The following is a 245,922-nucleotide window of genomic DNA, read 5'->3' on the forward strand; positions in this document are numbered from 1 at the left end:
AAAATGGTTGCTGGATTTGGTGTCTAGCTGATCATTAATATATCAACCACATTTATTCAGTGGTTGCATTATGCCAGGATTGTGAGGCAAATGATGCCAAAGTTGAGAATAATGAGGGCAGAGATGGCCATTGCATATGGCAAGGGGAAGGAACTGGTCATCTTCCCTTATGTACTTTCCCCCCTATCTTTAGCTTATCAACTTTTAAAATGATCTGTTGATTCTTCACTGAACCAATAAACAATAATAATAGTTATTATTATTTATTGAGCTTATATATTAGTAGACTGTGCTGATTGCCCTGTGTATATTCTCTTATTTAACCTTCAAAAAAATTTTATGAGCTAGATAGCATTTATTAAGTGTATGTTACAGATGAAGAAACTGAGGTTAGGAGCTTAAGCAACTTGCTCATGGTCACTAACTGGTGAATCTAAGATTTAATCAATGCTTGTCTGACTCTAAAACCACTAAAGTATAAAGGTTGTGTTATACGCCTGAATTTTTTTTTAACACATTCTGCTTAACTAGGTCTGAAGGGCCTACATTGCCATCCTCAGATCTTGAAAACTCTACTCAATCATTTATATACTGCTGGTTGTTTCATAATCTTATTTTACACAGTTGTTTCTTCTTTTTCATTTTTTGGTACTATAACAAGCCTATAACTATAACTATATCTTTCCTGGAATGACAATAGCAAATATTTATTCAGTGATTCCTCTGTGCCAGGCACTGCTTTAACTTGCTTCATATGTATTAATTATATTTAATCCTTACACAACCCTAGTAGGATTATCATCATTTTACATATAAGGAGGCTGAGGCAGAGAGTACACAGAGATCCCAAGGTTATAGAACTAGGATCTGAACTCCACAGCTTGCCTCCATAGCCTGTGCTTTTAGCTATAAACCTGTAGGTCCTTTTGACAAATAAAGGCTGTTTTGAGGTATTCTTTTCAGTCTTTATTTTTTGCTGTAAATAAATAAATCGTATTTATTTTTAATCTGTGACCCAGTCTACATTAGAATCAAAAAGGAAAAACATGTTTTCAATTTTTCATAATCATCCCTTTAAATACAGTTTTAGTATTGTCAAAATTGCATTTTAATTATAGCTAAATCTATCAGAAAATTCCACGCAAAAGATCATTATTTTATTGATATTTTTAATGGCAAAAGCTTTTAAAGATCAAACACACTGTATGTTTTAAATTTGTTTTTCCACCATTTACTTAGCACTGGAATGAATGGTGCTTGGAGAAAATAAACTTACACACACAAAATTTTTTTTACACGTGGTATTTTGGGAGGCTTAGTGGTCCTCCTGAGTGGTTCCTTGGTTGAAGTTATATCTGCTATTTGAAAGATTTCCTAAGGCTAAAAACTCTGTCTTTCTGTTTGTATGTTTGTGTGTTCCATATTTTGTATGAGTAAAATAGCATCGTGCTGAGTGATGGATTTCCCCTCTGTAGATTGATTTATTCCACACATGTCACAGAGAAAAAAAAAGACTAAGTTCACATTTATAATTACGTTTGTTTTAAATTAGTCTTTGCCACCTTTTAGTAACTTCTATTCAAAAGGTGGTTGTTTTGTTTTACAGTCCTAGGTATATTCCCTAAGGAACAGTGTTTTATCCTTGTCAGTAAGCATAGAAAGAGGAAAGTTTATTTTTTCTAGGTTTTTGTTGTTGTTAGAAAACTTATAAAGATAACTCTATTTAGTTTAATTAGTTTAATTTAAGCCTTTGTCTTAATGTATTCTTGGTTTTCCTTTATTTTCATATTAACTTATTGAGACTACTATCGTACATAAAGTCTGTGTGATAATACCTGGTTCTGGCAAGACAGTGAGAAAAGAGGGCTTTTCTTTTGGAGAATGTAAATGGATATAGCTTTTCTGTAGGGTAATTTGGCAACTCTTATGTAAAACCTCAAAAATGTTCATACTTTTTGATCCAGTAAGTCTATTTATTGGAGTTTATCCTAAGGAAATAGACAGTGTGTGTAAGGCTACATGCACAAATATATCATTACACTATTATTTATAGTATTGAAAAATGGAAAAAAACTGAAATCTCTAAGAATAGGGGATTGGATAAATAAAGTGTGGTACCTCTATTTGATAGAGTACCATTAAACATTATTAGAGAAAAAAGTAATGACTCAGGGAAATGTTCGTAATATAATACTAGGTAGAGATGGATAGTTTAAGATAGTTTTTAATTGTTTATTAACCAAGAACTGGAAGTAAAATATCAATAATATCTGCACTAATTCTCAGTGCTTCCCATTGTCCTGCTGTTCGTAAAAATCAATTTAGATTATACCACAATGACGAGTTAAGACAAATAGTAACACAAAGTCATTCCACATAAATTCTTTCATTTTTTTCATTAACATTGAAACTGGTGTGAGAGCTAATTTGCCAGAAATAGTCTATACCAGTGTGAGCCCAATATAAGTAGTGTTAAAACAAACACATGCCTAAATAGTTAATGATATGCAAGTGACATAAAATTATTTTTTAAAGTATAGATAACCTAATAGAAGTAGATTTGAATATTTTCATTAAATTGGAGTAGAAATATGGGTAAAACATTAGAAAGACTAAAATTTGAGACGTAATTTTTAGTGGAAAGAAGCACATGGGAACAGGAGTATGTGTTCAATTATTAAAACAGTACTCAGAAACTATTTCCTATTTTTATAGAAAACCATGAACTCTGCAGGTATACATTTGTAAGATAAGTTATATTGGGGGCCATCTTTTAAAATTCATATTTTGTCTGCTTTTTTCCGTGTATATTTTACATAGCTGAGGTTGTACTACATAAATATATTGGTATTTTTGTTTTTCATTTAATGTTCTATTACAATACACATTTTTCTTTGTCATTAACATCTTTCATTCAATGGTTACAAATGCATTCCATTTTTGTTGTCTCATAATTTAATTAACCTTTCTCTTATTATTTCCATTTTTTCCCTTCTAATAATGTAGCACCAAACATCTTTGTGCATAAACCTCAATCTGCCTTATTTCCTTTGTACAGATTCTCCAAAGTGGAAATACTAGAAAGGCTTGAATATTTTTAAGAATCGTAATACATTTTGCCAAATTACTTTCAAAGTTGAACTACTTTACACTTTTTAAAGCAGTATTATATAAAACAGAGTAGATTACTTAGGTTTTCAGAGGTATTCTCTGAAATAAGTTGTTCTTTGGGGAAGGGGGTGGGATCCGAGCCACAGGAGCAGCCCCAGCATGCTGCCCATCCGTGCCTTGGGCGCCTGCAGAGTCGCATGCGTTTGCTTCGTGCTAATGAGCATGATGTAGAGGATGCTGCCCTGCCATTGGTGGTCCTTGCCCACCATGGCCCTCCGAGCCTGTAGCCTGGCTCTGTCTGAAATAAGTTTTTTAATTATATAAGTTTCATGGGTATAGCATTATAATTTGGCATCTGTATACACTACAAAGTGATCACCACCACAAGTCTGGTTACCATCCATCACCATCCACCCCCTTCATCTGTTTTGCCCACTCCACCAACCCTTTTCACCCTGGTAACCACTAATCTGTACTATGGATCTATGAGTTTGATTTTTTGTTTTATTTTGTTTGTTTGTTTTGTCTTTCACATATGAGTGAAATCATACAATATTTGTCTTTCTCTGTCTTATTTCACTTAGCACAATACCCTCTAGGTTCATCCATGTTGTTGCAAATGATAGGATTTCATCCTTTTTTCATGGCTGAGTAGTATTCCGTTGTGTATATATACCACATATTCTTTATTCATTCATCCATTGATGGACACTTAGGTTGCTTCCATATCTTGGCTATTGTAAATAATGTTGCAATGAACAGAGGGGTGCATATATCTTTTCAAATTAGTATTTTCATGTTTTTCACTTAAATACCCAGAAGTGGAATAGCTGGGTCAAGTGATAATTCTAGTCTTGATTTTTTTGAGGAATCTCCATACTGTTTTACATAGTGGCTGCACCAATTTACAGTTCCACCAATAGTGTAAGAGGGTTTCCATTTCTCCACATCCTCTCCAACATTTTTCACTTCTTGTCTTTTTGGTAATAGCCATTCTAACAGGTGTGAGGTGATATCTCATTGTGATTTGGTTTGCATTTCCCTAATAATGATGTGATACTGAAAATCTTTTCAGTGCTTGTTGGCCATCTGTATGTCTTCTTTGGAAAAATGTCTATTCAGCTACTCAGCCCATTTTCAAATCAGGTTGCTTGTTTTCTTTTGTTGTTGATGAGTTGTATGAGGAGTTCTTTATATATTTCGGATATTAACCTCTTATCAGATATATGATTTGCAAATATCTTCTCTCATTCAGTAGGTTGCTTTTCATTTTGTTGATGGTTTCCTTCACTGTGCAGAAGATTTTTAGTTTGATATAGTCCCATTTGTTTATGTTTGCTTTTGTTTCCCTTGCCTTTGGAGTCAAATCCACTAAAACATTGCTAAGACTTATGTCCATAAGATTACAGCCTATGTTTTCCTCTAGGAATTTTATGGTTTCAGTTCTTACATTCAAGTCTTTAATTCATTTTGAGTTAATTTTTGTGTATGGTGTCAGATAGTGGTCTAGCTTCATTCTTTTGCTTGTGGCTGGCCAGTTTTCCCAGCACCATTTATTGAGGAGACTATAGTTTCTCCATTGTATGTTCTTTGCTTTTTATCATAAATTAATTGTACATATATGTGTGAGATTTCTATTCTGTTCCGTTGATCTGTGTGTCTATTTTTGTGCCATTACCCATACTGTTTTTGGGTTTTTTTTAACATCTTTATTGGAGTATAATTGCTTTACAATTGTGTGTTAGTTTCTGCTTTATAACAAAGTGAATCAGCTATACATATACATATATCCCCATATCTCTTCCCTCTTGCATCTCCCTCCCTCTCACCCTCCCTATCCCACCCCTCTAGGTGGTCACAAAGCACCGAGCTGATCTCCCTGTGCTATGCGGCTGCTTCCCACTAGCCATCGGTTTTACATTTGGTAGTGTATATATGTCCATGACACTCTCTCACTTCGTCCCAGCTTACCCTTCCCTCTCCCTGTGTCCTCAAGTCCATTCTCTAGTAGGTCTGCATCTTTATTCCCGTCCTGCCCCTAGGTTCTTCATGACTTTTTTTTTTTTATTTTTAGATTCCATATATATGTGTTAGCATATGGTATTTGTTTTTCTCCTTCTGACTTACTTCACTCTTATGACAGACTCTAGGCCCATCCACCTCACTACAAATAACTCAATTTCATTTCTTTTTATGGCTGAGTAATATTCCATTGTATATATGTGCCACATCTTCTTTATCCATTCATCTGTCGATGGACATTTAGGTTGCTTCCATGTCCTGGCTATTGTAGATAGTGCTGCAATGAACATTGTGGTACATGACTCTTTTTGAATTATGGTTTTCTCAGGGTATATGCCCAGTAGTGGGATTGCTGGGTCGTATGGTAGTTCTATTTTTAGTTTTTTAAGGAACCTCCATACTGTTCTCCATAGTGGCTGTATCAATTTACATTCCCACCAACAGTGCAAGAGGGTTCCCTTTTCTTCACACCCTCTCCAGCATTTATTGTTTGTAGATATTTTGATGATGGCCATTCTGACTGGTGTGAGATGATATCTCATTGTAGTTTTTTTTTTTTTTTAAAACATCTTTATTGAAGTATAATTGCTTTACAATGGTGTGTTAGTTTCTGCTTTATAACAAAGTGAATCAGTTATACATATACATATGTTCCCATATCTCTTCCCTCTTGCATCTCCCTCCCTCCCACCCTCCCTATCCCACCCCTCTAGGTGGTCACAAAGCACCGAGCTGATCTCCCTGTGCTATGCGGCTGCTTCCCACTAGCTATCTATTTTACATTTGGTAGTGTATATATGTCCATGACACTCTCTCACCCTGTCACATCTCACCCCTCCCCCTCCCCATATCCTCAAGTCCATTCTCTAGTAGGTCCGTGTCTTTATTCCCGTCTTGCCACTAGGTTCTTCATGACCTTTTTTTTTTTTTTTTTCCTTAGATTCCATATATATGTGTTAGCATACTGTATTTCTTTTTCTCTTTCTGACTTACTTCACTCTGTATGACAGACTCTAACTCCATCTACCTCATTACAAATACCTCCATTTCATTTCTTTTTATGGCTGAGTAATATTCCATTGTATATATGTGCCACATCTTCTTTATCCATTCATCCGATGATGGACACCGAGGTTGCTTCCATGTCCTGGCTATTGTAAACAGAGCTGCAGTGAATATTTCGGTACATGACTCTTTCTGAATTATGGTTTTCTCAGGGTATATGCCCAGTAGTGGGATTGCTGGGTCGTATGGTAGTTCTATTTTTAGTTTTTTAAGGAACCTCCATACTGTTCTCCATAGTGGCTGTATCAATTTACATTCCCACCAACAGTGCAAGAGTGTTCCCTTTTCTCCACACCCTCTCCAGCATTTATTGTTTCTAGATTTTTTGATGATGGCCATTCTGACCGGTGTGAGATGATACCTCATTGTAGTTTTGATTTGCATTTCTCTAATGATTAATGATGTTGAGCATCCTTTCATGTGTTTGTTGGCAATCTGTATATATTCTTTGGAGAAATGTCTATTTAGGTCTTCTGCCCATTTTTGGATTGGGTTATTTGTTTTTTTGATATTGAGCTGCATGAGCTGCTTGTAAATTTTGGAGATTAATCCTTTGTCAGTTGCTTCCTTTGCAAATATTTTCTCCCATTCTGAGGGTTGTCTTTTTGTCTTGTTTATGGTTTCCTTTGCTGTGCAAAAGCTTTTAAGTTTCATTAGGTCCCATTTGTTTATTTTTGTTTTTATTTCTATTTCTCTAGGAGGTGGGGCAAAAAGGATCTTGCTGTGATTTATGTCATAGAGTGTTCTGCCTTTGTTTTCCTCTAAGGGTTTTGTGGTGTCTGGCCTTACATTTAGGTCTTTAATCCAGTTTGAGTTTATTTTTGTGTATGGTGTTAGGGAGTGTTCTAATTTCATTCTTTTACATGTGGCTGTCCAGTTTTCCCAGCACCACTTATTAAAGAGGCTTTCTTTTCTGCATTGTATATTCTTGCCTCCTTTATCAAAAATAAGATGACCATATGGGCATGGGTTTATCTCTGGGCTTTCTATCCTGTTCCATTGATCTACATCTCTGTTTTTGTGCCAGTACCATACTGTCTCGATTACTGTAGCTTTGTAGTATAGTCTGAAGTCCAGGAGCCTGATTCCTCCAGCTCCGTTTTTCTTTCTCAAGATTGCTTTGGCTATTCGGGGTCTTTTGTGTTTCCATACAAATTGTGAAATTTTTTGTTCTAGTTCTGTGAAAAATGCCACTGGTAGTTTGATAGGGATTGCATTGAATCTGTAGGTTGCTTTGGGTAGTAGAGTCATTTTCACAATGTTGATTCTTCCAATCCAAGAACATGGTATATCTCTCCATCTATTTGTATCATCTTTAATTTCTTTCATCAGTGTCTTATAGTTTTCTGCTTATAGGTCTTTTGTTGCCTTACTTAGGTTTATTCCTAGGTATTTTATTCTTTTTGTTGCAATGGTAAATGGGAGTGTTTCCTTAATTTCATTTTCAGATACCCATACTGTTTTGAACACTATAGTATAGTTTGAAATCAGGGAACATGATACCTCCACCTTTTTTCTTTCTCAAGGTTGTTTTGCTTGTTTGGGATCTTTTGTGGTTCCATGCACATTTTATTTATTTTATTTTATTTTTTAAAAATTATTTTCATTTTATTTATTTATTTACTTGGCCATGCTGTGCAGCATGCAGGATCTAAGTTCTCCAACCAGGGAGCGAACCCGTGCCCCCTGCAGTGGAGGTGTGGAGTCTTAACGACTTGACCACCAGGGAAGTCCCTTCATGCACAGTTTAAAATTATTTTTTCTAGTTCTGTGAAATATGCCATTGGAATTTTGATAGGGATTGCATTGAACCTGTAGATTTCTTTGGGTCGTATGGACATTTTAACAATATTAATTCTTCCATTTCATGCACACAGAGTATCTATTTGTGTATTCTTCAATTTCTTTCATCAGTGTCTTACACTTTTTGGTGTACAGGTCTTTCACCTTCTTGGTTAAATTTATTCCTAGGTATTTTTTTTTGATGCTATTTTAAAAGGGAACATTTTGTCTGTTTCTCTTTCTGATAGCTCATTATTAGTGAATAGAAAAGCCAAAGATTTCTGTATCTTGATTTTGTATCCTGTGGCTTTACTGAATTTATTTATTATTTCTAACTGTTTTTTTTGGTGACATCTTTAGGGTTTTCTATGTATAATATCATGTCATCTGCAAATAATGACTGTTTTACTTCTTTCTTTCCAATTTGGTTGCTCAGTATTTCTTTTTCTTGCCTAATTGCTGTGGCTAGGAATTCCAATTCTATGTTGAAGAGAAGTGGCAAGAGTGAGCATCCTTGTCTTTTTCTTGATCTTAGAGGAAAAGATTTCAATTTTTCACCATTGAGAATAACATTAGCTGTGGGTTTGTCATATATGGTCTTTATTATATTGAGGTACATTCTTGCTATACTCATTTTGTTGAGAGTTTTTATCATAAATGGGTATTGAATTTTGTTAAATGCTTTTTCTGCATCTATTGAGATGATTATATCATTTTTGTCCTTAATTTTGTTAATATGATGTATCATGTTTATTTTGTAGATGTTGAACCCTCCTTGCATCCCTGGAATAAATTCAACTTGATCATGGTGTATGATTCTTTTAATGTATGGTTTGATTTGGTTTACTAGTATTTTGTTAAGGTTTTTTGCATCTGTGTTCATCAAGGATATTGGACTGTAGTTTTCCTTTTTTGTGGTGTTATTATCTGGTTTTGGTATCAGGGTAATTCTGGTTTCACAAAATGTGTTTGTAAAGTTTCCTTCCTCTTCAGTTTTTTGGAAGAGCTTGGGAAGTAGAAGTATTAAATCTTTGAATGTTTTGTAGACTTCTCCAGTGAAGCCCTCTGGTCCTGGACTTGTGTTGTTGGGGAGATTTTTGATTACCATTTAAGTTTCCTTATTAGTAATTAATCTATTCATATTTTTGTTTCTTCGTGATTCAGTCTTGGAGGATTGTATGTTTCTAGGAATTTATTAATTTCTTCTAGGGTATCCAACTTATTGGTGTATAATTGTTCATAAAAGTTTCTTATGATCCTTTGTATTTCTGTAGTATCAGTTATAAGTTCTCTTCTTTCATTTCTGACTTTATTTATGAGAGTCCTCTACTTTTTTCTTAGTTAGTTAGCTAAAGGTTTGTTAATTTTGTTTATCTTTTCAAAGAAACAGCTCTTAGTTTCATTGATTTTTTTAAAAAAATTTAACTATAGTTGATTTACAATATGGTGTTAGTTTCAGATATACAGCTTCAGATTCTTTTCCCTTTTATCTTTTCTATTTTTTTGTCTCCATTTCATTTATTTACCCTCTGATCTTTGTGTGAGTGTATGTGTCCTTTTAAAAAAATTTTTATTTATTTATTTAAATTTTTATTTTTATATAATTTTTAAAGGTTATGTTCCACTTACAGTTATTACCAAATATTGGCTGTATTCTCCGTGTTGTACAATACATCCTGGAGCCTATCTTACACCCAATAGTTTATACCTCCACTCCACTCCTCTATTGTCCCTCCCACTGGTCATAACTAGTTTGTTCTCTATATCTGTGAGTCAGCTTCTTTTTTGTTAAAATTTATATGGAAAAACAAAAGAACCTGAATAGCTGAAACAATCTTGAGAAAGAAGAACAGAGCTGGAGGAATCATGAGCCCTGACTTCAGACTATACTACAAAGCTACAGTAATCAAAACAGTATGGTACTGGCACAAACCAGACACAGATCAATGAAACAGGATAGAGAACCCAGAAATAAACCCACACACTTATGGTCAATTAATCTACAACAAAGGGGGCAGGAATATACAATGGAGAAAAGACAGTCTCTTCAATAAGTGTTGTTAGGAAAACTGGACAGATACATATAAAGAAGGAAATTAGAACATTCTCTAACACCATATACAAAAATCAACTTAAAATGGATTAAAGACCAAAATCTAAGACCAGATATTATAAAACTCGTGGAGGAAAACACAGGCAGAACACAACATAAATCACAGCAATATTTTTTTGGATCCGTCTTCTAAAGTAAAGGAAATAAAAGCAAAAATAAACAAATGGGACCTAATTAAACTTAAAAGCTTTACACAACAGAGGAAACAATAGACAAAATGAAAAGACAACCTACTGAATGGGAGAATATACTTACGAATGAGATGACCAATAATGGGTTTAATATCCAACATATATAAACAGCTCATACAGCTCAACATCAAAGAAACAAACAACCCAATTAGATAATGGGCAGAAGAACTGAATAGATATTTTTCCAAAGAGGAAATGCAGATGGCCAAAAGTCACATGAAAAGATGCTCAACATTGCTAATCATCAGGGAAATGCAAATCAAAACCACAATGAGATTTCACCTCATGCCTGTTAGAATGACTATCATCAAAAAGAACACAGATAACAAATGTTGGTGAGGTTGTGGAGAAAGGGAACTCTCCTAAATTGTTGGTGGGAATGTAAATTGGTGCAGCCACTGTGGAAAACAATATGGAGGTTTCTCAAAAAACTAAAAATAGAACTACCATATGACCCAGCAATTCCACTCCTGGGTAGATATCCAAAAAAACCAAAACCAAAAACAAAAAAACACTAATTGGAAAAGATACATGTACCCCAAAGTTCATAGCAGCATTATTTATAATAGCCAAGACATGGAAGCAATGTAAGTGTCCATCAGCAGATAAATGGATAAAGAAGATGTATATACGCACAATTGAGAAGAATGTGTTTTGTGCTGCTTTTGGATAGAAAGTCTATTAAGTCTGTCTGGTCTAATGTGTTATGTAAGTCCAATATTTCCTTATTGATTTTCTACCCAGATGACCTATCCATTGATGTAAGTAAGATGTTAGAATTCCCTATTATTATTGTATTGCTTTAAATTTCTCCCTTAAAGTCTGTTAATATTTGCTTTATGTATCTTGGTGCGCCTCCATTGGGTGCATATATACTTATAAGTGTTATATCTTCTTGCTGGATTGACCCCTTTATCATTATGTAATGCCTTTCTTTGTCTTTTATTTTTCTGTTTTAAAGTCTATTTTGTCTGATATGAGGATAGCTACTTCAGCTTTCTTTTCATTTCTATTTGCATGAAATATCTTTTTCCACCCCTTCACTTTCAGTCTGTGTGTGTCCTTCTGAAGTGAGTCTCTTGTAGGCAGTATATAGGTGAATTTTGTTTTTTTATCTATTCAGCCACTCTATGTGGTGAATTTTGATTGATGAATTTAGTCTATTTACACTTAAAGTAATTATTAATAGGTATGTACTTATTGCCATTTTGTTATTTGCTTTCTGGCTGTTTTGTAGTTCCTCTCTGTTTCTTACTTCTCTTTTTCTTGTCCCTTGTGTTTTGGTGGTTTTCTTTAGTGCTATGTTTAGATTCCTTTTGCAATTTCTTTTGTGTATTTACTATAGGCTTTTCTTTGTGGTTACTGTGATGTTCACATATAACATCTTATGTAAATAGTGACCTTTTTTAAGTTGGTAGTAACTTAAATTTGAACACATTCCAAAGCTTTATCTTTTTATTTACTCCCCCACTCAATATTTTATACTCTTGATGACACATTTTACATCTTTTTTTAATGCATCCTTTGACTAATTATTGTAATGTTAGTTAATTTTAATACTTTTGCCTTTTAACCTTCATACTTGCTTTATACTTCACTCATCCACCACCTTTATTATATATTTACTTTTTCCAGTGGGATTTTTACTTTTATATGTTCTCTTATTATTAATTAATGCCATTTCTTTTCAGCTTAAAGAAGTCCTTTTACCATTTCTTATAGAGCTGGTTTAGTGCTGATGAACTCCTTTAGCTTTTGGTTATCGGGAAAACTCTTGGTCTCTCCTTCAATTCTGAATGATAACCTTGCTGGGTAGAAATTCTTGTTTGGAAATTCTTTCTGTGCAGGTGCTGTGGCTACTGCTGCAGCACACTGGTGGGCAAGGCTTGTCTCCAGACCTGCTGTGGGGCCTGGCCATGTGATATAAGTTATCTTTAAATAAATATGAAAAAAGAATGCTTTATGATAAAAATTTTAATAAACAACTTTTGATTCTTATGGATATTTTTCTGAAATATTTACTATGTTTTTCAATCTAACAAAAACATATGAAACTGTTAAAATGAAAGTTTTTTAATTACTGAAGATAAAATATATTATTACAAAGACAATGAAAAGACAGTGATTTATTATTTTTTCATTTTTTAAAAAAATTTTATTGGAGTATAGTTGATTTACAATATTGTGTTAGTTTCAGGTGTACAGAAAAGTGAATCAGTTATACATGTACATATATCCATCCTTTTATAGATTCCTTTGCCATATAGGCCATTACAGAGTACTGAGTAGAGTTGCCTGTGCTATACAGTAGGTCCTTATTAGTTATATATTTTATACATAGTAGTGTGTATATGTCCATCCCAATCTTCCAATTTATCTCTTCCCCACCCCCCACCTTACCCCCTGGTAACCAAAAGTTTGTTTTCTACATCTGTAACACTATTTCTGTTTTGTAGATAAGTTCATTAGTACCCTTTTTAAATTCATTTATTTATTTTTTTATTGGAGTATAGTTGCTTTACAATGTTGTGTTAGTTTCTGCTGTGCAGCAAAGTGAGTCAGTTATATGTATACATATATCCACTCTTTTTTAGATTTCTTTCCCAATTAGGTTACCACAGAGCACTGAGTAGAGTTCCCTGTGAGTACCCTTTTTTAGATTCCACACGTAGGTGATATCATATATTTGTCTTTCTTTGTCTGACTTACTTCACTCAGTGACATAGTGATTTATATTGGGGAAAACCTTGAAACTAAGAGACAAGAATTTTGAATTCTGGCCTTGGCTCTGCTACTAGCTGGTCTTAGACAAATCATTTAACTTCTCTAAATTTCAGTTACCTCATCTGTAAAATGAGGGCATTGGATTGCATAGTCCCTGAGACATAAAAAGTAAGAGCTAAATATGTGATAATTATTATAAAGCTCTTACTGTTTTTAAGATGCTGATCCTTTATTATTCAGGATGGTCTGATGTTCAGCAAATAATTAAATAGACAAAGTTTTTAAATTTATTTGACCCTTTTAGTTATTTCCTCATTCAAACCAAGGGGTTCTTTTTGCTATATTCTGGTTGTTCTTCATTGCTTTTAATCAAACCTTTGTTAGATAGACTTGCTAGGGAAAATGTAGAGGCATTGTGCCTTCCTCTTATGAGAGTACCTTAATAACATTGCTATGTGTAAGCATACTGTATGAATAAATATTTATTTTCATAGAGCAATAGTTTTCTAAAAAATAGGTGTCTATTAGTTTTAACTGGTTAGCCCAGGTTAAATTACTATTAATGGTTATATTTAACATATGTTAATTTATTACTTGATTAATGAATTATAAATGAATTTTTTTTTGGCTTAAGTTGATTTTATCAACTAAATGGTAGAGAGATTAAGAGCTTCTTTGTATTCTGGTTTTCATATTCTTATTGCAAAGATCAATTAAATGTGTTGGCAAGAAAACACTGAAGAAAATTAGATTGTATATACTAATAATAATGTCTGGTAACTGATGTAAACGAAGTTTATATCAATGTTATGACACAATATATGAAAGAAAAGTACAATTTTTAGTTTATTTCCCATTTATTCATTTATAATAACTTTGCTCAAAGTTAAGCACATTATAAGAGGACAAAGAATGAACGTCAGATGAGTCTTCCTTCTCACAATTTTCTGGCTATTTTATAAAAACTAAACATATACACATGAAATGGATTAATGACAATGCAACGGAGCATGTGATGAAAGTATATTGATTTGTCAAAATGAAATCTATAATAATTTAGGAGGTTATGAATAAACCTTGACCCTGACATTTCTCTTTACCTCATTTCTTACATTTAGTCCCCAAATCCCATTCCTTCTAACTAAAAAGTATATCTGGTGTCTATCCATTTCCCTTCATTCCTACTGCCACCACTTTGGTTCAGGCCATCATTATCTCTTACCCCAAATTATATAACTTGTCTCTCTCCAGTTTTATTTTACTTGATTGATTCTCTACCATAGCCAGAATAATCTTAAACTACAAAAATGATTGTGTTGATAGATTACCATTCCCCTGAAGATTAAGTCCATACTCTTTAAATGGCTTCTGAAGAGTCCTGTGATTAGACCTTGACTTACCCTTTTAGCCTCGTCTCTTTCCTCTGTCCTACTTAAACTTTAAGGTCGAACCATGCTGTATTTAGCATTAGTTGAATATGATCTGCTCAGGATCCTCTCAGTTTTAACAGTACTTCCTTAGGAAGATCTTTTCTGATCCCTAGATTAGGGTCAGATGCCCTGCTATCACTCTTATATCACCTCTTAATCTTCTGTCATAGCAAAACATACTTGTTTAATTATCTGCTTTTGTGATGGCATATCTTATGTTGTCACAGATTTTCTAGCACAATATCTGACACATAGAAGATGTTTAATATTTTCTACATGAAGAAATAAATATAGAAGGGGAGATAGATGTTAAGATAGCTCTTAAAGAATGAGTACCTATTTTGTTTACAATAAGAGAGTAAATATTGCATATATAAATCATATTTGCCTACATATGATTTTCCATTCAGGTCTGTCATTGTATACATACAGCCAAAATACCAAACCCTTTGAACATGTGCAGTTAGAGGCAATAATTTCTCTAAGAGCATAATGTAGATCAGGCTACTAAAGAAGACTAATTTCTTTCTACAAATAAAAATTAGATATATTTAAGGTATAATAATTTCCCCTAGATTTATTGAGATATAATTGACCTATAACATTGTGTAAGTGTAAGGTGTACAACATGTTAATTTGATACACTTATATATTGCAAAATAATTACCACCATCGTGTAACTTTCAAGTATATAATACAATATTATTAACTATAATCACTATCCTGTTTAGATCTCTAGAACTTACTCATCTTATAACTGTAAGTTTGTACTTTTGACCAACATCTCCCTTATGCCCCTACGCCTCAGCCTCTTAAAGAAGCCCACTTTTTAAGACCCATTTTGACTAGTCTCCATGATAATACAAATTATGCTCATATGCTCATCAAATGTTGTGAGTGGAAATTTATACTGGTTCGTAATTAGTCTACACTTACCTGAAACATTTTCTGTATAGCACTTTAGCTATCATTAAATTTCATTTAGTTTATATCACAGGTATATAAATAAAGCATTCATAGGTATATAAAGAAAATATCCATTAATTCAGGCTATACATAATGCGAAGAGTGTTTTAGGGTAATATATTGTACTTGGTGTCCCAATTTTGCATTCAATTAAATATATTATAATTTTAGTCTGTGTTTTATTTCTAAAACATAATCTTTTATCACATGGTAAAGAGAAAATATTTACATTTATAATTTTAGAAGATATTGGTTTTCTGTTGTCAGACTACTTTATTAATCTTAAAATTCCTTGATTCTACTCTTTTGTGGAAAAGAAAGCATTACAAGAACCCTGATGAACACAAATAAGATGCAATGAAAAATCACAATAAAAATGCCAATAATGTAGGTTTAATTCCTAGATTTAGATTTAACCATGCAGTTTTGGAATTTGATAATAGCATGTTGTCTTTTGCATATTAAACTCTGTAGGAGATATTATACCTTTTATAATAGTGTAAAAGCTATTTTGATTTGAAGCATGATGTTCTGAAGAATATGAAATAAAAATGAAGTTCATGAGAATTAAAAAAGTGAATATGCATTTACCTATTTATCTATCTACTGTTATACACAATTATCAAAGATTGCCAGAATAAAAACTCATCATTTTTAGGGACTTCTATTTTGATGGGTTGGATGAGTGATGATACACATGGTTTGGAGGGAAGAGTCCTTTTTTAGAGTATAATTTTGCTTGTTAAATCATTAAAGCTTAGTCATATATGGAGAAAACTGCCTAATAATTATGAACTAACATTTTAACATGGCATTTGCAACAGATACATTAGACACTTAATTAAATAGAATGTTGCTTATTTTTAAAGGAATGACAAAAAAAATCAAACTTTCCTTGGCATGTGAAATCTTTATATTATCAGAAGTGGGAAATCTGAAAGATGTGGTTCATTCTCTGTTTGGATGATGCAGAATTGCTCTAAGCAGTAAGCTTACTGTTTTCAGACAGCATTAGCAGCTTCAGCAAATACAACTGTGTCATCCTCCCTTAATACGCAGTGTTTGTAACTGCAAAGGGGAGATGATAAACAGCATATGAGATCTGATATCTTCATGATGACTTAAACAGATACTGATGGACAGATCTGCTGTTTGATGTTTTCTTCACTAGCCCTGAAGATGCTGAGACATAGAGATGGCTGTGATTATCTTTTGTAAGACAGGAAATGCAATCTTTAGGGGTCTCTGGAAATAGAAAGGTTATGCAGTCTGGAACCTGTGAGCCTTTTCAATCTCTAAGTCATCAGGTATGACATCATGAATTATGATTATACCATTAGATTATAGAGTTATTGCTTTTTCTAGCTCTTAGTCATTTACAACATAGTAATCAATGTAATTGTTTATTATTAGATTTTCCTTAGGATATTTGAACAAGTAATATTTATAGTACTAGACACCAGTTAAACAATATGAATTTTAGAAATGTGTGTGTGTTTAAGTTTGTGTTTACTGTAGCTTTTAATGGGGAAGTGGGAGGTAAGGAAATAGATTCTTTGTATGTGATTAAGGGCAAGGTTTTGGGCTCTACAGATTTTTCCACATTAAACCTGAATACAGTCAAATTGCATCTTTTATTTCAAATGATGAAAATAGCATAAATTGTTCAAACTTATAAGGGTACACCATAGCTAGCTGCTTGTATATAGTGACATATTAAAATTTTTTATCTGGGATTACTTAAGCATAGAAATAGATGTTGCTACCATTGTACTGTGCAACCACACAGCAAACCCAAGTGTGATGAGTAGAATCATGTTTATCAGCATCTGAGCTATTTTCCTGAAATTTGTATTTCAGTATCTAAACTGTTTTAGAAGGCATTACTTTTAATCATTTCTCAGATCTATTGAAATAATTATGCTCTTTGTCCTCTTAATGTAGAGATCTGCTAAGGCATTGCTTATAGATTAAAGTAGATGATAAATCTGTTTTTTTGTTTTGGTTTGGTTTTTTACACAGAAATCTGGTGACATATAAGCCTGTTTAATGTTTTTGACCCAGAGATATTCTACATTTGTTTACTTTCATTTTCAAAATGGAAAGACTTGACTACATTAAACATGTTAACTACAAAGAGTAGAAAATCATCACAACAAAGAATTTGGATTTATATATCTATTTTATGCTGAAACTCTGCTATTTATTTTAAACCATTTTCCCCTATCACGTTTAATTTTGTTTGTTATAGCATGTCCTCAGAATTACATGCTTGGGTAAGAAACTGTGCCTCTGTTTGACATTCAGATTTTGAAGGAAATTTATTTTATTTTTTTATGTTATAATATTTCTGCCTCAGTATTAGGGGACTTGGCAGATACTTGACAAGGCATTCCATATTAAATGAGCAAAATGAGAGAAAATGTTGCAGCATTTCTCAGCAGAAAGATAGTTTTGTCTTCGTGATTCCATAGCTCGATTAGGATTTAATGGCTCATCAGGGTAAAATGATGTATTAAATATGAATATATTTATCAAAAGACTGAAGTGGAAGTCTGAAACAGTGATTTGATTCAGTTAAGGGGTCAGTTTCTCCTTTTTAATTAAAAGCACACTAAAAATTATACCTACTGATATTGGCTATAATTTATATGTTATTCAGGCTACTTAGTCAGCTTAGATTCTTATTAGCAGGGAAGACTGCCATATTCTTAAGCTTGATTAGTTTTGGAATGATTTGAATATACCTTTTAGTTGCTACAAAACCTGTTTAATCTGTTAGAATTTATTTCCAGTATTTGCATGTATTAGTCACTATGAGTACATTCTGTTTCTTGGCATTGCTTTGGGATTCCTCTAGGTATTGGTTTCACAACATTCTGCTAGATTTTTCACTGTATTTGTGACCTTTCAAGAGAACCAAACCATAAAAATTCCTAGTTACCTTCTTCAGTGGCACTTAAATGAGGATACGTCAATAATTCTGTAAGGTGAAAAAAATTACTGTCTTAGAGTTATTTCTTTTACAAAGTGGAGAAAAATTTCTCTCTGTTGCTATGTCAAAATATATAACATTAAAAAGTTAAGATTGATTAAAATGTCACAGACATTTAATGTAATGTCAACCTTTTTCCTGTACAGCAAGATGATCTTGACCTTTTGAATGGTGAAATTGATTGTATATCTGCTCAGTAACAATTGGTCGTCTTCTTTTTGCAATGGTTGCCTCTATCTGTACCATTTTATACATGTGTTTCATTATATATTGTAAAGGTTTCTGAAGGTAAGCTGTCTGTAAACAACTATTTGAGTAATTGTTCAATTGTAAACAACTATTTGAGTAATTTGAGTAATTGTGAAATATGATCATTTGCACAATACTGTATTTGGTGTTGTGAGGAGAATACAGAAAACAAAGAGTTGCTTCCTGCTTTCAAGTTTATGAGAAAATGTACATAATGAGCTATGTTCACATTTTGAATTGACTTTTCAAAAGTGGTATGCTACAGTCAGTTTTAATTTAATTTATAAATTGGTGAATCTTAGGATGAGTTACATATAATTCTTTTTTTCCTCATGTAAATCTCTTGATATTAGAGAAATAAAAGATTGGGTCAAACTGTATAATCAAGCATTTTGTAATTTTGATAACTGCATTAACTTCTTTTATAACACGTTAAATTCTTTTAGGGCATTATAAACTGTGAATAAATAAAATAACATTGTAAGTTTTATAAGGCATACTTTTCAATTTGAGAATGAAGGGAGATCTAGCCCACTGGCAGGAGGCAGAAGCAGGGACCCCAAGAATCAGCTCAAAACAGGGATGTGACCAATCCAGTATAATTCCAGGCTAGGCATAGGTCATTATGTATTATGGAAGGGGGTTTTGATTAAGTAGGGATTAAACTTTGGAAATAAGGAGTAGCAAGTTTGGAGTGTTTAATGCTAGGTAGGTCATTTATGGAGTACTTTGAATAAACTGGGGAGGGTAGGATTCACCTTAGGCTCTGAGGAAGAGGACTGGGAGGAACTAGTAGGGAAGTAGCCCTTAAGCAGCTGGCTGTTAGACATCCAAGCACTACTCTCTTCTCTTTCGTATCAGTGTGCTGGCTGAAAGTAGCAGGGAGGTGGGTAGAGCAGATGCAAAAACCTTGTTTCCCTAGAATCCTAGACTGGCGCATGCTGCCCAATAGTGCCTGTTTTCTTGGATTAGAGCAATAGAAAATTGATTTACAGATTCTTCTGGTTTGTATAGTATGGTAGTTAAGCATCCAGACTGCCGTGTTCACTAGGTTCAAATCTTAGCTACACCACTTACCAGCTGTGTGATCATGGGCAAGTTATTTAACCTTTCTGGGTATCAGTTTCCTCAGATGTGTTATAGGGATAGTAATGGTGCCTACCTCAAAGAGTTGTGAAGATCAAGCAAGTTAATGTATATAAAGTACCTCTAAGAGTACTGGTATATACTAAGCACATTACTGCCAACATTATTTATTGGCAGACATTATTATGTACACTCTTAGAGCCAGGATGGGCTATTGGTAATGGTCGTCATGAGTTTAATTTTGATCTCTCTGCCTCACTCTTCTTATCAAGTAAGAAATTCAGTCAAAAACACGTGGTACACTGAAATAAAGATGGTTATAAAAATGCAAACAAGAAAAACATGCTACATCTGACTAAATTCTAACATTGACTGACTATAAGAATTGTGACTTGAAAAATTTTATTTAAAGTTTTTTTGCACCTGCTTACTAGCCTGATTTAAACTTCTATTAAGATCCTATGTGTATAGATCCTTTGCCTTCCTATATTATACCAACTACTTCATTACAGGAAAATTACTGGGTCTTTGGGAAAACTTAACGGCAATGTCAAGTCTTCTTTAGTAACAGTTGGAGATTAAAATTAAGGAGTAAAATCAAGGTTTAAATAAAATAATAGACAAGTTATATAGCTTAGGTTTAATGATCTGAGTTATTTTTTAAATCATAAAAAATGTCTTCGACAGAAACTTCACTGAAAATTATACTCAGCTTGTTTTAGTAATTTTAAAAAATTATTTATTTATTTATTTATTTATTCATTTATTTATTTATTCATTTATTTATTCATTTATTTATGGCTGTGTTGGGTCTTCATTGCTGCCCGCGGGCTTTTTCTAGTTGCCGTGAGCCAGGGCTACTCTTCGTTGCACTGCGCGGGCTTCTCATTGCGGTGGCTTCTCTTTTTGCGAAGCGCGGGCTCTAGAGCGCAGGCTCAGTAGTTGTGGCGCATGGGCTTAGTTGCTCCGTGGCATGTGGGATCTTCCCGGACCAGGGCTCAAATCCGTGTCCCCTGCATTGGCAGGCGGATTCTTAACCACTGTGACGCCAGGGAAGTCCCTAGTAATTTTATTTGTTAATGAAAATTTTTATTCTAGATGAAAGACTAAAATGAAATATGCTATAAATACAATGGTATATATGAATAAGACAATTCAAGTTCCTATTTGATAGAGTATACTGTTTTGAATTGCTGATGTTATTTAATGTAAAAACATCAATTTGCTTCAAAATTGCCAAGCTCCTAAGTACAAGTGTGTAATTTGATATTTGGATGAAATCTAAATCTAAATCTTAAATAATCTTAAGTGTTACATTTTGTGACATTTTTGCATTTTAGTTCTCTTCTCTTGAGCAATTTTCTCAATGTGCAGCTATTCCCCCAAATTGGCACACAGTCAATCAAATCTCAGCACAATGCAATTTGTTAAAACAAACAAAAAACCAAACATACAAAACCCTACAGTGTTCCAGTAAGCACAGTACTGGGCAAGGATATAAAGACCAATGGGTCCCTGCCTTCAGGAATTCATAGGTAGTGAATTGTAAACACTAAATACAAGTAACTATAACAGAATGTGGAAAGCAGTGAGTGCCACAGAGATTCAAAAGAGATATGAAAGAAGCATAAATTATTCTGCTATGAGTTCAGTGGGCAGAATATTTCAAGCTGAGTGGGGAGAGAAGGAGAGAAGCTAGATGGGGAGTTGGGGAAGTATGGTAAGGTAGCATCTGAGTTAGACCTTGAAGAGTGGCCAAGATAGGGAAAAGGTCATTTTGGGCAGAGGAAACAACATAAGTAAAAGTTGGGAGACAGAAAGCACATAATATGTTTGAGTAGTACGGAATAGTTCATTTTGGCTTATAACCTGGCGGGGTAATTCAAACTATCACAGGAAAGATTTGTTGGGACCAGATAATGCAGAATCTTGAGTGTTAGATTATGATTACTAAACTGAGAACATTTCTGTGCTGAACTACTTATTCTTCGGAGAAAATAAAATAAAAAATGAAAGAACAGTACCTATATTTTGCAGTCATTTTCAGAGCTCTAACTCTCTTGAGACTTTGAAAATGAAAATTAAATTCCTGAGTAGATTTAGTAGTTAGTAGACAAGGTAGGGGGTAGAAGCAAAATGAAGGATTTTAATAAAATTCTCTATCAAAGTTGCACGTGAGAGCATTTCTCAGTCTATCCACAACCACTCAAAAGTCCTACATTTCAGATCCTAAGAGACCTCCTGCTTGTCCCTGATGTAAACTCTATTTTATTGGTAGGTAATCAGATTTAGCTTTGGCTTTATTTTTGACATTTCCTAGACCAAGGACAATCTAGAGGGATCATTTTAATACAATGAATATGCATGTCACTATGGTGAATATTTGGATAATAAGGACTTTGTCTTAGGAAAAATTGGAAGGAGAAATTGCTGTTTATAACCATGGAAGTTACAGGGATATTTAAGCTTTGCTCTTTGTTAATATAGCAATGATAAAGTACACTGTCATTGCTAATACCTTTAATATCACCTTTAAATCTTCTACTCTGCACACCAGAATTTAGTCAGTATTGTGTGAGGTTAGTAAAAAAGCTGGGTAACATCCAAGAGCAGATTTCCTTTAGGTGTGACATCTGGGATGTGACTTTTGTTATCAGGAGGATGATATTTGTGCAGGGGAATTGTGAAAAAATTGGAATTGAATCCTCTCATTTAGTACATCATCCATATAAAGTATGTCAGAAATAAACTAATGGAATTCCACAAGTGTGAGTAAAAATGAAACCAGACAGAATTGCTCTTCTGGCCCTTTATTTAGAGCAATAGCAGATCCATATAATTGAGAGTACTCTCTTTCTTTCTGTAGAAGTCTGCATTATTTGAAAAAGCCATTTTTCTAGAAGTTCTTGTGAAGTTGTTTTTATTAATCCTGTGACTTCACATTGCCTGAGAAATAGCCATACATATGGTAGGGGCCCAATAAGTTTTCAATACTTATTTTAGAATCATAGATCCATTTCTGGGAGAAACTTTGGAGAACATTGGGCTTTGGGTTGCTTTAAAACTTTTAAACACTTTTTACCTTAGAAAACAGATAAGAGACATTTACTGAAATGATCCTTTCCTTATCCCACGCCTTTTTAAAAATGATAATACAGGAATATAAGTAAGTTAAAAAGGTAATTGAATATTCTTTTATCAAACTTCTCTTTATAAAAGGCAACAGAACCTAGTTTCAATGAAGTACATTGCAAAATGTGCTGCATATAAATGGATACCATCTATTTCTAGCCATTCCTTTCTTTCTAAATTTTATTCAAACTCATAATAATTTATTGAGTCTATTGTGTAGTATGGAGGGAGGCAGTAGAGCGCAGTAGTTAAGAGCTCAAGTTAATAGAGCTGGATTTGCTTCTTTAGACCCCATATCCTCCACTTACAGACAGTATTTATCTTAGTAATGTTAACTCACCTCTCTTTCTCAATACTGTCATCTGTAAAATGAGGGTACTAATATGCTAATCTCTAGGCTTGTAATGAAAATCAATTGAATTAATGAATTAATGTAAGTAAATTGCTTCAAACAGTGACTAGCTTAACAAATATTAGTTATTATAATTACTCCCCACTGGACTAGGTAAAGTTGAGGAGAAAGCTACAAAAGATAAACAAGATATGAAACAAATCCACCCCTTCAAGGAATTTACGTTATAGTATATGTAAAGTATCACCTGTATATGTATGTAAATATAAAATACATACACACACAAACACATACGTATGTAGTACATATGTATGTATACATAGACACACATTATACTTTAATTATATATAGTATACTAAAAAGAAACTAAACAACTTGCCTAAGATCAAAATTGCCAGCAGAGGGTAGGATGATACGGGGTTCAAACCAGGAGGTCTAGCTCTCCAGCTCTTGCTCTTAACCACTGTGTTATACTGCTTAAGGTTATATACATTCAAATTAGATAATAGATAGCCTTGTATAAGTTACTATATTCTAAATACCAAATTGAGATGAGAGACATCAAGGTAAACTGAAAGTGCTGTAGAAGACTTCATGTAAGAGGCGTGATGACTTTCATCTGACACATTCTTTTTGATTTCTCTTCCACTACAAATAACATGTATAAAGTCTTTAGCACAGTTTCTACCATAGGTAATAAATTATAGTTGTTGTTATTATTATCACAGTCTTTCTGATAATTGCTTCTAAATCTCCCCTAATTGATGCAATGTGCTGTTTGAAAACCATAAATCTAATCTATGCTCATGACTTAAATTACCCATCAGTGATTCTTAATTGTAATTATGCATCAAAATCAAACGTTTAGCTTTTTAAAAACATTGATGCCCCAGGCTTATTTCAGAAGTACTAAATAAAATCTATGGATTTTTAGCCCAGGCTTCTATATTTACAAAAAGCTTTCCAAGTGAATCTGATGGGCTGCCAAAATTGAGAAATGCTGCTTTACATGGTGGTGAATTGCAAATCTATAGCTTAAATCTACATCTTAACCTCTATCTAGTGTTCCAGACTGCATCTCTGCTCATTTACCTCATCAATATCTCAAACTTGGTATGCCCCAAGCAAAACATTATTTTATCTTCAAAACCTCTTTGTCTTTCCTAGCATGATGACCTAGTAATAATTTTCAACTTTTTAATCCAACCGTAGGTCCAATTACTCACTAAGTTATGTAGACTCTTTCTTCCAAGGAGTCCAAAATTTACCTTTTCTTTCCATTCCCCATTGTCTTGATCTCAATGTAAGTTCACATTCATTTCTCACCTGGACTACTGTAATCATTTCTTAATTGGTATTTGTTTTTTCTTCCCATTGCTCATCTCCAAGGCAACCTATTCACTCCTCAGCTACCAGAGTATTCTTTCTAAAATGGAAACCAAGAACAGGCATTTGCCTACTTAAACTCATTCTAAGGCTCCCCATTACCTTCATGATAATTTTCAGAGTTCAGATAAGTGAGAACATACAATATTTATCTTTCCCTGTGTGACTTATTTCACTTAGCATAATGTCCTCAAGGTCCATCCATGTTGTTGCAAATGGCCAGATTTCCTTCTTTCTCATGGCTAAATAATATTCCACTGCATTTATTTTATTCATTCATCTGTTGATGTACACTTAGGTTGTTTCCATATTTTGGATATCGTCAATAATGTGGCAACGAACATGGGAGTGCAGACATCTCTTTGAGATAGTTATCTTATTTCCTTCAAATACTTACCCAGAAGCGGTACTGCTAGATCATATGGTAGTTCTATTTTTAATTTTTTGAGGAATGAGGAAGTGACATTTAAACTTAGCCATTTTTAGTTAAACTTAGTCTAAATTCTACTAGTTAGAGAGAGACAGCCTCTCTCAAATCTTTCAAAATGCTATTCTCTTTGCCTATAATGCCGTTGGTCCCTCATTTCTCTTGTTTTTGCCTGGCTAACTCTCTCTTATATCTCAAGATTTATTTAGATTAAGCATTACCTCCTTTTGAAACATCCCCTCATCTCTTCAGAGTGAATTAGGTGTTTTTTCTATATCTTCTTCTGGATCCTAGTATTTACCTTAAATGAAGCACAATACATGCTGTACTGAAGTCATTGATTTTCCTGTCTTGACTGTGAACTGCTTAAAGGCAAAGTTAGTGTCTTTTACTTTTTTCAAGCCAGCACTAATATTGTTCCTGGCACATTGTAACTACTTAATAAATTGTTGTTGAATATCGAAATGGGTAATGAGTATGAAATGTTCATGGAAACATATGGCCTAGGTCACTTTGGACACCATTGGGAATTCATAGTAGCTGAGGTGTATAAGCACGGTTGGACCAGACTTTGAAGTGTTTAAAAGTTAAATTAAGGAATTTTAGATTTTATACTTAACTAATATAATATCGTTGCAGTATAGCATATTGATTAAGAGTATTGAAAAAAAAAAAAAAAAAAAAAGAGTATTGACCTGCCAGGACTTCCCTGGTGACACAGTGGTTAAGAATCACTTGCCAGTGCAGGGAACACGGGTTCGATCCCTGGTCGGGGAAGATCCCACGTGCCGCGGAGCAACTAAGCCCGTGTGCCACAACTACTGAGCCTGCGCTCTAGAGCCCGCAAGCCACAACTACTGAGCCTGTGTGCCACAACTACTGAAGCCCCCGTGCCTAGAGCCCGTGCTCGGCAACAAGAGAAGCCACCGCAATGAGAAGCCCGCGCACTGCAACGAAAAGTAGCCCCCGCTCGCCCCAACTAGAGAAAGCCCCCGTGCAGCAACGAAGACGCAGTGCAGCCAAATATAAATAAATAAATAAATATTAAAAAAAAAAAAAGAGTATTGACCTGCCTTCAAACCCCGCCTCTGCCTCTTAATAGCTAAGGGTTCCTGGGAAAGTTTCTTAGCCTCTTTAAGTCTCAGAATACTCAACCGTTTTGAAGAATTTTAATGAGTAACAGTATGTAAAGTTCTAGCACTGTACCTGGCAGGTTGTAAGCCTTACAATGTTACTTATTATTATTATTGCAATTGTATGCAACATTGAGAAAAATCAGACAGCTAAGGGACTAACAGTTTCAGAATGTAGAGTTAAAATTATCCAATGATTGACCATTCAGCTGGCAATCAGAAAACCAAAATTTTAGTTCTCGTTCTATCTCTGCTATTGGCTTACTGTAAAGCTTGAATGTGTCTCAGTTTCCTCATACAAAAAAGTATGTTAATGCTTTTAATGTATGTTAATGCAAAAGTAGTAGTGTTAATGCTTTCCTCACCAGGATGTTGTAATCGTTTGAGATGTCTAAAGAAAATAAACTGTTAAATTATAAAGGGTGGGAATCTATATTCTTTGAAGTCGCTGATATCATCATGCTTTTGTACAAGCTGTGCCATCATTTGCCTGGAATGCTCTTCTTATTCACCTTGATAATCGTATTTTTCCTTTAAGACTCAGTTTAAGCATCAGTTATTGGGATTAGGTGGTCATTTATATATCCCTTAGAATACTAAGCCTACTTCTGGTATAATATTTACCATGTATAACATTTGAAAAAACACCTACTTGTATGTCTTCTCCCATAGAATGTAAAATTCTAGAAGGCAAGTGTGTCTTATAATTCAGTATTCCCACTGAATTATACTATTTTTATAAATAACTGTAATTATTTACTAATAATTTAACATGTGCCAGAATCTGCTAGTACAGATTCTGGCACATGTTAAATTATTAGTAAATATTAACTCAAAGAATGGATTATGTTATATAAATTTAAGAATGCTGAAGTATGTTTTAAAGCAGCAAAAAAGTTTCTGAACTCATTCAGAGGTTGTTTGCTGTGAACTGGAGATTAGAAAATGTGGTAATAGTTACAATGAACTATAATAGTAGCAGAATAAATATTAACAATAGAATAATAGCAAGAAGAAAATATTACCCTGGTAGATATTTTCTGAAAATATAGCAAAGATGAAGGAAAATCAGGAGACTTTAGGTAAAACTACCAGGTGGAATACACCCAGCTACATTTCCTTTCTCCCAGAATCCTATTAAAAGAGACAATTAATGGTATTTCTAACCTTTTCTCTATACCAAAACTAAATTAAGGTGGGGAAAATGGGAGAGGAAAAAAAACAGTGACAAAATTTTGTGAGCAAAAAAGCAGAAGGAAAATGTCAAGTGACTTGGCTAACTGAGAAAACAGAATTGTAAACTAGCATTGGCAAAAGCTTAGAACCAACACAATTTATACTGAAGCATCCTGAAAGGCACCAGATACCTCTGAAGGAGAGAATCAAGCTACTAAAGTAAAAAGTATTGAATTAAAATTCATTCACATTTCCGGATCATCTTTCTCCTTTACTTCAGTCAACTAGGCAAATATCCCACCTCTACTCCAGCAGTAGACTGGAGAGGGGAAAATAGAATCTCTTTGGACTGAGTAACCCAGGAACAGATAAGTTCATAAAGCACCATATTAAAAACTTCAGTAAGAATACTGTGATCCCAACTCTCTTCCTCTATTTTGCTCCTAGAAAGCTGGCAGCCAGGCGTTCATCTGCCAGGCAGGATAATGGAAGATCCAACTGGACTCAACAAGCTCAGGAGGAAGGTCCCAGACATATTGACATCAGGGTTTCCCAAAGAAACAGCCAAATCAAATCACTTTACAATATGCTCAAAGTTGACAAGCCCTATCCAAATACTCAGGGCTTCCAATTAGCTTTTTGGTTTCATACTTTTAAATATGAGTACAAAACCAAAAACCATAAAACCTCTGAGGAAATCTTCTAACATAAAAGATAGAGGCCAATGTTTTTTTGGATTTGATATCAAAAACAAAGGTAACAAAAGCAAAAATAAACAAGTGGAACTACATCAAATCAAAAGGCTGCTTCATAGCAAAGGAAACCATCAACAAAATAAAGAGGCAACCTACTGAATGGGAGAAAATATTTGCATATCAAATATCTGATAAGGGGTTAATATCTAAAATATGTAAAGAACTCATACAACTCAATAGCAAAAGGACAATCCCATTAAAAAATGGGCAGAGCACCTGAATAGACATTTTTTCCAAAGAAAATATGTGAACAGCCAACAGGTACATAAAAAGATGCTCACTAATTATCAGGGAAATGCAAATGAAAACCACAATGAGACATCACCTCACACCTGTTAGAATGGCTGTTATCAAAAAGCCAAGAAATGACAAGTGTTGGAGAGGGTGTGGAGAAAAGGGAACCCCTATGTGCTGTTGGTGGGAATGTAAATTGGGGCAGCCACTATGGAGACTCCTCAAAAAGAGAACTACCAAATGATCCAGCAATTCCACTTCTGGGTATTTATCCAAAGAAAACAAAAGCACTAACTCAAAAAGATATATATATCTATATAGATAAATATATATAGATCGATCTATCTATATCTATCTATCTATATAGATATATATATATATCTCCATCCTAATGTTCATTGCAGTGTTATTTACAATAGCCAAGATATGGAAACAACCTAAGTGTTCATTGACAGATGAACAGATAAAGAAAATGTGGTGTATGTATTGTATAGGCAGTGGAATATTATTCAACCATAAAAAAGAATGAAATGAACTCTTGCCATTTGCAACAACATGGGTGGAACTTGAGGGCATTGTGCTAAGTGAAATAAGTCAGACAGAAAGACAAATACCATATGATTCAATAATGAATTAATTATACATATATAATTATTTTTATTTACAATCCCTATTTTGCATATGAGGCACAAAGAACTTGCTCAAAGTCACATGGCTAAGTAGGTAGTAAGTGCCATAACTGGATATGAACCCTGGAGGTCTGGTTTTAGAGATTTTATTAGGCACCACTCTGCTTCCTCTTATCTTAGTGCCTATTGATAGCACGAATTTAATAAACGAGAGCTGTTTATAGTATAAGACTAGCTATAAATTAGTTTTGGCTGTTTCTATTAGATACTAAGTAGAGGAGGAAATTAATCACATATATTTCTTTTTTTTTAATTGTGATACAACTTTTACATACTATTTTCAAACTTGCAAAATAATACACCATGTTTTTGTGGATATTTACATATGTGGTAAAAGTGTAAAAACATACATGGAGATAACGTGCGTACTGGCTATTTTTTTATGCATCTTTATTGGAGTATAATTGCTTTACAATGTTGTGTTCATTTCTGCTGTACAACAAAGTGAATCAGCTATATGCATACATATATCCCCATATCCCCTCCCTCTTGAGCCTCCCTCCCGCCCTCCCCTCCCTATCCCACCCCTCTAGGTCGTCACAAACACCAAGCTGATCTCCCTGTGCTATGCAGCAGCTTCCCACTAGCTATCTATTTTACATTTGGTAGTGTATATATGTCAATGCTACTCTCTCACTACGTCCCAGCCTCTGCTTCCTGCCCTGTGTCCTCAAGTCCATTCTCAACATTGTCATCTTTATTCCTGCCCTACCACTAGGTTCATCAGTACCATTTTTCTAGATTCCATATATATGCGTTAGCATACAGTATTTGTTTTTCTCTTTCTGAATTACTTCACTCTGTATGACAGGCTCTAGGTCCATCCACCTCACTACAAATAATTTCGTTCCCTTTTATGGCTGAGTAATATTCCATTGTATACATGTGCCACATTTTCTTTATCCATTCATCTGTCGATGGACATTTAGTTTGTTTCCATGTTCTGGCTATTGTAAATAGTTATGCAATGAATATTGTGGTAAATGTATCTTTTTGAATTATGTTTTTCTCAGGGTATATGCCTGAGTAGTGGTATTGCAAGGTCATCTGGTAGTTCTATTTTTAGTTTTTTAAGGAACCTCCATACTGTTCTCCATAGTGGCTGTATCAATTTACATTCCCACCAACAGTGCAAGAGGGTTCCCTTTTCTTCACACCCTCTCCAGCATTTATTGTTTGTAGATTTTTTGATGATGGCCATTCTGACTGGTGTGAGGTGATACCTCAATGTGGTTTTGATTTGTATTTCTCTGATGATTAATGTTGTTGAGCATCTTTTCATGTGTTTGTTGGCCATCTGTATGCCTTCTTTGGAGAAATGTCTATTTAAGTCTTCCACACGTTTTTGGATTGGGTTGTTTGATTTTTTTATATTGAGCTGCATGAGCTGCTTGTATATTTTGGAGATTAATCCTTTGTCAGTTGTTTCATTTGCAAATATTTTCTCCCATTCTGAGGGTTGTCTTTTTGTCTTGTTTATGGTTTCTTTTGCTAGGCAAAAGCCTTTAAGTTTCATTAGGTCCCATTTATTTAGTTTTGTTTTTATTTCCATTACTTTAGCAGGTGGGTTAAAAAGGATCTTGCTGTGATTTATGTCATAGAGTGTTCTGCCTATGTTTTCCTCTAAGAGTTTTATAGTGTCTGGCCTTACATTTAGGTCTTTAACCCATATTGAGTTTATTTTTGTTTTATATGGTGTTAGGAAGTGTTCTTTAATCCATATTGAGTTTATTTTTGTTTTGTATGGTGTTAGGAAGTGTTCTAATTTCATTCTTTTACATGTAGCTGTCCAGTTTTCTCAGCACCACTTATTGAAGAGGCTGTCTTTTCTCCATTGTATATTCTTGCCTCCTTTATCAAAGATAAGGTAACCATATGTTCATGGGTTTATTTCTGGGCTTTCTATCCTGTTCCATTGATCTATATTTCTGTTTTTGTGCCATTACCATACTGTCTTGATTATTGTAGCTTTGTAGTAAAGTCTGAAGTCAGGGAGCCTGATTCCTCCAGCTCCATTTTTCTTTCTCAAGATTGCTTTGGCTATTTGGGGTCTTTTGTGTTTCCATACAAATTGTAAAATTTTTTTTCTAGTTCTGTGAAAAATGCCATTGGTAATTTAGTAGGGATTGCATTGAATCTGTAGATTGCTTTGGGGAGCATCGTCATTTTCACAATGTTGATTCTTCCAATCCAAGAACATGGTATATCTCTCCATCTGTTTGTATAATCTTTAATTTCTTTCATCAGTGTCTTATAGTCTTCTGCATACAGGTCTTTTGCCTCCTCAGGTAGGTTTACTCCTGGGTATTTTTTCTTTTTGTTGCAATGGTAAATGGGAGTGTTTCCTTAATTTCTCTTTCTGATCTTTTGTTGTTAGTGTATAGGAAAGCAAGAGATTTCTGTGCATTCCTTTTATATCCTGCTACTTTACCAAATTCATCGATTAGCTCTAGTAGTTTTCTGGTGGCATCTTTAGGATTTTCTACTTATAGTAAGTATCATGTCATCTGCAGACAGTGATAGTTTTACTTCTTCTTTTCCGATGTGGATTCCTTTTATTTCTTTTTCTTTGCTGATTGCCGTGGCTAAAACTTCCAAAACTATGTTGAATAATAGTGGTGAGAAGGGGCAACCTTGTCTTGTTCCTGATCTTAGAGGAAATGCTTTCACTTTTTTACCATTCAGCATGATGTTGGCTGTGGGTTTGTCATATATGGCCTTTATTATGTTGAGGTAGTTTCCCTCTATGCCCACTTTCTGGAGAGTTTTTTTCATAAATGTGTGTTAAATTTTGTCAAAAGCTTTTTCTGCACCTATTGAGATTATCATATGGTTTTTATCCTCCAATTTGTTAATATGGTGTATCACATTGATGGATTTGCATATATTGAAGAATCCTTGTATTCCTGGGATAAACCCCACTTGATCATGGTGTATGATCCTTTTAATGTGCTGTTGGATTCTGTTTGCTAGTATTTTGTTCAGGACTTTTGCATCTATATTCATCAGTGATATTGGCCTGTAATTTTCTTTTTTGTGACATCTTTGTCTGGTTTTGGTATCAGGGTGATGGTGGCCTCATAGAATGAGTTTGGGAGTGTTCCTCCCTCTGCTATATTTTGGAAGAGTTTGAGAAGGATAGGTGTTAGCTCTTCTCTAAATTTCTGTTAAAATTCGCCTGTGAAGCCATCTGGCCCTGAGCTTTTGTTTGTTGGAAGATTTTAAATCACAGCTTCAATTTCAGTGCTTCTGATTGGTCTGTTCATATTTTCTATTTCTTCCTGGTTCAGTCTCAGAAGGTTGTGCTTTTCTAAGAATTTGTCCATTTCTTCCAGGTTGTCCATTTTATTGTCATATAGTTGCTTGTAGTAGTCTCTCATGATCCTTTGTATTTCTTTGGTATCAGTTGTTACTTCTCCTTTTTCATTTCTAATTCTATTGATTTGAGTCTTCTCCCTTTTTTCCTGCTGTATCTGGCTAATGGTTTATCAATTTTGTTTATCTTCTAAAAGAACCAGCTTTTATTCTTTCCTTCTGCTAACTTTGGGGTGTTTTCTGTTGTTCTTCTTCTTTCTCTAATTGCTTTAGGTGTAAGGTTATGCTGTTTATTTGAGATTTTTCTTGTTTCTTGAGGTAGGATTGTATTGCTATAAACTTCCCTCTTAGAACTGCTTTTGCTGCATCCCATAGGTTTGGGTCTACGTGTTTTTATTGTCATTTGTTTCTAGGTATTTTTTGATTTCCTCTTTTATTTTTTCAGTGGTCTCTTGGTTATTTAGTAGTTTGTTGTTTAGCCTTCATGTGTTTTTATTTTTTACAGTTTTTTTTTCCTGTAATTGATATCTAGTCTCATAGCATTGTGGTCGGAAATGATGCTTGATACAATTTCAGTTTACCTAGGCGTAGTTTGTGACCCAAGATGTGATCTATCCTGGAGAATGTTCCTCAAGAATGTGCACTTGAGAAGAAAGTGTATTCTGTTGTTTTTGGATGGAACGTCCTATAAATATCAATTAAGTCCATCTGGTCTAATGTGTCATTTAAAGCTTGTGTTTCCTTACTTATTTTCTGTTTGGATGTTCTGTCCATTGGTGTAAGTGGGGTGTTAAAGTCTCCTAATATTATTGTGTTACTGTCGATTTCCCCTTTTATTCCTGTTAGCATTAGCCTTAGGTATAGTGGTGCTCATATGTTGGGTACATAAATATTTACAAGTGTTATATCTTCTTCTTGGATTGACCCTTTGATCATTATGTAGTGTCCTTCCTTGTCTTTTATAAGAGTCTTTAATTTAAAGTCTATTTTGTCTGATATGAGTATTGCTACTCCAGCTTTCTTTTGATTTCCATTTGCATGGAGTATCTTCTTCCATCCCCTCACTTTCAGTCTGTATGTGTCCCTAGGTCTGAAGTGGGTCTCTTGTAGATAGCATATATAGGAGTCTTGTTTTTGTATCCATTCAGCCAGTTTGTGTCTTTTGTTTGGAGCATTTAATCCATTCACATTTAAGGTAATTATCAATATGTATGTTCCTGTTACCATTTTCTTAATTGCTTTGGGTTTGTTTTTATAGCTCCTTTGTTTCTCTTGTGTTTCCTGCCTAAAGAAGTTCCTTTAGCATTTGTTGTAGAGCTGGTTTGGTGGTGCTGAATTCTCTTAACTTTTGCTTGTCTGTAAAGCTTTTGATTTCTCTGTCGAATCTGAATGAGATCCTTGCTGGGTAGAGTAATCTTGGTTGTAGGTTTTTCCCTTTCATCATTTTAAATATATCCTTCCACCCCCTTCTGGCCTGCAGAGTTTCTGCTGAAAATCAGCTGGTAAATTTATGGGGATTCCCTTGTATATTATCTGTTGCTTTTCCCTTGCTGCTTTTAATATTTTTTCTTTGTATTTAATTTTTGATAGTTTGATTAATATGTGTTTCAGTGTATTTCTCCTTGGGTTTATCCTGTATGGGACTCTCTGTGCTTCCTGGACTTGATTGACTATTTCCTTTCCCATGTTATTGAAGTTTTCAACTATAATCTCTTCAAATATTTTCTCAGACCCTTTCTCTTTCTCTTCTTCTTCTGGGACCCCTATAATTCAAATGTTGGTGTGTTTAATGTTGTCCCAGAGGTCTCTGAGAGTGTCTTCAATTCTTTTCATTCTTTTTTCTTTATTCTGCTCCTTGGCAGTTATTTCCACCATTCTATCTCCCAGGTCATTTATTCGTTCTTCTGCCTCAGTTATTCTGCTATTGATTCCTTCTAGAGTATTTTTAATTTCAGTTATTGTGTTGTTCATCACTATTTGTTTGTTCTTTAGTTCTTCTAGGCCCTTGTTAATTGCTTCTTATATTTTCTCCATTCTATTTCTGAGATTTTGGATAATCTTTACTGTCATTACTCTGAATTGTTTTTCAGGTAGACTGCCTATTTTCTCTTCATTTGTTTGGTCTAGTGGGTTTTTACCTTGCTCCTTCATCTGCTGCTTATTTCTCTGTTTTCTCATTTTGTTTAACTTACTGTGTTTGGGGTCTCCTTTCTGCAGGCTACAGGGTCATAGTTCCTCTACTTCTGTTGTCTGTCTGCAGTGGGTGGGGTTGGTCCAGTGGCTTGTGTAGGCTTCCTGGTGGAGGTGACTGATGCCTGTGTTCTGGCAGGTGGATTTGGATCTTTTCCCTCTGATGGGCAGGAATGCATCTGATGGTGTATTTTGGGGTGTCTGTGAGCTTAGTATGACTTTAGGCAGCCTGTCTGCTAATGGGTGGCATTGTGTTCCTGTCTTGCTAATTGTTTGGCATGAGACGTCCAGCACTGGAGCTTGCTGGCTGCTGGGTGGAGCCAGGTCTTAGTGTTGAGATGAAGACCTCTGGGAGAGCACTCACCAATTAATTTTCCACAGGGCCAGGAGTTCTTTGGTGGCCTGATGTCCTGGACTCAGCTCTCCCACCTTGGAGGCTCAGGCCCAACCCCTGGGCGGAGCACCAAGACACTGCAAGCCACATGGCACGGAAGAAAAGGAAGCAGAAAAAACAAAACAAAAAACAAAAAAACAAAACAAAAAACCCAAACAAACGAACAGACAAAACCCCAAGACAAATGGCAAAAGCAAAAATAAACAGACAAAATCACGCAAAGAAACATACACACACGCACTCACAAAAAGAAAATTAAAAAAAAAGAGAGAGAGAGAAAACAAAGAAGAAGAGAGCAACCTTACCAATAAACAAACCCCAAAATGAAAACAAACACTAAACACTAAACTAACAAAAACATAAAACCAGAAACAAATCAAATGCAGAATCACATATATTTCTAATAATTGGTGTTTGGTTCTTCTAAGTAGTGGAAAAAATTCTCACATCTCAATTATATACAAATTTAATTCAGATAATAGATAGCTTTTGGTTTTGTGAAGGGAATAAATAATTGAGGAAATTTAAGAAGTTATCCATCAAAAGTGTTATATATATTTTTACTCATTTTTCTTTTTTCCTCATTTCCCATTTCAAATCTAATTCCATCTTTTCCATGTTTAAGATTTTTAATTTTCTTTCTCTATGTCCCTTGAATTTTGACATAATTAGAAAATTTAAGAGCACAGATTTTTTTTTGGTTTGGTTTTGTCCTTTTTTAGATTTAAAGGGGAAAGTAAATAAAGTGGCCCTTCTCCTTTCACTCTCCACATTTTTGACATGTGTATAATTAGGAAAATTGCTTTGCTTAGAGTTACTATTAAATGTAATAGAAGTTAATTTTTTTAGTAAATTTCATGACTACTCAGATTTGTACCACTTTACTAATGATATGATAAAACATATCACTAATAAACAATCACTGAGGCTAAAGAAAAAAATTATAGAACTGCTTAGACTTGCTTACTTTACTTTTTACAGTATTTAAACACTATACTTTTTGTAGCTTAAGCATATACCTGAAGTATCTCTTTTCACTGCTTGTTATCATTGAAGTTCATCTTCTAATGTTTTATTAGTTACTCCTCAGAACAATTTTAGTTATGTAAAAATATTTTGAAATTTCCTTGTTTATTTAATCCATAATGCTTTACAAATATCGTTTTATTATTCCTACTCTCTGACTTGATTTGTTTGATTTACTTATATTAGAAAACTCCTTTCTTTCTTAAGTTTGCAAATTATTGAATATTCAAGTCCAATTCACCTATAAATCATTAAAATACAGACACTATGGGCTTGTTTCAGTTTAAATAACTCATATAATTGACTATTTTGTATGTAGGCCAACTCAGAACTGTCCTAATTTGTGATGGGAAGGTTAAATACTTGTGCAGTACTCTAATTTTGTAGATTCTAACAAAGTTGAAAAGAACAAGCCTTTATTCACAATGGAAAGGTTAGAAATTGATAATTTTACTTAAAAATGTATCTGTATACCTTTATCCCCTTCCTATAATTGATACTTATGTCTCCTACAAGTCCATAGTATCTCAGTAAAAATATCAGGAATGGAAAAGTGTATTAATATATGGAAGGATTATAAATGTTATTATAATTCATTTTTATAATGTAAGCTGAAGTACAGATAGGTACTTAATACAGACAAAAATGACCCTTACACTGAAGTAGAAAACAATTGAATATAAAAGAATTCAAGTATTGTACAACTGGAAAGGATCTTAGATATCATGAAGTAATGTTTAAATTCCTCTTATTTTTATTTTATTTATATTTGTTTATGTCCTTCAGTTTCGTAGCTCAGGATTCCTTCTTGCATCTCATACATTCTTTCTGGGATCATTTTATTTCTTTCTGAAATATATACTTAGAAGTTCCTTTAGAAAGGATGCCTTAGTGACAAATTCTCTCAGTTTCTATTTGTCTGAAGTGCCTTTCTTGAATGATAGCTTAGCTGGGTATCTACCTCTAGATTAACAATTATTTTTTCTTAGTATCCTGAAGATATTATTTTACTGTCTTCTGGCTTCTATTTTTGTTAGTTTGTCATTCCTTTGTAGGTAATCTCTTTTTTTCCCTTGCTGCTTTGAAAATGTGTCATTCTGCAGTTTCACATGATATGTCTACGTGTGAATTGTCTTTTAATTATACTGTTTGTGATTACTGAATCTGAGGATTCATGTCTTCAATCAATTCTGGAAAATTTTTCACCTATTATTTTCAAACAGTACTTCTCCCTCATTTTCTCTATTCTCATCTTCTGGAACTTCAATTACGTACATGTTAGACTTTACCATATTATCCTTCATTTAAAAATTATCTATTTCATATTTTTCACATTGTTATTCTGTGATATATTCTGTATAATTTTTCAGATATTTTCCCCAGTTCCTTAATTCTTGTCTCTCCAGCCCACTGTTTTACCTGTTCATGGAGTTTTAAATTTTAAGAATATTATCTATGTAATTATTATTTCTCCACTTTCTAGAAATTCTACTTTTCACACATCAGGATTTTTTATCCTGTCCCAGGTTTTAGGAGACGTTTTCTTTCTAGGCATTTGCATTGTAAGGAGAACCAAATCAGTAGTCCTGCTCTGGTCCTACTAATGTCTTTCACCCTTATTCAGATAAATAGGGTTTTTTCTTGATATTTATGCCCAAACTACCACTTTGTCCCCTTGTCTGCCTTGCAAAGATACATTGATCTTTTAAAAATCAACTGAAGTGTCTCTTTTAATGGAGTTTTTACTGACTTTCTTGGAGAAAAATAATAATCTTTATGATTGAGTTTCACCTGTATGAATTTCTTTTATGATACCATTGTGCATTGTACCTAACATGAAGCCTATAAACTCTTTGAGGGAAGGAGCTAGGTCTTATTGATTTTTGTGGCTCTGATAGTGCAAATAATAATATAAATAACAATGTTATAATTAACATTTATTGAGAACTTAATACATGCTTGGCAAACTCAAGAACTTTACATGTATTAATAAATCACTCGAGATGCAGAGAGATTACATAAAATGGTGAAGTCACACAGCTAGGAATTAATTGAAACAGGACTTAAATCCAGGAGATATGTGGCCCCACATACAAACCCTCAGTGTTTATCCAATACTGCCTTTATGTTGACCTCCTAAAGGGAGTATCAGCAGCAGAGGGACAGGTTATACCACCAAAACTTGTACTTGAGCTCCAAACAAGATCATGGGGATGTGGCAGGTGCTTAGGGAAGGACACAGCAGGACAAATAAGGAAGGCCTACAAAGACAGGTGGAGCCTCGTAGGGCATTTTACATGCAAGCAATATGAACAGAGTAGAGACAGCATGAAGCAGCAGTAGGAAATTTAGCAGCAGTTAGCATCATTTTTCTGGGTACAGAATTGGGTTTATCTGCAGAAATGAGGCTGTAAGAGGACTCAACAACAAGGCAGGAGTCAAGTCCGGAATTCAAAACAAACAAATCTGGAGGATGAGGTGGGCAAACAAGGCAGGAACTCAATTATGAAGGTATCACTACCCATTAAAATATTTTTGACTAATTGAAATTGTTCTTAACTTCTCAAACACTTTTTATCCTTAAACCATCAGATGTTAGGCCCCCTAGAAGGCCTGACAGGAGAGACAGTATTCTTTGGATCACAGTGGCAGTAATAAGTACAGTACTATATGTTGTGATGAAATTAATCCTGAGCCAGAAATAGCTTAGCATTGGAAGATTTTCACCACTGAGCTTTTCAGCATTTCAACATTTCAGTATTTCAACCTGACTTTGGAGTACTTCATTTCAACAGATTAACACACCTGACATAAATGTGTAGCCCCCCAACAGGTCTTTAATGTTTGCACGGGTGGAGTTTTCCAAGTAAATGAGATGAGAAGAATCTTAAAATTTTTACATGATGATTTAGTTTATGCCTTCTTATCCTTATTCCTATGACAGAGGGTTTTACTCTCCAATTCTTATTCTCAGTTCTATTTTTTCTTGTATGTGTAAAGACGAAATAACACATTTACTTCGCATAAGCAAATGAAACCTAATTGCCACCTCCCCAATTAGACACTTTAGAAGCAGACCCACTTCTTTTTTATTTAAAAAAACACCAGAAAGGAGAAAGAGTGATTTATTGGACTACTTTAAATATGTTTCATATGAGTTAATTAATACAGTGTGTAAAATAGATGGATTGAACTTGTATTACCATGAAATGGTATAGTCTATATTTTAAAGTAGATGCAAGATTTTCAATACCTAATTTCAAAATAATATGCTAGTAAAAATATGTGGGTTCATTTATTTTATTAAACTATAATATACTAAGTGACACTCAAAGTTAGGCCTGACATATTCTTAGATTTCAGTTCAGCTAGTATGTATTGAACTCCTATGAAATGTTAATCTCTGAGCTGATGCTTTCACATCTATTGCCCTATGTAATACAGCATAATGCAATTACGGGTTAAACAGCTGACCTTTTTATATTTGTAAAATGCTTTAGCTTACATGGAAAAATGAAAAAAAATAGGAGGCCTCCAGAGTAAATATGGATGTATATGATGAATATTAACATTGAATCCAAGTGTTAATGTTTAATTTTCTTATTTTTATTATTTAAAATAAAAAGTAATGAGATGGGTACAACGAGTTAAAATTCTGCATGTCTTTAATGAAACAGTAGCAACACATTATTAAAGCAAAGTATGAAAATAATGTGGTATGTGAGATGTTACCAGTTATTAACAGCATGTTTTAACATTAGTGAAGTGAGTAAAATCAACCTTAATTTTCTGTGAAGTATTTTAACATTAATGAGAATTGACAAGTTTGGAGCCCTTGGAAATAAACACTTAAGAAATGAACTCTCAGGTCATGTTTATAAAATACGTGTCTATATGTTTCTACTACTTCTTAAATCAATACTGGAAAATGTTTCATTAATGTTAAACAAGATATTAATCCATAGGTTGAGAGAGACCCTGTAAACTGAATAAAAGGTAATTTCTACATGGATCCTCATGGGTAGAAATATATACATATATTCCTTCAGTTACAGGGAACATTCTTCACAAGAGTTTAATACTTATATTTGATTAGTTACTCTTTTTCACTCCCTTATCACACATCCAGAAGTTTACTCTATACTCTATTTTTCATTTCTTTCAGAAATTAAGCATTCTTTTTTTTTAAAATAAATTAATTTTATTCATTTATTTTTGGCTGCGTTGGGTCTTCATTGCTGTGCGCGGACTTTCTCTATTTGTGGTGAGCAGGGGCTACTCATCGTTGCGGTGCATGGGCTTCTCGTTGTGGTGGCTTTTCTTGTTGTGGAGCACGGCCTCTAGGCGTGCGGGCTTCAGTAGTTGTGGCATGCAGGCTCAGTAGTTGTGGCTTGCGGGCTCTAGAGCACAGGCTCAGTAGTTGTGGTGCATGGGCTTAGTTGCTCGCAGCATGTGGGATCTTCCCGGACCAGGGCTTGAACCCGCATCCCCTGCATTGACAGGCAGATTGGTAAACTCTGCGCCACCAGGGAAGCCCAGAAATTAAGCATTCTTGAGTTATTTATGCTATTGAGAACTCTTTGATGATTCAGAGTCTCTTCCCCACCATTTTGTCCTCTACTCTTCATTCAACAGTATCTTTTTTTATTAATCAAAACATTTTTGAATTGTATTTTATTCTTACAGATTGTATAGAGACTCTATTTGTAAAAATACAGAGGTGGCTGTATTTATTTATTTAGATGGCATTTTTTTTTACTGAAATATACTTGATTTACAAATTTATATTAGTTTCAGGTGTACACAATAGTGATTCAACATTTTTATAGCTTATACTCCTTTTAAAGTTATAACAAAATAATGGCTACATTTCCCTGTGTTGTATAGTATATCCTTGTTTCTTATCTATTTTAGAGTGAACATGCTAAGTGTTTTTTTTCTTAATTTTTTAAACATCTTTATTGGACTATAATTGATTTACAATGGTGTGTTACTTTCTGCTTTATAACAAAGTGAATCAGCTATACATATACATATATCCCCATATCTCCTCCCTCTTGCGTCTCCCTCCCACCCTCCCTATCCCACCCCACTAGGTGGTCACAAAGCACCGAGCTAATGTCCCTGTGCTATGTGGCTTCTTCCCACTAGCTATCTATTTTACATTTGGTAGTGTATATATGTCCATGCCACTCTCTCACTTCGTCCCACCTTACCATTCCCACTTTCCGTATCCTCAAGTCCATTCTCTACGTTTGCATCTTTATTCCTGTCCTGCCCCTAGGTACTTCAGAACCATTTTTTGTTTTTGATTCCATATATATGTGTTAGCATAGGGTATTTGTTTTTTCTTTCTGACGTACTTCACTCAGTATGACAGTCTCTAGGCCCATCCACCTCACTACAAATAACTCAATTTCATTTCTTTTTATAGCTGAGTAATATTCCATTGTATATATGTGCCACAGCTTCTTTTTCTGTTCATCTGTTGATGGACACTTAAGTTGCTTCCATGTCCTGGCTATTGTAAAGAGAGCTGCAGTGAACATTGTGGTACATGACTCTTTTTGAATTATGGTTTCTCAGGATATATGCCCAGTAGTGGGATTCCTGGGTCGTATGGTAGTTCTATTTTTAGTTTTTTAAGGAAACTTCATACTGTTCTCCATAGTGGCTGTATCAATTTACATTCCCACCAATAGTGCAAGAGGGTTCCCTTTTCTCCACACCCTCTCCAGCATTTATTGTTTGTAGATTCTTTGATGATGGCCATTCTGGCCAGTGTGAGGTGACACCTCATTGTAGTTTTGATTTGCATTTCTCTAATGATTAGTGATGTTGAGCATCCTTTCATGTGTTTGTTGGCAATCTGTATATCTTCATTGGAGAAATGTCTATTTAGGTCTTCTGCCCATTTTTGGATTCGGTTGTTTGTTTTTTTGATATTGAGCTGCATGAGCTGCTTGTATATTTTGGAGATTAATCATTTGTCAGTTGCTTCATTTGCAAATATTTTTCTCCCATTCTGAGAGTTGTCTTTTTGTCTTGTTTATGGTTTCCTTTGCTGTGCAAAAGCTTTTAAGTTTCATTTGGTCCCATTTGTTTAGTTTTGTTTTTATGTCCATTTCTCTAAGAGGTGGGTCAAAAAGGATCTTGCTGTGATTTATGTCATATATTGTTCTGCCTTTGTTTTCCTCTAAGAGTTTTATAGTGTCTGGCCTTACATTTAGGTCTTTAATCCATTTTGAGTTCGTTTTTGTGTATGGTGTTAGGGAGTGTTCTAATTTCATTCTTTTAAATATAGCTGTCCAGTTTTCCCAGCAAAAGTTATTGAAGAGGCTGTCTTTTCTCCACTGTATATTCTTGCCTCCTTTATCAAAAATAAGGTGACTATATGGGCATGGGTTTATCTCTGGGCTTTCTATCCTGTTCCATTGATCTATATTTCTGTTTTTGTGCCAGTATGATACTGTCTTGATTACTGTAGCTTTGTAGTATAGTCTGAAGTCAGGGAGCCTGATTCCTCCAGCTCCGTTTTTCTTTCTCAAGATTGCTTTGGTTATTCAGGGTCTTTTTTGTTTCCACACAAATGTTGAAATTTTTTGTTCTAGTTCTGTGAAAAATGCCATTGGTAGTTTGATAGGGATTGCATTGAATATGTAGATTGCTTTGGGGAGTATCGTCATTTTCACAATGTTGATTCTTCCAATCCAGGAACATGGTATATCTCTCCATCTGTTTGTATCATCTTTAATTTGTTTCATCAGTGTCTTACAGTTTTCTGCATACAGGCCTTTTTTCTCCTTAAGTAGGTTTATTCCTAGGTATTTTATTCTTTTTGTTGAAATGGTAAATGAGAGTGTTTCCTTAATTTCTCTTTCAGATTTTTCATCATTAGTGTAGAGGTATGCAAGAGATTTCTGTGCATTAATTTTGTATCCTGCTACTTTACCAGATTCAATGATTAGCTCTAGTAGTTTTCTGGTAGCATCTTTAGGATTCTCTATGTATAGTATCATGTCATCTACAAACAGTGACAGTTTTACTTCCTCTTTTCTGATTTGGATTTCTTTTATTTCTTCTCTGATTTCTGTGGCTAAAACTTCCAAAATTATGTTGAATAAGAGTGGTGAGAGTGGACAACCTTGTATTGTTCCTGATCTTAGAGGAAATGGTTTCAGTTTTTCACCATTGAGAAAGATGTTGGCTGTGGGTTTGTCATATATGGCCTCTATTATGTTGAGGTAAGTTCCCGCTATGCCTACTTTCTGGAGAGTTTTTATCATAAATGGGTGTTGAATTTTGTCAAAAGCTTTTTCTGCATCTATTGAGATGATCATGTGGTTTTTCTCCTTCAATTTGTTAATATGGTGTATCACACTGATTGATTTGCGTATATTGAAGAATCCTTATTTTCCTGGGATGAACCCCACTTGATCATGGTGTATGATCCTTTTAATGTGCTGTTGGATTCTGTTTGCTAGGATTTTGTTGAGGATTTTTGCATCTATGTTCATCAGTGATATTGGCCTGTAGTTTTCTTTCTTTGTGACATCTTTGTCTGGTTTTGGTATCAGGGTGATGGTGGCCTCATAGAATGAGTTTGGGAGTGTTCCTTCCTCTGCTGTATTTTGGAAGAGTTTGAGAAGGATAGGTGTTTGCTCTTCTCTAAATGTTTGATAGAATTCGCCTGGGAAGCCATCTGGTCCTGGGCTTTTGTTTGTTGGAAGATTTTTAATCACAGTCTCAATTTCATTGCCTGTGATTGGTCTGTTTATATTTTCTATTTCTTCCTGGTTCAGTCTCAGAAGGTTGTGCTTTTCTAATAATTCATCCATTTCTTCCAGGTTGTCCATTTTATCGGCATATAGTTGCTTGTAGTAATCTCTATGATCCTTTGTATTTCTGCAGTATCAGTTGTTACTTCTCCTTTTTCATTTCTATTTCTATTGATTTGAGTCCTCTCTTTTTTTCTTGATGAGTCTGGCTAATGGTTTATCAATTTGTTTATCTTCTCAAAGAATCAGCTTTTAGTTTTATTGATCTTTGCTCTTGTTTCCTTCATTTCTTTTTCATTTATTTCTGATCTGATCTTTATGATTTCTTTCCTTCTGCTAACTTTGGGGTATTTTTGTTGTTCTTTCTCTAATTGCTTTAGGTGTAAGGTTAGGTTGTTTATTTGAGATGTTTCTTGTTTCTTGAGGTAAGATTGTATTCCTATAAACTTCCCTCTTAAACGGCTTTTGCTGCATCCCATGGGTTGTAGGTCATCGTGTTTTCACTGTCATTTGTTTCTAGGTATTTTTTGATTTACTCTTTGATCTTCAGTGATCTCTTGGTTATTTAATAGTGTGTTGTTTAGCCTCCATGTGTTTGTATTTTTTACAGATTTTTTCCTGTAATTTATATCTAGTCTCATAGCGTTGTGATCGGAAAAGATACTTGATACGATTTCAATTTTCTTAAATATACCAAGGCTTTATTTGTGACCCACTATATGGTCTATCCTGGAGAATGTTCCATGAGCACTTGAGAAGAAAGTGGATTCTGTTGTTTTTGGATGGAATGTCCTACAAATATCAATTAGGTCAATCTTGTTTAATGTATCATTTAAAGCTTGTGTTTCCTTATTTATTTTCATTTTGGATGATCTGTCCATTGGTGAAAGTGGAGTGTTAAAGTCCCCTACTATGATTGTGTTACTGTCTGTTTCCCCTTTAATGGCTGTTAGCATTTGCCTTATGTATCGAGGTGCTCCTATGTTGTGTGCATAAATATTTACAATTGTTATATCTCTTTCTTGGATTGATCCCTTGATCATTATGTAGTGTCCTTCTTTGTCTCTTGTAATAGCCTTTATTTTAAAGCCTATTTTGTCTGATATGAGAATTGCTACTCCAGCTTTCTTTTGATTTCCATTTGCATGGAATATCTTTTTCCATTCCCTCACTTTCAGTCTGTATGTGTCCATAGGTCTGAAGTGGGTCTCTTGTAGACAGCATATATACGGGTCTTGTTTTTGTATCCATTCAGCCAGTCTGTGTCTTTTGGTTAGAGCATTTAATCCATTTACATTTAAGGTGGTTTTCGATATGTATGTTCCTATTACCATTTTTTAAAATTGTTTTAGGTTTGTTATTGTACCTCTTTTCCTTCTCTTGTGTTTCCTGCCTAGAGAAGTTCCTTTAGCATTTGTAAAGCTGGTTTGGTGGTGCTGAATTCTCTTAGCTTTTGCTTGTCTGTTAAGGTTTTAATTTCTCTGTCAAATCTGAATGAGATCCTTGCTAGGTAGAGTAATCTTGTTTGTAGGTTTTTCCCTTTCATCACTCTAAATATGTCTTGCCACTACCTTCTGGCTTGCAGAGTTTCTGCTGAAAGATCAGCTGTTAACCTTATGGTGTTTCCCTTGTATATTGTTTGTTGTTTTTCCCTTGCTGCTTTTAATATTTTTTCTTTGTATTTAATTTTGGTAGTTTGATTAATATGTGTCTTGGCTTGTTTCTCCTTGTATTTATCCTGTATGAGTCTCTCTGCACTTCCTGGACTTGATTGACTATTTCCTTTCCCATATTAGGGAAATTTTCAACTATAATGTCTTCAAATATTTTCTCAGTCCTTTTCTTTTTCTCTTCTTCTTCTGGGACCCCTATAATTCGAATGTTGGTGCATTTAATGTTGTCCCAGTGGTCTCTGAGACAGTCCTCAATTCTTTTCATTCTTTTTTCTTTATTCAGCTCTGCGGTATTTTTTCCACTGTTTATCTTCCATGTCACTTATCCGTTCTTCTGCCTCAGTTATTCTGCTATTGATTCCTTCTAGAGAATTTTTAATTTCATTTATTGTGTTGTTCATCATTGTTTGTTTGCTCTTTAGTTCTTCTAGGTCCTTGTTAAATGTTTCTTGTATTTTCTCCATTCTATTTCCAAGATTGTGGATGCTCTTTGCTATCATTACTCTGAATTCTTTTTCAGGTCGACTGCCTATTTCCTCTTCATTTGTTTGGTCTGGTGGGTTTTTACCTTGCTCCTTCATCGGCTGTGTGTGTTTCTCTGTCATCTCATTTTGCTTAACTTACTGAGTTGGGGCCTCCTTTTTACAGGCTGCAGCTTCGTAGTTCCCATTGGTTTTGGTGTCTGCGCCCACTGGCTAATTATGGTTCAGTTGGTTGTGTAGGCTTCTTGGTGGAGTGGACTGGTACCTGTGTTCTGGTGGATGAGGCTGAATCATATCTTTCTGGTGGGCAGGACCACGTCCGGTGGTGTGTTTTGGGGTGTCTGTGACCTTATTATGATTTTAGGCATCCTCTCTGGTAATGGGTGGGGTTGTGTTCCTGTCTTGCTATTTGTTTGGCACAGGGTATCTAGCACTGTACCTTGCTGGTCATTGAGTGAAGCTGGGTCTTAGCGTTGAGATGGAGATCTCTGGGAGAGCTTTTGCTGTTTGATATTACATGGAGCCGGGAGGTCTCTGGTGAACCAATGTCCTGAACTTGGCTGTCCCACCTCAGACGCCCGGGCCTGACACCCGGCCGGAGCACGAAGACCCTGTCAAGCCACACAGTTCAGAAGGAAAGGAAGGAAAGGAAAGAAGGAAGGAAGGAAGGAAGGAAGGAAGGAAGGAAGGAAGGAAAAATAAAAAAGAAAGTTATTAAAATAAAATTAAAAATTATTAAAAATAAAAAAATTATAAAGTATTAAAAAAAAAGAAAGAAGAGAGCAACCAAACCAAAAATGAAATCCAGCAATAATAACAAGTGGTAAAAACTATAGTAAACAAACAAACAAAAAAAGGACAGACAGAACCCTAGGAGAAATGGTAAAAGCAAAGATATACAGACAAAATCACACAAAGAAGAATACACGTACACACTCACAAAAAGAGAAAAGGAAAAGAATATATATATCTTTTGGGAAGTCTGAGGTCTTCTGCCAGCGTTCAGTAGGTGTTCTGTAGGAGTTGTTCCACATGTAGATGTGTTTCTGATGTATTTGTAGGGAGGAAGATGATCTCCACATCTTATTCCTCTGCCATCTTGAATGTCTCCCACTTATCTATTTTATACATAGTATTTTGTATCTTCTTAATTCCATACCCCTATCTTGCCCCTCCCCCTTCCCTCTCCCCACTGGTACCCACTAGTTTGTTTTCTATATCTGTGCGTCTGTTTCTATTTTGTTTTATGCATTCATTTGTTTTATTTTTTTAGATTTCACATATAAGTGAAAACACAGTATTTGTCTTTCTCTGTCTGATTTATTTCACTAAGCATAATACTCTGTAGGTCCATGCACATCATTGCAAATGGCAGAATTTCATTCTTTTTTATGGCTGAGTAATATTTCTTTATATATATTATACATTATATATGTATATACATATATATATACATACCACATGTTCTTTATCCATTCATCTGTTGATGGACACTTGGGTTGCTTCCATATCTTAGCTATTGCAAATAATGCTGCTAAAGCAATCTTGAGAAAAAAGAATAAAGCTGCAGGTATCATTCTCCCTGACTTCAGACTATACTACCAAGCTACAGAAATCAAAACAGCATGGTAGTGGCACAAAAATAAACACATAGATCAATGGATCAGAATAGAGAACCCAGAAATAGATCTATGTGACTATGGTCAATTAGTCTATGACAAAGGAGGCAAAAAGCAATTGGAGAAAAGACAGTCTCTTCAGTAAGTGGTGCTGGGAAAACTGGACAGCTACATGTAAAAGAATGAGATTAGAACATTTCCTCACACCATATACAAAAATAAACTCAAAATAGATTAAAGACCTACATATAAGACTTGAAACCATAAAACTCCTAGAAGAGAACATAGGCAGAATGCTCTTTCACATAAATGGTAGTAATATTTTTTGGGGGTCTGTCTCCTAAAGGCAAAAGATAAAAACAAAATAAATAATTGTACATAATTAAACATTCAACAGTATTTTTTGATAGATATTTCTTAGTCAAAGTTATGTATGTAGGTTACCACTTTGATTATATGTTCATCTCTATGAAACTTGATATCATGGTTTTTAGTCATTGAAATAAATGTGACGTGTAAATCAGGGTCATAGCAAGAAAGAGATGGTCACTCAAGAAGGGTGATAAAAAGAATTTAATGAAAGGACTGATTGGGATTGACATATACACACTACTATATATAAAATAGGTAACTAATAAGGACCTACTGTATAGCACAGAGAACTCTACTCAATACTCTGTAATGGCCTATATGGGAAAAGAATTTTAAAAAGAGTGGATGTATGTATATGTATAACTGATTCACTTTGCTGTACAGCAGAAACTAACACAACATTGTAAATCAACTATACTCCAATAAAAATTTTTTTAAAAAGTGTAGGCAGGATAAAGGGTAATCAGCGAGGGTTAGTGAAATCCCAGAAACCTGCAACAGTCAGAAACGGTCACTATTTCTAGGCCTAAAGGAGCAAGGTGGGGGAGGAGTTAATGCAAACCAGCAAGATCTATAGCTGTAGAAGAGTCACGTGACAAGCGATTTGGTGTTTGATAGAAGATCACAGCCATTGCCAAACTATGGTCCAACAGGGGCCATGTTTCTCTCCTCCCAACTCTATAGTCTTCTGTCGTTATCTCTCATTGGCTGAACTCAATAGGAAGCTAAAAGACAAGGGATCCTAGCGATGCAGTCTGTAAAGACACAGAGCATGGTGAATAAGAGTGGAAAGTGGATCTGTAAGGGTTAGTGGAGAGTATACAGCACACAATACTATCCTAATATCTAATACCTAAAAAAAAAGGCAGAAAAAGTGGTTACTTTTTAAAAATGATATGATAAATAGTTCTAAGGAAGAAAGAATTCTGAATTGAAAATGAACTGCTTTCTCCTCTATTCATTTTCAAATGAGATGAGAATTAAAAGGATATAAAAAAAAGTTTGAATTTTCCTGCTCACAAGATTACTGTTAGATTTTGGTTTGTAGAACTAGGAAAGTTTATTTCATTGATGGCTGTGCTCAAGAGCTACGGTAAATCAGAAAAAGGTGATTTTTACATATTCATAGAGCTAATGATATTTACAAACAAGTCTAGAAGAAATTTCTGTGTGAATTAGTTACTGTTAGTTTGTCCCAGGGCCATAGTCTATACCAATGTTTTTCAAATTGCATGTCACAAGCCATTTTTCAGTCCTGAAATAAATTTAATGGGTAGTGACTAGGACTTCTAAATGAAATAGTATACCCTGGAACAGAAAATATCAGAGTGCATTTTTTATACTAACAGTAAATGCTGGTTTGTGAAACTTTTGTTTTGATTACATATATATGAATATGTGACTGTGTTGGGATATATATTTCTCAATATGGACCACGTTCCCCCCAAATTTAAAACATTGCCCTATACTATTTACTGGACTCAATCATCTTATAAACATTTACCCAACAGTGTAGTAAGGGTGAATTGTATTGAAAGGCAATGTAATATATTTATGTGTTCTCTCCCTACACAGTGCTAAAATTTGTTCCTAGGTGAGTAAATACATATGGAAATTAGGGTGCATTAATATATTTGATGTTCACCAATTCTAAAGATAGTAACAGTTCAAAATGAAGTGAAAATGTATCTTATTGCTCTATTACTGCATAGACTGGCACCCAGTGCCATAAGTCCCTCTGCATTCCCATCATCACACCTCATACTTACTTGCTCTTGGTAATAAGGGGGAAGGGAAATATTCTGCTAAAAAGTCTTGAATAATATTGAAGTGATCTTTTGAGCTATAGCCAAAGTAGAGGAATTTCAGTATATGTATTAACATTAATCTGTATCTTGGGAATTTTCAGCTGAAAATATGGAACATCCAGAGAGTATTTAAAGAGGATAATATGAAACTACAAAATGAGTCACTTACATTGAGTTATATTCATATTCTAGCTTCTAGTTCTTTTTCTTTTAAAGAAAAATTAAAATTAGATCACTTCTGCTTGTAACCTGCATAGTAATTAAATAATCAGCTATTTCCTATTTAGATTCCATTTCTACTTCTGCTGCAAAATTTAATTTTCTCTCAATATCTCAACATTAGCGATTCAACAGAATTATCTTTTGTACGTGGACAGTATACATGCTTTATATAAATAAAGGGAAAAAACATTTTGTATAAGCTGAAAATTATTTCAGGTCCTTGAAATCAAAATCAAATATTTATTGTATAGGGGGAAACATCTTCGTGTATTCTATATAAGGTTTCCATTTTGCAGTTGTTTTCAGAGACTGCCATTTTGAGTTATATTGGAATAGTGTTCCTTCTGACCTTTGAACAAGGATGCATGACTTAGTTTTTGGCATTCTTCCTAACAACACCCCAGAGGGCAGAGTTGTATTCTAGTGTGACATATATTTGAAAATGTCTTGCACAGAGGGTAAATTTGATTTGTAAATGTATCAAGAACAGATTCAAAATAGGCTGAAACTTGAATTTATCTGGTTCAGGAAAATTATAAAAGTTTCAACTTTAGTTTTTCTATTGCTATTATTGGTTAAACCAACAGATTTTCTTAAACTTTGCCAAACAGAAGAGCAATGGGTTCTGAAATCTATCTTCATTTTAATTTTTTCTCTCATTTTCTCTCATTTATAGTGTAAGTTTATCTAACTCTGATTTCAAAGACTTTACCCTGACTTGTGTCAGTACAAGTTGTCAGAAAGACAACAGGACTATAGGCTATAAAACATGTCCTTCTGCTGCATATTGTGCTGCATTTGAAGCATATGAGAGCTGATCGTTTTAGGCTGAAATATGTCTATACTCCTGCAGTTGAAAGTACTGATTTGTCAAACATGGAGGACAAATCTTTATTAAGATTATGTTCAGGAATTAAAAAGCTTTCAAAGAAGAAACAAAAGTCTTTTACTTTTCTAATAGTAATAAACTAGAATAGGCTTAGAAATAGATCTTGAAAGGTTTCATTCAACTTTAGTCTACCTTTTCATTTCTCCTTTTGTACTCGGTGTTCACTTTTAAGGCAATTTTTACGTGGGTGTTCACAGATAAAAGTTGTAAATAATTTGTATTTCACTTCATTCAGTATTTCATATTTTGTCCATTCCTGCATGGTCAAAATGGATTATGCTCACACCTCCCCCATTATTTTATTGAGTACCAAATTACTGAGTATACTATTTTGAGTTATGTGTACAGGGTTCAGAAGACAAAGTCTATGCCCAGCCCTTCTAAATAGGTAAAAAAAATTATAGAAACTGAATGAAGGTTTAATGCACATGATTGTAATTTACAGTTTAGTTTGAATAAAATGCATTATACTGAAACAAAGTCATTAGAGTTTTAGTTTACCTAGTAATTGCTACTAATTGCTTTCAAGAGATTAGTTCCCCCCAACCCCATTTATAATGGCAATGGAATTATTTCTCCCTGACATAGCACTAATGATTTTCATATTTTCCTTGTATAGTTCAAAATGTCATCTTGTTAACAAGAATTCTTTATCAGAGATAAAAATACATGTTACTAAATTGACAGGATAACTGTTTGTTTTCTAGTTTTCATCTCACTAACAAATGATGCCAACTGGAATGTTTGACTGCCTTCAATTTCATGGAAAATCAAATGACATTCCTTCTCTGAATGTGTGGTCAAATTAATCTTAGTCTTTTGTAAACTAACACTTGATAATCAAATAGAATAGTCATGTACAAGTAGGTTTATGTTACTGAATTAAACCCCTAAATTATTAGATCACATTAAAGTTTATTTGCTGAAATTAAGAGAATCTATGTACTATCATTTAGTCTTCTTTCTCTCTATTCTACAGAGAAATGATGAAGAGGCAGTTGTGGATAGAGGTGGAACTCGTTCTATTCTCAAAACACACTTTGAGAAAGAAGATTTAGAAGGTAAGACTATTTTGGTGGGGGGGATACCTATTGGTGTTTCAAAGAGAAATGTGAAGTTTGTTGCTATGTGGAGAACTGCAAAAGTTGATATCAGAGTAATAATGGTGGTGGTGGTGGGGTGGATATGACTGTTTTGGTGTAGTCTGGAGTGCCAATAGTCAGTTCTGCAAACAATGAGAAGCATTAATTTGTTCAACAGACGTTTATTGAACCTCTCCTATATTCCTGTACTGTGTTATGTGCCAGTCTTTCAATAATCCTTCCTTCAAGGAATTACAATTAATTGGGGAATGAAAAGAAAAAAATTATGACAGACCAGCATATTGGGTGTTATGTGACAGGGGAGGACAGGAGGGACATCTAATTCACCCTATGTTGTCAGAGTAGACTGTCACTGGAAGGGAGTTAAGGACAATTGGTGTTCTAGTTTTACTGAGATATATATGAGAGGGCTGGAAGCATCATTTGTGTGTGTTCTCTTCAGTAGAAAGGTCAAATAATTCAACAGGGAGGTAGTATGGTCTAGCAGCTGGTAAAGTATAGAGGCTCTGAAACCAGACTGTACTGGGTTCAAATATCACTTCTGTCCCTTATTTGTTATGGAAGCTTTAGCTAATTAGTTAACTTCGCTGCACCTGTTTCCTCTGTTGTTAAAATAAGGATAACAGTGGAATATATTTCCTAAATTTTTGTGAGAAATAAGGGAAAAATACTTAGAGTAGTACCTGGCCTAAGAGTTACATAAGTATTGACAATTATTATTCCACTGCAATTTAATGTATACACGCCATTAGTTCATTTTAATTTTTTAACAAGAAATTATTACTAGTGAGATACAAGGTATGTGGTGTTTTTCATCTTTTTGTTGAAAAGTGAAACCCAAATCATCTTAAGTAAAACTAATCAGAGATAGCTCCTAATAATCTACAGCAGCTGAAAAGTAAGTGTTCATTCCCCTTAAGAATTGTAGCCACTTAAATTACGGTTAAATTCATTATTATTGGGTCTTATATTTAGTTGCAACAATTAAATAACAGAAGAGTTAACATACTATTTAGAGACAACTTTCAACAACTATACCCACTCTGTGTTTGACATTTTGCTTGATGCACAGAAAGCACCCAAGGTCTGGAAAGGTTATACTTACTGGGCAGGTGTAGTAATTTGCATGCTATCCATATTCATTACACAAATTGAAGGAAGCAGAAACTTGAAAAATCTAACCCAGTAATGTCTAATATAAAGCGAATTTTTCTTTAGATTTGAAAAGCTGCATAGTTACTGTCCTACTTATGTCATACCATGACTTAAGCTATGCTTATCTTCACTAAACTCACACAAGAAAACCTAATAAATCAAGAATTTAGTGTAAAAATATACTCAATTCCAGTGAAACATCATCTTGGGTTTAAAGATTGTGATTGATAATCCACACACAGATAATTAGCAGTTAACAGTAATTTATAAATAATTACAGTAAAATACTAAATGGTCCCTTTGAATGGAAAATACATAATACAAAAATAAGATTTAATAAAGTCACTTTAATTGTTGTATCAACATGTATTACATACATTTCTTTTTACTGGGACTACACATAACAGTGTACAATGCTTCTTAAAAGAGATTTCTGGTTGGCAAAACACAGTTGGATAAATCAGATTTTGTTCTGTTTTCTGATGTCTATAGCGGGTATTTTAATCCCAGAAGTGAATAACTGTGACTTAGTCACTGGTGATTGAAGTTAACATCACAGAATGCAAAGGCAACATTTTAGAATTTTGAAAGAAAATAAGAGAAACCTTATTTATGTTGACTTTCTTAATATTTGTTCTGCTCCCAGATCATATTAAGTAGATAAACATTCCAGCATTTGAGGATGCCGTGGAGGATTCTGTTGTGATGCATACAAAGAGTTAATAGATCTGTTAATGGTTCCCAGATTGATTACCCTGAATCGGAAAATAATGCAGGGGCAATGAGGTGGATGTCACGGTTCAGGAAAAAATCAACTGGTAGCATAATATAATATAACGTGGGTAAGTGGGAGAGCACCAGAGAGAAAGGTGGCATTACTGAGGATAAGGGTGGTGGATGGATGGGTGGGGTCAGTTTCCACATGGGCCTAATAAAAATAACCAAGTACCTCTTCAGTTCTTTTTTTTTTTTTTTTATTGAGCAGAGTTCCCTGTGCTATACAGTAGGTCCTTGTTGATTATCCATTTTAAATATAGCAGTGTGTACATGTCAATCCGAAACTCCCTTATCACTTATATGCGGGGAATCTAAAAAAATGATACAAATGAACTTATTTACAAAACAGAAACAGACAGACTTAGGGAACGAATTTATGGTTACCAGGGGGAAGGGTGGGGGGCAGGGATAGTTAGGGAGTTCAGTTATTCTTAAACACCTCCATTCTCTCTTCATTGTTCAGCCATGTCCAGCTTTTCTCAGAATGGATGCCTGAACTTTTAAAAAATTTAATGAATAGTTTATTTTTTCAGATATGACCATTGTTATATTTTCTACAGGCATAAGAGCGAATTAATAAGTTGTTAAAAATAGTATGTCTTATTAATAATTAGCTGATAACAAAGAGAAGAAAATTCAATAGCTGAAGATGATATGCTATTATTTTAGCCATTTTGACTGAGCGGATCGATTTCCAGTCAAGGCAATTCTGTCAAACAACTGGATTGCTTTTTTAAAAAAATTTTAAAAAAAATTTTTTTGTGGTAAAAATTTCATAACATAAAATTTATCATCATAGCCAATTCTAAGTGTACAGTTCAATAGTGTTAAATATATTTACAATGTTGTGTAAGCAGTGTCAGAACTTTTTCATCTTGGAAAACTGAAACTCTATAACAACAACTCCCCATTTCCTTCTCCCCCTGGCAAACACCATTCTACCTTCTGTTTCTATGAATTTGACTATGCTAGATACCTCACAGAAGTGAAATCATGCAGTGTTTGTCCTTTTGTGACTGACTTATTTCACTTAGCATAATGTCATGAAGCTGTATCCATGCTGTAGTGTTAGAAATTACTTTCCTTTTTAAGGCTGAATGATATCCATTGTATGTATATACTACATTTTGTTTATCCATTCATCTATCGATGGGCATAATTGCTTCCATCTTTTGGCTATTGTGAAATACTGCTGTGCTGTTTGGCTAGTGCTGTTATGAGCATGAGTGTGCAAATATTGCTTCAAGACCCTGCTTTCAATTCTTTTGAGTATATACCCATAAGTGGGATTGCTGGATCATAGGGTCATTCTATTTTTAATTTTTAGAGAAACTGCCATACTGTTTTTCATAGAAGATGTACAATTTTACATTCCTACCAACACCGTGCAAGGGTTCCAATTTCTTCACATCCTCACTAACACTTGCAGTTTTCCAGGTTTTCTTGAGAGTAGCCATCCTAATGGGTGTCAGGTTTTGATTTGCATTTTCCTAATAATTAGTGATATTGAACATTTTCTCATATGCATGTTGGCCATTTGTATATCATCTTTGGAGAAATGTCTATTCAAGTCCTTTGTGCATTGTTTAACTGGATTTTTTAATGTGTTGTTCAGTTGTAGGAGTTCTTTATGTGTTCTAGATATTAACTCCTTATCAGGTATATATGATTTGCAAATATTTTCTCCCATTCTGTAGGTTGCCTTTTTGCTCTGTTGACTGTGTTCTTTGATATGCAGAAAATTTTAATTTTTTGAAATAGTCCAATTTGTCTAGTTTTACTTTTGTTGCCTATGCTTTTGGTGTTATTTCCAGGAAATCCTTGACAAATCCAATGTCATAAAGCTTTTGCCTATGTTTCCTCCTAATTTATAGTTTTGGGTCTTACATTTAGGTCTTTGACCCATTTTGAGTTAATTTCTGTATATGGTGTAGAATGCCTGCACTTTTATCCTTCATATTCCTTTGTTGTCTAACTTTACACTTGTTATAGCTTGCATTACTCCTTACAGGTTAAATTTTCCCCCAAATCACTGATATATAAAGAACTTCTTTAGTGAGAGAGAGACTGTTTTCCATGCTTTTAGCACATATTTCTAAAATAATACCTGCTATTTTTCTACAGTTTGAGAACATGGAAGATGCAGTAAAACCTCAAGAATATTATTAAAAATTTTGTGTTCAAAACCTTTTTGTTGCTCCATACCAAATTGGTGCCTTCTCATCTTCTCCACAAAGAATAGAATGTCCATTCTGCCCATCCATTAGCGTTACCTGATCCCTCCTGGCAGAATAATCATCTTCCTCCTCCAGATCTCTCTTTCTGAATTTACATCATTTCTTATATTATTATTATGTATATATTTCTTATCATTCTTATTTGATTATAAACTTGTTGAGGGACAAATCTTTGTCTTATACGTATTTGCATTCTACCATGGTATCGGCCCAGCAGTTTTTCTTAAACTAGATAGGTACTAAAAAATGTGTTGCATTGAATCTCATTTATATGTAACTCAATAATATATCACTAATCATGTAAAAAGTTAAGTTTATATACTGTAATTAGGTGCATAATTAACACTCATCAAATATTGAATTAGCTTTCAAATATTTAACATGTAAATACAGGAGTTTCTAATTATGTTGCACTGTACTAAGATAAATAAATCTAGTTACATTTTAATCTGATATTCAGGAATTCATAAATTTAAAACTTTAATGGAAAAGTTAAACTAATATTTAAATCTTGGCTATGAATTAAATTAAAAACACATTTTCTTTATTCTGTATTGCTTTTAGCAGAGAGTAAAATACTTTTAAGTCAGGAATTTAATAGAGATAATTATACCTCTGTCTTGATATTTTGGCTCATTTTATTTGAGATAAAAAATTTTGGTTTACTAGTTTATTTCTTTTGGGGACCACTTAATATATCGTGGACCTAAAGTCCAGAGATACTGTAAGTAAAATACCTAGCACAAAGCTATCATACAACATAACTTTATTAATGATAATACCCTCCCACTTTCTTCATTTCACCCAGTGCATTCCTGAGCTCTTAAGATTACTAAAATGCTTTTCTGATCATAATCATTGTAGTGTCAAAAGTGTTTTTCACTAAAAAACAGAAGATAGTAAGTGCTGATCCTATAATTATGATGCACTATTTTGAAACCAAAGTAGAAAATAATTTGAAAAAAATAAAGAAAAAGCCAAAAATTAGGCATAGATCTTTTTCTTTCTGATCTTTTATCCCCAAAAATTGCCATTAGAAGGAAAAAATGAATTCTGCTGAGAGAAACAAAAGTTGGCTTCACAGAGACAGAGATGGGCTTGGAAGGATGAATGAGAGTTCTGAAGGCAAAGAAGGAAGGATCCATTATATTCTGGGAATGGCAAATACGGTGTGGCTAACACATTGGGATTGTGTGCATGGGGGTAAAGAGTGACTAGAGATGAAGTTTAAACATTTGCATGAGGTAGGTCAAATAATGGAGAATGAATTAATTTTTGAAGTTACTCAGTGAGGTAAGTACTATTATCATATCCATCTTACAGATAAGGAATCTAAAGCACAAAAGATTGACTTGCCCAGGCCATGACTAGCAAGTGTAAGAGCAGAGATTCAAACCCACAAGGGTCTGGGCTTTTAACAACTATGTTATAGAAGTAAACATAATGTGGAGCCTTGTTTTTTAGGTGACTGAATGGGGCAAGATGTTTATTAACTGGAAGACTGGGGCATATTTACTCACTTAATCATGACTATTTTTAAAAAGTTGAGACTATCCTATAAAGCAATAATGAATTCGATAGTTAGTACCCCTATTACAATAGTTTTCCAAATAATTTTGCAAAAATTTGAAACATTTTATAGTTAGTAAATTCCCATTAGACAGATTCATTTCCACAAAAGGAAAGGCCTGTCCCACTGGAGACTAGTTTTAATAATAACCTCATGTTCTCTTATTTTAAATTCTTGTCTCTGCTGCACCACAGAATGAATAATCTTATTGTTTCCATGTTCCAAATGTCTTTTATTTGAAAAAGAAAGAACTGTTTTTCCTGCTATTATGGGTTGTTAACTTTTGTGCAATTTAGTATTGTTGATACAGGCTCAATGTCACTTGATACGGCAATTCTAAGTGGTATTTGGTCCATTGGTAATAATTAGTGAAGTTAATTAATTACATAGGCTCCATTTAAAATTGTACATTCTGCCTGCCAAACACTTTGGATATTTGAGGATGGGAATTAGGCAGATAGACTAATACTGAAGATTCCAGAAAAAAATAGCCAGTAGTAAATTTTATTCCCTAATTGACTATCTTTGCCACCTATGCACATTTCATAATGAATTGTTCTATTTTTCTCCAGGGTATCCTAAAAATAAGAACCAAATAAGAGAATGTTTTTTAACAGTCTGTAATAATGAAATTACTTTTATTCCTAAAATTAACTCTCAGGTGAGCTATATATCATGTTCCATGTTTCTTCATATTAATTGTTTCACATGATTTTTGTATGTGACCCACATCAATTTATTTTGATATATAAATTTATTCATGATATTTTGTCTATTTAAAGTGAGTGGTAACTTGCTAGTTATTTACAGTCTGCTTTTAGAGTGTATTATAAATTTGAAAGATCTAAAGTTTTCTAAATTTGGTTTATTAGACCATTTGCAAGTAGTTATAGACATGTGTTTGCATGAGTATAGTAACAAATATTCTAATGTGTATATGTGGCTAAGAAATCCTGCAATGTATGGTTTCTTAATTTAGGGGTCCTCATTATATATTTTCCATCCCTAGTTTAGGATGTCTGTTTTTAGGCAGATGATTTTAGAATAAGAGCCCATATTCTTAATCTCCCTCATCGTTCCTTATAAATCTGGCTCTATTTACTACTACTCTCTACCTATGAAAGGCACAGTACAGTGTTTGAGGTATTTGCTATGTAATGTGACCTAAGACACATCCTTTGTGAATAAGGAGAACTGTATATTTGTGTGTGTATATGTAACATTTTCAATCAATTGCTATTTTAGAGGTATATTAGATGAAAAGAAATTCCTTTTCATTACATTAAATATAATCCTATAAATATTAAAAGAGGGTATTTTACAGCAAAGAATTTATTCCTTTAATCCTTCTATATTTTTCTTCGAAAATATTTAATACTTTGAAGACAAACCACAAATGGCCAAAGCTGCTTAATATGTACTCTGTAGGTTTATATTAACACTATACTTTTGTTTTGAGTTTTCCAGACGTCTGAGACTTAAGTGCGTTGATTATTTAGTTATACAGTTTAATAGTATGGGAATCATACTATGAAGGTGACATTGTGAAGGAGATCAACTTAGTCTACTTCTTGATTAAATTCTTAAATCTCTATTTCAGCTGCTAATCTTTCCCCTAGAGCTATCTTGCTTTAAAGCTCCTGGGCTGCATGTGATCATAGCCTCCACAGGTTATCTCCTCACAATAGAAGCAGGGGTGGGCTACCAGTCAATTAGGGCTTTTCTTGTGAAGTCACCATCATTCACCAGTATTAATTAAGTGCTAATGGTATATAAGCACTGAACAAAATTTGTTTTATATTCTTTATTCTCCGAAGTGGTTTACATACTGGTGCTGTCAATAGGGCACTTGAGTTCTAGACCTCCTTGGGAAAAAATAACAGTGGCCACCCGGCACATAAATGTTTACGTTTAAATATCCATTGAGATAAATACTGATAATACTGAACAAGTTTTAAATAGTAGTTGAGAGAGGTGATATTCTTGATTTTCTGGATTACACACACCTATAATTTTATCAGTACTAGCATCACTGGAACCTTAATAGCATTAAGTCGATTTGGTGTACCGGTATTCTGAGGTTACTTTTTGGAATGCTCTCTTTTATATTTTCTCCCGGTGACATTGTTCACTACCCCATTCTATCGTCCCTCTTTCCTGGCTGCCTAGTCTTCCCTACTGCTCTTAGTTTGTCAGAACTGCTGAAAGCACAATGAAAAAATCTAATTCTTTTTCCTTTCTTTCTCTATCATTTCTACCCCTAATGAGAGCTTCAGGTGGGAAGATAATATAGAAAACCAAAATGATTGAAATCATGATTAAAAGAAAGTAAAATTTTAATTTTCTGCTGGTAAATTAAGCTTTTGTCTTGTCTCTGCAGAAGGAACATTATGAATATCCTTTTTTTATTGAAGTATAGCTGGTTTACAGTATTAGTTTCAGATGTATAAAACATAGTGACTCAATATTTTTATAGATTATACTCCATTTAATGTTATTACAAAATAGTGGCTATGTTTCCCTGGGCTGTACAATGTATCCTTGTTGTTTATCTATTTTATACATAGTGTTTGTATCTCTTAATCCTGTACCCCTGTCTTGCCACTCACCTCTCCCCTCTCCCTGCTGGTAACCACTAGTTTATCCTCTATACCTGTGAGTCTGTTTCTGTTTTGTTATATATACTCATTTGTTTTATTTTTTAGATTCCACACATAAGTGATAACATAGAGTGTTTGTCTTTCTCTCAATTATTTCATTAAGCAAAATGCTCTCTAGTTTCATCCATCCATGTTGCTACAGATGGCAGAACTTCATTCTTTTTTATGGCTGAGTAATATTTCATTATATATATTATACATTATATATATGTATATACATATATATATACGCACCACATGTTCTTTATCCATTCATCTGTTGACAGACATTTAGATTGCTTCCATATCTTGACTATGAATATTCTTTTTTGACTACTTTCAAAACCGCTTCTAAATTACCTTTGGAGAATCTGTGAAAAAAGTATTACAGTCTTATTAGAAAAAGGATTTCTAATATCTAGCTAAATTATTTACAATCGTACCTATTTTTTCCTTTGCATAACTCGGTTTTTTTCATGTAATGATAAATTGCTGTTTTGTAATTAGATGACAATATGTCAGGAAAGCATTTTATGATATCACAGTGATTAATACAAAAGTATAGTGTCTGCAACACCAATGCACTTAACAGTACTGATCATGAAAATGAAAGTCATGTTTACTAAGTTGAAATACTATTTCTCTCATGCTATCTCACTTTAATATTCTCTTAAGATTTATTAATATGCATTCTATTTAAAAAGTGCTCTTAATTGCCAAGTATAGTGATCCCCTGTTGTCAGCCCTTTTGAAGTCTCAGTTGCTTTTAAAACTTTTGACTATACCTTTGTTTTTAGATCTTCCTTCTCTTCTCTCATACCCCTCCCTTGGCTTCTCTTCTCAGGTAGTCTTCCTTGGTATTTTTTTCTATTTTATCCACTGGCCCCTCTTACTCTGCCTGACATTTCTATGTTTTTTTCCCAAAATTAAAATCGTTTTATTGTTTTATAACTATTTTAAAACAAAAAATTATTTTGAGTTAGAAAAATCCAAGAAATATAAAAAAGTATAAAGTATAAAGAAGGCAAACAAAACAACCCCCAAAACCTACTGTTTAGAAGAAATACAATTAATATTTCTGAACAGAATTACAGAATTAATATTATAAAAGAATATAATTTAATTATGTATCATAAACATGTAATTATAACTAAATTATATATAAGTAAAATTATGGTACAATTTGTAATCTTTTCAACTACTCTCTTTTCATTAAAAAAATCAACATCATTCCATGTTAATATTGATGTTGTCCATTTTAATTATGCTTAGTATTTCATTGCATGATTGTACCATGCTTTATTTAACCAATCCCTTTACAATGGACATTTTATTTCTCATTTATCTCTTTTAAACAAAGCTGCTATGAATTATCGTATATGTATTCTTGTGCACTTTACTGATATAATTCTCAGGAGGATTGCTGGGTCAAAAAGTTATAGAGTTAAAAATTTTGATCTATGTTTTATACTCCCATTGACATAATATGAGAAGTTCCATCTATTTCTTCAAACCTGTGACAATTCTCATCTATCTTTTAACTGTTGGTTTCTCTCTATATCTATCCTTGATTTTTTTTCCTCTTATTCTTCATTCTCTCTCTGGATGATTCACTTCCTGGAATGTTATTTCCACCTGTAAATGCTGTAGGAGTCCATATGGATGTATCCAAAATGTTCCATATGTGTCTTGTGGACTTCCACAGAATGAATAAACCTAAGGTAGGCACACTGAAGAAGATGAATATTACTAAAGTAGAGGTCATCCTATACAAATATTAGTTGAGGAAAATGCTAAAGGAATATGTAGAAAGAACATGACTGCTAACTTAGAGTATTTGAAAGATGGTTATATGGAAGATGAAATATACCATCATTTTATGTTACACAGAAATAGTAGAGTTTTGTATAAGGAAAATAAACTAAGTTGTTAAAATTTCCCTATTGGATACGACTACTTAGAAATGTTTAGTTTTAGAAATATTGGGATAACTTCTTCAACTACTGTTTATTTCACATGTGAAAATGAGAGGTCTCAATCAAGTGCTCTCTGAAGAATTTTCCATCTCTAAATTCTGTGATCTTTAAGTGAACTTCTAGAGTATGCTTTAAAATTTAAATTTCTTGTTAACTTTGCTTAATATTTAAATACCTTTAAGTTTGTCAGTTCTCTGACAAGAAAAGTTCATTAGTTTTGAATTTGAAAAGGACTGCTCGCTCTGTATAAATGGTTTAAAAAATGTCATATTAATGATTCATGCCTCTTGAAAAGTACAGAAACTTATTCTTTACCTTTCTTGAGGAAGAAAGAAATTTGAAGTAGAGTAGATGTGGCAAAAAATATCACCAGATATAAATTTTTTAATGGAAAGGGTATGTCTGGCTTTATCATCTTGAGATATAAAGTTAGGTCATATTTGGTTAACATTAACAATATAATAACCCAGAGGAACCACCTGCCCGGATATTCTGAAAGTACGGCATTTCTCCTGGGGTTCTCCTTCCAAGGTTCCATAGGGTTACTTAGATTAAATGGTTTAATCAGTCCTTAATATCTCTAACCTATTGCCACCCTCAGTGAGAATTAACGGGACTTCAGATTCATTAATTCATTCATTCCTCCAACTCTATTTAATGCCTATTATTAAGTGTCAGACACTACTCCAGGTACTAGTAATACTGCAGTGAAAAAAAAAGAGACAAAAATATGGACCTTACAAACTAGATATGCCCCTCATGGTTGATTTCAACAAGTGTTTAACCCTGGAGAGCTTAGCCTATTAGTCTCAGTATCTTCTACCACCAATTAGAAGTCTGGTGGCATCCAGGGAGTTGGGATGATGCAAGTTGCACTGGAGTTTGTGACTACCCACTATCATTTGATACAAGGCCCTGTCCATTAAAGCTGTTGGTCCTTCCTGGTTTATCTGCATATGTTTATCCAGTCAGCTACACAACCTCCTCCTCCACATACATACATACCAAAACCTGCCTTGAGCCTTAAGTGTTATACTTCAAGTTTTTTATTTCCCTTATTGTAAGGGCACACATGCATCTCCTTTCCCCACTCAGAGTAAGCTCCTTAGTACCAAAGTGACTTTGTCAGAAAGGCCTTTAGCATAAGTCACATAATGGGCCATTAAAATCAGACACACACACACACACACACACACACACGCAGTAATCTAGTGGCTGCTGTTGAGTTTGGAAAAGGGTCCAGACCCTCCTCCCATCAATGGTGTTTCTTCTTAATGGGGAGTGGAAGTGGGGGGCTGTTATCCATTCCTGCTTGTCTTCATTTAGGACACTATACTCCTTCAGAAATGATTTAATGATTTTAAATCTCAAAGCAAAGGGATTTGGGTTCAGCTTCCCTTCTTCCTAAGAGGCTCTTAGGATTCTATGTAAATGAGAGGATGAAAATGGATGCCCCTTAATTTCACTTTTCAACCTCATCTTAGCTCTGTGGTTTTGCATTGCCCCAAATAATTATTTTATCCTCTTTACTCAGAAGTGGGTACTTACTAAATAGCCACATAATTACAGAACTGCACAAGTGGATCTTTCTAGAAAGTGAACTCAGCCTTATTAAGGTAAATTGATCAGATTACTTATGGGTATATAAAATTGTCAACAACCTAAAAAGTAGGAAGTTCCATCTTTATGTACCCACCAGGTACCAGGCAGTGGTGTTCTGATAACCCTCCTTGCCTCTCTCCTCCCTGCTGCCTCCATAGCCTTAATTTGTAGCATTTGCCAATTTTCATGGCTGCTTTCACATCACTGAAGTGTTTTCACTGTACACAGAGTTAGGAAGAGATGTGCACAACTAGCTCTGGTGAACTGGTGTAAGCCAGTTCCAGCACACCACTGCTGTCAGGTAAAGTCATTGTCTTCATCTAAAATTTCCTTTAAAATGTAAAAAAAAAAAAGAAATGTTGTTTCTATAGCAGTATAAATGCATGTTTATTCATGAGCAATGAATAAAGCATTTAATAAATAAAGCATTCATTAAACAATGGATGTTTAAGGAAATAAAAATTCTGTTTACTTCCCGATAAAAACAAGGTACACATATCTCTGGACCCTCTGTGTGCCTGTGCCTCCCTTCACAAGGCATGCTATCTATTTTTCTCTTGCCAATACAAATCCTATCTTCCTCAAAGTTCTCTCTCCTTCTCTGAGCCAGTTTTTGAATTTTCCAGCCTACTCCAGCATAAAATGAGTAAAAAAGAGTTTGGATTTGTTGTCATTCATTTATTTATTCAACACTTATTGAGCTTTTAATATGCCAGGTACTGGGAATGTGAACATGATTAGACAGACCATATTACTGCCTATAGAGCCTATCATAGGCATTATTACCTGATTATACAATTAGCTATTTAATCAAAATTTTGAAAAATTTTATAAGGAAATGTAAGGTGCTAAGAGAATGTATACTGGCAATTGTATGTGATGAAATTAGATAGATTTGATACATCTGATTACATGGTGGCACGAAAGTCCCAAGAAGCAGTAGAGGGAAGAACCAGGGCACAAGCTCTCTCTAAGTCTTTGTATCACATGTGCTAATGTCCCAAAGATCAAGCCGGGGTTCAAGGGTTAGAAGAATAGATTCTACCATTTGATGGGAGAAGCTGCTAAAATATTGTGGCCGTTAAAAAATTCTGCAACACTGTTTATTATTTGTAAACATCTATGCAGAAATGCCAAGTATTTTCCATCTTTGCTTTCAGATGTTTTAATTGTTTCATTCCTTCAGTTGCACAGTTGAATTCCATCAACTGTCTTCATGGAAATCTGTTTTTCTCCTCAACAAGTCTTCAGCTTTTCCAAGCAACCCTTCTGTCCTTAATTACCACAGTTCCCAGAATGAGCCACTTTCTATATGTGTCTTTCAGATTAATACAAGGCAAAACTCAATCTGGAAAATTTTACAGTTTTAAATTTTTGCTTATTTTCTACCTATTTCCCTGAACCAAAGTGGCAGGGCTGTTCAGAAATCATAATTTAATTAAAATGAGGTTGAGGAGATGGGGAGTACCACGTTGTCTTTTGCATTCATTTTTTAAAAGTATCCCAGAACATATGTTGATGTCTTTTCTCCCTCTTCCTTGTAAAAACAAAAAAACATAAATGTTTTAAAATAATAGTGAAATTGCAAGCTTTTGTGATTATAAAAATACATGCTCTATCTCACCTTATTTTTCCCCTGCTCTAACATGCACCTCAGATTATCACCCAAAATTGTTCTTCTGTTTTTGTGCACATTATCTTCTTTTTCTAGATTTCCCACTCCTCTGCTGATCCAAAACCTATTTTGTTTAAGACTCAACTCAAGTCCTTCTCCCTGAAACCTTCCTTAATTGCCCAGGTTATCTTTGATTTCACTCTATTTATGAACTCCTACAGCATTTAATGCCTGATACAACACAAGAACATTAGCTTTAATGCAGATTGTTATTGTTTTCTGCTTCTTATTTGTATCATTTCGTCTGTTTTCTTTGTTGAACTTGATTTTTGAGCAATTGAATGGCTATCTTATTTTAAGTGCAGGGATCATATCCTATAAGCATTTCTTATTATCCTGTTTCTTGACTAATTTGTATTAGCCTCCCTTTGAGCACTGTAAACATCCAACATCAAGCTGTCTTACAGCCTATAAAAATGGGGAATTCTCCTGTCTTTTCTTTTTTTTCTTAGAAGATATATATTATTAGGATTCATTCATTTAATCAAGAAATGTTGAGGCTTATTGTGCTCTAAGATGAAAAATAACACTGCTATTGCAAGATACACAGTAATTTAGTTACTATGTTTTGCTCAAGATAGTGTTATAAACTTATAAGAAATAGTATTTTTTAAAATATGCCACAGTATCTTCTAAACTAGTAAATCTCAGAACTATGGTTCCTTTGATGAACAACTTTAGTACTTTTAAGACTTTTATTTTCTGTATAGAATAGTCACAGTCATGTGGCCCTTTGTTTTGTAATAATTAAAAGTACGGCCCTAGGGTCAGGTGGCTATGACCGGCATTGGTGTGACTTTTTTATTCTTTCAGCAAAATAACACAAGAAACAACAGTGCAGTAAGTAGCCTAATAGTATCTCTTTGCAATGCACACATACGCTCACTTACACCCTCTAGGTCTCTTTTCTTTCTCTCCATTGCTGTCCCTCAGCAGAGAATTTCTCTTGGACTTAGAGTTCTTTGATATGTTATGATAAATGATGCCTTGTTGTGTTTTCTGACTCTGTTAGAGTCTCCATGGAATTAAAGATCACATGCTTATTTGGCTTAATGTACTTGACCTTTTCCCATGATTGACACGTCTAAATAAATGGCTGTAGCAACTCAGTAATTATGCACCAGCTGTGTATATTCATTTCACAGAAAAAACACACAGTTCTCTTCAAGAGTAGATAGCTTGACCCCTTCCCTGCCAGCTAAATAAAGGAGAGTAGTTAATTACTATTATTATTAATCATAGTAAGATTCCTTTCCATCTCCAAATGCATCTCTTTCCTCACTGCATTTTGTAAACAGTATACTATGACCACAGCTACATAAAGTGTTGTTTCAGTACTGGTATTTCTTATAAAATAAAAATATTTACAATAATTCTGGACCTACTCGACAAGATAGTTCCACACAATTTGTGTCAAAAAATCCAGGATTTGTTAGCAAGATTTGTGTTCAGAAAGCAGTATTACCTTTAATGAACCCTTTGTTTTTCTAATGGGGAAACTGTATTTTCCCTCAACTGACATACAGGTAAATTCTGAATAAATTCTAGGGTTCCGTGCTTATTTCAAAAAAATCTTTTCTCTTAACAGCACATTGTTCCATTCTCACTTATTCAAAATATGTTCATATCTAAATTATCTGTATTTTTATTAATTTGGGGTTTTTAAAAATATGATATAAAGTTAATTCTTGTTGACCACTTTGACTAATTTAAGAAATGCTCATTTGAAAAGGTTCCTTCTTTAAACTAAATTTTTGGTCTTTATTTACTATAAAATAAAAATTGTCCCCTATATAATCTTGAAAAATAATTCCAGTTAGGTTTAATAACTGTCAATTCATTTCAGAACCATGACATTTATCATTGTTTCTTGAATTCTTCATGTTCTTAAGTGGCGTCTATTAAATTTTGGATATAATATTGTAGGTAAATTTTATGATAACCTTAACCTGGAAATGTTATTTGTATACTGTTCCGCAAGATCTAAGGTGATTCTCTAATTCCTTAGGCCAGGGTTATTATAGTTGGGCTTAGAAAAGTTGGCAATGTATAGAAAAGCAGGAAGACAATGAAATAGGACAGGAAATTTTATTTTGCCTTCATTCTTCTTTAAGCCTCTGAAGGTGAGCAGCATGAAGGGGGAAGGGAACTAACACAAGCGCGAGTGTCTATCATGTGACAGGCGCCATGTTCAATATTTTATACCAGTTATATTATCTCATATAATCTTTGTAGAAAATCTCCTAAACATAGTGATACATTTTTAATACATATATTTATTTAATTTGTCCTAAAAGCAAGGATGAGGTTTCTGGATCAAAGGAGAACTGTTATTATTTCTTACAGCAATAACCACATTGCTTCTCCATGCCCCATTCTTCCCCTTCAGGGTAATGTGATGAGAACTTGGAGGTTATATGCACAGGAAGGGAGCCCCAAAATCATGAATCTGGGAATTTATATAGGAACTGCTATATAGCTGTCTCCTTTCCACCTTGAGAGGCAGGGAAATCTTTTCTCCCTTATGTAAACAAATAGCAGGGAAGACAAGGGGAAGGTCCCCAGTTAAACCCTTTGGAATACAAACCGGTAGCTCTGGGGCTTTATTATCTTTTGAAATGTAAACGTATAAATCTGGGTGATAAGTATCTATATCTCTTTGAAGGTCTCTATCTATTCAGTCAACCTTTAACTTCCAAAGCTTGTCCTTTAACCCAGGTTCCAGTTTTCTTTGCTTTATAAGTCTCTACCCATACAGAAACATGAAAATATTTTCTCTGTAGTTTCATAGCCCTAAATTGTGGCAGTTTCAGTATTGTTGCTATGAAATTTGTGGCCATTAGCTTTGTTTCCATTCTTAAGTCTCTTAGTGTATTTAGTAGCATAATGCATCATTACGTCTATTGTCTATGTATTTTACTTAAAGTATCATCTCTGTGTGAAGATTTATATACGCAATAAAAATTTATTAAGCACCAAGAACTATCAAGCACTGTTCTAGATACTTGGGATACATCAGTGAACAAGTTAAAAATCGCTGCTGTTCTGAAATTTTAAAACTTTTGGGAGAAGCTAGAAATTAAACACTAAGCATAATAAGTAAAAAACTTATTATGGAAAGTTCCTGGGTGGCAGTGGGAATGCCAAGGAAGCCAGTATGGCTAGAGTGAAGTGGAGTGATGGGGAGACCAGCAGGAGAGGAGATGGAAGAGATGACAGGAATGAGACATGCAGATCGCAGAGGACCTCATAGAGCATTAGGGAAACCTGGCCTTTTCTTTGAATGAAATAGGGTAACATTAGAAGGTTTAGCTGAGGAATGACATAATCTGACTTGTCTTTTCAGAGGGCCACATTGGCTGCTGTGTTTAGGACAGATTGTAGGGGCTAAAGTAGACTCAAGAAGACCTGTCTGGAGGCTAATGCAGTAATTCAGGTTGGGTGTCATGTGGCCCTGACCAGTGCGGTGAAGTAAAATAATAAGCAGACAAATTTTGGATATATTTTGAAAGTTGATCCAACAGAGTTTCTGATGGATTGGTCATAGGCTTAAGAGAAAAAGAGAAGTCTAAAGTGATTCCAAGGTTTTTGTTCTGAGCAACGAGAAAAATGTTTTATCATCAACTGAGATGGACAAGATTGGGAGGGAGCAGTTTATTGGAGGGGGTTGGGCTGGGGAAGATGAGGAGTTTAGTCCTGAACCTGTTGATTTTGAGATGTCTTTTAGACATGCAGTGGAGGTGTCAGGTAAGCAGATGGGTATGCCAGTTTGGAGTTTGGGAAAGAGGTTTGAGCTGGAGATAGAAAATTGGGAGCTGCCCACACATAGGTTGTATTAGGGACAGATGTAGGCTTTGTGGGGCCTGAAGCTTATGCAATTTTGAGGGTTCTCTAAAGAGAAAGAATTCAAAATTTGAATTCAAATTATGTACAAAGGTGAATATTTATTTATAATGAGAAAAATCAAAACAAATACTTATTGGAAACTGATAAATAGCACAAAATCATAATATTTGGAGAAATAGCGTAATATTTTAAATAACTTCCTGACATACCTCTGTAATATAACTTCCCGACATACCTCTGTAATATTTTCTCCCTACATTATTGACCTTTAATATCAAGGATTTTAAAATATTATTTTCTGTTGAGAATATGGAAAATTAATTCTGTCTTTATCATGATTAATTAAATTTTTTTAATTAATGATAGTCTAGGAAGGTTTTTTTCATCTTTACAACTTATTTACAATTTCATGAAAATTTTCAGAGTTGTCTTAAAATTTAAAACTTCTATCAAGCTTCTTGCATATATTACCTGAAAGACTTGAAAGAATTTTCCAAAGACTAACTCTGGCCCTATGCAATTGAAACCTTGCTTCTTTTCCACTGTCCACATATTTCCAATACTAGGCAAACTGTGATTCCTTTGCATATTGCACACTGCTTCAGCCCTGAACATTTGTGTCACAATGTCAGATGAGTTTATCACAGTGGGTACTAGACCACTGGAAACTATTTCTACTTTAGGATAGTCAGGATAGCTAACAATAATTTACTCATATATGGAAGTGATTGTGAATCACATAAATATGTTCCTTTAAACCCAACCTAAATATATCTCCAACTCTGTTTCCTCTTAGTTTCCCAAAAATGTTCATAGACACACAAGTGCCCCCGCCACCATGAAGGTATCTTATATTTACAAATTTTCCTAAAATATATGACCATGAAAACACAGTTTTTTAAAAAATTAAAAGACTTTACTTTCGAGAGCAGTTTTAGGTTTGGGGAGATTGCACAGAAAGTACAGAGTTCCCATATGCTCCTTTTCTCCCCTGCACGTAGTTTCCCTATTATAAACATTTTACATTATTGTAGTACATTTGTTACCATTGATGAAACAATATTAATAGATTATTATTACTAAACTCCATAGTTGACATTTGGATTTACTCTTTGTTTTGTATTTCTATGGGTTTTGACAAATGTATAATATTTCATATCTACCATTACAGTATTATACAGCGTAGTGTCACTTCTCTTACAATGCCCTGTGTTCCACCTATTCATCCCTAACCCCACTCCTTGAACCCTTAGAATCTCTGATATATATATATATTTCTAATTTTATTTATTTATTTATTTATGGCTGTGTTGGGTCTTCATTTCTGTGCGAGGGCTTTCTCTAGTTGCTGCAAGTGGGGGCCACTCTTCACCGCGGTGCTCGGGCCTCTCACTATCACGGCCTCTCTTGTTGCAGAGCACAGGCTCCCGATGCGCAGGCTCAGCAATTGTGGCTCACGGGCCTAGTTGCTCCGCGGCATGTGGGATCTTCCCAGACCAGGGCTCGAACCCGTGTCCCCTGCATTGGCAAGCAGATTCTCAACCACTGCGCCACCAGGGAAGCCCTCTGATGTTTTTAATTGTCTCTATAGTTCTACCCTTTCCAGAATGTCATACTGGTTAACATCTTAGAGTATGTAGCTTTTTCATTGACTTCTTTCACTTATCAATATGCATTTAAGGTTCCTCCATGCCTTTTTTCGCTGTTGTTGATTAATACTCCATTGTATGGATGTACCACAGTTTGTTTATTCATTCACCTATTAAAGGACATCTTGGTTGTTTCCCATTTTTTGACAATTATGAATAAAGCTGCTACAAACATTTGTGTGCAGGTTTTTATGTGGGCATTTGTTTTCAACTCACTGGGACAAATGCCTAGTGAGGAAATTAGTATTTAGATTAGAATCTAGACACAGACCTTATACCTTTCACAAAAATTAACTGAAAAGTAATCATTTACCTAAATGTAAAACAAAATTATACAACTTCTAGAAGATAACATAGGAGAAAATCTAGGTGACCTTGAATTTGGTGATGACTTTTTATATGCAGCATCATACAGCACAATCCATGAAAGAAAAATTGATAAATTGGACTTCTTTAAAATTAAAACTTCTGCTCTGTGAAAGACACTGTTATAGGATTGAAAAGATAAGCCACAGACTGGGAGAATACTCTTGCAAAATATACCTAATGAAGGGCTGTTATCCAAAATACACAAAGAACTCTTAAAATTCAACAGTAAGAAAACAAATAATCCAATTACAAAATAGGAAAAGATCTGAACAGACATCGCAGCAAAGAAGATATACAGATGGTAAATAAGCATATGAAAAGATTCTCAACATCACGTGTCATTAGGAAATTGCAAATTAAAACAATGAGATACCATTACACATCTATTAGAATGGCTAAAATCCAAAACATTGACATCACCAAATGTTGGCAAGGATGTGGTACAACAGGAACTCTCATTCTTTGCTCTCGGAATGCAAAATGGTACAGCCACTTTGGAAGATAGTCTGATAGTTTCTAACAGAGGTAAACATAAGCTTACCATATAATCCAGCAATTATAGTCATAGTGTTTACCCAAATGAGTCTTTACTTTTTAACCAGCTCTGCAAGATTCTGCCTCAGGAAATTCCTTCAGGCTGGTCTTCCTTGCATTTAATGTTCTCAAGACATGAGTTCAGCTGTGTTGTCTTGGCATCCTCTTCCTATCTGAATATATTTGGATATAGTTTCAGATTGTTTATTTTAACCTTGACTTGGCAACTTCTTAGGATGTTACTTCTGGCAATTGCCCATCAGATTCACATTCCACAAACAAAGACAATATTCACTATTCCCAACCAGACCCTCTGGACTTGCCAGCCTGGTGCATGGTGCTCCTTACCTTTGTCTGTCCAGGAATGGTTATCTTAATTAGTAATTGTTAGAAACCTTTGCAATCTTTAAAGTTTAGCTCTAGGAAATAGTCACTGTCTAAACTTCCTCAATTTTTATCCATTTCCCTATCCACTGAAACTGCTCTCAAGAAAGTTACAGATAAACATTAATTTACAACTGTAATGGCAAATTTTTAGTATTAATCTTGTTTGACTCCTTTATAGCATATAAACTGGTAACTGAACCCGTCTTAAAACTCTTTTCCTTTGGTTTCTTTAAAAAGTTTTTAAATTGTGAAATGAAGCATACATCCAGAAAAGTGCAGAAAGCTTAAGTACAAAGTTTAATAAACATTTTTAAAGCAAAAACTTGTATTATGAAACAGAACATTTTTAGCACCCCAGAAGCTCCTCATGTGCCTCTCCCCAGTCACAACGCCTATTCTTCTTTATGCCAGAAATAACAAATATTCTGACTTTTGTATTGAGTATGCATGCTGTGTATGCATCCTTGAACAATGTATTTTAGTTATTCTATTTTTAAATCTTTATAAAGGGAATTATATATTTTTTCCTCAATATTATGTTTGTGAATATATATATATATATGTATATATATATATATATATATATACACACATATATATATGTATGTATGTATGTATCACATCTCTAGCCATTCATCTGTTGATGGACACTTAGGTTGCTTCCATATCTTGGCAATTGTAAATAATGCTGGTTATTTTTCTTTCAAGTTTTTCTGTATATATTTTAGATTGTCCAAGTTCTGTTAAAATAATGATGTTGGAAATTTGCAGTTTTGTCGAGTATATAGATTAATGCATGTCTCTTTGGGGGGATGGGTTCACATCTTCTCACTGATTCTAATACATATGTCTAGAGGACACCCAGAGCAATATATCACACTGTGAATGCCGCTTTTTACATAAGTTGGAAAGGCTGAAACCTGCTGATTTGTAAGAATAAAATAATGTCTTATTCATATTTGTATCCCTGATTGGGCACAGTACCACTCAATAAGTTGTTCATTTCAGTAAACATTTGTTAGGCATCTGCTGTATGCCAGGCACTGTGCAAGGTGCTAAAGATACAAAATGACTAACACATGGGCCTTCCCTAAGGAAGATTCATAAGAAAACTACTTGTAAGCAAACAACTATAATCAAGAGTTATTGTGCTTTGGTGTATATGATTAAGCACTAGAGGATCCTAAGCAGGAAAATGGTCATCTGTATTTAGACTGAGGAGGTATGCAAAATTTCATAGATCGCATAATCCTTGAACTGAGACTTGGGTGGTGAGTTAGGTATGCATCAGATAATCAGGAAAGACAAAGATATTTCATGCAGTTGGAAGAATAAGAGCAGCATTAAGTAAAAGAGAGACTTGAGAACACCTGGCAATTCAGGAATGAAAGGTCACACACTGGCTTACAGTATGTGTGGCAGAGTGGATTGAGAAGCCTGCCTGGAGAAATAGGCAGATGTCAGATATTGTTTGGCTTTATAGAGTAAAAAATTTATCCTATAGGCAACAGAAAGCAATGAATGAGTTTAAAGCAGGGAAGTAATGTAGGCAGATTTGCATTTTGGAAAAAAAAAGCCATCAATATTCAGGATGGATTAAGTGAGACAAGAATGGAATTAGAAAAGATAATGCTACGGAGAATGTTCTAATAGTCCTGGTGAGACATGAGGGTCCAAATTAAGACAGCAGCACTAGGGATATTGAAGAGAGCATGGATTCAAGAGACGTAAAAGAGGACCTAGTGACAAATTAGTTGTGCTTTGAGATGACTGGATAGATGATGCATTTACTGAGATAGATGATAGATACTTGGGGGACAAAGAAAAGGATGAGTTCCATGGACATGTTGACTTTGACATGCCTGTGGGAAGGATGTTTAGGTAAATATGTCTAATAGATGGATGGATGGATATATAAGTCTGCAGTCTAAGAAAAAGATCCGGTGTCAAGTCCTAGGGATCCCAATCTTGAATGAATAAATAGAAGAAAAGTCAGAAAAGGAAACAAATATGAGAAGAAGAAAAAAAAAGGAGGAGGAGGAGGAGGACCAAGAGAAATTTAAATCATAGAGAAAAGAATGGTCAATGGTATCAAGTGCCACAGAAAGAAGCAGTAGAGCTGAAAAAAACTCCCACGGGATTTGGCATTACTAGGACCTTGGTGAAATCTGTTTTATTAGAGATAGTGATTGTTTCACAGAGTTAACCATGAAGGGAAGGGAACTGGTGAGATAACTAGTTAGTTGAGTGTAGGGAGAAAATAGAACAAAAAAAAATGTTAGTGAAAAAAGTATAATTATAAACTATGGGGAATAGACACAGAGAGATTATTATGATAGCTAATAAATTAATGGTGGTTATAAAATATAGTATAACCAAATAATTAGTATTGTAGATGTTTATGATAGACCTGTGTACCAAAGTACAGTGCCAAGCCCCAAGTTTATCACATTATAAATACTCAAAAACTATTTCCTGAATTGAATTGGATTGGGTTTCCATTAACATGTAAATAATCATCTTCTGTGCCTTAGAATAATTTAGAGTGTAATTTGTGTATTTACTTCTGATGAAGGTCATCGGACACTATTTATTGGAGTTCACGTGCCCCTGGGAGGAAGAAAAAGCCATCGACGTCACAGGCATCGTGGTCATAAACACAGAAAGAGAGACAGAGAGAGAGATTCGGGACTAGAGGATGGCAGAGAGTCACCTTCCTTTGGTAAGAATCTGTCTCTTTGTTTTACTTAAATTTATGATTGTAATATTATACTTGTTTGTACAATCCATAATTAGCAGTAATACCTCACTCATAAAGTCGTTTATACCTTTATAAAATATTTGGGCAGATACCTCACTCATAAAGTTGTTTATAACTTTATAAAAGATTTGGGCAGATTGGGGAGAAGTGGGAGAGAGAATGTTTAATCTTTATTTTTCTCTTGTGCATCTGCTTTGTGAAGGTGAGGACTGGCTTAGTTTTGTGATGGAGGAAATACACTTAAGTAGTAGAACTTAGTTGTATTAACTCTTGATAATTTGTACACATAATAGTCATTGCTCTAAGTAGTTTGAAAATCCAAGGGGAACTGCCTCTATTAAGTTCCCAGTTACACTATTGTTGATGCTCTCCAAATTTCACTCTCAGGATGTGAACTTTCTACTGTTTTGAATATTCTTTCTTTAAAAGTATACAACTGACCCTTGAACAACACAGGTTTGAGCTGGGAGGGTCTACTTATACATGAATTTTTTCAATAGTAAATACTACAGCACTACATTATCCGTGGTTGGTTGAATCCATGGATGTGGAACCGGATACAACTGACTATAAATTATACGTGGATTTTCAACTGTGAGAAGGGTCAGTGCCCCTAATCCCCACATTGTTCAAGGGTCAACTATATATAGAATATCAAAGTATAGTGATATGGAAGTTGTTAACAATTCCTGAGTGCCGTGAGAGCCTATGTACATGACATAATTAAGAACCTGACTTTCAGTTTCCTGACCTTCCCACATCCTATGACCTACTTCACTGCACCTTTTTCACTTACTCATTCATTTTGCTCTCTGACCACAGCTTCACCCCTTACTTGCTTGTTCAACTACTTGACCTCTCTGCTTTTTTTTCTATCCATGTTATCTTTATTTCCTGATCCTATTCTGATTTCATAGCCTGTAATTTTAGTAGTACTTTTGCTAATATTCTAAATACCTTAATTTCCCTGTTTTAGTTTTATTCATACCTTCACCCCCATTTTAAAAACCAGATTTATGTTAGGTTCTTCCATGTCCCTACTTTCTCCCTGCCTTCCCAAGTAGGCATGCTCTGCAGGACATAGTCATTCAACAGGGCAGGTTGTAACCATTTAAGTTCATTACTCAAGTAGGAATTCCCTGGCGGTGCAGTGGTTAGGACTCGGCACTTTCACTCCCGGGCCCGGGTTCGATCCCTGGTCAGGGAACTAATATCCCTCAAGCCTCATGTTGTGGCCAAGAAAGAAAGAAAAAAAACCCAAAAAGTAAATAAATAAATTCATTACTCAAGTGGACCTTCAACACCTCCTTCCAATTGTATTGAATATTTTCAATTTTTGAAATAAGTATTTTTCAATCTTCTTCACCATTCTCCAACACCCCCCTTTTCACAGTCACCTAGCAGATGCTTTCTACTTCAAAAAGAAAATATGTCACCAGAAAGAATTCACTCAACTTCCCTCCTATTAAACATACAAAAATAAACATATGCCTACATCTGCAACTGTTTTTTCCTCATAATGCAATAAGGAAGTTTTCTTTTCAATTATGTTTATCTCCTATTCCCTCCCACCTTGAAATTTACACAATTTATAATCTAGTTGACTTCCTCTTCTCAACTGGATTATTCTCATCATCTATCCTTCCAACTGCCTCAAACCCACATTTCCCCATTCAGTTGTATTCAGATATAAGGTAAGTTAGCATATGAAGTTTGGGGGAACAATTTTACTTTTAATACTCTATAGACATTGCTTTATTTAATATCTGGTTTTGCTAAGTATTGAAGAGAAATTTGTAGTCTCTCTGTTTTTTTCATTTTTTAAGTTTGTCTTTTAAGCTTGAATGCTTATAGACATTTTTTTGGTGTCCCTTTATTTAAGAAAACTTGCTAAGATAGACCTAATGGTGAGTATGTTAAAAAGCATTTCCAGTCTGCATACACTGATATTTTTCCACTGAGAGAATATTTTCCTGTCTTATCTGATCCTGTTCCACTTACTTTGGTCTCTTCTTTGTGAATTATATCTGCATGTTGGATTTATGATATCTCCTTGTGGTCCTTTTTTTGGTAGCTTAAAGTTAGTCTCTCATTATTCATTTGATTATCTGCAGTATTGGTTCTGCATTTTACTACTTCTATTAGGGGTTTTGATTTTGCTGTTGCATCTTTAGTTTTCTTAAGTTTCTTTCTTATCTCATCTGATTTTCTTTACATTTCCTCCTGTCCTTTCCTCATTAGTATTTGTTTTTCCTGCTTGATAGAGTCTGTGTTTTTAGTCTATTGATGATCCCCACTATTTCTGGACATTTTCTTTTGATTCTGAAGTAGATAATTTTCAGAGGTATGATCTTCTTTTGGGCCATCAAGATTATTTTGACTTTCTGTTGGTTTATAGTATTTTTACAGGCTGCCAGTTTTTTTCTTTTTACTCACCTTTTTCCAAGGCAAAATATATCCATACTATGTATGTCCAGCTATATCCTAAGGTGGCTTAGAGAGGCACTGCCATTAGTGTGCTCTTTGTCTCCATTGCTGTGTATAGTTATGGGCATCAAACTTCCCCAAATACCATGTACTTCTGCCAGAGGTAGAATGATTGATGGGAGTGTGTAAAGAAAAGTACTCTGGGTATCCTGCACCAGCATGATAGAAGGATGGTCATCTCTGAGTCAGTGGGCAGAAGGGGAGGTGTGAAAGTGTCCCCCACGTTTTCAGGGTTTTTTGTTTCATGAAGTGGAGTCTGGGAGTATAACAAAGAGACAACTGGGTAGATTTCTCTTACTCCAGCTTTATCTGTTTATAGTTAGGAGAGACTCCCTCTTAGACTCTGGGAATGGAATATCTGTTGGAATAAGCTTTAATGGTTACTTTGAGTTTCTTAAATACTTCTAATATTTGAGAAACTAAGCAGCATTCACATTAACTTAGAAATATTTAGCAAACAAACAAAAACAAGCTTGTTCCTTCTGCCTCTGTCATGTTATTCTTTTTTTCCATAGCTGGATACATTATGTCAGTTTTTCTAGAACAGTGGTTCTCAACCTTGGCTACACCTGGGAGATTTTAAAACATTTTGATGGCCAAATCCCATACCAGTCAGAATCTCTGTGGGTGGTACCCAAGCATAGGTATTTTTAAAAAATACCCCAGGTGATTCAAATGTGCAACCAACGTTGAGATCCAGTGTTCTAGAAACTTTGCTATTCAAAGTGTGGTCCATCACAACGCTATGAGACTAGGTATCAATTACTGGAAAAAAACTGTAAAAAATACAAACACATGGAGTCTAAACAATATGCTACTAAATAGCCAAGAGATCACTGAAGAAATCAAAGAGGAAATCAAAAAAACCTAGAAACAAATGACAATGAAAACACGACGACCCAAAACCTATGGGATGCAGCAAAAGCAGTTTCAGAGGGAAGTTTATAGCAATACAATCCTACCTCAAGAAACAAGAAACATCTCAAATAAACAACCTAACTGTACATCTAAAGCAGTTAGAGAAAGAACAACAAAAAACCCTAGAATTAGCAGAAGGAAAGAAATCATAAAGATCAGATCAGAAATAAATGAAAAAGATATGAAGGAAACAATAGCCAAGATCAATAAAACTAAAAGCTGGTTCTTTGAGAAGTTAAAAAAAATTGATAAACCATTAGTCACACCCATGAAGAAAAAAAGGGAGAAGACTCAAATCAATAGAATTAGAAATGAAAAAGGAGAAGTAACAACTGACACTGCAGGAATACAAAGGATCATGAGAGATTACTATAAGCAACTGTACACCAATAAAATGGACAATCTGGAAGAAATGGACAAATTCTTAGAAAAGTGCAAACTTCTGAGTCTGAAACAGGAGGAAATAGAAAATATAAACAGACCAATCACAAGCACTGAAATTGAAACTGTGATTGATTAAAAATCTTCCAACAAACAAAAGCCCAGGACCAGATGGCTTCACAGGCGAATTCTATCAAAAATTTAGAGAAGAGCTAAAACCTATCCTTCGCAAACTCTTCCAAGATATAGCAGAGGGAAGAACACTCCCAAACTCATTCTATGAGGCTACCATCACCCTGATACCAAAACCAGACAAAGATGTCACAAAAAAAGAAAACTACAGGCCAATATCACTGATGAACATAGATGCAAAAATCCTCAACAAAATACTAGCAAACAGAATCCAACAGCACATTAAAAGGATCATACACCATGATCAAGTGGGGTTTATTCCAGGAATGCAAGGATTCTTCAATATACACAAATCAATCAATGTGATACACCGTATTAACAAATTGAAGGAGAAAAACCACATGATCATCTCAATAGATGCAGACAAAGCTTTTGACAAAATTCAACACCCATTTATGATAAAAACTCTCCAGGCATAGAGGGAACCTACCTCAACATAATAAAGGCCATATATGACAAACCCACAGACAACATTGTTCTCCATGGTGAAAAACTGAAACCATTTCCTCTAAGATCAGGATCAAGACAAGGTTGCCCACTCTCACCATGATTATTCAACATAGTTTTGGAAGTTTTAGCCACAGCAATCAGAGAAGAAAAAGAAACAAAAGGAATCCAAATCAGAAAAGAAGAAGTAAAGCTGTCACTGTTTGCAGATGACATGATACTATACATAGAGAATCCTAAAGATGCCACCAGAAAACTACTAGAGCTAATCAATGAATTTGGTAAAGTAGCAGGATACAAAATTGATGCACAGAAATCTCTTGCATTCTTATACACTAACAACAAAAACTCTGAAAAAGAAATTAAGGAAACATTTCCCATTTACCACTACAACAAAAATAATAAAATACCTAGGAATAAACCTACCTAAGGAGGCAAAAGACCTGTATGCAGAAAACTATAAGACACTGATGAAAGAAATTAAAGGTGATACAAACAGATGGATAGATATACCGTGTTCTTGGATTAGAAGAATGAACATTGTGAAAATGACAATACTACCCAAAGCAATCTACAGATTCAATACAATCCCTATCAAACTACCACTGGCATTTTTCACAGAACTAGAACAAAAATTTCACAATTTGTTTGGAAACACAAAAGACCCCGAATAGCCAAAGCAATCTTGAGAAAGAAAATGGAGCTGGAGGAATCAGGCTCCCTGACTTCAGACTATACTATAAAGCTACAGTAATCAAGACAGTATGTTGATTTTGTGCCAGTAGGCACCAAAACAGAAATATAGATCAATGGAACAGGATAGAAAGCCCAGAGATAAACCCACACACATATGGTCACCTTATTTTTGATAAAGGGGGCAAGAACATACAATGGAGAAAAGACAGCCTCTTCAATAAGTGGTGCTGGGAAAACTGGACAGCTACATGTAAAATGAAATTAGAACACTCCCTAACACCATACAGAAAAATAAACTCAAAATGGATTAAAGACCTAAATGTAAGGCCAGACACTATAAAACTCTTAGAGGAAAACAAAGGCAGAACACTCTATGACATAAATCACAGCAAAAGCCTTTTTCACCCACCTCCTAGAGAAATGGAAATAAAGACAAAAATAAACAAATGAGACCTAAGGAAACTTAAAAGCTTTTGCACAGCAAAGGAAACCATAAACAAGACAAAAAGACAACCCTCAGAGGGAGGGGCAAGATGGCGGAAGAGTAAGACGCGGAGATCACCTTCCTCCCCACAGATACATGAGAAATACATCTACACGTGGAACTGCTCCTACAGAACACCCACTGAACGCTGGCAGAAGACGTCAGACCTCCCAAAAGGCAAGAAAATCCCCACGTACTTGGGTAGGGCAAAAGAAAAAAGAAATAACAGAGACAAAAGAATAGGGACGAGACCTGCACCAGTGGGAGGGAGCTGTGAAGGAGGAAAGGTTTCCACACACTAGGAAGCCCCTTCGTGGGCAGAGACTGCGGGTAGCAGAGGGGGGAAGCTTCAGAGCCACGGAGGAGAGCGCAGCCACAGTGGTGCGGAGGGCAAAGCGGAGATTCCCGCACAGAGGAGCGGTGCCGACCAGCACTCACCAGCCCGAGAGGCTTGTCTGCTCAGCCGCCGGGGCGGGCGGGGCCTGGGAGCTGGGGCTCGGGCTTCGGTGCTAGCCAGGAGGGAGTCCGGGAAAAAGACTGCAGCTGCCAAAGAGGCAAGAGAATTTTTCTTGCCTCTTTGTTTCGCGGCGCGCAAGGAGAGGGGATTCAGAGCGCCGCCTAAACGAGCTCCAGAGACGGGCGCGAGCCGCGGCTATCAGCGCGGATCCCACAGCAACAGGGACGCAGAGGGAAAAACGGAGAGATTCCCGCACAGAGGCTCTGCGCCGAGCAGCACTCACCAGCCCGAGAGGCTTGTCTGCTCACCCGCCTGGGCGGGCGGGGGCTGGGAGCTGAGGCGCGGGCTTCGGTCGGATCCCAGGGAGAGGACTGGGGTTGGCTGCGTGAACACAGCCTGAAGGGTCTAGCGCACCACAACTAGCCGGGAGGGTGCACGAGAAAAAGTCTGCAGCTGCCGAAGAGGCAGGAGACTTTTTCTTGCCTCTTTGTTTCGCGGCGTGCAAGGAGAGGGGATTCAGAGCGCCACTTAAACGAACTCCAGAGACGGGCGCGAGCCGCGGCTATCAGCGCGGACCCCAGAGACGGGCATGAGACGCTAAGGCTGCTGCTGCCGCCACCAAACAGCCTGTGGGCGAGCACAGGTCATTCTCCACACCGCCCCTCCCGGGAGCCTGTGCAGCCCGCCACCGCCAGGCTCCCGTGATCCGGGGACAACTTCCCTGGGAGAGCGCACGGCGCGCCTCAGGCTGCTGCAACGTCACGCCGGCTTCTGCCGCCGCAGGCTCGCCCCGCCTCCTCCGTACCGCTCCCTCCCCCCGGCCTGACTGAGCCAGAGCCCCCAAATCAGCTGCTCCTTTAACCCCGTTCTGTCTGGGCGGGGAACAGACGCCCTCAGGGGACCTACATGCAGAGGCGGGTCCAAATCCAAAGCTGAACCCCGGGAGCTGTATGAACAAAGAAGAGAAAGGGAAATCTCTCCCAGCAGCCTCAGAAGCAGCGGATTAAAGCTCCACAAACAACTTGATGTGCCTGCATCTGTTGAATACCTGAATAGACAACGAATCATCCCAAATTTAGGAGATGGACTTTGGGAGCAGGATATATTAACTTTTCCCCTTCTCCTTTTTTTTGTGAGTGTAGATGTGTATGCTTCTGGGTGAGATTTTGTCTGTATAGCTTTGCTCTCACCCTTAGTCCTAGGGTTAGGTCCGTCCGTTTTTTTTTTTTTTTTTGCCTTAAAAATTTTTTTTTTTCTTTTCCCTAATAAATGTTTTCTTAATAATTTTTTCCTTATTTTCTATTTTTAAAAAAATTTTTAATAAGTTTTTTCATATTTTTTAGTTTAAAAAATTAAAAAATTTTTTTTCTTAATAAATTTTTTCTAAATAATTTTTTTATTTTTAGTATAAAAAATTAATAAATCTATTTTTAAAAATTAAAAAAAATTTTTTTTTCTTAATAAATTTACTCTTAATAATTTTTTTTCTTATTTTTTATTATAATTGCTTTATTTTATTTTATTTTATCCTCTTTTTTTCTTTCTTTCCATTTTTTCTCCCTTTTATTCTGAGCCGTGTGGATGAAAGGCTCTTGGTGCTCCAGCCAGGCATCAGGGCTGTGCCTCTGAGGTGGGAGAGCCAACTTCAGGACACTGGTCCACAAGAGACCTCCCAGCTCCACGTAATACCAAACGGCGAAAATCTCTCACAGATCTCCATCTCAACATCAAGACCCAGCTTCACTCAACGACCAGCAAGCTACAGTGCTGGACACCCTATGCCAAACAACTAGCAAGAGAGGAACACAGCCCCATCCATTAACAGAGAGGCTGCCTAAAATCATAATAAGGCCACAGACACCCCAAAACACACCACCAGACGTGGACGAACCCACCAGAAAGACAACATCCAGCCTCATCCACCAGAACACAGGCACCAGTTCCCTCCACCAGGAAACCTACACAACCCACTGAACCAACCTTAACCACTGGGGACAGATACCAAAAACAACGGGAACTACGAACCTGCAGCCTGTGAAAAGGAGACCCCAAACACAGTAAGATAAGCAAAATGAGAAGACAGAAAAACACACAGCAGATGAAGGAGCAGGGTCAAAACACACCAGACCTAACAAATGAAGAGGAAATAGGTAGTCTACCTGAAAAAGAATTCAGAATAATGATAGTAAGGATGATCCAAAGTCTTGGAAATAGAATAGACAAAATGCAAGAAACATTTAACAAGGACGTAGAAGAACTAAAGAGGAACCAAGAAACGATGACAAGCACAATAAATGAAATTAAAAATACTCTAGATGGGATCAATAGCAGAATAACTGAGGCAGAAGAACGGATAAGTGACCTGGAAGATAAAATGGTGGAAATAACTACTGCAGACCAGAATAAAGAAAAAAGAATGAAAAGAACTGAGGACAGTCTCAGAGACCTCTGGGACAACATTAAACGCACCAACATTCGAATTATAGGGGTCCCAGAAGAAGAAGAGAAAAAGAAAGGGACTGAGAAAATATTTGAAGAGATTATAGTTGAAAACTTCCCTAATATGGGAAAGGAAATAGTTAATCAAGTCCTGGAAGCACAGAGAGTCCCATACAGGATAAATCCAAGGAGAAACACACCAAGACACATATTAATCAAACTATCAAAAATTAAATATAAAGAAAACATATTAAAAGCAGCAAGGGAAAAACAACAGATAACACACAAGGGCATCCCCATAAGGTTAACAGCTGATCTTTCAGCAGAAACGCTGCAAGCCAGAAGGGAGTGGCAGGATATACTTAAAGTGATGAAGGAGAAAAACCTACAACCAAGATTACTCTACCCAGCAAGGATCTCATTCAGATTTGATGGAGAAATTAAAACCTTTACAGACAAGCAAAAGCTGAGAGAGTTCAGCACCACCAAACCAGCTTTACAACAAATGCTAAAGGAACTTCTCTAGGCAAGAAACACAAGAGAAGGAAAACACCTACAATAACAAACCCAAAACATTTAAGAAAATGGGAATAGGAACATACATATCGATAATTACCTTAAATGTAAATGGATTAAATGCTCCCACCAAAAGACACAGACTGGCTGAATGGATACAAAAACAAGACCCATATATATGCTGTCTACAAGAGACCCACTTCAGACCTAGAGACACATACAGACTGAAAGTGAGGGGATGGAAAAAGATATTCCATGCAAATGGAAATCAAAAGAAAGCTGGAGTAGCAATTCTCATATCAGACAAAATAGACTTTAAAATAAAGACAATTACAAGAGACAAAGACGGACACTATATAATGATCAAGGGATCGATCCAAGAGGAAGGTATAACAATTGTAAATATTTATGCACCCAACATAGGAGCACCTCAATACATAAGGCAAATACTAACAGCCATAAAAGGGGAAATCGACAGTAACACAATCATAGTAGGGGACTTTAACACCCCACTTTCACCAATGGACAGATCATCCAAAATGAAAATAAATAAGGAAACACAAGCTTTAAATGATACATTAAACAAGATGGACTTAATTGATATTTATAGGACATTCCACCCAAAAACAACAGAATACACATTTTTCTCAAGTGCTCATGGAACATTCTCCAGGATAGATCATATCTTGGGTCACAAATCAAGCCTTGGTAAATTTTAAAAAATTGAAATCGTATCAAGTATCTTTTCCGACCACAACGCTATGAGACTAGATATCAATTACAGGAAAAGATCTGTAAAAAATACAAACACATGGAGGCTACACAATACACTACTTAATAACGAAGTGATCACTGAAGAAATCAAAGGGGAAATCAAAAAATACCTAGAAACAAATGACAATGGAGACACGACGATCCAAAACCTATGGGATGCAGCAAAAGCAGTTCTAAGAGGGAAGTTTATAGCAATACAAGCCTACATCAAGAAACAGGAAACATCTCGAATAAACAACCTAACCTTGCACCTAAAGCAATTAGAGAAAGAAGAACAAAAAAACCCCAAAGCTAGCAGAAGGAAAGAAATCATAAAGATCAGATCAGAAATAAATGAAAAAGAAATGAAGGAAACAAGAGCAAAAATCAATGAAACTAAAAGCTGGTTCTTTGAGAAGATAAACAAAATTGATAAACCATTAGCCAGACTCATCAAGAGAAAAAAGGAGAAGACTCAAATTAATAGAATTAGAAATGAAAAAGGAGAAGTAACCACTGACACTGCAGAAATACAAACGATCATAAGAGATTACTACAAGCAACTCTATGCTAATAAAATGGACAACCTGGAAGAAATGGACAGATTCTTAGAAATGCACAACCTGCCGAGACTGAACCAGGAAGAAATAGAAAATATGAACAGACCAATCACAAGCACTGAAATTGAAACTGTGATTAAAAATCTTCCAACACACAAAAGCCCAGAACCAGATGGCTTCACAGGCGAATTCTATCAAACATTTAGAGAAGAGCTAACACCTATCCTTCTCAAACTCTTCCAAAATATTGCAGAGGGAGGAACACTCCCAAACTCATTCTACGAGGCCACCATCACCCTGATACCAAAACCAGGCAAAGATGTCACAAAGAAAGAAAACTACAGGCCAATATCACTGATGAACATAGATGCAAAAATCCTCAACAAAATACTAGCAAACAGAATCCAACAGCACATTAAAAGGATCATACACCATGATCAAGTGGGGTTTATTCCAGGAATGCAAGGATTCTTCAATATACGCAAATCAATCAACGTGATACATCATATTAACAAATTGAAGGAGAAAAACCATATGATCATCTCAATAGATGCAGAGAAAGCTTTCGACAAAATTCAACACCCATTTATGATAAAAGTCCTGCAGAAAGTAGGCATAGAGGGAACTTTCCTCAACATAATAAAGGCCGTATATGACAAACCCACAGCCAACATTGTCCTCAATGGTGAAAAACTGAAACCATTTCCACTAAGATCAGGAACAAGACAAGGTTGCCCACTCTCACCACTATTATTCAACATAGTTTTGGAAGTGTTAGCCACAGCAATCAGAGACGAAAAAGAAATAAAAGGAATCCAAATCGGAAAAGAAGAAGTAAAGCTGTCACTGTTTGCAGATGACATGATACTATACATAGAGAACCCTAAAGATGCTACCAGAAAACTACTAGAGCTAATCAATGAATTTGGTAAAGTAGCAGGATACAAAATTAATGCATAGAAATCTCTTGCATTCCTGTATACTAATGATGAAAAATCTGAAAGTGAAATTAAGAAAACACTCCCGTTTACCATTGCAACAAAAAGAATAAAATACCTAGGAATAAACCTACCTAAGGAGACAAAAGACCTGTATGCAGAAAATTATAGGACACTGATGAAAGAAATTAAAGATGATACAAATAGATGGAGAGATATACCATGTTCTTGGATTGGAAGAATAAACATTGTGAAAATGACTCTGCTACCCAAAGCAATCTACAGATTCAATGCAATCCCTATCAAACTACCACTGGCATTTTTCACAGAACTAGAACAAAAAATTTCACAATTTGTATGGCAACACAAAAGACCCCGAATAGCCAAAGCAATCTTGAGAACGAAAAATGGAGCCGGAGGAATCAGGCTCCCTGACTTCAGACTATATTACAAAGCTACAGTAATCAAGACAGTTTGGTTCTGGCACAAAAACAGAAATATAGATCAATGGAACAGGATAGAAAGCCCAGAGATAAGCCCACGCACATATGGTCACCTTATCTTTGATAAAGGAGGCAAGCATATACAGTGGAGAAAAGACAGCCTCTTCAATAAGTGGTGCTGGGAAAATTGGACAGGTACATGTAAAAGTATGAAATTAGAACACTCCCTAACACCATACACAAAAATAAACTCAAAATGGATTAAAGACCTAAGTGTAAGGCCAGACACTATCAAACTCTTAGAGGAAAACATAGGCAGAACACTGTATGACATAAGTCACAGCAAGATCCTTTTTGACCCAGGTCCTAGAGAAATGGAAATAAAAACACAAATAAACAAATGGGACCTAATGAAACTTAAAAGCTTTTGCACAGCAAAGGAAACCATAAACAAGACCAAAAGACAACCCTCAGAATGGGAGAAAATATTTGCAAATGAAGCAACTGACAAAGGATTAATCTCCAAGATTTACAAGCAGCTCATGCAGCTCAATAACAAAAAAACAAACAACCCAATCCAAAAATGGGCAGAAGACCTAAATAGACATTTCTCCAAAGAAGAGATACAGATTGCCAACAGACACATGAAAGGATGCTCAACATCATTAATCATTAGAGAAATGCAAATCAAAACTACAATGAGGTATCATCTCACACCGGTCAGAATGGCCATCATCAAAAAATCTAGAAACAATAAATGCTGGAGAGGGTGTGGAGAAAAGGGAACACTCTTGCACTGTTGGTGGGACTGTAAATTGATACAGCCACTATGGAGAACAGTATGGAGGTTCCTTAAAAAACTAAAAATAGAACTACCATACGACCCAGCAATCCCACTACTGGGCATATACCCTGAGAAAACCATAATTCAGAAAGAGTCATGTACCAAAATATTCATTGCAGCTCTGTTTACAATAGCCAGGACATGGAAGCAACCTAGGTGTCCATCATCGGATGAATGGATAAAGAAGATGTGGCACATATATACAATGGAATATTACTCAGCCATAAAAAGAAATGAAATGGAGGTGTTTGTAATGAGGTGGATGGAGTTAGAGTCTGTCATACAGAGTGAAGTGAAAGAGAAAAACAAATACTGTATGCTAACACATATATATGGATTCTAAAAAAAAAAAAAAGTGGTTCTGACGAACCTAGGGGCAGGACAGGAATAAGGATGCAGAAGTAGAGAATGGACTTGAGGACACGGGGAGGGGAAAGGGTAAGCTGGGATGAAGTGAGAGAGTGGCATGGACATATATACACTACCAAACGTAAAATAGATAGCTAGTGGGAAGCAGCTGCATAGCACAGGGAGATCAGCTCGGTGCTTTGTGACCACCTAGAGGGGTGGGATAGGGAGGGTGGGAGGGAGACGCAAGAGGGAGGGGATATGGGGATATGTGTATACGTATAGCTGATTCACTTTGTTATACAGCAGAAACTAACACAACGTTGTAAAGCAATGATACTCCAATAAAGATGTTTAAAAAAATGAAGGACACTGGAGCAGGAATAGCACAAATACCTATTATGGTTGGACTCAAGTAGCAGAAGTGGGAAAAGTGGCTGGAGTGAAACAAAAGGGAGTGGTAAGGATATGATGAATGAGGGTGCAAACTGTGTAATGCATTCATGGTCAGGAACATTTATACTACTGCTCTTTATAAAGAAAATAGTTCAGAGTCAGCTGGAAGGCTGGGACTCAATAACAAGGGATTAACTAGAAGAAAAGAGAATTTTAAAATGTACTTATAGAATAAAGAATGTTAAATATTAAAAAGAAAAAAAGTGTGGTCCATGAGCCAGCAATATTAGCATCACATTTGAGCTTGTTAGAAATATAGAATCTCAGGCCCCATCCCAGACCTCTTGAATCAGAATCTGTGTATTAACAATAACTTTTGGTAACTTAGATGCACATTGAAATTGGACAAACTCTAGAATATTGCTTGTCAAATCTTGTTGCATGTTAGACTCATCTGAGGAGCTTTTAAAAAATGTTGATGCTCAAAGGCTTTTATTTAATTAATCTTGGGTGTTTTCCTAGGTCGTGGTATTTTTTAAAAGTATCCCAGGTGATTTAATATCCAGCTAGGATCAAGAGCCATTGATCTATCTTAAGAAAGTCCTGCCTCTTTATTTGGGAAACTTGGCAATAAGCCAGGTAGCCCAGATTCTCCCACTGATGTGTCAGCCACTATTTTTGGATGCCACCTATTCCTTCCTCCACCAACCATCTGAGTATCTTTATTGCCATTTAGACCTAAGATCTGTTTTATCAGGGACAAAGGTTTGGCACCCTAGTGGTCGCTAGGCAGTAGAACCTCCTATATTTCACTTTTTAAAGTTTCTTCAGGACGAATAATCTGCCTTTATTCCTATTCCACAGTCAGTTTAAGTGCCTTGATAATCAAGTACTCAGTTACATGCTGAGACTGAAACCATATTATGAACACCATCCCACTTGATTTGGGCTTTGATACTCAGCATAGTGTGAATATATGAGATTACTATGCTGAAGCCTTCGAAGAAAATTTCTGACTACTTAAGAAATACTTATTTTACTTGGAAAGATTTCAAAGAAAATCTTTGGAAGACATTCCTACAGGTGCTTTAAAATTATAAAGCATTCAACTTCCAAAGAGGTATGAGATAGAGGAGAATGTAAGGAAGCATCAGGTTCCTCTGCTGGGATCCTGGAGCTTTTATATTGTAAATTGGAGTATGGGTTTATGAAGACATGGAATAATTTGGACCCATATTTCTGGAGCAAGGATCAATTTAACAAAAAGACTTTAGTGTAAATGTTTGAATTTTGGCACTCAAAAATGTTGTCATTCCAATATATGAGAAACATCCACAGAATCCCACTTTATTATATGACCCAATCATGTAAGGCAGTGTTGTTAGGAACCTGGTTGTATCAGTGCTGCATCCAGGGAAAACTGAACAGGCCTTACTGTAGCCAAAGAGATTATGCTCATGTCACAGGCCTGCAATGGCTGGGTTTAGTCCACCAGATCCCATGGTTGGAATGTGATTTCTAGGTGAGTCCAAAGATAGACCCAGCTTTTTGACTGTGTTGTAATGGTGGTGGTGATACTTTGATTATACAGAACTTTTGATGCCTGCAAATAAGTTCAACCTACTTTTGTTACTGCACTTAACACAATTGTTTGTATAAGATTGTGATGATTAATTTTTCTTCCTACTGTAATCAATTCCCTGACGACAGAATACTGCTAAAACTTTGCATCTTGTTAGTTTTAATATTGTCTTTCGTTCACCTTATATAATTTTAAATTATATTTTCAACCAGGAACATGGTTGAGTTGTTTAAAAATAAGTTTGAAGCATTAGCTTGAAGTCAGTGAAAATATAAAAGATAATGAGAGAAATTCAGAACACTTTAATGTTAATTTGCTCCTCAGCCTCCCAACAAAGAATGTAACAGGAGAGATGACAAGAGTGTGTAAATTATAATTAATCTATAAGCACTAGAAATAAATCTTAAAGACATCTACTTTATTAAATGCTTATTTAAAATATGGTACTCAAAGGTACTGTATAAATTAGCACAACCCTTGAATTAGACCTGGGATTTTTCCATTCTTAGATGATAAATTGTGTACACATTTTAGGAAGAATGGAGACATTTCTCCAAAGAAGATATACAGATTGCCAACAAACACATGAAAGGATGCTCAACAACAGTACTCATTAGAGAAATGCAAATCAAAACTACAATAAGGTATTACCTCACACCGGTCAGAATGTCCATCATCAAAAAATCTACAAACAAGAAATGCTGGTGTGGAGAAAAGGGAACCCTCTTGCACTGTTGGTAGGAATGCAAATTGATACAGCCAATATGGAGAACAGTATGGAGGTTCCTTAAAAAACTAAAAATAGAGCTACCATATGACCCAGCAATCCCACTACTGGGCATATACCCTGAGAAACCATAATTCAAAAAGAGTCATGTACCACAATGTTCATTGCAACTCTGTTTACAATAGCCAGGCCATGGAAGCAACCTAAGTGTCCATCGACAGATGAATGGATAAAGAAGATGTGGCACATATATACAATGGAATATTACTCAGCCATAAAAAGAAACGAAATTGAGTTATTTGTAGTGAGGTGGATGGACCTAGAGACTGTCATACAGAGTGAAGTAAGTCAGAAAGAGAAAAACAAATACTGTATGCTGAAACATATGTATGGAATCTAAAAAAAACGGTTCTGAATAACCTAGGGGCAGGACAGGAATAAAGACGCAGAAGTAGAGAATGGACTTGAGGACACAGCGTGGGCGGAGGGTAAGCTGGGACGAAGTGAGAGAGTGGTATCGACATATATACACTACCAAATGTAAAATAGATAGCTAGTGGGAAGCAGCTGCATAGCACAGGGAGATCAGCTCGGTGCTTTGTGACCACCTAGAGGGGTGGGATAGGGAGGGTGGGAGCGAGACGCTAGAGGGAGGAGATATGGGGATATATGTATACGTATAGCTGATTCACTTGGTTATACAGCAGAAACTAACACACCATTGTAAAGCAATTATACTCCAATAAAGATGTTAAAAAAAAAAAGACTTTATTTTTTAGAGCAGTTTTAGGTTTACATGAAAAGTGACAGGAAGGTACAGAGATTTCCCATATACTCCTTGGCTCCACACAGGTATAGCCACCCCTATTATTAACATCACTCACCAGAATGGTACATTTTTTTACCAAGGATGAACTTACATGGACACATCATAATCATGCACAAAACCATAGTTTACCTTAGGGCTCACTCTTGGTGTTGTATGTTCTATGGGTTTGGACAAATGTATAATGACATATATCTGTCATTATAATATCATACAGAGTATTTAAAATCCTTTGGTCTCAGCCTATTCATCCCACTCCCACCCCCAGCAACCACTGATCTTTTTACTCTCTCCATAGTTCTCCAGAATGTCATATAGTTGAAATCATACAGTATGTAGCCTTTTTAGATCAGCTCCTTTCACTTACTAATATACATTTAAGATTTCTCCATGTCTTTTCATGGCTTACTATCTCATTTCTTTTTAGCATCGAATAATATTTTATTGTCTGGGTGAATCATGATAGATTTATCCATTCACCTACTGAAGGACATCTTGGTTTCTTCCAAGTTTTGGCAATTATGAATAAAGCTGCTATAAACATCTGTGTGCAGGGTCTTTTGGTGGGCATAAGTTTCAACTCCTTTGGGTAAATACCAAGGAGTGTAATGCTCTACCATATAGTAAAAGTATGTTTAGTTTTGTAAGAGACTGCTAAGCTGTCTTCCAAAGGAGTTATACCATTTTGCATTCCCAACAGCAGTGAAAGAGAATTCCTGTTGTTTCACATCCTTGCCAGCATTTGGTGTGGTTAGTGTTCTGGATTTGGGGCATTTTAATAGGTGCATAATGGTATCTCATTGTTTTAATCTGCATTTCCCTGACAATATATGATGTGGAGCATCTTTTCATATGCTTATTTGTCATCTGTATATCTTTTTTGGTGAGTTGCCTGTTAAAATCTTTGGCCCATTTTTTGATCAGGTTGTTAGTTTTGAGTTTGAAGGACTCATTTATGAATATGAAAGAACTATAATCATTTCTAGGATTCTTGTAACTTTTATATTGACTGAACACTACTTGTGGGATTTAATTATAAAGTAACTCTATTTCTGGCTTGTACCATCCCTTTGTATTTACTCAGTGGATCTAATTGTTATTCTGCTCCTGAATGAAAACTCTGATGGGTTCTCCAGCCTTTCTAGTCACTCGTAGGTAACTTGAAGTCCTCTAATAAGTAACTAAAATATTTAGTCTCATGTAATAGTGAAAACTTTGAACTTGCTTTAACTGTAAGGCCTTTTGCCTCCCTCTCTTGCCCAGGTGTGCTCCAGTTGAGAACAGAGAATGTAGGTGCTTTTTTCCCCTCCTACCTTGAACTTCTTCTCCTTCTTCCAGATGCTCCATCATCTTTCTAACTCTAGTTTCTGATCCATTCAGATCTGGAGCATAGGAAATGAAAAGAACTAAGTGGAATGGGGCAGGAAAGCTCTTACTTAGCTGGTAGTCTTACAAGCTGATGTCATACTCTCCAGGCTTAGCAAGAATTTAAATTGACTCATTTTCTTTTACCTGCACTCTTTTCTGCCTTATTACTTATTCTTCCTTATCCCCCAGGTATTCAGCTACAGTGATGGATTCGCTCTGCTAAAGTCTTGTAATTGCTCCATGGCAGCCTCTTGGACAGCATCTAAGATGACCCCACATTCCACATTCTCTCTGTCTTGCATATTCTCTCTCTCTCTCTGTCTCTCTGCTTCTCTCCAACTCTCTCTGTCTCACAGGTGCAGCCCATATATGATTCACAGAAGACATGCACACACTCATTGCCCTGGTATATTCTGGAGTGCATGTTATACACAGCAGCAATCTCAGCCATCAGCAGCTAGGCAGACTTTGTTTCTCAGGGAGGAATCATACCCCAGTCCATTGCGGGGAGACATGTTAAATTCATGATGCCCTAGAGCACTACTCACTTGTCTTGAGGGAGAGGCAGACAGCCTACTCCCCTCCTTTTGTGAGGGATTAAGGAAACTTGGGACTCACATTACAGCTTTCTTTGAAGAAATTCTTTCCAGAATGTATCTGCTATTTTCAACTTATGATCTTTTTATAGCCTTAGCATGGGTAAAGAGTTAGAGTTAAATAACTAGGTTTTTAGGAACATAGTTTGTAAATTCTGCATATAGTCTCATGTCCCCTTTGGAGAGGAATACCTGTTGGTTCTTGATGCTTCAGCTGAAATGTTCTTTTTATCAATCCATAACAAAATTAACTAATTAGCATTAATAATAAATATATTTTTTCAATTATAAAATGAATTAAAATATAGGAATCCAAATGAATAGATTATATAGGACATTCAAATAATATGAGCAAAATTTTAAAGTTCAAATGAAGATGGAAAATAATACTGAGCTGCAAAGAGACTGGAGACATCCATTTGGAACAGAACCATTAAACTTGTCATCATTTCATGATTTCAGAAGATAGTCTGAATATTGATTTATCTGAAATATAACAAGGATAAAGAAGAAGAAAAGCACCTATAATTCAGAAATGCAAAATGGTAAACATCTAGTGAATCTGCTTTCTTGATCTAGATGTCATTGTGTATGAGGCCTGTGGTTTTCATGACAGTAAGATCATATATGTAAAAGGGAATTTTCCAATTCACTTCTGTCATTATACTTGTTCTGTTGTTATAAGAAGTATATTTCTCAACATATTTTTGACTATTCTCCAGAAAGGGCCTGAAAAATAGAGAACTTTTGGACAGGGCCTACAGAAAGGAGAGTATTTTCACTGATTATTAGGAAAAATGTATTTAAGACCCTGGTTAATTCATATGTGAGTAATTAAAGCAGTAGGAGTAACGTAGCTAACAATGAAAAGATGAAAGTTTGCAAAGGAACTTGCTTATTTCCAGTTATGATTCTATTAGTGGCTTTCCTCAGGTAACTTTGTAAGTTTGATTTTAACTAACCATTTGTTGAAAATATGGTCTGTATTCCAAAAGAAATATTGATAGTTTGTTTATTTCTGATTGTAAAAGTAATATATGGTCTTTGGCATTCCAGTGCTGTTGAACATTAAGCTGTCCAAATCCTCTCACTCCTGGTTCTCCTCATTGATTCTACAGCATCTGACATTATTGACTTCTTATTCTTCTTGAAATCCTTTTCTACCTTGACCCCTGTTGTACTACTCTCTCTATCAGATGTAAGCTTTATAAGGGCAGAGGGTTTTTTTCTGTTTATATCTGTCTAATTCACCTGACCAATGGAAGGTGCTCATTATATATATATTTTTTTATTAATTAATTAATTTATTTATCTTTTGGCCGTGTTGGGTCTTCGTTTCTGTGCGAGGGCTTTCTCTAGTTGCGGCAAGCGGGGGCCACTCTTCATCGCGGTGCGCGGGCCTCTCACTATCGCGGCCTCTCTTGTTGCGGAGCACAGGCTCCAGACGCGCAGGCTCAGTAATTGTGGCTCACGGGCCTAGTTGCTCCGCGGCATGTGCGATCTTCCCAGACCAGGGCTCGAACCCGTGTCCCCTGCATTAGCAGGCAGATTCTCAATCACTGCGCCACCAGGGAAGCCCCTATATATTTGTTTAATGTATAAATTCTTTTACATATCTACCTAATCCTCTTCTGATTTTTTTAAACTCTTCCTCATCCTAAATCTTAAACCTTATTATTCCCCTGATGCTGAGTCTTCCCTCTCTATTCTTTCATTTTTGAGTCCTCATCCATTGTAATCAAATGACTTCTCTAGTTAAAGGCAACCCATGTCTTTACCTCTGACCCTGTCGTCTTTTCCAGAATCAAATATCCACCTTTCCTGTGACCATCTTTATATGTTTGAGCCATAATCACCTCAAACTCAGCATATCTAAAAGATGTCTCTTGTGCTCTCAGCCTACAATACTGGCTCCTCATTCTGACAACCCTTTTTTTCCCCTAGTTTTATTGAATAATAATTGACATACCTCACTGTATAAGTTTAAGGTGTATGGCATGATGGTTTGCTTTACATATGTTGTGAAATGACTACCATGATAGGTTTAGTTAGCATTCATCATCTCATATAGATACAATAAAAAGAAAAGAAAAAAATGTCTCCTTGAGATGAGTACTCTTAGGATCTACTCAACAACTTTCCTATATATCATACAGCAGTGTTAACTATAGTCATCATGTTGTACATTACATCCCTAGTACTTATTTATCTTATAACTGGAAGTTTATACCTTTTGACCATTTTCCTCCAGTTCCCCATCCCCCTCCCCCCCAAAGCCGGTAAGCACAAATCTGATCCCTTTTTCCATGAGTTTGGTGTTTTTGTTTTGTTTTATTGTTTTGTTTCATCTTGTCTTTTTTTTTTTTTTTTTTTTAGACTCCACATGTAAGTGAGATCATATAGTATTTACCTTTCACTGTCTTATTTCACTTAGTGCCTTCAAGGCTTACCCGTGTTACAACCCTCTTTTAATTAACGGCACTGTTATTTTCTCATTCTCCGTGCTTCAATTCTAAACCTCTCTATTTTGACAGGCCTATATTTTCATTGTAACCATCCCCACTACCACTAGCATCAGCATCAGTCATCATTAATAATATTTATATAATGCTTTATAATTTGAAAAGTATTTTTGGATGCATAATTTTTTCTTTAGGGACTAGATCCTATCTCCTTCTAAGAGACTAATTCTGGCAGCTGGAAATATTTCCTATTTAAAGTATTTAATTTGTTATTGAACAGTAAATTTTAAATGACAATTGAGATAAGTATAGCAAGGAGAAGTATAGAGTGCTATGAGTTAAGGTAACAGGTGCCTGACTTTATTGCATATGAGTGTGCTTATATGTGTGTTTGTGTTTTATGAGGCTGATTAGGTAGGCTTGGTGAAGCATATTACAGTGAAGTAGATGCTGAAAGATATGTAGGAGATCTAGAGGAAACAGTATGTGCGATGGCCCTGAAGTGGGAAGGAGCATGGTATTTTTAAAAATCTGAAAGAAGGCTAAGGTACCCAGAATGGAATTGCAAGGGAAAGAGTGGCAGAAGGTAAGGCTAATAACGTAGGCAGAGGCTAGGGCCCCATCACAAACATATATTGATACAGAAAGTATGACACTATATTATGTTTTATGCAATATGTATATTTTTCACTTTTGACTTCTGAAATCCTGTCATGACTTAATTATAACCTAATCCTTTAAGTTACTGATTAATTGGTTTATTTTCACAAAGTATTTAATATTATAGATTTCAGTAATCACTGTTGCTTGTTACTGATTTACTCATTCTTTTGTGTTTTAAAAAATGTTTGAATATACCAGATGTTTTACTGGAATAACATTGAATTTATAAGATGGTTTTCCACTATTGGGCTTTCCCATTAATATAAACCTATTCATTTATTTAGGTCTACTTTTACATCATTCAATAAAGTTTTATAATTTTCATCACAAATGTATTGATTGAACAACACATTTACCAGGTAACCCAGCAATCCTACTCCTAGGTATTTGCCCTAGAGAATAAAAACTTATGTTCACACAAAAACCTGTACAAGAATACTTATAGCACTTCTATTCATAATTGAAAAAATTGTAAACTAAATACCCTTCAGTAAGTGAATGGATGAAAGAAAACTATGGTACATTCCTGCAATGGACTATTACTCAGCAATAAAAAGAAGGAATTACTGATACATTCAGTGACACAGATAAATCTCAAAATCTCAAAGGCATTATGATAAGTGAATAACAACAGTCTCAAAAAGCTATACATTGTATGTTTCCATTTACATGGCATTCTGGAAAAGGCAAAACTATAGCAGTAGGGACCAGATTAGTGGTTGCCAGGGGTTAGGAGAGGGAAAAGGTTGTGACTACAAAGAAGCATCACAAGGGAGTTCTTTGGTGAATTATATTCAGCACAGTTTTAGTATAAGTGAATTTTATCATAGTCTACTCTTATGAATATTACCATAAAAGGTAGCATATGTGATGAAAGAAAATGTGTGTGTGTATAAGAGAGATGTAGAAATAGTTTCCATGATGTTATAAGTAATCCAAAATAATCATCACATTTGATTTTATCTTTGATAATATAGATACATTACATATTTACATTTTACATATTTATGATCCCGCATTATACTAGACTTAATATAATGCCAAATTTAGTCTTAATTTCCCAAGTCTACTCCGGCTGCGTGCTGCAGTGTGGGGGGCAGGGGAGAGGTGAGTTTGGAGTGGTGTTGAAGGCGGTGACCGGGACATTTCAAGCTCCGAGTCGTGATAATGCATGTCCATGTCTCTGATTTCCATAGACACCCCGTCACAGCGGGTACAGTTTATTCTGGGAACTGAGGATGACGATGAGGAACACATCCCTCATGACCTTTTTACGGAACTGGATGAGATTTGCTGGCGTGAAGGTGAGGATGCTGAATGGCGAGAAACAGCCAGGTGAGGATATTTTTTGTTGAAGGATGAAGGTATACTAAAGAATGTTCATGCTATTAGAAAGAGAGATATCTAATGCCACAATTTTGCAAACATCCATCAGTGCTGCTGATTTCTGAAATTGCTCGTCTGGCCTGGGCATATCCTATAACGGTATATGGGTCAGGATGAAACCTGAAGGCTGTAATTAGAGTAAACAGTGATGCAGAACCAGCAGAAGCCGCAGTCTTAAACAGTAGCATAATTTGCGTGTCATCAGGAAAACAGTAGATATCTAACAGTAATCTATTTCTATCTTTTCAACTGCTAGGTTGTGCCCCAACTGGTGATATTATATGGGACTTTTTAAAAGAAAGGGCAAACATTATAAGAGACTTTAGTTGGAGTCCTGAATTTATGTACTATTTGTTGAGGGTAAAAATATTTTGTAATGTGTTTCTGGGATATATATACATTTAAACATAGTGGTTTTTAAAAATAATTTTTAAGAAATTACGTTTTCTGTCATTTATAATTAATATTTCCATATTGCTATGTAATTGATGAATTACTGTCATCCTTTCTTGCTCATTTACTCATTTATTTAACAAACATTTATGGTCTATTGTGTGCCAGGTGCAATGGATATAGAACAACAACAACAAAAATCTTAGGGAATTCCCTGGCGGTCCAGTGGTTAGGACTGTGCTTTCACTGTCGAGGGCCCGAGTTCAATCCCTGGTTGAGGAACTAAGATCCCACAAGCCACACCAAAAACAAGAAAAAAACACCTTAGATCTTGCTTTTAACAACCTCACCTCTAATACGGGATTTAGATAAGTAAACAAAGTTGTAAGTACTGTATAATGAATGCTGTGATACAGGTGTGCACTAGGAACTGCGGGCACGCCTAGGGTTGTCTTTTTACCTGCTACTTCCGAAATTTTAATGTGAATACATATCACCAGGGATCTTGTTGAAATGTAGATTCAGTAGACCTTAGGAATAGAGTCTCAGGTCTTGCATTTAATCATTGCCTTAACTCTAGCCAGAGGTAGTGTGGAATTAAATGTTCAATCATGATAATATTATAAATAATACTGGCCTGGTTAATTCTTGTTTGATATAGTTTAAGTGGTCTTTGTAGCTCTCTTTTACTTAAAATATACTAAAAGTAAATAGAAGAAGATAAAAATGGCTTTCACCTAGTTCATCTCTGTTAACATTAAAAAAATAAAGCTAACTAATTTAAAACTCAAAAATCATAGGAAGATAAAAAAGCAAGAATATTGCTCTACTCTTCTTCATAGTACTTCTCCTCAAAGGTAATCACTATTAATTGCTTCTTGTACATCTTTTCATAAAAATTTTAATGCCTAGATCTGCGTGTAAATGTATGCCCTTTTTATATTTACATAAGAGGTATTATATACTGCGTTCATGCCTTGCTTTTTTCACTTAATATATTTGGATCATTTTCCATATTATCAATACAGATTACTCAATCTTTTTAATCTCTTTAATGACTGCATCACATTTAGTTATGGATGAACTTTCATTTATTTAGCCAGTCTTGATAGGGATTTAGGTTGCTTTGGTTTTTTTTTGCTGTAAACATTGCTGCAATAATCATTTACACATATATTTTGGGATTATTTTGTAGGTATTCATGTAGGGTGAATTTTTAGCAGTGGAATTTATGTGTCAGAGAGAGCAGACTTTTTTTTACTTTTATAGATATTGCAAAATTGCCTTCATAAAATGTTTTGGTAATTTATACTTCCCTCAACAATGTATAAGAATGCTTATTTCCCCCAAACCTTTGCCACACAAAATCAACAAACTTGTAAAAATTTTGGCTAATTTTATAGATGCAAAATAAATCTCAGTGTTTTAATTTGTATTTCTCTAATTATTAGTGAGATTGAACATCTTTTCATATGTTTTTATTTTTTTCCTGAGAACTAGCTGTTCATTTCCTTTACCTGTTTTATTTCAAGTCATTCATTTTTTTACTTGTGTTTTTTAATGCCTTAAACTGGTGGTATGTTATTCTGTGTGAATTACCTTTTTTAATGAAAAAACTACATAAATTAAATTCTTTCTGATGCTATTATAATATTTTAAATATAGAACTAAATTTGAAACAGTTTTTATATGACCTGGCAAATTTTGAGATTAAGAACCATCTACCTAATTTTTTTCTTCCAATTGCATCAAAAACTAAATATTATTTTCAAGGATATAATATGTGTGCTCATCTTCTTTGATGACAGAAAAACAATATATGATAATATTCTCCACCAATTAGTGTTATACATTTTGCTGTTTCATGATTAAAGAGTTGTTGCTAAGGAATTTGAAGTGCAAACCTCCCTGTTTAAGGCTAGAGGCATCCGTCTTCAGCTGGTTCTAAGAAACAGGTGTTCCTGGCTGACTTGAAGGAAGGAGATCTGGTGGTTATGATGACTATACAGCTCTGGTTAGAATCTCTTTAATCAATTGCTGAGAAGTACTTTTTGGAAGCATTTCTTTTTATTTCTTTCTTCACTCTCATCCCTCAGAATAGAGCTGAGAAGTAAGATTGGAATATGCGTTTTGACAGGAGTAACTCCCTTATTATTAAAATGGTTGGTGATTTTTCACCTTCCAGATCAAATGGTGATCTATTCCTTTTAAGCAGTAACTTCCTTGTAACTTTCCCACTCTCATCAAGCTAGGAGATAGCAGAGCAATGCTAGAATCTAGCTCTTTTCGTGTCACAATTGAGCAGGTAGGATTTTATCATGCTCTAATGGATTAACTTGAACAACATGTTTATCCTAAGCCATCAAAATATGTTGCTGTTTATTTATAAAGAATGAGAGAGGTGACCCAGTTACTTATTAGTATTCTCTAATGTTGTTAGATAGGACTTGTGTTCTTAGCCCTGCTTCTGGAACCTTATGCACGGTGCAGGTATTTGAGGTTCGGGAGACATCTGATGAACAATCAAAATAGTAACAGACATTGAAGAGGAGAGTAGATGAATTTTGGCTGAGACATAATACGTCAGGGAAGAACAGAACGTGTTTACTGAGGACTTAGAAATGGAGTAGGTTTTAAAGTGGTGGAAGTAATTTTGTTCTTGATGCCCTAGTTCATCTAACAAAACTAAGTTTAGTTAATTCATGACTCCATCTGATTTTTCAAATGCAATTTAATTCTAATAAATCATTACCATAACCATTTGAAGTACTTCTTTCTTTTGATTAGTATTCCAGGGGGATTAATAATTTTCTACCCTAATAGTAGAAATAAAAAGGATATTTTATCAGCACATTGCACCTGCCACATATCACATCTTGAATAATTCATGCCCACTGTTGTTGCCAAGTAAAACTTAAGCAAAGTTTCAGGTTTTGAAGCTAAATTTTTGAATAATAATTATTTAATAAATGTTTGTGAAAACCAGCTGTTCACTTTTTAAAAACCCTAAAAGAAGCCATATGACAGAGCTAATGAAATCAACACAATTACAATGTCCTGCTTATAAATAACATATAATGTTATTAATAGAAAAATACCCAAAGATACCACAGCTGTGCAGTTGTGCAGACAACATGCTTGACTCACTGTGGTTGCGCTTTAAAAATGCTTCCCACAAGTGAGCTCAGCAGAGGCAAAGAAAGGGATAGCAGTTAGGCCTCTGATACATACATGGTAATGTGGAAAAAGATTATTACATCAAAACAATTTTATTGATGGTGTGGAGGTATTTGATATTTAAAATTGGTAAAGGGTCAAGTCATCAGGATTTTTCAGTGCAATGTGAGGTGTGAAAATAATATGAATTAAGAACAGCTAATGTCAATAAACTCTAAGTTTGGATATATTTTAATACCCCTTTCCTCTTGAAATAGGTACTTTATGATTACATATGTTAATCTCCAGCCCCCACTCTAACCATGTTCCCCCTTCACCCTCCATATCCTTAACTCTACCCAAAAAGGATGTTTTCTCTTGAGAATTCATGACTTCCCCCAAGACTATCATTTTGGATGATATGGTAACTCCTTTACTCCCTTTTTGGGTAGAATCAGAGAATAAAAATTATTAGAAAAGTTAAACTAAATTAGTGAGAATAAAATAAACAGAAAGTTAAATTCTATAGAAAACATCTATCTCTAATTTGCAGAAGAATTTTATTTTGTAGGTTTCTAATATGAGTATTGTAGAGGAGATTATCATCAACTTAATCCTCAAAGAATTCAGGAAACACCTATTTTATGTTGTTGTTGCTTAGTAGAAAGAGATTCCAATGTGTTAATTATGGATGAAAACAGACACAGACATACTGAAGGAAATGAAAATAATCTCAACAGAGTTTAAATCCACCCCTCCCCCTTAGAAAATGTCATGAAGTTGGCCTACAATTTTGGTTTTTTTCATTGTCCATCACATCTCATTCATGCCTGTGAGACTCTTGTTTGCTTTGGTTTGCTATTCAAACAAATGTCAGCTGAGTTTATTTGAAAACTGGAATAAATTGCAGCACTTTAGGTCATTAACTGAAACCAGGCATTTTGTAACTGACAGTATATTCAGTGACTACAAATCTTAAAACAGGATTTGGTGTGTTCTTAGACCTGCTAGTTTCTATCTTTGGAGTATGAAATGGAATGAAAAACAGAAAAGAGAGATATACTTATGTATCTTTAAAATATATTCATTTAAATATCTTTTAAAGCTTTTGGCATCATTCTGGAGTTGGCATAAAACACTGAATCTTGAAATGTTTAGTAACTTGATATTTGTAACTTGTGGGTTCCTTTTTATGGAAAGTATCTTATGTTTCCTCCTGTAATACTCATAAAACCTATGCTTATATCAAACCATCCATGCATATAACTTATGTTTGGCCATCCAAACTGCTTGGAACTCACAAGAGTCTCCATTCTTGGTCTAAAAGATCAAGCCCCCAGTTTGAAAGAAATTATTCTAAAGGAAGGAGTTTTTGTTTTTAAAATGTCTTCTCAGATAGACATGTAGATCAATGGAACAGAATAGAGAACTAAGAAAAACTAACCCAAGTACAGCTAACTGATTTTTGACAAAGGTGAAGGAAGAATTGTCTTTTCAACAAATGGTACTGGAACAATTAGAGATCTACATATAGGTAAAAAATATTAACTTCAATCTAAACTTCACAGTGTATACAAAAATTAATTCAAAATTAATCATAAATCTAAATGTAAAACATAAAGCTATGCAAATGTTAGAGAAAACATAAGAGAAAATCTTCAGGACCTAGGGCTAGAAGATGAGTTTTTATTTTATTTATTTATTTATTTTTGGCTGTGTTGGGTCCTCATTTCTGTGCGAAAGCTTTCTCTAGTTGCGGCAAGCGGGGGCCACTCTTCATCGCGGTGCGTGGGCCTCTAACTATCGCGGCCTCTCTTGTTGCGGAGCACAGGCTCCAGACGCGCAGGCTCAGTAGTTGTGGCTCACGGGCCTAGTTGCTCCGCGGCATGTGGGATCTTCCCAGACCAGAGCTCGAACCCGTGTCCCCTGCATTGGCAGGCGGATTCTCAACCACTGCACCACCAGGGAAGCCCTAGAAGATGAGTTTCTAGGCATGATACCAAAAGCACAATCTTTTGAATAAAAGAAGAAAAGAAAATATTCTTAAATTGGACTTCACCAGAATTAAAAACTTTTTGCTGTGAAAAATCCTGTTAGAGGATGAAGACAAACTACAGAGAGAAAATATTTGGAAACCATATATTTGACAAAAATATTATATCTAGAATATGTAAAGAACTCTAAATGTTCAACAGTATGAAAACAAATCAACTGGAAAAATGGGCAAAAAAACAGGCCTTTCAAAGAAGAGATACACGTGGCACATAAACACATAAAATGGTGTTCAACATCATTAGTCATTAGGGAAATGTAAATTAAAACCACTATGAGATACCACTGCACACCTAATAGGATAACTAAAGTAAAAAAAAAAAGTCATAATAGCAAATGCTGGTGAAGATATAGAGACACTGGATCTCTCAGCTATTGCTGGTGTGAATGTAAAATGGTAGCACTGCTCTAGAAAACAGTTTGATAGTTTCTTATAAAACTAAGCATGCATTAGTAAATATGACTCAGCAATCACAGTCTTGGGCATTTATCCTAGAGAAATGAAAACTTATGTTCACACAAAACCTCTACATGAATGTTCATAGCAGCTTCATTTGTAATCGCAAAAACCTATAAACAACTCAAATATCCTTCAGTATGTGAATGGTTAAATAAACTTTGGTACATCCATACAGTGGAATACTTTTCAACAATAAAAAGGAACAAACTATTGATGTATACAACAACTTGGATGGATCTCAAGGACATTGTGTTTTAGTGAAAAAATGTCTATCTCAAAAAGTTGCAAACTATATGATTCTATTTACATAACATCCTCAAAATGACAAAACTATAGTGATGAAGAACAGATTAATGATTACCAGGGGAAAGAAACAGGGTGAAGATTGGGAATATAAAGGAAGCTCATTTGTGGTGATGGAACAGTTTTGTATCTTGATCATGGTGGTGGTTTTTACACACACACAAACACACGTACAACCCCCCCCCCCCATATCTCCTCAAGATTCTTAATCTAAATATTCCCTTTCAAAGGAACCAAGATAAAATGATGTAGATGCTTCGTTACTTATTTAATTATTTTCACTGTTATCTGGAAGTAAAATTTAACTATAAATTCACTTAGAAGAAGGGGTTGGATCATTTTGCATAGATCAAGAAGCCCATGGATATTTAAAAATGAATTTATTATTAGCGTTATTACAACTTACAAACAATATTATTGTATGGGTCAGTCTATAGATTTATACTTAAGTAATTAAGAAACAATATGGTTTTTTTAGTAATGTATCAACACTCTTTTCAGGATTTCGTGGGTGAAAATTTTAAATACAACATTTTAGTAGCAATTCTATATAGAAAGATGACAGAAAGTACCAGAGCTCCAGAAATGAGAAATCTATAGTCCCCCAAACAAAATTACACCCTTTTATGACCCTAATTCTTCTTTAGTACACAACAGACTGGAAACTAGATTTCAAATCTAACAAGGTTCTTCAGTCAAAATAACACCAGCATAAGTGACACTGTAAAGACTCCCTTCTTTTATTCTTTTTGTCTGAAAAACCACGTCATATGTGAGTAGTATATAAGGTGACAGAAGATTTAATAAAAGTTGTATCCACTCTCTTGGTACACCTTCTGTGGATAACATAAGACGAGAGGGAGAGAACACAGAACATTTTTCAACTTGAGATTTGTTCCAGACAAGAACGAAAATTAAATGTTAAATCCCTTGTTTTCACCATAGGCTTTAGCATAAGATATCTGAGCTAAAAAAGTCCATAAATCCAACTGAAGTAATTGTATTATGGTAGAAAATGGGCACAGACTCTGGAGAAAGACAAGAACAGTTGGAGTTGATCTGGTTTGACAAGGTTAGTGACTAGGTGATCTTGGACAAGTTTTGAATGTGTTGAATTTGTCTCATCATTTTACAGATGAGAAAACTGTGGCCCAGAGAAGTTGAAAGACTTTCCCTTGGTCACACAGCAATTTAGATATAGAGTAGGACCCAAAACCTAGATTTCTTTTTATTCCCAACTAGTCCAATGCACTTTCCACAGTACTATCCCATTTCAAAATGTCTGTCAAGAGGTTGATCCTTGGAGATATTGACATTCACAATGTGACCATGGCCTTACTTTTATACCTGACAAGAAATACTAGATTATTATATTTATCAAAAGTATATTCACTCTCACCATTAATTCTAATTAGGAACTTGATGCTGGTATGAATTGCTAAAATTTGTATCAGTTAGGATAGGCTAAATTATGCTAGAAAAAATATCCTGTAATTTCAAAAGCTTAAAATCACAAAGGTTTATTTATGGTTCATGATACATGTCCATCATGAATCAGTGGAGGCTTGCACCACTGCACTAGTCGTTACTCAGAGACTCTGGATGATAGAACCGCCTACATCTTGAACATAGCTGGTGGCCACAGAGGGAAAAAGAGCTCCAGAGGGTCTCATCCTAGCAATGAAAAACTCCAGTCTGGAAGTGGCACAGATAATTTCTGCTCACAATTCTTTGTCAACAGTGGCCTCACCCAGTTAAAAGAAAGCCAGGTAGTGATATCCTACTCTTTACTAAGAAGAGAGGGAGAACTAGTTATAGTTGGTGAGCAGTATTAATGACCATCCCATGATCTGTGATGCATTATGGCCCTGTAAAGGGCTGAAAATCGTTAAGATTCACTAATATGAAAAAATTCCCAACTGCGTAGACAAAAATACTCTATAAAATTGTCACCATTTGAAGAGATACTGTCAGTGATTGGTGCTTAAATATAAGTTTTTTCAACCTTCAAACATTCTCTAAACTTATGATAAGCATAAATATATACCTGTAAATTTTTGGCAGGCATAACTGTTCTTCCCTATTAGTTTCCTTTTTACTTCCTGACGTTTTCGTCCTTGAACTCTGAGGACAGATCCATAGCTATCTTTATCTTTCTTGGAACTCTACACACTAATCTTTCTGACTAGCCCTTTTGGTTAGTTTTTTTTAGCTGGCCGATATACTGGTTCTTAACTATACAAGATGTCCTCTGTTGGAGTTGGAGTTGGGTCATTTGATTACACAAAACAGTAATAAAATATCATATAGAGAGGAAGTTTGAGTGATATTGCATGGAGAGAGGAAGTTAGTGCAAAAGTGACAAGGAGAGAAAAAATGAGGAAAATGGTGGGGGATGGAGAGAGGAGAGGCATTTAGGCTAGGGTTCATTAGAAATGGTGGAATTAATTTGGTTATCTACTAAGATTAAAAAGCAAGTCCCTAAAAGAATAAGAGATTTAGTGCTAGTGCCAGAGCAGTAAAATCATTGATTTCTCTTTATCCCTTCCAGTTATCTTAGTGAGAAACAATCTCAGATATTACTACTCATTTCACTCCAAGAAGGCAGTGGTCTCCCATTTGGCACCGTGTTATCAAGGTTCTTCTCCTATTCTCTGGCCCTGGCAGGAACACTCAGGAAATGGGGGCTGAGCTCAGTTCTCGTAAATTTAGTCCCTAGGAAGTGACTACAATCACTAGATTTCATTCAAACAGGCCTAATAAGTATTTTTCCTACAGAATAGTCCCCAAATTATACTAGCTTCCCCAAAAATCAAAGGGCAAAATTGTCAAGAGATTCAAACATTGTTTTAAGACCTCCCACTAAAAGAAAAATGAGTACTGTTTCATTTTCTTTTGCATTTTTTCAACCACCGTTATCTTTCCATGCAGTATACTCTCTTTATTAGTTCTACAACAGATTCCCTGTGACTAAACATTTATATTAATATATTTTTTCAGTGCTAGAAAGATTAATTTAAAAAACTGAGTTTTTCTTTATTTTAAACATATCTTTCAATGACAAAAAGAATGTTTGTTAAATGGAATTAAAATGAAATAAACCAGATGACTTGGGCTGGCTTTTACTTACTTCTGAAATCCTTGAAACCAAGAAGTAATGTGAATAGCTTTATACTTCTACCTTTTATTGTTGGGATAAAGGTTCATTCATCTACAATGTAATATTCAATGTGCTGATAATAATATTTATTTGTAACTTGGGAAAAATTCAAAATTAGGTAATTTAATGCCTGAAGGGAGATCTCTTAAAGTGAATGCAATGCATGTTTTATGGAAATATTTGTGCCATAAATATCAGTGTCTTTATGGTAGTAAAATCATTTGTTTTATACTTATGGCTAAAATTCACCCCCCTTTCTTTTTTTTTCATCTTGGAATGGCCCTCTTTTAATGTGCTTTGTTTTAAGAATAATTTTATAGCAGGGTAATGGTGAAATAAAAACGTGTTACAAATTTTAAAAAATTATAATAATATTTATTTGTATAGGTGGTTGAAGTTTGAAGAAGATGTGGAAGATGGAGGGGAAAGGTGGAGCAAGCCTTATGTGGCCACTCTTTCACTGCACAGCTTGTTTGAGTTGAGAAGTTGTATTCTGAATGGAACTGTGTTGCTGGACATGCATGCCAACACTTTAGAAGAAATTGCAGGTACATCCTTTTTTGCTCCTTAGTCTATTTCACACTTATGGGTACAGCTGATTTTTGTAATTCCCTTTTTCTTATAATTCTATACACATGTGACTTTTAGGAAATTAATTCTCATGATCAGTGTATGAGACCTCAAAAATAACTTTGTTTTACCACCTCATTTAAGATAAAAGAAGTTGAATCTCAAAGAAATATGGTCTAACATGCCAGTGGCAAGTCTAGAACAAGAATCTATATACCTTGGCTTCCATTTAGCATATATTGTTTTTCACCATCATATGTAATTAGACTGTCACCATTAGAAAATTGAAGGAAAAATCCATAAAGCTAGAGATTGATTTTTTTCAATATTCAAATACATGAAATAACCAAATGAAAAAGTTTCAGTAATTAGGAAAAATGTTAGCTTAGAATAGAACAGAAAGGTATGGCCATTTATTTTAAACTGAATTAAAAATCTTGAATTCCAGAGGAGGCCAAGTGATGCAGTTTAGGTTAGTTTGTAATTGTAACTATAGCTTGCCTCTGGGATGAATGATTTGTACTAGAAGTCTATTATGGCTATATCACACAAGCAGTTATATTTAGGAAGCATCTTACTGTTACTCTGGAAATAAAAGCAAAGAACTCCTATATCTTTTCAGCTGGAAGACAAACATTTTAGTAAAAACAAAATAATACAAAAAAACACAGAAATGAGTTTTGAAAGGGTATAAACGAAATGGTTAATGGAGGTTTTTAAAAATAAAAACAAAGCTAGGACTCAGGCAGTTTTAAAAATTCCTAGTTCAGAAAAAAATAAAAACCGTTCCATATGGAATTTATTTGTGGAGTAGAAAGACTTCAGAGAGACTTCAGTGTCTTAATTATATTGTAGAGATGGGAAAAAAACCCAAAACACTCTGTGTGTTTCTGGATCACATAAACGAGAAAATATTATTAGAAAAATAATGTATCTAATTTAATCTTCAGAATAACCTCATAAAGTAAGTGCATTCCCATATTTCAATAAGAAAATAGAAATTGTGAAACTTTCATGGTTCAAGTTCCATTTAAGGGCCTCTGACTTTAAGGTCCATGTTCCTTCTATTACACTACAACTACTGTCTGAAGAAAGAGATGGCTTGAAATGGTTGTTGTTAATTCCTTTAAAATTATTTATTTGGTTGTTGGTGCTGATAGGCATACACACATTGCAATATGTGTGAAAAAAAAGTAAGCATGGAGAGATATTTTGGCTCACAATATTAAGCACAAACAAAAATACACACACACAAAAAACAGGAAAGATGAGCTTTCCTCCCCTCAGTTTCATACAACACCTATAAAGAGATTACACTTAAAATACAGAACTAGAGCCTAAACGACGATATAAAGTTAAATACAGTATACTTTTTGGAAGAACACAGTTTACAGTAACAGATCACACTAAATCAAGACTTAAGGAAATGATTAACATGGAAATTAACAAACTTCCTGAGAACGCTGTTATAGTAGCCATCCAATTCAATTTCCTAGCTTTACATTATGGGGTATTGCTGATACCCAATAAAAATTTTTATGTTTTAATTATGAATGAAATGGCTGGGTTTTTCCTAGTACTTTGCAGTTTAGGAAGCTCTTTTTAGTAATTCTACAACTATCTTTTTGATATTCAAAACAAACTTGGGGCTTAGTATTATTATTGTTATCCTTCATAAATAAAGTGACTCAGAAGGTTAAAGGTCTTGCCCAAAATAAGGAGTTTATTTCTGCTACTTATGTCAGTGATGGCATTACCTTTGAAAATGGATTAATTCAAATGAGTTTTGGATTGGCTGTATGTAATGAAGCTGTCAAATTCCTCAACCAGGCAAAATTAGCCTCAGAAAATTCTCTTCATAGCTTTACCAGGCTTTAAATTTCTTAAAACATGTAATTTCTAATGCTTTCTTTAGGAATTTATTTCTACCAGGAAATATTCTCCTGTTATAATTTGACTAAAACTCTGTTGTTTATCACCTTAGCTTTGTTTTGTTGTCTAAACTTATGCTTCCTTTCCCTAAACCTGCCCTCTTCCCCAAGCTCAACTCTGTAGAATATGTAAAGGTTGTTAGCTCTGTTGACTCTAGCTTTTTAAAGCAAATTACATTTTCTAAGTCTATTCTTACAAATGAAAGTAGTTCAGTGGAAGTCTCAATATCCCAAATAGCTTTTTAGTATTCTTTCTTCTCTTCTAATTAGTCTGTATTTTTCTGCCTCCAAAGTAGACCAACTTTTTTAATGTCCCATTTTCAGCGTACAACAGTGTAAACTGCCATTCAGAAAAGGTCAGTAGTTTAGAGTTAACACCACATAGAAAAATAGGATTACAAGTACCTGTGTTGATCGTTGTTTCCTTAGGTTCCTTTTCAATCATTAATGAGAAGAGATTCTCTCTCTTTGAGTAATTTTAATTTAGTGTATTTAATCCAAAGGTATTTATTTCTGCCCTCAATAAAATCTCATTAATACATTTTCTCTGATAGCTTGTAATTATTTTCTTACTGTTTACTTATTGATATTTTTACTTTGTGACAATTTAGCTGTATTACTAACTGTGTAGTAAATGTTTTACATTTTGAAGACTTCTAACTTTGTATTTTCACATCCATTACTATATTTAATTATCACAGAAGCCTTATGAGGTAGGGAAGAGACTATTTCCTCCATTTTATAAACAGATAAATAGAAAGTGATACATTACAGGTAACACTTGCAGAGATGGGAATAATTTCTTTTGATTAATCTATAATCATAAATTTTGTTTTATTCTATTTCATGGTAATTTGGGACTATAGTGATTAACTTTAAGATTTGGAACTTTTTCTTCACCTCTTATTTATCATACTTTTCTATATGTTAGGCAGTTGCTAATGTATTAGTCACGAGTTTCTGTTTTGCAAAAGCTAGATATAATAGTTTATCTTTAAGGGCTCTAAGCCCTAGTACTTTGCAAATGCACAGGCTCTGCAGCTTAATGTTTTCTAGACATTTCCTAGTAGAGGAATATGACCCAGATATTGTTTTAGAATGGTCAAGGATTTTTATATCAATGTTCTGATATGTTTTTAATAGATTCTTAAATAATTCTTTAAAGAGATTTTTGTAGACTTAGCAGGAGAAAATCCCATTTGTATCTGGCAGGTCTGTCAAGAATTTCTGGTGTAATTAAAGTAGGATTTTCTTTTGGATAAAGTTAATTTAAAAGTGTCTATTTCCCAATGCTTTAAGGAACTCAATAAATTTAAACTTCTTCCTTCAAAATATTACTTAACTTTTCAAATCCAAAATTCTCCAGATATATTTTCTTATCCTGATTTATTCTGATATGGAGATTAATTGTATTAAAAATGCTTCTCAATTATATTCATATAAATTATAGGAAATTTTACGGTTTATGTTAATCTCTTTTAAATTCAGCACTGTAAAGATTAATAATGGAAATATTAAAGTAGTATGTCTACTTTAACCTATTGCTGTCAATGAGGGTAAGTTATTAAAACCAAACCAAAGTTAGTACCATGGACAGATTAGCAATCATAGTTCTCAACTCATTAAAACAACTCTTGTTGTTTAAAATCTTTCATCAAAGGAAAAATCCATAGTTTGCTCCACTGAATATACTCTGCAGATTTGGGAGTATGTTAATAGCCATATATATATTTTATAATGCCTATACTATTACCATCCTTGGTCTGGAAAGTAAGTTTTCTTATGGTAGTTTACATTTTTATTACATACACTCCTGTTAGTAGTGTCAACCAAACTGTAAAATTGAGAACCCCCTATTGCCCACTTCTCCCCCAGCATCTTTGAAGACAATGGATTTTTAAGACAAAGCAATTATATGATCATCTTTAAAGAGGCGGAGATTTATATAGAGTCTGTAAAATCTCATGGTCTCTAGAGGCTTTCATTCAATAGTCAAAATGGATTGATCATGATAAAATAATTGCCTGATTAGGATGAAAAGTATTTTTTCACTTTCTGAGGTTTTTCTACACAAATGCTGCTAGTTTTTCTTGAGCCTGTTTAGTGCTAGAAGACTGTGACCGATTTATCCCTTTTCTTCTTGCTTCTTCTCTTATTATCCAGATCCTGGCATTGAGCTTTGCCAGGCTGGACTGTATTATTGAGGCATCATAGCCTGCTGAGATTGTTGGTCTTGACTCTGGGCCTAAAGCTGTTATGGCCTGTTATCCTTTCTTACTTTTCAAGGTTAATACTAATATATATTACAGTGGTGAAGAGAACAATGCAAGTGATTAGTGAATCACACTCCCTTTGATACTTAAATTTCACCTTAGCATAAGTTATATTCTTAAGCAAGTTGATTAACTTTTCCAGTTCATTAAGACATTGCTTGGTGATGTTATACCTTAAAGTAGTTTACTATGTATTTCTGTGACTAATGAGCAGATAAGTGTTCTTTTCTATTTACTTTATCTTGTGTAACTGTTTTATATAAAGACCTTATCTCTGAAAAACTTTGAAGCTAGTGACTTATTTTTTGTAGTGCTTAGGCCTGGAAAGACTGTGCTTTGATAAGAATGAAAAACTATAACCATGTGCATGTTTTATTACATGATTAATTTTTATTCTGATTAGAATATTGAACTGGGGATACATATCATGGCTTACAGATGAAACTGCTGTATGATGATATCCTTTTGGTGTCTGAATAATCTACTTTACAACTCCTATTATGAAGTATATAATGCATATTTTATATACATTTTTCCATCTTAGCAAAGTTGCAGTGTAAAGTCATGTATCTTGACAATTTATCATTTCCTTTATTTCAAATTAATCCAAGGGTTTTATAACTACTGATCTCCAAAAAACTGAGATATAAGTTTAAATATTCTATACTATCATACATTTTCAGAACTGGAAGAGACTTTGGAGGTAATTATAGTGGACATTATGGCTGATTCCCAGACATGCATTCTACCTCTTTCCATTGTAAACAGCCAAGTGATAGAGCAAAGTTGGCAAATTATGCTCTATGTGCAAATATGGCCACTGCCTGATTTTGTTAGGCATGTGAGCTAAGAATGGTTATTACATTTTACATGACTGAAACATAATAAAAAGAAAATCAATATTTTGCAACATGAAAATTCTATGAAATTCAAATTTTAGTATCCATAAAAATGTTTTATTGAAACACAATTATGGTAATTTGTGTACGTGTTGTCTATGGCTACTTTCATGCTATAAAAATGGAGTTGAGTAGTTGTGACAGAGATTCTATGGCCTGCACAGCCTAAAGTATTTATTATCTGGCCCGTTACAGAAAAAGTTTGTCTACCTCTGGTTTAGGGAAATGACTCCACAGTGAAGAGCAGTTCTTGATTAGTCTAAGCCAACTGGGGATCCCATCTTCTTTGTCAGTAATTGGCTCAGCATAGACAGGACTATGTCAATTGAGCTTAGAATTGTTCCTGGGTAGGGGGAAAAGGACTTTCCTTTTAAGAAAAAGTCACAAAAAGGCAAAGAATCTCTGATATGAACAATGATGTGTATCTCCTTGTTGCTGCTGGCAGCCACGTTATGACCATAAGGAAAATAGCCTGAGGTTAAAGCTCACACCTCGAGGAGGGGGAAGCTGACAAAATCACAGAGAAATGGAGTTAAATCCAACCTAACTTTGATTTTTCTGTTATGTAAGCCAGTGAAATTTATTGTTTTAGATAGTTTGATTTGGATTTTCTGTTATTGATAAATCCAACTTTGCCTCTGCTTGATATACTATTATAAAATACAGATAAATTATTTAAAACCAGCAAAAAATTTAAACCATGAGCCTGTAACCTACTTAAAGGAAATTGCAAAGAAAATCTTGTACTGGGAAGTATTTACTGAGGGCCTCAATATTCCAATCAGTGCATTAGGTGCCTTATGTCCTGGCAACAATGCTGTTATGAGATAGCTATTACCTCTGTCTTAGAAATAAGGACACTGCGATTATTCAACTTTACAAGGCCACACAGCTGGAATGTGGGACAGTGATCCAAGTCTGTTTCCCCAGTCATTTCCTTTTCACACTGAAGGAAAACATTGTTTGGAAAGGAGGATTCTGCTAATTTTCAAATCTTCAGTGTACTCAGTGGGGCAGCGGGAGGCAATGCATTGTAATCTGCTTTACATAAGGAGTTAACACCTCAGAAAATCAAATACAGTTAATATTTGATCATATGAAAGCAGATTAATTACACTGAGGTTTATTGAGGTGATCTTTGTATTACCAAGAACTCATCTACTCATTTTATAGGCATTTCTGACACATATGGTAAATATCAATCTGCTTAGTTATAGCCTTCTGAAATCTCACCTTTTATTCTTTGTTTTATGGGTATAGAAGGTTTTCTAAAATATAAACACATTATCAAGGAAGGTTTGAGAGGACTGACTTTATATTAATGTGAAAGAATTGTTTACTCTCCAAATGCAACCAGCTAGGTAGTTGCCTAAGCCTCCTTGCATCAGATTTTAACCGATGGACTTAAGGAAGAAACATGGAAATTATTCTCTACTAGAAAAAGGGAGGAAAACCATATTATGATATATGTATGAGACTTTTTAATTTTAAACATGCTAATTATATTTATATTACTCCTGATACTATTCCCTCTCGTCAGTGTGAATAATGGAGAACATAAAGCACTTTGTTCTCGATACAAGTATTCCTGTTTGAAAAATAAAACTCCATAAGATCATTACATATTTAAAAATGAATGGTTTATTTTCCCAAATCTTTCTTGTGTAGCATTTCTACAAAGAAAGACAAACTTCTGTTTCTAAGACCATACTTAGAGATTTTTTAAAGGAATTCATTCCTATTTTAAGAGGAATAATATTATCTAGGGTATGCATATTTGGACTCAGTGGTTCACTACTGGAACATTACAGGAAAGCTGTGCTCATTTTCTTTCTGCCTTCACTCTTCAGATATGGTCCTTGATCAACAAGTGAGCTCAGGTCAGCTCAATGATGATGTACGCCACAGGGTCCATGAGGCACTGATGAAACAGCACCACCACCAGAATCAGAAAAAACTCACCAATAGGATTCCCATTGTTCGTTCCTTTGCTGATATTGGCAAGAAACAATCAGAACCAAATTCCATGGATAAGAATGGTAAATATTTCTTTATTATACTCATCGTTTATTATAGTTGTCTGAAATATCAAAGTCCTTTAAAATATGTCTTACTTGAAAATGATCTATTGAAATTCAGATTGTTGTGGTAGAATTGTTTCTTTTCATATTCATGTATTGTTTTATTATCAGGCATCAAATTGTAGAAATTTTATTAACAAAGATTTAAAGTTTCCTGAAAGGCTCATGAAAGAATGCAAGGGACATTTTATCTAATAAGTTATACACTCAAATGTAGCAAACATAAACTGAGTGTCAATTGCATCACAAATAAGGCCCTAGTCTTTGTCTCATAGCTTGAGAATGTAATGCAATGCTTTGACGTAAGGTCTTGTAGTGAAAATGAATATTGATCAACATTTAGTGATTGTGGAAAAAAAGATATTGGCTTCATGTTGCTCATGGTCAACAAATCCCTTTCTAGATTACAGTTGAAAAGAGCAGCTAGTGCATTACTTGTGTCTCTACATATATTAAGCCTGATTTCTAGTTCATGGGCTCATTGCTCTTTGCAGTACTACATCATCAATGTCCATGGAGCCACCGCACTTACCATCTTGGCTCACCAACATAGATGCGCCATTATCATTTGATAGTAAACAACCATTGATAGGAATTGATAGAAAACAACCATTGTTTTCTAGCAGTCATTCATGACTTACTTCTTGGCAATCATGAAGCAAAAACAGTGTTTCTGATTGTTTTATCCTTCTGTATTTTGTTCTCTCTTTGCATCCATTTGACCCTTCATCTTTTACATTAAGGAAGTTGCTTAGAAATCTCTTATCATTCATCCTTTCCATCAATCTTGTGAAGGAAAATGAAGTTATCATGAGGATGATATGAATTGGTTATACTTCCGCTAGCTATAAAAGTTCCCAGTTTTAAAGGATACAAATTAATGAAAAGTAATTTCAAATGTTTTACTAGAAAGACTCCGATTTCCACAAATAGACTAAGCATGTGTATTGACAGCATGGACTTTATGTAATTTCACTCCTATTTTCAAAAGCTTCAGAGATGCTTTATATACAAATGCATGAAAATAAGGTTTTTTTCAGATTCTGCTTTATATGGGAATTTTTACCAGTTTTCATACTACTGAATCAAATATACACAAGTAGAAGAAATACTTTAATAAATCAATAAAGATGGTTAGATGTACTGTTGTCTCAGAACACAGAACTAGTTCTAAATGGCAAAATAATTTTTGAAATACTCATTTGATTTTTTTAAAAACCTTTCAATGACTGAATGTGTAAATCATTGTTATATTGAAGACTCTGTAGTTGTGCATATATTAAGTTCAATAAAAGTGTTATGAGTGCTTTATGGTATATAACAACTTGTATTTGTAGATCCCACTGGATATTTTGAGGATTTATAACTTGCTTTGAATTACATCATATATTTAAAATATATTCATATTCTAAATCACAATTTGCTTTAAAATATGTTATATATGAAAATGATAAGATGAAGCTTTTATATTCTGAAACTTATTATAAATATATTACTTTTATTATGCTTACAATACTAGCATTTATTTGATATGATGATATTAAGAAAACAGATTAAGATTTTACTAATTTTGACTATGAACTTATGTCTACATGATTCTAAAGACCTTATTAAAATATTCTCATTAACTAAATCTCTATGAATGCAAGCACATTTTATAAAAATAAACTTCTGCCTTTATTTCATTACCTTTACTGGAAATCAGACCATAAAATATATGTCTATGAGAATGTTATGTGTTTATTCAAAGATGCAAGGATTTTGGGTTGTGAACTAGCTGTATATCTCAAATTTCACTGGGGATAACGTTTACTATCAAATGATTTTATTGCATTATGTTTTTGGAGGGAAGAGGGTACTGAATTCACTGGATGAATTATTTTTTGTAATGTCATGTAGACCTGGACACACTGCTTGTTATAGCTCTAAACTTTTGTTAAACATAGGAAGAGGTGACAGAATTATAGCTTTAAATCGTAAATTCCACATATAGATACATATAGATACAGAGTTTTTCTGAGAGACTACTTTTTGTCTTATTCAGGCAATTGCTTAGTTTCTCTGAAAACTAGAATATGAGTAGTTCTGAAGTGATTCTGTCACCATCTGTACAATCAGCCTTTATCTGAACACATACAGATCCTTTTGAGGCATACATTAGGGTAATAAAAACTTGGAAACATTTCTAATAAGATTCATATATCCAATTAAGTATTGTTGTAGAGTATGCTGTCAGAAGTGGTTTCCTAAGCCTAGGCTTATAACACCTCCTTGTGACTCTGTTTTGCTTCCTCACACACTTTGCATAATTATGTGTGTTAAGAGTTCTGAAAATGTGAATAGACTTCACCAATTTAGAAATAAATCTCCTATCCAGAAGTGAAAAGAAGTGTGAAAGACCTTTATTACTAAGATTCTCAATCTACTTATGAACTCTAACAACTGATAAACTCTAGATAAACAAAAATCAAAATTCATAGCTGTAAATATAGATTTGACATTCTGCTTCAAAATATGCAGTAGAGATTTAATTTTTTTGTGCAGTAGTACAGAGAGATACAGAAGGATTTCAATACATCCAAAATGGTAAAAATAATATTCTCATTATTAAAAAAAAAAACTCTTCAGTAGAGTATATCAGGCAAAAACTGACCTGTTTTTAAAATTAAGATTATAGACTAGGAATTAAATAGAGTGAGTATCTTCTAGAGACTTGAAAACAGAAAACATTTTCCTTGCCAAGCATAGGGATGGAAATAAGCCCCCTCCTGTTTAATATACCTTTACTTTAGAAATGAAACAATTGAAATTCCCTCAGAAAACAAACTTATGCTTACATACAGAACTCTAAAAGAGTCATATAGAATAAAATTTCTACTTCCTTAGTTGACCTGTTCCTTGAACATGCTACCTTGGTAGTAGTCCCAAGGGTTAAACATTCAGATATTTCAATCTGAAGACCAAATGGGGTTCTTTCCCATTTTATAGATTAGATTTACAAGACAGTAATTTTCTTGCTCCTCTCCTCCATCTGCACTATTTTGTTCATTACATTTTTAGTGATTTGTGATAATTTGTCAATCACTCCTCCAAATACGCTAACTTAACTATTTTGTATAATTTTTTTCTTGATGTACTGCACATTCTCTTAAGGGCTAAGATGCCGGATGCTATGGATTCACCAGGCATTTTTAATGCCACCATGCTGTGTTTAACTTTCACGTTTCATTAAGCATCAAAACTGTGAGAATTAAGTGTCTGATTCTGATGTTTCAATAAAAAGTGATAGTTATATTTGGCAAAGCAACAGCAAAAAAATAATAGAAAAATCATATCTTCTTTAACATTAGAACTCTGAAAAGGATGTTGTGGAAAGTACTTAAATATATCAAGAATATTTGAATAATTTCTTGAAACTAGAAGGACTTTCTAAAATAAAAATAAGACTTTTGTTTTTAATGATCTAGAAAGCAAGATATACCAGTATTTGTATTCATCATTTAGGTCATACAGTCAATTGTATTCAAGACTTTGGCTTAAAAGTCTACTCTAAAATATTATTATACTTTTGATAACCTTTACATTAAAAAAAAATAACTTAGCACTCAGTTTCCTTAGGTGTAGGGTGTCTTCATTCCACTGTTTCCTTTACTAATAATTCTAACTCTATTTCTTTTCCTTCACATATCTTTTCTCTCACCTACTCTGAGTACTTTCCAGTTGTTCCTTTTATTTAGGATCTTAAAAGGAGTTACAGAGCAGAAGGTCTCTGACTTACTTTCAAAACTATAGGTTACTGGAGAACATTTAGATTTGGAAGGATGGGATGACTTGACTCTTTAGGCCTGCATAGATTTTAGCCCTTAAAGTAATATACACTTCTGTATTGTGAATGATTTTTATTTATGGCTTTTGAAAATCATTTTTATGGCTTTATAATTGCGTCTTTTTACAAATGCGGTACTTTTTTATTTTCAGATGTACAATGTTTTATGTGTGTTTAGATATTTATATGCTGTCTTATTTTTTAAATACTGTGGTCTCATAAATAAGATATCAAGAGTTTGAAAAGTATTCCTTATAATGTTTTATCTTGAAGAAAAAAAAGCTCAAATAATAATTCTTAGAATTACTTGAAAGAAAACATTTAAAAACTCATGTAGATGATAGACTTAAGCATTATATAATAAAGGTGTTTTCCATTGTTCCAAAAAAAATCAGGATGACATTGTTGACACAGCTGGTGGGTCTGTTGAGAGACTGTATTGTTGCTACTGAGTTTTGGAATCTCAAGACTAAGTCTTAACTGCAAAAATATTTCTAGTATGATGTGTTTAAATTTGTTATTTCTTATCTTACATTAATTATTTTCAGGCATACCAGTTTTTCTCCAACTTTAATTGTGTGCATACTTTCATGTTTTTGAAGTATAGCTCACCTAATCAACATTTTCTAGATATATAGCCTTTCTTTCTTCTTGTTTTCTATTCCCATGAAGAAATGTATTGTTACACATGTATGTAACTTTGTCATTCATTTTTATATTTCTTTATTTTGCTCTGTCTTGTGTCTGTCTCTAACAGGCTCATCTCATCTCTGTACCTCCCTCATCTCCTACCCTTTGGGTACTCTAAATGCGTTGAAGGTTTCTGAGGTAGTGTAAACCAGCTTGGTCTCTAGGTTAATAGTAATGTACCTCCATGTCTTCATCCCAGTTTCCTTCTATTACACATGATTTTCAGTGGATTAAGCAGTAGCAAATACTGATATACTTCAGTGGTATCTTCTTCTCCTATTGATTTGAATTTGGCTAAATAGAAATTTAAAAGCTGCTGTTTTATAATACTTATATATGTAATTTATTTAAAGAGGAAGAAAACTATAAGTAAGGACTTGAATTAATGTAATTTTAATACATTTTTTGAGAACATATTTATGGTTATCTTTCAATACTGAGATGCTTTAATGATACTGACACTACTTAAAGTAGAAAACATAGTAATTCTGACATAGTCTCATGCTCTCCCCACAACTTTATGATGAGGGAAATGATTCTGCCAGTTTCTCAGTGGACTTGGTGAAAAATTTTTTGTGTAACAAGCGGAAAAGCAGAGCTTCCATTTTCTAGTTAGAGGTTGCTTGAATTACTCTCAGTTTTCTCCTGTGCTTGCCCAAATCTTTTATGATTTGCCTTGGAAAAGTACATGGCCTATAATAACTTTTTATCTAACTTATATATGAACCCTACATGGAGGTCCAGAGGAAAAAATGAATTCATGACTCAAAAGAAAATTAACTCAAGCAGTTGTTGATATGAATACTATATAATATGCACTTTAATTGATAAGATGTATAACAAATATTGGAATTTTGGATTTAAGATGGTGAACTCTTTGAGTTTAAAAGGTTGGAAAAATTAAAATATATGGTAAATATATAAGGATGATGTTAGGTTTCTCAAATGTTTACATTCAAATAGTCATGAACATGTCTCACTTAATAATAATAGTGTCCAATTGTCATTAGTTTTTGAATAATTTACCCTGAATATAATAAAGTTTTAAGTTAGTAAATGTCTCTTTTTGGATAATCATCTTAATGTCTCAAAGTTATTTAGTTATTAACAGATGTGATTAAAAATTGCAATGACATTTACTTATAGAATATATTAGTACGGACAGTGATGAGTGGGCATAGTGAAGGTAATATAAAGAAATAGGCAAAAATATGTATGTTCAAAAGCATTATGGCATATTTATTAGAAAAATTATCATAAAAAATAACATTTATAAAACTTCCACACATATATGGGAATTCTAAATCCTAACTTTATACTATTTTGTCTTGGAGGGGGGAAAATCCTAGCAAATTCTTTGTTATCCTTTTAGGACACATATTCACTTTCTGGCTGAATGTAAAATCCTGTACCTGAAAATAGTCTTCTATGAACTACTATTGTTTTAGATATCAATGAGAAAATAAGAGATGCCCTTTCAAAACCTAAATTTACTGATTCTTCTTATGTAATAGTATTTGAGTTAATGAAAGTCATTTTGAAATCTAAGCCCATCACCTACTTCTGAAAGGCAGTGATAACTGGATTAAGCTAAAGAAATCAGTGTTTAGACAGAAAAAGATTATAGTTGATAACAGAATTATAAAAATTATTTAATTTATGAAATTTCCAGTAGTTAGACTATAATTCATGCGCAGGCTTTAGATGGATAGGTAGGTAGGTAGGTAGGTAGGTAGGTAAATGGAACAAATAAAATTTTAAGCTTTGTTTAAAGGCTTCAAGTTTTTCAAAATAACCCAAACCAAACCTCTCAGTTTAATTTTTAAATAATAATACCTATGCATTTTTCAGGTTTTCAGTTACTGCCTTGAAAGTATACACTTTTAATATGTGTTGTTTCATTTTAACAAATTAACATACACATTGAGAAATAAGATTTGGAGTACTTTTTAAACTTTGATGAGATTAAATGTATTTAACTACTAATATTTACTAATATTTAACTATTATCTCTGAAATATAAGAGATATCAAACTTGTGGTTTATATTCCTATGTCATAGGCTGGTAGTTTTTATGCTTTTTTCCTGCATTAGCATACATTCTATGCACATACCTAGAATCTAGAACTAGCAGGGAAATTTCTGTCATCTCGTATATCTCCTGCTAGTTAAATACTCTCCACTAGGTCATTATCCATATCACTTAAAATAGTCAGAGAAAATATTTTTCAAATCCCTTACTGATTATCAACTTTATGAGGTAATATTTTGTAAAATTTTCAGAACAAGAATAGCATTGAACAATAAATCTCAAATATATTAATACTCACAAGAGGAAATACAAGTGCCAATGTTTTAAACATATCTCATGAGCTGAAGGTAATTTATGAAATATTCTGCTTTTAAAGTATATATGTGAAAACATAGGCTATCCAATTTCTTCAAATTTTAAGTTACAGCATATTTTCTATCCAATGAAATCTCTTCAAAGTTGATGAGTTTGTACTGGGTTGACTATTTTTGTATGTTTGCTGATTGAGTTAAATAATTGTTCTTCCATGTAGTTTTATATCACATGAAATAAGTTATTATAAGAAAGCAGATATATGTTTATTTAATTTAGCCATGCCTTGAATTTCACTGTTCAATTTTACAGAACATTCAGTAAATTTAGGTTTAAATATATCTAATGTTCTAACTCATGAAAATATGGAGAAATGATGTGAAACTGGTGATTGAAGACATCTGTTAGTAGCACAAATGCATTATGTAAAAGGTTTTTTTAAAACTACAGTTATTATTTTGAGAATGATAAATTAAATGGCTGCTAATGAACAGTTCACAGGCATAGCTGCACGCTGCAGTTAGAAATGGGAGAATGAAAATAACTGATGCAGCTTAAGTCTGTCACTTCTCTAAAGTTAATATTTTTTTTTGGAATTCACTGTAATCAGAATTTGTGTTGCAATTATACTCCAATAAAGATGTTAAAAAAATTATAACTTTTATATACTTATAAAATTATACTTTATATTGTAAATTATAAATAAAATATAGATGTGTCACTTTAGAAATTGTTTAGGATTGTATTACTCTCAGATTTTTATGTTCTAAATCTATGTCATTTATAGAAGTGCTGTATCACGTAGGGTCAATGATCAATTCTACTGAACTGAACTCCCTCTCATAGTCTAGGGTAAGACACCTCCCCTATAGGTCACAAAAGAGCAGAATATCCTAAAAAAAAAAAAAAAAAAAAAGAATTTGTGTACATGGTTTAAGGTGAATTTGCTTTTAAAATCATTTGAAAAATCTTCACCAAATGTATTACTTTACTTTGTTTAGTGAAAGCAGTGAAATATTTAAATTTTAGAAGAATCTTAAGCCCATTACTCTCTGGCAATATAACAATTTTAAACCATAAAAAAATTGTACCTATTAATAAATGACCCCTGCCTGAGAGGCTTAATAGTTCAAAAAGCCAAATTATAGTAATATTTGAAAGTAAATTATCAGTGTTTTAAGTCACACTTAAATTCTAGTTAACAAAGAATAAGTGGATTTCAAGAGAATTTAAAGAATTTAAAGAAGAGGTATTTGTATATACACTAGCAGTTTAGAGAAATTCAGTAATTGGAGAAGATGAAACTAAAGGTAAACTTGGAATAAAGTTGGGATTTAGGCAGGTAGAGAGAAGAGCTAGGCAGAGAGAAGAGAAAATATTCCCATCTAAGACAGATGAGAATAAGAGCAGTATTTTTGAATCACTGAGTTATGGTTATAAAATATGATCAAGGCTTCAAAGCTGGGTTGTCATTACTTGTATCACAGTAAAAGTAACAAGTGAGGATGGAGAGAGGTTAGGGAAAAGAGAGATACATGTGAAATTAAGCAAGCATCGTTAATTTTTATAATTTAATTGCTAAATATGGACAGATTTCATATAAGTTGTGATTGAAAAGACTGTTTCATATTTAGTGAATAATGGAATGTAATTACCCTTGGTTAGCTATTGTCACATTCTCAGTTGTACTGTCCACTTAACTAATATCATAATCTTTCTTATAATGGGGAAAAGACTACAAAATAATTAAGTTGCTGGTTAGTGTTAATGGAAAACAAATACAATTCAAATTTACTGATCTCTTGTCATGCAGACCAATATCAGTATGCTTACACAATTGAATAGTGAGAAGCATAATATCATATTCACAGTATTCGTAGTATGTGAGGTAAAGGTATTTCTAACTGAACCTCTCATATAGAAATCTCTAAAAGTTGTTGTCAAAGAATTTTTTCTCTTTGGTTTGTTTTTTCAGATGCAGTAGAAGCTATAAATATGCTATGTACTTTTCACATAAATATTTGCTCTTTAAAAAACAACATTACATTTAAAATTCTTCAGTCTGAGCTTAAATCATAATAACTGTCTATCTTGTCATATATACACATATGCGTATACATATACATATATATCCCAATAGTTTCGGATAAAATTTAGAAATCACTGATGTTTCAAAACCATGATTAGATTAAAATCTTTTTGTAGATGTTCTTTCTTCATAAAGAATAAAGAGTCTTAATCTGAGAGTCTTAATCTGAGAATTAGTTTACATTTTCTTGACTGAATTCTCCCGTTTCTATCTGTAACTGATAAATAAGAATGTTTGTATTTTTATATATCTATTTATATTGACCCTTCATGCTTACTTCATTAAGAAACCTATGTTGGTTTAGTTTAATTCATATTTCACTCAATATGTCCAGAATTATGTAAGTAATTGTTTGTATTCTGTAATAACAATCTCTCTTAGCAGGTCAGGTTGTTTCTCCTCAGTCGGCTCCAGCCTGTGTTGAGAATAAGAATGATGTGAGCAGGGAAAACAGCACTGTTGACTTTAGCAAGGTAAGCTTTTCTCCCTCTCATTTAAGGAAACCTCTGAGTTATTACTAGAAATTATCAACCATTTTAAGAGGTGTTGACACAATTTTTTTTGCATGCACATTTGTTTTGTTTCTTATCCAAAGCTTGATATTGTTACAGATAATGTTAGCATTTAAGTTCACCTGTAATGTTCTGCCTATTCACAAAACCAAACGTGTAAGTTTTATGCATAGTCTTCAGGTTTCAGCCACTTGGTGTGATGCATCTCTTCCAGTAAAAAGGATAACTGGACTTCACAGAGAATTTAACAGAAATTTATTGTTTAAAACTTTTGCTAGTTTTTTTTTTTTTTCCAAAATAATTTTTCCTCTATTTGTGGAAAAGCAAATCATGTAACTTAAGGCTTCACTGTCGTGATTCAGAGAGAGGCATTAGTGTTAAGAAACACTAGAACATAGTAAGACTGAGCAGAGTTTTGAATAAAAACATAATAAAGACTGACTGTTGAGGGATCCATCTAATTGGAGACAATTCAGATGAAATCATTTATTTGAATGTATTCTGAGAAAATAATGCGTGTGAAAATAATGTGCTTTTCTTAGCAAATTCCTGACATCCTATATGTGCTATTGCAGGCTGTGGCAAGCTAACACTTGATCAGGAAAGAAGAGTTTTAATATTGACCAAAAATAAAGAGAGTCAACACCTTTCTTTATCTGAGTGGCTGAAACAGTAATCACTCCGAGTAGTTTGTTTTTCACAAGGTCCTTCGCACTCGCAAGGATTGTAACAGTGGGAGGAGGTGGGAATGGGAGGCAGTGTGTAGGAAGTTGCCTGCATCAAGCTTCTGAAAAGATGAATAGCGATCAGCTCCTTGCTGCTGTTTCAGAATCCCTCTGCCAGTGCCAAAATGGTCTGGGTCCAGTCCTGTGCATGCTCTCCCTCTGGTGCCTGGGGGAGTCTCTGTGGGAGCGTGGTGTACCAGCTTAAGTCTGTTAATTATGCGTGCAGGGGCTGGGAGGCCAACAAAAGGGGCATGCTAGTTCGTGTGGGATGAAACAAAGGCATGAAAAAGGACCTCCACACCAGCAAGAGAGAGAGGTGAGGGCACCCTCGGGCTCTGTTTCTACAGTGGTTCAAAGCTCATCTCACTGTACGGAGGCATGTGATTCAAATATTAAGCCAGTTCAAATGTATTCCATTTCCTCTCCAAAAAATATCTTTTTAAAGCATTACATCATCATTCATCCGCAAGTTGGAATAAAATTGTCGCAAACTGCCATACATTTAATTTCTGATGTTCTTCATTTGAAATAGGATCTTAAAAGCAATGACCTAAGAAGTTTCTTACTTACTTGTGCAGGCATCAGCAGTATAACAGGAGCACAGTGAACATTCTCAAAAACAGTGATGATAAATCACATCCTTTCAAATAATTACCTTTTACCTGTTTTTAAAGGATATAACCCTTTGACACTGAATTTTATATCTCGATATCATTTTGCTTTTAGTTGTCTGACCTAGTTTTGCAGCCTTCAAAAATGCTTCAATACATTTGAAAGAAAATGAATATAGCCAGTTGGAGACAGTAGTCTTATTTTCAGGGCTCCTAGAACAATTTGAACTATAGAAGAGTGAAAAATAGATTTTCTTTTCTTTCTTACTGCATTTCAAATCACTGGACTGCTCCAGTTTTTAATGAGAAAGTTAAATTTCTACAGCCCTCTACTCAGTGCCAACCATCTATATTTCTTAGTCTCCTGTCCATAGCATGGCACATTGGAAAGAACATGCTTTTGAGAAAGAACATGGGATCCTAACTCTAGCATTTATAAGCTATCTAATCTTGGAGGAGTTCTCTGACTTCATCTTTCTCATTTGTAAAATAAGAATAATACCTATTTATAATTTTGGGGGGAAGATTAAGTGAGAAAATAGAGAGAGAGAGCCTGGCAGAGTGTTGGGCTTATAGCAGGTGTTCAATAAAATGTGGCTACTATTATTATTGTTGTTGTTGTTGATATCAGTGGGAACAGCAGTGTCAGAAGTAAACACTAGACCAGAATTTAATATGTTTTGTCCCCCACTGGATCTCCAGTGCCTTGAACAGTGTTTGGGATGTACATGTTGAGTGAATCCTATAAGGTTCAATATAAGTTAAGCCTTCAGCTCTGGATTTTTTGGGTTTTTTTTTGAAAAACAAAGTAAAACTTCTTACCTTATAACCTGGAAGGACAGAGTAGTAGGATTTGGAAAGAACAAATGTAATGCATCATTATGGAAACAAACTTTAGTGTCAGATTTTGCAGGTACATGAGTTAAGGTTTTTTAGCCTAATGATTTCAGTTTGGTAGTAAATTTATCAAAGTGAATCTATCAGTCTACAGATTACTCTGTTTATTTAAATATTTTAAGTTTTAATATGTAGATTCCAAACCCCAGTAGAATTTTGAGATGTTAAGGGAAAAAAGTCCTTTTTCGTTTCATGTGACTTGATCCTATGTTCTGTCTACAGTCAAACTATATATTTTTAACCCTTCCAGTGGTTAGGCCCATCAAACTTATTTGCTTAAGGAATGTTTGAAAATATGATCTGAACTGTCATGTTTTTTGATTCCTATAATGCTTTTGAAAAGCAGATGTGTTATGTTTTTAAACTGACAGGTAGAAGATGGCTATTTTATTATTTCCCAAATGTTGGCGATTTCTTTTATTTCAAATGACTTAAAGAAACTTCCACATTATTTTCTGTGTAGAAAGAACTCTCTTCTGCATCAATCTTTTTTTTTTTTTAAACATCTTTATTGAAGTATAATTGCTTTACAATGGTGTGTTAGTTTCTGCTTTATAACAAAGTGAATCAGTTATACATATACATATGTTCCCATATCTCTTTGCATCAATCTTTAATATGTGAAATATGAAGAGTTGCATTTTTAAATCCTAGAATTGTAGGAAACCTTAGAAATCTCATTTAGAAGGTGAGAAAGCTGAACCCCAGATTAAGAGAGCTGCTCAAGATAACTGGTTGGTTAGTGTCACAAGACCATTTCTCCCCAGGGAATTTCTATTACTTTTCTTGTACTTTCTATAATGAGCTTAAGACTTAAACTTTCTCCCTGAAGACCCATCTGTATTTCTTTCACATCTCAGCATGTAGCTTGTCCAGACATTTCCAGTTCCACCATGATCTTCTGTCTAAACTTGTTCCCTAGAGATATAATTGTTTCTAATCCACAACTTAAGTATCAAATAACCAGAATAAAGCATCTTTTCCTTCTTAGCATAAAGGTCTGGAGACCCCAGAAGCATGAGTATAAATCCAGATCCATAAGAGTATAGCTTGATTTCTTCAAGATTCTGTTCAGAGGACCAGAAAAATTTCCTTATGTTTATTCCATATTTGAGTCCACCTGAAGACTGTCTTAAGGCCGTAGGTCAACCTAATTCCTCAGAGCTGTTTTTGATATTTGTAGTTTTATAAAAGGTTAAACTGTGGTCCTTAAATGTGATCTTTTGTTATATTAAAAGTTAGGTTGCCAAATAAGGTTCTTTATGAATCGTATGTTAACACAAATACAAATATACAGGGCTATCCCAGGAATAATGTAATATATAATTGTATAATATAATAATATAATTAGATAATATGTTATATAATCTATTACCCCCAAATATATGACTACTCCAAGAATAATATAATGTAATGAGTATAATATAATGACTACTCTAGATACATATTATTTAACTATAATTTATTACATTTTAAATCAAGATAAATTTGCTAATCCTGAAATTAAATTCAGTATATTTAATGCAGTTTTTCAGTAACAGATAACAATCAATGATATGTTAGGTATTGTATAATGCAAAAAATAATATGTAAGGACCATGTATTTTCTTTTATAAAATTAAGCTATTTTAGCATACTGGTACTCCTTGATTTAATTAAATTGAATCTTAAAGCAGTCATGTGTATAATTGCCACCTGCCGGAGGTACAGACGCTAATAGTTAAGGCTATGGCATTTGTCAAGAAATAAATGAATTCACAGAAAGTTTTCCAGGTTGAACTTAAACTTCTCATTAGAGTTATGACAAGTATTACCAGTATGACTCACACTGATTATCAATTATAGATTTTCTTAAAAAGCTATTTTCTCATTTTAAATTTTGTTCCAGTGTATTAACATTGTATAATTGTTATTTCTATTGGGGGGGGAACTTAATAGTTTACTTTTTTAGGCTCTGAGAGACTTACCTCCATAAGTCTTTATTATGTTTTTTTCACAGGGCTAATAGTGTATAGGTATTACGAGCTTACAAATTTGTATTTGGAAGCAAATTTTTAGGTTAAAAACTTTGGAATTTATAATATTTTTCTTTTTCTTTAAATAGAACATTGCTTCTATTTGATATTTTTAGTGGAGTACTGTGGATTATTTTTATATTTAATCCTTGTGATAAAATGTATACGTCATATAATGGGTTTCATGTTTTGTGGCTCCCTTATCTTACAGAAAATTAAGTAGCTATAAACCTTCTAAATAGCTGTGCTGTGGTCTTGATTTCAGAAAACAACAAATTTAATGTAGTCACTAAAGTCTGGCTATGGACATCCTAAGGTATTCCTCCTAAAAGTTTTAATTTTTCTTTCATTTTAAACTGCTTGGAAAAAATATTCTCAAATCATTAAATTTGCAGAAGAAATATCTGACTGAAAAAAAAGTCTTGTTGGCCTCATTGTATTTGCCTGAGCTCTTCTCTCTCTCCCTCTCTCCTCTTCTTCCTCCTCTTAATTTTCCTCTCCCTTCCCCTCCACTTCCTCCTTATCCCCTCATCCCCCTCTCTCTCCCTCTTTCTCCTTCTCCTTCTTTTCCTTCTCTCTGTCTCTGTCTCTCCTCTTCCCACTTTGATCTTTGGTCTCCATTTCATTAACATGACAGCATAAAAACAATTATTACAGCAGTTAAACTATTATTCTCCCTGCAAACAGGTTTCCATTAAAAGCAACTCAAATGAATTAGAAACAAGAAATAGGCCTTGTAAAATTGACTTTAAAATCACTGCTTGGTTTTCACTGAGGCTCTCTGTATGAAAATTGATATTTATGCCTAAGACTATTTTACATTCATTTTCAGACTTCACCCTTTACTCCAAGCATTTCTTTTGTTAATGATGCTTTTGTTTTGTGTGCCTTCATTTCAGTCACAGACATTTCATATCAGAAATTCAACAATGGCTCTTCAGCAACTCCAAATGTTAATATTTTTATTCTTGTTTCCTTTGCTCTGCCATATCTAAATTCTCTGATGAGAAATTAAAATTGAAGATTGATCAAGCCAAGTATAGAATGTGAAGGATATAGAACAATTAAGATAAAGTTGAAGACTAAAGTCATAATTTATACTATAAGGAGAATCATGATTATATTTCTTTTGAAATAGGCATATTTTGAATATTAATTAATTGAAATGTATTGTGCACAAAATTAAGATAATGCAGTATGCAAATATTTAAATCTATTGACAAATGCTAGTTAAATTATGATTAAAGTATATTCATTTAATTGAACACATACTCATTTCTCCCTGAAAATTTCAAGAGTACTGATGCTGAAAAAGAATCTTTTAAAAATATTGAATAGAGAAACTAGAGTATTCAACGTATTAATGACAAATTAGGAAAATACGAGGTAAAAGAAAAAAGTTTTTTTTTAAAGGGCAAGTAAGATGTTTAACTATTTTAAAATTTATTTAAACTATATTTATATAAGCAATATTTATTTAAACTATATTTATTGATGGGTTACCATGTGTGAAATACTGTGCTAGGATATGATTTAACAAATTTTTCCAATTTTGATTTACCTTATTTTACCTTGTGATGATCTCAGGTTGATCTGCATTTTATGAAGAAGATTCCTCCAGGTGCTGAAGCTTCAAACATCTTAGTTGGGGAATTGGAGTTTTTGGATCGAACTGTAGTTGCGTTTGTCAGGTTGTCTCCAGCTGTATTGCTTCAAGGACTGGCTGAGGTCCCAATCCCAACCAGGTAAAAAGTATAAGAACATCTTTTGCACTTTTCTTAAGCCATTTATTTGTGGGAAAAAAAGGTGTAAATATAGTTTCCTCTGAGAGTTTTTTCTAGAAACTAAAGTGTAATCGACAAAACTATTGTTTCTTCTTGTTTGTGGAGGAGGGCAAAAAGTGCTTTAAAAATTATTCAGTCCTTTCCTCCTTCCTCTCAAATTTCTATGTTTTCTTTTAGGCATGCTCCTCATCTCTGAATACCCTGGTCTATATCACCATATAAATCCTTTCTTACAATTTTGGTGAAAAGTGATAAAGTATTAGGCTTTTCTCAAAGATTGCATTAGACTGTGGGATCCTGTATATGAGTGTGATCGTACTTAAAAAGATCAAAGTTTTCAAGGCCTGCCTTATGCTTGACTGAGTAGGCCCTCAGAGTACATGTAAGTGCCATCATTAGGATACTACCTGCTGTATCTAATGTACTATAAGATTCAATCTTAGGCATAGTATACTTCACATACATAGAGTCTTAAGAATCATTGGTAGTAGCATCATGGTACTGTGGTTGAATCTGAATCAAAAGTACAAATTTAATTTGATTACCTGAACTTGTTTTTCATTCAGCTGTACATAAAAACTAACAACTTTACCACAATACAAACTGAATTTTGTTGTTTATTATTTATCTCTATGTTATAGAGATAAGACTGTCCATGGGCAAATTGAAAAAAGAATATTGCCTACAGAACATTAGGTTCCTAGCAATTCCTCCAGGGGACCTTGTTTTCTTTCCTTCTCCCTCCATCAAATGCGATTCCTGTATATAGACAGCCTTTCACTCTGATCCTGTTCCCATAGCAAGACATATCTATGTAGGGCCCCATTCCCTACATGACTGCTGCCCTTTGTTTGATGCTATAATTATTTCAGATGCTGTTAATATGCCTCCTCGTCCAAACACTGAATGCCTTAGCCAAGTTAAATTGATGAAAAGTTCAGGTGCTGTGGCAACTGGGTTTGTAGAATGTTTCTTCTATGGACCTTTGGCCTTAAAACATAGCAGATTACATCACTCTGTGTTTTGATTGTGGTTAAGATATTCCAAAAATATGGAATAGTTTAGACAGGAGAGGCCTCATTTTATTAGAGCTCAGCTGACTGGAAGGGGATTCAGTGTTTGAGTGCCTCTTCCTGAATCTGTGGAAGAACAGATTTGAGGCAGGTAGCTAGTTACCAGTTCAGGTTATAGAGAGAAGTGTCTGTTCATCCTGTTGGAGGGCTACTGAGACTTCTGATACATACCAACTTTTATTGAAAAAGGGGAAGGATGAACTGGGCACATTAAGGTGGCCTCTGACTGTATGATTAAGGCTGCATTTTTCTATTTACACCCTGTAATCTATTCAGAGTTTCTGGGAATTTGGGATTCAGATTTAAGATGTGAAACTTACTAACCATAGAGGTATTACTTTAGTAAATTAAAATTCTTTTGCATCTTCCAAGCAGTGCATTCTTGTTCTACCACTTAGGAAGGTATCCGATGAACTCTGAGTAAATGATGGCTATTTATGACAATGATAGCTCTTGTGTTTCAAAGGAAAGAAAAGGAAAATTCCCAGGAGTAGAGAAAAACCATAATGGGGTTATATACCCTCACTTTGAAAACTGTAAAGGTTTAGGTGACCTCATTTCATACTGACATAGCAAAATCTGTCTACAGAACAATGGAGGAAAAATTAGGGGCACAGTAGAGCCACTGTATGAGGAGAGATTTAAAAGACTAGACTAGTTTGGAAAGGTGAAAAATAGAAGAAGATTAGTTAGACAAATAAAATAAAGAAAGCCATTCAAGGTTCCTAATTATCCTTTCTTAGGAGGACAAAAGGGCACAGCGTGTATATAACAGTAACACATAGTAAAAATGTCAGAAAATAATTTTAGGACTTTATAAATAGCCCATGGAATAGAAACCTGAAAAGTAGCAGGATGTACATAGGTTAGAAAATTTCTTGAAAGTACTATACTTGATAAAACATCTGCCACCACACTAAATTATTCCTGTTTTAAATGTATAGTAGACATTTCTGTATAGCAGAAGTTGACTTGGATTCAGTAACATCTGACACAAAAAAATTAATGTCACATCCTCTAAGACTGTGTAATATGCATCATGTAAAAACATGTACAATCTCTAAAGTTTATAACTAAATGAAAGGTAGAATTGTAGTACCTATTTTAGCACACTTTAAAAAGCCATTAGTCTTCACACTTAAGAGCAAGAACCATTTAACAAATGAATACTGTAGAGTTATATTACAGAATATAGGTCATCTTAAAATTCTCACAATTTCCCTGTAGCATTGACCTTTTCAGAGATAAGACAATTACTGGTCCTCCAAAGTTAAAACACATGTTGATTTCTTCAAAAGCTCCAGTTGTGATGATGTATTTGCTAGACTTTCAACCTAATTGAGATGGAATATCACAGTTCGGCTGCTATTTTTATTCCTGCAGCATTGGAATTAATAGTTTTTTTTTTTTTTTATCCTAACTGATCTTTGATTCCTGGCAATCATTTTTTCTATTTAATGTAAATTTACGTACACCTACTGTTTTTTTGACCCTATGTTCTTTCATTGTTTATACTACTGTATTACCTTTTTCCCCTTCTACCTAATTCTACAATTTACATATCAGTGAGTTCTCTTTCTTACAATTCAGAAAGGTTTAATCAGATTTTACTTTTCTCAACTTTCTCCTCTAAGGATTATAGAATCCTAAAAATTCACACTAACAACTGTGTGGGCACGATAGGTAACTAAATGAAGGAAACAGAGCAAAATAACCACGATTCCAATTGCTCAAGGATCTCAAGCATGAGTCATTTTGAAACATCATAAAATATTTCAAAACCTGTAATAATAACCTGTGGAAAAATATGGAACTATTTTACATCGAAATCCCTATCTTCAGTAATTCCTTTGAGATGAGTGATTCTGTACTACTAAAATTATTTTTTATTTCTACCTTGAAACATTTGTGTTTTTTTCTTCTTAATTACAGATTTTTGTTCATTCTTCTGGGACCCATGGGAAAGGGGCAACAGTACCATGAGATTGGCAGATCAATTGCAACCCTAATGACAGATGAGGTATTTATTCAAGTTCATTGGGAACATTTCCCTTTACTAGGTACACCTAACTTTTGGAGTTCTATATTCATGACAGTTTGCTGTGAATCAGATTTCTCTGTATTGAATTCCCCTTCTTTTAAATGCTTGTACTATAAAATTTCCTTTGGAAAAATTTGTTCAAAAGGGGTAATAAATTCACACACATGAACATTTTAAAACCTCATACTCTAAAGAAAATTTGTTATTTAGTGACATTTAGAATGTATTTGTTAATATTCCCCTTGTAGCATATGTGTTGCCAAAGTGATCACCATTGTAAATATCACTGCAGGTCTTGTTTGGGGCAAAATAATTTTAAGGTCTCAAAAAAAAAAACAAAAAACAATGTCAGTTTATCTGAATAGTATACATGACACCAAAAGCCATGCAACGTCTATCAACTCTCTTTATAATTGCCTAAATATAGATGTTCTTAACCTGGGAGTCTTTTAACCATTAGAGGAGCTGAAGATTTCAAGAGGCCTGTGATCTCTGATACAGCCCACACATTTTTCTATGTACAAAAATTTGTGTGTAGTTTTCTTGGACTGGAAAAAGCTTTCATCAGCTTCTCAAAGAGCTATATGTCTCAAAAATGTAAGATCATAAAAATAAACATAAAAAGTAGTATCATATAACTGGTTTCTTGGATTCTACAGCACGTTATGAAAATCTGTTTTTATTATTTTATTGTTTTTATTGTAAAAGACGAGCATATGCAAAAATCACAGAAGGGACATAAATTCAAAATTCAGTAGTAAATAAAGAGATTATACATTTCTGGAATATCATCCAAATAATTTAATAATTTATTTATTGAAATACATGGCTTCTGATACTTGAAATCTTTGAAAAGAGCTAATTAGTATTACATATAACATTTCCTAGTTTTATGAAATCTGAAAATTTGAACTTGTGTTTGGGGTTCAATATAAATTCTTCTATTATATCTGTTCAAATTATGTTTATTGGTTTTATATGAATTAGTTATTGATATTTACACATAGGAAACCAAAAGCTAGAAGAAAAACATTTTTTTCATCTGTTTCAGAAGGAACCAACTTAATGAGTGTATTAGTTTCCTATGCATAAAAAATTACCACAAACTGGGTAATTAAAACAAAAGTAATTTATTTTTTCATATTTTGGGGGCCCAGAAGTCTGAAGTCAAAATGTCAGCAGGGCTACATTCTCTCTGGAGCCTCTAGGGGAGAATCTTTCCCTGTCTCTCCAGCTTCTGGTGGCTCCTGTCATTCCATGGATTGTGGCAGCAAAATTCCAGTCTCTGCCTTTGTCTTCACATGGCCTTCTCCCCTGTGTTTCTGTGTGTCTTCTCCTTTTCTGTCTCTTATAAGGACACATGTCATTAGATGTAGGGCACACCCTAATCCAGGATGATCTCATCTTGAGATCCTTAATTACATCTGCGAAGACCCTTATTCCAAATAAGATCACTTTCTGAGGTTCAGGTGGACATATATTTTGAGAAGACACTACTTAGCCTACTATAAAGAGTAACATATTCTGTTGAGGAAATCTGGGAGAAGACAGGAGAGTGACAAAAAGGCTTCATGAGTTCCACAAACCTGTTCTAGTAGAACTCTCTATGAGAAGGCACTGACAGTATCTTTACTTTTAGTGTTTCCATATTGATTAATATTTTGCAGTTTTTACAGTATTGAAAAATAAATGACACTGTGTCATAATTTAACTACTGTCACTTTCATGCACATATGTTTCATGGTATATTATGTTTTCACATCTAAGACATTAAGATATTACATTGAGATATCTCTGGGGCATGGGACATCTTATGTGGTGAGAGGAGCATATTGTGCATAAATACTCAAGTTATCTCTCTTCCTAATACTTCCTTTCCCCAATTAGGAGTCAAGATTTTCTCAAAAGAAAAAAGTCAATTCCAAAGTTTTTGACTAATCAAGTAGACATAGAACAACAGAGAAACATGCATGGTTTTAAAATTTTAGATTTAGAATGAGAGCAGAGAAAGGACTTCCATCTATTTCTTTGGTAAATGAGAACGACCTAATTTGAGAACAAGCATTAGCTCTTGAATGAAGACTCAAACATGAATCCTTTAGACTTGAAAGTTTAGAGCTTAGCTTTGGGGCAATTTGTTTAACTCTCTGTGAACAGTGGGATAGAGAAGCAGAAACTCAGCCAGAAAGTTACTCCAAAAATGAGAGCTGTTAATTATAATAGGACATTTAAATTATGATAGTATATTCACTGAATATTAAAAAAAATGTTTAAATACTTTTAAAAGAGAAAAAAAGTTTTTATTGTTCAAAGCCCAGGTGGAGAAATTGTTCTGCTTATCCAACTGCTTTGAAATACATTGACCAATTATACTCATGAAGAATAAAATTCAATATGTTGATTCTTACAGTTTAGTTAAGAAAATGGTGAATTGTATTGCACTATTAAGCTGTAAATTCCATGAGAGCAGTTACCACTTAATATTCATTTTTGTTCCCTGATTTTGTCAGGTCCTCCAATAAATATTTGTTGACTAAGCTCTGTTTGTTCTTTTCCTCTCTGTACCAGGAGCTTCTTGTAGGTAGACTGTCTTTTCCTTTTGTATCTTCAAACTTAACGTAGTGTCTGGCCCTCAGTCAGGGTTCAGTAAATTTTTTTTTAAACGAATTAATGACTGAATGTGCTAGTCATCCTAGCAACACCTTATCTTGAGTCAGTCTAATCTATTTTCTTCCTTCCTGTTGAGCATTACTAGAAATAAATCATATGATTTTGTTTATTGGTGCTACTACCAATTTATTAATCCTTTTATAGTCTTAAAAATTATTAAGCATTCCAAAGAGCTTTTGTTTATATAGATAAGTATGCTGATATTTATCATAAGAGAACTTAAAACTGAGAATTTTAAAAAGTGTATTTGTGAATTTATTTTAAAATAACAATAGTAAAGTCATTGTATATTAACATAAATAACATAGTTTTATAAAAACAAAAACCAAAGCAAAAACAAAAAAAAGAGATTATTTTTCTTTTTTTTGTTTTGGATTTTTGCACCAACAATTTTCTCTATCACCTGGCTCTTAAGTCAACACTGACTTGTTCTGTTCAATTAGCAAACATGCCCAACATATAGTAGCTACTTAAGAAATACATATGAAATAAAAGTCCAGGTTTTTCCCATCCTTAAAATTTCTTACTCCTTAACATGGCATGTACCACTGAAATGTGGAATGAATCTGAATCTCAAGAGTTTTGAAAGACTGATCTCCACTTGGTCCTGAATATCATAACTTCATTTATCTCAGTGTGTTACAGTATGATTTTTGTCACTACCACTCTACTGAAACTGCTTTCTGTAAGGTCACCATTTATGAAATATACTATCCTGTGTTCAGTACTCATGTCACTTGATCTCTTACTGGCATTTGACATTATTGAACACCTCTTTTTTTTTTTCCCTTGAAGAACAGCAAAAATTATGTGCTTTGTTTTGACACTAAATCTTTGAGGTTTGTATTATTGCTTACCCTGAGCTAATAAATATATCCTTCTATATTCTGTCCAATGAGTTTAATACTTTAACTCTCATATTTAAGTTTTTAATACCTAGAATTGCTTTTTGTGTGGGATGTGGGTAAAGATCCAATTTCACTTTTATATAGATAATTACTTGGCTTATTATCATTTATTGATTAGTCCATCATTTATTCAATGGTTAGCATTAGTTTATGCCACGGTATAAATATTGTTAAAATTTCTAATATATTCTATAAATTTTTATCTCTATTTTAAAGCAAGGGCTTCTTTCAGGAAGTTTGATTTACACATATTTAAACAATGTTTGCCAAACTTGAACCATTAATTCTAGTTTAATGAGCCTCCTTCTATCCTCCTTTCCCTTCTCTTACTCTTGCCACCAGAAATTTCAACATTCACCTAGCATTCTAAGAAAAAATAAGTGTGTGCAATCATAGAATAAACTAAGCTATAATATTTTACACTAAAAACTTCTTTAGTTAGAGCTTCTTATTCAAATTGTTATAATCACATGTGAGATAACTGGGAGATGAAAACAAAGAACACATTAAGATTTTATAATTGTTTTTTATCCATAAATGATTATTTTCCTTCTATAGGTATTTCATGATGTTGCTTACAAAGCTAAAGATCGTAACGACTTGGTATCAGGAATTGATGAATTTCTGGATCAGGTTACTGTTCTCCCTCCTGGAGAATGGGATCCAAGCATTCGAATAGAGCCTCCCAAAAATGTTCCTTCCCAGGTATGTATATACGAAAATACTCTTAAGACTACCATCATTTTGTTGTGTTTTAAATATATGTACTAAAATAGTATAACCAATCCAAAGATTCAAATGATTTAAATTATAACTTCCGTGATATTGTGATTTATAATATGAAACATATATCTGGTCTTTGTCCCTATTTCTGACACAGAGCTCCTGAAATGCTTGGAGTTTTCTAAGTGATGAAAGCAACAAAGATGTCTTTTGTTATGTTAATGAGGTTACTCCCTGGAGGTTACCTCCAGGGAGGTGAGAGGGGCTAGAGTTTGAGTTCAATCACCAATGGCCATTGGTTTAATCGATCATGCCTGTGTAATGAAGCCTCCACAAAACCCCAAAGGGACAGGGTTCAGAGAGTTTCCGGGTTGGTGAACACATGGAGATTGGGAAGATTGGTGTGCCTGGAGAGGGTATGGAAGTTCCGTGACCTTTCCCCATGCCTTGTCCTATGCATCTCTTCCATCTGGCTGTTCCTGAGTTATATCCTTTTATAATAAAACTGGTGATCAAGTAAACAAAATGTTTCTCTGAGTTCTATGAGCCACTCTAGCAAATTAGTTGAACCTGAGAAGGGGTTCATGGGAACCCTCAGATTTATAGCCAGTTGATCGGAAGCACCAGCAACAACCTGAAATGGGGTCTGATTGGTGGGCAGTCTTGCAGGACTGAGCCCTCGACCTGTGGAATCCGATGCTATCTCTGGGTAAATAGTGTCAGAAATGAGTTAAATTTCCCACTACATTTGAATTGGTACCAGAACCTAATAAATCTCTAAAAAGGCAGGGATATGAAGTTGTAAAATCTTCCTTCTTCCTATTCAACACAGATTTGGTGTATTGATGATATTCTACTAAATAACAGTCCCATATGCCTGGAAAGATTTTAGACCCACCTTAAAACATACTATACTGGAGGAAAATTGAAATTTTAATAAAAATAGAAAATATGCTTGAGAAAAAGCTCATTACTGTCTTTCCATATTCTGATACATCACTTTGAAATTGGCAAGTGTTAGGAAAATTCAAAGGCATGGTTTAGTCATACTGCATGGAAAACTCCCTGTCACTGCTAATCACATTTATGATTTGAAGAATTTTTTAAAATAATTCTTTTGTTTCTATTACTTTTGTGTGGGCATATGGTGTGAAAATTGTAAAAATTCTCCCTATAAAAATCTAATGTGCATTTTACTTGTTATACAATGCAGAAAGATAGAAATAAAGACCATTGCTGTTGTTTGGGGTGAGATTCTTATTGTAGGCATGTCTTTGTTGAGAGTGGTGGCCAAATGTCTTAAGCCCACTCATATTGCCATCTTTATTCCTATTGAATCTGCCTCCTCCAACTCTCTCTGCTGTCATCTACCCAAGCCTTGCCTTTGGCTCTTGTCCCTGTGGAGTCCAGCTGCCTTAGTAGTTGACTGTGCTGCCTTAGTTGAAGTAACAGATGGCCTAATTGACCCAGCTCTAGACATAGAAGCTTTTCTGGTTAGCCAGGGGTGGGTAAATGAGCAGGTGTACTACTTAACCATTTCAGTTGATCTACTACTAAAATAAAGTAAGTTGCTTAAAGAGTAATTTTAAGGGTTTAGATGGTCTTATTTTTGTACTTGCATACATCTTTGCACTTACAGTATTAGCAAAGGCAGTATAATGCTTCTTGAAGTAATAAGAAAGAATCTCTTTAATTGATGTTATTTGGAAAAATTTAGTGAAAATACTAATATGTTGAATATGAGACCTTAAAAGTCACTCGTTAACACCAATTTGCTTTTCAAACATTAAAACTAAAGTCAAGCATTTTTTAAAAAATTTATTTATTTTATTTTTGGCTGCGTTGGGTCTTCATTGCTGCATGCGGGGTTTCTCTAGTTGCGGCGAGCAGGGGCTACTCTTCGTTGCGGTGCGCCGGCTTCTCATTGCGGTGGCTTCTCTTGTTGCGGAGCATGGGCTCTAGACACACGGACTTCAGTAGTTGTGGCACATGGGCTCAGTAGTTGTGGCTCATGGGCTCTAGGGTGCAGGCTCAGTAGTTGTGGTGCACGGGCTTAGTCGCTCCGCGGCATGTGGGATCTTCCCGGACCAGGGCTTGAACCCCTGTCCCCTGCATTGGCAGGCAGATTCTTTACCACTGCACCACTAGGGAAGCCCTAAAGTCAAGCATTTTTGAAAGCTCCTTCCCTTTGAGAAATGATGTTTCTGAGGCAAGTGGAGGCATGGGAGCTTTGTATTTTCAAAATTAATTTTATAAGACTTTAAAACCAGGATTAATTGTTGGATTCTGGGTATTGAGAGGCAGTAGTAGAAAGAACATTGAATTAAGAATCAAGGCACCTGGGTTCTGCTATTATCTATTTGTATGATCTTAAACAGATGCCATAACCTTTCTGTACTGGTGTTCTATATCAGTGTGTCCAACAGAACTTTCTGCAATGATAGAAATGTTCTATATCTATGCTATCTAATAAGCCAAGCCACTATTGAGCACTAGAAATTTGGCTATTGCAACTGAGGAACTGAATTTTTAATTTTAATTAACTTAAATTTAAATAGCCACGTGTAGTTAGTTACTATAATGCTAGACAACACAATTTTATATAATGAGTTTGAATTAGATACACTGTGTTTCTTTACAACATTAGTATTTTTTAAATGTATGTTGGAATTGAATAATAGATACTATGAAACTATGTTTTCTTTGATTAAAATGAATTGAAATAAATTAAGCACTCTGACTTCCTATTCATTCAAATAATATTTTCCTCCATGGGATAATCTCCATGGTTTTTATTCTTCCAGAATGTGCAAATCACAGTATTTTTTAATACTTTTTACTTTCAGTTAAGAGAAGAATAAACAGTCACCTCAAGGGATACCCTTGAAAATACTCGTTAGAACATTGTGTCAGTCATTATAATCACTCCCTTGTGTATACCCTTAACTTCCTTGCTTTTCTCTCATGCCATTTACTTGCTTGTCAAAACCACAACACTGTGTGAATTCAGTTCTTTGGTCTATACCTCCATTGATGCAGCTGAGAGTGGCTGAAGGAAAACATACAACTACATTGACTAATCTCATATAATTCATGACCACATACCTCAGGTAGGCCCTTTATATTACAAGTTCATTATACTCTACTTCCCAAGTTCAATCCATTCTCTCTACATGACTATCTCACACCTGTTTTCTCTCCTCAAACCTTCAGCATATGCTTTCTGACTTTCAGATGTTGACTTGCTTCCTACTTCCCTAAGAAAATTAAAATAATCAAAAGAGAACCTCTGTAGATTCCCAAAACCGTATTTATCTACTGCCAGCACCTACATTCTCTGCCTTCCCATATATTACTATTGATGAATTATCCAAAGTCAGCCTTCTATCTGTGCAGTAGATCCCATCTCTTCATACCTACTCAAAAACATTACTCCCCAATTCTCCTCTTTCTCCCCTGTATCATCAGGTCTTTTGTTCTGTATTATATCATTTTTATTAGCAAACAACATTGTTAATTTGTAAATCTTAAAAAGAGAATTCTCAATGCCACTATCACTGCCAGCTACTCATCCATTTCTTTGTTCCCTTCTATAACCCAATGCAACAGAAGAGTTCTCTGTACTATCTGCCTCCAATTCCTCTCTTCCAGTTCTCTCATTTTTTAATTGAAATATAGTTGAAGTACAATATTATGTTAGTTTCAGGCATACAACATAGTGATTCGATATTTAAATATATTACGAAGTGATCACCACAGTAAGTCTAATAACTATCTGTCCCCATATAAAATTATTACAGTGTTATTGACAACATTCTTATGCTGTGTAATACATCCCCATGACCTATTTACTTTCTAACTAGAAGTTTGTACCTCTTAATTCCCTTCACTTATTTCACCCATCCCCACACCTCCTCCCCTCTGGCAACCACCCATTTGTTCTCTGCGTCTATGTCTGTTTTTGTTTTGTTTGTTTGTTTGCTTTGTTTTCTAGATTCCACATATCAATGAGATTGTATGAGTATTTGTCTTTGTATGACTTATTTCACTTACCATAATATCCTCTAGGTCCATCCATGTTGTTGCAAATGGCAAGATTTCATTCTTTTTTAATCCTTCAATTCTCTCTTAAACCTACCTCCATAAGGCATTTGCCCCCATCACTTTACTAAAATTTACTTACATGAAGGTCGCCAAAGACCTCCACAATGCTAAATTCCAAGGTCAATTTTCAGTCTTTATTTTATTTAGCCTATCAATCAGCAGCCTTTGACAGAATTGATGACTCCCTTTTCCTTGATATATTTTCTTTTCTTTGGCTCCCCAAACCCCACACTCTTGGTTTTCTTTATACCTCACTGGTCACTCCTCAGTTTCATTTGCTGGTTCCCCCTCTTCTCTCTGATTTCTTTATATTGAAGTGATGCAGAGCGCGGTCCTTAGTGGTCTTCTCTCCTCTACACTCATTCTCTTGGTAATATCGTCCAATCTTATAGCTTTAAATCCTCTCCCAAATTTATTTTTCACCTTGCACTTGCAAGTTACTTATCCAAATGCCTATCTTGTGTCTCTACTTGGGTGTCTTTTAGATATCTAAAATTCAACATGTCAAAGTTGGAACTGAATTATAGATTGTATTATTTCTCTACCTATATACATCTTTGCATTTATATTATAAAAGGCAATATAATGTTTCCTGAAGAATATAAGAAACTCTCATCTTTTCTCAAAATCTGTTCCATCTGTACCTTCCCATCTCAATAAGTGTTAACTCCATACTTACAACTGACCAAGCCAGAAACTTTTATTCTTCTCTCTTATACCTGACTTCAATTCTGCCAGGAAATACTCTTGGCATTGCCTTCAATATTTATCTAGAATTATACCATTTCTCACTGTTGCCACTGCCACCCCCCTAGTTCAAGCTACCATCATCTTTCTCCTGGATTACTGAAATAGCCTCCTAACGAGTCTCCTTGTTTCTACCCTTGGCCCCTAGCATCTGTTCTCAACACAGCAGCCAGAGTGTTAGGTCATGCTACTCCTTTCCTTAAAATTCCACAAAAGCGCCTCATTTCACTGGGAATAAAAGCCAAATACTTACCACGTTCTACTAAACCTATAGAGTCTGGCTTCCCTTCACCTCTCAGTGGTCTCCTGTCTCTTTCTTGCTCGCTCCTCTCCTTGGCCTCCCGCCTCCTTGTTCTTCAAACCCTGCAGCCACACTCCTGCCTTAAGTCTATCCCACTGGCTGTTCTTTGCCTGGATGTTCCCCAGTTATTCTATGGCTAATTCTCTTGACTCGCTCAAGTTTTTCTCAAATGACACTCTACTTATAATTGCCAGTTCCTCCTCCCTATACCTCACACCCCCCCCCTTAGTCTGCTCTAAATTTTTACTTTTCCATAGTTTTTATTTCTTTATTTTTTCTTTATTATGTATTCTGCATTTGAAAAAAAACATTTGACATCATATCTCTCTCTAGAATCTGGCATGTACATAATGCTACATAAATATGGACATCTCAGGGATCTTATTAAATCCACCAAACCTCTCTCAATCCCCAAAAGGAAGAAGCAGATCTGTTCAATGTTTCTTTCTAATAATTCAGGTTGGAGATATCAAAAGAAACTTGGAAACAAATTTTATTTATTTATTTACTTATTTATTTAAAAAAATTTTTTTAAAGACATCTTTTTTTTTATGTACTTTTTTTTAAAATTTATTTATTTTATTTATTTATCTTTGGCTGTGTTGGGTCTTCGTTTCTGTGCGAGGGCTTTCTCCAGTTGCGGCAAGTGGGGGCCACTGTTCATCACGATGCGCGGGCCTCTCACTGTCGTGGCCTCTTTTGTTGCGGAGCACAGGCTCCAGATGCGCAGGCTCAGTAGTTGTGGCTCACGGGCCCAGTCGCCCCGCGGCATGTGGGATCTTCCCAGACCAGGGCTCGAACCCGCGTCCCCTGCACTGGCAGGCAGACTCTCAACCACTGCGCCACCAGGGAAGCCCTAAAGACATCTTTTTTTTAAATTTATTTATTTTTTATTTTTTATTTATTTTTGGCTGTGTTGGGTCTTTGTTGCTGCACTCAGGCTTTCTCTAGTTGCGGTGCGTGGGCTTCTCATTGCGGTGGCTTCTCTTGTTGCAGAGCACGGGCTCTAGGCGCGCGGGCTTCAGTAGTTGTGGCTCGCGGGCTCTGGAGCGCAGGCTCAATAGTTGTGGCGCACGGGCTTAGTTGCTCCGCGGCATACGGGATCTTCCCGGACCAGGGCTTGAAACTGTGTCCCCTGCATTGGCAGGTGGATTCTTAACCACTGCACCACCAGGGAAGCCCTATTTTAATTTTTTATTGAAATATAGTTGATTTCAAACGTGTTAGTTTCAGATGTATAACAAAGTGATTCAGTTATTTATATATATATACACACACATATATATATTCTTTTTTAGATTTTTTTCCATTATAGGTCGTTACAAGATATTGAGTATAGCTCCCTGTGCTATACAGTGGGCCCTTGTTGGTTATCCATTTTATATATAGTAGTGTGTATATTCTAATCCCAAACTCTCCCTGGTTTTTAATCTTTTTAACACACTATAGAATTAATTTACTTCCATGTTTATTTGTTTACTGTTTGCCTCCCCCATTAGAACATAAGCTCCACAGGCCTGATTTGTCCCCAGGTATACAGTGGTGCAGCCTAGAACCTGACACAAATTGGCTCCCAATAAGTGTTTGTTGACTGAATTAATAAATTGTTTAATTTGCCTAGTCAAATATCTACTCACCTATTGATTTTACTTAAAATGTCTGGGGAATTCCCTGGCAGTCCAGTGGTTAGGACTCGGCGCGTTCACTGCCATGGCCCGGGTTCGATCCCTGGTCGGTGAACTAAGATCCTGCAAGCTGCGCGGCTTGGCCAAAAAAAAAAAAAAAAAAAATCTGAAAAACAAACAAACAAAAATTTCCTATATTTTCCTCAGAATATTCATTGGTACTATACATACACAATTCTTTTTTCAAAAACCTTTTTGCCTTACTAGAAGATGACCACTCCTTGAGAAAATTGTTACTTTAGAATGACGAGTATCTTTCATGGCTTATCATTTGCCTTATCAGTGTATAGCTCTTCCCATTGTAAAACAATGAATTAATTTATGCAGTCAGGGATAATTCCGCAGAAGAACAAATATCACTTGCCTTCTGAGGCTTGCTAAGAAATCTTTCCCTAGGTGATTATTGGGTATTGAGTGTACTGAGGGCCACTATTACAGCCCTTTACTGATGTATGATAGTTAATTTACCTGTAAAGGCAGTTCCTTCATCAGTTGACAGACATACTCTCTTTTATCTTTGAACTTCAGTTCATTGTATCTATTTATATACCCAGGAAATTGGAAAATATTAAGCAATGAACTTTCCTATATTTTGTTCATTTCAAAATGTATTTTTTGTCATGTTTTAAATCTGTACCATTTTATCTAAATGTCCCATTGTAATAGGATCATTTGATAATTCACACTTGTTCATGTTTGCACTAAACACAAAGAACATGTTTACATGTTTACACTATTTTGGAATGGCAGTCAAGTAAAAAGTTTAATTTCACCATTAAAAATTTTTTTTATTGTCCTTTTAAGCACTTTTGAACACATTGGTGTGCTCCAAGATCACCAGTAGGTAGGATTTTCTGATTTTTTAAACTCTCTGTCACTGACAGAAGTGGGCGGAATAGACCTATGGGGAAACAGCACTTACATAACCTCAGTTAATTTGTCATGGGCTCAATTAGAAGCTTCCTTTTGCAATAGTCTTTTGGATCGCTTTGTGTTGGAAAGAAGCTTGGGTTGGAAGATCTGAGCCAGGATCAGAAAGGGAAATATATTTTAAAAATAGCTAATGACAACAGTTAATGCTTCTTGAACAGTTGAACTAGGCCAGGGATATAACACCACTAACACCTCTTCACCTCGACCTCTCTTAAACCTGGTCTCGCTCTGTCCCCTTCTCTTACTTTATTTTCTTTGTATCTCTCTCTCTACCTGACATTGTAGGTTTATTGTTTGTCTCCACTAACAGAATGCTTTTTCTTGCTCACCTTTACATCTATAGCATCCCATAAAAATGAATGGCACACACTAGGCACTCAATAAATATTAGTTGAAAGAATGAATTAATGTTCATCACCTTATTTCATTCTCCCAACCACACTGATAGGTACTGTTATTATCACCAGTAAAAGGAGGAGGGAACTTAGGCTTTAGGTGGCTAGATAACTTTCTAGAGGTCATATAACAAACAAGGAACAGAGCCTGGGTTCTTAGCCACTCTGCATATTGCCTCAAGGGAAAAAAAATTGTTTTTGTTATTTACAACTAGCACCTGAAACTCAAAAACAAAAACAAAACAAAAAAAACTTCCCGCAGGAGAAGAGGAAGATTCCTGCTGTACCAAATGGAACAGCGGCTCCTGGGGAAGCCGAGCCCCACGGAGGACATAGTGGACCTGAACTCCAGCGAACTGGAAGGTTAGTGAAAAGCCCTCGTATGGGACTTCAAAGACCAAATGATATATACCTTTTTTGTGTGTCGGGAATTGCTGTTTTGAGAACTAATTTGTTTTTATACCTTGGATACCTACTCTTTGGGGGATGAATATGCCAATTAATTTGATTTCTCTGTAGTTACTAATGATTGTCATTATGATTAAACCAGAACAGTGAATACACCATTCCATTTTAATATATACCTAGTCTTTCATATTGCTATGCATTAAAACACATTCACAGATTCTTAGGATGAATAAGAAAACTGTCAGTTGCCCTTTCCAAAAGAGCCTGTTGAAAACTTCAAGCTCAAGATGGAAATGAAAATAAATACCAAGAACTCAGTCTTATAGACCCTCTCTCATTACATGCAAGGAGGATGTATATAATAGTATTTTTTATTTTTACGGTAGTGATTTGAAAGAGGTATATGATTTATTTTTCTAATCACACATCTTTGAAGAGATGAAAGCTTCAATTTATTTCTTAAAATGATTCTCTATGGTTTTTTGACAGCTTGTCTCTCTCCAAGAAATGTGTGAGCAGAAAATCAGAAACCTTTGGGTGGGTCTCTCTTCAGGGAATGTGTGCACACAGCCTCCATTATAATTGAAGGCAATTGCAGAGGCTTTGCAGGATTGGTGCTCCTCTCCCCTCAGGGCCATTTCCTGTACTGCTTTCACTGTGTCCTCTAAGATGACTTTCCAGTTCCTGACAACTCTGTGCATTTTAATTCTCCTGTGTTCTTTCCCTTTATCTATGTTTTGTCTCTGAGGAAATGTCTTCCTCAGGCTCCGTACCTAATTTGAGATGGTTCAAACAATTTTTTCCTTTTCCCTTTACTAGAAACATTGTTACTCCTTCTGTTTACTTTCATATTTTCAAATGCTGTCTTTTTATTTTTGTTGTTTTTTTTTTTTTCTCTCTCTCAGGTGTAACATGCCACATAGCTTAGATTTTTTTCAAAGTTCACTTTTCCTTACTGCTTCCTAAATCCTCCCAGGTCACCAATATCCGGTATCTTCGCTTCTCCAGAGTTCTTCCACAGATTCTGTTGCTGACATGACTTGAAGTATCCATAACTCATCTGCTCTCCTGGAGTTGCTGGTGCACATCTGGGCTGCTCTTGCACTGTTCTCTGCAATGACCTCCCACTTCCGGATTTAGATTTATGCTGCTAAAAGCACGTTTATGACACAGTAATATAACAGCTATTTAGACTAATGTATACCCTAATGAGTAATTAATTAGAAAAGAGTGGTCTAATAGAAAGTACTATCAAACCTATAAATATTAACTACTAAGTAATAGTTCATAACCACCTCAAATTCTTTTGGGGATTAGGTGGGGTATAAATCATAACTGAATGAATAAATAGACTCGTAGATTAAATCTGTTCTGAATTGTGACTTTGGCAAGTTAACAAATCATTCAGAAATGGTCCCCCAAATAAAAATTATGTATGTGTTTTACTAAACACAGGTAAGGGAACCTAACCTAAGATGATCTTTGTGTGTGTGAATTTCACGGGTTCTTTGCAAGCTTCTCTGAATTTTAAATGTCCTTTTTTTTCAATTGAAATTTCATTCTTCTCAACCTCTCCTACTCCACATCCCTCTGATGGAAACAATCACTAGAAAAACATAATAATTCTATCACTCACATAATAGTAAGATAGTTACTAATATGTTACTATTGTGCCTATATTAGGGCAATTAAAAATAATAGAATTTATTCTGAAGAGGTACATTTTTCAAGGCAAATCAGAATTTATTTCTCAAGAGAACAATCATTTTTGAGGTGATTCTTAGATTGCCAGATTATATTCCTATTTAGAAAATAAATAACAAAACTTTAATATTTTTCCATAAACCAAGTATATTTAGCATACTGGCAGTATGTTGAACATAATAGGTTTTTTTTTAACCTCCATGTAGGAACTTAATCACAGCCTTATTCATTTTAATATGACATCTTTATCCCATAGAACACAAAGAGCTTTTGGTAGTCAAATGTTAAATCTGCATATTGTTATTAAATGTTCAAAGAATGAGAATAGCTGTTTAATGCTCTCATTCCTAATAGATTAAAAAGTTCCAGTCCTCAGATTTTAGGCAATATTTCACAATTTAATGCTTCTCTCTTCCCCACCCCCCCAAAAAAGATCATCCTTCAAATGCTTTAATGTGGTTTTTGGATATATTTAGAATATATGCATTTATCCCAAATAAGGTCATTATTGTCTTGTGAATGATAGATGTTTGAATATATTTAGACAATAGTGGATCAAAAGTACATTTATCTAGGTTGCTTATTGTAAGGTCCCTGTCTTAGTTTTCTAAAAATGAAAACAACTCTGGAACTTACCTCTCTCTACTAAGTATTATTGTCATCTATAAGGTCATTTAAGTGCCTGTCTGGAATATTATTTGGCAAGGGTTTTTTTTCACAAAGAGAGTGGGTAACTGGAGCCATGGTTATATGCCACTTTTTCTCTCTGAGTTGATGTTCACTATTGGACTGTACAAAAATCAGTTTACCTTCCCTCCTTCATTTTCTGCTACACTAAATGGAATGTAAACAATTAGAAAATATTGCCAATGATGGAGGATGGTAGGCCTGGTTTTAGGAATAGGTTGTTGTAAAATGGCACAGAGATTAGAGTAATCCTTAAATCTCATTATTTGAATTTTGATTGACGAACAGCTGTGAACCTTGTTTGAGAGAACCTAGGATTTTTGTGGTTGTTGACACAGTATTTGGTTAGGGATTGAAGTGACATAGTGGTACAAAGCCATTCCTGTAGATCATCATAGTAAAACCTAGCATGTTAATATGGGTCTCATCTCTGCTGATGGAAAACCTGTACTGTGACCTGGCAACAAAGCAAATGAGCATTTTGATTTATGTGATTTTTATATCTGTATGTCACTATTGTGTTTTCCCCCCTGTCTTAGGATTTTTGGGGGACTTATTTTAGATATCAAAAGAAAAGCTCCATACTTCTGGAGTGACTTCAGAGATGCTTTCAGCTTGCAGTGCTTAGCATCTTTTCTGTTTCTCTACTGCGCGTGTATGTCTCCTGTCATCACATTTGGAGGACTGCTAGGAGAAGCAACTGAAGGGCGAATAGTATGTATTATGCTTTTCTCTGAACTTTGAAACTTAATCAGCTTTTAAGATTCATAGTTAGATGAGTCTGCATTTAATTTTGGATTCCTTTATGAGGAGAGATTTGATGTACGGTCTGGCAGATAAAGTTTATATGAATTTCCTAAATGACTAATGGAACTGGTAATCAGGGAGTGGAATATCTCAGAACAATTAATTCTTATCTTACACAAGGTTCTGATCTCATCCCTGGCCCCCTAGTCCTAGGCTAGCTTTAGCCTCTGGTTCTTGACTCATAAGATGTCCATTTTCCTATTTATATAGGCCATGCTTCTGCCAGACATTTATTATGAATACATGTAAACTTTTACTAAGCAAAAGAAAAGTGAGATAAGGAAAGGGGAGAGGACATATCCCTGCCCACTACCATTCATATTCTGCTGACTGCCTGCCACCTTTTATTTATCCTCCTACCCCACCTCCTGCCCAAGGTTGCTAGGCTCTTCATAGCAAAGGGAAAATAGACCCATGTATTTTACATATTTTCTCCCCAGTTATAATCGCAGCCTGTACAGCTTAGATAATGGAATCATTTATATCTCTACACAGAGTGCAATCGAATCTCTCTTTGGAGCGTCCATGACTGGGATAGCCTATTCTCTCTTTGGTGGACAGCCTCTTACCATATTAGGCAGTACAGGACCAGTTTTGGTGTTTGAAAAGATTTTGTTTAAATTTTGCAAGTAAGTGTTATATACGTTTGGCCCTCAGCCCCTTTCTATTTCTCTACTGTATTTAATCTTCTTCCAACATCACATTTGGAGATCTGCTGGGAGAGGTAGAAGTTGCTGATTTGATTCAGTTTGCCATTTTTGTCTCTCCATGGAAATAAAGGAACAGTAAAATATTGATGTATATTGTTATGTAATATTTATAAAAACTTATATTCAGTTCTAAGCACTGAGAAACCTCTTTGAGTTTTGTACCCTTAGGTGTTCCCTTTAGACAAAGTCTTGAGTTTAGATACTCATGGAATGTGAAGCTTATTTACTTTCACTTCCTGAATTAGACTTACTTCCATCTACTTAAAATGGTGGCAAGCTGTTAAATGACCTTCTTTCCACTGTTCTTTTCCCCCTCCTAGAGAATATGGGCTGTCATACCTATCTTTAAGAGCTAGTATTGGACTTTGGACTGCAACCCTGTGTATCATACTTGTGGCCACTGATGCAAGCTCCCTTGTCTGCTATATCACCCGGTTTACTGAAGAAGCTTTTGCTTCTCTCATTTGCATCATTTTCATTTATGAGGCCCTGGAGAAGTTGTTTGAACTCAGTGAAGCATATCCAATCAACATGCATAATGATTTGGAACTGCTGACACAATATTCGTAAGTACCATTTCCCCTGTTGGCTGTGGGGCTTTTCTTTCTACCAATATTGCTATTGTTATAAGACATATGAGGAACTTACTCAGCAGATAGAGTTCCTTAAATTGATTCATGACCTAAATCCTGGTCTCTCAGGATTTTAAAAGTCATCTAATCAGCTGCTCATCTGAATACTTGAGTTTTCGTTATAACATCTTTGCCAAGAATAACTTTTTGAAGTTTTATTTGTTGAGCATTCCCTATTAAGTAGATAATGAACCCAGATCAATTTTACTATACAGAGATTTTTTTTTTTTCAAAGTATTTTTGGTTTTGGTCTTCCTTTAGGACCTTTTCCATTTAATGTAATCCAAAGAGCACAGTAGTGAAAGATAAGATTTCAGATTTAAAGCAGTGAGATAAAAGAGACTCATTGGGTCTAAATTGCATAGTTTGATGTTTGAAAATATGATAAAGTCTTAAACAAAATATCACTGAATTGAAATGTATTTTTGCTTTTGGAACCTACGACATTTATGATAAAAGTACTCACATATTGCCTGTTGAGGGTGATATTACAGTTTAGGGTTAAAGATGGGATTGTACCTATTACACTTTCTAGTTTTGTATGCCAGCAGTTTGGGATTTCTCTAAGGCTGTATTTGCAGAGTACATGTGGACATTACGTTACTCTTCTTTGATTTAATTTTAGGAATTTTTTTTTGTAATTATATATACATTTTAAACAGTGAATATTTGAAACAATATGTTCTTTACCAGGCATCAACCTGGCATTATAACCTCTGCATTAACTACCGATGCTCTTCTTATAAACTGCTCAGATAGGCCCTCAAAATCTTCCTTTGAAGATTTATCATCTTTATTTACTATTAGAAGTTGAAATTGTTGAAATTAGGCCAAAACAGTGCAATATTATAGTCTTGTTAAGAATGAGGTAATGATATAGAGTTGAAAATAAGATGACTTTTAGTACTTTGAATTTTTCTCGGTCATTAGAGATATGTTTAACAGTACATCTCTGTTTTCGAACAAAAAAAAATCAGAGTGGGATATAAAATAACTTCCCCAATAAAAGTAAATGGTGAGGGTGTTGTGAACAGGATTCAAATGCAGATGAAGGAGGTGTCAGGGACACTCAGAAAGCAGGCAGATGGGAAGAACAGTTTGATCAGAATGAGATGTAACATTGATACATGCCTTTTCATTTATCTTTAGTTGAAAAGAGAGCAGTGTCACCTAATTTGGGTATCTTTGCTAGGATATGCAATTATCTCCACTTGAATTTTCAAACCTACTACACGCCAGGCACTGTGCTCGGTGCTAGGGAAATCATGAACAATATTCTGTTCTCAGTGAGCTTCCAGTTTAGTAGGAAATGTAGACAAACAGACAACACAATGGAATAAGTGCTGTGTTAAAGGATTGGTCCAGAATACTATGGTACTACATCAGAAGAGCACCTAACCCAGATTTCAGGTTCAGAGAAGACTTCCTGGAGGAAGTGACATAGAAGACCAAAAAATCAGTAGGAATTAGGTGCTGAGGAATAGAGATGGAGAGTGGTTTAGATGGAGGGAATGGCACAGACTTGGATGTAAGAAATTTATTAATGCTTTGAAATATTTGTCCAAAGTTATGTAGATAGTGGTGAAACAAGAAATTAGACTCAGGCTTTATGACCCTGATGTAATTTTCAGTAACTGAAGTTACTGCTGTAATTTTAAAATTTCTTTAAAGTACTGTTTCTCAACCACTGATACATATACAATCAGAGAAAAGCAGACAAAGCTTAAATAGGCAGGAGGGTTTTTATAATCAAGTATTCATCATAAAGTGTTCTTCCAAAAATTCCACTGGATTTTTATATCCTTAAAACCCATTATAAATGAAAAAGATGGTGAATAATAAATGCATGTAGGTATAATAAGTAACTATAAAAAGTGGTGAATGATTGCTCTAGCAACTATCTAGCAATTTCAGTCTCTAAACATCAGTTAAAATAAGTTCACTAAAGTTTTAATTTTTAAAATTAAAGTTTTAATTCCAAGGAATATAACAATTTTTCTTTTCAAAGTCCTTTTATAGTCACTTTATATTTAATGAAATCCTATGGAGCAGATAAAATCTATTTTATAGAACGAGTTAATGATTTATAACTTACCAGTAATCAAATAAAGCATAATGAAGAGTAGAACCCACTTTTCTTAATGTTATGTTTTCTTTATTAGAGGGTGTGACTTTGTTCTGCCACTCAACTTTATCTCACCTTTTGGGCACATTGCCATGAATTCTTTATCAGATTAGTGTAATGTCAGTGTTGGCACTTTGTATATGATAATTTTACTGAGAGTATCTGCCATTTCTGTTGGGAAATTTTAAGCAAATTATTCTCGTTCATGTAAACTATTGCTACATTCATTATTCATTCATTCATTTCTACTTTGCTAGGTATTTTAAGTGTCACCACTACATACTTCATAGTATTAGTCATGCTAAATAAATGCTTAGAGACATTGCTGATAACTTGTTTTCGAGAAAGAAGCACTTCCCTTTAACCATGGAAATTAATATGCTAATTGTTCTGAACACTCTTCCTCCTAGAGATTTCTAGAACTAGTAAAATTCAGTTGGCTTAGCATATTTTTCTATTTATAAATGCAATTCTTGATAATATAAGGTGTTCAGCTTATGCACTTTACATTTATTATTTAACAAATAGGAAAAGATCGAGAAAAGAATATATACAACTCTGGGGAAAGAAGTTTACTTTGTAAAAACATTCTTTAGTTAGAGCTCTCAGTTGCAGGCAAAATAGTTTTTATATACCACCCAAAAAAACCCTGTTTTTATAAATAAGTACTGTTCAAATATTATGTGAAGGGTAAGAAAGTATGTTCTCATAAGTGAATGCTCATTGCTGGTCTCAGTGAAGTCTGTGTCCAGCTTCCACTCATTCCTCTGTGTAGCTCATCTCTTCTTTACATGGGTACCTGGGGTCTTTTGGATATATCAAAACTTGCTCTAAAGATGATTAGTAGGAAGCTAATTTTATTTCTTCCAGAATTTTCATTTTGATATCTAAAAGAAGGAAGGCAGAATTTTTTTCAATTAGAAAAGCATGTTTTTAGGGAATAAGAGAGATGGTCCTACTCATTCTGAAATCATATCCCTGGGTGTTGTGGGCTGAATTGTGTTCCTTCAAAATTTCCCACACGCCAGATTTCTGAGCAAATCTAATGGCTCTCTATATAGATTTGAACACTTTTTAGCACCCTCTCTACCTCTGTAATCTCTTGTCTAAATTATTACAATTGCCTTCCAAATGGTGTCCCTGATTCTACTACCCTTCCCTTCCACAGACTGTTTTCTATGAAGCAGCCAGAATTATTCTCGTAAAACCCAAGTCAGATCATGTCACTCTGCTTCTCAAAGCCCACTGATGACTTCCCATCACCTTCAAAGATGCTGTATGAGCATCCTCCTCTGCTCCACCCACGCTAATCTCCTTGCCCTTCAGCCTTCATACTTGCTGTTCTTTTTGTCTAGAATGCCCTTCTCCAGATATCTGTGTGGCTTGTTCCTTCACTGTCTTCAAAATCACCTGCTTGAGGACTTTCCATCTAAAATTTCAACTCTCTTCTCTCTCCTCCTTTTTTCAGTCTAAAATATTATATAATTTATTTATCTTTTTAAAAGTAAGATTTATTGAAGTATTATTTACATACAATAAAATATGCCTCTTTTAAGTGTACCCTTCAATGAGTTTCAACAAATGGATAACACTATAATTGGAAGATACAATATTTCCCAAAGTATTTCCTCATGGCCCTTCATAGTCTGTCTCTCACCCCAACCCCCAACCCCTGACAATCACTGATGTGATTTCTATCTCTAAAGTTTTGCCCTTTTTAGAATGTCACGTAAATGCAATCATAGAGTGTATAGCCTTTGGTGTCTGGCTTCTTTCACTTATCATATGCTTTTGAGATTTACTCATTTTGTTGCATGCATCAATTTATTCCTTTTTATTGTTGGTCAGTGTTCCACTGTATGGATGTACCACAAATTGTCTATCCAACCACAAGTTGATAGATGTTTGGGTTGTTGCTACTTTGGAGCTATATTGCTTCACATGCAGGTCTTTACTTGGCCTATGTTTTCATTTTCTCTTGGGTAAAGACCTAGAAACAGGATTGCTGGGTTATATGAAAGGTGTATATTTTAACTTTATAAGAAAATTCCAACATGGTTGTACCATTTTGCACTCCCACCAGCAATGAATGAGTGTTCCTATTGCTCTGCATCCTCATTAGCACATGGTGTTGTGCTTATGTAGAGTGATACCTCTATCCATTAGTCTAATTTATTGTGTGTTCCCCTCCTAGAGTGAGTTCATGAGGGAAAGGGATTTAGTCTGTTTTGATCACTGCTTTCCCAGTGTTCAGATCAGTTTCTGGCACAAAATAGGTAGATGTTCAATGAAAATTTGTTGAAAAAATAAATGAATGTTGAATGAATATCACCTCTATCTAGAATTTGTACTAAGGCTCAGAAGGGTTTATGGCTTACCCAAGTAGAAGAACTAGAGCTAAAACCCAACACATCTAACATTTAGTCAAACACTTTTGACAATGTACCACATTATAGGTCACTGGTTTGACCAAATTAATTTCTATTATTAATATTTAGAATATGAGGGAACTTGGATAAATTTTATTTTATTTAAGTCTCTTAGATATTATCTTGAAGCAGTTTAAAATTTATCACAGGAAATTAAAAATATAAAAATAGAGGGATTTAAAACATAAATATTTGAATAATATTAACATATGCAGTAAAATGGATTCTTATTTTAGAGTTCATTAGAGCATAAAAGTGCTTATTTTGATTATAATGATTCCCTGTAAATAGGTATTTGACAAGAAGGGAAAAAAATCTTGGCTAGAGATGAATTTTGTTGTATCACATTGAAGCCCACTTCACCTTGTTATTTTTAAGAAACTTGGTAATAATTTGGATTAAAAGATAGGAATCTATACCAATATCCTAGTTAGTTGCTTTGGGTAAGCCCCTAAGAGCAGCCTTCTAGAGACAACATCTTAACCCTCAAAAATACACAGGAAGTACATGTGAAATATGTAGGGAATAAGAGCTCTGGGAGGATACCTACCAAACTTATAATACTTTGGGGATAGAAGAAAAGACTGAAAAAAAAAGGCTTGTTCTCTTTGTATATTTTGGAGTGTTCAACTGGCATTGTGTGGATACATTATTTTGTAATTTCTTTCTAAGAATAAGTTTTATGAAAAGCAGACCCACAGATACAGAGAACAAACTAGTGGTTACCAGTGGGGAAAGGGAAGGGGAGAGTAGCAATATAGGAGAAAAGGGTAAAAGGAGTTATTATAGGATTATATGAAATCATGTGTGTGAAACTTTTGAAAACTGTAAAGCACTATAGAATTTAAACAATCTTTCATTCAATTAAAAAAAAAGTTTTATTATGGGAAATAAAGTCTTTTGACAAGCCATAGAATGAGGTAATTAGGGCCAGGTGGTGCTCATCAAATCAGTTCCTGTGTAAACAAATTTATTTTCCATTTCAGGAAAATAGCAACTTACAAAACTCAAAGGAAGAATAGAGCAAAATGTTTAAGGTATAATAAGTAGATTTGCCATTCTGTTCTTAAATTCTCTTATTAGGCTCATTCTTTCAACGTCTATTGCTTTTCTCTGAATTGTGTTAGCATTGATAGTGTGAAAATGAATATGGTCTCCACTCTAAAGGAACTCAGTGATTAACAAGAAGAGACTAGAGATGTGCTTTGTACATAGTGGCTGCACACAGAGAATTTGTTGAATCAATAAATGAGGAGGGAGCTAGAGGCAATGCATAGTCAAATCATTGCAACCTGGCATGGTAAGTATTTATACTAGACATATGTTTAATGGTCCAGGAGAAGCAGTAAAAAACTACCTTAATTTATCACTCCATCTCTGTTGTACCTGTAACTTGAGTTTCTTATATGTGGCGTATCTGTTTTTCTCTCTCTTCATTATCTCTGCATGAGCAGGTCATAATTAGAGTTGAGGGCACCAACGTAGATAGATGAAATCCTGGGACCAGTTGGCAGAGAGTCTTAAAAATTGTAATGAGTTTTATTGTAAAAGATCATTGGGGGTAATGACAAAGCTCTGGGAATAATTATGTGATAATAGATTAGAAGGTGATCATAGGAAGCGGAGCAAAGAGCAATACCATTGGTATGGAATGTTTAAGTCCTGATTATTGACTGAGACAATGGTAATGAGAAGAAAATAAACAAACTGGGGAAAAAAAGAAAGAAAAGCAAAAATTGGCAAGGCTTTATTCATTCATTCAACAAGTAATTATGGAATGCCTTATAATTTATATGAGCAATAACAAAAATTTGCATACATGGCTTTATTTAAGCCTCACAATAATCTATGGTATAAGTATTACCCCTCAGATGATCAATCTGAGGCTCCAATAAGTTAATTAATTTGCTCAATATCCCAGAACCAGTGAATGGTAAATGAGAGTCAAACTCAGGTATACTTTTTTTTTATTAAAATGTAGTTGTTTTACAATATTATATTAGTTTCAGGTGTACAGCATAGTGATGCAATATTCTTATAGATTATACTCCGTTTAAAGTCATTAAAAAATAATGGCTATATTCTCTGGTGCTGTACAACATATACTTGTTGCTTTTTTTTTCTTTTTAATTTTTGAATTTTATTTTATTTACTTTTTTATACAGCAGGTTCTTATTAGTCATCAATTTTATACACATCAGTGTATACATGTCAATCCCAATCGCCCAATTCATCACACCACCACCCCACACCCCCCGCGGCTTTCCGCCCTTGGTGTCCATACGTTTGTTCTCTACTTCTGTATCTCAATTTCTGCCCTGCAAACCGGTTCATCTGTACCATTTGTCTAGGTTCCACATATATGCGTTAATATACGGTATTTGTTTTTCCCTTTCTGACTTACTCCACTCTGTATGACAGTCTCTACATCCATCCACGTCTCAACAAATGACCCAATTTCGTTACTTTTTATGGCTGAGTAATATTCCATTGTATATCTGTACCACATCTTCTTTATCCATTCGCCTGTCAATGGGCATTTAGGTTGCTTCCATGACCTGGCTATTGTAAATAGTGCTTCAGTGAACATTGAGGTGCATGTGTCTTTTTGAATTATGGTTTTCTCTGAGTATATGCCCAGTAGTGGGATTGCTGGATCGTATGGTAATTCTATTTTTAGTTTTTTAAGGAACCTCCATACTGTTCTCCATAGTGGCTGTATCAATTTACATTCCCACCAACAGTGCAAGAGGGTTCCCTTTTCTCCACACCCTCTCCAGCATTTGTTGTTTGTAGATTTTCTGATGATGCCCATTCTAACTGGTGTGAGGTGATACCTCATTGTAGTTTTGATTTGCATTTACCTAATAATTAGTGATGTTGAGCATCTTTTCATGTGCTTCTTGGCCATCTGTATGTCTTCTTTGGAGAAATGTCTGTTTAGGTCTTCTGCCCATTTTTGGATTGGGTTGTTTGTTTTTTTAATATTGAGCTGCATGAGCTGTTTATATATTTTGGAGATTAATCCTTTGTCCGTTGATTCGTTTGCAAATATTTCTCCCATTCTGAGGGTTGTCTTTTCGTCTTGTTTATGGTTTCCTTTGCTGTGCAAAAGTTTTAAGTTTCATTAGGTCCCATTTGTTTATTTTTGTTTTTATTTCCATTACTCTAGGAGGTGGATCAAAAAAGATCTTGCTGTGATTTTTCTCAAAGAATGTTCTTCCTATGTTTTCTTCTAAGAATTTTGTAGTGTCCGGTCTTACATTTAGGTCTCTAATCCATTTTGTGTTTATTTTTGTGTATGGTGTTAGGGAGTGTTCTAATTTCATTTTTTACATGTAGCTGTCCAGTTTTCCCAGCACCACTTATTGAAGAGACTGTCTTTTCTCCATTATATATCCTTGCCTCCTTTGTCATAGATTAGTTGACCATAGGTGCATGGGTTTACCTCTGGGCTTTCTCTCTTGTTCCATTGATCTATGTTTCTGTTTTTGTGCCAGTACCATATTGTCTTGATTACTGTAGCTTTGTAGTATAGTCTGAAGTCAGGGAGTCTGATTCCTCCAGCTCCGTTTTTTTCCCTCAAGACTGCTTTGGCTATTCGGGGTCTTTTGTGTCTCTATACAAATTTTAAGATTTTTTGTTCTAGTTCCATAAAAAATGCCATTGGTAATTTGATAGGGATTGCATTGAATCTGTAGATTGCTTTAGGTAGTATAGTCATTTTCATAATATTGATTCTTCCAATCCAAGAACATGGTATATCTCTTCATCTGTTGGTATCATCTTTAATTTCTTTCATCAGTGTCTTATAGTTTTCTGCATACAGGTCTTTTGTCTCCCTAGGTAGGTTTATTCCTAGGTATTTTATTCTTTTTGTTGCAATGGTAAATGGGAGTGTTTCCTCAATTTCTCTTTCAGATTTTTCATCATTAGTGTTTGGAATGCAAGAGATTTCTGTGCATTAATTTTGTATCCTGCAACTTTATCAAATTCATTGATTAGCTCTAGTAGTTTTCTGGTGGCATCTTTAGGATTCTCTATGTATAATGTCATGTCATCTGCAAACAGTGACACTTTTACTTCTTCTTTTCCAATTTGTATTCCTTTTATTTCTTTTTCTTCCCTGATTGCCGTGGCTAGGACTTCCCAAACCATGTTGAAAAATAGTGGTAAGAGTGGGCATCCTTGTCTTGTTCCTGATCTTAGAGGAAATGCTTTCAGTTTTTCACTATTTGATGTTTGCTATGGGTTTGTCATATATGGCCTTTATTATGTTGAGGTAGGTTCCCTCTATGCCCACTTCCTGGAGAGTTTTTCTCATAAATGGGTGTTGAATTTTGTCAGAAGCTTTTTCTGCATCTATTGAGATTATCATATGGTTTTTATCCTTCAATTTGTTAATATGGTGTATCACATTGATTGATTTGTGTATACTGAAGAATCCTTGCATCCCTGGGATAAATTCCACTTGATCATGGCGTATGATCCTTTTAATGTGTTGTTGGATTCCGTTTCCTAGTATTTTGTTGAGGATTTTTGCATCTATGTTCATCAGTGATATTGGCCTGTAGTTTTCTTTTTTTGTGACATCTTTGTCTGGTTTTGGTATCAGGGTGATGGTGGCCTCATAGAATGGGTTTGGGAGTGTTCCTTCCTCTGCAATTTTTTGGAAGAGTTTGAGAAGGATAGGTGTTAGCTCTTCTCTAAATGTTTGATATAATTCACCTGTGAAGCCATCTGGTCCTGGACCTTTGCTTGTTGGAAGATTTTTAATCACAGTTTCAATTTCATTACTTGTGATTTGTCTGTTCATATTTTTATTTCTTCCTGGTTCAGTGTTGGAAGGTTATACCTTTCTAAGAATTTGTCCATTTCTTCCAGGTTGTCCATTTTATTGGCATAGAGTTGCTTGTAGTAGTCTCTTAGGATGCTCTGTATTTCTGCAGTGTCTGCTGTAACTTCTCCTTTTTCATTTCTAATTTTATCGATTTGAGTCCTCTCCCTCTTTTTCTTGATGAGTCTGGCTAATGGTTTATCAATTTTGTTTATCTTCTCAAAGAACCAGCTTTTAGTTTTATTGATATTTGCTATTGTTTTCTTTGTTTCTATGTCATTTATTTCTGCTCTGATCTTTATGATTTCTTTCCTTCTGCTAACTTTGGGTTTTGTTTGTTCTTCTTTCTCTAGTTCCTTTAGGTGTAAGGTTAGATTGTTTATTTGAGATTTTTCTTGTTTCTTGAGGTAGGCTTGTATAGCTATAAACTTCCCTCTTAGAACTGCTTTTGCTGCATCCCATAGGTTTTGGATCATCGTGTTTTCATTGTCATTTGTCTCTAGGTATTTTTTGATTTCCTCTTTGATTTCTTCAGTGATCTCTTGGTTATTTAGTAACGAATTCTTTAGCCTCCATGTGTTTGTGTTTTTTACGTTTTTTTCCCTGTAATTCATTTCTAATCTCATAGCGTTGTGGTCAGAAAAGATGCTTGATATGATTTCAGTTTTCTTGAATTTACTGAGGCTTGATATGTGACCCAAGATGTGATCTATCCTGGAGAATGTTCCATGCACACTTAAGAAGAAAGTGTAATCTGCTGTTTTTGGATGGAATGTCCTATAAATATCAATTAAAGCTCTCTGGTCTATTGTGTCATTTAAAGCTTCTGTTTCCTTATTTATTTTCATTTTGGATGATCTGTCCATTGGTGTAAGTGAGGTGTTAAAGTCCCCCACTGTTACTGTGTTACTGTCGATTTCCTCTTTTATAGCTGTTAGCAGTTGCCTTATGTATTGAGGTGCTCCTATGTTGGGTGCCTATATATTTATAATTGTTATATCTTCTTCTTGGATTGATCCCTTGATCATTATGTGGTGTCCTTCCTTGTCTCATGTAACATTCTTTATTTTAAAGTCTATTTTATCTGATATGAGTATTGCTATTCCAGCTTTCTTTTGATTTCCATTTGCATGGAATATCTTTTTCCATTCCCTCACTTTCAGTCTGTATGTGTCCCTAGGTCTGATGTGGGTCTCTCGTAGACAGCATATATATGGGTCTTGTTTTTGTATCCATTCAGCAAGCCTGTGTCTTTTGGTTGGAGCATTTAATCCATTCACGTTTAAGGTAATTATTGATATGTATGTTCTTATGGCCATTTTCTTAATTGTTTTGGGTTTGTTTTTGTAGGCCCTTTTCTTCTCTTGTGTTTCCCACTTAGAGAAGTTCCTTTAGCATTTGTTGTAGAGCTGGTTTAGTGGTGCTGAATTCTCTTAGCTTTTGCTTGTCTGTAAAGCTTTTGGTTTCTCCATCGAATCTGAATGAGATCCTTGCCAGGTAGAGTAATCTTGGTTGTAGGTTCTTCCCTTTCATCACTTTAAGTATATCATGCCACTCCCTTCTGTCTTGTAGAGTTTCTGCTGAGAAATCAGCTGTTAACCTTATGGGAGTTCCCTTGTATGTTATTTGTCGTTTTTCCCTTGCTGCTTTCAATAATTTTTCTTTGTCTCTAATTTTTGCCAATTTGATTACTATGTGTCTTGGTGTGTTTCTCCTTGGGTTTATCCTGTTTGGGACCCGCTGTGCTTCCTGGACTTAGGTGGCTACTTCCTTTCCCATGTTAGGGAAGTTTTCGACTATAATCTCTTCAAATATTTTCTCGTGTCCTTTCTCTCTCTCTTCCCCTCTGGGACCCCTATAAGGCGAATGTTGTTGCGTTTAGTGTCGTCCCAGAGGTCTCTTAGGCTGTCTTCATTTCTTTTCATTCTTTTTTCTTTATTCTGCTCCGCAGAAGTGAATTCCACCATTCTGTCTACCAGGTCACTTATCCGTTCTTCTGCCTCAGTTATTCTGCTATTGATTCCTTCTAGTGTAGTTTTCATTTCAGTTATTGTATTGTTCATCTCTGTTTGTTTGTTCTTTAATTCTTCTAGGTCTTTGTTAAACATTTCTTGTATCTTCTCAATCTTTGCCTCCATTCTTCTTCCGAGGTCCTGGATCATCTTCACTATCATTATTCTGAATTCTTTTTCTGGAAGGTTCCCTATCTCCACTTCATTTAGTTGTTTTTCTGGGGTTTTATCTTGTTTCTTCATCTGGTACATAGCCCTCTGCCTTTTCATCTTTTCTATCTTTCTGTGAATATGGTTTTTGTTCTGCAGGCTGCAGAATTGTAGTTCTTGCTTCTGCTGTCTGCCCTCTTGTGCCCTTGTTGCTTATTTATTTTTACCTAGTAGTTTTTATCTCTTAATCCCCTATGCCTATCTTTCCCCTCCCCACTTCACTCTCTCCACTGGTTAACCACTAGTTTGTTCTCTATATCTGGGAGTCCGTTTCTGTTTTGTTATATTCATTCATTTGTTTTATTTTTTAGATTCTACATATAAATGAAAACATAGAGTATTTGTTTTTCTGTGTCTGACTTATTTCACTAAGCTTTAGGTCCATCCATGCTGCTGCAAATGGCAGAATTTCATTCTTTTTTTATGGCTAAGTGATATTCCATTATATATATATATATATATATATATATATATATATATATATCTCATTTTCTTTTTCCATTCCTCTGTTGATGAACACTTAGGTTGCTAATATCTTGGCTATTGTAAATAATGCTTCTATGGACATTGGGTGTGTGTATATTTTCAAATTAGTGTTTTTGTTTTTTTCAGATATATACCCAGGAGTGTGACTGCTGGATCATATGGTAGTTCTCTTTTTAGATTTTTGAGGAACTCCATACTGTTTTCCACAGTGGCTGTACCAATTTACATCGCCACCAACAGTGCAAGAGGGTTCCCTTTTTTCCACACCCACGCTAACATTTGTTATTTGTAGACTTTTTGATGATAGCCATTTTGACAGGTGTGGGTGATATCTCATTATGGTTTTGATTTGTATTTCTCTGGTAATTAGTGGTGTTAAACATCTTCTCGTGTGCCTGTTGGCCATCTGTATATCTTCTTTAGAAAAATGTCTATTCAAGTTTTCTGCCCATTTTTTAATCAGGTTGTGTGTGTGTGTGTGTGTGCGTGTTTTTTGATATTGAGTTGTATAAACTCTTTATATATTTTGGATATTAACCCTTTATCAGTCATATCATTTGCAAATATCTTCTCTCATTCAGTGGGTTGTTTTTTCATTTTGTAGGTTCATTTGGTTTTAAAGCCCATGAACTTTTTTTCTATGATAAAAAAATAAAAATAATAGTAAAACTTCAATTTTATTATAACTCCTTAAAGGCAGTAACTGTCATATGTTTCTATGTATTCCCCATAGCACTTAACATAATACTCTGTACAAAATAATTTTAACCTGTTAAATCATTGAATGAACAAAGAAGACTACATGCTATGTTCCAGATACTTGGGTGTAAAAGTAGCACCATAGATGGGTCTCTGCCCCAATTGAGCATATTATCTATTGAAAGACTTAGACATTAAATATTACACAAATAATTACTTAATTATACTTGACATAAATGCTATCTCATAAAGGTACAGAATGCCATGAGAGTGAGAAATACTTCCAAAGTTATTTGTATTTGGAGGCCAAGGAGAGCCTATAGCTATTTGAATGGAGATAAGATTCTGATGAGAAAAAGTTTAAGAAAAGTTTCATGGAGAAAGTATTTATGTTTTTAGTTTTAGCTAGTAGTGGTGGTGTTTTGCAAAGTTATTTTGCACATTTTTGAAAAGCTATTTTCTTCATAATATGTTATAGCTATAAGTTTAAATAATTTATTAGAGAGAAAAGTATTAAGTACTTATAGAATCTCTTCTAAGAATAAAATCTGAAACATAGAAATAGATGTATTCATAAGAGACTGTATTATTTAAATAGTCATCTTAATAGAAACAAATTAAAGGTTTAGTAATAGAAGAATGAGTAAACTATGTCACATCCATTAAAAATGATGGTTATGAAGAATAATGAGCAAACAGAAAATACTTACATTATAGTTCTATATAAAAGAGATTAGAAATGCTCATATGCTCATAAAAATGTTGAAAATATACATAAGAATTACTGAAAGATATATACCAAAAAATTACAGTTATTGGTGGAAAGATTCTGAGAGATTTCTTTTTCATTTTTTTATTTATAAATATTCTGTAGTGTGGTTTTATTATTTTTGAAATTCAAAATACTTTATGAAAAAGAAAAATGAATAGGCATAAAAACATGTTTGGCTTCTATAGATACATCATAACTCTCTGATTGTATGCCTTATGTTAATACCTAACTTGCTACACAGCACTCTTAAGGTGATTTAATCATTAAAGAGACTTAAAAAAAAATCACAAATCATTACTGTTCAGCATTCACAGAAAGGTACTAATAATAACTGCAAAGGCAAAAGCAGAGCATCTGCAACCTAGGGACTAAAATTAGTAATAATGTTGAAGGGAGTTCTACCAAATTATGTTTTCTAGAAGGCAGCCATAGACTCTTCTTGTGTAAGGAAGACTGATCACCTCCATTAGCCTTGAAACAAAAGCAAAGACTTCTGGATGCAGGCATTTAATTATAATGTTTATCTAATCATTCTGTAGCCATTTATATAATTAAGATGGCTTAGAGCATACTTTTCTTTGGGCAGTAAAGGATAGTAGAGGATGTGTTTGGTGAAGAGTATATTTTAAGCCAAACAGTCCAACACTAATTATGGCATTTTATACTGGTGTTTTAAAAAAAGTAGAATAAGTGCAGATACTGCCCATTCTTTTGCCTTTGGATTGTTGAACTTTCCAATCTATGAGCTGGTGGTAGCCACAATTGTAATAACCACAACAATGATGATACCTAACACCTAATTAGTATTTACTTATGCTAGACCCTGTTCTAGGTGCTTTTACCTATATTAACTCATTTTTACCCTCATAATAACTCTATGAGGTCGATTGCTGTCACTATCCCAACTTTAAAAAAACTAAAATATAGAGACGCTAAGTAACTTGTCTAAGGTCACTCAGTTAAGTGCTTGGATTTGACAGATACAGGAACTCTGGCTGGAGAGTCCAAAGTCCAATGTCATAGGCATCAGGCTATTTTATGCACCTAAAGATTTTTTTTTTTTTTGCATTAATATTTCCATCTTATGGCCAGAGTCACTAAACATTGTTTTGGAGATGTGAGTAACAGAAGAGCTTATTCCAAAAGCTTATTGCTTTCTCTAGTTTTTTTTTTTTTTTTTCTTTTCTTTTTTGTAGTTTTAGATGCAAAATATTTGGACTAAGTTCATCAGTATAGGTGAAAAAGAGGAAAGTGGGATTTTTCTCATTATATCTTGACTTATTTATTTAGAATATCTGCTTTTGACATTTTAAGGACATAAAATCTCAGCCAAAGTCCTCTTTGAGCTACCAAGGGTTGGTACAGAGATCTTTTTCAAACTTCCTGTACAAGTGTGCAGCCTCTGAGGACTATCTGCTGAGATTTCAAATATTAGAGGTGTGGACTCAGGAAAGAATGATGATTTGGTTGGCTATACATGATATCTGTGACGTATAAATCTTTTAGGTAAAAAACATATTTTTCCTCCTTGGAATTGATTTATGGAAGAGGAATATTATTAACCAGAGATAGGCCTGACAAGGAGGCATAGGTAACTAATGTCCACCTACAGACCTAACTCTCCAAAAAAAATGTCTCCCCTATGAGCTTGACATTTTTATCCCAAATTTCTTAATACTTTTGGAAAGTCACTGTTGAAATGTAAATACACTCCCAGGAATGGAGTAACACATTACGCCATTGTCCTCACTAATACAGTGCCAGCACATAGGAAAACAGAGACCATAGCCCTGAGAGAATGGTGCACACAGCAAGCAAAGTGAATGGAGAAGTGATACTAGCCCGGTGGCCAGGTTTACGTGAGGCTATGAGAAAATAGGAATCTGGAAGTTGGGCAAGGGAGGTGGTGGTGGTGTAGTTGTCATGATGTGAAGGCAGGGCTGCAGGATGTTTTGGGGGGAATATCTTAAAGGAGAGGGGTCCTGAAAGGGGAAGCTGAGAAGACCATACATTAATGGTATATTACTTAATTTATTCTGGAGCCATCTCACTCTTCTGGCTATGCTAATGGAGATGGCACAGTTACATCTAGATGAAGCATATTATAGAGAAAAAAGCAGAAGTTTCAGGGTCAAGAAGACCTGGATTCAAATCTAATCACTATGGCCTTGGATGAGTTATCAAACACTTAGTTTCCTCCATCTATGAAATGTAGAAATCAAACTACTAAACTAGAAAACAAAGTGCCTTCTGCCATGCATATGGTAGCTGTATGCATATCATATCTATATGCATAAATATACAGTAGCTAAAGAAAGCATATATATGTATGTATACACACACACATACATTTATACGTAGATGTATTCATGCATCTACTACAGTGCTATCTTTCTCCCTTATTATGTTACTTCTGCAAGAAACTTGTCATATAGTCTCTATTTTACATTTTAGTTTCCTTTTATCATATGTAAATTTACTTTCACCTAATTTTCAGAATATTCAAATAATTTTCTATTAAACTATGGTGTTGGGCCTTTTTCTTCTGAGGTACATTAGCAAAATGACCAACTTGAAGAATTTTTTTTTAATGTATTTATTTAATTTATTTATTTTTGGCTGTGTTGGGTCTTTATTGCTGTGCATGGTCTTTCTCTAATTGCAGAGAGCAGGGGCTACTCTTCGTTGTGGTGCACGGGCTTCTCATTGCGGTGACTTCTCTTGTTGCGGAGCATGGGCTCTAGGCACGCGAGCTTCAGTAGTTGCAGCACGTGGGCTCAGTAGTTGTGGCGCCTGTGTTTAGTTGCTCAGCAGCATGTGGGATCTTCCCAGACCAGGGCTCAAACCCGTGTCCCCTGCATTAGCAGGCAGATTCTCAACCACTGCGCCACCAGGGAAGCCCTAACTTGGAGAATTTTAATCATTAGCTACCTGAAAAGTATTGGTGCTTGATACAGCAGATTCAGGCAATATATTACTAATCTACTTTAACAAGAAAGAAACTATTGCTTCTAATGAATGATATTAACTGTTTTCTTTTCGGCAGCATTACTAGGCAATAGCTAACTATGCTATCGTTATTTGAATTCATGACAAGGCTGGGTAACGAGTTGAGGCAGTTATTCTGTATGATCAGATGATTTAAGCCTGAACAGAACATAAATGTATATACCTATGCAAATATCTAAAATAATTATTCTGATCTCTGTAGCAGTTTAAATACTTGTTATGATTCTAAAAAGGGGACTTTAGGGAGCATATGCCAGTTTCAAAAACCAGTCACATGTTCACACGGCTCTAAGTTAGGGATCCCTGACCAATGAATTGGACACCATCTGTCAGCAGGACCTTGAAGTTTTAGCTGGCAGATCTTGGAGCAGCTTTCCAAGCCGTTTGCTGCTTCCTCACTCCCACATGCTTAGTTAGCTGGGATTCCCAGTTGGGAAGCGAAGGCAGGTAGCATTTTGACCCTCCCCTCACCACCTTCAGTATACTTTATTCTCAGAACCATCCGCAGAGATTTAAAAGCATCGGGAATATAAAAAATATCTCTTCCTCACAAGGTTGGAGGCCTTGGACCTTACCTTGAAAAGATTTATTTTTACATTTTTTCAAATTATGACAACTTACGTAGAAAAGTATGGCAGATACCTGTTCTTTAAAAAAAAATTTTTTTTTGCAATATTTGTTACATAACAAGTGTGTAAGAATAAAGTGGTTGATGTGTATTTGTTTTCTGATTATACTTTGGAACACAGGTATAAATGTCTTGGTTTCTGGATTAAATCTGTACCCTGTCATCTCCTAACCTACTAGATCTTTTTTGGAATAATAAAATGCATATCACTGGGGCCAGTATCCACAGTTCTAGAATATTCTTAGCCATCTGGTTCTGTTACAGAGTAAAGTTAGACTGGAAATAAGACAATGTTAGTAAAGGAAGCTTCCTTTGCCCACCCCACCTTCCATGGGCTCCATTTTTTGGTGTGCACAACATAGTGATTTAATGATATATATGTATATTGTGAAATGATCATCCCAATAAGTTTAATAATAACATCCATCACCACACATAGTTAATATTTTTCTTGTGATGAGAACTTTTAAGATCTACTCTGTTAGCAACTTTCAAATATACAATATAGTGTTGTTAACAATAGTCACCATGTGGTCCATTACATCCCCAGAACTTATTTATCTTATAACTAGAAGTTTGTACCTTTTGTTCACCTTCACCCATTTCACCTTTATTCTTGATGAATATTTGACTAGCTATAGAATTCTGGATTGCCAAGTGTTTTCTTATAGCCCGTTAATGACCTCATTCCATTGGTTTCAATTTTAGCTCAGGAGAAGTCATTGTCAATCCTACTGTTGCTCTTTAAAAACAATGTCTTTTTCCCTAGATGTTGTTAAGATTTTCTCTTTATCTTTGGCTTTCTTCAGTTTCAGTATATTTGAGCATATCCTTTTTTTTTCTTCTAGTTTAATTGAGATATCATTGACATATAGCACTGTATAAGTTTAAGGTGTACAGCATGGTTGTTTGACTTAAATGCATAATGAAATGATTACCACAATGACTTAGTGAACATTCATCATCCTGTATAGATACCAAATTAAAGAAATAGAACAAAAGTTTTTTTCCTTGTGATGAGAACTCTTAGGATTTACTCTCTTACCTTTCATATATTATATACAACAGTGTTAATTATATTTATCATGTTGTACATTAAATCTGTGGTACTTATTTATCTTACAGCTGGAATTTTGTACCTTTTGACTGCCTTCATCATCCCCACCCCCTGCCTCTGGTGACCACAAATCTGATCTCTTTTTCATGAGTTTGTTTGTTTTGAAGTATAATTGACCTACAATGCTATATTAGTTCCTGGTACAAAACATAGTGATTCAATATTTCTATACATTTCAAAATGATCACCATGATAATCTAGTTACCATCTGTCCTCATACAAAGATATTATGTAATTATTGACTATATTCCCCACACTGTACATTTCATACCTGTGACTCATTTATTTTGTAACTGAAAGTTTGTACCTCTTAATCTCCCTCACCTATTTCTCTCCTCCTCTCACTCCTCTCCCCTCTTGGCAACAACCTGTGTGTTCTCTGTATCTATGACTCTGTTTCTGTTTTGTTATGTTTGTTCATTTGTTTTATTCTTTAGATTCCACATATAAATGAAATCATACAGTATTTGTCTTTGTCTAACCTATTTCACTTAGCATAATACCCTCTGGGTCCATGCATATTGTCACAAATGGCAAGATTTCATTGTTTTGTATGGTTAATATTCCATTGTGTGTGTGGTGTGTGTGTGTGTGTGTGTGTATATATATATATATATATATATATATACACACACACATTATCCATTCATCTATTAGTCACCACTTAGGTTGCTTCCATATCTATTCACCTATTAATTGCCACTTAGGTTGCTTCCATATCTTGGCTATTTTAAATAATGCTGCAATGAATACAGGGGTGCATTTTTTTAAAATTAGTGTTTTCATTTTCTTTGAATACATACCCAGAAGTAGAATTGCTGGATCATATTGTAGTTCTATTTTTTTTCCATCTCATTACTTTAATCATTTTGTCAAAATAATCTGAACATGCATAAATACTTGACTTGTTATAAGAATGTGTAGCATAAAAGTCCCTGAGACACATCCAAGAATGACTTGAAATGTATTCAGTACAATTATTCATCATACTAATTGCCAAGGACTTGGCTCCCTTCCTTGATATTTAAGGTATGTGACTAAAAAAAGATATATAATATATATTATATAATATTCATAATTATACATTATATATAAATATATGTATGTTTATTAATGCTAAATCAGAGTCTCCCTCTCCAATGCCTGGTTTTTCTGCCACTTTACTGATGCTGTGTATGAAGTCATTTCCAGACTGTAAGGAATTTACCGAGGTAAATTAGTTCTTTAAGCCCTAGGGTGCCAGTTAGTAGAATGATGGCAGTGGAACTAGAGGTCCCAAGAGAAGATGTTGTCCAACCCCCTCATTTTGCAGTTCAAGTGACAGAGGCTCAAAAGGTTTGCGACTTGCACACGTACGGCTGGTTCTGCCACTATTACTGTAACCTTAGGCAAGTCCTTAACTGGATCTAGACTTCTGCTCCCTCCTCTGTAAAATGGATTGGTGATTGTCACAGCTAACATCTTCCAGGTGCTTCCTGTGTGCCCGACACTGTCCGGAGTACTTTAAGTGTCTTTTCTAATTCTCCCAACACCTCCATAAATTATATATGATTACCTTCAATTAGAGATGAGAATATCAAAGCACAGACATCTTAAATAATTTGCCTGAGATAAGACAATTAGGAAATGTCACAAAGCTGGTCTAGTAACCCAGGAATAACTGCCTCCAAAATTCTCAAATTCCAATTCTTAAATCCCTGCTAAGAAAACCCCGTCAGATAGGTTCTCAAATTCCTTATATCTCTAAAAGTCTAGAGCAGAGTTAACAAACTATGGCTCATGGGCCAAATCCAGGCACCACCTTTGCTTACAGAAGTAGTTCTATTTCTAACTTTTTGAGGAATCTCTATATAGTTTTCCATAGTGGCTGTATTTACATCCCTGTCAATAGAGCATGTGGATTTCCTTTTCTCCACATTCTCACCAATGCTTGTTATTTGTTGTGTTTTTGATAATAGCCATTCTGACAGATGTGAGGTGATATCTCACTGTGGTTTTAGTTTGCATTACTCTGGTGATGTTGAGCATCTTTTCATGTGCCTGCTGACCATCTGTACATCTTCTTTGGAAAAATATCTATTCATGTGCTCTGCCTATTTTTTAGTTGGGTTGTTTGTTTGTTTGATGTTGAGTTGTATGAGTTCCTTGTATATTTTGGATATTAACCCCTTATTGGATATATCATTTGCAAATATCTTTTCCCATTCAGTAGGTGGCCTTTTCATTTTGTTGATAGTTCCTTTGCTGTGCAAAAGTTTTTTTAGTTTGATGTAGTCCCATTTGTTTATTTTTGTTTTCGTTTCCCTTGCCTGAGGAGACAGATCCAAAAAATTTGCTAAGACCAATATCTAAGAGTGTAATACCTAAGTTTTCATCTAGAATTTTTATGGTTTCAGGTCTTACATATAAGTCTTTAATCCATTTTGAGTTTATTTTTTATATGGTGTCAGAAACCAGCTCAGTTTGATTCCTTTGTATGTAGCTGTCCAGTTTTCCCAATACCATTATTGAAGAGGCTGTCTTTTCCCCATTGCATATTCTTGCCTCCTTTGTAATAGATTAATATAAGTGTGGGTTAATTTCTGGGCTCTCTACTCTGTTCCATTGATCTATGTTTCTGTTTTTGTGCCAGTACCATACCATTTTGATTATTGTAGCTTTGTAGTATAGTTTGAAATCAGGACGCGTGATAACTCTAGTTTTGTTGTTCTTTCTTAAGACTGTTTTAGCTATTCAGGGTCTTTTGGGTTTCCATACAAATTTTAGAATTATTTGTTCTAGTTCTGTGGGAAATTCCATTGGTATTTTGATAACGATTGCATTAAATCTGTAGATTGCCTTGGGTAGTATGGTCATTTTAACAGTATTACTTTTTCCAGTCCCTAAACCTGGTACATATTTTCATCTTTTTTGTGTTGTCTTCAATTTCTTTATTCAGTGTCTTATAGTTTTCTGAGCATAGGTCTTTTACCTCCTCAGTTTGATTTATTCCCAGGAATTTTATTTTTTGATGCAATTGTAAATGGGATTACTTTCTTAATTTCTCTTTCTGATAGTTCTCATTGTTAGTTTGTAGAAATGCAACAGATTTCTGTATATTAATTTTGTATCCTGCAACTTTACTAAATTCATTGATGAGTTCTAGTAGTTTCTTCGTGGTGTCTTTAGAATGTTCCGTGTATAGTATCATGTCATCTGCAAACAGTTACAGTTTAATTTGTTCCTTTCCAATTTGGATTCCTTTTATTTTTTTTCCTGTCTGGTTGCTCTGGCTAGGACTTCTAATACTATGTTGAATGAAAGTGACAAGAGTGGGCAATCTTTTTTTCTTTAATTTTTATTGAAGTATAAATGTTGCTTTACAATGTTGTGTTAGTTTCAACTGCACAGCAAAGTGAATCAGCTATGCGTATACATATATCCCCTCTTTTTGGATATCCTTCCCAGTTAGGTCACCACAGAGCATTGAGTAGAGTTCCCTGTGCTATACAGTAGGTTCTCATTAGTTATCTATTTTATAGTTTACATAGTATCAATAGTGTATATATGTCAATCCCAATCTCCCAATTCATCCCATCCCCTCCCTTCCTCCTTGGTATACATACATTTGTTCTCTACGTCTACGTCTCTATTTCTGCTTTGTAAACAAGATCGTCTATACCATTTTTTTCAGATTCCACATATATGTGTTAATATACGATATTTGTTCTTCTCTTTCTGACTTACTTCAAGGAGTGGGCATTCTTGTTTTATTCCTGATCTTAGAGGAAATGCTTTTAACTTTTCATCATTGAATATGATGTTAGCTGTGGGCTTGTCACATAGTCTTTATTTTGTTAGGGTGTGTTCCCTATGGGCTGCATTTTAAGAAGAGTACAGACCAGAAATCCTATGCCCTACTAGAGACTTTCCATGGTACCAGCCTGCTACAGAGCTTTACTTTCTTATTTTTAAATGGGGACAAAAATACCTGTCCTAGCAGTCATAAGAATGATTTGTAAATTTAATGCGATTATATCAAAGTACTTTATAACTCATAACATAAACTTATATACTGTATTGAGCATCTACTAAATTCTAGGAATAGTACTGGAAACTTTGCATATGTTATGGTGCCTCTTTTAAGGCTCAACATGATCCTGCACAGTTGTTATAATTACATTTGATGTATAATGAGTTAATAGAAGCTCAAAGAGGTTGTGTGATTTTTCAGAGGTCAAATAGGCCTAAAGGGGCAGAGTCAAGATTCAGCTCAATATTACTTCCAAATAGAGACTTTGCTTTTCCTTGTACTCAGAACTAAAGCAACAGCATTATTTAATGTCCTTAAGAATGGTAGGTGGCATTAAGAAAGGAGGAAAAATCACTGAATAATCTACCCCGTAAGCAAAGCTGGCAAAGAAAACTTCCTGATAAAATCAATGCTTATATTTTAGAGCAGACCACCTGAAAACCCCTGGGCTTCAGACATTTTGAAAATAGTTTTTATGTATTTGACTGTAAAGTAAAAAGGGAAAATATAGATGTTTTAGATGCAAAAGGAATATGGTATGCCATCCCAACCAGATTCAAGCTTATATTTTTCATTAGTTTTATTCTGCTCTTATTGTCAAATCACAAATGATGAAACAGGAAAAACATAAGGGCTTCATTTGCTTTGGGATAACAGATGGGAAACAACAGAAAATTCTTTTCAGAAATGCAGAAAAATAATTTTCTTCATAATAGCTAATATGCCTTCTTTAGGCATTAAGATACATTTCTGTTTATAATCTTAAGACAGCTATATTTTTACTCTTTATAAAAATCAAATCTCCCAATAATAAACAGGGTATTTCAGTACCCTAATCTTTAAATTCCATCAGTAAAAATGTAGGTATGCACTCCAGTTTCTAACCTCTTAGAACGTTTTGCGCAATAGGTTTTAGTCATGGGAATGAATAATTGCTCAGGAAAGCAGCACCACTTCATGCAATATGATTTGGTAGTCAACATTCTTGTTTTCCAATAAAAGGGAAATTTCATGAATAGAAACATTGGGCTCCTTGAGATTTCACCAGTGAAGAGATTGTTTCTGAGTAGCTTCTGAGCAAATATATCTTAACAGGTTGGTTGCAGATCTGGGGTCTTCATTCCTTATAATAGCACTGCCAGACACAATCATGTTAGCCACTGTGTTTGCACAGTTATGGAGAGTGTCATGATCTACACTTCACCATTAACCTCTCTGCCAAAGGACAGGAATTGGACCCTCGACCGATGAAACTTTGGCATCATATCTTGCATAAATTTCTGCCCTCCAAACCCACGTTCAACTGGTGTAACCAAGGCCATATCTATCTGATTAGCCCATGGTGCCAAATACTCAACTGTCATTCCTAGTTTGATGGCAAGTCCAACCTTTGTCTCATTCTCCCAAATGTCTTTAATTAAGGCCCCTGGGTTCTCATATATATGGATTGACTCCTACTGCAGCCATTGGCTTTACCAACTGTTCCAGCCTAGAAACCATCCTGTGCATTTCAAAGAAAGGATCCTGTCGTAGCTGCTTTTGGAGACTCTACCATAGGGTGACCCAAAGTGACGCTGAGAACAAAATACCCATCTGTTGTATCCAGGTGCAGATAATTGGCCCCAGAGACCAGTGTCTAGAAGTACTCAGCCCCTGAATTGGCCAGGTTGCCATTGAAGATGGATGGGCCAATCTTACAGCTGGACACCATGGAACTGGTTTCCAAGAGCCAAGTTACATGAGTCCTCCAGCAAGATGAAGGGTTTATCCTGATTTCTTCTTCTTCTTTTTAAAAATGTGTTAGTACTTTAATCTTTGAGCAGTGACTAAATTTTCATTTGAAATAATTATTCATTTTCCCAAGTGTAAATCAAAGTAAAGGCATGAGTTATAGCTTTAAAGAATTTATTTTACAATAAGTTAGGTCTTAAGTTTACTTGCCTATTATTCAGATGAGTCAGAAATAGCAGTTTGCTTGGTTTTTGTTGCTTGAGTGGAGTAAGTTAACAGAAGAGCTGGCTAATTTAGTGATTTTGCTAAAATATGCAGATAAATAACTTCAAATATCCATTGATGTGCCCTTTGTTAGTAATATAAATGGGATCAAATGGCTAATAAATGTTTTTGTTCCCAACTTTCTTTCAAATAAAATTCTTCCTTTTAAATAACATTCTGTTATATGTATGCATATATATATATTTATGTTAGATGTATGCTTCATGTATACATCTACTATAATGCTAGTTTTCTCTTATTATATTACTCCTGTAAGAAATTTGGCATATTTTCTTTGTTTTGCATTTTAGTTTCCTTTTGTCATCAATACATTTACCAAATTTTCAGAATATAAAAATATTTTCCCAAATGTTTTCCCTTCAAGCTCCTATGGTGTTGGGCCTTTTTTGTTGTTGTTGTTTGGTTTTTTGAGGTAAAGTAACAGAAAGGTTCATTTGGAGGAATTTCCCATCATGGGAATACACTGCCCCTTACTAGTGAACTGCCTTACAGAAAGACGTTGGCAAGTTCATATATGTATGAGCAGAACAGTAGCAAGACATTTGTAGGCCTGCAAGCCTTGCTTTTTCACCTAATAGTTTTTCATCTAATCCTGGCACAACTGTAAAATTGGAGCCAGAGATTCGGGACAAGATATTGTAGACACAATGGATAGTTTTTGGAGGCTACTATAGATGTAATCTCTAAGCCTCCATTTAGAGGAGGATTCAAGATCAGTGTGGATACTTTAAGTCTTACTTTTTTTTTTTTTAAACAAATAGTCATCTTACTTCAGACTGTAGACATGCTGCCTGGAGCTCTATTGTTAATTTTTTGTCCCTAGACAAGCGTCTGGGTACCTTCGTTAAGTGTGGAAAGGTTATTCACATTAGAATTTGTCCTTGGATCCCAACCTGAAACTCAGAAATCATGTCTTGGAGTGACATGCATGATAACGTAGATTAGGCATCTGTGGTAGCTCACCTCATCTGCCACCTACACTTCCCTTGGTGGATGACAGATCGAGGACCTTTCCTACCACAGTTCTCTACTATGTCCACTAACTCTTCTTGCAAGACCTCTCAGTGACCTGAGTACTTTCCTTTAATGTCATTCCTTGAGACCTGGAGCTACAATTGATCTAGATATGCCTAGATCTGATATTTTCAGTTAATGAAATGAACTGTAAATGAGGGCTGTGTAACCAACATTAATTACAAAAACCAAAGCAACAATGGGATAAAAAAAAAATCTTTCAAAAAATCCTTCAAAGGCTTCCTAGGGTTCCCATTTTAACATTCAAAATACTTACTAGGACCCTCAGTGCTCAGTCCACACAGTCTGGGCCTTGCCTATCTCACGGCCCCACCCCCATCTCTTCCCCCACTCCCCTTCTGCTTCAGCTACGCTAACATTCCTGTGCATGTCTCCCTGACTCAGGCCTTTCTACCTGCTTTTTGCTCTTTAGTCCACCGCCCGCACCACCGTGCCCACACCATTTCTTACTAAGTTTTGTTCATCTTTTAGATCTCAGCTTAAACCTTGTTTTCTTAAAGTTTTCTTTAGGCACCCAGACTCAAGGTGTGGCTCCCCTTTTATTTACATTAGTGACCTAGACGTCTTTATGGTACATTTCACAAATGTATTTATATAATTATGTAATTGACTGTGTAGTATTTCTCTTCTGCATTTAAAGAAAGCCACTAGGATCATGTCTCTTATTTAATACTGCACTTAGCATGGTGTCTTGTGTGGCACTCATTAACTTTTTATTGAATTAATTAAGCATCGTGAATAATGCCTTATGACTAAGCTTTCAGTGAATCCTTTTTTCTGTTATCACACATATAGAACAAAACATCCTGTATCCTCGGTTCCCCTGAAAGCACAGCCTAAGTCAGAGGCTTCCTTGAAGATTAATTGATCTTAAGGAGCAGGAGTAAAGAGCAGTGAGAGAGTGATTGCTACGGACTGAATTGTGTCCCTTCGAAATTCATATTTTAAAGCCCTAACTTCCATTGTGACTGTATTTGGAGATAGTGTCTCAGGAGGTAATCAAGGTTAAATGAGGTCATAAGAGTAGGGCCCAAATCTGATCAATTGTGTCCTTGTAAGGAGAGGAGGAGCTCTCTCATCTCTCTCTGCCATGTAAGGACATAGGGAGAAGGTGGCCATCTGCAAGCCAGAAGAGGGTCTTCAGCAGAACTCAACCACCCTGGTCTGGGACTTGCAGCCTCCAGATCTGTGAGAAAATAAATTTATATTGTTTAAACCACCCAGTCTATGGCATTTTATTATGGCAGCCTGAGTAGACTAAGACAGTGATATAGGGAAGGAGATAAAGCCAGTAAGAAACTGTGTTACCTAGTTGGTCGAAAGTATAGGTGACTGATGCTTGATTTGATAGGATCTCTAAGAAGGCTTATGAAATGCAACTCACAAATGTTTGCCCTGGGGGTGAAAAGGGGAAGCATATATCCAGCAACCTGTATCACCCATTGTTAAGGATGGCAGCAATATAAGAGCAGGAAGAAAGATACATGATGCAGCCTGAAGAAAGGCTTCAAGGGGTTGCACCTGAAAGTGAACAGTTGAAATCTCTGAAGAACTGATCACTGCAGCAGAGGCTAGAAGAAGAGGTATGGCTGATAGGATTCGAAGTGGTACACAAATTATCTGATACATAGACCACCACAAAAGTATCCTGTATTCAATAACCACTAGTAATTAAATTTGTATCATAATTTTTAAGCAATTCATGTTTTTAGTGTTTCTACAATGCTTATTATACATGGAAAAAGAAATGAGGCAGTTTTTACAAACTGAAGTGGAAAAAATTATGGCTGCAAATAAGTGCTAACTCTGACATTATTATAGTGATTCTTACAAATAAAATCTCGAAACATAATTTTTCAAGGTACCAAAAGAAATGATAATGACTATTTAAGCATCGTTTATCTCAGAATCTAGACAAGATGGGTACATTAAGTTAATGACCAAAAAGCAAGTTTAACATGTTTCTTTATCACAGAAGCAGTAAGCTTTGAATTACAGTGAAAATGGCATTGAGGAATAACCTGTTTTAAAAGCTACCAGGGACAGATACTGCTAAAGATGATCACTTTTTGAACATTAGTTGATGACATAAGTTGAAAACAATCCAAATAACTTAAGCATATAATTCTAATCAAGCAGGGTATGATATGTTTCAGAGAAATACTGGAATGGTTTCCCCATGATTGCAAACTTTTGAATTTTTTAAAGAGAGAAAAAAAAAGACAAAACTAGATACAGGAGGGACTTCAAGATAATTTTTACACATTGAAATAAGAAAGTAAATTTAGAGCTGCCACAAGGGGAACCAATTATTTTTTCAAATACATTTTATTGTTATCAAAATAATCCATAAACATCCTGAAAAATGCAAATAGTAAAGAAAGATTATAATTAAAGCACCAGCTCACTGAAAGTGCTTTTAACCTAGATTTGTGTTTATTTTTGGTGGTACCTAAATATCTCTAAATAATAGGCTTATATTACTTTTTCTTGGTTTACCAATATTAAATGTGACTGGTTTACTTTTGTTCTTATGAATATGGATTTAGCTCACTTTCTACTCCCACCTCCAACCTTTCTTCTTGCTCTATCTCTCCTTCCAAAATAATTATATCATATCCTAAGTTTCATCGTTCCCATAACCTTTGTACATAAATAAACAAATAACCACAAGTAACGTATATAAACCTCTATTTCTTGTTCCACGAGTTGTAGATAATTCTCTTTACTTTCTACTTTGTGTTGACCTAAAACAAATAGACTGCCAGTTATTTCTCTAGCAAAAATGGGTTTATTCAGGGTCAGTAAAGAATTGCAATTTGGGATCTGCATCCATGGCAAGCCACGTGCAAGCCCCCTGCAAAAATGAGAGAACTCTTTTATAGAGGGGAAAAGGAAATTGGGAGGGCCGTAGTAACCAAACAGTCCATCATTTTCTATTGGCTGAGTTGTGACAATCTCATTGGATGAGTTCTTGCCGGGAAAGGAGAAGAAGTCTTTCTTCTCCCTATTGGACTCTGCTATTGTCATAGGGCATGAGAGCTTCCCCTCCTGACTCTATTTAGTTGAAGTTTCTGTTTATCAATTTTTTACATTTTCCCCTTTTGATCAAGATCTTTCTCTGAAAGCACTGCTGGTCAAGAGTCAGGTTTTCTGGTTTCAGCGGCTTTTTGGAAGCCTTTTCGTCCTCCTTTCAAGGAAGAACCTTACCTGAGTATAGTGTCCCACGTTGGAAGGAAAGTGCACGAATTTGAAACCTACTGAGGTCACATTTGAGTAACAAGGAGATGTAGGACGAAGAACTCTCAGACATTTTTTATCTAAAGTCCATGTTATCAAGATCACAGACACTGGAGATCATCTGAAGCATATGTCATCATCAAAGGTTTGGTGACAGACATCCAATAGGCCTGGTTTAGATATCTTGGAAAAGATGTCTCATCAGATGTCATCTGCTTCAATTCTGGGAAATCTTTACTTTGAGGTCAACAGATAATGTGCAAGTCCAATTAGGATTTGGTGCTTTCTTTAGGTGTGTCACGTGAACTCGAGTCTATTCCCTGGAGTTTGGTGGCACAAGGGTCAGTTAGCAACACCTGATAGGTGTTCAACCTTTCCAGCAAGGTTGAAGAGAGTCCTTCTGGATGTGTCTTTTCCAATAGACAGAATCTTCAGATTGCAAGGTGTGATGCTCAAGGTCTTTGTCTCTTGAGAGTGCACTATGAAAAGATTGCTCTACTAAAATATTTTTTATTTTTAATAGAAGTAATTAAGCCTTTGCAGTATTGGAATATCGCTCCTTTTATCAGCTGTAAGTCAAAAGAGTTAGGAGCCACATGCATTGGGCATCCAGTGACTATCTCAAAGAGTGAGAGTTTATGTATTCCAAAAGAGGTGGATCTGAGATTTAAAAAGACCAACAGCAATGCTTTTGGCCAAGGTATTTGGAGGGATTCTACAAATTTTGCCAATTGAGTCTTAATAATGCCATTCATGCATTCAACTAAACCAGAGGATTGAGGGTGGTAAGCACAGTGAAAGTGTTGTAAAACCAGCCAAACAGCACAGACTTGTTGAAGTACCTGACTAGTGAAATGCGATGGCTATGAAGTTCAAGAGTTCTCTTACTGGGGATAATCTTTTCCAAAAGAACTTTAGTCACGGAGAGGCAGTAGCTCGTCTGCAAGGGAAAGCTTCAGTCCAGTGTGAAAGCATGCAGACTACGACTAAAACATACTTATATTCATGAGACAGAGGAAATTGTGTGACACCATTTGCAGACCTTGAATGGTCCATTAGGCAGTTTAAAATGTCCAGGAGCAGTAAAAGCAGGCTTCCCTGGGTTGTATTTCAGACAAGCAGGACAAGTAAAGTAGGCACTTTTTGTGGCTTCGTTAGTGTTTCCCTACCAATACTGATTCATGAAGGCTATCATTTTGTCAGTAGACCAAAGATTTAATGCAGGTACAGTGGTGAGGAGTGGGAATTTTAAAGTCTTCAGTAGGGCTTGGTTGTTATTTGGTCCAAACCAGAACTTTCTCTTTTTATCAAACCAACAATTCTTGAATTTCTAATCTTGTTTTTCCTTTTCTGAGGTCAATTGTTGGGCTTCTCTAGCCAGTTTTTCTAAGTTATCATTTGGAGAAATATCCCTTTGGACCATGAAAAGGGTTGGCTGCTGTTGGTTCCTTTAAGGGCAGCATTCCTTGTGAAAATGTAAGCAAGGTAATTTTCCTTAGCTTTCAGAGAGTCAAGTTTAGAATGACCCAGAATATTGATAATAGCTAAAGTGGCAGATAAAAGTAATGCATCCAATAATTCCTGAACATAGGGACCATTTTAAACTTTATTTCCACTGGAAGTAAGGAAGCCATATTGTTCCATAATATTAAAAAATCATGAGCTACTCTGAAAGCATATCTGCTGTGAGTATAAATATTGGCAGTTTTGCCCTTGGTTAAAGTACAAGCCTATGTAAGAGTGTATAATTCAGCCTTTTGGACCAAAGTAGCCAGAGGAAAAGATACTCCCTCAACACTATCAAAGGCAGTTGCAGTAGCATAGCCAGCACAATATTTGCCATTTTTACCTTTAAAGTAAGAACCATCAGTGAACCATGAGAAGTCAGCATTACCAAAATGAATTTCCTGCAGATCATCACGAGGAGTCAGGAGGTGATTCATCAGCATTAAGCAGTTGTGAAAGACCTCATCAAAGACAGAGAAGAGGGCTTCCCTGGTGGCGCAGTGGTTGAGAGTCTGCCTGCTAATGCAGGGGACACGGGTTCGCGTCCTGGTCTGGGAAGATCCCACATGCCGTGGAGCAACTAAGCCCGTGAGCCACAACTACTGAGCCTGCGCGTCTGGAGCCTGTGCTCTGCAAAAAGAGAGGCCACAATAGTGAGAGGCCTGCGCACCGCGATGAAGAGTGGCCCCGCTTGCCGCAACTACAGAAAGCCCTAGCACAGAAACGAAGACCCAACATAGCAATCAATCAATAAATAAATCTTTAAAAAAAAAAAAAAGACAGAGAAGAAAAGAGTAACAGGGTTAAGGTTATTAGAACATAAAAGAAGAGGAGTTAACAGAAGGACTTCATAGGAGATGAGGTAGCCAACTGAGAAATGTTGAGTGGATTGAGAAGTCAAGAGGGCTTCTACTGCATGAGGTACAAAAATTGTTAAAGGGGCTCCCACAACATTTTTCTCAGTGGCCTTAACCAAAAGAGTGGTGTTAGTAATGGCTCTAAGGCAAGGGGGGTTGTCCTCTTGCCACAGGATCCAGTTACTAGCTAAAGTACCCAAGGGGTCAATGGTGGTCCCATTGACCTGTTTTTAGATGAGTACCCTAAAGTCATTCCCTTCCCTTTCACATACACAAAGGAAAAGGGAATCTGAGAATAGGGATGCCCGAGGGCAGGTGGGTTTATCAAACTCTCCTTTAAGTACTAGAATATTGTATCATCTTATTCTTCCCATAAAATTGGGTCAGGGTTGTTATTTATCAAAAAATACAGAGGTTTGGCCATAAGAGAGAAATTGGAATCCAATTTCAGCAGTAACCAGCTAGCCGGAGAAAACGTTGCAGTTGGTGCATAGTTTTGGGTTTTGGGAAACTTAGGACACCATGAAGCCTATCTAAATTTAGGTGTAACCCTCGTTCTGATATCAGATGCCCCAAATATCAAACTTGGGCTTGGGAAAACTGCAATTTTCCTTGGCGACCTAATGTCCCTTTAAGGCTAAAAGCTTTAGCAGATGGATGCTGTCTTCCTGTGAGGAGGCTTGAGACAGAGAGCAAAGAAGCAAGTTATCCATATATTACAACAAAGCAGAACCCCCAGGGAACTTTATGTCAACCAGATCAGCCTTCAGAATTTGTGAGAAATAAAAAGGACTCTCAGTAAAACCCTGAGGCATTACCGTCCAGGTGAATTGTTTTTCTTCCCAAGTAAAGGCAAAAAGGTATTGGCTAGCTTCAACTGGAATACCAAAGAGTGCACCACATAAATCAATTAGAGTAAAGAATTTATTTCCAATGGGAATGGATGTTAGCATCATATGAGGGTTAGAAATGACAGGGTGTCAGGGGATAACAATATTGTTTATTGCTTGGAGGTCCTAGACAGGCCTCCACCCTTTTTACCAAAGGGAGTTATTGTTGTAATTTTGTGTAAAACTTGTCTTTCCCCTTGCCTCAACTCTTTTTTCTTTTGTGAATAAATAAAGCTTTGTTCTTACTTAAGGAATAAACTCTCAACCCCCACCCCCCAAAATAGGAGTATCATAGGACCTAATACAAGGGATAATGCAGCCTTGAGCCTTGTAAGCTTTTATTATGGGCTTTATAACTTGAAGGACTTCTTTACTTATAGGCTATTGATTAATTCCAGGAAGAAGTTTTGAAGGATGTGTTTGAATCTTGATGAAAGCTGTGCTATGAATTTTGCCAATATTAGCTGGAGGTTTTCTCCATGAGGAGGGTGGTAGCAGATTCAACAGAGAAAAATGATCAGTGTTTCCTGAATTCAACTCTAGTACCATCAGAGACAAAGCAAATAAAAGATGTCAAAGGGTCATTTAATTCACCTGGTTGGCTGCTTTAATGACTACTGTGAAGTTCTAGAATTATTTACTCCTTTCGGGAGAAAGAAATTCTGGCATGATACTTCTCTAAGAAGTCTCAGCCTAACAAATGCTTAGAGGTAGAAGAACTAAGGAGAAAAGGGTGTGTATCTCTCAAAGAGCCTAAACAAAAGGGAACAGGTTTAGAGACAGGAACCTCTTGAGATTCATTAGAGATCCCCACTATTTGGACTGTTTTAGTACACTGAGGCAGGGGCCACTTTGTTGTAGTGGGGCTGAGCACCAAGAGTGTGGCTCTGTTGTCAGTTAGGACTGGAAGAATTTCATCCCCAATCTGGAGAAATGTTTCTCTAAGCCAGTTAATAAGAAGATTGCCAAGAGACCCTGTAGTTCTTTGGAGCCATGTCATTGAGAACTGAGAAGACATTGAAAAGCCATGCCATTGAGAATTGAGAGGACATTGGTTAGAGGGCTGAAGGTACATTTGTAACAATCTCCTTTCCGATGTTCTGGCTCTTTGTAATAATAGCAGAAACTAGGAGGGTTTTGGTTTCATTTAATGGGCTTAATTTGCTGGAGTTGAAGATTAAGAATTTTAGTGGTCTTCCTTTTAGGTGACTCCTCTAGAGTGTGAGAGAGCTGGTTTGCCAGATTAACTAAATCTAGAGTGAACACAATTTCCCATTCCATCCTATTTAGTGGGCTGATCCAGGTTCAACCCACTAAAAAACATAGAGTTAAAAGCTGCCTTGGTGAAACAACATCTGAAGGAAGACCAGAATTTTCTTTAAAAATAATCTGAAGTTGATTGTAATAGTAATGAACAGATTCATCAGAATTTTGTGTATAAGTCTGAATTTTGTTCCAATCAATAGGCTTTGGAAAAGCCCTAGGAATTGCCCTATGAAGACACCTAGCAATTTTCTGAGCCTGGTCATATAATAAGTTAGTGCGTGGGTCTCTGGTTGTAATTCTAGAGATCTTTTAAGATTTTCTCAATTAGCATTTTTCATCCAATGCTGAACCTGGCCTTCGCTGACAAGTATATGAACTAGCTGATATGTCAGAGAAACCCAGTTGATAAATTTGACTGACTATATTAAATCCCTCAGCAAATCTGTGAGAATCTTCATTTACTCTGGGAAAATCTTTGACTATGGCTGGCAGTTCACCTTTAATCCAGGGAGTATAAGAAATTAAGGGTTTAGCCTCTGGATCCTCAAAAGGCTTAATTTTAAGGGACAAGTTCAGAGGAAAAGGGAGTGGAGAGTTTCAGAGAAAAAGGGAACTTCAGCGAGAGAATTAGTATGGGGGAACTGAGGGTATAGAGGAGCTGTATATGGCACAGAAGGAAAGGAGGAAGATAGCACCAGAGGCAAGGCCTGAGATAAAGAAGCCAAAGAAGAAGAGCATGAGGCTTAGGAAGCCATTTTATCTTTCTTTCTTTGTTTGCCTCAGTAAAACTTAAAGTCCTATTTTGCAGAGAGGCAGTTTTAGGCTCTTGATAACATTTGGAAGCCTCAAATTACCAATTGAAATATGCATTCCATTCAGTTTTGGAAATTTTAGAGCTATGGTTGTCCAATTCAGCTTTAAGAAAAGTTAAGATTGGGGATATCAAAAGTTCCTCATAATGGCCATTGATACTATAAATTGCCTTTGATTGGGTCAATCCATTTAGTTAGAAATGTGCCTGAGGAAGAATCATGGTTTTCAAACAAAAATTGGCCAGGGTCCCTGTAAGAGGGGTACCCTCAAAATATTTAGATAACTGGGATCCCATTTCTTGGAGGGTTTTCTCTAGAGTAAGAGAATAATTTTCAAGCAGCTCAAATAGCTGAAATAGCTTAAACAGCCCAAATAACCTGCAGGCCTAATACCAGCCAGTTCTAAGGGAACAGTCTGGTCCCAGAGGAGCCAGGCCAAAAGCTGCTCAGCACAGTTCCAATATAACAGCCCCTATTCGAAATGGAATTGGGCCAAAGGCTGAACCGGCACAGTTCCAATGAAACATCCCCTGTTCCTGAAGAAATGGGCCAAAGGCTAGCCAGTTCCAGGAGGAACAGCTCCTGTTCCAAAAGGAATGGGCCGAAGGCTAGCCAGTTCCAGCTGGAACAGTCTGATTTCAAAATCATACCAAGGTGCCAAATGAATACTCGCATACAGAACAAGGCCTTAACCAGAAAGGAAGAAACCTTAAAATAGATCCTGAATAAAACCTGGAGAGCTTCAAAATGCAAAGTGGATGGAAGCTCAGATCCAGGAGAAAGACTAACCCTCAAAATCCAGGGTTGATGAGAAAAGCAGTGAGCAACAAGGGCTCAATGTTGGTACCACACCTGTTTGCTCACCAGCCTCAGAGTTGTTGGGGGTTTTCTGGGGATCCTCATAAGGGCCATCAAATTGTTGACCTAAAACAAATAGACTGCCAGTTATTTCTCTAGCAAAACAAAACAAAACAAGGGGGGTTGTTATTCAGGATCTGCAAAGAATTTCAATTTGGGATCAGCAAGCATAACAACGTGCAAGCCCCCTGCAAAAATGGAGAGAAGAACTCTTCCAGAGGGGGAAAGGGAGTTGGGAGGGCCATAGTAACCAAACAGTCCATGGCTTTTCATTGGCTGAATTGTGACAGCCTCTCACTGGATGAACTCTTGCCAAGAAAGAAGAGGAAGTCTTTCTTCTTCCTACGGGGCTCTGCTATTGTCTTGGGGCATGTGGCTCCCCCATCTGGTCTCCCAACTCTATTTACATGAGGTTTCCGTTTATTAATTTTTTACACTTTAAGAAGAGATAAATAATTCTACCTTTCCTTCCAATTCTCTGTTCTTCCTTCTATCTCCCTACCCCTGATTCTATTGTAGTGGTTGTTAACATATCTTTTATTCTCTAACCGTAGTTAAGTGTTAAACAATTTGCCTAAAGATTGATTCTAAAAAACTTTTTTAAAACCACATTTTAAAAACCTTTACATAGTTATAGCTATTTAAATATTTCTCACTCTAGAGTCAAGTAGTGTGCATAGGTTACATTTTCTTCTCTCTGGCTCTAGTATCATGACTCCTATGGCATTCAGAAAACAATGTTCTTCCAGAATGGTAGCATAAGGGACTCTAAGGACCCTCTCGCTGGTGAAACAACTTTACTGGTGAAAATCATTTTAGAAAGCAATAATAGAAAGTCTCTGGAAATTGTTTTAAGAGCAGATAGCACTTATATGTGGAATCTAAAAAAAATGGTACAATGAACATATTTACAAAACAGAAACAGACTCACAGACTTCAAAAACATACTTATGGGGACTTCCCTGGTGGTGCAGTGGTTAAGACTCTGTGCTCCCAGTGTGGGGGGCCTGGGTTTGATCCCTGGTCCAGGAACTAGATCCCACACGCATGCCACAACTAGGAGTTCGCATGCAGCAACTAAGGAGCTGGTGAGCCACAACTAAGGAGCCCATGTGCCGCAACTAAGAAGTCAGCAAGCCGCAACTAAGGAGTCCGCGAGCTGCAACTAAGGAGCCCACCTGCCACAACTAAGACCCAATGCAACAAATTAATTAATTAATTAAAAAAAAAAATCTCCCTGACCTACCTCACACCTGAAGTTCCTTTAATAGGAAACTACATTAAAAAAAAAAAAAAAAAGAAAGAAAAGAAAGAAAACAAACTTATGGTTACCAAAGGGAAAGGTGGGGGGGAGGGATAAATTAGGAATTTGGAATTAACATATACACACTACTGTATATAAAATAATCAACAAGGACCTATTGTATAGCACAGGGAACTCTACTCAATCCAGTATTCTGTAATAACCTATATGGGAAAAGAATCTGAAAAAGAAGAGATATATGTATATGTATAACTAAATCACTTTGCTGTACACCTGAAACTAACACAACATTGTAAATCAACTATACTCCTGTATAAAATAAAAATTAAACTAAATTTTTTAAAAAATGGAAGTTTTGGTGAAAAGCAATTAAGAGGAGGTAGGTAGCTTTATGAGAGACACAGGCTAAACAATAGGCCAGCTACTATACCAGAGAGAACCAGGAAAAGAGACAGCTAAGGATAGTCCTCTTGGGGCCAGAAGAACCTCAAACAATGACCTCAACTGCAAAGGAGCTAGAGTTTAATTGCATCATACCACCAGAGCATTTTATGCCCCAGGTTTCTGTCAAAAACAATAGCGCAATCAGCGAGCAATTAATGGAGCCTAATAACTGAATGTATGTGTTAAGCTGTACAGCAACCACTAAGAAAATAACTAAAAATATATATAGTGAAGAATAAAAACCCAACAGTGTTCTTAACATCATGGTAAAATGAATTTTCTTTTTCAACATTTCATGAGCTGCTCAAAATCATTATATATTTCAGTTTTCTTCCTCTTTGGAACATGTCTTTCTTGTAAAGCCTTTTATTTTTCCTGGAATTGCTGACTGCCTTCTTTTTCTCTGGGCTTCTGTGCTTGAATGTCCTCAAGCTTCCCCAAGAATTCAATAATTCTATCCTGTTAACTCTTTATTAAAAGTTTAAGTGTCGAGTACAGCAGATGTTGCACAGCAGATCTCCAGAACTTTTTCATAGTGCATAACTAAAACTCTATACCCATTGAACAGCAACTCCCCATTTCTCTATTCCCATCCCTGGAAACCACAATTCTACTTTCTGTTTCTATAAGTTTTACTATTTTAGATACCTCATATAAGTGGAATCATGCAGTATTTGTCCTTCTATTTCACTTTGCACAATATCCTTAATGTTTGTCCATGTTGTAGCATATGACAGAATTTCCTTCTTTTTTTTAAATGGCTGAATAATATTCCATTGTATGTATATATATATATATTTTTTTTTTCCACACACACTGTATTTTATTTTTACAAGAGATAAATAGACTGACACCAAGCATTGTACATGGATGACCACAACAAAAGCAACAATGATTGCAATTACCAAATGGATGAGTATAATTTTTGTGACTTTCTGGTTGAATTTAAAAAAAAGAAAAAATCCGGGCTTCCCTGGTGGCGCAGTGGTTGAGAATCTGCCTGCCAATGCAGGGGACACGGGTTCGAGCCCTGGTCTGGGAAGATCCCACATGCCGCGGAGCAACTGGGCCCGTGAGCCACAATTACTGAGCCTGCGCGTCTGGAGCCTGTGCTCCGCGACAAGAGAGGCCACGGCGGTGAGAGGCCCGCGCACCGCGATGAAGAGTGGCCCCCACTTGCCACAACTGGAGAAAGCCCTCGCACAGAAACGAAGACCCAGCACAGCCATAAATAAATAAATAAAAAATTAAAAAAAAAAAAAAAATTAAAAAAAAAAGAAAAAATCCCACAAGGACTCAGAGGCAAAGAGTATACAAATGTATGTATATATTATACTTTTTAAAATTCATGGACATTTAGATTGTTTCCACTTCTTGGCTCATTGTGAACAATACTGCAATGAACGTGGGAGTGCATTATCTCTTCAAGATCCGGTTCTCTTTGGATCCAGAAATGGGATTGCTGGATCATGTAGTAGCTCTATTTTTATTTTTTGGAGGAACCTATAGAGTGTTTTCCATAGTGGTTGCACCATTTTACATTTCTAACAACCGTGCACAAGGGTTCCAGTTTCTCCACATTCTCACTGACACTTCTTATTTTCTGTTGTTTTGATTTGTTTCATTTATAATGGTCATCCTAACAGGTGTGAGATAATACTTCATTGTAGTTTCAATTTGCATTTCCCTGATGATTAGTGATGTCAAAAATCTTTTCATATACTTGTTGACCATGTGTAGATCTTCTTCGGAGAAATGTCTGTTTAGGTCCTTTGTCCATTTTTATTTTTATTTATTTATATTTTTTATTTTTCTTTGTCCATTTTTAAATTGAGTGATCTGTTTTATTGCTATTGAGTTGTAGCAACTCCTTATATATTTTGGATATTAATGTCTTATCAGATATAGTTTACATGTATTTCCTCCCATTCCACAGGTTGCCTTTTCACTCTGCTTATTGTTTCCTTGGCTATGTAGAAGCTTTTTAGTTTAATGTAGTCCCACTGTCTATTTTTGCATTTATTACCTGTGTTTTGGTGTCATATCCAAGAAATCATTGCTAAGACCAATGTAATAAAGCTTTCTCCCTGTTTTCTTCTAGAAATTTTATAGATTTAGGTCTAATGTTTAAGTCTTTTATTTATTTTGAATTGATTTCTGTGTATGGTGTCAGATAAGGGTTCAATTTTATTCTTTTGCTTGTGGATATCCAATTTTCCCAGCATCATTTGTTGAAGAGACTTCAACATTTCCCCATTGTGTAGCTTTGCCATTCTTGTTGAAGGTCTTTTGACTGCGTAGGTAAGGGTTTATTTCTGGGCTCTCTATTCTGTTCTATTGGTCTATATATCTGTCTTTGTTCTAGTACCATACTGTTTTTTATTACTCTAGCTTTGTAATATGTTTTGAAATTAGGAAGTGTGAGGCTTCCAACTTCATTCTTTTTTTCTCAAGATTGTTTTGACTATTCAGGATCCTTCATGGTTCCATATGAATTTTAGGATTATTTTTTCTATTTCTATAAAAAATGTCATTGGGATTTTGGTAGCGATTGCACTGGATTTGTAGATCACTTCAGGTAATATGGGTATTTTTAACAATATTAAGTCTTCCAATTCATGAACACATTTATATCTTTCCATTTATTTGTGTCCTCTAATTTCTTTCAACAATGTTTTATAGTTTTAAGTGTACAAGTCTTTCACATCTTTGGTTAAGTTTATTTCTAAGTATTTTATTCTTACTGATGCTATTGTAAATGGGGTTGTTTCCTTAATTTCCTTTTTAGATTGCACATTGCTAGTTTATAGAAACTCAACTGAGTTTTGTTTTTTTTTTTTAAACAAATTAACTAATGTGTCTTTTTTTTTTTAAGTGAGTTTATTTATTTATTTTTAATTAATTTATTTTACTTATGGCTGTGTTGGGTCTTCGTTTCTCTGTGAGGGCTTTCTCTAGTTGTGGCAAGCGGGGGCCACTCTTCATCGCGGTGTGCGGGCCTCTCACTATCGCGGCCTCTCTTGTTGCGGAGCACAGGCTCCAGACGCGCACGCTCAGTAATTGTGGCTCACGGGCCCAGTTGTTCCGCGGCATGTGGGATCTTCCCAGACCAGGGCTCGAACCCGTGTCCCCTGCATTGGCAGGCAGATTGTCAACCGCTGCACCACTAGGGAAGCCCTCAACTGAGTTTTTTAATGTTGATTTTTATCCTGCAACTTTGTTGAATTCATTTATTACTTCTAACACTTTTTTTATGTATAGAATTTTTAGAGTTTTCTTTGTATTAGATTATGTCATCTGCAAGCAGAGATAATTTTACTTCTTCCTTTCCAATTTGGATGCTTTTTTTTCCTTACCTAATTGCTCTAGTAGGACTTCCAGTACTATTTTGAATTGAAATGACAGGAGTGAGAAACCTTGTCTTGTTCTTTATCTTAGAGGAAAAGCTTCTGGTTTTCCCCCAGTGATTCTGATGTTAGCTGTGGGCTTGTCATATATGACTTTTACTATGTTGAGATAATTCCCTTCTATTCCTAGTGTGATGAGTGTTTTTATTGTGAAAGGGTGTTGAATTTGTCAAATGCTTTTTGTGCATCTATTGAGTTGATCATGTGATTGTATCCTTTGTTCCATTAATGTGGTGTATCACAATGATTGATATTTGTTTGTTGAACCATTCTTGTGTTCCACGGATAAATCCTACTTGGTTATGATGTATGATCCTTTTAATGTATTGTTGAATTTAGTTTGTTATTATTTTGTTGAGGATTTTTGCATCTATATTCATTAAGAATATTGTTTTTTAGTTTTCTTTTGATGTCTTTTTCTGGTTTTGGTATCAGGGTAATTCTGGCTTCATAAAATGAGTTTGGAAACGTTCCCTCCTCTTCAATTTTTTGGAAGAGTTTTAGAAGGATTGGCATCAGTTCTTTAAATGTGTGGTAGAATTCGCCAGTGAAACCATCTGGTCATGGGCTTTTCTTTGTTGGGAAGTTTTTGATTACTGATTCAAACTCCTTACTAGCTATAGGTCTGTTCAGAATTTCTATTGCTTCATGATTCATTCTTGATAAATTGCATGTTTCTAGGAATTTATCCATTTCTTCCAGGCTATCCAATTTGTTGGCTTGGAATTGCTCATAGTAATCTCTTATAATCCTTTAATTTCTGTGACATTAGTTGTAATGTCTCCTCTTTCATTTATAATTTTGAGTCTTCATTTTTTTCTTAGTCTAGCTAAAAGTTTGTCAATTTGTTGGTTTTTTGAAAAAGCCAACTCAGTTTCATTGATCTCTACTATTGTTTTTCTAGTCTCTGTTTCACTTATTTATGCTCTGATGATTATTATTTCCTTCCTTCTGCTAGCTTTGGGCTTTGTTTTTCTTTTTCTAGTTCTTTGTGCTTTAAAGTTAAGTTGTTTATTTGAGAATTTTCATCTTTTTAATATAGGCAGTTATTGCTATAAACTTCCCTCTTAGTACTGCTTTTGCTGCATCCTATAAGTTTTAGTATATTGTTTTTGTTTTCATTTGTCTTAACATATTTTCTAATTTCTCTTTTGATATCTTCTTTGGTCCATTGGTTGTTCAAGGATATGTTGCTTAATTTCCATGCATTTGTGAATTTTTTAGTTTTCCTTCTGTTATTGATTTCTAGTTTCATTGCACTGTGGTTGGAAAGTATACTTAGTATGATTTCAGTCTTCTTACATTTGTTAAGACTAGTTTTGTGACCTAACATGTGATCTCTTGTGGAGAATGTTTTGTGTGTGTTTGAGAACGCTGTGTATTCTGCTGCTAGTGGGTGAAATGTTCTGTATATGCTATTAGGTTCATTTGGTCTATGGTGTTGTTCAAGTCCTCTGTTTCCTTATTCATCTTCTATCTGGATTCTATCCATTATTTAAAGTGAGGTATTGAAATATCCTAATATAATTGTGTTACTATCTATCTTTCCCTTCACTTCTGTCAATGTTTCCTTCATATATGTGGGTGCTCTGCTATTAGGTGCGTATATCTTTTTAATTGTTATATCTTCCTGGTTAATTGACCCTTTTAGCCTTATATAATGTCCTTCCTTGTCTCTTTTGACAGTTTTTGACTTAAAGTCTATTTGTCTGATATGATTATGGCCCACCCTGACACCTGCTCTCTTTTGGTTACCATTTGCATATAATATTTTTTTCTATACTTTAACTTTCACTCTATGTGTGTTCCTAAATCAAAAGTCTCTTCTAGACAGCATATAGTTGGATCTTTTTTTTATCCATTTAGTCATTCTATGTCTTTTGATTGGGGAGTAAAATCCACTTACATTTAAGTACTTATTTATAGAGAAAAAACTTACTATTGCCATTTTGTTAGTTGTTTTCTGTCTGTTTTGTAACATTTTTGTCACCCGCCCCCTTTCCTCTCTTTTTTACTTCCTTTGTGTTTTGTTGTTTTTTTTGTTTTTTTTGTTTTGGTAGTGATATGTTTTGATTCCTTTCTTATTTTCTTCTGTGGATGTTCTACACAAAAATGTACTTTCTTTTTGGTTACCATGGGGCTTACATAAAACATCTTATATTTACAACAATCTATTTTAAGCTGATAAAACTTAACTTCAATTGCATACAAATACTCTTCACTTTTACTCCCCCCTCCTTACACTTTTTATGTTATTGATGTCAAAAATTACATCCTTTTATATTGTATATCCATAAACATATTTTTATAGTAATAGTGTTGAAAAATACTTTTGTCCTTCAACTTCTATACCAGAATTAAAAGTGATTTATGTACCACCATTACAGTATTTTGTATTTGTCTATATACTTACCTTTATTAGCAAGCTTTATACTTTCATATGTTTTTGTGTTGCTGTTCAGCATCCTTTTGTTTGAACTTGAAGGATTCCCTTTAGCATTTCTTGTAAGGCAGATAAAGTGGTGATGAACTCCTTCAGCTTTATTTTTAAAACCTGGGGAGGTTTTATTTCTCCTTCATTTTTAAAGTCCCCCTTTTTTTTTTACCAGATATAGTATTCTTGGTTGGAAGTTTTCCCTTTTAGCACTTTGAATATGTCATACCACTGCCTTCTGGCCTGTAGAGTTCCTGCTGAAAAATCCACTGGTAGTGTTATGGAACTTCTCTTGCACATGGTGATTCACTTTTCTCTTGCTGCTGTTGAAATTTTCTCTGTATTTGACTTTTAACAGTTTGATTATAATGTGTCTTAGTGTGGATTTCTTTGGATTCACAATGGTTGGAATTCATTGGGTTTCTTAAATATGGATGTCATTTCCTTCCCCATTTTTGGGAAGTTTTTGGGGCACTATTTCTTTAAATAATCTTTCTGTCCCTTATTCTCTTTCTTCTTCTTCCGGGGCTCCCATGATGCATATATTGTTTTGCTTATGATATCCCATGTGTTCCTCAGGCTTCACTCTTTTTCATGCTTTTTTCATTTTGTTCTTCTGACTGAATAATTTCAAATGACCCGTCCTCAAGTTCACTGATTCTTTCTTCTGCTTAATTGAGTCTGACGTTGAACCCCTCTACTGAATTCTTTAGTTCAATTATTGTATTCTTTAGCTCCAAAATGTCTATTTTGTTCTTTTTAAATATTTTCTATCTTTTTGTTGATATTTTCATTTTGTTTATGCATCATTTTCTTGATCTCATAGAGTATCATTATAATGGTTATTTTAATTCTGTTAGGTAATTTATATACCTCTATTTCTTTAAGGTAAGTTTCTGATTTATTTTATTCCTTTGTATGGACCATGCATGTGTCCCATAACTTTGTTTTAGGATTGGCACATTTGAAATAACAGCCACCTTTCATAGCCTTTAGGGACTGGCTCTTTGTGCAGAAGACTCTTATTAATCAGCTTGACTAGAGATTCTGGGGGCCTCTGTAACCCGTTCTTGGAGGGAAGGGGATGCAAATTCTCTGAGCCTCTGTGTGCAATTTCTCAATTAGTGTTGCTGGTTTCTTTTTCCAGGGGCTCATAATCTTTTGCTCCCTCTGAGAACAAAGGATAGCAGAGAATCTTGCTACTGCAAGTTCTATGGTTTTACAGTAGCAAGATTCTCTGCTATCCCTTGTTCTCAGAGGCCTCCAGATATCTACCATATGATGAGTCCCCATCAGCATCCCAGGTTAGGTGAGACAGATACCAGTCCCTTGGGCACTCTTCCAAAAAGCTTGAACATCAGAAATATGCTTCTTTCAATCCTTCCAGAGGGAAAAGCCTCAAGTTGTTCACCTGCCCCTAATTGCACTGAGCCATCCTATTCCCTGAAAGCCATTTTATCCACTCGTCTTTGTTCTCAGTGGCACCTGGGCGTCCAAACTACAACAGTTCTGTCAGTGCTCTGAATTAGACAAGACAGATACCAATCCTTCAGTAGCCCTCTGAAGAGCTGGAATGTCAGATGCAGCCTCTATTTTCTCTTCACCCCCAGTGTAAAAAGTGTAAGCCAGGGTATTCTCTACCACTGCTGAGCTGTGCCAGCTTAGAGGAGGGACTGATGCAGTTAAAGTGAAATTGCTCTTCTTACGCATTTGAATGTGGCTGTTCACAGCTTTGCACTCAGGTACTGTAACATCTTAACTAGATTCTGGAATTCTTGTCACAGTATTTTGGTCCATATATTGTTGTTAAATTGAGGTTTCTACGGGGGAAGGAGCACTGGGACTTTCCATTCAGCCATCTTGTGATGTCACTTCTTCCCTGGTTCACTCTTGGGCTCTACCATACATTTGTCATTCTGAGAGTTTTTTCACTGCTTTCTTAGGTTGGAAACACTCTTTCCTTCATCCCATATCTTCCTTTTTTATTTATAAGTCTGCTTTCTAATTAAGGATGCATGCACAAAAAACTAAAATCTACAAAGAATAAAATTTTTTTCATTCTTCCTTATATTTGATTTGATGATTTGGCTCAATATAGACCTCTAGGTTCAAAATAATTTTGCCTCACAATGTCGATGGTATTGCTGAGAGAAAAGACTGATGCCATTCTATGAAGAAGTATGTAAGTAGGCATGTAGCAGTTGGGGGTGGATTTCTGGAGTCAAATGTTATATAGTCAAATTCTAAACTAATTCCCATGTTTTCAGCTCCACCTCTTACTCTATTTCTTTGTTGAGTATGAACTCTTCTCTTAGACCCTTTTCGGGATTCTACTCGGCAGGCCAGGTCCTTCCTTTACCGCAGTTGGAAGGATATATATATATATATCTCCTATATAAATTTATAAATTTTATATGTATATAAAAATATGTATATATATTTATGTTTATATGTAAATATTTCTATTTTTTTAAGTTAGTCATTAGGAGCGGACTGCCTAGGTTTAAATTCTGGCTCTGATGTTTCTAGCTGTGTAACCTTGGCCACATCACTCGTGCCTTGATATTATCATGTGGTTAATACTACCTATTTTAAGGATTAAATATAAAAGTACTATTATTGTTAGTATTACTCTTCTGTTCTGCTTTTCCAAACATCCTGCTTTCATATGCTTTTCATATTCCATTTGTTTACAGCTCTCTTTTGTTGATGTTTCCCCTCATGTTTCTTTTTATATTATTTCTTTGCTTAATGAATTCTAGGTAATGAGAAAATAAACATGTGTGTTCAGTCCTCTTTCTTAAGCTAGAAGCCAAATCTGATTTTTAATTTTAGAAAATATTCAGTGATTTAATGGTTTTAGTGTTATTTTTTAATAATTTAAGATATTTTTAAATGAAATTATTCTCTCTCTCTTCATATATTATCTTTACCATATTTGCCTAGTGATCTAATGACCTAGGGTCAAAATTAAACAGGAATTTTCTTTCTTTTGATAGATTCTTAGTGATAGTAGCAAAACTGTTTTAATGCTGGTCAGAATTTAATTCTCTTTAAAGCACTGGAAGCAAAATAAAGAGTAGCAGCATGTTAGAGAAAAGCCTAGTGGTTTTTTTGTATTACATCAATTGAAAGTTAACAGTTTTATTATATCTTATGAAAAACTGAAAAATGAACCAGAAAATAATGATGAGAACGATGATGATGATAGCAGCTACAATTTCAAAACTGCATAAGTGTATACCAGGCACTTAATATATATCATGTTACTTATTCTTCATAATAGCTCTACAAGGTAAGCATTTCAGTCCACATTTTATTTATGAGGAAACCAAGATTTAGAGTGCTTAAATAATTTGCCCCTGGCCACACAGCTAGTAAAGGACAAAGCTTTCTGACACAAAGGCCTTTCTGACACATAATCCTGTGTTCTGGGATTATGTACAACTAATCTGGGACTTGAGAACCTATAGATTTGAATAAATTGCATTAATGAATGATTATTACTGCATCTCAAGGGACTGTTTCCCTTTTGCTGTGTTTCCTCCCTCTGATACCATGGTGGTCACTGTAGCTGCTCATAGTAGCTAATGCTTCCATGTCTCATTCCCTTAAAATCCTCGTCAACAACTTTCTCATTGGAATCCTCTGTTTTTTTAGAGGCCCAGGCCCAAGTGAGCCCAGGTGGGGAATACTCTAACATCTCTTAGTGAGAGCAGGAACATACCTGTCTGTATTGCCCAAGTCAAGGAGAGTTTCTTGTAATAATAGACACTCAGTACACTTTGAAAAATGAATGAGTGGTGGTAAAAAAAAAGAACAGACTAAAATTCCTGATGTAAAAGACAGAAGAGAGACTGTTGCTTAGGCAGAGGAATTTATCAAGTAGAGACTGTAATATATTTTCCTATAGAAATAATGGCAGTTGGGTTCTACAGTTCAATTAATATCACTAAAACAGCAGTCCAACTAATATTCAAGTTATGTAGTATATATGTGGCTTAACCTGGGAACCCAACCACTATTTTTATAAAATGCTTCTATAAGAAAATGCTCTCTGAAGAGCAAATAATAGACTTATGAATGAATTTTTGAAACAAACAATTTGTAAATTGAAGTTAACATCTAAGGCAATTAACTTGTTGATAATCTTTGCTTTTGTCTTCTCATTTACTTACAAAGTTATAAAGAACATGAGATCAAAAGCTGTTTTTTATTACATAATAGTACCACTTTGCCCAACTTTTTCCTATTCTCTCTGCTCTTACCCCACCCAGCATTCATCATGTTACCTTATATGTAGTAGCTACTCAAAAATCTTTTGCATACTGATTGTTTGATTTTTAATAGAACTATCACTCATCACAAAGAAAGTATATCCTGAGATACCTAGGGTTCTTGCTTCAACCTAGCTTTAATTTTAAATTACATTACAAAATTCTAAATGATCTCTAAAATATGAATTATAAACTCCAATTTTAATTGATATGGTTATACAGTATTAATAAAAATAAGTAAATTATAATAATACATTTGGATGTTTATCATTTTTTCCCACTTGACTTATAATTTAGAGGCAAATGGTTGTTGTAAGGTCTAGAAAGCATCTTGGTTTAAAAGGCCTCAAAAGCCCTGTGTTCTAACCTACACTTTAAAAAATTTCCTCTGATGGGGACAGAGAGGGAATGACCTCTCATTCCAGGAAACATTAGAAGTGATCTAATGTCCTAGCAATATATATATCCTTCTCTCTGAAAATAGTGTGTTTTGGAGTTTAGGATGACCTACCTACTTATCTCTCAGATGGAAGAAGGCTGTGACTGGGGAAGAAGGACCCATCACACATTTGTTTTAAGTATGGTGACAAAAAGATACTTCACAAAAGACACTGTTTTGCCTTTGCAGGTGTAACTGTGTGGAACCACATAATCCTAGCAATGATACATTGAAGGAATGGAGGGAGTCCAATATTTCTGCCTCTGACATAATTTGGGAGAACCTAACTGTGTCGGTAAGTGAAACATTGAAAAATAAGTCATGGACTTCCCTGGTGGCGCAGTGGTTAAGAATCTGCCTGCCAATGCAGGTTACACGGGTTTGAGCCCTGATCCGGGAAGATCCTACATGCCATGGAGCAACTAAGCCCATGTGCTACAACTACTGAGCCTGCGCTCTAGAGCTCACAAGCCACAACTACTGAGCCCACGCGCCTAGAGTCCATGCTCTGCAACAAGAGAAGCCACTGCAATAAGAAGCCCGCTCGCCGCAACTAGAGAAAGCCCGCATGCAGCAACAAAGACCCAACGCAGCCATAAATAAATAAATTAATTAATTAATTTAAAAAAAAGAAAAATAGGTCATACCTTGAATCTTATTACTATAAGGGCTTTTATTGACATTTTGAATGAATTATTGCCACTAAGTTAAGTGTTTTAAACAAATACTGTTATAAAAGTGATGGTTTTGATTTCATTCATTTCAAGTATGCATAAGTATACTGCGGTTTTCTTTCATTATTAAGTTTTTCCAGTAGTTATTAGGCCTGAGTTACTCTGAAAGCACACCTATATGGCATAATGTGACTAGATTAACTGAAAGCACATTAAATAAGAGTAGTGTTGACCTAAATGAAACCGTATGGCAGAACTAAGTCAGCCTTCTGTGTAAAGAACCCAGAATGCTTTTACTTTACTCTGTAATACTGCTCCAGCTGTTCAGAATATGTTAAGGGGGAGGGGATGTTTGTTAATATTTTAGTGTAAATATTGAACTTTTTGGGAAAACAAAAGTCACTTTTCTTAATAAAATTCTGGCACCTCCCTCAGGAAGATTTTCTTACTTCCATTTTCTCTTTATCCTCCATTCAAGAAAGAGAATGGCAACATATTTTTCACCTATCAAAGTTAAATCTTATACCTTTAAAAATATTTTTGGCTTTCCTCTTTTTTTGTGGTATCTTTTTTCCCCCTCATAGCTGAATTTCTCAATTCTTCTTAATCTCTTGCAATATTTGTGCACCTCCTTTTCCATCTACATTTGCATCCTTTACTTCTGGTCAATCAAATCTCATAATTGGAAAAACGAAAGTGTTCTGGTTTTAATAAGTATTAAAATCTGAGTCATTCTAGTTTCTTCTCTATTCTTTCCAGTTACAAACATTACAATCCAAAGCTTCTGCCACTTTATCTACCCGTATAAGCTCAAATTCCATTATAACCATGAGCATAAAACTATATAAATTCTAGTTCATTTTGTGAAAAACATATCATTTAGTAAGTGAGCCAGTTAGTGACACATAGAAATCTTTTTTGTTGTACAAATATTATAAAACTCTAAACATGATTCTTGGAAGAGCACTTGACCTATTGCCTATTTTCTCAATTTTCCTCATTAAATATTTTCTTTCAGAATCAAAATCAAATTACTTACCTTCTGTTTAAAATTCTATCTTGACCTATATTTTACTACCTTTCCTCTTATGCTAGTCATTTGCTCTAAAATAAGCCTTCACTTACTTTTGTTGTTTTCTTCTGTTATAGTTAACATTTATTCTGTCCTATTTTTCCTTAGAAAAAATAACATTACCAAACTGTTTCCTTTCAGAGAGCCATTTAAATTGATCAATAAAAGAAATGATGAGCTGAACAAGAAAGAATGCTACAGTTATTCAGAATTTAGACATGGGATTGTGGTTGATCCATTCAGCAGTGCATCTTCCATTTATATTTCCCTTTTGTAAACTATAAAGATATTATGTCTTGAGTCCCTTGCTTTTGTCCCTCATCTTGGTGTCCCCTACAATGCAGTAACCCAATAATCTCATCTCTAAATTATTTAACATGATAATTTACTCTGTGTTTTATAGTCTTGAATAATTTAATATTAAATAATAATATTCATTCCATGTAGTAGCAAACCCTGAATCATAACTTTCAAAGAGACTCATAGCACAATTGATCTAGCTAGCCATGAGTTAATTTTAAATATTAGAAGTTTTAGGGTCAAGCAGAGTACAGTGAAAAATATTTTGCAATCAAAGCAAATCTAGCACTGTGATTTTTTTCTTTAAGTTCTGTACTAGGAGTTAACATTCTGGCAGAAATTTTCATATTATTTTTCATTAGTTAAAAGCAGTTTTTGCAATAGGTAATTGCTAATCTTGACCAGAAATAGCATTTATCACCAAAGGAAATGCTACATAATGAAAAAATCTTACAATTTTTAAGTCAATGAGGGCCATAAAATTTTTTTGTCTTAATTGTTATTCTGGGTTTTCTTTCCTCAGAATAACCATTAACATCACCAAAAACATTGTATTAATAAAGCACTGTGCTAATGGCTATTATAACTAGTTTTGTAAAAATAGTCATGTAATATTTACTTTGTATATTATTCACGTGATAATTTTTAATTGAATTGTTACATATCTCATAAATTGTAATTTATACCTTGCTAACTCAGCAAGTGCAAAGAACTTTAGCTTTCTTTGATTCTCCCAAACAGCTGTATGCATAGTAAGTGTTCAATAAATATTTAATGATCATTTTGAAAAATAGTCTCAAATCACAAATTTACTATTTAATGTAAATGTCTTGTTTTGGTTTATTTTGTTTTCCAGCTTTATTGAGGTATAATTGACAAATAAAAATTGTGTATATTTAAGGTATAGAATATGATGTTTCGGTATATGTATACGACGTGAATGATTACCACAATCAAGCTAATTAACATATCCATCACCTCACATAGTTACCTTTTTTTTTTTTTTTTTTTGGTGAAAACAATTAAGATCTACTCTCTCAGCAAATTTCAATTATTTAATGCAATATTATTAACCATAGTCACCGTGTTATACATTAGATCTTCATAATTTATTCATCCTGCATAACTGAAACTTTGTACCCTTCGACCAATATTTCCCCATTTTTCCCCTCTCCCCAGCCATTGGTAACCATCATTCTACTCTCTGCTTCTGAGTTTGACTTTTTTAGATTCCACATGTAAGTTAAATCATACAGTGTTTGTCTTTCTGTGTCTGGCTTATATCAGTCAGCATAATGTCCTCCAGATTCATCCATGTTGTTGCAATGGCAGGATTTCCTTCCTTTTTAAGGGAATGATATTCCGTTATATATTTATACTACATTTTTTTAATCCATTCATCCATTGACAGACATCTAGGTTATTTCCATATCTTGGCTATTGTGAATAATGCCTAATTCAAGTGTTTTATAGCAAGCTAGAATACTTAGATTTCTATGTTTATATATATTTTTAGCAGTATCTCAAAATCTGTCATTATAAAGGAATTCCTAGGCGAGGTTTAAAATATTCACAAGCAATTAACTAGCAATTGGTTAAGAAATGTTTTAGTGCCAGTATTACATATTTAGCTTATATATAAGTAAGGGGCAGGACACTAATGCCAACTTTAATTTCTTATTTTATCAAACTTAATTTTTACCAATTTATAACACTGCTGAAACTTAGAACGTGTTGAAGAATAATTAGTAGAAATGAGTTTGTCAACAAGCATTTTTTCATTTTTGTAAGTGAAACCATATGTGAGACTCAAAATAAGAGAACAGGATTTGGATTTAGTTTTCTCTTCCAAATCTCAGGACTTGTTTTGTGTGTGTGTGTGTGTGTGTGTGTGTGTGTGTGTTAAAGGTACAGTTAGTATAAACCAGAAAATAAATGTAGAATTTAGTAGTTCACAATTTTTCCTTTTTAAATAGCATACTGTCCCCCTAAAAGGAAGAAAAAATAAATACGCTTTTCAAATTTGTTTTGAATTAAAGTAACTAGGCAAGCTATTGGCAATGTATTATAGCTTGTAAGACAGTTAAGTGATCCTTTAAATGGTGTCTATGTTCCTAAGAATTGAGAACAAGACCCAGCCAAGTCCAAGACTTGGAGGACTTTTGTATCTGCACAAAAGACTGATCACAAATATTTAGATAATGTGTTTACAACAGAGCTTCTAGCTCCTCTTTTTATTTATCCATTCTTCTTAACCATTACTTTGCTTAGTAATTGTTATACTAGTATCTCTGGACAAGGGGCAAGAGATGGGACTAAAAAATTCAAGGATTCATTTTTGCTACTTTATCTATTTTAACAGAGTTTTGAGAGAAGGAAAATTAAAGTTATAATTAAGGCCTGGGGGATTTTTCTTTGGTTTCTCAATTAGCCAAGTCATTGTGCTCTATATTAACATAGATAATTGGAATTCAACTTTAGCAAAGAATGTAGCATTTGCAGTTAGATTAGAAAAGGGAATGGAATTGTTTTAGATAATTATAAAGTACACAAACAATATTTCTCAAGAATCCTAGCCTTGGGGGTAGCTGCCCCAAGTAGATTTTACTAGTTTGTTTTTGGATAACCATGTAACAATCTGTGATTTAGTCTAGAATCTTTTGAAGGTATTTGTTTTCTGCTATACAAGGACTCCAGGGCCTGAAGCTTTGTTCATTGGACAGTCTCTGTTGGTGATCAGTCCGTCAGTCCATATTTTTCTCTAAGATCTTTAAGTATATGGCACAATTCAGTTTCTGTTCAGGTCCAGATATCTCAAGTACTAACAAGGTCACTGGATCACTTAAACCATTCTTTTCTCTGTTTTGAAATAAAAAATTAAAATTTAGTGTTCTAATCTTTACATTAAAATAGTAAAAAGCAAACCGTTTTTAAAAAGGTTTAATTTCAAAATATTAATGTTTAAAATGCTCAGTTTTTTTCCTCCAAGAAAGGAAATTTTTTTGACTTTGCTGCCACCTCATGGCTAAGGCAGCAATTAGAAATGATCCTTCAGAGGCTTATAAAATATGTACCAGGAAAAAAAAGAAAAGACCTTGAAGAAGTCATAGTAAATATGAACTTTGCATTGCTCCTATACGAACTTTTTCTCTTTTGTTCTATAATTTAAATTTGAGCCCCATCTTTGACTTTCAGTTTCACTCCAGTAATAATGTATCATAGTTTTTTGTTGCTTTTCTCACCTTTCTTGGGAGCTTTTGGACTAGATAATTCTACAAAATCATTGTTCTTCTTTAATAATATTCCCACCAAAGGCATCATGTTTGTATCACAACTCTGCTGCCATGAGCCCATAACCAATTACTTAACTTCTCTACACCTCAGTTTCCTCAGACATGAAATAGAAATAATAACAACTACCTATTTTATAGGGTTGATGTGAAAATTAATTAAGACGGTGATTGATAAATCAGTTAGTTTTATAGATTTAAACTTAATTTGAAAAGGCAAGAATTTTAGAAGTGGTTCATATTGCTCACTACCTATCCAAATAGGAGCCATAACTGAACAACTTCAGCAACTCAACCGCAAGTGATCTTAAGATGTTAGTTTTCTGAAAGAAACGTGTCCACCTTTTTTTTCTTAATAGCTCCATTTGTTTTACTTCCTCTGGCAGGAATGCAAATCATTGCATGGAGAGTATGTTGGACGAGCCTGTGGCCACGAGCACCCATATGTTCCAGATGTTCTATTTTGGTCAGTGATCCTGTTCTTTTCCACAGTTACTCTGTCAGCCACACTGAAGCAGTTCAAGACTAGCCGCTATTTTCCAACCAAGGTACTTAGACTACAATTTTTCTGATCAAAATGTGAACCAACATAAAGCATGCTATGGAGTCATGTGTGTTTTAGGACAAAAGAAAGAGCTATCGCTGTCCTTAAAGGAGCCACTAAAAGATTTTTGTGTGATTGAGCTGCCAGATTAGGAGTGGGCATGGTGAGGGAGGTAAGAGAAAGCATTTTGTGATACAGTGCTAGGAGTACACGTTCCCTCCAGGCTTATCTCCTAACTTCAAATCCCAGAGATAAACTCCCACTTTCCCACTTTCATTTTTGGAACTCAGAAGCACACACTGCATTACTGATTGTCACTTTCTTGCCCAGCGAACAGTGGGAGCTATTCCAGCCTGACAGACACCTCATAGGAGCCACCATTACATTCTGTAATTGGGAAAGCCCTGCAAGACTCATTGGAACACTACCCTCTTTTTCATTTTTAAAGTGTCAGTCCCTCCGCCTAACCCACCACGTTTGCATCTGCATATTTGGAAAGGAAAGTAAACAGAGAAACAGCTTAGTTCAATATTTAACACTGCAAAGTAACACCTATAAGGTCTGACTCAGCCAAAAAAGAAGGAAGGAAGGGAGGGAGGGAGGAAGGAAGGAAGGAGAAAAGAAAAAGAAAGAAAAGAAACAAGAAAACAAGCTTTTTAGGAATGAGCTAAAAATTGTGATGAAAATTCTACTCTGGGAAAATGTTTTAAGAACTGTTGTTTGAGAGAAACTTCTGTTTTTCTTACCTCTTCCTTCCCTAAGGTGGAAGATTCATTTTTTTCCCCCCAGAGCTTAATTTGATTAATACAGAATTATTTTTTTTGTATCAAACTCCTGCATTTTGTATGTGTTTGTGTGTGCGTCATAAAGGCAGCCTAATAAAAGGCAGATCTGGTTGATTATTGTTTAAGAGTTTTTCTCAATGAAGGCTTTATAAAAGAGAAATGGCTTTAAAAACTGGCTTACATAGAATAACTTTTAAATTTGCTTACTCTGTTGTGCACATTACCTGCTGCCATACTTGTAGCTCAGATAAACTAACTAAAATATTATGCTTCTTCAATAAAAATAGATAATTTTATTTTATGGTATTTCAGGTTTATCATATTAAAATGTTACCTACGTGAGAAAGAGTACTAAAATATAGCAAAATTCTAGCCATGCAACCTTATTCTGTGAAATAAATATTCACATACTGGAATTCATAATAAACTTAGATTTTTATCAGCACTGCTGATGTAGTGCTATTGTATCACGCAAGATTCCCATAATAAACTTAGATTTTAAATAAATACTGAAAACAGCACAATCACCATTGTAGCTATTCCATAGTGCCTCATTTTGAAAATGTTGAGTGTGTATTCATCCTAATGACAGAGATACATAAATATAAATATGACAAGAGTTAGTAGTAATATTATAGTCTGCATAAAATATAATATTATGATATTATGTCATAAAGTGTTTATAAAGTGTGATTCTAGATTATGTTCTTGAGTATTCTTCACTATTTATAGTTCCTTCAAGTGACAAGTGTTTTCATTATGTTTAGGTTCGATCCATAGTGAGCGACTTTGCTGTCTTTCTTACGATTCTGTGTATGGTTTTAATTGACTATGCCATTGGGATCCCATCTCCAAAACTACAAGTACCAAGTGTTTTCAAGGTGAAGTTATCATAGGATTTACTATCATCTCTCCAACTCTGTAGGTCTAATTTTTATTCAGATGATGGCTATAACCCTAGTACTTGGGATTTTCATGAAAATATAAAGAATATAGATTAATATAACAGTAAATAAAATGCCCACAGCATGACTAAAACTTTGGCCTAATATTAAAAAAATAGAAATGACAGAAATAGAAACCTAGAGGCAGCTTGAAAAAATTTTCTGTCAATTATTCCAGTGGGAATATCTATATTCTTAAAAGATAAGGAAGCATTTTGAAAGTAAGGGTAATGCACGGTGGATAGGGCTTGAAAACAGATAAAATTAGGTCTGGAATAGAGTTCAGACCATGTTACTAACTATGCAACCTTGGGCCAGTTACTTAACGTGTCTGAGCCTGTTTTCTCATCTATCAAAAAGAGCTAGGGCCTTCTCAAAGAATTGTCAAAATGATTTCCTTTGGGACTCATCTCAGGCACCAGCCATGTTTGAACCTTTCCCTGAGCCCATGATGTGACCAAACGTCTTTTAGACATTTTTACATAGTGACCTGGATACACATCTAAAATAAGAGTTATACACAGTGGTCAATGTGATATTTGTAAATGTAAATAAATTTGCCAATCATAAATGATAAATATTAATATGATTTTATTTAATATAGGTATTGATTGAGAACACAAATTTGTGAGTCAGTCTGTCAGAGTTGAAATCCTATCTCCACCACTTACTAGCTTTGGGACCTTGAAAAATTTACTGAACCTCTCTATGCCTCAGTTTCCTTATCTGTATCTTCTTTAGACTGTTGTGAAGAAAAAAATGAGTTAAAATATTTAAAGCACTTAGAATAGTGTCTGGTACCTTATAAATGCTTTGTGAATATTATTATCATTAAATATATAATTCACTTGGCATATCAGTTTATAATTAGGGCTTTCCTGGTATTATCTGTAAGACTTAATTTGATTAGGTATTCATTAATCCGGTTAATAACTGTGCATTCTTTAATTTTTCACAGCCCACAAGAGATGATCGTGGCTGGTTTGTTACACCTTTAGGTCCAAATCCATGGTGGACAGTAATAGCTGCTATTATTCCAGCTTTACTTTGTACTATTCTAATTTTTATGGACCAACAGATTACGGCCGTCATCATCAACAGAAAAGAGCATAAGCTAAAGGTATATTTTAACATCCATTTTAATGTAAATCATTGTGATTCAACTGATGTCAATTGATGTTTATTATACTTTGTATTCTATAGTCATTTGCATAGTGAAATATTAAAATATTTTCAGATCCATAATTTTATTTTCTATATTCATGGTACTTTGTCTTATGATAAGTTTAAAATTAATTAATTAATTATTAATTAATTAATTAATTTATAGCACTTGGCTGAGCTCTGAACTCTGGAACCCTACCTCCAGGACTTAACATTTAAAAACATTGCCAAAGTTTTAGCTTTCTTTACCATGTTTAACACATTGTAATGAAATAGTGTATTTCGGTGAAGTGTAGCTTTTACCAATTTGTCTTACGTCTGGGATTCTTCTATTTCTCTATTTGACCCTAAGTATGTCTATTAGATTGCATTCATTTTGGAACAAATTACATCTTCAAATAATTCTCATTTTCTTTAGTCATTCCTCCATCTATAATGTCTAGGACATCAAAACCCAGTCATAAATGTTATAGTTTGTGACATCTTTGTTGAGTTTTAGTGCAGATTTTAATGACTTTCTTTTACAAAGAGAATAAATATGAATGTATCTTATTTATTATATTCTGACCCTGCCATTTTGCAACTGTAAATAATTAACTGTTCACTGGTGTGCAATTTGTCTGAGATGTGTAATGTGAGCACTATCATTTATAGGAATATGTTAAATAAAATCAAAAAAATCATTGAATGGTTAAAAGTACTCTGAATCAAACCTTACAAAAACAGAACAGGCACAATCTTGTTTTTTCTGGTATCATGGGATAATTGCCAGCTATCTTCACATACTCTTTAAACTCTAGGAAAAGTTTCATTGTCAGAGCAACAGAAATCATATTTTATAGAATTTTTAAGTATGTTTGTTAGAAAGATTTAAAAATCAGATTGATTGAACTATTTGATGGGAAGTAGTAATGACATAAGTATAAGAAAGCACAGTTATTTGTAATAAATCTTACTGAAAAGGAATTTTGTCTATTATATTGGGGAGAATGTGTGTCTCTCTTAAAGAGCATTCTTTATTCTCTTTGTAGAAAGTAACTTAAGCATGCTCAAAACCTTTTTTAAAATGAGTTCATATTCACTTCTTGTTTTTGTCAAAAATTTTTTTGATTATTAAAGATGTATTCTACAAAAATATCACATGAAGCCTTAGGAACTAGACCAGTGATGTGCTGGTACATGTTTAACAACCAGTCCTCTGTGTATAAAAAGAAATACCCTGATTTATAATGTTTGCAGATTTTCATGATATGAATACTCCCATCGTGGCCCATTTCAAGCTACCAAAGTGACATCAATTGGCAGGAAAAAATCTGAAAATTAAACAATTGGTTCTTATAAGTCTGTATGAGCTGGCTCCAAAATACTGCTGAACTACATTATTCAATATTAGCAACTTTGGATCATTTACAGCTCTCAAAACAAGAAATTCAGATTTCCAAATTAGTAGTCAACTTATTTAATATCAATCATTCAAAAATATTATTTGCTTTTAAAATATCAGCCTTCTGCAAAAGGAAATACCACCACAACTTAATTATTAAAGTTATGTAGTTGATTAAGTAGATCTATAAAACCGGTGTTAAGAACTTAATGTTGAATGCTGTTAGTCTGCTACTCTCTAAGAAGTAGGAAAACATTTTTCCTAGACACCAGTTTATTTTTTAAAACTGAAAACATCTCTATTTTTCCCATTTCTGTTTTTATTATATACCGAAATATGTATTTTCATACTACATATGTTGCTTGTTGTTTTTACATAAGAGCATTATAATGGTAATTATCCAATGCCAACAATATAAATATAAATCTGCATTATCATTTTTAATGGCAGTATATATATTTCCTTGTATGGCATATGTTTTAAAATGAACTAAAAGACTCCTGTTTTAGAAAGAAAGTAAGCTATGTAATCATTGTTTCCCTTTCAAAGGAAGTTGGTTTGGTTTTTTTTTTTTTTTGGCTTTTATAATTAGACAGAAATATCACTGATTTCACTGAGAAATTTCCCTTGTAAAATTTTTTTCGAAATATTAGTGGAATCTTTAAAACAGAATGTGGAAGTAAATGAAGAATTGCCCAGGGTGATGTTACCTTTTTGGCTGTCCTGTATGCTTGCTGTTTCCAGATCTCTCCACCTTATAAATCACATATTGCTTGCTCCTTGTTCTTCATGAGCCCATGGTAGGCCCTTGACATTCACAGACTTTCCAAAGCTCCAGATCAACAAATATACTATATTTACCTCCCCTTTACATATCGTATAGAATAGCTAAAATATAATAAAGCATTCTTTAAGTGGTCCTTTCAAGTATCTGCATTTATAAAATTAAATGTAGAACTAAAGCATTTAATATTTTTGTCACTGAAACAAACTTGAGACTATATTATTAAACTATATTACATTATTTGTACATTACTTTTTATTGTACAAATGGCTATGTAATCAAAAGATTCATATTTTACCCCTTAATAGCCTGGATTTAGTAAACAGCAAATCTGGCTTAATCATAAACTTTGCTACATTGCCACAAGCAGAAGAGTTAGTCTTTTCTTGGCCACTGTGAGTCTGAACACCCCATTCTCCTCCTTGGATATGGATATTTGCAAAGTAAGTTCCTTCTAGTGAAGACATATTTTATCTACACCGAACACTTTTTTTTTTTGGCCTTTAACCCTTGTCTTCTCTAAGCTTCACTACAGTGTGGTCTGCTGCTACTGATTTTCCTGTTAATAACAGCAAAAAATCACTTTCTCAGAATGTTCTTTACTCAGAGTAATGGTTTGTTCCATAGCCGCTCTCCCGCCTGTTGCTTCCCTGAAGTGTTTGCACAGTCTCTGGCTTTAACTTGAACCACATTGTCACAAAAAGACACATGTTTCTTGAATATATCCCCAGACCACAAGTTAACCACGTTTTCAGCTTTTACTTATTTTCTTTTCTCCCTTGAAAACCCATTTTTGCCTTGGTTGGAGCATTCCCTGAGATAGTTTAATGAATGATGATTTCTAGCTTCTGTATCAAGCACCTGGTAGAGGCCACATCATGTATCTAAGTCTACATCACATATCCGAGTCACCTAGAAATTCATCATTTCATTCTTTATCTCTCCCAAACTTGTATTTTAGATCTTTTCACTTTTTCTTCACTTCCATTACCAAATCCAGTAGTTGGTTTTCTTTTAGAGGATTTTTTCCTGCCATTAAAAATCTCTTTATCATTTTGTGAGTGTTACTGCATATGTAATAAAGCTGTGTTGAGCTGAAGAGTCTAGCCCTAACTCACAGGCTAAGTGACTAACTCCTCCCTCAGAATGAAGAATTTCAAGATTAGCAAAACTAACTCACTGCACCTCATGATCCTTTGGGTCACTCAAAAGTATCAGAAGTTGCAAGTGTAAAAACTTGAGAATGCAGATTTCATCTATACTGTATATAGACGTATATTCATACTCTCTCTAGCATTTCTCATTTGTTTGTTTCTTCCCTAGAGAAGTGGAATAAGCATTGGTTAACTGAATCCCTTTGAAAAGCATTAAAAATATCCACTTTTTAAAAAAAGTACATTCTCTAAAAGTGGATAGATAGATATTATCTTTCAGAAAAGAAAGTTTCTGTTAAGATACAACCGTGGGCTTTTCTACATGTTTCTGTAGACAGTTCAGTCTTCTTTTGACATCATTTTTAATAAACAGCAATACAATTCCAGATCACTTGAGTAAATGGATGCATTTGCAACATTCATTTGGCACTACATTCTCTTGATGATTATGGCATTTGATATGTTCTTTTTTGCCCTCTTTGTCAGCCTGGTTCTTCATGTCAATCTATAGTCTTTTATGTGGTTAACTTGACAGATGCAGGAAATTGCTGCCAAGCTCTGAGATGAATTTTTTCAGCAGTGGCATCTGGGTATCAGATGGTCCTCTTGGCTGGCCTCTTGTCTTGCTGCATGTTGGTTTTAGTGGGGTCTGGTGCAGCATCACCTGTTGCTATGCTCCCTTTTCCTCCCATATGTCCATTTCCCGTGATTCATGGATGAATGTGAGAATAGAAGCTCTGGTTCTGTCTTTATTTCAGAAAAAAAATCTACAGAAATATGTTAGAAGGTGCACAGTTCTCTCTCTGACAAAGGGATACTTCCCTTTGGCTGGCATGCCTATCAGCTAATAATATGGTTACAAAGACCATGTTTTTAAAGACATTTTAAATGAAAGGCAAGAAGAAGGATAATGATTAATTAGTGGAAGTGCCAGAACTGCTTTATTTCCCTTGATGCACATTAAATTAAGATGCTCCCATTGTTGTATAACATAATCAGGGGGAAATTGTATTTTTGTTTTTATTATCTACTTGGTCTTTACAAAGCTAGCTTTCTAAGTTTAAAAGGGAAATTATTCCCTCGGAAAGCATTATTTTGTCTGCTTTCTGCAATCTAGAATCCCACTGTTTTACATTTGTATCATATTTTTAAAACACTAAGACAAGAGCTGTAGGAAATCGCTCTCACGAAGAAGGCCTTCCTCATATTATTAAGCCATAGGGAGCATGGACCCTGGGAGAGTCCAGGGTGTACTAAACGCGCAAGCCTGACTCTCAAGGCCCCATGTCCTTTGCCTCCTCTAATGTTTACCTCTCAGCTACTAGCACCTCTTCCATTCTCTCTTAGCAGTACCACAACTTTGCAAAACCGCCCAGGGGGCACCATTCATATTGTATTGCCTCAGCGGTGGAAGCTTAAGGGTCAGGTCCTTCGCTGTTCTATATTCTTCACACTCCAGAGTTCCTAGGACAAAACACTCCTCTAACTGGTTAAGATGTGGTCCTTTAATGGGACTAAAATTTGAGTTCTATGCAACTACATTTTCCAAAATGTTCTGCAAAAGGACCAGGGGACCGGAGTATGGCCCTAGTGAAGCTAGTCACACCTTTTTGGTCATGCTGACACCAGGGTGTTTCTCTTCCCACCCTCCATCTCTTAATAATGAAAATCTCTCCCGAGTTACTAGCAAAAAAAGTTTCTAGAGTCATATTCACAAGGGAAATTGAGTTTAGGCATTTGGGTGAACTGGAGCATTGCCCCAGCTAAGCTGACCCAAGGAGGGGGTGCCACAGAATTGGTGACAATGCAGGAGGAAAAGGTCCTTATGTGGTATCTCTCATTTTCTCCTCACTGTCATCTCCTACACTTTTATAATTTGGCAGGGATAAGCAGAAAGGGAAGGAAATACAACCGATTTTAAGGGTGTTTTTCTTAATAAAACAACAAAATAAAATAGCAGAAAGAAAACACTGCCATGACAAATACACATCAAATACTCAGTATGTTTCACCCTCCAGGCTATAATAGCTTTCAGATTAACTAGAAACTGCTTGCAGCTTGGTAAAACTGCCTGTAAGAAAAGCCAAAATTATTCCTCTAGAATAATTGGTAATTTTTGCTTGTGTTCATAATAATAAATTTAACAGCTGTATTTATTTTAAAATTATACCTGTTTGATTCTAAAAACTGTTTCAATAATGCATATTTCCTTTTAAAAAAGTCAGTCTGTAACTTTTTGATTGCTTATTGTATGTCGATGATTGCACTAAAAACTGAGATACGCTGAGAAATTGTATGATAAGTTTACCTGCCCTTAAGAAACATTTATATATTTTTACTGAGGATCCTTGAAACAAGTGAGTACAAAAGAAAAATGTATTGTTCAACTGCTAGAATATAATAGCCCCTAACATTTACTGGGTACTTACTAATATATCAGACATTGTTCTAAATGATGTGCAAAATCATTTGCAAATTATTTAATTCTCACAACAACCCAGCAAGATGTCTCCTGTTATCATCACCATTTTTCAGGTAGGGAAACAGAGGCACAAGAAGTTAAATGATTTGCTCAAGATCATTGGTTGAGCCAGCATTTGATTCCAGGCCACCTATCTCCAGAACTTATACCCTTACTACCTCTCATGAAGTAGTCATTAAGAGTTGGAATGTAAAGTAACATTTGCTGCCTCTGAGGCTTTACACTGTCAATTTCCTATGGGGGATGGAGGAAGAGGGTAACTCGGTTCTTCCCCATTCTTCAATTTGTCTCCTCAGGGAACTCTTAGCTCATCACCCTCCCCTAGGGAGCAGTCTCCAGGTCCCCACGCCTCCACAGGTCCCTTGCACCCATTTTTCCTCATTTACATTTCCTGCCTGGTTCAAGAAAGCTCCGAAGTTTGCAACATCTGGAGGCCAGTGACAGCACAGGAGGATCATAGAGGAGATAGAAAACACAAATACTATCACTTAAAGGAGAGGCCAAATTTTTCCAGGGCTGAAACTGAAACAGATGAGAACAAGATGCAGTAGTAATATATTAAGATAAAAATGAGTATATATGGAAGTTCAGGTTCTATGATATTATTTTTCCCAGTAAAAGTCAGCCACTGAGACAAAACAGGGCAATTGGAAACTGAGGGTTTAAGAAGAGTTTTTCTTTAGGAGATCTTAGCAGAAAGGCTTCTTGGGTATTGTCAGGAAGTGGTTTCTAGTCACCACCAGGCCATTCTTAGCTCTGCTGTGGACACAGCCCTTACTTTGTTTTCTCAGCCTGATGCCTGGTATGTAATTGGTGCTCAATATTTTTCGTATGAATTAATGATGAAAGACTAGACATATGAATTGCAAATTAACCTGCCCATTTAAGGAACCAAAGTGAAGTGACTGTATTTGATAATGACTTTACCTATTCAATAGAAATAGAATGGAAACTAATGTGCCATTAAGCCAGAATTACATTAAACCTATTAAAATATGTAGAAGCCACTCTAATCATAATTGCAGTAGGAACACCTGCAACTTTTCTTTAAGTGGATTGTATATTTTGAGACTGTTATCTTTTTAATTTATTTTGCATTTTAGAATCAGTTATACAAGATTCAAGATAGTATCTCTTTTCTATTCTTTACTATTCCATGGTGGTGGTGTCATTGGTCTCTATGCCAAATTCAGGTAGTATGAGAATCCTCTTTTCTTTCTCTTAACAGAAAGGTTGTGGGTACCATCTGGATCTATTAATGGTGGCTGTCATGCTTGGTGTGTGCTCCATCATGGGCCTGCCGTGGTTTGTGGCTGCCACTGTCCTCTCCATCACTCATGTCAACAGCCTAAAACTGGAATCAGAATGTTCAGCTCCAGGAGAACAACCCAAATTTCTTGGCATTCGGGAGCAAAGGGTTACTGGGCTTATGATTTTTATTCTTATGGGTTCATCAGTCTTTATGACCAGTATTCTGAAGGTAATGAAATCTGCCTTTATGAATTTGCGAGAAGGCAGAATATATTTATTATTGTTTAGAAATTTCATTTGAATCTAAGCCATCAATTTGTAAATATTGTATGGCATGTGATGAAAGTGATGAATTTTTTTTACCATGTTTATATAGCTTCTTAACAAGGGAAATTATGTGCTATATTTTAGAATCCCTAAATACATAAAAAAAATTAATCTGGCAGAGTAAAATTTGATGTGGAAATTATTATTGTAATTTTGAAATGAAAATCAGGTTATGGGAAAGAGTCACTCATCTCTGACTGACCTGCGACCTGAGTTTACTGTAGGCCTACACAAAATAAAGTTTCTATTTTCTTGTAAGTGGACAGATATATTTGCAATTAATATTACTTAATATAAGGTGGAGGTGCAGAGATAAGCAATGTCATGGCCATGGCCACATATGCAGTTTTGTATTTTAAATGTTTCATAAAACTACTACATGAACATCATTATTATACATACTTATTTTTTTATGTTTCAAGTAGTTGAATCCTGAACTTTCTGAATGTATTTGGGTTTATTAAACCCCAGCATAGTTTTACTAACAGCTATTTTTCTGTATATAAAATTAATCTCAATTTATGAAATAAAGTATGTCTCACTTCTATCCTTAAAAAAATAAAATAAAATAAAATAAAATAGTTGAATCCATTTTAAAGAGCATTAAAGAGTAATTGTTTTGTCATATAATTTTGACAGGTATTTCAAAGGTGTGTTAATTGTATTTTAAATTATAACTCATTTTAGTTGTCCATAATTTGAAAATTCTAATTGAATTATTTAATAATTTATACAAGTTTACCTTTATTTAATAATTTACACAATTTGCAAGAACTAATTTCTATGTTATATAAGTAATTACAGAGAAAAAAATGATGCTGAGGTATTCCAATAAAAAGAGAAAAATTGAACGATCCACATGTTTACAAGTATCTGGTATAATGTAGGAACAATGTTTAAATGTTAGCTCCATTCTTCACCTTTAATCTAAATATCTTACCATTGTGAAACAAAATTCAAATTTCCCTAAAGCAGCATAATAATAACAGTTAATATTTATTGTTTATTACATATCATATGTGTTTTTTTGGTTTTGACCTATTAAATACTTATAACAGACCTATTTTTATCCCTTTTTAGATATTGGGAAACTAAGGCACAGAGAGCTTAGGTAACTTACCTAAAGTTATGCAGCTAAAAAGTGCTTAGAGCTGGGATTTTAACCCATGTCTTCTGGCTCTGCCCTATACTGCTTCTAAAATATTTATTTATTTTTCTGTGTTTTTCTTTGGAAGTGCAGAATATATTGACCACATTATATTTGAAAATAACTTGTGCCTTTTTTCTAATTGTTCTTTTACAGTTTATTCCTATGCCAGTGCTATATGGAGTGTTCCTTTATATGGGTGCTTCATCACTAAAAGGAATTCAGGTAAATTACAGTAATACAGGCACATCTGCGATGACTTATCTTAAGGTCTGTTGATGCTAAGTCATGTGGTAGCTAAAAAAATGCCATTATCTGAGGAGCAGCTTTCAGACTACAATTAAATTTCTTCAAACCGGTTCATAATCTGAGGGTACTTTTGTTTACTATGAGTATATTAAAACTGTAAAAGGTTTAGACTTTATAATCCTTTTAGAAAAAGATAGCAGTACATTTAAAAATATATCCAAATACTTTTGATCTTTGATACTGTGATCATGTATGTGGACATCTATCTATGAAAACAGAAAAAATATTTTGCACAAAGATGTTCCTTGTAACACATATTATCAAAATATTGGAAACAACCCAATTATTCAACAGCAGTAAAATAATTAAGCTATCTAAGGTACATTAATTTAAAATTGATAAATATGATGACTATAAAAATAACAGTAAAAATGCTTATGACAAAGTGAAATGCAAAGTGAAAAAGTGGAAAAACGAGTTGTAGCTACGATAGGTTTATAAAACTGTGAGTGTGGGTGGATTAAAAAGGAAGGTAGAGAAATAAAGACAATTTATTAAGGTAATAAGATCCTGGGTGATTTTTTTTCCTTTTATGTTTGTTTTCCTGTTGTTATTACAATTGTCTTTATAGAATTATTTTGTAAATTAATAAGGAAAACCTTATTAATTGTTTAAGTATTGGTTAAATAAATATAGTTTTTGTATTAATTTCCCATTGCTACATTACAAATTGCTATAAAACTTAGTGGCTTAAAACAGTAAACATTTATTATCTCACAGTTTCTGTGGGTCATGAATTTGGGAACTTATTAGCTGGGTGATTCTGGCTCAAGATGTCTCATGTGGTTGCTATCAAGATGTGGACAAGAGCCGCAGTCATTTGAAGGCTTGAATAGGACTAGAAGGTGTATGTCCAAGATGGCTTATCATATAGCTGAGGGCAAGAGACATTAGTTCCTCTCTGGCTATTGGTAGGAGGCCTCTCCATCAGACACTTAAATGTCCTCACACTAGAGAAGCTAACTTCCATCCGAGTGAACAATACGAGAGAGAATGAGGGCAAAGTCACTGTGCCTAATGACAATCTCCAAAGTCACGCACCGTCACTTCCACTTTTTTTCTATTTGTTAGAAGCAAGTCATTGTGTCCAGTTTGCACGCACAGGGAGGGAAATTAGAGTCCATCTGTTGAAGAGAATAATACCAAAGAATTTGTGGACACATTTCAAAAGTACCACAAGATTATTCTAAATTTTTACAGAGGCTGTTGACAAATTATTCCTGCTTATGTTACTGTAGTGGGTTGAACAGTGCCTCTTCCCCCCCCCATTCATATCTACCTGGAATCTCAGAATGTGACCTTATTTGGAAATAGAGTCTTTGCAGGTGTAATTAGTTATGGATTTCAAAATGAGCTCACCCAGGATTTAGGGTGAACCCTAAATCCAATGACTGGGGTCCTTATAAGAAGAGGAGAGGACACAGAGAGACATAGGGAAGAAAGCCACATAAAGGTGGAGGCAGAGATTGGAATTTTGCCACCACAAGCCAAGGTACATCAGGAGCCAACAGAAGCTGGAAGAGGCAAGGAAATTTTCTTCCCTACTGCCTTCAGAGGGAGCATGGCCCACCAACACTCTGATTTTGGAATTCTGGCCTCCACACTGTGAGAAAATAAATTTCTATTGTTTAAGCCACCAAGTTGTAATTTGTCACAGCAGCACTAGGGAACTAACACAGGTTTCGACTTAAATGTGCCTTTGAATAATCTCGTTTTATAACAACATTATTGTTCCAGAACACTTAAATTTTCTTGAAAAAGAGACTACTTTTGAGGATTATTTATTGTAAAGTATAGTTTGTTTTTGTTGGCTAAAAGACAATATAAATTACCACGTTTTCTTTGACAAGCCAGACTCACTGCCATTCAGAGGCCTACAGAGGAAAAGTCATCTGAATAAGTGCTATGAATTTGTCAAATTAACACTTTTTAAGTGGAGCACAGGGTGCTGGATGGTGAACTGCGGTTCAACAACAGACCACAAGAGAAACTGAAATAGAGAAGTTTATCACTCACAGGACTACACAGGAAGTACCTGGCCTTGAGGGGCCGCATGGGGAGGTCCAGACAAAGTGAAGTCAGAGAGAGGGAGACAGGACCTGGGGCACATGCTTTTATTAGGGTCAGTGGGTGGAGTGCTTTGGGGTTCCTGGGCTAAGGCCGAATTGGACTCTTCAAATCAAAAGAGCAGGGTTTTGGTAAGCTTTGTGGGAGTCTTATCTAAGGGGTGTATAAGGAGAAGGCAGTGGGAGGCAGGGGAGGTTGCTGATCACAAGGGCCGTTGGAGAAGCTACATCAGGAACTTGTATCTATTTGCGACTCTGCAGGCAGCTGTCTAAGGCGTACACTTGCATGAGGGGTTAGGGTAGTTTAAGGTCACCTCAGGCTGCTTGATCAAACAAAATGGATGATGAGGCAGCAGCACTATGGAATAGCTTAGCTAAACTCTCAACACTGAGGGACAGTCAGCACAGGAGCTCTTTTCCTGAATAAACAACTAACCAGCTTCTGCCTTCGGGAGAAGGAAAACCTCTTCGGCCTTGGGATACTACTGGATGTCAGAACCAAGGCAAAACTTTAATATGAAGTTACTGTAAGATCACTGAACACCCAAAGTAGATAGCATGACTCTGTTCATCCTGCCACTGGGTAAAATTAACTTGGGAGAAGGAGATGGTTGAGAAGTGTTATGAATTTAATTTTACTCAAACTACATTTAATTTGCTCAGCTGTAACTTCATGTAAGAAAAGTATATTTTAAAAGAATTGGTTTGGTAAGGCAGATAGGGAAGAGTATTGAAAAGGTTTCGTTTATTTGTTTTGCTGGGTTTTGGGGGGTTTTTTTTGCCTTTGGCAAAGGTTCCATGAGTACTAATTTCAACCGTAAGTGAAAAGTATTTATTATTAGGCCTCGGGTTCACATCAATACAGCAGCAGAAGTTTAAGAAACAAAGTAAAGGGGCTTCCATGGTGACACAGTGGTTGAGAATCTGCCTGCCAATGCAGGGGGCACGGGTTCGAGCCCTGGTCTGGGAAGATCCCACATGCCGCGGAGCGACTAGGCCCGTGAGCCACAATTGCTGAGCCTGCGCGTCTGGAGCCTGTGCTCCGCAACAAGAGAGGCCGCGACAGTGAGAGGCCCGCGCACCGCGATGAAGAGTGGCCCCCGCTCGCCGCAACTAGAGAAAGCCCTCGCACAGAAATGAAGACCCAACCCAGCCATAAATAAATAAAATAAAATTTTAAAAAAAGAAACAAAGTAAAATCATTTTGATAGGCTGCAACAGGTTTTTCCCCCTAATTCCACTCACATGATTTTTTACCCATGAGGTTTGGAACTAAACAAGAATGTCAAATTTTGGAATTATTTGGGGTGTGAATCTTTCAAATGAAAATTGAGGAAAACATTATCAAAGGCCCATGAGAAAAGTATAATGAGTTCTAAATAGCACCAATGAAACAGCAAATAGGGTTTCACACTGAGAAACAGAGTTAGTGAAAATTTGAGTGAGCCCAGAACTCAGGGAGTTGAAATTCCTATTTGGTATTTTGTGGTTAACTGGATGGGGAAACAGGATACTGATATTAGGACAAGATCAAAGGCAAATGCAAAACTCGGAATACATTCATCATGATTATCATTACTTGAGTAATAATAATTAAAAATGTGCTGAATATCAACAGTTCAAGAAGCATGTTAATTTCTTACCCTGTTTGTTGGAGGGCTCTATATGTTACCTGTTTGGTAATATTAAGAAACTTATCTAGGCTTCTCACTGTGCAACATGGCAGAAAAAACAGATTAGTGTTCTCATGAATGCTGTTTCTGTACTCTGATATATAACCACATTTATATTCACTCCAGCACTTCAGGAATCCAAAGTAAAGCAAATGTGCCATTTAAGCAATAACAAGTGAAGCACTCACACGCTGAAGTACATTTATGCAATAACATAACTTCACAAATGGAGAAATTGTGGCTGGGAAAAATTAGTTCTATAGAAATTGAAACATTCGGTTATAACCCCAAGGATTTTACTTTATTTCTTCCCTATTGCCACCTCCACCGCGCAGAGTTTTATTTATTTAATGACATGTAATTTTAAGAGATATTTAGGAGGTAGAAATAAAAAGACCCAGTGAAATATTTGTGGACAATATAGAGAGGGATAAACCAGAAACTAATTCAGCACCTAGTACTCTGCATAGAAGGTTTTCAACAAATTTTTTGGAATGTATAAATGAATATGAATAAATAAATGAACAGTGGATGGGCTAAACTATGTATGATTCTGGTTTAGATGCCTGAGGGAAGGTCATGTTCCACTGTAAGACAGGGCACACAAAAGGAAAGATGGGTTTATGTTGAATTTGGGATATGAGGAGGCTTTGGTAAAACATGATTTTTTTTTTTTAACATCTTTATTGGACAAACATGATGTTTTGCCACTAACACTTACTTGACTTCATGGGCATTTGTTCCTTGGCATATTAGAGTAATTTTGGAATATTTGATGAGAATTGCTTACAATTTTCTTATATAAAGTAGCTAAGGACTAAATCTAATATTACTCTTAAAATGCATAGTAGATATTCCTGTAGAAATGGTATGATATAGAACTGACAGTGATTGAAACTGTCATTTTCTAAATCATCGCTTCTTGTTGGAAATATTGAAAACTGCAAAATTTGGCCTGAGAAAAATTAAACAAAATGATCCACATAAAATAAAGCTAACATGCGGTACAGTTTGTTAATAAGTAAAATGTGATTGAAGATCACATTTGATCAAGAAATTAAACGGAGTTAAAATTTGCTCTGAAAAATACTTCATTAACAATAATTCATCTAGGTTAAATCTTTATGGCCAAGATGTTTGTATTTTTAGAAACAGCACCAAAACCTTGTTGGGGATCAAAGTGGCAAGGCCGAAACAGCAGAGTCAAACTAAGGAGGTCAAAACATCCTACTCAGCAGCTGGATATGGGTCTAGAGCTCAAGACAGACAGAGCGGAAGTAGAGTTGAGGTCTGAGAGTCTTCAGCAAGTATGTGAAAGTTGAAACAATGGGTATGGATGAGCTATTCGGGAAAGAAGAGTCCAGGAAACCCTAGTGCTTAAGGGGCAAATAAAAGAAGAAATTGTGATGTGATGATGATAATGTTTTCTTTCAAGGCTATACTCTCTGAGGGAGCAACATTTAGCATTGGCTTTAATGTTATTAAACTCTTTTAAATTATAACCTGTGTCCATATTCAAGAAAATGTGGGATATTATAAAACTGAAATTGTATTATTTCAGAGTGTACGCTTAACAATAGCACTGTCCTGATGTCAACTTAAGTGTGATCTACTATATATTGGACCATATTATACATTTACTTGTCCTACTTCTATTGCTGTCTGTAAAAAGCAATTTAGTCTGTTTATCTTCTAGTTCTTCGATAGAATAAAGCTCTTCTGGATGCCTGCAAAACATCAACCAGATTTTATATATCTAAGGCATGTACCACTTCGAAAAGTCCATCTCTTCACAGTTATTCAGATGAGTTGCCTTGGCCTTTTGTGGATAATAAAAGTTTCAAGAGCTGCTATTGTCTTTCCCATGATGGTATGAAACTTCTAACTCAACTCTTTTTCTCCTCCTCTGATTTTCTGCTCTCATTGAAAATCCATGAACAAACTGGACCAATAGAATAATTTTGAACAATTTTTGGAAATCTTGGTATAAACTTTAGCCACTAAAACTAGTAACTAAGATTGGGTTTCAGATTATATATGAATTTCAGTGATTCATACTAGCTTCATCTCTATCATTCTGAATATTAGCAGTAGTTTGAATTAATTGAAGTTGGTGGAAAATGTGAACTTTCAAAATTCAACTTTAAAGATATACTAGCAAATTTGAAAATGTAAGGGGATTTTTAAAATTAAATTTTTTTAACATCTTTATTGGAGTATATAAAATCAAATTTTATTAACTATTTTAAACCAGTTTCAAATACTTCAAAAGTAAAGTGAATTTGAATTACTATAAGTAATTTAAAATATCATCAGCATAGGTAATAATGGTTTAATGTTCATTTAAAATAATGTAAACTATTTTAATGTTAATGTTAATGTTAATGTTTAATGTAAACTAATGTTAACTATGTGTATTTAAGGAAACAGTCAAATATATCGTTTTTTTTTCATTGCTTCTTTAAATGACTCGTGTAATGGGTAAAATGATAGCCATTATTCTGGAGATGTGGTAAGAAAAGGAAGTGAAGGAAGCCAAAGTACACTCAATATCTTTTATACACACATATCTTCAGATTTCACTTTAATCTCAGCCCTAATTGAAGTTGACTTGTTTGTACCAAAAAACAAACAAATCTAAACCTCCCATTTATATTTTTTCTGTCTTAAACTGTTTTATTATTTACTTCAGGTGTTAGCTCTGGTATTTGTAAGAAAGCTGATGGACTTTCTGTTTACCAAACGGGAACTCAGCTGGTTGGATGATTTAATGCCTGAGAGTAAGAAAAAGAAACTAGAAGATGCTGAAAAAGAAGTAAGTCAGAGCAAAATCAGTATCTTATAAAGAAAAGGAAAAGGAACACTTGCACAGTAATAGCTCTTTGCAAAGCTAAATTTTTGTGTTTAGCTTTAGATAGTGACTACTAACAAACACAGGTGGACTATTTTGTGAGATTAATGTTTAAAATCATCAAGCTGGAACTTGAACAGAGAGAGAACATATCTTACATGAGTAAACCAAACCCTAATGAAATATGCAAATACTTTGTTCTTCACTATCCTTATAACTGCAAAGTTTATTTTTCTGATTCCTCCCTTCAGGATTTCAGAAACTTATTGATGCTTAACTGTTTCCAAATTATAATCATGCAATGATTGCTTTCTGGTTGAATATGTGAGAAGAAAAAAAAAAAGATTATTACTGTTGGTATTTTCCTAGGGAACAAAGTTTTAATAAAAAGATTCTAATTCTAATTAAAAGATAAAATTAGTTATTCTTGAAATAGATGAAATGCTTAAGAGGAAAACACATTGATCTGATTTGCTTTCAAAGTGCTTTAAGATTGAGTAAATGTTGTTAGAGAAACTTTGGGTATTTAATTACTTTCACAGACTGCTGTTTTATCCTATTCTGTTTCATATGTTAAAACAATTGGTTTTAAGTTTTATGACTTATTTAAATTCGTGTATAAGCCTGGGTCTATTTTGAAGGCTAGTCATCATAATATTTTTAAAGTATGTAAAAACTACAAAGAGTAAAAATGAAAAAAATGACAAGTTCATCATTTAGCAGAATGATCGGGTCCATAGATTGTGAAATATAAGAAGAAAATTTTCATGTAACTGGAAATGAATATGAAAGAAAATACTTGGTGAGACTTACACATTATTCTTTCCATTTTTTCTTCTCCTATACGGCAGTCAGTAAATGTATTCAGTTTCCTACCTGTGGTGTGTATTTTCTCAAACCATAGGTATATTCCTCTTTCCTTTAGGGAATTTGTTTGCAAACATTTCAATGGTCTTAGGTTTTACTTAACCATTAGATGAGTCCAGATTAGGCCACAGAGTCTAATGGATTACAGATAAGTCTACATAATACATGACTGTCTGGCATTTCTTCACTTTTCCATGTTGTCCTATTACTGACAACGGATTCCACATTTAGAGATTGATCGTAATGATGTATCTTAATTCTATATGACTATTTCAATTTTCCCAAATGTTGTAGAAGTCATACTTAGTATCATACTTCTAGCAATACTTATATAATGTGAAAAATGTCATTATAAAATTATCGTGTTTCTTTATTTTTGTAAGTTTGATATATTCTTAAGTATGAGAATTTTTAAAAAATAGTGCTTAAACTATTTTTCCAAGTTGATATATTCTCATTTAAGTATGAGAGTTTTTTTTTTAATAGTGCCTTAACTAGGATATTTGGATAATTTCTGTTTGTTTTTAGGGCTTTAGTAAAGGTTTGCTCTCATCCTCAGGTACTGTTCAAGAAGAATATGACAGAATTTGATATAAAATAAATGTAAATAAATAGACACAAGAATATAGAAACACTAAAGCCTTGAAGTATCCATGCTTGACATAATTAAAATTTATTCGTGTTGAAAACAATTTCTAAGAAGGTTTAAATTCCAAGGAAGACAACTTTGAATACAAAACTCATTGACCACAAGCTTCCGCTTAGTCTTTCTGATAATGAGAATGTTAAGTATGCTGATGCAGTAACTTACAAATGTAATTTTGCTTTATTTTCCTGCTTTGACTTCCTGTTAAATGTCTCGACTACTTCTGTAGGAATAAGCTAGCAACAGCCCCAGGCATACAATCATTCCTTTTACAGCATTCTCCTTAGGCCATATCCGTACCATGGAACATTCTTGCCCTTCTAAAACTTTGTAAAAAGAAAAATAATGTGTATATATAATATATTATGCTTAATATTCTTCCCTTTTTTCATTCAAAGAAAATTTCAGATTCTTCCTTTGTATGTCTGTGAAACAGGAGAGAACAAATTTGACAGTAATCATAAATGTATTAGAATCTGCCGTTTCCATTGCCCAGAACCATTCACATAGCTGCATATGTATGGTACTTATATGTATGTGTGCCATATGTCCATTTTGGAATTTATTAACTTCAGATAGGCAGAGATGCTATGTAATGAGCTTCTAACCTTTTTATATTATAAACCCACTGTACGCCAATGGGGTGTTGACTGTTTTCTGATTATATAAAGATTTTAGAAGTAATTAAATATTACTAAAATTCCTAGAACTCAAGTTTTCTAAAAGGATTCAAAAAGAGATTAAAGATTTATTGAGGCAAAGTTACAGCTGTATCCTTTGGTTCGGAGTATGAGAAAAAGTAAGGGAAAATGCCTTGTAATACATTAATCAGGCAGGTTTACAGACCTTTAAATTCTCAAATAGATTAATATGATGATACTTTAATGTGATCCTCAGTACATGGAAAGAAACAAGTAAACAAATAATACAGTCAAGAAATAATCCATAATTGAACATTAAAATATAGTTCTGACCAGTGCAAAGAAAGATAATTCTCCATCTGACAAGTGGAGAGAGAAAAGTTAAATTAAAGATATTAACTTTCTAACTTGGAATTAGTATTAAAAGAATATGATCAGTATAGAGAGTAGGAAGATTTAAGAAGGATTACACTAAAACTTGAATTCTGGTTGAATTTCTACTTGGTCACCCAGATCTCGGTATTCCATTTGCTTGAGGCTATGGACTCCACTGAAGGATGTGATCTTCTTACTTGGCATCTTATACCAAGGCCCAGTCTTCCAAGAGATTGTACATTAACGTGGTAAATGAACAAGTTCTCCAAAAAATGTTGCATTTCTGCAATTACTCAAATTAATTGTGTAACTTTGATTGTGATCTGGAAAGATGGTAAAGAGCAGAAATGTCTCAGCTCCCTGAGACTTGAATTTAAAATAGGCTCACCTCTTGTCCTTTTGATGATAGTTACAAGCTTGTACCTTTATCATCCAAGGTTTTACTATCAGTAGCCCACTTCTGGTCTTATGGCACTGAGAAAACATTAGTTTGACCTTAAAATTCAATAATGAGTTAAGCAGAATAAATAGCTACACAGGCCAGTCCAAGGTCGCAGAGCTTCTGTTCCAAATTTTCATGTACTTCATGCATATGCATATGCATATGCTTCAGTTTTTAGAAAGAAAGGATTATAATCAGGATAGAAATGAATATTGGAACCCTGACATTTTGCACATTGCTCTGTGTAAAGGGAAGACTGCAGAATCAAATTCTGGATGTCCAAATGTGCTCAGAGTACCAACACGCTTTCCTTCCTACTTCAGTATTCTCTAGGACATTGTACACATTTGACAAAAGGGCTGCTGTTAAAGCAGTAAGCCCCAGCAGAATGTTTGCTCCTCGGTGAGGGAGAAGGAGGTTAATGTTAGATAAATCCTGGAAATTCAACTCTGTGCAGTGATCATGATATTGACACCTCGTGGTTTGTGGGAGGTTCACTCTAACATATATGCTATAGGGAAAAAAAGGAGGGGGGGCAAGTGGGACTTGTGATCTGTATGAAGCAGTCACATGAGCAAGGCCAAGAAGATGGAAAAGCAATCTAAAAACAAGTGCAATTAAACAAATTAGAGAGCATGTCTTACTGCTCAGAAAGATCAGAATTGGTTGTGGATTTGGGAAGCATGGCCTAATTATTGCACAGGCAAATGTTATTTCTAATTGAATCTTAGAGCAAGGCAAGCATATTCTTCTTCCTCAAGCAGTGGTTTTCAAAGTGTAGTCCCATGACCTCTGCTGTATCAGCCAACACCTGTCAACTTGTTACAATCTGAATTCTTGGACCCTACTCTAAACCTACTGAGTCAAAACTCTGGAGATAGGGCCAGATTCTGTGTTATCAAGACCTCCAGGTGATTCTGATGTGTGCTAAAATTTGAGACAAGACCTTTCCTAAACCCACAGACTTTACAGCACCAGAATATAGTCTTCTAAATCCAAGAATTATTGTATTTTATAATAATTTAGATAAGTCAATTAGAGAAACTGAATCAAATATTCTGATGAAAAAACATGTTGCATCCATCTATCTATATGAATTCTATACAGACTACTCCTCCTCCTCATTTTTTCTTTTCAGTTTTCATTGTTAAAGTGAGTTGTTGTATGTATTGGCTCTTCTACATATTGGAAATTTTAAGGAATACCTCTTATAAATATAACATTTTATGGTTTACAAATTATTATAAGTGTGTATGTATATGTGTGTGTGTGTGTGTGTGTGTGTGTGTGATGCTTGTAGCGTTATCTATTCTATTAGTAATTGGGGAAGGAAATGATCAAACACTTCTTAGGTTCTGTAGGCCCTGTTGTCTTCTTGGGTAAAATAAAGGGGTTAAACTTGATTTCTGAAGTCCCTTCCGTTTTTTAAGATCTATGAATTCTAAAACTGCTGAATGTTTTCTCTCTCCAATACAATAGATATGTTTATGAACATTGGCTCTGTGCTGCTGTTGTTGGTACTTTGAGCTATTTGAGGGCTCCTACATAGATACAGACTTTACATGAGAAATGGATACAGTAACTGATGTTACCTATTTCACTAAAGGTAGAGCATTTGTTAGGTATCATAATATATGAATTGTATTTTTTACACTATCACAAACTATAATTCAGATTCATGATGTAATTTTATATATAAGATGTTATTCATCAAAACACACCACGATTTAACCCTGATTTTATTTTCCTTTTCTACTCAGCACAGGCCTTTGGCCCCAGCCAGGCTAGTTGTTCATTGTCGTGCAAACATGTCCTATTTATTCCTACCTTTTATCCTTGACCCATATTGTTTCTTCCCACCTAAATTTCTTCCTTTCTATTACCAAACTGATCAGATAAGACTGGCCCAGATACCACTGCCTCTGGTCCTATACTTTCTACAGTGATCCTTCTCATCCTCTGAGAGTAGGGTTTATGGCTTTCTTTTCATTGTTGTATGCCCAGTACCTAGCAGATTACCTGTCTTGAAGATCATGCTTAATACGTATTTGCTGAATGGATTCATGAATAGCTCCTGGATTATTCTTTTTGTTCACTGTGTGCCTAGCACATAATACATACTCAGTAAATATTTGAGTGCTACTGAATAGATTTGTTTTTAAGCCTCTATTTTTCTGCCTTTTACTGGCTATAGCATTAACTGTCCTTCACTTATTTAGTATCCGAACAATGCTTTGGCTATCTTAATTAAAAGATGGTGTTCAAATCAGAATATGAACATTCCTCTAGTCAAATTGGCAAAACCCCTCAGGTGCTCTTGGGTAAACTTTGATCATCATCCTTTGTAAAATCTCCATGTTGTAGAGCTCAGCATATTTTTTGATGGACACTGTGTAAATGAAATGCTGAATGGAACTCATTTTAGGATACTTCAGACTTATAAACTGAAGGATACCCAGTAAGCTTTTTGCTTTCTCTCTCTTTTCCTGTATGATTGAGATAAACTAGGTTGTGATTGTCATGACGGCTGGTGCCTGGTTTGACTGCTCCTCCCCAGAAAGTCTCAATTTTTGGCTTCCTCAACAGTGCTGCCTAGGATGCAGCCGGCCCTCTATCCCCGAGCTCTGGGGCCCACCCAGCTTCCTTCTGGCACTGAAGGCAGCGGCTGCTCTGCCACCCTTCTCTTCAGATAAGCATGGCTTGGAAATGCTATCTTTAGAGGTGATGAGTTTTTGTTTGGATAGAATTATGACTAGTATAAAGCCCACACATGCTAACAAGCCACAGAGTGCAAAATAATTATTGAAAGCAATTTGAGAGAAAAGTGGAAAATCATCTGAGGAAAAAACCAAAATTGTTCCCAAAGCTTTGGTCCAATTTTTTGCTGTTAGATTGAATCTCGAGCCTTAGTTTTCTGCTGCCAGGTAACCTAAGCACTGATGGCACCGTTCTTCTCTTCAGCTTTTTTTGAATTTTACTCTTTATTAAACCTTTTCTACCTGACTTCTTGACACTTTATTCCAAGTTGGTCAGAAAAGATACTACATACCAAGCTTACCTTTCAGTGGACAACCAAGGAAAGCATTACATTTTGTTTGTATTTGGTTTTACTTAAATAGCGTTTGGGGTTGCTGAATATTTTCTCTTTATGTTCCTCCATGTGCATTAAGATAACCTTTTCTTCCTGAAAGGATACATATGTTCTGCCCATGGCCTCAATGATGTGCATATAAATTAATATGGCACATGTATTATTTCCATATATAGAGACTAACCCATTTGCAAGGCATACATCATTTTAGACTACAGATTAGCTCTGCTCAAATGCTTAAATGTGTAATTTCAAACCAATGATACTGTCTACTCACCATGAATTAGTACTAATGGTATCTCCAAATAACATGGGGAATAGGCATAATACATAAGAAATAATGTATATCTGAGAGGTCTTAAAAGAAAAATTTTCCTTGAAGAGTAACAGACACATGCCCATAGTACCACAGAGTATAAATATAACATTGGGTTGGGGCGGGGGGGGTGTAGTTTATAAGCAGAGAAGTAGCAGATCTCATACAGCCCCCTGGCCTCTCCATTATTCACAGCATAGGCTGAGCATAGATATTCTGTATGCAGCATGGCTAAGGTCCCAGCAGAGGGGAGCCTGCCTTAGTTACAGGTCGGATGTGTAGGGAGAGCACTTCAAGAGTAAAAACGAGACCTGCCCACACATTACGTTATACATTCATAGGTTAGCTGAAGAGACTGTAGAAAACACTGTTTCTTTAAGTAACAAGAAATATGGCAATGGTTCTTTAGACTAGGCAGCATGCAAGTTGAGGACCCCAGGAACAGTCTTGCATGCCAGGAATAATGACATCAGCCGAAGGTCATGTGTTTCTGGAACCTGATTTAGACCAGCCAAGCTACTGCTAAGCTACTGAAAGAGGGAAAGCAATGAGGCTCCAGGGCCTTCCCTGTTTTCTGTCTTCAGTTCCCATTTGGTCAGGAAAGTCACCTAGCTCTTCATCTCTACACAACTTATAATTCCAGTTCTGGAATTAGAGCCAATAATTGTAAAATTTTTAAATGGCCCCAAATAGTTCTCTAAACTTGAACATTCCTAATTGACCCACTTGAAAATAAATGCATTAAATAGGAGCTATAATCTGGAGATAACTATGTTTATTTTTTGGTACATGGAAAAAGGTTAATTATAACATTATTGAAAACTAAACCAGGACATTTCAGTGCTACATAAGATTATCTTCATCCCAAAGATATACTTTTAAAACATCATATATGAAGAAATGAATGTATGAAGCATTACCATCCTTTGGGGGAGGGTGGAATATTGTCATTGTAAGAAGAAATCTGAGGCCTAAAACAAAAGCTTACGATGAGTCTAAGTGGAAAGCACTCCTGTGTTTTGGTCCATAGAGGAAGATATCTTCTACTGTCTATTTCCAAGTCTCAAAGTATTGTCTTCAGACCAGCATAATCAGCATCACCTGGAAACTTGTTAGATGTGTTACTTGGGCCCTGCTCCAAACCGACTGAATCAGACTCTGGAGGTGGAGGTGTGGCCCAGTAATCTGTATTTTTAATAACCTCTCCAGGTGATTCTGATGTAAACTAAAGTTTGAAAACCACTGCCCTAAATACATCTCTCATTCTTTTCTAACAGAGCATTCTGGGAATGTAATTTCAACAATGAAAACGATTACATTACCCATATGTTTGTCCTTGTAAAATTTAGATTATTTAAAAAAAAATCTTCTTGGAAAATAACCATGTTTTACACTGAGTGACATGAAGGAGGTTATTGTTAGCATTTAAATTACTTTGTGGTATAAGACTCATTAATTACTTATGTTCTTGGTAGCTGATGCTTTATTGAAAAGACCTGTGCTAGCATTAATAAATGCAAACAAAGTGGAAGGTTCTGAGGTTAATGAGATAGTGAAACATTAATCTCTGTTTCTTCTTTAATGTAAAGTGGAGACTCATCAGGTTCACTTTGTATATTTTACATTTATCTTGCCAGGAAGAACAAAGTATGCTAGCTATGGAAGATGAGGGCACAGTACAACTCCCATTGGAAGGGCACTATAGGTAAGATATAAATGTAAAAACACACCAATATGAGTTATGGAATGTGTTGTTATACACTCTACTTAAGAATTTCGTATGTGTGGATTCCTATAGAGGTTTGTTGACGTTGTGTTGGAGTAGAAAGAACTGAAACTAGGTGTTAGATTACCTTGTCCCAGTACTAAGTTCTGCCACTAGACGCTGACTATAGCCAAGTTGCTTAAAATGAAGCGAGGCAGGGAGCTGTTGTCTGAAGTCTTCTCCTATTTTATAATGAATATGAAAGCTCTCTTTCATATTCTGTGAAAGTAGTACCTGAAGACAGGTCAAGATTCAATTCTGGGATAAATGAGCTAGGTATTTACTAAATTCATCACATGTAAGTGTTTGAACTCTGGGAAAAACAGCATTTACCCCTTCAAAAAGACACTTCCAAAGAGATAAGCCATTTCCTGAATTGAAGGATTCAGTTATACCAGTCGTTTTAGGAAATATTTATGTAACTCTCCATAAAGAAGATTGTGTTAATCGTCTTTATGCACAAAGACAGAGCAAAAAAAGAAAAAAGGCAGACTCCTCTAAGTTATAATAAAACTTTTGAAAGTATTTGGCAAAAAATTATATATATGATCTCAAAGTGCTTAAGGATAATACAGGGCCATACCAGTAGAAAAGCATAGAAGACGTTTGTCTGAGGAGGAGATTTTTCATAGTGTTAAAAAAATAGGAGTGGATCTTCAGGGTCTGACTGTAAGACCATATTCCCTAGATTTAAAAAATATAATGATCATCTACCCCTTAAGAGTGAGCACAAGTCTAGAAGGCATTTTTCCTTTCTTTCTCTCTCTCTTTCTTGTTTTTTTTTTTTTTACAATATTTAAATTTTAAAATTCTGTTGATTGCTTAGTTGAATCAGCATATTCCCAACTGTATTCTATAGAAATCTACCTAGTCTCTTGTGGTACCCCTCTTAAAAGGATTCTGTGGTTTAATTAGTCTGAAAAACGTTCCATACCACGTTTTAATTTAGAGATTCACAATGCACATTGGCACATTCAAGACTCTAGTACTGGCATTAAAAAAAAAAAAAAGTTTAACGTTGTTGCATCCAGCATTTTCTAAACTCTTTTGCTCACAAGACTCTTTTTCACATAATATCATGAAAAACTTACATTCTACATGACACTCTTTTGGAAACTAGTTGATCTCATGCTTTGAGTTACCAAGGGCTGGATGAATTAGAGGTATTAAAGAACACATGTCCAGATTGGGCAAGGAAGGAGCCTGTGAGACCTGTTTTGCTCCAGACTCTCAGTGTTCCTCTTCAAAATGGAATTTGTTGCCCTCTTGTGAATGTCCACAATGAGGGGCATGTGAGGTCAGCTTAGAATTTCTGTAGAACATGACTTTTTCCACAGCAGAGAATCTGTTTTTACGTGTGGTAAGAAGAGCGCTGATTTCTCACCCAATGAAACTTTCTTTGACTTGGCCTGTGTTTTATCTCTGTTGATATTTGGTTGCCTTTCTAGCCCTGGGAATGTTTTAGAGAGTTCTAAATGGCACCTATAATTGGTGCAGTTTTAAAATGTAAAAAATGCATCCAGCATAGTACAGGCCCTGATATTACAGCCTTCCCCAGTCATTTGGAAAAACCTCTGTCAAATACACAGGCTGCCTTCATTTATTCAATGAATATTTATTGAGTGGATACCAAGTGCCAGGCTCTGTCTAGGTCGTGGGGGAACAACAGTGGACCAATGGGCAAGAACCCTTGTTCTCATGAAGCTTATATTCAAGTAGAGTAGAGGTGGGGGGAGACAGGAAATAAACAAATGAACAAGTCATGTAGTACAGTATTTCAAACGGTGAAAAGTGCAACAAAAACATAAAGCAAAAAAGAGGGGTGAGGTTGCTATGAGGCGATGGAAACAGAAATTTTAAATGGAGCAGTCAGCAAAGACCTATCTGAGCAGGTGACATTTGAACTAAGGAAGGAAAGGGTTATACCACGTAAAGGAACGTTACAGGCAGAGGGAAGAGCAAGTACAAGGCCCTGAGGGAGCAGAAAGCCTGTAGTGTCCCAGGACAGTCAGGAGGCCATTGCATTGTGGCTGGAGAGCCAGGGGTGTAATAGCAGAAGGTGAAGTTAGAGGGTAAGGGTAGGGACAGGGCCTTACAGCCCATCCACTGGGCTTTTACTTTGAGTGGGTGGGAGCCACTGTCGAGTCTGAGCGGAGGGGTGAAGAGCTCTGCTGGGCTATGAATGTAGAGGCAAGAGGCCCAGCAATGAGCATGCAGAACCTAAACTCTGTTATCTGAAATGGATTAGGAAAACTGTACCCCAAACCAGTTTCTATATAACTAGAATCTTTCATTTAGATTTTTATTCTTCATAGTTTTTTGGGAGAGAGCTATTTAATACTTAATTTTTAATTATCAAAACTACTGTACAGAGGCATAAGACTGTCCTATATTTAGTGTCTATCGCTAGATAACTGCAGTTTCTTATTTAATGTTTACTATTTCATTTTGGGTAAACTCCTATCTAGAGATGATCCATCTGTGATCAATATTTCTGATGAAATGTCAAAGACTGCCTTGTGGAGGAACCTTCTGATTACTGCCGATAACTCAAAAGATAAGGAGTCAAGCTTTCCTTCTAAAAGGTTTGAATTCTAAAATAATGTGAATTTATAATGATCCCAGTCATTTAATGACATGAATCCATTAAAAGAATGGCATTGGTTTCCATTGCACTTAGATCTAAAATCTTTCAGAAAATTCTTTTAAAAAGTGGGTAGAAATCGCAATTATCACATTTGTTGGTATGTTTTCAACATCTCCCTTTCAAATTGAAAGCTCACTCCAAAACTATGACCGTGGGGAGAAATGGTGCTATAAATGAGTCCCAGTGCAGGACATTTTTGGACATTCATTTTGGCCTACTCTTTTGCAGTAGGATTTTAGTATATTCCCTCATCACCCACTTCTCAGGACCCCCTTAGATGTCTGACCACGTTTTTCATTCCCCTGTTGTCCTTTTTAAAACCCATATGGCACATGCAATGGTAATTTTGTATTTAGATTATTTCCAGTCCCTTATTCCAACCCCCTGAAAAACCTTCCGTAACCTTTTTACCCCAAAACTTTCAGTTCCAGAAAGTTTTATCCATTTTTACTTCTCTGTATGCAAACATTACAAACAACTCCTGCAGTTGTGGATGATAGTTTTAAATGCATGAGGTGGGAAGAGTGTGTCCTTAAATATCAAGAGTCATCACAGGATTTCCAACTGCATTTTCCAGAATTTATAAATAAGAGTTCAAACCATCCAGTCTTCTTAGATGTTGATCTGAAGAAAAATCTCTGTATTATGCTAATATTTCTTCTTATTAAAGAGTGACTGAGGGATTTGGGACGGTGTTTAATTATTAATTTCCTTTATTTTCATGACCTTAAATTAACTTTTTCTACTTAATTTTTATATTACATTTTTGTCATAAGCTCCCCTTCCTAATCACTCTAGAAGCTGATTCCCCAAAGGTAAGACCCTTTCCCTCAAACCTATTCCTTGGTTGCATTTCCTTTTGTTAAGTGGTGTCTTCTAGAAACCTGGTCAGCCTATGTTCTTTGTGTGAGTTTTGGGGAGGCAAAAGGCGTGGAGAGTCTTGGGTTTAGATCCAGTGTCACATTGAGTGTTTACGGTGTTCCTATAACCACTCAGCTCTTTAAGAGGGTTTGAAACTTGAGTAAACTTTTTTCCCCACATGACTTATACAAATGCATCATATATAAATCAACAAACCTCTTAGAACTGTATTTAATAATAACATCAAATTTCTATATTTGAAAAAGAAAATTTATCCCTTGAATTAAGAAATTGCAAAGCTGGGAACTTCCATTTACGCACCACCACGCTTCCAAAACTGCAAGCTTTATCTTCATGAGAACTATCTGGAAACATGGGTTAGAAAAAGAGGCGACATTAGACTTAGAGGATGTCTCTTATTGATGGTTTTTGTCACCCCAAAATGGCATGCTGCTTCAGTGTCATATCTATCTTAAACAGCATAAACAACACCAGCAGTGGATGTGCAGAGAGTCTAGGAGTCTTCACCCCATAAAGCTGGGGGATTACTTCATGTTCTCTCCCTCTTTCTCTCCTTCTCCCTCTTCTCCCCCTCTCCCTCTCTTTCTCTCCTTCGAATACCTCCACCACTTGCTCCAAAAGGAGGTTAATGTAAGTTACTCAACAGGCTCTCTCAAAGACTTTTGGTTGATATTTTCTGTCTTTTAACAAGGCTTTAAAATCTTCATGCATTTCTTTGCTTGGCTCAAGCAGAAGTAATATTTTATTCTAAAACATGCTTTATCTTCTTTTCCCAAAGATCCCTGCCACAGTCTGATAGAGTCATCCTCACAGTAGTTCTGATTTGCTAGACGTCTTGGAAGAAAATCAGTCATGAGAAGGGCAGTTTCTCAAACCTATTGAAATATATGCTTGTGGACCCTTTCTCATTACAAATATGGCATTTCTCTGATTTTTAAAAATGTGAACTCCAGGTTTACGAGCTCAAAATAAAATGCCAGCCATGGGAATATGTGAAGAATTTGAGACAATCAGACTTAGAGATTGTTTTTCTTCCTGTACTCTACAGATCCATAGTGAAAACTCTTTCTCTATTTTTCTTTGGTTCAAGCAACAGTTTTATGGCATGATATTTTAGGTACTCCTTAAAGTAAATAAGTCAAGTGATGCTTTTCACCAGAAAAACTCAATTGTTTAAAATATGTGTCAGATTACTTCTCACAGTAGACTAATTCTAGTGAACAATGTAGTGTGCCTAAAAGCAGATTCAATTTTAAATAGATCACCCTTTATATTTTCATATAACCACTTTTTTCTTATTCTTTGAACCTATGTTCCCACTAACATGAGATTCAAAACTATTGTGGAATGAAAGTTTACCCAGTTTTCTTTACTTTTAAATGTGATAAAATCTGTAGCTTTCCACGTGAAAAATATCTCTCGGTTAGTTATTAATGTCTTTCTTCTTCATAACAGAGGAAACTGGCAGAAAGAGTGTGGCTTCCAGAAATCCTAAAACCACCAATATTAACAACAGCAATACTCTCCCCAAGCCACTGCTTTCTCTTGGTATCTGTTGAAGGCACTGAAGTGTGATGACCAGGAACTGTAAAAATGCTATACCTGCTAGCGTGTCCATTGGCAAAAAACGCCCTAAAGACTAGGTTCTCAGGGTCTCTCCCTCAGACCTCAGCTGGCTTCCCAGCAGTCTCTGACACCCCACCCCTAGGTGTTTTCATCCTATCCCCCACTATAGGCCCTAATGCCTGTCAGAGAAGCCTAGGTACCTTTTCTGAGTGGAATTTGGAATAGCAGTTATATTTTCTACATTATTTCGTTCGCTTTATGTTGTCCAAAAAAATTTATCCAGCTTAACTGAAAGAAGGATCTAAGAACTGACTGCAGGTTCTACCACATCTGCAGGATGTCTAATTTGATCCTAGTTCAACAGCACTATACATGCATGGGACAAGCTCCTCCACAGCTTATTTAAATGAATTGATGGAAATAGGTCACATTAAAAACCACATCGCATCAGAATAGGTGAGCAACTGCCGTGATACACTGACACCCAAGACCAGCATTTCTTGGGCAGGTACCTGGCAGCACTTGGCTTTGCCTTGGTGGCAGAGGCTAGGGTCTAGGGACACTGCCCCTGCTCTCCTGTCCCCACACCCCCACCCCCTTCCATGCTGTATGCTTCTTTGCTCTAATCTCCTAAGCCTCAGCCCTCTCATGACTGCTTGGTAAATGTTGTGTATATCAACTACTATGGTGTCATTGACAAATAACAGTTCCATAGAGTGCCTGGCAGCATGAAGGTAGTGGGTCACATTTTGCCCTCTCTTGAAATACTACTTCCTTATGTTTTGTCTCATCCATCTTGTGTCCCTTGGTCCTTACAAAGTACCTGGTATATAATAGATATGCAATATGTGTTTATTGTAGTAGCATGTAATAGATATGATATACATTTAATAAATATATATTGATTAATATATTTATTACAATGGAAGTTTAGAATTGATTGGCATCCTGAAAATGAATGTAGCAAGGAATAAAGAGAGTAATAGCCATGCACTAAGAAGATTCAAGTCAATAATATTTTTTCATAGAAGTCTTGAGCTGGTTATAAAATTTCTGCTTCATTGCTGAAATCTGATCTGATATCAGAACCACTGGTTTTAAAGAGAGGGGAAAAAAGCCCAATCATTTAATTGGTTATTGTTTTGTAACCAAACAACCACTATGACCAAAGCAGAACATCAGGAGGAAGCATGTCTGTGAATGATACTGACTTTCTGAATGGCTTTGTTTTCATTGCCTGGTGGCTAATAGTGCCACTGGGAATTTGCTCACTTATCGAAAGGTTATGGAGCATTGTGCCCACAGGAACTGTGCGTGTGTAGAGACCAGAATGTCTCCATCCCCACAGTCTCCTACGGATAGAATGTGCTTTTCTATCTTTCAAAAGTTAGAGCTCACTGGAATTGAGACTACCAGCCTCAGAATTCTGGCATTCAAGCTACAAGAAAATTTAGAGGCCATTTAGTCCAAAACTAGTGTGCAGATGAGGAAACCAAGTCCCAGAGAAATTAAACAGCTAGTCCAAGGTCACACAGCTCATTCTTAGCTTCCTGAAACTGAATGTCATCTTCCGGCTCCAAGCCCAGGGCTTTCTCCACCTGCCCCCGCTGCCTTTTCTCGTTGGCTTTGTTTGGCAGAAGACACTGGGAGCCAGGTAGCACCCAGGGAAAAGTTAATTTGGAAAGTAGCGTAGCAGACACTTGTCATCGGAAAGGAACTTAAAGTAGAAGAAAGTGAGTCATGCAGATAGAGGAGTTAAAAATACAATTAAGCCTCTCAACACATCATGTGCACACTGTCATCTCTTCTCATGGAAGGAGAACAGAAAAGAGGAAAAGTGGCTTTGCTCTGACCTGTAAGTACTGTGTGCTGAGAAGTGTGGCAGGCACAAGCCCGGGTGCCGTCGACACCCGCTCACACCAGCTCTCAGCGCTGGCGGCGCGCCAGAGATGGCAGAAGCTCCGGCACTTCTTACCTGATGGCGCCGGGTGGTGGTGACAACTGAGAAGGGCTGTTTCTAGCTTGAATTGGAGGAAAAACAATTTAAAAAACACACTCTTAGAATGTGTCTAAGTTATTGACCACTGCGAAAGCTGCACAGGAGGCCCTGTAGGAAAAAGGGGGCTTTAGCTGTCCCTTTCTTATTTGGAGAAGAGTTATATAAAACCAAGGGTTTCCCCACCATCAACTATTTCATAGTTATATTAAGAGCCAAAGTTAACAGTAAAAATGTGTGGGTTCTTGCAGTTCAGGGCCCCAGCGGCCGGGTGTGGGTTGCCCTCGAGGCAGCAGCAGGAGGGGCCCGGTAGGGGCCTCAGCGTTCGGCTTGGCCTGTGCCACACGTGGCCGGGAGGGAGCATGCGTGTACTCTTGGTGTGAGCTTCGTGCGTGTCAGCGCATTATTTGAATTTCGCGTGAGAATTGTCAACTTGAGAGTAGGAAAAGTGAACATCGCAAACATATTTTTAAAAAAATGATGGAGTCACATTACCAGTTTGCCCATTGATAAAGTTAATTGGAGAACAGTTAAAACAGAAGCCACTTGGGAATGAGTTTATTCTGGAAGGAGTGAGGTGAAACATCGTTCCTCTGATGGACAGGAGGAGGGTTTGTCTGTGAAGAGACGGCACAGGTGTTTGGAGGGCAGTGTGCGGGGTCACCGGGTCCTCCCGACCAGCAGAGGCGTGTCTGTCCTCTGGACGACAGCGCAGTTCTCACCAAAGATCAGAATCCAGTCTGTGCACAAAGGATGCGCCACTTGCAGCAGGGCCCAGAAATACCTACTGCGACATCTTGTTTATGTCATTCATAGTGTCAGTGCTATCTTAAGACAGGGGCATGACTGGCATTTTCAACAATCATCAGTGATTCATTTGCACAAATGAGGATCATGGTATTAATCTTGCATGCTTTGGGTACTGTTTTTAAAACGTCTGGTTTTTGTTTTTGTTTTTTGAATTTCCCTTTTTCTGCAGTTCTTGGTTTCTGTCTCACTGAGTGCAGAGGATTTTAATTGTTGCTATCTATCTATGCTTCGCAGCATGAAAGAGCAATGCCTAAGGGCCCTTGTGGTGCTTTGGGGTTGATGGGTTTTGTGTCTGAACCAGCAGACCTCCCAGTAGCCATGTTGGATTGAAATAATACATTTCTTCTTTTTCCCCTGTAGCATTGAAAGCCGAAAAGAGAAGAAAGCTGACTCAGGGAAAGGTGTTGACAGGGAGACTTGTCTATGACTTGATCTTCAATTTATTTTTTACATATATATGAGAGGAGTGCCACAATTATTCATAAAACTGCTTTGATCATGTATTATAAATTCTGTCTTTCATCCCAAATCCACCTTCATACTGTAAGTAGTGCAATACTCGTTTCATTTCTGTGTTTAAACTTCTGAACAGTGAGACACCCTTGTGAGCATATACAATAGCTAATGCAAGAATCTCTGTGTTCCTTGCTGTATTTTAGACATTTGTAAACACTAGATTCTCATTGTCAGTTTTACGAGAGCAATAGCTTTCTTAAAGAGATAAGTCATATTACCTAGTTTGTATTTTCCTACTTAGGGACCTGAAGATACCTGATAATTTCATTTAGAAGAATTTTGAAAGGTAGTCTTACTTCTTTTTATTTTTTATAGCTTAGCATTAGTGACTTATTTCAAAAGACCCAAATCGAAAAGTTAGTTTGAAAGCATTTTTTAATAATTGTATTTATGCATTTCCTTGATTTAATATGATACATTTAATACTTAAGAATTTATATGTAACTAAAACTTAAAGTCATTTTGAAAAATATATATGGAAACCTATTCACAACTTGTTTAAACGAATCAGATACCAATGCAAAGAGTCAAGTAGTATTTGCTTAATATTCAGGTTGTGATTACATGATCAAATACTAGGCTTGTATGAAATGCTTTAGAAAAACTTTGTAGGTTTTGTGAGATTTTCAATAGAAATCTTTATCAGAAATATGCTGTTAAATTTACCTCCCACTGACAACAAGTGTTTTCCAAATAAACCTATTATATACATACTTGTGGAATGCCACATGGTGAGTTATTGTACATGAAATTCCACTCCTGTACAGTTATTCCACTGCTAAAGGTCATGGACTGCTTAATGCTGCTTCTGAATCATGTTCTAATGTTAGACTGATAGGTTTCCAATTGTCATTTTTTCTTCTGCAGAGCTCTTTTCCACGTTTTAATTAAATGCATGCTGTAGAAAAATAATCTTTTAAATGAAAATTTCAGATTCTGTCTGAGAAGCTTCTGTAGATATTTCAGTCTATATGAAATAATCCATCTTGACTAAGTTTATACAAGAGGAAGGAAAGTTAAGAATTTTTGAGCATTACTAAAAATACAGTATTTTATTTCACTTCAAATGAATGTGAATTAATAAAGACGAAATCTCATAGTGCTCTTGTTTCCTAAGAATTACCAATGATCATCAACCTTATAATCTTCAGCGTCCAGTTTTACAATAATTCAGAGCCCTGTGGCTTTTCCAAACTATGAATTAATATTCTGAGTATAAGTGTACATGAAAAGTGAAAAAAAAAACCAAAACAAATCCTCTTGTGATTAAGCTTATGAAGGAAATAAACAACAAAGCCTCCACTGGGTTCAACATTTTGATGCCTTCTGTAAAATTCCCCTCACAGTCTTTCAAGGAGCCATTTCGTTTATGGAACATAAGCCTAAAAAATATAAGAAGAGTTTGTAGTTAATAAAGTCTGTGTTTATAAATGCCAAGGAAAAATACAGAAACTTTACATTCCAAATGCATTGCCTTTGTGTATTTTATAATACAGATACCACATGTAACCATTCCCATTGTTTTATGATTTAGACTAGCTGTACATGCCAGTCAGTCCCAAAAGCAGCCTCCTAGTGTTTTAATATATTAATAATTTTTCTGTTTAAAATGATCATAGTGAATTAAAACCTTCACATGATCACCTATTTGAATAAGCACTCATATCCAATGAAATTCTGTATTTCTGAGTATTTTTGTAGTCATTTTGTTCTTGTGTGAATTTTAATGCTATCCCTATGTTAATCTTAATATTTTGAAATCATATAAAATATAAGAAAAATGTAGTGTTATATATTTCCTCCTAATTTCAGATTCCTGGTCAAAATTACTGAATATCTTGAATGTAATTTATTGCAAAGTTTAAGTAATGTGTAAATGTGACTAGGATATTGTGTTTTTCACAACTAAGAAATGTTATGTGGAAATAAATATTTATCCTAACTAATTTCCTTGCAAATTTTAAATTGTGATGCAAAGTGTTTTGTCTTTTTTTCCTTATCAATGTAGAACATTTTGATTGAACGTAATACTTAAATTTAGACACACCCCGATGTTAAGCAAACTTGGTGATGTAGACGTTTCAAGAGTATTCAAACAATTTGAACTTTATGAACAAACTATGATGAGAGCTATATTAGGATGTACCTCTTCATTTTCTCGGAGAGCAGTGACTTAGATACAAATGACATTGTACCCATGACTAGTAAAAGCTTCTAAGATCCTTAGTAGGATTTCCCATTATTAGAACTCCTTAGGCTTCGGTTTTTACCCCTCTTGGGAAAAGCATTTTCTAAAGTTTGTCTTCTCCCTGTTTGTTACAGTAGATCAGATGGGACCAGTATTCTTTTGTAGCCATCTAGCAATATGTTATGGAGGTAACTGCATTCAGAACTGTAATGTACTGGTTAGTATTTTTCTCTTGACTCATGAGTTTACTTTGTAATTGCTATCACTTAACAGCCTTCAATATTGGGAAGTTTCTCCTTGATATAATTTGAGTATCTCCTTGGTGTAGTTTAGCCTTATAGAAACTCTCCACTGATGATTCACTAGCAACTTGTATTTCAATACAATCCCTAAATCTTTTAGGATTTTTCTTGGCTTTTAAAAGTGTGGCTCATTATTTTTTTAACCTACACTGATCTACCTCTGTTTCTATTGAACTTTAGCCTCTTTGCTTCTAGGTGTGGGACTATTTTACTATCGTTGCAATATTGCTCTCCAAATTTTCCAATATATCTCTCTTGTGTATTCATACAATGAAATGAGATTACAACCATTTGAAAATTTTATGAGAGTAATTTGGGTAATATGATGATTCTCTAAATATCTACTTTGAAAGTCTGCTTGTAATCAGTCCCCTTGAAGGAGCCCAATATTCAAGGATTACTCGTAATACTTTTAGAGAGCTCTTTCGATGTTTTCCTTAGAAAACTGTAGCTCACGGACACAGCTGTCACTTCATTACAGTTTCTATTGGTGTAATGGCCACTACTTTTTGTGCTGGAGCTTTGAAAATAGGACTGTGAGCCTCGCTTCTAAGGGCAGGGTAGACACATACCTGTAACATAATGTGATGTGTACTGAGTTGGTTGTATGATGGAAGTGAGTAACTCAAGGATGGAATTTTGAGTAGGGCTAAGTTTGAAGAAAATGTTGTATAAGAAGTAGCGTATGAATTAGGATGGATATGGGGAAGGAAACCTACTCCAAGAACTGCAAAGATCTCAAACATGTCAGTATTGAAAAAATAAAATAGAAAGTAAATATATGTGGTATAACAGGTGCCCGACATATGTGATGTATGACATATTTGAAATCCAGCAGACAGCCCAATATGGTGGAGTGTTAGGAGTGTGGTTGGGACCTGTATGAAAAGGTAGGAATACAAGTTGGAGACATTATAAATGATGTTAAATTTTATGTTAGGATATTTCAACTTTATCCATTAAGAGTTTTGAGTAATGGAGAGGCATGCATTTGGGGAAAGATTAGTCTGGCAGCACGGTAGAAAACATAGTGGGGGAAAAGTGAAATTATTTCCTTAGGGATCCTGTACTCAGGATGACTCTCAGAGACTCAAACCAAACTCTCATTGAGTGGTCTATAAACTTTTATTATGATTGAAACAAAACAGGCTCAAGCATATTCTGTAGGTACTTAATAAGTAACTACAGGCACAAGAACTTTATGATAAATCCTTTCACATAGAGCATTCCTTTATATAATGTTTTGGGTTGTATTTTTCAAAAATGTTCAGAAAAACATGGTATCAGCAGTAACCCTGAGAAAATTAAAGAAATCTAAGTGTAGTACAAAATTCAGCCAATGGCTGGCTCATATGAGTCCAGAAACCACCCTCCCCCTGCTCACCTTTTCATCCCACTTATCTCATCCATCCATAGACTTAGCTTTAGATCTAGGTACTTTTACCTTCAAGTGTGTGTAGAGTCATAGATTTCTTCCATTTGTTTATAAGCTCCTTAAAGGTAAGAATCGTGTTTTATCCCTTCTTTGTAACTCTCCGGAGCCTAGTTTTTTCTGTGCTTTGCTGTTTATTCGGCCAGCAAAGGCTGTAGACAGAATCTTAAGTAAAATATATCGAAGATGTGGCCTCTCAGTTTATTAAGAATCATTAAGGATCCAGAAAGGATTCTCACTGACATGGCAACATTGGAACAAAAGCAAAAGCTTACTGAACACCTTCATATGCCCAAAACCTGCGGACACAAGACGCCTAAGGGGAGAACTGGTGTAACCCATGGAATCATCAAACCAGGCATGGTGTATAAACCTTCACAGCAATGCAACAGGTATGGGAGATAGGTATTTTGGCATCTCTTTCAAATTAAGTAACTGGGGTTCAAAGAGGCTAAGCAATGTTCTTTAAAATGTTCCTCACTGTGAGTGTCGATGCTGAGATTCTAACCCACGTCCACCTAGCCTCGGCTGGAGTGCACTTACTGTCCAGCAGGAGGCAAGATGTGGCCACCTTCCTCCTTAACCAGGCAGTCATTCTGGCTCATGCAACCAGAATTGGGTTGAGTAATATTTCTTCTCAGTATGTTACATTTTCTTTGTCACTCATCATTCTGTGATTAACACTAGAAACCAAACCTACTCAATGAAATACTATTTTTGCTCACAAGTCACAAATATCATGACTTTGGATAGGAGAAACTAATTGGAACAATTAGAGTTTTCATTGTTTGATGGGTCACACTTTTCACCATACATGCGTTTTAAATAATCTGACAAACTTGGGGTGACTGCTCAGATGAAAGATTATTTAGAATAAGAATTTTGACTGAGTTTGCTGGAGTTCAATTCCAGAAAAGACACCCTTCTCAATTTGGCAGTAAGAAAATTATCTTTCTTTTTATTAATTCAAAGTCTTGAGTTTAAATGTTAATATTGTCACAGAAAGGTGACATTCAGAGAGATGATACATTTCTACTGAGCATGACATTGGTCTTATTAATCCCATGCTCTGAGCTTTTCTTAAGGGTAGTGACGTTATGCTTTATTATGCACATTCATCTCTCATTCTCAACCATCCGTGTCCCTCAGGCATCCTGAATACACACTCCAGATCTTTCAGGATGTATGTAATACTGTTCTCGGACACTGCTGTCACAAAGTTAGAAGAACAAAATTCTCTTAAAAAACCCATTCTTCTGTTTTGGTATTGTTTTTCATTTAGAGCTTATTGAATCTTAAATATTGTACAAATCTAATAGTTTTATAAATTGGAATTCTCATATCAACTTAGAGCAAAAGCAACAAATGCCAAGTGGTGAAACTACTAGCCTCAGTGACCACCTGTGAATATAAAACACTCAGAATGACATACAGCCTGATGTGATCATTGATCTTCATGGTGGTGGCCTTGAGTCATCACGATGCATTGAATTATGGTCTATGCCGGTTATTTAAGAAAGTATGGAGGTATGTAATCATTTCTGGCAAGATTTCCAATTTTAAAAAGTTCAAAAATAATTTATAAAGTGATTTTCTAAAAATCTTGATCAAAACTTTAAAAAGAAACACTGTATCCATAGAAGGGATGTGACAATTTCTCCCTTCCTTTGGCGCGTGTGTTCCTGGGCACCCGTGCACTGTAACAGGCTGTTTACAAAAGGATCTTAGCATCCAGGTGCCTGGTGAGGCTGCAACAGTGAAAGACAGGCAAGTCTGCACATCTTACTGGTATGACTAGTTCCTTTGTGTTTCAAACCTACCCTCAGGCTAAGTCTATCTCGAATTTATTTGTCAATTTAACTTCCTTCCTCAATAAACTAATTTAAAACTCTTACTGGAGAGTAAAACTTGTCCTGTGAGGGTCAGACGAAATTTACTTTAACTTCAGTCACATCATCACCATTTGCAACCCTCATTATGTGAAAAATACTTGCTGGGATTTTTTTTATTACCTCTGGGCTCCAGAGAAAACATTGGGCACGTTTTGAAACTAAAGAAACAATAAATTCATACAGTTTTGACACTGTACAATAGTTGTACAATATCAGATATTATATAATCGTCTTAATATCTGTATAGTATCTGATATTGTACATCTACTGTTGTAAAATTGTCTTATTAATATCTGAACAATACCTGATATTGCACAATATCTGGTTTCAATTAAGATAAAAGGAGAATTTTTACTTAATTTGCTTTATGATTACTAATTCAATCCAGGATGTGAACATATGACCTATGATTACTGTTTCTGGTTATAAAAAATCTTCCGCAAAGATTGGTCCAGCTACTCAGAATGATTGCAGTCTATTATTAGAATTATGACAAGAGCCCTATAGGGTTTGAAGGTTGGCTTATGGTTCCAATGAATGAATGATATTTTGAGACTTAATTACTCAATGCCATGCGCTGAAAATACAGTTGAAACAATTTCACAATCTTCTGTTCATTCCTATGCATGACTCACCAGTCTCATGTTGAATTGATAGATTTTTTCCAATTCTTCCATTTTTAGATTTTTATGCTGTAACTCATTCTGTCTGGGACAACTTTTTCCAGCTATGTTTGAAACTATGAGTTCATAAAATCAATTTTTAAAAATAAGGCCATTTTGCAAATAATTGAACAAAAATATTATGTGTCCTCAGTTATCTCAGCATCTTAAATGCATGGTTTCATTAATATAGTTATGTCAACCAAAAATAATTAGTTAAACACTTAAGTTGTTGACTTTTTTTTTAACTTCTACTGAGCCATCTGGGCTACCAAGATGATACTGTCGAGATTATCTGATATTATGAGCCTCATCGTAGTTCCCCGGAAT

General features: G+C 35.1%; 1 protein-coding gene and 1 pseudogene across 2 annotated transcripts; one reads left to right on the forward strand and one right to left on the reverse strand.

Annotated features, from left to right (window-relative positions):
• The first annotated feature begins 16,630 nt into the window (after nucleotides 1-16,630).
• Nucleotides 16,631-239,027, forward strand: SLC4A10 (solute carrier family 4 member 10). 2 transcript variants are annotated; one of them, XM_061200686.1, is made up of 26 exons: nucleotides 16,631-16,711; nucleotides 51,766-51,847; nucleotides 74,881-75,027; nucleotides 97,786-97,924; nucleotides 107,887-108,047; nucleotides 115,023-115,211; nucleotides 124,587-124,675; nucleotides 125,666-125,755; nucleotides 130,550-130,707; nucleotides 133,752-133,839; nucleotides 137,997-138,143; nucleotides 146,589-146,689; nucleotides 149,665-149,839; nucleotides 150,428-150,561; nucleotides 150,963-151,208; nucleotides 198,545-198,650; nucleotides 204,078-204,239; nucleotides 205,788-205,901; nucleotides 206,923-207,084; nucleotides 214,161-214,412; nucleotides 215,814-215,882; nucleotides 221,402-221,575; nucleotides 222,398-222,520; nucleotides 230,572-230,639; nucleotides 233,168-233,284; nucleotides 238,961-239,027. In XM_061200686.1, exons 1-26 carry the CDS (start codon nucleotides 16,631-16,633, stop codon nucleotides 239,025-239,027), a joined length of 3,441 nt encoding a protein of 1,146 aa, XP_061056669.1. The 2 variants fall into 2 exon arrangements, with proteins under 2 accessions (XP_061056669.1, XP_061056679.1); XM_061200696.1 differs by lacking the exon at nucleotides 125,666-125,755 and having other exon boundaries at nucleotides 124,584-124,675.
• Nucleotides 174,652-175,321, reverse strand: LOC133076097 (ribulose-phosphate 3-epimerase-like; annotated as a pseudogene).
• Nucleotides 239,028-245,922: the final 6,895 nt, after the last annotated feature.

The sequence above is a fragment of the Eubalaena glacialis genome, chromosome 1 (assembly GCF_028564815.1).
Source record: "Eubalaena glacialis isolate mEubGla1 chromosome 1, mEubGla1.1.hap2.+ XY, whole genome shotgun sequence".
Taxonomy (NCBI): Eukaryota; Metazoa; Chordata; class Mammalia; order Artiodactyla; family Balaenidae; genus Eubalaena; species Eubalaena glacialis.

What these genes read in the sequence shown, in the direction of transcription:
- SLC4A10 (XM_061200686.1), top strand. Translation starts at nt 16,631, where the DNA reads ATGCAATCTTTAGGGGTCTCTGGAAATAGAAAGGTTATGCAGTCTGGA. An exon ending in TTCAATCTCTAAGTCATCAG is followed by an intron (nt 16,712 to 51,765) that starts GTATGACATCAT and finishes TCTATTCTACAG; the next exon opens with AGAAATGATGAAGAGGCAGT. An exon ending in CCAAAAATGTTCCTTCCCAG is followed by an intron (nt 138,144 to 146,588) that starts GTATGTATATAC and finishes AACTTCCCGCAG; the next exon opens with GAGAAGAGGAAGATTCCTGC.